General features: G+C 56.8%; 7 protein-coding genes and 2 non-coding genes across 29 annotated transcripts in view; 4 read left to right on the top strand and 5 right to left on the bottom strand.

Annotated features, from left to right (window-relative positions):
* PLEKHA6 (pleckstrin homology domain containing A6) overlaps nt 1–52,284 on the bottom strand; it is a 53,072-nt gene extending 788 nt beyond the window's left edge. Inside the window, exons 1-29 of one of the 4 annotated variants that reach the window (XM_066203876.1) lie at nt 52,208–52,284; nt 51,826–51,902; nt 51,369–51,426; nt 21,720–21,800; nt 21,489–21,603; nt 21,285–21,389; nt 21,134–21,206; nt 20,681–20,781; nt 16,713–16,888; nt 16,019–16,519; nt 14,984–15,473; nt 14,145–14,231; nt 13,440–13,493; nt 11,061–11,141; nt 9,054–9,122; nt 8,682–8,762; nt 8,022–8,171; nt 7,662–7,757; nt 7,126–7,237; nt 6,873–7,012; nt 6,221–6,373; nt 4,664–4,781; nt 4,488–4,576; nt 3,650–3,847; nt 3,380–3,544; nt 3,105–3,238; nt 2,571–2,713; nt 1,401–1,525; nt 1–1,121 (exon numbers count right to left, since the gene is read on the bottom strand). The exon at nt 1–1,121 is cut by the window's left edge and continues 787 nt beyond it. In XM_066203876.1, the coding sequence (XP_066059973.1) occupies nt 1,410–1,525; nt 2,571–2,713; nt 3,105–3,238; nt 3,380–3,544; nt 3,650–3,847; nt 4,488–4,576; nt 4,664–4,781; nt 6,221–6,373; nt 6,873–7,012; nt 7,126–7,237; nt 7,662–7,757; nt 8,022–8,171; nt 8,682–8,762; nt 9,054–9,122; nt 11,061–11,141; nt 13,440–13,493; nt 14,145–14,231; nt 14,984–15,473; nt 16,019–16,519; nt 16,713–16,888; nt 20,681–20,781; nt 21,134–21,206; nt 21,285–21,389; nt 21,489–21,603; nt 21,720–21,800; nt 51,369–51,394 (3,654 nt within the window). In that variant the 5' untranslated portion in view covers nt 51,395–51,426; nt 51,826–51,902; nt 52,208–52,284 and the 3' untranslated portion in view covers nt 1–1,121; nt 1,401–1,409. Of the gene's footprint in view, nt 1,122–1,400; nt 1,526–2,570; nt 2,714–3,104; nt 3,239–3,379; nt 3,545–3,649; nt 3,848–4,487; nt 4,577–4,663; nt 4,782–6,220; nt 6,374–6,872; nt 7,013–7,125; nt 7,238–7,661; nt 7,758–8,021; nt 8,172–8,681; nt 8,763–9,053; nt 9,123–11,060; nt 11,142–13,439; nt 13,494–14,144; nt 14,232–14,983; nt 15,474–16,018; nt 16,520–16,712; nt 16,889–20,680; nt 20,782–21,133; nt 21,207–21,284; nt 21,604–21,719; nt 21,801–32,129; nt 32,290–48,907; nt 48,984–51,368; nt 51,427–51,825; nt 51,903–52,207 lie in introns of those variants that run through there. The other 3 variants (XM_066203877.1, XM_066203878.1, XM_066203879.1) reach the window with 3 other exon arrangements.
* Nucleotides 52,285–55,976: 3,692 nt separating this feature from the next.
* On the bottom strand, nt 55,977–63,793 carry PPP1R15B (protein phosphatase 1 regulatory subunit 15B). Its single transcript, XM_066203880.1, is given in 3 exon segments — nt 55,977–59,205; nt 62,303–62,551; nt 62,554–63,793. Coding segments are annotated over 3 exon segments (1,578 nt in total). The 5' UTR covers nt 63,670–63,793; the 3' UTR covers nt 55,977–58,992.
* A 600-nt stretch (nt 63,794–64,393) lies between these two features.
* PIK3C2B (phosphatidylinositol-4-phosphate 3-kinase catalytic subunit type 2 beta) lies at nt 64,394–88,788 on the bottom strand. The gene is given in 33 exon segments (XM_066203875.1): nt 64,394–65,115; nt 65,209–65,337; nt 65,422–65,528; nt 65,622–65,703; nt 65,893–66,010; nt 66,093–66,211; nt 66,296–66,497; nt 66,582–66,691; nt 66,775–66,931; nt 67,547–67,716; nt 67,814–67,950; nt 68,129–68,258; nt 68,894–68,986; nt 69,064–69,171; nt 69,650–69,830; nt 70,165–70,259; nt 70,330–70,423; nt 70,506–70,694; nt 71,556–71,698; nt 71,798–71,909; nt 72,712–72,879; nt 76,736–76,858; nt 79,728–79,923; nt 80,853–80,886; nt 81,185–81,331; nt 82,411–82,474; nt 83,605–83,684; nt 84,365–84,476; nt 85,098–85,218; nt 85,661–85,815; nt 86,520–86,620; nt 87,074–87,154; nt 87,156–88,788. Coding segments are annotated over 33 exon segments (4,836 nt in total). The 5' UTR covers nt 87,945–88,788; the 3' UTR covers nt 64,394–64,926.
* Nucleotides 88,789–98,779: 9,991 nt separating this feature from the next.
* On the top strand, nt 98,780–98,852 carry TRNAK-UUU (transfer RNA lysine (anticodon UUU)). Its single transcript has one exon. It is a non-coding gene; the product is annotated as a tRNA-Lys (tRNA).
* A 180-nt stretch (nt 98,853–99,032) lies between these two features.
* Nucleotides 99,033–99,105, bottom strand: TRNAK-UUU (transfer RNA lysine (anticodon UUU)). Its single transcript has one exon. It is a non-coding gene; the product is annotated as a tRNA-Lys (tRNA).
* Nucleotides 99,106–101,976: 2,871 nt separating this feature from the next.
* Nucleotides 101,977–119,539, top strand: MDM4 (MDM4 regulator of p53). The gene is made up of 11 exons (XM_066203710.1): nt 101,977–102,105; nt 105,927–106,032; nt 106,502–106,576; nt 107,637–107,770; nt 108,992–109,041; nt 112,770–112,831; nt 113,605–113,701; nt 114,723–114,883; nt 115,777–115,911; nt 116,434–116,514; nt 117,854–119,539. Exons 2-11 carry the CDS (start codon nt 105,958–105,960, stop codon nt 118,397–118,399), a joined length of 1,416 nt encoding a protein of 471 aa, XP_066059807.1. The 5' UTR covers nt 101,977–102,105; nt 105,927–105,957; the 3' UTR covers nt 118,400–119,539.
* Nucleotides 119,540–121,332: 1,793 nt separating this feature from the next.
* On the bottom strand, nt 121,333–137,731 carry LRRN2 (leucine rich repeat neuronal 2). 3 transcript variants are annotated; one of them, XM_066204037.1, is made up of 3 exons: nt 137,376–137,567; nt 124,712–124,793; nt 121,333–123,622 (listed from the first exon to the last, which is right to left on the bottom strand). In XM_066204037.1, the coding sequence occupies exon 3, from the start codon at nt 123,381–123,383 to the stop codon at nt 121,350–121,352; it is 2,034 nt and encodes a 677-aa protein (XP_066060134.1). In that variant the 5' UTR covers nt 123,384–123,622; nt 124,712–124,793; nt 137,376–137,567; the 3' UTR covers nt 121,333–121,349. The 3 variants fall into 3 exon arrangements, with proteins under 3 accessions (XP_066060134.1, XP_066060136.1, XP_066060135.1); XM_066204039.1 differs by lacking the exons at nt 124,712–124,793; nt 137,376–137,567 and adding an exon at nt 137,703–137,731; XM_066204038.1 differs by lacking the exon at nt 124,712–124,793.
* A 22,303-nt stretch (nt 137,732–160,034) lies between these two features.
* Nucleotides 160,035–242,167, top strand: NFASC (neurofascin). 15 transcript variants are annotated; one of them, XM_066203902.1, is made up of 32 exons: nt 160,035–160,102; nt 179,600–179,780; nt 180,418–180,435; nt 181,260–181,365; nt 181,524–181,720; nt 182,367–182,489; nt 183,920–184,090; nt 187,702–187,752; nt 191,736–191,847; nt 192,437–192,621; nt 193,203–193,334; nt 193,813–193,956; nt 195,275–195,386; nt 195,488–195,654; nt 195,938–196,085; nt 196,691–196,815; nt 197,595–197,630; nt 198,625–198,726; nt 200,465–200,662; nt 201,838–201,908; nt 203,208–203,430; nt 204,631–204,746; nt 205,855–206,059; nt 208,310–208,432; nt 208,870–209,043; nt 211,758–211,787; nt 218,739–218,984; nt 221,512–221,628; nt 223,493–223,648; nt 229,388–229,519; nt 230,110–230,179; nt 235,727–242,167. In XM_066203902.1, exons 2-32 carry the CDS (start codon nt 179,687–179,689, stop codon nt 235,956–235,958), a joined length of 4,116 nt encoding a protein of 1,371 aa, XP_066059999.1. In that variant the 5' UTR covers nt 160,035–160,102; nt 179,600–179,686; the 3' UTR covers nt 235,959–242,167. The 15 variants fall into 15 exon arrangements, with proteins under 15 accessions (XP_066059999.1, XP_066059996.1, XP_066059991.1 ...); XM_066203899.1 differs by lacking the exon at nt 160,035–160,102 and adding an exon at nt 160,436–160,591; XM_066203894.1 differs by lacking the exon at nt 160,035–160,102 and adding an exon at nt 175,200–175,338 and having other exon boundaries at nt 211,758–211,772.
* A 2,544-nt stretch (nt 242,168–244,711) lies between these two features.
* Nucleotides 244,712–273,891, top strand: CNTN2 (contactin 2). Of its 2 annotated transcripts, none has more exons than XM_066204085.1 (23): nt 244,712–244,830; nt 254,896–254,999; nt 259,634–259,778; nt 260,568–260,743; nt 261,034–261,129; nt 261,452–261,661; nt 262,310–262,409; nt 262,675–262,850; nt 264,230–264,366; nt 264,836–264,965; nt 265,863–266,013; nt 266,290–266,417; nt 266,714–266,889; nt 267,668–267,788; nt 268,131–268,289; nt 268,404–268,553; nt 269,072–269,142; nt 269,515–269,749; nt 270,522–270,637; nt 270,973–271,159; nt 271,361–271,473; nt 271,559–271,727; nt 272,623–273,891. In XM_066204085.1, the coding sequence occupies exons 2-23, from the start codon at nt 254,945–254,947 to the stop codon at nt 272,730–272,732; spliced, it is 3,111 nt and encodes a 1,036-aa protein (XP_066060182.1). In that variant the 5' UTR covers nt 244,712–244,830; nt 254,896–254,944; the 3' UTR covers nt 272,733–273,891. The 2 variants fall into 2 exon arrangements, with proteins under 2 accessions (XP_066060182.1, XP_066060181.1); XM_066204084.1 differs by lacking the exon at nt 244,712–244,830 and adding an exon at nt 252,703–253,099.
* Nucleotides 273,892–276,785: the final 2,894 nt, after the last annotated feature.

The raw sequence follows: 276,785 nt of genomic DNA, 5'->3' as shown, positions 1-276,785 counted from the left end.
TTTTTTTTTTTTTTTTTCCCGGGAAAAGAAGAGGAAAACCAAATATAGATATATATTATAAATGTAGAATTTCCATCAAACATATATATTAAGGCATGTAAATAGCAAAATAAAGGGCCAGCTTTATGAGCTAAAAGGGGCTGAAGGGGGGGCTCGGGAGCGGGATTTAGGGCTCCAGGGATCCTACAAGTATTGCTAAGTTGGGGTTGGGATGCAGGGAGGTCCTGGGGGGGGCGTTGGGGTCGGGCCAGGAGGGATTTGGGATTTGGGATTTGGGATCCAGCTCCTGGCTCCAGCTCCCTGCTGCCCTCACATCCTTCCAGGGATTCTGTTTTGTTTTTTTTTTTTTCCTCCCCCACCCTCCAGGACGATAAAGAAAAGGGGAGATTTGCTACAGGAAATGCGAACCGCTGGAAGAGAGGCTCCAGAGGGATGTTGGGAGGGTGGCGGCGGGATGGGGACAGCCCAGGTGACCCCGCTGTCCCCAAACCCCTCCAGAGCGGGATCCCTGCCGACCCCACAGCTCCCACCTGGCACCCCAATCCCCTGCTCTGCTCCCATCCAATGTATCCAACATCCCCATCCCTGCCCAGAGCTCCCACTCCGTGCTCGGCGAGCCCTTGGGAGCACCCCGGCCACCTCCGTGTCCCCACAGTGCCACCTCCGTGTCCCCACAGTGCCACCTCCACCCGTCCTGTCCCCTGAGCCACCGGCGGTGACACAGACGGGTTCCAAAACCAGGATCAGAGCTCGGGGAAGGGAGACGGCGCCCGAGGAGCCGAGGAGGAGCATCCAGGTGCGCTGGAAGGTGGGACCACCGTCCCTGCTGGGGTCCCCACCCCGAGAGCCAGTCCCCGGAGTCCTGTGCTCGCCGCCGGGCCGGTGGCCGCCGTCACCGCCGTGTCCCCGTGGCCCCGGTGGCTCCTCGGGGACATCCCTCACCCGTCCGTGTCCTCGGGGCGGGGCTGCCGTGGGTCGGTGCCGCACCTCCCGGTGGCCGAGGGAGGGAGGGGGGTCCGGGAGAGCCCAGGGCGGCGGCGGCAGGTTCGGTGTCACCTCAGGAGGGGACTAAAAGGTGGCCCCGTGGAACTTGATGGCGCCGGCAGCAGCCAGGGCTTGAGCTGGGGACAAGGGGGGGGACAGGACGGAGGGGCTGAGCTGGGGGGGCTCCACCCTGCCCCACCCTCCCCGTGGGAAACGCGGCGGGAATTTGGCTCCAGAGGAGCCGGGGGGAGGCTGTGACCCCCCAAATTCTCATGCTGGGCTCCCCCTTTTCCATCCCGGCCTCGGTTTTGGTGCGGGGAGGAAAGGGGGGGGGGACACTCGGTCCATGGAGGAGCCGGAGCTGACGTGGCAGCGAAGGGACGGAGGGGATGACGTCAGAGAGAAGAGGTGCTTACGTCAGAGGCTCACACCCGCATGAGGTGGCTGCTGTCGGCGGCCCGGGGCGCCTCGGACGACAGCGGGTTGGCCGGTGGAGTCGGGGAGGCTGGGGAGGTGGGAGGGCTGGGGGTAGCGCACTGAGCTGGAAACGAGAAACCGGAGAGGGCAGTGAAGGAGGGGACAGCGGGGACGGGACAGCGGGCGGGGGACAGCGGGCAGGGGACAGCGGGCGGGGGACAGCGGGCAGGGGACAGCGGGACTGGGCAGGGGCAAGGGGGAAAGAGAAAGGAAAGAGGGGGAAGCAAGCGCGGGTAGGACAGAATGGCAGCTGGCAGGACAGAGCCGCAGCTGGCAGGAGAGAGAGTCACAGCTGGCAGGACAAACAGCCACGGCTGGCAGGACAGAGCCACGGCTGGGCAGGGGACAGAGCCACGGCTGGGCAGGGCAAGGAGGAACAGCTGGCAGGACAGAGCCACAGCTGGGCAGGACAAACAGCCACAGCTGGGCAGGGCAAGGAGGAACAGCTGGCAGGAAAAAGAGCGACAGCTGGCAGGGCAGAGAGTCAGAGCTGGGCACAGCACGCGCACGTGAGCTCCCGGCAGGGCTCCTCATGGACAAGGCATGGTGTGACACTGCTGGCACACGGGCATGGTGTGACACTGCTGGCCTGGTGTGACACCGCGGGCACACGGGCATGGTGTGACACTGTGGGTACCCAGGCACAGTGTGACACCGCGGTCAGCCAGGTACAGGATGTCACCATGCTCACCTGGGCACGGCGTGCCACCTCAATCCCCCCCAGCACGAAGTGCCACCATGCACGGCCACAAGGTGCCAGCCTGTGTCACCACAGTCCCTCTGGGCATGGGGTGACACCGCAGTTCCCTGGGCATGGGGTGACACCACAACCCCCCTGCACGGGGTGCCACCTCATGCCACCTCATGCCACCCAGCCAGGCACTCCCACCCTCCTGACGAGGTGCTGGAAGCTGTGGAACGGCTGCTCCAGGATGTCGGGGTCAGGCAGCCCCAGGAGCTGCTGGCATCACCTGTCCCCTGTCCCTGACCCCTCTCCTGCGCACTGACCCCTTGCCCTGCCGCCAAACCTGCACCTGCCTTCACCCTCCCGGCACCTCCCTGTTCCCAGGATCTGGAGGATCCCACCCTCCGAGCCCCCCGTCCCTCACCCGAGAGCATCCGGCCGCGGCGCGAGGCCTCGGCAGCCAGGGCACAGGAGATCTCGATCCTCTTCTCCTGCTCCTGCAGCTGCATCTCAGGGTCCTGCGGGGTGTCCACCTCCCCCTCGCCCAGCGGGATGACGTTCTGCAGGCTGGGAACGGCACCTGGGGTCAGCACCCCCGCCAGGACCCCCGGGATGGGGTGGGAAAGGGGAAGAGGGGTGGTAGGTTCCCCCTGGGATGGGTGGGGATGGGCTGGAGCTGGGTGGGTGGTCAGTTCTGCCCAGGGAAGGGTGCAGGTGGGTGGTCAGTTCCCCTCAGGGTGCAGGTGGGTGGTCAGTTCCTGCCAGGGTGCCCAGGGAAGGGTGCAGGGTGCAGGTGGGTGGTCAGTTCTGCCCAGGGAAGGGTGCAGGTGGGTGGTCAGTTCTGCCCAGGGAAGGGTGCAGGTGGGTGGTCAGTTCTGCCCAGGGAAGGGTGCAGGTGGGTGGTCAGTCCCCCTCAGGATGACCCCTGGCACGGCCGGTGCGGGCGCTGCAGCCTCACCTGGATTTGGCAATGAGGGTCTTGATCCTCTCCACCTTCTTCTGCTTCTCCTTCATCTCCTCGGGGCTGAGGGGCGACTCTGGCTCCAGCTCCACGTAGCGCTCAGGGATCAGGACCTTGTCCGGCGTGGACAGCTGGGGACAGCGGGACGGACACTTGGCGACCTGTCCCCTCCAACCCCCCACCTGGACACAGCCCCAGGATGCCCCCCGAGGCCAGGGGACAGTGTGACCACCCTGGGGACAACTCGGGGACATCCCGAGTCCATCCCCCACCTCCTTGTTGATGTCCACGTCGTAGTGCTGCGGCTCCAGCTCCATCTTGCGCAGCCGGGCGATCTCCTCCTGCGGCGTCTCGTACACCTTGCCGGGCTCGTCGGAGCGCAGCGCGGCCTCCAGGTCCGAGATGTCCACCTCGTGGATGCTGCGGTGCCGCCGCACCTGCGGAGCCACAGCGTCCCCGCGGGGTGGCGCGTTGTCCCCTGGTGCCACCCCGCGCTGTCCCCGCCGCTCCCTCCCTCCATCCGCCGAGCTCAGGGGACTCACCACCTTGTAGGAGGAGGGGGTTTTGGTGCCGGGGGCGTCGGGCTGGGGGCCGGCGAGCTGCTGGGGGCTGGGGAGCTGCAGGCTGCGCCGCTTCTCCTTCATGGAGCCGCTCTGGTGCCGCTTCATGCGGTCGATCTGCTCCTCCACGCTCATCTTCACCTTGGTCTCGGTGGCGAACACGGCGCTCTTGGGTCGCTCCTGGGGACGGCGGAGCACCACGGTCACCCGCGGGTGGCCGGTGACATCCTCCCGGTGCCACCCGCCTCTGCCGTGAGCCGCTGGGATGTCACTCCCGAGGTGTCACACCCGGGGTGTCACTCCCGGGATGGGGGAAAGGCGCTGAATTCGCCCTGGGGGTCTCCAGGAGGTGGATGGTGGGGCCTGACATTTCTGGGTCTGAGAGATTTTTTAGCCTGCTGGCAGCTGCTAACTTTTCCCCAAGGAAAAAAATTTCTCAAGAAAGCTTCTTCTCAAAACAATCTCGGCCAACAACTCTCCTCCCTCAAAACCACCTTTCTCCAGGTGTTGTTTTGCTGTTTCTCTAGTGGGATCAGAGAAGTGTCGCTCCTATTCACCGACCATGTCAAGTCTGTATGGGAACACCTTACAAAAGGTAATAAGATTTAGACAATAAAGTATTTTTTTTCTATTCTCTTTGCCCTCTGAAATATTTGGAGTCTCTCGTCTTTCTTTCGTGTCCTACAACGACAGTGGATGGTGACACTTGGAGCCACCCGGCCACAGGTTCCTGTCCCCAGGCTGCAGCAGAGTCCCCCTAGGCTCGCCCAGACCCCCCAGCCGAGCCCCCAGACCCCCCAGACCCCCATCCCAGCCTTACCCGGGAGCTGAGCCCGTTGGCCAGCCCGTTCCTCCTGGGCACCACCTCGTCCTCCGCCGGAGATTTGGTCCTGGGGGGGACGATTCCCACTGCGGGGACACCACGACAGCAGGGTGACCCGGGGGAAGGTCCCAGCGCCACCCCCGGGATCCCGCCGGGTGTCCCCGGCGCCGTACCCTTGTTTGTCGCCGCTTGTTTGTCGCTGTCCTGCTCGGGCCGGCTCTGCGGGAGCGCCTCGGGCGAAGGGCCGGGACGGGCCGCGTCCTTCCTGCTCTGCTCCAGGCCGGGCTTGGGCTGGGGAGGGGGAAAAGGGCCCCGGTGAGCCCCGGTGCTGGGCCACGCTCCGCCTGGGGACACCCGCTGCTCTTGGGGTGACAGATCAGGGACAGGGGACACCCGCTGCTCTTGGGATGACAGATCAGGGACACACGGACAGGGGACACCCGCTGCTCTTGGGGTGACAGATCAGGGACACACGGACAGGGGACACCCGCTGCTCTTGGGGTGACAGATCAGGGACACACGGACAGGGGACACCCGCTGCTCTTGGGGTGACAGATCAGGGACACACGGACAGGGGACACCCGCTGCTCTCGGGGTGACAGACCATGGACAGGGGACACCCGCTGCTCTTGGGGTGATAGACAGACCATGGACAGGGGACACCCGCTGCTCTTGGGATGACACACCAGTGACACAGGTGACACCCGCTGCTCTTGGGGTGACAGATCAGGGACAGGGGACACCCGCTGCTCTTGGGATGACACACCAGTGACACAGGTGACACCCGCTGCTCTTGGGGTGACAGATCAGGGACACACGGACAGGGGACACCCGCTGCTCTCGGGGTGACAGATCAGGGACACATGGACAGGGGACACCCGCTGCTCTTGGGATGACAGACAGACCATAGACAGGGGACACCCGCTGCTCTTGGGATGACACACCAGTGACACAGGTGACACCTGCTGCTCTCGGGGTGACAGACCGACCATGGACACCCTCCATGGACACACGGACAGCAGCCAGGTGGGACCAGAGCACCCCAAAAATTTGGGGAAAGGGGCTGAAGGGGTTCTGCTCTTGTCCCTGCTGTGTCCCATCTTGTCAGGGCTGGGCACCCACCGCTGTCCCCACACGAAAGGACAGAGGTGACAATCCCACGGTGACAATCAGCCCCTGCAGCCCAGTGTGCCCCCTTTAGTGCACCCTGACGCCCCTGGACCCACACAGTGCCACCACTGTGCCACCCACGGCAGCTGGAAGTGCCACCTGCGCTGGCGCCGTGTCCCTTCCCCGCTCGGCACAGCCACTGCCTGTCCCTGGCCACACAGCCCGACCCCTGGCTGTGGGGACATTCGTGTCACCTCTGTGTCCCCACACACAGCCCAGAGGTCACCGGGAATTCCCAAATCCCGGTTTGCCCTGGAGCCGAGGGCTCGGGGCCTGCCAGCGCCACGCGGGGAGCAGTGACACCGAAGGACAGTGACAGAGCAAAGCAGAGGGGACAACCAGGGACAACCTCCCCAGGAGGATGAGGAGGAGGAGGGGACAATCCCTGTCCTGAGCGCTCACAGGGCGTGGCGACCTGCTGGGGACACCAGGGGTGGTGGCAGGCAGAGCTGTCCCCGCGACAAGTGCCACCTCCGCGCTCCTGCCTCATCCCAGCCACGAGGAGGAGGAGGAGGAGGAGGAGGAGGAGGAGGGTGGCGGGGCCCCGCAGGGTTCGGTACCTGTCCCCGCTTGGCCTCTCCGCCGCCCTGGTGCCAGGAAGGGGAGGCGGGGTAGGGCCAGAGGCGGCTCTCGCTGGGGAGCGGAGGAACGGCCGGAGGAGATTCCAGGGGCACGTAGGACTTGGGGAGGGGAGGTCGAGGCGGGCCCGGTTCCTGGGGCGGGCGGGAGCGGGAGGCGTGAGAGCAGAGAAGAGACAGAGTTAGAGAAGAGCCCGAGGTCAAAGAAAGCGTCCTGGAGAGAGGGATGGAGGAGGAGGAGGAGGAGGAGGTGGCGCTGGGGTGTCCCTCTCGCTGTCCCCAGTGCCAGGCAGGGTTTGGGGGCTGCCCAAATGAAGGGTTCTTATCGTCTCTGTCCGGCCAGGCGGGGCTGGAGAGTCCCCAAATTCCGCCCTAAATGAATGTCCTGTGCACCAAGGTGACACCAGCCCTGCGTGAGGGCACTCAGAGCGGCCGTGGTGGCACCAGGAGCAGCCAAAAACCTGGAGCTGAGCAACTCTCGTCCCCCCGGACTCCACAGCAAGGACCACAGACCCCAAAGTCACCAGGTGACACCAAAACAGGAGCCACCAGGGGTGGCAGCGCCGTGCCCGGTGTCCAGCAGCCCCCCCCTATGCCCTGCTGGTGACACAGAGGGGACAGCAGGGTGACTGACCTCGCCAGGGCCCGGCTTGGTGGGCGATCCCTGGGAGCCGGAGATGAGGGAGAAGGGGCTCAGGGGGCTGGTGAGGCTGGCAGAGCTCAGGGGGCTGGCGGGGCTGTTGGAGCTGTACGTGCCCGAGGGGCCCAGCGCCACTGTGAGGGAAAAGAGCAGCGGTGAGATAATTAACGACGAGATAATGACGAGATAATCACTCCCCTGAGCAGGAGCCCAGAAGGGACACCCCAGGGACAGCCCCAACTGTCACCTCTGTGCTTGGCCGTGTCGGTGCCACGGGAGGGGTTGTTCTTCCTCAGCCCCTCCATCACGTCCTGGATCCGCCAGATCTCCTTCTGGATCTGCCGGTTGAGCATCTCGTTCTGGGCGGGGGAAAGGCAGAGCTCGGAGGGGTCCTGGGGACACCAGGCAGGACCCCAGCCCCAAACTGAGCTGTGGGATCTGGCTGAGCCTGAACCGTCACATCCAGAGTTTTTGTCCTGTTGGAAGGTCGGGATCTGCTCCCCAGGAGCCCACCTGGGCTGGGGGGCAGCTGGGGGGACTCTGGGCTGTCCCCCTTGGTGTCACCCTCGGTGGCCATGGCTGGACATGAGGGCTGGGCATGGGGAGCCCACTGGAGGGGGGCAGAGGGGGATTTCATCTCCGTGGGGACCCCAGGGGGGCAGGGGACCTGGATGTCCAGGTTCAGGGTGACAGGGGACACTGTGACCTGGATGTCCAGGTTCAGGGTGACAGGGGCACACACACCTGGATGTCCAGGTTCAGGGGTGGAGGTGACATTCTCACCTGGATGTCCAGGTTCAGCTGCTCCCAGAGGTCATCGTGCAGGGTGGACACCTCGCTCTCCAGGCTCTCGTACTCGGCCGTGCTGTTTGCCAGGGCCTGAGGGGACATGGGGGGGGATCAGGGGGGTCTTTGTCACCCAGCACAGCCCCCCGAGCTGGGGAGGGGGTGGCAGCAGTGGGGACAAGCTCTGAGGTGCCCGAGGCACAGCAGAGACAGAACCAGGAGCCGAGGTGGCACCTGGGGGGTCCCTAATCTGCTTTGTCCCCAGTGAGGGCCTTTGTCCCCAGCCATCCAAGGGGAATTCCCTGCTCGTTTTCCATCCGGGAAGGGGAAGAAAAGGACCCAGATCCGGCCCGTTACCGTGCTGGCCTGGGACAGCTCCACCCGGATGTTGATGAGCTGGTTCTGCAGCGATTCCTTCTTGTGCAGCAGCTTCTCCGGGTAGGCGGGCTGGCTGCCGAACATCTCCAGCTCCTGGTGCGTCCCCATCAGGGCACTCTCCAGGCTCTCCTGCGGGGACAGGTGGAGACACGAGGTCCTGGCTGGTCAATAACGCACCAGGAGTGCCACGGCCTCTCCCCCAGCTCAGAAATGTCCCCAGCTGCTGCGTCTCTGGAAGTGTCCAAAGCCAGGTTGGGGAACCTGGGATAGCGGCGCAGAGGTGGAACGAGATGTTTGTGATGTCCCTTCGACCCAGGGGTGGCAGGGGACACACACACCTGGATGTCCAGGTTCAGGGTGACAGGGGGACACACACACCTGGATGTCCAGGTTAAGGGTGACAGGGGGACACACACCTGAATGTCCAGGTTCAGGGGTGGCAGGGGACATTCTCACCTGGATGTCCAGGTTAATGGTGACAGGGGGACACACACACCTGGATGTCCAGTTAAGGGTGGCAGGGGACACACGTTTAGGTGTCCAGGTACAACCCAACCCCTCCCGTGGTGACGTCACTACCTCACCACGCACGTGCCACCCCCATGTCCCCGTGTGGTCACCTGAGGTGCCACCACGTACCTTCTCAGCCCGGAGCTGCTGCACCAGCCTCTCCTGCTCCCGCAGCACCTTGTTCTGCTCGCAGAGCTTCCCCAGCAGCTTCTGTGCCAGAGGGGGGGAAGAGAGAGAGGCGAGAGCATGAGGAGGATGAGAATCCCACCGGGATGCAGCCAGGACTGATGGGATTTTTGGGGGTGGTGGTCACATGGGGGGTTCCAACCTCCTGCTGTCATTGCAGGGAGTCGGGGGTGACACGGGACAAACTGGGAGGTGGGGCAAGACCTAAACTCAGGGCGAGATTTATCTCTGAAAATCAATCAAATCAAATCAAAGCTCTGCCTGTGGGGACAGGGGACACAGAGAGGGGACAGAGGGGACAGGACCGGCTCTTACATCGGTGTCCTGCTCGCTGATCTTGTAGGGGTGCAGGCTGTCCCTGTAGGGCTCCGGGAACGGCGTCACCTGCAAGCAGAGCGAGGGCTGAGCCCGGCCCTCTGCCGGGACGCCCAGGGAAGGGGAGGCAGCTCCCAGCCCCTCTCCCCATTCCTGCGAGCCGGGAACAGGAGGCCGGAGCCGCGCCCCGGAGCCGGTGGATGCTCCCCATCAGTCACCGGGATGGAGTCACAGCCTCTCCCTGCCCGTTCCCGACGGGAACCATCCAGCCACATCCTCTCCTCGCGAATCCTCAACCGCCACCATTCCCGTTCCGGCGGCAGGGAAAACAAAAGGCAGCGCCGTGGAGCTGTAATTCCACCTCGGCGGGAGTGGGAGCACCCATAAATCAGCCGCTGTTTTACCCCCGCCCGGCTCCTCCGTGAGTCATTTTCCTTTCCTGGAAATCTCAATTACTAATGGGTCCTTCGGCAATTAACTGCCTCCCCAGAGCTGGAGATGAAAGGCACGAGATAGGAAGGAGTGTGTGGGGGGGGAGGAATCGTTATTTGCTAGAAAGCAGAGAAGGTTCTCCGGAGCCTTTTAAAGCTCCGGGATGATGCAAATGGATCCGGATGTGGGAAATGCCCGCGGGGCCGGAGGCAGAGCCGGGTGGATCGGGATGGAGCGGCCTCCGGGCAGGGAGCGCGGCCAGCCGGAGGATTCACCCTCCAGCACATCCCTGCTGCAGCAGATGGGAACAGGCGCCGGTGTTTGTTTGTTTGGGTTTTTTTTCGTAGCAAAATCCCGTCCAGGAAGCGCCCAGGGCAGCACAACCCGCGATGGGTGACACCAGAGGGGCTCAAGAGATGTGACATGGCAGGGATGTCCCAGTGCTGGGGACAGAAGGAGCCTCGGGAGGGGGGAAAGGCTGTTCCCTGTGCCTGCTTCAGGAATTCCTGCGTTGGGTCAGGAGCTGCATTCCTGTCACCCCACTACTTCCACTTGGAAAACAAGGACGAGCCAAGCTCTGCGCGCCCCAGAGTCCCCGGGGGTGGCACTGTCCCCAAAATTCATTGCAGGCAGCTTGGTCTGAGAGTCCCCGGGGGTGGCTCTGTCCCCAAGAGTCCCCAGGGGTGGCTCTGTCCCTGACAGTCCCCAGGGGTGGCTCTGTCCCTGACAGTCCCCAGGGGTGGCTCTGTCCCCGAGAGTCCCCAGGGGTGGCTCTGTCCGAGTCCCCGGGGGTGGCACTGTCCCCGAGAGTCCCCAGGGGTGGCTCTGTCCGAGTCCCCGGGGGTGGCTCTGTCCCCGAGAGTCCCCAGGGGTGGCTCTGTCCGAGTCCCCGGGGGTGGCTCTGTCCCCAAGAGTCCCCAGGGGTGGCTCTGTCCGAGTCCCCGGGGGTGGCTCTGTCCCCGAGAGTCCCCAGGGGTGGCTCTGTCCAAGTCCCCAGGGGTGGCTCTGTCCCCGAGAGTCCCCAGGGGTGGCTCTGTCCAAGTCCCCAGGGGTGGCTCTGTCCCCAAGAGTCCCCAGGGGTGGCTCTGTCCGAGTCCCCGGGGGTGGCTCTGTCCCCGAGAGTCCCCAGGGGTGGCTCTGTCCAAGTCCCCAGGGGTGGCTCTGTCCCCGAGAGTCCCCAGGGGTGGCTCTGTCCCCGAGAGTCCCCAGGGGTGGCTCTGTCCGAGAGTCCCCAGGGGTGGCTCTGTCCCCGAGAGTCCCCAGGGGTGGCTCTGTCCCTGACAGTCCCCAGGGGTGGCTCTGTCCGAGAGTCCCCTGGGGTGGCTCTGTCCCCAAGTGTCCCCGAGGACAGCTCTGTCCCCACCTCGCGCTGCAGGCACGAGGATTTGCCGGCCGGGAATGGCTCATGGATGGGTTACAGCAAAGCCTGGGATGGAGCAGCGCGTTTCCCCCGAGAGCGGGATGTGCCGGGATGCCGCGGCTGAGAGTGGCGATGGCAGCAGGTGACCCCGGGTGGCAGCAGGTGACACCGGGTGGCCGGCACGGCCGTGCAGGGCCTGGTGGCCGGAGCCTTACTTGCATGTAGAGCTGGGCCCTAGGGGAGGAGGTCTCCACCATCCTGTTCACCATAGTGATGAGGGTCTCGCTCTCGCTCATCTGCGGCACACAGGGAAGGAAAGGGGACACGGGTCAGCGGGGACACGCGCCTGTGACAGCCGTGACCGCTCCACGAGCCCGAGGGATGCAAAACGCCACCCCCTGAGGTGGCCCAGGGGCTCCAGCTGTGGCCTGGCGCTGCTGTCGCTCCTTTTCGTGCGGATTTTTTTCGGAGGGAGAACACGGATCGAACAGAGGCAGCTCGGAGCGGACGGCACAGACAGACAGACGGCGGCGGCAGCGTGGCCCGGCACACAGACGGACACACGGACGGGCCCTGGCGCTGCCCCACGGCTCTGCGCCCGGCCAGGGCTGGCGTGGCCCTGCAAATGAACTGCTGGGGAGGTGGCTGACAGCTGGCGTTGGGGACAGCAGCGTCCCCTTTTCCAGGAGGCACCGGGAATGGCACATCCCTGCTGCCAGGCATGGTCTGTGCCAGTCTGCGGGGACAGGAGTGTCCCCAGCCAGCTGGGCACAGCCGGTGGTGGCCGAGCTCCCTCGGTGCCAGGTGACAAAGCCGCTCAAGTCACCAGTGCCAGGTGACAAAGCCACTCAAGTCACCAGCACTCTCATCAGGTGACAAAGCCACTCAAGCCACCAGCATTACCCAGGTGACGAAGCCACTCGAGTCACCAGCATTGTCACCAGGTGACAAAGCCACTCGAGCCACCAGCACCTGAGCTCCACCCAGCTCACCCCAGAGCCTCCAGCCCTCAACAGGGAGCCCTGGGACCCCTGAAATCCAAAAGGTGACAACACTTTGTCACCAAACCGGGGCCCAGACCCTGCTGGGGCCGCAGCCGGGGGGAGGAAGGAGAGAGAAAACAGAACAGGAGGATGTTTGAAAAGAGGCCCTTGACAGCGTCACTCCGAATTAACCTCTCCAGAGGCCGCTGGGAGAGGAGGAGGAGGAGGAGATGCCAAACTTTTTTAGGGAGCGTTTTTAAAGCGCCGAGGAGAGGCAGCGAGGGGAGCTTTTATTGCAGCGGGAGCTCCTGCCCCAGGGCTGGCCCCGCTCCAGGGCGGACACACATCCCGGCCACCGGAGATCCGCAGCCAAATGGGATCGCGCCGGGAGCGCGGTGGGATGGTGCCAGCCTGGCCGGGGATGCAGCTCCTGTGCCCGGTTGGCGCTTCAGCCGCTGCCTGGGAACGTCCCTGGGGGTTCTCCCGGTTGTATCCCTCCTCCCCATGCTCCTGGGGTGAAGTCGGTGCAAGTTTTCCTTCAAAAATAGCTGGAAAAATCAGGGTTTTCCTCAAAAAAAAAAACCAGGGCAAAATTAGGGTTTTCCTCTAAAAAACCCACACGAAATCATGGTTTTCCTCCAAGGTTTTCCTCAAAAAGAAAACAAACCCTGACAAATACAGGGTTTTCCTCAAAAAAAAACCTCCAAAAACCCTGGCAAATACAGGGTTTTCCTGCAAGGTTTTCCTCCAAAAACCTCATTTGAAATCAAAGTTTTCCTCCAAAACCCCCGGCAAAATCAAGATTTTCCTCTAAAAACTTGTGGCAAAATCAGGGTTCTCTTCTAAAAACCCCAATTCAAAATCAGGGTTTTCCCCCAAAAACCCCATTCAAAATCAGGGTTTTCCTCCAAAAACCCCAATTCAAAATCCGGGTTTTCCTCCAAAAACCCCAATTCAAAATCGGGGTTTTCCTCCAAAAACCACCAATTCAAAATAAAGGTTTTCCTCCAAAAACCTTCCAGCCAAATCAGGGTTTTCCTTCAGGGTTTTCCTTCAAGGTTTTCCTCCAAAAACTTCTGGCAAACCCAAGATTTTCCTCCCCAAATCCCCTCCAAGAACCCCCTGAGCGCTGCTGGGTTCTTGCACCTGCACCTTTCACCCCCGAGGGGTCACCACATCACCACGACCACGGGTCCTCACGGGTCACCTGCCACCCCTGGCCTTGGGGACAGCACGGCCACGTTGGCACCTGGGAAATTCCCGACTCTCTGCACCCTCAGAACTCCACCTCAACCTCCCGGAAACATTGGAATCTTCCCCCCAAAAAAACCCCCCCAAAAAACTCCCCCCAAAACTGCTCCGCCACACCACACCACACAGAGGCACTGCCAGAGGTCGGGAGGGAATTTTCTGCCGAGCGGATGCAGAGGATGGAAGAAGCAAAAACCAAAAAGAAATAAAAAATTACAACAACTGGTGCTGCTGGGATGCTGCTGGGATGCTGCTGGGATGCCAGGAGGGGTGAGAAGATGGATGGCAGGAGGGGACAGGGACACGGAGAGGGGACAAGAAGCAGCTGGCGAGGTGAGGCTGGCAGCCAGCTCCGCCTACCTGCTGGTCCAAATATTCTAGGTTTCTTTGCAACTGAAGGTCTAAAAGTTCATCCTACCAGGAGCCAGCAGGCAAGAAACGAGCAGCGAAACACATAAAAGAAGAAGCAAAAGCGGTTAGGGGAGGGGGAAGCCTATGGAATGACCCCCTGGGGCCGGGAATGCTGCCGGGAATGTGCCCCGAGGGCCCCGGGCAGCTGGTTTGTTATTGATGTTTTTTGGGGGGGTTTTAATCCTGGGGAGACCCTGCCTCCGGCTGCGGGCATGGATGGGCAGCGTGGGTGGGGTGTGGTGAAATTCACTTCTCCCTCCTCTCTGGCGGTCCTGTCCCAAGGTTTTGGGATCTGCGGGGACCTCCCGGTGTCACCCCCCCCAGCTCCGGGAGGGGGACGCGAGGCAGAAGGAGAAGGAAGCAGCTGTGGCCAGATGTGAGGAAGCAGAGCGGGAGGGGTTTGGGGGAGTGCCGGCCTCAGCCAGGGAGCAGCACCTTGGGGGTCCGAGGGCGTCCCATTGCTACAGAGGGAATTCCCACATGGATTTCCTTCGGGAATGGCCGGGAGACACCAATGAAAGGCCCAGCTGTGACCCACCAAGCTGCCCCTGGGGTGCACTGGTTCCTCCCTGGCCGCCTTGAGTGAGGACCCCCCCAAACTGCCCCACGTCCCCAGGGTCACAGGGTCACCCCCAGGGGACAGCGGGTACGTACCATTTTGTCGTGGATGGTGGGGGACGCCGGGAAGTGGTACGGGTACACCCCGGCCGGGACGGGCCGCCTGTCACCCAGGTAATCGTACTGTGGAGAGAGGGGACCCCCAGCCCCACGTCAGGGACACGGGACAGCAGGAGAGAGAACAGGAGAGGGCAGGAGAGGGACAGGGGAATCGGCGCTCCCTGCTCGGGAGCTCATCTTGGGGTGGCCCTGACCGCCACATCCCATCCCATGGATCCCATCCCATGGATTCCATGGATCCCATCCCATCACAAGGATCCCATCACAAGGATCCCATCCCATGGATCCCATCCTATGGATACCATCCTATGGATCCCACGGATCCCATCCCATTCCATCCCATCCCATGGATCCCATGGATCCCATGGATCCCATCCCATTCCATCCCATCCCATGGATCCCATGGATCCCATGGATCCCATCCCATTCCATCCCATCCCATGGATCCCATGGATCCCATCCCATTCCATCCCATCCCATGGATCCCATGGATCCCATGGATCCTATCCCATTCCATCCCATCCCATGGATCCCATCCCAAGGATCCCATTCGATTTCATGGATCCTGTCTCATGGGTCCCATCCCATCCCATGCAACCCATCTCACAGATCCCATCACAAGGATTCAATCACAACGATCCCATCCCATCCCATGGAACAAACACAACCAGGGAATCCTCGCGGGACGACAACGGGAATCCCAAACCCACCCTCCACCACAATCCCCGTGCTCTGTGACCCTTCGCGTCCGGGCCACGCGCACGGTGGGGACACAACCACGACCCCGCCACGCCCCCGCCCCGCCCCGTGCCCACCTTGGGCGAGCTGATGGACCTGCGCATCACGAAGGCGGCGGGGTCGGCGTAGACCTCGTCCCCGCGGGGCGGCAGCCGCTCGAAGCGGGCGCTGGGCGAGCGCACGGGCGAGTAAACCCTGGCGCGGCCGTAGGAGCCCTGGCTGGGCGAGCGCGGCACCGAGCGCGAGCGCGGCTGCAGCGACATCCTCCTCAGGGACCCCGAGGCCGCGTCCACCTCGTCCAGGTAACTGGGAGGCCTGGGGGGCGCCGGCAGCCACAGCGGGACGTCCTGGCGGCCGAAGGCGGGGTGGAAGGGGCCCCCGTTGCGGAAGGAGTGGCGTTTGTCCTCCAGCGCCCAGGGCGGGCTGAGGCGGTCGAAGGCGGGCATGGAGCAGATGCTGTCGGGGCGCACGCCCGGCGGGTAGTACTGGTACTCCTCGGGGTACTGAGGCGAGTAGGGCGAGTAGTAATCGGGAACCCGGCGGGATACGGGGTAAAACCTGGTGGGGCTGGGGAGGGCGACAGGGAGGTGAGAGCCGGGCTGGAGGTGGGTGGGACAGCGGGAGAGCTTCAGGCGCCGTCTGGGCACGTCCCTGGGGGTTCTCCCGGCTGTGTCCCCCCTCCCCACGCTCGTGGGATGAAGTCGGTGAAAGTTTTCCTTCAAAAATAGCTGGCGAAATCAGGGTTTTCCTCCAAAAAAAAAACCCCCACACAAAATCATGGGTTTCCTCCAAGGTTTTCCTCAAAAAAACCACCTTGGGTAAAACAGGGTTTTCCTCTAAAAACCCCCTGGCAAAATCAGGGTTTTCCTCCAAGGTTTTCTTCAAAAAAAAGCCTTGGGAAAAACAGGGTTTTCCTTTAAAAACCCCTGGCAAAATCAGGGTTTTCCTCCAAAAACCTTGTCAAAATTAAGCTTCCCTCCAAAAACCCAGGCAAAATCAGAGTTTTCCTCCAAGGCATCCCTCCAAAACCCCAGCCAAAAATCAAGATTTTTTCCCCCCAGCGTGGGGACCAGCCCCAGGGGACAAAGCCCCATCCCGTCCCCCGCCCTCACCTGCGCAGCTCCTCGGGGGCGCCGGTGGCGCGGCGGGAGTTCACCCACTGCTGCAGCTGCGTCATGGAGCTCTTGCGCTGCGCCACCTTCTCGGGGTGGGACCTGGGGGCGACGCTCCGGCGCTGGGCCCCGCTGTCCCCGTCCCCTCCCGGGGGGAAGGCGGTGCTGCCGGGCCGGCTGGGCGAGGGGTACGGCCACCCGTTCGGCTGCGCCGGCCGCTCGGCGCCGGCCGGACCCCGCGGCCCCTCGGGGTAGGGACTGCCCGGCTCCGAGGGCGGCTCCTGCCCGCTCAGGCCGTTGGCTTTGGCCAGAGGATCCTTCTTGGCGTCCGACGGTTTCCGCTCCGTCTTCTCGGAGCCGCGGCCGTCGCCCTCGCCGCGGGTCTTGGCGTCGGGCTCGGCCTTGGGGTGCTCGCGGTGGGCGGCGTTGCAGTGGTGCTGCTGGTGGTGGTGGTGGTGGTGTTTGCTGGGGGGGATGTTCTCCGAGTCCGGCTTCTCGTGCCTGGGGGTGCCGAGACACCGCAGAGGGGTCACCAGTGTCCCAGCGGTGGCACCACAGAGGGGTCACCAATATCCCGGAGCCTCGCGGGCTCCCTTCTCCAAAATGTCCCCCCACGCCCCCCAAACGTCCCAGGGGGTGGAGCGAGGGCAGCCCCGTGTCCCCAGGAGGGCCGGGCAGTGCTGGTGGCACTGACCTCTGTGTGGGGGGGATCTGCACGCGGGCGGCCTCGCCCATGGCCTGGATCCAGGACTCCTGCTCCTCCGTGTTCTCGGCGCTGAAGAAGTAGGTGCGGATGCCGGCGTGCTCGGCCTGGGGAGACAGGGAGCGCCCGTTACCCGCCGGCAGCTCCTCCACCCAGCACACCGTCACCTGTGGGGGCACAGAACGGGGAGAGAGACACAGACGGGGGGGTGAGAGCTCCGCTGCCAGCCTGGCACCTCCGTCCTGCTGCTCCGGGAGGTGCCAGGAGAGATCCTTCCCCACCCAGCGGCGGGAAAGCTCTGCAGGGCTCTCACAGCGGGGTTTTATCCCCCTTGGAGTCACTCCCAGGGAGGTTTTTTGGGAGTTCTGCAGGGCTCTCACAGCGGGGTTTTATCCCCCTTGGATTTGCTCACAGGGATTTTTTTGGGAGCTCTGCAGGCCCCTCACAGCGGGGTTTTATCCCCCTTGGATTTGCTCACAGGGATTTTTTTGGGAGTTCTGCAGGCCCCTCGCAGCGGGGTTTTATCCCCCTTGGAGTCACTCCCAGGGAGGTTTTTTGGGAGTTCTGCAGGGCTCTCACAGCGGGGTTTTATCCCCCTTGGATTTGCTCACAGGGATTTTTTTGGGAGTTCTGCAGGCCCCTCACAGCGGGGTTTTATCCCCCTTGGATTTGCTCACAGGGATTTTTTTGGGAGTTCTGCAGGCCCCTCACAGCGGGGTTTTATCCCCCTTGGATTTGCTCACAGGGATTTTTTTGGGAGCTCTGCAGGCCCCTCGCAGCGGGGTTTTATCCCCCTTGGAATCACTCCCAGGGAGGTTTTTGGGAGCAGCCCTCCCCATCCCAAGAGGAGCAGCGCCCCAGTACTGGGGTGGCAAAGGGGTCCCAGCAAGAGCAGCAGCACCAGAGGAGCATCGTCCATGCAGGCTGAGGGGGAAGGTGGTTTCTCGGCCCAGGAGACATTTTGGGAGGACAAGGTTCGGTTTTGATCCAAGATGTTGGTGCCCGCTCTCTGCCCAGAACGGGCTGGAAGGAGCTTTTGTTTGAGGGCCTTTTCGAAGCTCCCACCTTCCCCCCTGCGGAAAAGGGGTGGGGGGGAAAGCGAGGAGGAAGAAAAGGGAGGAGTGGGAGTTTTCCTCCTGAAAGAATTTCAAGGCTTCAATCTCTTAAAAAAAAAAAATAAAATTAAATTAACTAAAACAGTAAAAAGAGGTCTGATTAAACCCCTCCCTTGAGTTTCCATCCTCCCCAGAGCATGCAGCCACCGTGCCCAGCTGGGGTCACCTCCTGAGCGCCCTCCCCATGCACTTCTGGAAGCTCTGCAGGCAGAGGAGAAGGTGAAATCAAAGGGATCCATCCCCGGGATTAGCGGGAGAGCGGGAGCGAGCCTCAGCCTCTGCATGCACCAGAAACACGAGAAGGTGTTGGGTGGTACCTAGTGGTGGTGGCTGGGTGCTGGCGTGGTGGGTGGCACCGAGAAACCCCTCCTGTCCCGGCATCCTCGCCCGCCGAGGGAGGAGGAGGAGGAGGAGGAGGAGGAAACACAGACACGGGGTCAGTGGCAGTGCGGTGGGAACCTCTCTGCCCCTCCCTGGACAAATCCGTCCTCCCAAACCCAGGAGCTGCCGAGCTCAGCGACAGCCTTGTGAGGTTTTCCCCCATCAGCGTCAGGGATTTCACGGAATCACGGAATTACTGAGGCGGGAAAATCCCTCTGGGATCATCGAGTCCGGGCTGTGCCCGATGCCCACCCTGAGCACTCAGTGCCACCCCCAGGTGACACCGCCAGGGCTGGGCACTCCAAACCTCCCTGGGCACTTCCAAGGCCTGGCTGCCCTTTCCATGAGGAAATTCCTGCTGGAATTCCACCCTGAGCCTCCCCCGGCCCAGCCTGAGGCCGTTCCCTCTCCTCCTGTCCCTGTTCCGTGGGATGAGATCCCAAATCCCCCCTGGCTGTCCCCTCCTGGCAGGGAGTTGTGCAGAGCCAGGAATTCCCCCTGAGCTCCTTTTCTCCAGGCTGAGCCCCTTCCCAGCTCCCTCGGGATCCTCCAGACCCTTCCCAGCTCCCTCGGGATCTTCCAGCCCCTTCCCAGCTCCCTCAGGATCCTCCAGACCCTTCCCTGGACACCCCCAGGTCACTTCCCCGCTGTCACCTGCAGAAGGTGACACCAGCATGAGCACAGGGCAGGCCCCACGTGTCACCCATTGCCATCCCTTCCCCCTAAACCCCACTCAGCTGAGCCTAAATTCAGGTTTAAGGTGGGGCAGTTAGACAAATCCCTCCATTAGACTGGGATAAACTCGGGGGTGCCCTGTGGGGATCCCAGCACCGGCTCTGGACACGGGGAGGGGACACTGGGATCAACAGGGGAGTGTCAGAGTGACCCCTGACCACGAGCAGCTGGGCTGGGGAAGGTGCCCGGGCGTGCCAGAGGTGCTCAGCGGTGCCAAAACGTGCCAGGGAAGCTCAGACCCTGCCAGGGACGGAGCAGCAGCCGCCGTCGCCTCTCCCTGCTCCCCTCTGCAGCCCCACCCGCAGCAGGGTCTCCCCTTTATGGCGACACTTGCCAGCCAAGCAGCTAAAACAGGGCTGGAATTGGGGACAGCAGCCATGGAGAGGGGAAAGCAGGGCAGGGAGAGGGGTGGCAGCCCCCAGCAGGGCCCTGCAGGGCGGGGTGGTGACACTGGGGACACTGCTCTGTCCCCATTCCCCCAGCAGGGCCCTGCAGGGCGGGGTGGTGACACTGGGGACACTGCTCTGTCCCCGTTCCCCCAGCAGGACCCTGCATTGGGGGGTGGTGACACTGGGGACACTGCTCTGTCCCCGTTTCCCCAGCAGGACCCTGCAGGGCGGGGTGGTGACACTGGGGACACTGCTCTGTCCCCGTTCCCCAGCAGGACCCTGCAGGGTGGGGTGGTGACACTGGGGACACTGCTCTGTCCCTGTTCCCCCAGCAGGGCCCTGCATTGGGGGGTGGTGACACTGGGGACACTGCTCTGTCCCCATTCCCCCAGCAGGACCCTGCAGGGTGGGGTGGTGACACTGGGGACACTGCTCTGTCCCCGTTCCCCCAGCAGGGCTCTGCATTGGGGGGTGGTGACACTGGGGACACTGCTCTGTCCCCGTTCCCCCAGCAGGACCCTGCAGGGTGGGGTGGTGACACTGGGGACACTGCTCTGTCCCCATTCCCCCAGCAGGACCCTGCATTGGGGGGGTGGTGACACTGGGGACACTGCTCTGTCCCCGTTTCCCCAGCAGGGCCCTGCATTGGGGGGTGGTGACACTGGGGACACTGCTCTGTCCCCATTCCCCCAGCAGGACCCTGCAGGGCGGGGTGGTGACACTGGGGACACTGCTCTGTCCCCGTTCCCCCAGCAGGGCCCTGCATTGGGGGGTGGTGACACTGGGGACACTGCTCTGTCCCCATTCCCCCAGCAGGACCCTGCATTGGGGGGTGGTGACACTGGGGACACTGCTCTGTCCCCATTCCCCCAGCAGGACCCTGCAGGGCGGGGTGGTGACACTGGGGACACTGCTCTGTCCCCGTTCCCCCAGCAGGACCCTGCATTGGGGGGTGGTGACACTGGGGACACTGCTCTGTCCCCATTCCCCCAGCAGGGCCCTGCATTGGGGGGTGGTGACACTGGGGACACTGCTCTGTCCCCATTCCCCCAGCAGGACCCTGCATTGGGGGGTGGTGACACTGGGGACACTGCTCTGTCCCCATTCCCCCAGCAGGACCCTGCAGGGTGGGGTGGTGACACTGGGGACACTGCTCTGTCCCCGTTCCCCCAGCAGACGCAGATCCAACCCGCGGGGGTCACCCCAGCCGTGCCCCAAGCGCCGCCACCAAGACAAAGCCGCGAGAGCAGCGGGGACCCTGCCAGCATCGCCAGAGCCACCCCAGTGCCACCGCCCCAGTGCCACGCTGTCCCCTGCCAGCCCGGGCAGAGGCACTGACCTTGAACGTGTGCTTCCTGCTGATGTTGTCCGAGGGCTGCACGGCGGCCACGCGGAAGCTGAGCAGGGGGATGCTGCCCAGGATGTTCTCCTCCTTCTCGTCTGCAGCGGGGGAGCAAATAATCCTGGGGTTACACCCACGCAGGGACCCCCGCCCGGCGCTGCCCCCCTCACGCCCCGGCTCCGTCCCACCACCTGTGGGATCGGCTCCCCGCCTGTTGCTGCTCCCGCGGCTCTGCCCTGGCTCACAAACAACCTCCTCAATTATTGATGCCAGCCCGGGAGCTGCCAGGGAGGCGGGGAAAGCTCGGGATTAACCCCTCGGCGCGGAAAAAACACCGGGAAAAAAAAAAAACAAACAAACCAAACCAAACCAGGGCAGGGCACAGAAAGAGCCGGGGGCTTTGTGCTGGTGACACCGGCGGTGGCCAGGAGCCTCGGGGCGCGGCCGTACCTTTGTAGTAGAAGATGCAGCGATCCACCAGCACGAACCAGCGCTTGTTCCACTGCTTCACCCCCGAGCTGGCCTGCCGGGAGAGGGGCAGTGAGACCCGGGCGTCCCCGCGGCTCTGCGGGGCCGGGAAGGGCAGGCGCGGGGCGGGTACCTGCTTGTAGAGCCACCCGCTCTTGGTGACGGCGGCGTTGGGGTTCCTCTTCATGGAGTTGGAGCGTTTCCCGAAGGCGATGCCCTTGCGGGAGGAGCGCGGAGCCTGCGAGGAGCCAGAGGAGATGCTCAGTGCCCCGGGCTGGGGGTCCTGAGTGCCGGTCCGAGCTGGTGACAGCAGTGTCACCCCGCCCCGGGCACTCACCCGGCCTCCGGGGCGCTCCGGGGGCACCTCGGCCACCATGGCGTGGTTGGGGGGCTCGCTGGGGACGGTGGCCGGGCGCTTGCTGCCCGCCTTGCTGGACATGTCCGAGCTCTGTCTGTGACCCCAGAGAGGGGAATCAGTGGATTTGAGTCGTCCCCCCGCCGTTCCCAGCCCCCCCTGGCTCCCCCACCCCAACCCGCCGGGGACCGAGGGGGTTTTGAGCCGACCTACTTGGGCAAGTCGAGCCTTGAGGTGTCCTCGGGGAGCTGTCCCGTCACTGGGTGCAGGAAGGTGTTCCGCCTTTCATTGTGGCTGCGGGGACAGCGATGGGTGTTAGGAACCCCCAGGTCCCCCACAGAGTCCCCGTGTCCCCCGCAGAGTCCCCGTGTCCCCCACAAAGCCCCCCTGTCACCACCTCTCTGCTGCTGCTCGGTGGGTTCCAGGCCAACACCAGGGCTGGCACTGGGGCCGGCATCCCCAGCCCTGCCCCGAGCACCCCGACAATCCCACCCTCGGGGATCCCTCACGGCATCACAGAGTCCCGGAATCGTTTAGTTTGGAAAGGCCTCCAAGGTCACCGAGCCCAGCCATTCCCCCAGCACCACCAAACCGTGTCCCCGGGTGTCACATCCACTGAGCCCAGGGGTGGCGAGCGGAGCCTGACCCCCCCTGGTTGTCCCCTCTGTCAGGGAGAGGCAGAGGGTCCCCCCTGAGCCTCTGAGGGACCCCCTGAGGGTCTTTTCTCCAGCCTGAGCTCCCCCAGCCACTCCAGCCCCTTCCCTGGACGCTCCAAGATTTCAGTGGCATTTCCCAGGGACTGCCCGGGGCCGTGGTGGCCGAGCCGTCCCTGCTGCTGCTGTCACAGCCCAGCTGGCACCGCTGGCCACGCTCACAGGTCACTGCAGCAGCAGCCACGGCCCAGCCAGGGCTGTGCCTGCAGCCGTGTCCCCAATGTCACCTCCTCCCCTGGCTGCTCTCGGAGCCTTGTCCAAAGCACCTCCAGGCTTTGGGTGGGGTCACCTGGGCACGGGGGCTGGGACCCCCCAGACCCCAAACACCAGCCCAGGGCCACCCAGACCTCAAACACCATCCTGGGACCCCCCAGACCCCAAAAACCATCCTAGGGCCACTCAGACCCCAAACACCATCCTAGGACCCTCCAGACCCCAAAAACCACCCCAGGATTCCCAACACCAGCAGTTGCTGCCTCGCTGGCACTGGGTGCAGCTGAAGGGATCCCCGGCAGTGCCAGCAGCGGTGTCACGGGGCCACCCCAGGCTCAGCTGGCATCTTGTGCCCTGTCCCGCAGAGGTGGCACTGCCAGGCACCCCAGAACCCCCTCCCACGCCGCTTCCCGGGGTGCTCAGGGGGAAAGGATGGGGTTCAGGGCTCCATCCCAGGAATTTTGCACCGGAACCCATCCCCTCCTTCCCAAACCCGCCGGGCACCGGGACATGGAGCCAGCCTCAGGCCAGCAGCCACCACCTCCTCCTGCCTGCCAGCACAGCGGGGGAAATTTGAGCGAGAAAATCCCAGTGCCAGGGCCCTCCCACTCCACCCCACCCCACCCCATCCCATCCCATCCCATGGATCCCATCCCACCCCATCCCAGGCTGGGGAGGCATTAACCCCTGACAGCCCAAAAAGGACCACTGCTGCTGCTGCGCTGCCGCCCCCGGCGGTCCCACCCCGTCCCCTGCCGGGGTTCTGGGTTTTCAGGGCACCCCAAACACGCGGGCGATGTGTGTGCACCCCACAACCGGGCGGTTGTCTCTCCGAACCGCCCCAGTGCCCCCCTGCTCTGGCCGGAGTCACCCTCAGTGCCCGGCCCACGCTCCAGCACAGCCTCGGGGGCTGCAGCTGCTCTCGGAGCGTTCTCCCAGCCCCGGGAATCCTCTCGGAGGGGTTCAAATCCCGGGAATCGGGGCAGGTGCCATCCCCGCGGCCACGCCGACGCGCGGGGAAGGTGCAGTGCTGCCAGAGCAGCGCCCCAAAAGCGCCGGGCGTGGGAAGTGGGCGCTGCCAGCACCCAGCAGCTGCTCTGGACCCCGCACCGGGGGTCTCCCCCCCAAATCCCTGCCCGCCACCCCGACCCCCCACGCTGGGTGTCCCCTCCTCCGTCCCTGCCCTGTCCCCGCAGGCCGGACCGTCCCTGCGGGCGGGACACCCCCGTTCCGCACCCCCCTCGGCTCCTCCCGGCCCCCACCGCGCTGCCTCCCCCCACCCCAAACCTGCCCCCAATTCCCATCCCCGGGAAGAGCCAAAACCCTCCGGGAAGCGGCGCCCGGAGCCGCCGCCGGGGCTGACCCCGCTCCAGGAACTCGCCAGTGCCCATCGCCTCCCGAGCACTGCAATGCAGCAGCCACTGCCCGGCCCGAGGGTCCCGCACCGCCGCCTCCCCGCCGGGCCCCCCTCGGGTCCCCCTCCCCGGACCTTCGGGGGCTTCCTACCTCACCCTCCGGTCCGCCCGAAACTTCAGCATGGTCCCGGGGGCCCCTCCCGGCTCAGCGCCCGCTCCCGGCTGCCGGCATCGCCCCCGCGGCGGGCACGGCCGGTGCCCGGTGCCACCACCGCGCTGCCGGGGGACAGCGGGGACAGCGGGGACCGCCGGGGACGCGGGCGGTGGGCGAGGGCTCTGCCCGTCCTCTGCCAGCCGTGCCAGTGCCCGGCGCCCCGCGCCCGTGGCATCGGCGGTGCGGAGCTCCGGGGGGCTCGGGGGGGGGACTCCGGGGGGCTCGGGGGGCTCCGGTAGCGGCGGGGTTGGGCAGCCCCGGTGTGCGGCAGCCGGCGGGGAAGGCGACAGCGGGGACAAAACAGCTCCCGCTCGCGTCCCCGCAGAGGAGAGGCGAAGGGCAGCGCGGCACAGCCGCCTCCCCCAGCCCAGGTGCGGGGCCGGGGAGATGCCGGTGGCAGGGGAAGGGCGGCACGGGCAGCTCGGGGGGCTCGGGGCGGGGGGTTTAGGGGGGCTCAGGAAGGCTGGGGAGGGGCTCCCGGGCCCCCCCAGCCCGGCAGGGCAGCGGGAAGGGCGGGTGTCACAGCGAGGGGAGCAGCCGCGCCGAGCCGAGCTGAGCTCTGTCGCTGCCCTGGATTCGGTGGCTGCGTCCCTTCCCCCTGCTTGTGTCCCCAAACCATCCTCGGGTGTCCCCAAACAATCCCTGAGTGTCCCTAAACCATCCCCGGGTGTCTCCAAAGCATCCCCGGGTGTCTCCAAACCATCCCTGGGTGTCTAAACCATGACCGCGTGTCCCCAAACCATCTCCAGGTGTCCCCAAAGCATCCCCGACCCATCCTCGGGTGTCCCCAAACCATCCCCGGGTGTGTCCCCCTCCTGCCCGCGGCTGTTCCTCCCCCCAGGCGACACCGGGAGGAAATCCCGGGGACCGGGATGGGCACAAGCACCAGCCGGGGAGGGGACAGACCCCACAGGGCATCAGCAACCCCAAATAAATCCCGGGGAGCCCTTGGGAACGGGCTGAGCAGGATTTGGGGTGGGCCACGCTCCGCCTGGGCTTTGGGAAGAGAATCCAAACCTTGCAGGGCGGGCAGGAAAATCCTCGGGAAGGAGGGAGGGAGGGAATCAGGCTGACGGTTCCAAGAAAGCTCCAAAGAAGGAAGCGGAGCACGGGGAGGCCGCTGGGATCCGTCCCGCCACTGCCCAGCTCTGGAAAAACCCCGGACCGCCGTGGGACCCTCCCAAAAATCTGAGTAGTGCCCCTTTGGGGTGAGATCAGCGCCTGTGACCACTCCAGGGATGGCTCCACTGTCCCTTGGATGGCACCAGTGGTCCCAGCACATCCCGGAATGTGCCAACGCTGCGGCACCAATGGAACTGAGTCCAGACTAAACTGAATCCAATCCAAACTGAACTCAGACCAAACTAAATCCAAACCAAACCGAATCCAAAATAACTGAATCCAAACCAAACTGAAGTCAGACCAAACTGAATCCAGACCAAAATAAATCCAGACCGAATCAAATCCAAACTGAAACAAATCCAAATCCAAACCAAATCCAAACTAAACCAAATCCAAACAGAACCAAACCAAACCAAAACCAAATCCAAACCCAACCAAATCCAGACGTGAATCAAATTGAAACTGAAACCAAATCCAACACCAAACCAAATCCAAATCCAGACTCAAACCAAACTCAACCAAACCAAACCCAAACCCAAACTCAAACCAAACCAAATCCAAACGAATCCAAATCCAGACTCAAACCAAACCAAATCCAAACCGAAACCAAATCCAAACTGAACCAAATCCAAGCCAAACCCAAATCCCCCTTTTTCAGGCACCGGGCACTCGGGGTGTGACACATCCACGGACAAACCGCCAGCACATCACCCCGTGGGCAGCACTGGCCTCACGCCAGTGCCTGCACTGGTGGCAGACACCCGGCTGTCCCCTGATGTCCCCATGTCCCCACCACAGTGACTCACCCGTCGCCACCAGCCAAGGATCCGGGGGCAAGGTGCCCCAACGGCCGCGGGGTGTGCCACCCCTCCTTGGTGACAACGCCAGTGCTGGCTCGGTGACACGGCCGCCACGGCGGGAAGGGACCTGCCACAGGAAGCTGTGGCTGTCTTTGGGGACAGCAGCCTGGGGACAGTGTGGCAGGAGCAGGGACAGAGCCCGAGGAGGCTCCGTGTGGGGGTGTCACCCTGTGTCACCCCAGGCGGGTGTCACAGGGGCTGTGCCCGGCTCAGGGGGGGGGTTAGGCCGGGTTTTTTAGACCAGGAGGGTTCTTTAAGCCGGGTTTTTTGGACCAGGAGCAGGTGCCGTGGTGCTGGCACCAGCTGGGCTCTGTCACTGTCACTGGTGTCCGGGGGTGGGCAGGGACACGGCACAGCCGTGGCTGATCCATGATCCACGTCCGATCCATGGACACGCTCCGGGGGTGCCAGCAGCTCCCCACGACCTCCCGGGAGAGCTGAGGGGGACAAGCGGCCGCTTCTCCTTGAGATTAACCTCCGAGAAACCCCTCGGGACCTCCTCGTGCTTTTCCAAACACACACGGAGCAAGGGAAGGGAAGGAATGCGGTAACTGAGGAATAAACCTTCCAACGCCGCCGTTCCTCCCCCTTCCCAAAGCTGGAGCTTGTGGGGAGCAGAGGGACAACCCCGCTGTCCCCCTGTCCTCTCCCTCAGCCCGTCGGGGTTGGGGCTTTCCAGTTCTTCAAACCACAAACCAGGGCTGGGACAGGTCCCCAGTGACCCCCAGCGCCACCAGCACTGCCACCAGCACTCTGTGAGTGCCACCCCTTGTCCCCGGCACTCTGTGAGTGCCACCCCCTGTCCCCAAGGACACCCAGAGCCACCAGCGCTCTGTGAGTGCCACCCCCTGTCCCCAAGGACCGCCAGAGGCTGGAGCTGAGTGTCCCAGGGAGCTGATGCTGCTCCAGCTGGGGAGGACACGGTGACACGGTGACAGGAGGGAGCAGCGGCCCCCCAGAACCGCAGAATTAACGGGAACCATTCCCAATCCATGGCCATTCCCGGGATGTCGGGGCTCCCTAAACCCAGAACAAAGCAGGATGGGGACAGGGACGGTGACCCCGCTGTCCCCAGCAGCCCTGCCAGCTCCGTGGGAGCCTCACCACGGGCAAAGCCCATCCCGAACAGCTCCGGGATCCACCCGCTGCCTCCTCCCACGCCCCAACCCCGGTCCCGGAGCCCTCGCTGCCCCCACGGCTCGGGGAGGGCAGGGATGGAGAGGTCCCCACGCCGGGATGGGGCTGGGGCTGGGCAGGGGGGTGGACACGGCCAAACTCCCCCCACAGTGGCCATAAATCCCTTCATCCAAAGGTTTCCCATGTTCCCGGCATCCAGGGACGGGGCTGGTGTGGCTGCCAGCCAAACACGCCCCGCTCGCCGGCCTCGCTCCCTCCCTCCCTCCCGTATTTTTCCAACCCTTTCTTCACCTCTCCCCCTCCTCCCGAGCCACATCCCTCGGAAATCCTGTTCTCCCCGGGAACTGCAGCGCTCAGCACCCACGGGAGGGGACTCGGGGTCACCCTGTCAGCCCCGCTCCCCGCCAAGGGGACGATCCACCCTTGGAGCAGCGAGGACAAACTGCTGAGCCCCGCTTCGCAGAGGAGCCCAGGGTGGGGAAAAAAATGGATCATAAAGCACAAAAAAAACCCCCGGGGATACTCTAAAGCACAAAAAAAACCCCCCAAACCCCAGGGATACTCTGTTCTCTGGGTCCATCCTCCAGGGATTAAAGAAATAAAGGGAATTCAATTCCCTGGCAGGGCCGGGTGGCAGCAGCTCGACTGCTCCAGCACCTCCACACGGGCCCATCCCAGCTCCTGGATTTGTGGGAATTCCACGGCAGCCCTGGGAGAGGGCAGGGAAGAGGAGGTGCAGGGAAAAGCGGGATGGAGAAGAGCAGGAAACCCCCCCGTGCCTGGCCAGGGATCACCAAACCATTCCCCCATCAATCCCAGTGCTGGTGGATTGGCAGCACAATAAATAAACGGGAATGAAGCGGTTTGTGGGCGCTCCAAATCCAGGTGCGGATGGCCACAGGGTGAGGCTCCCTCCAGCCTGAGGAGCTCCTGGCAGATCCCGCTGCTCCCAGAATGGATCTGCTCCTCAATCCCGTCCCGGCCCTAATCCCGGCCCCTCCATCCAGCTGAGCCAGCAATTCTGGCCCTGTGTCCATCAGGGCTGGGGGTCAGCGGCAGCACAGCCCTGCTGGAGAATGAATTCCACTCCCAGAGAATGAATCCCACTGCTGGGCAATGAATCCCACTCCTGGACAGTGAATCCCACTGCTGGACAGTGAATCCCACTGCTGGACAGTGAATCCCACTGCTGGACAACGAATCCCACTCCTGGACAGTGAATCCCACTGCTGGACAGTGAATCCCACTCCTGGAGAATGAATCCCACTGCTGGACAACGAATCCCACTGCTGGACAGTGAATCCCACTCCTGGAGTGCAAATCCCACCCAGACCTCAAAAACCATCCCAGGGCCACTCAGACCCCAGACACCAGTCCAGGACTGCCCAGACCCCAAAACCATCCCAGGGAGGGCCACACAGACCCCAAACACCATCCTAGAGCCACTCAGACCTCAAAAACCATCCCAGGGCGACTCAGACCTTAAAAACCATCCCAGGGTCACTGAGACCCCAAACACCATCCCAGGGCCACTGAGACCCCAAAGCCAGCCCAGGGCCGCCCTTTCCTGCGGGCCACGCTGGCCACCAGCTCGCCGTGGTGGCTGTTTTTCCCGTGGGAGCCGCGCGGGGAGGGAGGGCGGGGGCGGAGGCCGGGCTGGATCCCCGGGAAGCGGCCGGGCCGCGCTGCCAGCCTCGCCAAGCCGGGCAAAGTCCTCGGGCAGGGCGGGCCGGCGGCTCCCGCGCACCCGCGGCCCGCCTGCGCTGCCGGGAAGGGCATGCCGGCTTTGGGGGGGGTGGTGGCTGGCTGGGATGGAGGATCCCCGGCCTTTCCCTGTGCTCCCGGGGGCCGTCCATCCCATCCATCCATCCATCCATTCCCCGGGAGCACAGGGAAAGGCCGGGGATTTCCAGAGAACAAAGCGGCTGCTGGCAGGCGGCGCGGGGAGGGCGAGTCCCCCGCTGCCGCGCCAGCTGGGGTCGGGGAGAAGCACAAAAAGCACAGAAAAAGCGCGGGAGTTTGTGTTTTATCTCCCTGGAAACGCCGGCTCCATCCCAGGCACGGCCCGCGGCCAAGGGGAGCCGCCGCTGCCGCTGCTGCTGGCGGGGTTTGGAGCGGCAGCAGCATCCCGATCCCGTGTGGGGACATCAGGGAGGGTGACAGCCTGGGATCGGGGCAGAGCGGGTGACAGGCCATGCCCTGGCAGCTCTGAGGTCACTGCATTGTCCCCTGGTGGGGACAGAGCCCCAGTTCCTTGTCCAGGGGATCACTGGGCTCCCAGAGCCACCATTCCCAGCTGGAGACACAATTCCCATCTGGAGCCACCATTCCAACCCAGTGCCACCATTCCCACCCAGTGCCACCATTCCCATCTGGAGCCACCATTCCAACCCAGTGCCACCATTCCCACCCAGTGCCACCATTTCCATCTGGAGCCACCATTCCAACCCAGTGCCACCATTCCCACTCAGTGCCACCATTTCCATCTGGAGCCACCATTCCTACCCAGTGCCACCATTCCCACCCAGTGCCACCATTATCAATGCAGTGCCACCATTCCCACCCAGTGCCACCATTTCCATCTGGAGCCACCATTCCTACCCAGTGCCACCATTCCCACCCAGTGCCACCATTTCCATCTGGAGCCACCATTCCCACCCAGTGCCACCATTCCCACCCAGTGCCACCATTCCCACCCAGTGCCACCATTCCCACCCAGTGCCACCATTCCCACCCAGTGCCACCATTATCAATGCAGTGCCACCATTCCAACCCAGCGCCACCATTCCCAGTTGGAGCCATGATTCCCAACCCAGTGCCACCATTCCCACCCAGTGCCACCATTCCCAGTTGGAGCCACCATTCCCAACCCAGTGCCACCATTCCCACCCAGAGCCATAATTCCCACTCGGAGCCACCATTCCCAACCCAGTGCCACCACTCCCACCCAGAGCCACCATTATCAACGCAGTGCCACCATTCCCAACTCAATGCCACCATTCCCAACCCAGTGCCATCACTCCCACCCAGAGCCACCATTCCCAACCCAGTGCCACCATTCCCAACCCAGTGCCACCATTCCCACCCAGAGCCATAATTCCCACTCGGAGCCACCATTCCCAACCCAGTGCCACCACTCCCACCCAGAGCCACCATTATCAACGCAGTGCCACCATTCCCAACTCAATGCCACCATTCCCAACCCAGTGCCATCACTCCCACCCAGAGCCACCATTCCCAACCCAGTGCCACCATTCCCAACCCAGTGCCACCATTATCAACGCAGTGCCACCATTCCCAACTCAATGCCACCATTCCCAACCCAGTGCCATCACTCCCACCCAGAGCCACCATTCCCAACCCAGTGCCACCATTCCCAACCCAGTGCCACCATTATCAACGCAGTGCCACCATTCCCAACTCAATGCCACCATTATCCAACCCCGTGCCACCATTCCCAACACAACCTCCGAGCAGCCACCTGGACTCGCCCCTGGAGGGTTTGAACTCTCCCTGAGCTCTCCGAGAAGCCACTTCCATGGCCGGGAATTTGTGTCCCCACAATCCCCGGCATCAAAGGAGCATGGCCCCAGCCCCTCCCCGGCCAGCTCAGGTCAGGGGATTACGGCAGCGGCGCCGAGAAAATCCCACCGGGACAAATCCCCGGCACCTGCCCGAGCCGTGCAGCTCCACAGTCACACCCAGGTCCTGACGGTGGCCTGCCTGCCGCGCTGCTCCTGCCACCTGCGCTTGTCACCACCCTCGGGGCTGCTGGCGGTGGCACTGGCCGCAGACAATGGCCCACGAGTGCCATGGCGGGCTCCGCGTGTGACACGTCTGGGTCCCGTGTGACACGTCCGGGCCCCGTGTGACACGTCCAGGCTCGTGTGACACCGCCGCTCACACACACAGGGACACGCGCGCGCACACTCACCGGTGTCACCGCGCGTCCCCTCCGCCCGCTGCGCCACTCGCCGAGCCGGTGGCTCTCCCGCAGCCGGCCGGGGCGGATGATTTCCCTTCCCAAGCCCGTGGAGACCGTCATCGGTATCAATCATTAACAGCCGCCGCAGCTGCCGCCAGCTTAACCCCCTCGGCTCCGGGCCGAGCGCCGGGAGCCATGCCCGCCGCCTTTAATGGCACCGTGACACGGCAAAGTCACCGCGGGACAAACGGCCGGGCAGGAGGAAGGGTCCCCCAGGGGGCTCCGCAGCCGCACGGGGCCGCAGCCGCTCCTGCAGTGTCCCCCCCCAGCCCCGGGAGCAGCCCCAGCTGCCACATCGCGGTGGCAGCCGCTGAAGTCGCCGCTGTCCCCGCGCTGGGGTCGGTCCCCAGGGGCTGAGCCCGGCCAGGAGCGGCACAGGGGCGCGGGAGCTGCTCCCTCCCCTCCCGGGATGGCGGCTCCCGGAGCTCCCGGAGCTCCCTCTCCCTTTTTCCCCCCCCCGCAGCTTTTCCAAGGAACATCAATGGCTGTAACTTTATCCCGGCGTGTTTACAACCCAGCTGCGCCTCTTGGCTCCCTCAGCCGCGCCGGGGGCCAGCTCGGCTCCCGCTCAGCCGCCGCTCGGAGCTGTCACAGCGTCCCTGTCCCCTCCCCGCGATGCCGGGGTCCCCCGCGCGCTGCGGTCCCCACGGGGACCACCGGGATCGGCACCTGCATCCCCATGGAGAGCGGGCTGGAGGAGGAGGAGGAGGAGCGCTGTCCCTGTGCCTGAGCCCCGCGAAGCTGGCGGACAGATGTCCCTGTCACCTCCCCCGCCGCCCCCGCCGCGCTCTCGGCCGCGTTACCCAACCTGCCGAGGGGTTGAATGATTAACCCCGGCCTGCGCCACCGCCGCCTCCCCGCGCTGTCCCCGCGGCGCGGTGGCACCTGGGGACCCTGCGCTTCTGTCGCCGAGCCCAGCCGTCCCGTGCCAGGTGCCCTCAGCTGGTCCCCACGAGCGCACGGAGAGTCTCCATCGCTGTCCCTCACCGCTGTCCCTTGTCCCCAGGGCTCTGGAGGTACTCACACCGCCCAGCTCCCTCTTCCCGACGCGCGGCCACGGCGGGAATTTCGCCCTCGTCCAGCCCCAGCTGCAGAGCCGGGGGCGTCCGGGCTGGAACGATCACAAATATCCTTTGGACAAACATCTGCACGGCACCACCCCGCGGGCTGCGGCCAGGGCGGCCGCGGGATGGTTTCAATCACGGCTCAAATCCCACCGAACGGCCTCAAAACCGCCGCGGGCAGGCAGCCAGGCACAGCAGCTGATGAGGGCCTGCGGATGTGGGGCTCGGTTTGGCTCCCCGTGCCCGCGGGACGGGCACAGCTTTGGGAATTGCCGGTTCCCCCACACCCAGCCGGGATATAAAGCCGCAAAGTCCTTGCGAGCACCCCGAATTGGGAGCACTCAGGGGGTGCAGGTGGGGGCGAAATGGAGCATCCCCCTGCTCCAAAGAGTGATTCCTGAGGCTCTGCAGATCCTGGAGCTGCCATTCCCTCTCCAGCCCATCGGGATGGGGTGCAGGGAGGTGAAATGGAGCATCCCCCTGCTCCCTGCAGTGATTCCTGAGGCTGCAGATCCTGGAGCTGCCATTCCAGCCCACCGGGATGGGGTGCAGGGTGAGCCCCAGCCTGGGCTCCACCAGGTCATGCCACTCCCTGCGCAGCCTCTTGGTGGTTTTTTGGATAAATCCCCCAATTTTCCACTGCCGGATCTCCCAAAAACCCACAAAGCCACAAACGCGGCACCTCGGGGCGGCAGGAGGGGCACGGACAGCGCCGGCTCCCACCTCCCCGCTGCCACCGCGGGCTCCCGTTTCCCGGCCGGGTTTGGAGGCTCTGGATGCGGGCCTTGGGCAGCGCTGGCTCTGCCCCAGCCCGGGAGCTCCAGCGCTGCCAGAGGCTCCGGTGATTCATCCCAACCCCGCGGCCCGACCTCCCGCAGTCAGGCCCCGACACATTCGGCACATTCCTGGCATAGCCGGAGCCCCACACCTGCCGGAGCGGGAGGCTGGGAAGGTGCCAGCGGCACGATCCTGCCTCTGCCAGGAGATTTATGGATGCCAGGCAGGATCCCAAAGCCGGGGCGGGAGCGGCTGCGCTCCGGTGACACAGCAAACTTGTCACCGTGGGCAGCTTTGTCACCTCCCGGAGCGTCCCAGTTGCCTCGTTGGTGCGGTGCCACACGTCCCTTGAGTCGGGCTGGGTGTGAGTGGGGAAGAAAAAAAAAAAAAATCTCCTTTTTTTAGGTCTGATCCCCCACCCTGGGGACTGGGAACAGCCTGTCACCCGCGGTGACACAGCCGCGCCCGGGTTGTGCAAGGCACCGAGCGGCTCCCAAGGGCGGGAGCAGCTCCGGGCTGGCCGCCGTGGCTCTCCGGCCCCAAATCCATCTGTGACACATCCCAGGGCCCCGGGAGCGGCCCGGGATGGCGGCCTTGGCGACAGGAAATGCGAGGAGGGGACAAAAACATTCCTGAGCACCTGGGAAGAGCCGCGGCGCAGTGGGTGGCGCTCATGGGTGATGCCATGGCAGCCCCCTCCACGTGCCCGCCTCACCAATCTCCAAAAGAACCAAAAATCCCCCAAATCAGGTTCGTCCTAAGCAAAAAAAGATTAAAAAAAAAATTCCCACACTCAGGGTGTGAGTCAGGAATCCCCAAATCCCAGGATTCCTGAGGACCTGCGGCCTTTGCCAGGATTTCCTCTGGCTCTGCAGTGGTGCCACCCCTTGGGACATCCCTGCGGGGATCGCCGCCTTTCCCTCGCTGTCCCCGCATGCCACAAGCCTGATTTATTGTCACCTCCAGCCCACCACACCCCGCTGGTGGCCTGTGGGACGGCCGGGGTGAATCACGGCTCATTCCCAACCGCGTCCTCATTAGCGCCCCAAGCCCGGAGCGGCCCCGGGGAGCAGCTGCGGGGGGGGGGGGAGGAGAAAAGCAAGGAATCTTCTGGGAATAAAACCAGAAGGAGCTGAACCCCGCCCCGCAAACAGCCAAGCAAACCCTGGGAGTGTCCCAGGCGGCGCGGGGACAGGACACACCTGAGTGTCACCAAACAGCCCTGGCCGTGTCGCTTGTCCCCCTCCCAGCGCCACCTCCGCAGCGCCACGGGCGGGTTGGGCTCCGCAGGGCGAGCGAAGTTTAGTCACCCTGGGATGCTTCCAGTCGGAGATCGGGAGGGTTCCAGGCCGCTTCCCAGAAATCCCATTTGAGCAGGAGCCCGATGCCGGTTCCCCCCCTCACCGTTCCTTCTCCCCCGGGAATAAACGCGGGCCCGGCCCGGCGCTCCCTCCGCCCCGCGGGGAGGAGCAGCCCCGGGATCCGGGGAGGGGAGCTGGAAGGACGGGATGGCTGATCCGGGCTGGAGGCGGGCCAGCCCCGGCCTGGGGAGAGCCCTCGGCGCTGCCTTCGGGGGCGGCGGAGCAGCCTGGGATGGTCCTTGGGATGGTCAGAGGATTCCTCCTTGGAATGGCCCAAGGGTCCCTCAAAAATGTCACAGGATCCCTCTAAGGGTGTCACAGGATCTCTCCAAAAACGTCAGAGGGTCCTCACTTTGGAATGCCCACAGGATCCCTCCCAAAAGTGCCACAGGATCCCACCAAAAATGCACAGGATCTCTCCAAGGATGTCACTGGATCCTTCCGAGAAGTGCCACAGGATCCCTCAAAAAATGCCACAGGATCCCTCCAAGGGTCCTCACGGGCAGGTGGGACCAAGGAGCTGCACCAGGGAACTGGAACAGAGCAGGAATTGGAGCAGACCGGGGAACTGGAACTGGTTTGCTGGGCCCTGGGAAGAGCCCGAGGCTCATCCCGCATTTCCCGAGGGCACAGCTGGGATAAAGCGTGTGGGAAGCACAGCCGGGCCCGCGGAGGTGGGGGATCCCTCCCGCAGGTGGGAGATCCCTGCTGCAGGTGGGAGGTCACTCCCGCAGGTGCCTGTGGCTCCCTGATTCCCGTTTTCCCCGGGTTTGGGTCAGGAATGTTGTTCCATGTGGTTGGGAACCGGTGCCCCCCAGCCCAGCCTGAGCCGGGAGCCACCGGGAACGGAGGGAATGTGACCCCAAAGCTCAGCTCATTAGGAAAGCTCCTCAGGGAGAAGCCATCCATGCCCTCCGCCTGCCCCCGTGCCTTTCCCCCCCTCGCCTTCTCCTGCCCCAGCAGGACAGACCGAGCTCAAGGAAGGACGGAGCAGGATGGAGCTGGGACTGAGCTGAGCTCCAAACCCGCCCCTGCCAGCGCTGGAGAGTTCATTCCCAGCCCCTGGGCATCCCAGGGATGGCTGGGAGCCATGGGGCGGAAACCACAGCCATCCCAAATCCCACAGCAGGCCAGGGAAATCCCACCACAGCTATTCCAAATCCCACAGCAGGACAGAGAAAACCCAGCACAACAATCCCAAATCCCACAGCGGGCCAGGGAAATCCCACCACAGTTATGCCACAGCAGGACAGGGAAAACCCACAAGAGGAATCCCAAATCCCACAGCAGGACAGAGAAAACCCAGCACAACAATCCCAAATCCCACAGCACGACAGGGAAAACCCACCACACCCATCCCAAATCCCACAGCAGGAATGGGAATGGTCCACCACAGCAATCCCACATCCCACAACAGGACAGGGAAAACCCACCACACCTATCCCAAATCCCAAAGCTGGCACAGGGAGAGCCCCAAAACCGGGCAGGATCCCCCTGAGCCGGGCAGGATCCCCCAAACCCAGTCAGAATCCCCCCAAACCCGGGCAGGATCCCCCCAACCCGTCCCGGATCCCCGTGAGCCGGGCAGAATTCCCTCCGCACCTCCCGGCGGGGAGCAGAGCCCAGAGCAGGCAGCGGCCGCCTGTGCCCGCTCCCGGCCGTGCCAGCCCGGTCGTGCCGCCACACCTTCCCCGCAGCTCCGGCTGGGAATTAACCCCTGCCCGCCGTGCCCGAACCGGGTGGGTTGAAACTTCCCGGAGATTTGAGCTGGAAATCTCCGGGAGAATCGCGGCCGTGTTGGAAAAATACCCCCGTGTGACGTGGGGGGGTTGTGTCCCCTCCCCACGAGCCGCCCCAAACCCCATTTTCGGCTCCCCCGGCCCAGCTCAAACCCCTCTAACACCTCCATCCCTGGGAATCCATCCCCTCCATCCCTCGGCGTCCCCCTCCATCCCGTTTTTAACCCCACCGAGGCCGGAGCACCCGCAGCCTCCTCGGTTACCTGCTCCAGGTGCTGCGGGGGCAGAGCCGAGCCGAGGAGCTCCGGGACGGCGGGGCAAGGACGGGGGAAAAGCCTCGGTGGCCTCCGGGAGCGGGCAGGAACCAGCCCGGCTGATAAACGAGGGCTGAAACCCGAACCCGCAGCTCGGCTCCTTCCTCTATAAACACCGCGCACGCCTCCGGCCGCGCTGCCTCTCTCCACGCCACTCCCGCTGCGACAGCGACGGCGACAGCGACACTGCCCGAGCCCCTTGTCGCCAGCCCTGCCCTCCGCCGTGCCGGTGGCGGCTCGAGGTGGAGCCTCTGGCTGGTTTTGGGGTGGTGCTTCAGGTGCGCTCCAACCGCACGGAGCGCTCCGGGGGTTTTGTGCTTTGGGGAGGGGTCGGGACCCCCGGTGGGCACGGGGGGATAAACAGTGTGGGAGAAGTGATAACGGGGGGTTTAGCCTCAAAAAAAACCCCCAAAACCCAAAAAAACCACCCCAAAATAATAATTAAAAAACAGGTGGGAGGGGCTCAGCTGACGGCGCACCTGTGGCCATGGGAAATGTCCCCTTTCCCCAGCGGTGACACCACGGGGGTGCCCGGTGCCACCCTGAGGGGACTCTCGGCTGGGTGGGGACACGGTGGCTTGGTGGCCAGGACATGGCCACACCGTGCCACTGCAGGACTCCCTTGTGCCACCGCGGGACTTGTGCCACCACTGTGGGACTTCCTTGTGCCACCATGGCACTTGTGCCGCCAGGGACTTGTGCCACCACTGCACGACTTCCTTGTGCCACCACGGGACTTGTGCCACCACTGTGGGTCTTGTGCCACCACTGCACGACTTCCTTGTGCCACCGCCGTGGGACTTCCTTGTGTGGGAGGACTCCCCGCCCTTCCCGCATCGGGACAAAACCCTGCCCCTGTTTTTTCCCCAATTCTTCAGGCTCAGCCCCCAAAAAACCGGGACGGCCACATACCACGGGGCGAGGCTGTGCTGGGCGCTGCTCCAGCTCAGGGACACGGGGATGGATCATCCCGGGAATCATCCCCGGGAAAAGGGAATCCCGGCAACGCTCTGCCAGCGGCGGGTGAAGCTTCACGGCGGGGGACAACTCCTCGGGACGGAGTTTTGGGAAGGGGCAGCTCCCATTCCAGGCTGGATCCAGGCTGGAATTCCGCAGCCGAGGTGTCGGGAGCCAGCTCCCCGCCCCGGTTGCACAAGCGGCCCCGGGGCGCTGCAGCAATCCCGGCGTGTTTACCAGCAGCAGCCACCTGCTGCTCCCCTGAGCTGCGACCCCGAGCCACCCCCGGCCACCCATCCCCGGCCACCAGCTGTCCCCAGAGCCCGCAGGCCACGGGGACACTCCCCAGTGCAGCGCCCTGACCCTCAGCGTCCTCCCGAGGAGTTGTGGAGGGCATTTGGAGAGGTTGGATTGAGTGGGGCGAGGCGGCCTGGGGCGGGGATTTTGTCCCCAGGGATGCTCCGAGGGGTTTTGGCAGCTGGGGACGGCACCCGCCGTGCCCCGGGTGGGAAAATGCCCCTCTGCAGCTCCCAAAATCACCGTCCTGCGCCCCAAATCACCTTCCTGCAACCCCAAAATCACCTTCCTAGACCCAAAATCACCTTCCTGCATCCAAAATCACCATCCAGCTACCCCAAAACCACCTTCCTTGCACCCAAAATCACCTTCCTGCAACCCCAAAATCACCTTCCTGCATCCAAAATCACCATCCAGCTACCCCAAATCACCTTCCTTGCACCCAAAATCACCTTCCAGCAACCACAAAATCACCTTCCTCCACCCCAAAATCCCCGGGGATGGAGCACAGAACTTCCATCACGGTCTGGGGCTCCTGCCAGCACACAGAGAGATTTGGGGGAGGCGGAGGAGAAATTGCCTCTCCTTTGGTGTTTTGAACGCACAATCATCAAATTCACCCCAAACACGATTTTTTTTTCTCTAGTTCCTTTTGCTTAAAGAGAAGGAGGGACGGAGCCAACACCCCCTACCCCATTCCCAGCCCCAATTCCTGCCCCATCCACGCCAGGAAAGGCTCAGCCTCCCCTCACCCAGGGGCTGCTCTGTCCCCCCAGCCCCACACCGAGGTTTTGGGGGGATCCCCCCACTCCCAACCCCGCCTTTGGGGGGGTTCAGGCCCCCCCGCCGCCCTCCACACGGAGTATCCCCCGCCCCTCTGCAACCCGAGCCCGGACCCAAGGTCCCGCTTATCTGCAGCACAAGCATGTCTGGTGATAAGGCCGGCGATGAGATAAGGCCGCGGCAGCCTCGGCGCTATCAGCAAACCCTTCCTCCAGCCCCGCGCCCCAAGGCTGAGGGGTTCAGCATCTCCCAAAAATCCCCCCCATCAACATCTGGCTTTGACGAGCTTTAAAACTTTCCCCGGTCGTTGTTTCCCACACGAAGCGTCGATTCAGGGGAAGGGGAAAAATTTAATTTAACCCCCCCCCCCCCAAAAAAAAAACCCAACCCCAATAAAATAAACCCTGAATCAAATAAGAAATAAATCACAGAGCAGAGTAAATAATGTGTCAGGGCTCCCCTGACAGCACCGGGGAGGCGGGGGCACACCCAGCCCGGCCGCCGAAGAAAAAAAACAGAACAAAACAAAACCTGGAATTGCAAATCATCATCGCTGCTCGGCCGAGCTGAAAGGTGAGCCCGGGAAAACAAACGCGCGGCTCCGAGAGAGCCGGGGCCACGCGGAGCTGGCCTGGGACACGCCTGAGCCTTCCTCCTCCTCCTCCTCCTCCCGGCTGAGCATCCCCCGGAAAGGAGGAAACACCCCAAGGAGGGGGAGCGGCTCCGGGGTCACCCCAAAAGCTGCGCCGGGCCCCGCTGCTCGGGATGACGGACACCCCGCTCCCGGTGAGGGTTGGAACCCTCGGCGCCGCTCCCGGGGTGTCCCCGCGGGATCTGCCCGCCCGTGGGTGTCCCCGGTGGAACCAGCCCGGCTAAACTGGAGAATTAAAGGGGAAAAAAACACCCAGAACAAACCCCAAAACTCCCCCCGGGGTGGGGCTCGCCTGCCGGGCTGCGAACAGCCGGTGCTCACCCAGTGCGGGGCCTGCGGTGGAGCAGAGGTGGCACCAAGGGACAGCAGCGGGGACACGTGTATTGGCACTGCGGGGACACGGGGCTGGCGTGGGGTGGCTTTTCCTCCGGGGCAGGGAGGGAGTAGGGAAAAGGGGACGGTGCCAGCGGGGTGACACTGCCAGAGGAGTGGCAGCGCCCGTGAGGTGACCCTGCCACAGCGGGGTGACCCTGCCACAGTGGGGTGACGCTACCAGCGAGGTGACACCACCAGTGGGGTGACACTGCCACAGCAGGAGTGGCTGGGAGCCATGGGACACTGCCATAGTGGGGTGACACCACCAGCAGGGTGACACTGCCACGGTGGGGTGACACCGCCAGTGAGGTGACACCACCAGTGGGGTGACACCGCCAGCGAGGTGACCCTGCCACAGCGAGGTGACACCACCAAAGGAGTGGCACTGCCAGCGGGGTGACACCTCCAGCGGGGTGACCCTGCCACAGCGAGGTGACACTGCCAGCAGGGTGACACCGCCAGTGAGGTGACCCTGCCACGGCGGGGTGGTGCCACCAGTGAGGTGACACTGCCAGTGGCGTGACCCTGCCACAGCGGGGTGACACCTCCAGCGAGGTGACATCACCAGCCGGGACAAGCGGGGGCGAGGCCGAGGAAACCCCCGGGGCGGTGGCGGAGCTCGGAGCAGCCGGGGCGCGGTGCCAGGCGGGCACGGGGACACCGCGGGGACACCGCGGGGACACCGAGGGGACACCGAGGGGACACCGAGGGGAGGACACCCACTGTCCCGACACCCCCCAGCACCCCGGGGTGTCACACCGGGGGCACGGCCCGCGGCGGGGGAAGCTCTTTAGAAGCGCGGCCCCGCCGCAGGATTGCCGCCTCATTAGAGAGCAATTAGCGGCTAATTAGGGGCCGGCAACGCCTCAAAAGCCCAGCGGGAAATGGGGCTGCTGGGCGGCGGCGGGTGCGCGCGTGCACACATCCCACCCCCAAAATTAAAAAAAAAACACCCAAAAAACCCCTCGGGCGGTCTCTGGAGCAGGGATGGGACACGGCACGGGAGGTCACCCGCCCCGATCCCCGCTGGGCTGGCTCCGTGCCTCAGTTTCCCTGGTTTGGGGCGCGGATCCTGCGCCCCAAAATCACCCGCGGTGGTTCTGCCCCGGCGGGCGGCGCCCCAATCCCAGGGACCCCGTCCCATCGGGATGATCCCATGGGAATTGGGGTCTGTGCTGCCCCACTGCCCCTCCCGGGCCCGCTGTGGGGTCACACCTGGGGCGGGGTGACACTGCCACTCCAGCCGCGCGTTGGGACATCCCGTAGCCCGGGGGCCGCTGGCCGCAGAGGGCAGGTGAACCTCAACCCCGTAAATCACATTCCTGAGGCCTCCTCCTCCTCATCTGGGGTGGGCACAGCCAGAGGACGCCAAGGACACCGGGCAAGGGGACAGCCCGCCGGGAGGGGACCCTCCAAAGGGTCCTGGGCCTCCAAAACCCTCCTGGCGTCACTCCAAACTCTCCTGGACTCCAAACCTCTCCTGGAGGTTCTTCCAAACCCTCTGGGGATCCTTCCAAATGGTTCTGGACCTCCAGACCCTCCTGGGCATCCCTCCAAATCCACTTGGACCTCCAAAACTCTCCTGAGGGTCTCTCCAAACCCTTCTGGACCTTCAAAACCCTCCTGGGAATCCCTCTAAATGATCCTGGACCTCCAAAACCCCTCCAAAATTCTCCTGGGTTCCCTCCACACCCTCTTAGACCTCCAAGACCCTCCTGGGGGTCTCTCCAACCCCTCCTGGACCTCCAAAATCCTCCTGGGGTCCCTCTAAAACCCTCCTGGGGTCTTTCCAAAACCCTCCTGGGGTCCTTCCAAACCCTCCTGGACCTCCAAAATCCTCCTGGGGTCCCTTCAAAACCTTCCAGGGGGTCCCTCCACACCCTCCCGGGGGTCTCCCCAAGGCCTCTGGGACCCCCAAACCGCAGGGCCAAGGTCCCGGCAGTGACAGCTGGCAGGGAGGGGACGGGGACAGGGATGGGGACAGGGACAGGACGCGCTGGTGGCACCTCCGGGCACACGGGGAGGGAGAGGAGGGAGGCAAGGAGAGCTCAGTGCTCCCCCCCGGGAATTCATCACCGCGGCGGCACCGAGCTCCCGAATTCCCTGATCGCCCTGACAGCCGAGCAGCCGCGGCCCCGGGAAAGGTCACCGCGTTTGCACATCCACAAAACTGGCGGTTAGGAACAACGGCGAGGAGGAGGGGGGAGAAAAAAATCCCACGTGGAAAAGAGAGGGAGAAAAAAAAAAAAAATGGAAGAGGGAGAGAAAAAATCTCCAGTGGAAAAGGAGGAGGAAAAGATCCCCCGTGGAAAAGAGGGAGGAAGGAAAAAAATCGTCTATGAAAAGAAAGAGGGGAAAAAAATCCCCCCCTGGAAAAAAAAGGAAAAAAAAAACAAAACCAAATCATGGAAGAGGGAGAGAGAAAAAGAGGGAGAGAGGAAACCCCTCTCTGGAAAAGAGGGAGAAAAAATCCTCCAAAACCCCCCTGGGAGTCTCTCCAGACAGTCCTGGATATCCAAAACCCTCCTGGAGATCTCTCCAAACAGATTTGGACCTCCCAACCCCTCCCGGTGTCCCTCCAAACCCTCCTGGACCTCCAAAACTCTCCTCCAAACGCTCCTGGAACTCCAAAATCCTCTTGGAGGGTCCCTCCAAGCCCCCCTGGACTCCAGGGGGTCTCTCCAAACCCCTCCCGGTGCCCAGCCCGGGCTGTGGGTCCGCGGCTCCTGAGGGGGCAGCGCCGCTGGGATGGGATTTCCCAGGCTGGGATGCAGTTCCGTGGGCACAGCCCTTCCTCACCCTCCCCTGCAGCTCCTCCTCATCCTCCCCCGTCCCCCGGCAGCCCCCCGGGCGTGGGGCAGCCCCCCGGGGCAGCGGGGCCGGGCACGGAACTCCTCCCTCCTCCCTCCTCCTCCTCCTCCTCCGTCCCCGCGGGACCGGCCGGGCAGGGCGGGGAGGCGGCCGGGGCGGCCCGACCGGTCCCGGCTGTTCCTCCGGAGGCCGAGCACGGCACGGCATCCCCCGGGGCTCCGGGACAGCCCCGCGGAGCCACCCGAGCCACCCGGGACTGCTGGGTCATGGTTGTCCCCGGGCCTGTCCCCGTGGATCGCCGGCGGCTCATCTCAGAGATCAGCAGCAACCATGAAGGGTCCTGGACCTCCCAAACCCTCCTGGGGGTCTGTCCAAACCCTCTTCGACCTCCAAAACCTTCCTGGGGGTCCCTCCAAATGATCCTGGACCTCCCAAACCCTCCTGAGGGTCTCTCCAAACCCTCTTCGACCTCCAAAACCTTCCTGGGGGTCCCTCCAAATGATCCTGGACCTCCCAAACCCTCCTGAGGGTCTCTCCAAACCCTCTTCGGCCTCCAAAACCTTCCTGGGGGTCCCTCCAAATGATCCTGGACCTCCCAAACCCTCCTGAGGGTCTCTCCAAACCCTCTTCGGCCTCCAAAACCTTCCTGGGGGTCCCTCCAAATGATCCTGGACCTCCCAAACCCTCCTGAGGGTCTCTCCAAACCCTCTTCGACCTCCAAAACCTTCCTGGGGGTCCCTCCAGACCCTCTTGCATCTCCAACCCCCTCCTAGGGGTCTCTCCAAGCCCTCCTGGATCTCCAAACCCCTCCTGGGGGTCCCTCCAAATGATCCTGAACCTCCAAAACCCTCCTGGTGGTCTCTCCAGACCCTCCTGGTGGTCTCTCCAGACCCTCCTGGTGGTCTCTCCAAACCCTCCTGGTGGTCTCTCCAAACCCTCCTGGGGGTCTCTCCAAACCCTCCCGGTGTTCTCTCCAAAACCCTCCCGGTGTTCTCTCCAGACCCTCCCGGTGTTCTCTCCAGACCCTCCTGGTGTTCTCTCCAGACCCTCCCGGTGTTCTCTCCAAACACTCCTGGTGTTCTCTCCAGACCCTCCTGGTGTTCTCTCCAAACCCTCCCGGTGTTCTCTCCAAACACTCCCGGTGGTCTCTCCAAACCCTCCTGGGGGTCTCTCCAGACCCTCCTGGTGTTCTCTCCAGACCCTCCTGGTGGTCTCTCCAGACCCTCCTGGTGGTCTCTCCAGACCCTCCTGGTGTTCTCTCCAAACCCTCCTGGGGGTCTCTCCAGACCCTCCTGGTGTTCCCTCCGAACCCCTCACAGCTCTGCCCCCACCCCGCCTGTGCATGGAGAGGCATCTCCCACCCCGTCCTAGATGTCACATCCCTGGGTTTTTTATTTCATTTTTCACCTGGCTGCGACAGCCGGGCCCGGGTGTCCCCGCGCCGCCGGAGCCGCGGCCGGCGTTACGTAAGGAGAGCTGGGAGAGGGAAAACGGCGGCTCCGCGTTCCCGGCGGCTGCAGCGGGAGGAGCAGGAGGAGAGGAACAACAGCAGCAGCGGCGGCGGGAATGCGGCAGGAGGATGAGGGATGTCCTCCCTGCCCGATCACCGCCCCACATCCCCCCAGACTCCGGGAGGGCTCCCAGAACAAAGGGATGCTCCGGGAGGCTCCGGAGGGGTTTGGGGGCAGCTGCGCGGCCGCCGCGGGGCCGGGGATGAGCTGCGGGGTGGGACAAAGGCCCCAGGGCGGAGGGGCCGGGGAGGGGGAACGGGGGGACACGACACGGGAATTATGGATACAGGATTGGGAGGGTCACGGACACGGCAGGAGGGGACCACAGGCACGGCACGGGAATTACGGATACAGGGCATGGGAGGATCATGAACAGGGCCCAGGATCACGGCTATGGCGTGAGGGCATCATGGACACGGCCCAGGATCATGGACACGGCCCAGGATCATGGACACGGCGCGGGGATTGCGGATACAGGGCTGGGAGGATCATGGACACATCACAGGGGTTCTGGGCACAGTGTTGGGGGATCGCAGACATGGCCCAGGATCTCGGCCAGGATCCAGGATCACGGCCAGGATCTAGGATCCAGGATCACGGCCCCGGCCCATCCCCGGGGCCCCGGCCCATCCCCGGCCCGCGGGCTGTTCGCTGTTCGGAGCAGGGCGTCTGTCGCCGGGCTGCCAAACACACACACACAAAAGGCGTCTCATTATCCCCTAATTAGTGCCTCGCCAGCTCCTGCAATTAACACCCGTGCAGGCGGCTGTTGTTGAGGTAAACAGAGCGTCTGAAGAGCCCTGGAGAGCCGGGGGGTCCTGGCGGGGTGCGGACCACCCATGGGCCGGGTCCGGAGGGTCCCACTTCACTCCAGAGCTGGGCAGGGAACAGGGACACCTCCCAAAACCCGGCCTCGGACACTGCCAGGGATGCAGGGGCAGCCACAGCTTCTCTGGGAAATCCATTCCAGCGCCTCACAGGGAAGAATTCCATCCGCAAATCCCATCCTGCCCTGCCCTCTGGCAGCGGGAAGCCATTCCCTGTGTCCTGCCCCTGCATCCCTTGTCCCTCTCCAGCTCTCCCGGAGCCCCTGCAGGCGCTGGGAGGGGCTCTGAGCTCTCCCTGGAGCTTTCCCCTCTCGCAGCTTGGCTCCGAGCAGAGATTCTCCAGCTCTGGGAGAACCTCCGTGACCTCTGGACTCGCTCCAGCAGCTCCACTTTCTCCCAAAAAAAGCCGAGCTCATGAGTCAGGAGCGGCCGGGGTTGGACCCGGAGGAGGCCGAGCCTCCCGGTCCTCCCGCATTTCCAGGTGTTTGTTCCCTGGAAACATCAAAGGAAGGGCCCAGGCCTTTAAATGGCCTTTCTCCGGCTGACCCAGAAACGGGGATCAAGAGCTGCCTCATCCCTTAATTGAGAACTTGGTGACTTCGAGTCTTCATTAAAGAGCTTTGGTGAATTCGCAGATTAAGGGCACGAACCGGCCGCTGCCACCGCGCGGCCTCGTTCCCTGCCACCATCCAACCTGAATTCCTGCATGCCGGAGCCACCTCTCCCTGCTCCGGAGCCTTTTCCCTGCTCCAACCTGGCTCTGGAGCTCCTGACAGGTCCTGGAAGGGTTCCCCGTGCTGCTACAGCTGAGTAAAAACCGGAATTAAACCCAAATCCAGGCCGAAAGTCAGCGCTACCCGCACAGAACCTGATCCCGGGGAGGATTTTCCAGTTTGGGATGGTGGAAGGAGCAGGCAGGGATGGAACGGGGGGGGCTCCACACGTGCCCCCTCATTTCCTCCTTCCCTCAATCCCTCCCTCTGCCCGCAGGTTTCCATCTGCCCGCGCCCCGCGCTCCTCGGCGGCGCCAGGAAAATCGGGGATGTTTAGGATCATCAGCTCCCCGAGGGGCAGAGAGGGAAGGACTTTCCCTGGGCGGGCGCAGAGCCGCCAACGCCGGGAAGGAAGGAGGCAGGAGAGGAGGCAGCGCGCTCCTCGAGGCGCTTTTCCTGCCCGCTGCTGCGGATTATCGTGTTTTCCAAGGAAAAACAGCAGTGGGGGATGCTACTACCGAATCCTGGGAGACGCGGAGAGAGAGAGAGAGAGAGAGAGAGAGGAGCAGCAACGGAGCCAGAGCCGCGCGTCCCCTTCCAGCCGAGATTGCGGAGAAATCCCCGGCCCGGCTGATTGCCCGGGGCGCAGATGGAGCAGGGAACAGCCCCCGGCCGCTCCTGCCCTCCTCGGGGGGATTCAAACCCCTCACGGCCCGTCTGGGGTGGGTTTGTGCCCGAGGCCGGGCCTGGTGTGGGCACCGCGACACGGGCACGCGCGCGTGGACACGCTCACACGCTCACCTGTGTCACGGGGACACACAGGGCCACGTGGACACGCTCACACGCTCACCCGTGTCACGGTGACACACAGGGCCACGTGGATACGCTCACACACTCACCCGTGTCACGGGGACACACAGGGCCACGTGGACACGCTCACACACTCACCCATGTCACGGTGACACACAGGGCCACGTGGACACGCTCACACGCTCACCTGTGTCACGGTGACACTCACAGGGCCACGCTGTTGTCCCTTGTCCCCTCCCCACACACACATGGACACGCTCACACACTCACCCGTGTCACGGTGACACACAGGGCCACGTGGACACGCTCACACACTCACCCGTGTCACGGTGACACACACAGGGCCACGTGGACACGCTCACACGCTCACCCTGATGTGGGGACACACACAGGGCCATGTGGGCACACTCACACACTCACCCGTGTCACGGTGACACACACAGGTCACGCTGTTGTCCCTTGTCCCCTCCCCACACACACACATGTGGACACACACACTCACCCGTGTCACGGTGACACACACAGGCCACGCTGTTGTCCCTTGTCCCTTCCCCACGTGCTCAGCGGTGCCCTGGTGGCCCTGACACCTGGCCCCAGGCAGTGTCCCTCCTGTGTCCCTCCTGTGTCCCTCTGTCCCTCAGCCTCCTGGCCGTCCCTCCTCTGCCTCATCCCCGCCAGCCCGGCGGCTGCTCCCGCCTGTTTCTATGGGAACTCGGCAGGAAAACGCGGGTTGCAGCGCCAGCCTTGTCACCGTGTCACCCGCCTCTGCCAGGGCCACCTCTGGGCACCCCCTGTCCCTGTGGGATGTCCCTGTGGGATGTCCCTGTGGGATGTCCCTGGCTGCCAGCAGGGCACTGAACGGGTGGCCCGGTGCAGCAGGATGGGCTGGGGGTCCCCCCCCACACAGACTGTCCGTAAAGGCTGGAATTTTGTGCTTCCCGTGGGATTTTTAGCTCAGGAATTTTTCATTCCTCAGCCACCCCCTCTCTGGGAGTCCTAATTGTGGCTGTGTGTCCCCAAGGTGGGTGACAGGCCCAGGTGTCCCCTCTGCCAGGCCGAGGAGGGAAGGAGCTGCCTCGGGAAGTGTCTCCTGGTGAGGGGAAGGGGACAAGAGGGACGGGGACAGGTCTGAGCGGGGCAGGAGCTCCAGGGCCGGGCAGGAGCTCTCCTTTCCCGTGAGGAAAGGCCAGCGGGACGCCGGGGAGGGATCTGGAGCAGCCACATGAGCACACCCAGCCCGGCGTGTGCAGGGCTGAGCGTCCCGGGGTGGGATCAGTGCCGGGGACACAGAGCGGGAATCATGGAGGGATCCATGGAGGGATCAATGGAGGGATCATGGAGGGATTCACGGAATTCATGGTGGGATTTCTGGAGGGATTCACAATGGGATTCATGGAGGGATCCACGGAGGGATTCATGGAAGGATCATGGAGGGATCATGAAGGGATCCATGGAGGGATTCAGGGAATTCATGGACGGATTTCTGGAGGGATTCATGGAGGGATCACGGTGGGATCCACGGAGGGATTCACAACAGGATTAACGGAGGGATCACAGTGGGATCACGGTGGGATTCACGGCAGGATTCACGGCGGGATCACGGCGGGCTGCAGGCGCTCCCGCAGCCGCGCAGGAGCGGGAGGAAGCCGCGGGGAAAGCAGCGGGGTGCTGCCGATGCCCGGCTGCAGAGCCGCCCGCAGCGCCGCCGGCAGCCGGGAGGGACGGATCCTGCAGCAAACGCCAGCCCGGGCTCCTCCATGCCCGGCCCTCCCCGCAGAGCCCCCGGCGCCCTCCCCGCGCTCGGGGATTAGCGGAGCGGCTCCCGCGGCCATCTGGAGCGGGGCCCCGGCCCCCCCTGCCCCCGGGGCACCGCCGCCGTGTCCCCGCGGGATGGCGGGGCCGGGTGGCCGCGGGTCCCGGCACGGAGCCCCGGGAGGTGGCGGGGTGGCCGGAGCCGCGGTCAGCACCGGGGTGCCCCGGGGGGGGGCAGAGGCCGGTCCGGCCCCTTCCGCCGGGCTTTAATAGACTCGTGGCGTATTAACATCCCCATCATGTGATGAAGCGGAGGCTGTTTCCCCTCCGGGCGGCTCAACAAAGCTGCGATTGAGGGCTCGGGGCAGCGGCCGAGGCTCGAGCGGCTCCGGCAGCGCCAGACACCCCCCGGTGCAGGGGGAGCTGCCCTTCCTCCCGGCCCGGGAGGAGGAGGAGGAGGAGGAGGAGGAGGAGGGTGGCTCTCCGCTCGCGGCAGGCAGCGAAACGAGCCGCGGAGCCAAGGGAAGGTCTCGGCTTCCCTGGGAAGCGCCAGACGACATCTCCCAGCCCCATCCATCACATCCCGTCCCCAGCAACACGCGGCGCTGGGGGAGGGGGGGTCCGGCCCTTCCGAGCCCCCCCCTCCCCCCTTTCACCAGGATGGGGTTTGGGGGTGCTCAGACAGCGAATAGCGGGGCTCCCCCAAATCCCGGAGCCGGGGCCAAGCCCGGGGGGTCCGAACCCGGGGGGTGGCAGCCCGCAGCGTTTGGGGTTCTGGGGACACAAACCCATAAACGCACGGCGGGGACAGCTCGGGGGGGGCTCCGCTCGTCACCCAAAGCTCGGCGCGAGGGGCCGGGGGGTGCGGGGGCAGCCGGGGGGCGCCGGCCCCCACAGCGCTGCCCATGGGGCCGGAGCGCAGCTCCCCACCAGTCCCCTCTTCCCTAAAATATCCCCCCAGCACCACGGGGGGATGCGCTGCCGCGAGGAGGAGGAGGAGGAGGAGGAAGAGCGGAGGAGGAGGAGGAGGAGGAAGGGAGCCGAGCCGGAGGCACTCACCGTGCGGGGCGGGCAGCGGCCGGTGCCCCCCTGGCTGCCTACGGGCTCAGCATCTTCCCGGCCGTCCCCATCCCCATCCCCAGCCCGAGCGGAGCCGGAGCGGGAGCCGGAGCCGCAGCCGGAGCTGGGCATGCTCGGGGGCCACCGAGCGGCACGTGACGCCGGGCTGGCACCCGGCGGGGCGGGGGGGCCGCGCCGCCCCCACCGCCCCCCAACCTCCGTAGCCCCCCGGGGGGACCGCCCCGACCCCCCCCGGGCCGCCCCGAGGGGACCCCAGAGCCTGCCGGGGGGATGGAGAGCGCTGCCCGACCGCCCTCCCCCCCGCATCCCGCGGGGACCCGCACCCCAAAACCTGCGGGATTCCAGCGGCGGGGACGGAACTTCCCGGAGCGAGGGACAGAAGGGACCCCTCTCCCTGTCCCCCATGCCAACATCCCGAATCCTGCTGCCCAGCCTTGGATAACGATCCCCAGGCACCCCAGCGCTGGGATGGGGGACAGGGACATCCCCCCCTGGGTCTGGGGACAGCCAGGACATCCCTGTGCGTCCCTCGGGATCTGCACCCCCCACACCCCTCGGGATCTGCCCCCCCTTTGGTGCCAGCCGGGTGTGGAACCCCCTGGGGTGGGGCTGGCCCTGCACCCCGCGGCTCTGCACCCCCAGGGCGGCTCCGGTGGGGCTGGCAGGACCCTCGGGGGGTGGCTCAGGGCCCCCAGCCCGGCCCGGTGGCTCCCGGAGCTGGGCAGGGCGACACTGCAGATCTCAGCCCCACAGCGATGGCGCCGTGCCCCGAGCCATGGCGCTGCCCTCAGCCTGCCCGTCACAGCTGCCAGGCCCCTGGTGACACCCTGGTGGCACCCTGGTGACACCTGCCTGCGCCCAGCTCGGGCTCAGACCCCGCGGGGACATTCCCTGCTGGGCCCGGGGACAGCCGGGAAGGGAAAACCAGCCCTTGATCCCATAATCTTCCCATTATCCACGGGGCATTAGGGGCTTTCACTGCCTCCTGTGTCCCCACAGCGCGGGGGGACACCCTCCCTCCCTGCCAGCCCACAGCAGCGCCCCGACATCGCAGTTGTCCCCTCCCCGAGGCCACTGTCCCCAGCTCTGCAGGCAGAGGGGATCCACAGGGGCTGCTCCGCCTCCTCCTGCTTCCCAGGAGCCCCCCAAAAGATCGCAGGGCTGGGGGCATCCCCCGGAGCTTCCCTTCCCCACAGCCGGGCCCGGTGCCACCCCTGGGGGACAACGGCCACCCCTCGGTCCCCTGGGCCCCAGGTGGGGCTGGCAGGGCCCTTCCCCAGCCCCGGCCTGGTGGCCACCACCTTCCAACCCCACTCCTGCTCCGCTGGGACATTCCCGGGCCCTGGGACACACAGGGAAGGTGGTCCCTGAGGTCACAGCTCCAACCCTGCCAGGAAGCTCCCGAAGCAGCCCCAGCCCCATTCCCTGCTCTGCTGTGACATTCCCGGGTCCTGGGACACGTGGAGAAGGTGGTTCCTGCTCCAGAGAAGGCGCAACAGAATTCCACAATTCCCTGAGCTCCAATCCCTGTCCCTGCTCCGCTGTGACATTCCCAGGCCCTGGGGCACACAAGGAATGTCGTCCCTGCTCCAGAGGAGGCACAATAAAATTCCACAACTCCCTGAACTCCAATCCCTGTCCGCTGTGACATTCCCGGGTCCCGGGACACTCGGAGAAGGTGATTCCTGAGGTCACAACTCCGGGAGGCTCCCGGAGCAGCCCCGGCCCCACTCGCGGGCCCGTCGGGGGCAGCCTCAAGGACATCCCGTCTGGGCTGCCCAGATTAGAGCGGCCGCTCCCGGCCCTTTGCTCCAACCCGCCGAGGATCTTTGCTCTCTCTCTCTCTCTGTGCCGGGTTTTTATTGCTGTCTGCGCTCACGGGGAAAGCTCCGGGTGCAGCCAGATAGGAAGGGGCTCAAAGATCCCGTCTGGAGCAGCCTGACCCGGCAGCAGCCGGAGCCCCGCGCCAGGCGAGGCGCAGCCTGCAGCTCTCGGCCCGTCTAGACGCCGACATCGCCTCGCCACGGCCCCAATGCCAGCACCGGAGGCAAAGGAAGGGGCGGCAGGGAACGGGGAACAAGCCGGTGGGATGAACCGGGAGCAGCGCCTGGGGCTGGAGCCCAACCGAGCCGCGCTCCTGCTGCCTCAGCCCGGCTCCGTGCCCCCCAGGGACCCTCCCCCGCGCCACCGAGCTCCTTCCCACAACATCCCAGAGCTCCAGGAGTTCCCCGCTGGGCTCCGGGGGATGTGTTCCCCGCGGGGTGACGCGGGGCAGAGGGTGGCAGGCTCGCCCACCCCGGCCCGGAGCTCCTCCCAGGTGAATTTTTTGCATCTGCAGCAGCTGCAGGTGCAGAGCCCAGAGCTGGGGCCGCTCCTCCCCGCTCCCCGCGGAGCTGCAGCATCCCGGGATGCAAAAACTTCTGCCCCTTTCCCCACTTACTTGATGAAGTAGAGGCCCCCGTGCATCGTGGTGTCCACCTCCCAGCCTCGGGGCAGCCCTGCGGGGACAGGCCAGCGGCGGGGTCACCCTCCCTGTCCCCTCCCGGTGTCACCCCCCCCCCCGCGGAGAAGGGCAGGATGGGGCAGGCAGGGATTGAGGGGCGATGGCGACACTCTTCGCCATCCCCCACCGCGCAAGAATCGCGTTTTTTCGGAGAAGTTTGAGGCCCCTCCTTCCTCAGAGACCACAAGAGGGAAGGGAAATCCCGCCGGGAATCTCTCTCCAGCTGGAAAACCCGCACTGGGGAGGGAGAGGCGGCATCACCTCGTCCGACCCCCCCCAGCCCTCCCCAGCTGCAGACTGGCTCCGTTTTTTGGGGGGGGGGAGGGGGGGGGGCTCTCCTTTGCATTCCCGGAGGATTTCACTCCGAATTTCCCGACGGCGGCCCGGGGCTCACCTGCACAGGAGAAGTGCCCGCTCTGGATGGAGTAGCCCGTGCCCGGGTGCACCCAGCTGGTGGATTTGGTGTCGTCGCTGTCAGGGACAAGGACAGAGGGGCTGTCAGCACCCCCGGGCGGGGGGCGGGAGGCTCAGAAACACCTTTTCCCATCTCTTGGCACCGCGGGGAACTTCTCCAGCCTAACGAGTGGATTTTAGGGAAGAGGGCAACCGCGGCAGCACTGTCCCCAAGAAGGGAGGAACATGAGGACAGGGGAGGTGTCCCTGCCGTGGGACAGCAGCAGGGAGCTGGTTTTGCACCCCAAACCGAGCCCCCCCAGGCTCCCAGCCTTGGCTGACCCCCCCTCCCCACCCCGCAGCGGCTCGGGGCAGCACCGTACTCGATGAAGAAGATCCTGCCGTCCCCGCACACGCCGTAGGTCCAGCGGCCCGGCAGGTCCAGCCAGTCGATGTCATCCCCCATGGGGGGCCCGGAGCAGCCCCCCGCGCTGCCGGCCAGGACAACACCCGCCTGGGGAAGCGCTCTCCTCTGTCCCTCTCTCCGCCTTTCCAGCCCGGCTCTGCTCGCTGCGAGTAACTCGGGAGGGAGGGAAAAAAGGAAAAAAAAAAAAAAAAATTTCCCCGACCAAACCCGTGGAGTTTAACCCCCTCGCAGCCGCGGGTGCGGAGGGCACCCTCCCAGCCCTCCCCGTGACTCTCCAGGGCCAGTCACTGCTTCCTCCTCGCTGTAATTACCGTCAATTAACTCGAGGTGAGTAATTACGGAGTCGTTACTTCCCTCTCCCGGTTCGTTTGGAACAATGTGGGATTCCTGTGGCCCGTCTGATGTCGCGGCCAAGCCGTATGTAGGGCACCTCGATAATGATCTGCGGCGCTCCTGGGGCTGCCCACCGGGGCTTTTCTCTCGCAGCCCTCAATTAAATGTCTTCCAAGGCCAAAGGTGGGGTCTGGGAGGCACCGGGGCCGCCCATTGAAGGAGCCAAATTCACCTTCCTTGTCTCAGCGGCGCCTTCGCCAAGCTGCTCGTGGCACCGGCGGGGAGATGTTGGCTCGGGAGAGGTGGAAAAAGAAAGGAAAAAAGAAAAAAGAAAAACTCCTGGTTCTCACAGCAGGGATTTGAGGATTATTAAGGTTTGGATGAGACTTCCAAGATTCGAGCTGAACGTTGCAGCGAGCGCCACCAGGGCCACTGAGGCGTTTTCAGGGGTTTTTTTTTCCTGCTCGGTCCCCACATCAGAGCAGTTCCCCGGCGGGATTTGGGGAAACCAGTTCCCCCGAAAGCTTTTTCCCGGAGTTCTTTGAAGCGCGGGATGAGAAAAACACGTCTGGTTGGTGCCTTTGGGAGAGCAGCCCGTGGCACCCCGGCGCTGCCACCGTCCCGGGCAGTTTCACCTGGAAAAGCTCCATTCCCTGGGCATTTTTCCCCTGGAAAAACTCAATTTCCTGGGCATTTTTCCCCTGGAAAAACTCAATTTCCTGGGCATTGTTTCACCTGGAAAAGCCCCATTCCCTGGGAATTGTTTCTCCAGGAAAAGCCCCATTCCCTGGGCATTGTTTTCCTTGGAAAAGCCCCATTCCCTGGGAATTGTTTCACCAGGAAAAGCTCCATCCCGTGGAACCCGGGAATACCAGCGGGGCTTTTTGTTTCCATGGAATCCCAGACTGGTTTGGGTTGGGAGACACCATCCAATGCCACGGGCAGGGACGTTTTCCACATCCCAGATTAATCCGAGTCCCATCCAAACTGGCCTGGGACACGTCCAGGGATGTCCATCCGGTGTTATCCACAGGGATCCATCCCCCTGGGTGGCTCTGCCGTGATTCCCAACGCGAATCCCAAACTCCCGCCCTCCCCATCCATCCCTGACTCTGCCCCAAATTCCTCATTTTTCCCCCCAAAGAAGGAGCGGGACGGAGAAGCGGAGGGATGCGGGATCGAGGGAAATAGATCGGGAGCTCAGTTCAGGGTTGTGGTGACGCCCGGGATGCCCGAATTCCATCCCCTCTCCAAGACAGGCGGATTCGCTGCCCTTTTCCCAAAAAAAGTGATCCTTGGGGATACCAGGAAGAGGAAGGGGGCAGTGGGAAGAGAGGGAATGTCCTGCAGGAAGATCCACGGCCATGGACGCCTGTTTGGGGAGGAGGATTTCGCTCCCAACAGGAGGATCCTTTCCTTTCCTTTCCTTTCCTTTCCTTTCCTTTCCTTTCCTTTCCTTTCCTTTCCTTTCCTTTCCTTTCCTTTCCTTTCCTTTCCTTTCCTTTCCTTTCCTTTCCTTTCCTTTCCTTTCCTTTCCTTTCCTTTCCTTTTTCCTTTTTCCTTTTTCCTTTTTCCTTTTTCCTTTCCTTTTTCCTTTCCTTTTCTCCATCCCCACCATCCCAAATCCCGCCGGGGCCCGGGAGGAGAAGGGACTCGCGGTGAGGTGACAGCGCTGTCACGGGGCAGGGAGGACACCCAGCCCGCGGTGACCCTGCCGAGGGACACAAATCCCGGCTGGGGACATTTCCTGCCGGATCCCGGGGCTCAGGCAGCAGGAATGTCACCGGACCGGGCGGTTGTCGCTCCCGCCCTGGATTTTCTCGTCCCAAAGCTCCTCCGGAGGGCGGGGGAGGAGGTGACACCTCGGGGACAACCCCAGCGCGGGGGGGGGAGGTGGCCTCGGCGGCGGCGCGTCCCGAACGGTTCTGGCACCACCTCCTGGACAAAACATTCCCGGGAAAAAAAAAAAAAAATCCCGAAAAACAAACCGGGAATGCGGCTGAGAGCGAGGGAGGGGCTGCTGCCACTGTCCCCAAATGTCCCCTCCCGGACCGGACCCCTGGAACGGGACTGGGAGGATTTGGGGATCGCCCTGGGGGAGGGAAGGGACAATTCCCGCTGGCCCGGGGGATCCGAGCTGGCCTTGGGCACTTCCCGGGACGGGGCAGCCGCCGATTGTCCGGGAATTCTGTGCCAGGGTGTCCTCAGGTGTCCCTGTCACTGCAGGTGTGTCCCCGTCACTCCCGGTGTGTCCCTGTCACTCCAGGTGTGTCCCCGTCACTCCAGGTGTGTCCATCACACCCCAGGTGTGTCCCTGGCACACTCCAGGTGTGTCCCCATCACTCCAGGTGTGTCCCCGTCCCTCCAGCTGTGTCCTCGTCTCACTCCAGGTGTGTCCCCGTCCCTCCAGGTGTGTCCCTGTCTCTCCTCCCTCCTGTCCCTCCCCTGCTCCAGGATCCCAGGTGGATCCCAGGTGGATCCCAGGCCCAATCCCGGGGGCTGGTTCCCTCCTGGCATTCCCAGCTGGAGCAGACACCAGGAATAACTCCAGGTGAACGGGAGCTGCTGAGGAAAATCGGGAATCGCTTCCGGTCGTAAATTCCCGGGGATTGGTGGATTTGGTGCCAGGGAATGCTGCTGGTGCTGACCCCTGGATCATTCCCGGTGGGAATCCCAGGCCTGGACACGCAGGGAGCAGATACTGATCAACCTCTGATCGCCCATCCCAGAATATCCACCCGGGAATTCCATCGATTCCACTGGAAAAGCCCCATTCCCTGCGAATTGTTTCCTTTGGAAAAGCCCTGTTCCCTGGGAATCGTTTCCCCAGGAAAAGCCCCATTCCCTGGGAATCGTTTCCTTTGGAAAAGCCCCGTTCCCTGGGAATCGTTTCCTTTGGAAAAGCCCCGTTCCCTGGGAATCGTTTCCTTTGGAAAAGCCCCATTCCCTGGGAATCGTTTCCCCAGGAAAAGCCCCATTCCCTGGGAATCGTTTCCCCAGGAAAAGCCCCATTCCCTGGGAATCGTTTCCCCAGGAAAAGCCCCATTCCCTGGGAATCGTTTCCCCAGGAAAAGCCCCATTCCCTGGGAATCGTTTCCCCAGGAAAAGCCCCATTCCCTGGGAATCGTTTCCCCAGGAAAAGCCCCATTCCCTGGGAATCGTTTCCCCAGGAAAAGCCCCATTCCCTGGGAATTGTTTCTCAGGAAAAGCCCCATTCCCTGGGAATTGTTTCCCCAGGAAAAGCCCCATTCCCTGGGAATCGTTTCCTTTGGAAAAGCCCCATTCCCTGGGAATTGTTTCCTTTGGAAAAGCCCTGTTCCCTGGGATTCGTTTCCCCAGGAAAAGCCCCGTTCCTTGGATTTTGCAGCCATTTTTCCCAAAAATCCCCCGAATTCTTATCTTGCAAATCTTTTATTACCACAGATTAGTCCCCGAGAGTTCCGTATGTACAGAAATAGAATTTTTTTTGTTTGTTTGTTTTCAGGTAGAAAAAACCCCCCAACCAAGAGGCCACAAATCAAAGAAAGAAAAAACAAACCCCACAGAAAACAACCCCACGGAAAGCCAAATCCGAACTTCCTCCCGCCCGGAAAACGATACAAAAATAAAAATCTGAGGAGCGCAGTCTCGATTTAAATCCCGAGTTTTTGAAAGGAAAATTTAAGAGGGGGAGGGGGGGGGAAAAAGGGAATGTTCAAGGATGGGTTTCCTGTTAATTCCATTTTTTTTTTTTAAGGAAAACCTGGAAAAAAATAAGAAAAAAAAAAGGAGGTTGGAGAAGGAAAAAAGCTCACCCAAGCAATGGGAATGTTGATAAAAATCTCGTTTTTTATTTTTTATTTTTGAGGTTTTAACCCTTTGGAAGCAGCTGTTCTTTATTTAAATCCCTTTTTTTTTTCCCTCCCCAAGGTTTTCTCCCCAGCACCAAGAAATCCGAGTTGTCCGTGAAGAACTGAAGCACCACATTCCCAAAAAAAAAAATTAAAAAAAATCCCAGGGATTGGGAGATCCATGGGGAAAAGCAGCTGGGAGAAAAATCCTCAAAATAGCCTCAAAAACGAAAAAATTCCAAGCGGATTTGAGGGTTTGATGTAAATTTATCCTTTTTTTTTAAAGGAAAAAATTCGATTTTTTTTGGATGGAAAACAGCTGGAATTTGAATTATCACAATTTTAATTAATCCTTGAAATTCTTCTAATTGCATCACAAAAAAAAAGGGGATTTTTAAACTCAAAGCAGCCGCTTCCTGCATAAATATCCTTTATTTTTAAGGATAAATCCCCCCCCAAAAAAAAAATCTGGGATTTTTCAAGGCAGGAAGAAATAATTTTCGTCCAAATTAAAAAAGCTGAAGGGATTCAAGGTAAGTTTAAAGCACTTTTAGGTTTTATCTTCTGCAAAATGGAAATTCTTCCGGCCAGCTGAACAAATCATGGATTTATTGACTCCACTTTGTGCAAATATTTGGAAGGTTTTTTTTCCACTGTTTTTTCATTCCCTGCTTGGAAAATTCCAGCTCCAACCCCCTTTTTGTTTTCCCTCCCCCTCAATGGTTTTGATTAAAATAATTTAATATTTTTAATTAAGAATATAAATAAAAGAGTTTTGTTCTCTCAGTGAAATGGTTTTTTTTTGGTGCAGGCACACACAGAGTTAATACTGATTTTTTGGGGGGAGGGAAAGAAAATGGAATTTTTTTGCCTTTAGATTTCTTTAAATCCAAGGAAATTATCCAGGCAAGTAGATTGGATATAAAAAATTCCCATTTTTATAATAAAAATTCCAATTTTTATAGTAAATTTCCCAATTTTTATAACAAATTTTCCAATTTTTATCACAAAATTCCCAATTTTTATCACAAAAATTCCAATTTTTATCAATAAAAATTCACTTCAATCCCTCTCTCCCCCCAAAGCAGAGATTATTTCAATAATTAAGGAATTTTCCTCCCTGAATTCAAGCATCATCCACAGCCTCATTAAGTTTTAATTATTAATTGGGATGAGGAATTTCCTTGGCCTTAAAAAAAAAAAAAAAAAAGCCCAAGGAATTTGTTTTGGAATAATCCTGGAAAAGGGAATTATTGAAATTAATCAAACCAAAGCTTGGCTGGAATATTTAAATTATTATTCCACAAAAAGAAAAAAAATAAAGTGGGAAAATCCCTTAAAGGAAAGGATTTTTTTTTTTTAAATGAGGGAATATTTCAACTCAAAAATTGGATTATTCCAAGAAAAAAAACCCCCAAAAAAGTGGGAAAAATCCCTTTAAAGGAAATGATTTTTTTTTTTGTTTTTAATGAGGCTTTTGGAGAGGCTGGAAAAGACGGAGAAAGACACACACAAAAAAATAATAAAACTAAACACAACCCAACAAAGCTGCAGATCCCTCAGGGGATTTCAAATCCAAACTGCAATTCCAGGGAATGAACCCCATAAATATTTCCTTCAAAATAGGTTTTGCTTTCTTTTTTCTTTTCCAAAGTGCAAAAAATCCAAAGGAACAGTCCCCGCTTCCCAAGGTGTGGCAGGAAAAAAAGGAATTTTTGGGGGGGAACGGATTGAACCCCAGCCTGGCTGGCGTCAAGTGCTAATTAACAGGAATGCAATTAGAGCACCCTCACAGGGATTTAACTGGGATATCAAAATGGGAATTGGTTCAACACCAAACTGGGGAAAAAACCCCCAAAAAAAAGGAAAAAAGGAGGGGAAAATTCCCATTTTTTTCTCCCCATTTCAGCACATGCAGCTGCCACCTCTGGGTGCGATTTCCATTAATTTAAGTCTGGAAGGTTCTAGAATTCGAGCACCCTCACAGGGATTTAACTGGGATATCAAAATGGGAATTGGTTCAACACCAAACTGGGGAAAAAAACCCAAAAAAAAAGGAAAAAAGGGGTGAAAATTCCCATTTTTTTCTCCCCATTTCAGCACATGCAGCTGCCACCTCTGGGTGCGATTTCCATTAATTTAAGTCTGGAAGGTTCTAGAATTCGAGCACCCTCACAGGGATTTAACTGGGATATCAAAATGGGAATTGGTTCAACACCAAACTGGGAAAAAAACCCCAAAAAAAAAGGAAAAAAGGAGGGGAAAATTCCCATTTTTTTCTCCCCATTTCAGCACATGCAGCTGCCACCTCTGGGTGCGATTTCCATTAATTTAAGGGGGGGGGGGTGTCAGGTAAATCCCAGGAATCTGGAAGGTTCTAGAATTCGAGCACCCTCACAGGGATTTAACTGGGATATCAAAATGGGAATTGGTTCAATACCAGACCAAAAAAAAAAAGGAAAAAAGGGGTGAAAATTCCCATTTTTTTCTCCCCATTTCAGCACATGCAGCTGCCACCTCTGGGTGCGATTTCCATTAATTTAAGGGGGGGGGGTGTCAGGTAAATCCCAGGAAGGTTCTAGAAGGGCTCAGTCCTCTGGGAGTGGGATCCCTGGAGCCTCTGGAACACCCTGAGCCTGTGCTCTGTGCTCAGGCAGAAGCCAATGGCCTCCTCAGTCTCCTGGATGCGTTTTTGGAACCTGCAGCCGTCCCGGGCCAGCTCCTCCCAGGGTCCCCTCCTGTCCTCCTCGCTGCTGATGTAGTACTCGGTCACCTTCTCCAGGAATGTCACCTGGGGGAAAACACAGGTTTTACGGCAAAGAAGTCTCAGCAAATGGGAAGTTTGAGTTGTTTTCTGGGGGTTTTTTTTGAAGCAGAAGGTGGTAAAGAGCTGCTTAGGTAAGAGCGGGTCACTTTTTCAAGGAATGCCACGCGGAAAAAACGACATTTTAAATCAGGAGTTCTCGGGAAACTGAAGTTTAGGTTGTTTTCTTTTTGGTTTCTAAGCAGAAGTTGGTAAATAATGGCTTAGGTAACACTCCGTCACCTTCTCTAGGAACGGCACTTGGAAAAAAGAAGGATTTCAATCAGGAATTCTCAGCAAATGGAAGTTTAGATCGTTTTGGTTTGTAAGTGGAAGTCGGTAACTAATTGCTTAGGTAACACTTGGTCATTTCTGAATCCCACCACATGCTCCCTAATCCTGCCCAAAATGTTTCAGCTTTCAACCCACCCCGTGCTGATTTCCACGACCCAAACTACTCCCGAGTTACTCCCGAGTTACTCCAGGCTGCCCTGGAGGGCTCTGTGAGCTCATTCCCGGGGTTGTGACTGTGCCAGGACACTCCAGGCTGGGAATGTGCTCTGGGATTGCTCGGGGTTACGTAATAAACCCCCCCCAAAAAAAAACCAACCCCAAAAAGCAAAAAGGATTTGTTGAGTCAAGAGCCCCGTGAGTCACCACGGGGACAGATGAGGAAGGAACACTCATCCCTGCGTGACCACAACAAAACCTCCCGCAATTCCAGGGGGTGGAGTTCATTAGAAAAAACCTAAAAATATTCACACCAAAACCGTCACAATCTTCCCTGGAATTCCAGGGGAGTGGAGTTTACATTAGGAAATTAAAGATATTCACACCAAAAGTGTCCCAATCCCTGCTGGAATTCCAGGGGCTGGAGTTCACATCAGGAAATTCAAAATACAAGCCAAACCCGTCACTCTGAACTTCTCTGAAGGGCTATTTTCGGGAAGTGAAGGCATTTCCAGGCCCGGGATCAGCACCTGGCAGTGCTCAGACCAAGATTACAGCCAGGATTTATGTCCGAGTCAAGCCCGGCCTGTTGGAGGCTCCTGCTGGGCGGTTTGTGCCTGCGCTCTCAGCTGGACAAAGGCACAAACTGAACGGTCAGCACCTCCAAAATCAGGACTGACTCCTCCACACAGACACCGGCATTCCAGAGGAAAAAAAAACATGGAAATGTACAAAAAAAAAAAAAAAAAAAACCACTCCAAAAAAATTTCCAAGGGTCGATCAGCACAATGAGGAGGGGGGTCTGCGTTACAGGCAGCTTCCAGCCTCGCCAGAAAACGGGAAAACACGGAATTCCAGAGGGGAATTCCATCAGGGACACCTCCCACCAGGCCAGGTCGCTCCAAAGTTGTTCCCAAGGGTGGGATGAAGAGGTGACTCCGGGAATCACCAGCAGCTGAGCAGCAGCAGGACTTCCCTGATCCCAGGAATCCCCTGATCCCAGGAATCCCCTGATCCCAGGAATCCGTGGGAGCAGAGGCAGCAGGTGCCACGTGCCCTCCCAGCTGAGCCTAAAGTACAACCAACACTCCCAGCTTCTATTTTTATGGCTTTAGAAGCAGAAATATCACAGAATTCCAGTAAGGAATGGCTTGGAGCTGGCTGAATGATCCCAAGAATTCCTGGGAACACCTGAGGATGTGATCCCAAGAATCTGTGGGATTTCCATGCCTTGAGGAGCAGAAATATTGCAAATTCCAACGAGGAATGGCTTTGAGCTGGTTAAATAATCCCAAGAATTCCTGGGAACACCTGAGGATGTGATCCCAAGGATGCGCGGGAGCGCAACCAACACTCCCCGCTTTTATTTTCACGGCTCCAGGAGCAGAATTATCGCAGCATTCCACTGAGGAATGGCTGTGAGGCGGGTTGAATGATCCCAAAACTTCCCGGGAATCCTCAGGCTGTGCAGAAGGCGTTTGAGGAGCTGTTACATCAGCCCCGGCCCACCTTGCAGCCTTTTTACATCAGTCGGGGCCACAGCTCCCGGGGCTGTGACATCATTTGGGGTATTGCAGCCGCCTCAGCCCTTCTTTCAGCATCACCCCAAAAATCCCTGCTGGAATGGCAGCGCCGGGATTCCTCGAAATCAATTATTCATGGAAATTAAAGGAGAAAAGAAATAGATCTGCTGTAAAAAAAAAAAAAAATAAATAATAAAAAATTATGAATATTTTCCATTGGTGGGACTCGTTCCACCACTGGATTGCTCAGGGCTTTGGAACGCGAGTCATCGCTCACCCAGATGTTTGAGGTGTCCACCGTCAGGATCTGCAGCACCACAAAAATTAGGATAAATTCCTGTTGATCTCCATCCTAGCACTACCATTATTATTATTAATGCCCAAATTCCGCAAAAAAATATTCAATTAATCTGCCTGTTTGGGCTTAAAAGTCCAGTTTTTGATGACATCTCTTCTATAAATAAGTATTAGATAAATAAATAAATATTCTATGAATAAGGATTCTATAAATAAGGATTCCGTAAATATATATACACATTCTATAAATAACAATATATATATAAGTATATATATGATGTAAAGACTGTATTTATCAATATAATGTATTTAATATATTAATAATTAATTATTATTATAATAATTTATTAAATGATACCTAATAACGTTTAATAATATTTTAGAAATGGGAATATTGGGATCATTTACATGGGAATCTCAGTTTACTCCGGAACACTCAGCAAGCCAAGTTTTTTTGGGGGGGGGTTATATTAAAAAAAAAAAAAAATTCCTAAAAATTCTTTCGGTTTCGGGCCCTAAGCAACTTCCTTTGACCTGGAAGTAAACGGGAAACTTTCGGAGTTTCTCAAGACAAGAATGCGCACCGCAGGCCCGGAGTCTGGAAAGCACGGAACAGAAAGGAGGACCCAGAACAGAAAGCCAACTTTCGGGGAGCGATAACAGAAGAAATTCCCTGCCCGGCGATGTCAGGATTTCCCATCACGTGGCGAGGATGAGGCGCAGCATTCCAGGGGAATTCTCGAACGCTGACCTCACTCCACCTGGCCTTTTTAAAACTTATTATTATTATGATTTCTGAATAAACCCCCTTTTACCTTTTTCCGCTTGGAACCGGCGGGTTTCTCCCCGCGCTGGCCCAAGTCAGGGCTGTGTTTTTCCAGCCGTGCCCTGGCCGCGGTGAAACGCTCCGAGGTGCCGGGGCTCGGCCTCTCCTCCCCCGGCAAAGGCGGCGTCCCTCTCCTCTGGGCCGGCTGAAAAGGTGCCGTGAAATTCAAAGGGTTGTAGGGATCGTCCGAGCTACAGAACGAGTTCCAAAGTTTCAAGTTTTCCGCTTCGTCCGCGCTGTCGCAGTCCACTCGTCCTCCTCGGAGCTGGGAGAGGCCTCGGAGGATTCTGCCCACGAGTCTTCCTCCTCCTCCTCCTCTTCTTCCAAGTCCGACATTCCCTTTCCCGGCTCGCTGGAAGACGTCTGGATGGTGGCCGTGAAGTTCTGAGGGTTGTAGGGATCCAAGCTGTAGAAGGAATTCCACAGGTGAAGCCTCTCGCCGTCCTGGCTGCCGCCGTCCGAGTCCGAGGGCAGCTCTTCGCTGTCGAACCCGTCATCATCTTCATCATCATCATCGCCACCATCATCATCCCAGTCTTCCTCACCCTCGCTCTCCTCCCCGCTGGATGCTCCGCCGATGATATAATCGATTAATTTATTCGCGCAGGCAGGCCGGGCGGAGACGGACAAGTTTTGCTCCGTTTCAGAGTCCTCACCTTCCTCTCCGGCCGAGCTTTCCCTTCGCCCGTCCGGCTCCTCGGGGACACCTCCGGGCTGTGTCCCCGCGCCCTGGGGCCGCTCCGAATGCCCGCCGTCACCGCGCTGCTCCCCGCTTTCCCGGCGGATCCCCCCGTGCTGCTGCTGCTCCTCCTCCAGGCTGTGGTAGCCGTGGTCGGGCTCGGGCACGGGCAGGTGCCAGCGCTGGAGGAACGCCAGGCGTTTGCTGCGCAGGAACTCAACCTCGGGCAAGCCCTCGGCTCGCAGCGGTTGAGGCAGGTGGTTCTTACCCTGCTCCGCGCCCAGCACGGACCAGTCCATGGCAAGAGCGCCCAGGCTGCTCCGCACCAGCCCGGCTCCCCACAGCCCCGCCGGGGGCTCGGGGCCGCGTTCCGGGGGTTTCTCCTCGGCCCAGCCCAGCGAGGCGTCCGCCGCGGGCAGCAGCACCAGCGGCGGCGGCGCCTTGGCGGGGCACAGCGCGGAGCTCAGCGCGGCGCCGGGCAGCAGCCGCTGCAGGAGGGCGGGCAGCGGGGACAGCAGCTGCGACACCGCGCGCAGCCAAGAGAAGGGCGGGCTGGCCTGGGACGAGCCGCCGGCGGGGGCCGCGCTGGGCGCCGCCAGCTTCGGCCAGGCCCCGGCCAGGCCCAGTCGGGCCCATCCCAAGCCGGGGCCGGCGCGTTCGCGACCGCCGTGCTCCATGAGGCCGTTCAGCGTTGCCAGCGGTGCGGAGGGGCGTGCGGAGCGGCGCTCCGTGGCGGGGCGGTGTGTCTGAAGGCTCGGGGGACGGCGGGCAGCTCCGGCTCGGCTCTCGACTCCATCCTGAGGCAGCTCCAGCACAAAATGGCGGCGCCGCCGCCTCGGCGCTTCCCGTCCTTAGAGGGAGGGGCGGGGCGGTGCCCTCATCGCCACGCCCACTTTACATCACCGCCTCTCATTGGGCGGTGTCGGCGAGGTCGCGCCCACTCCCCCTGTGGCCACGCCCCGCGGGTATTGCATCAGCCGGCGCGCGGCGCGCGGCAGCGCCCCCTGGCGGCGCGGCGGAGTCGGGGGGGGACACCCCGAACCCACCCGGGGTTGGTCACGGGACACCTTGGGGACACCTTGGGGACACCCTGGGGACGCTCTGGGGTCACTTTGTCAGCCCCAGGGACAGCGGTGGGCGAGGGGCGCATTGCGAGACGGGCTGGAGGATCCTGGGAGTTGAGGGAGGCACACCCCAGACCCCCAGAGCGGGCAGATGTGTGCCCAGATGTGTGCCCAGATGTGGCAGATGTGCCACCCCGCGCCTTTCATCCCCTTTCCCGATCCCATTCCCGTGTTCCCGGCAGGAGGGTCCCGACACCGGAGGAGTCCCAAGGCAGGCAATTCCCAACTCCCCCCCAGCCCCGAGAAGCCAGGCCGCCCCCACAACTGCCAGCCGAGCCAATATTTAAAACTTTTAATATAAAGGTTAAAGTTAATTATTCTCGATCCTGAGAAACATTTCGTCCGTTTACGGAGCTGTCGCTGTAAACAAAAGCACCACAGGCACCAAGCCCGCACCCGGGGCCGGGTTGGCAGGCGGGGAGGGGGGTGGGGGAGAGGACACACAGATTGTCCCCAGGGCACGGGGACAGCGAAGGTGGCCGGCAGCCACACGGGACGGGCACCCCGCCACGCCGCTCTCCTTTGGGAGCGGATTCCCCGCGGGGGGAATCGCCCGGTCCCCAAAACCCCCCCTGTGCCACCTCCCCCTCCCCTCCGCCCCCCTGCCCGCTGCTCACGCTACTCGTTAATTAAAAACAATTAAAACACCGAGATCCCAAAGGAAGAAATAACCCCCCCCACGCCCACCGCCGCGCCCCTCCCGCCCCGCGTTGCTCCCTTGACACAAGGTAAACTTAAAGAAGAAGCCCACCTGGGCAGCGCCCGTTTTTGGGGACACACCCGGGGGTCCCTGGGGTGAGGGCGGGGGGATCAGAGGGTGCCGTGGCCGCGGGAGCCCAGCGCGAACCAGCCCATCTTCTCCTGGGCCAGGTCCAGGTCTCGCAGGCGAATCCCCACCTCCCCCAGCAGGATGTTCTCCCAAAATCCTTCCTCGCTCAGCACGCTCAGCCGCAGCTCCCGCTGCTCCAGGTCCCCCCGGGGGATCCCGTCGTACACCAGCTGCGGGACACAACGGGGACAAAACCCTCAGCTGGGCCACCACCCATGGGGACACCCCAAATCCGTCCCCACCTCCCCCCGCGTCGCGCTCACCATCTCGTTGTAGGTGGGGTTGCAGGTTTTTCGGGCCACTTTGGTTTTCCTCTTGGTGGTTTTCTGGGGGTCGGGCAGCAGGTAGGTCTTGACGTAGGGGTCGGGGTCGTTGCCGTCCTGCAGGGGTGGCTGTGGGGCAGGGTGGGGACACGCCGTGAGCGCAGGGAGGGGACAGTCCCCCCGCCCTGCTCCCCGCGGGTGCCGCAGTCCTACCAGCCCTCGGATGTGCATCACCATGATGAAGAGCTTGTTGTTCTTGTAGGAGATGGAGAGTTTCACCTCCCCGCCGACCTTGCCCAGGGATCGAGCCCACGTGGTGTCTGGAGAAGGGGACAGGAGGGATGGGAGACCCTGATGTCAGCCCCTAAAATCACCCACCTAAAACCACCCCCCCAGAATCTCCCCTTCCCCACCTGCCGCCTTCGGGGTCGGGTTGGTTCCGGCCGCTTTCTCATCCCGGGGCAGCGGGTGGAAGAAGGTGTAGATGAGGTCACACTGCAGGGTCAGGAGGTGACATTAGCGGTGACAGCGGTGACAACGTCCCCACCGTTCACAACCAGGCCACACACCCATGGGCACACACCAATGCTCTATGCGCTGGCGTTGTCCCCATGCCTTTCCCCGCCCCGCTGGTGGCCCTGGCGCTGTCCCCACCTCCCCGTGACCTCCGCCCCGTGTCCCCACCTCTGCCACCTCGGGGGCGGCGTGGATCAGGTGCCAGATGTAGCCGTTGAGCTCCTCCTTGCGCCGCTCGGCCACCGCCTCGCCCCGCGAGCGCCCGATGACGAACCTGCTGGGGAAGCTGCGGGGACGGACGCCCTCAGAGGGGTCCCAGAGGGGACTTTGGGGAGTCCCTGGAGGTCCCGAGGGGCTTCAGGCCTTACCTGGGCAGCAGCGAGGAGGGGAAGAGCAGGCGCAGTTTGTTGTGCAGCTCCTGGAACTCCTCGAAGGTGCGCTGCACGAAGGTCACCTCGCTGTCCCGCTGCACCTTCACCACGTAGGTCTGCGGAGAGGTGGGGCCGTGGGACGGGGACCTGGGCGTGTCCCCAGCTGTCCCCTGAGCCTGTCCCCGGCTGTCCCCACTCACGTAGCCCTTGCTGGGGTTGAAGACCCTCTCGTGGCGGCAGAGGAAGACGTCGCGGATCCGGCCGGACGTTTTGAGGGTGTGCGTGCGGGGAGCGAAGGACAGCGCGGGCCGGGCGTCCGAGCCCGTGAACTTCATCTGCGCCAGGTTGTGGATGAAGAAGTTGAGCTTGGTGGCCACGCTGCCCAGGCTGGACTCGATCAACCTGCAACGAGGCCGCCGCGTGCTCAGTGCCACCATCCGAGGGACCTTCCGGCCGCTGCTGCGTCACCCAGCCGGTGTCCCCTACCTGGTGAAGTAGGTGGTGGCATCGGCGTCAGAGTCCTGCGGCCTCAGCGCGTCGTAGACGTACTTGAGGTCCTCCAGGTCGGAGAGCTCGGGGATGCCGCAGGACAGCATCTGGCAGGGACGAGGACAGGGATGAGGACAGGGGACAGAGGGACCCCCTGCGGGGGATTTTGTGGCCCCCTCCCGGCTCTCACCAGCCCCAGCAGGTTGAGGAAGAGGTGGGTGTGCTTGCGGATCAGGTTGTAGGCCTGGCAGCACAGGTCCACGAAGTCGTGGAAGCGGCTGGAGGGCTTGTCCCCGCCGTTGATGACGTACGCCATGTCCGAGGTGAAGACGAAGGGCGCCCGGTCCCTGCGCAGGGGGACAGGAGGGACAGAGTGAGCAGGGATGGGGGGCGGGACCGGGAGAGGTCACCCACTGCCGGGGCATGGAGAGGGAGAGGTCACTGGTCACCAGGACATGGAGAGGGAGAGGTCACTGGTCACCAGGACAGGGAGAGGGAGAGGTCACTGGTCACCAGGACAGGGAGAGGGAGAGGTCACTGGTCACCAGGACATGGAGAGGGAGAGGTCACTGGTCACCAGGGCATGGAGAGGGAGAGGTCACTGATCACCAGGACAGGGAGAAGGGGAGGTCACTGTGGCCTCCACTGGGATAACGGGGAAAGGTCACCCACCACCAGGACATGGAGAAGGAAAGGTCATTCATCACCAGGACAAGGAGAAAAGGAGGTCACCTCCCACCAGGACAAGGACAGGGAAAGGTCACTGATGACCAGGATAAGGAGAGGAAAAGGTCACCCCCTACCAGGACAAGGAGAAGTCACTGTGGCCACCACTGGGATGACAGGGAGAGGTCCCCACCACCAGGACAAGGAGAGGGAAAGGTCACCCACCACCAGGACAAGGACACGGAGCTTCCCCCTCCGCAGGCGTGAGGGCAGGAGGTCCCCGGGGCCTCTCTCACCTCTTGATGTTGCCGAACATCTGGGCGTGGCCCAGGAACCTGCCGAAATCGATGTGGAACATGTGGCCCGTGGTCTTGAGCATGATGTTGTCGTTGTGCCTGTCACAGATGCCCAGCACGTAGGTGGCCACGCAGCAGCCGGCGCACGAGTAGATGAAGTTCTCCACGGCCTGCAGGGAAAGAGGAGAGCATGAGGAGAAAGGATGGGAAGCATCCAGGGGCTGGCCCCCGGATCGGGGGACACGAGGAGCAGGGATTCTCCCTCACCTTCTCGTACTCGTCCTCCTTGGGGTTGTGTTTCTGCAGCCAGTCCGCCAGCGGCCGGTCCTTGAAGGAGCCGGTGACGCCGTGCTCCACCTGGATCTTCCGCAGGGTCTCGGCGTTGGGGATCATCTCCACCATGCCTGGCAGGTGGGACAGCGGGGTGAGACCCTCCCAACCCCAAAAACGTGACCCCGACCCCCTTTGTCATCAACCCAACCCCTCCCCACGCGTCACCACTGGTGGGGTCAGGTGTCTCCAGCCACCGCCAGCCCCACCCGGAGCTCGGTGACCCCTGGGGACCCCCAAAGTCCGTCTCACCCCGCCCGCGGCCGGTGGAGAAGCAGCGGAAGATGACCATGCGCATGTCCAGCCCCTCCTGCACCCAGATCTTGTTCATGATGCGGATCATCTGCAGCGTCAGCATGTCCTGCCGCAGGTCATCGCCACACTGCCGGGGGACAGCCACCAGAGCCGTCAGAGACGGGGGACAGCCACCAGGGCCACCAGGGCCATGGGAGAGCCACCAGAGCCGTCAGAGACGGGGGACAGCCACCAGGGCCACCAGAGCCATGGGAGAGCCACCAGAGCTGTCAGAGACGGGGGACAGCCACCAGGGCCACCAGAGCCATGGGAGAGCCACCAGAGCCGTCAGAGACGGGGGACAGCCACCAGGGCCACCAGGGCCATGGGAGAGCCACCAGAGCCATCAGAGACGGGGGACAGCCACCAGGGCCACCAGAGCCATGGGAGAGCCACCAGAGCTGTCAGAGACGGGGGACAGCCACCAGGGCCACCAGAGCCACCAGAGCCACCAGAGCTGTCAGAGACGGGGGACAGCCACCAGGGCCACCAGGGCCACCAGAGCCACCAGAGCCACCAGAACCATCAGAGCCACCGGAACCATCAGAGCCAGGGGAGAGCCTTCAGGGCCACCACAGCCACCAGGGCCACCAGGGCCACCAGAGCCACCAGAGCCAGGGAGAAGCCACCAGAGCCAGGGAGAGCCCTCAGAGCCCTCAGAGCCCGGGGCAGTCTCAGGGGGCTGTGCCAGGATTTGGGCATTTCCACAGGCGCCGGGCTCACCTTGAAGATGACGCGGATGTTCTCCCCGAGCGGATCCACGTTCAGGAAGGAGAGCTTCAGCGGGACGGCGTTGGAGTTGAAGTAGGAGCAGTCCTGCCGTGGGGAGGGGGGTCAGGGCGGGCCGGGGGCGGGCAGCGGAGCCCCCCGAGCCCCCCGGGGCCGGCACTCACCCGGGGCACGATGCCCTTGACCAGCAGGCTGGGGCTGAGCGGCAGCCGGCACGAGCCGTGCGCCTTGAAGAACTGAGCCACGTCCTCCAGGCCCTCGCGCAGGATGGCCTGCGGGAATGGGATCCGTGGGATCCGTGGGAACGGGATCCATGGGGTGGGATCCATGGCGTGGGATCCATGGGAATGGGATCGATGGGATGGGATCCATGGGGTGGAATCCATGGGAATGGAATCCATGGGAATGGGATCCATGGGATGAGATCCATGGGAATGGGGTGTGATTCATGGGAATGGGATCCATGGGATAGGATGTGATGGGATGGAGTGGGATGGGATAGGATGGAAATGGGATGGGCAAGGAACACGGTGACCATGGGATAGGGATGGGACAGAGAGGGGGAGGGCATGGGAAAGGGCCAGCAGGGCATGGAGCAGGCACGGAACACAGCGAGCAAAAACCAGGATGGACACGGGATGGGGTAGGAATGTGACGGGACAAGGCGGGCACGGGACAGGAGGGGTGAGTTTGGGACAGGGGACTGACACCCCGCACCCCCCTGCACCCCTCCCAGCCCCCAGCACCCACCTGGCGGGCGGAGGGCGCGGCGTCCCGCACCTGCTGTGCCAGCCTGGCCAGCGTGCTGACCAGCAGGCACTGGCGGTCGAACTCCTCGCGCAGCCCCTTGCCGCAGCAGCACAGCAGCGCCGCCAGCAGGTACTGGTACCGGATGCTGAACTGAGAGTCCTTCAGGCCGTCCTTGAGCAGCCTGCCGGGGACACGCGGGGTCAGGCCAGCCTTGGGGACCTGCCCGGCTTGGGGACACGCGGGGTCAGGCCAGCCTTGGGGACCTGCCCGGCTTGGGGACACGCGGGGTCAGGCCAGGCTCAGGGTCATTTCCAGTTTGGGGACACGCAGGGTCAGGCCAGGCTCCGGGTGTCCCTTCCCTTGGTGACCCACAAGGTCAGGCCAGGCTCAGGGTCTCCCCTGGTCTGGGGACACGCAGGGTCAGGCCAGGTTTGGGGTCTCCCCCGGTTTGGGGACACGCAGGGTCAGGCCAGGCTCAGGGAGCCCCCGCAGCCCCCAGAGCCCCCCAAACCCACCAGAAGAAGTAATGTGTGATCTTCAGGTCACAGATGGCTCTCTTCATGAGGAAGCGCACCAGGGGACTGTCCAGGTAGCACTCGTACTTCAGGGCCTGCACAGGGGACAGCGTCACAGCGGCACGGTGACACCTGCGGGTGCCACGCCCCAGTGCCACCACACACCTGGACCAGCTGGGGCAGGTAATCCAGCAGCTCCGTGTCCGAGATGGAGTCGATCCACTGCACGGCTGTCCTCCTCACCTCCTGGTCGGGGAACCTGCAGCCGGCACGCGCTCCGTGAGGTGACAGTGACGGTGACACACGGCACGGGGTGTCCCCAGGGCCCAGGGCTGGCTTACGTGGCGTGCAGCAGCCCCAGGGCATCCTGGTGGCTCATGGAGGTCCACTGGCTGAGCAGGGCGTAGATGTCGGGCAGGCAGCCCCAGTCCCAGCTGGGGGCACTGGCCAGCAGCATGGGCAGGGCGCCGGGGGACGCGTGACAGTGACAGCGCTTCTCCCACAGCCGCTGCCGGTCCGCCTCCGTCAGCCTGCGGGGACACCACGGGGGACACGGGGACAGCGGGGACGGCGTCAGCGAGGGCGTGGCAGGGGTGCGGTGGGGGCGGGACGGCGAGGAGGTGGCATCCCTGTGTCCCCAAAACACGTGGGAGCTCAGGGAGGTGACATCCCTGTGTCCCCAAAACACACGGGAAGTTTGGGAGGTGCCATCCCTGTGTCTCCAAAACACATGGATACAATGGGGCTTGCAGGTCTGGGAGGTGCCATCCCTGTGTCTCCAAAACACATGGATACAATGGGGCTTGCAGGTCTGGGAGGTGACATCCCTGTGTCTCCAAAACACATGGATACAATGGGGCTGGCAGGTCGGGGAGGTGCCACCCCTGTGTCCCCAAAACGCACAGAGCTGGCAGGACTGGATGTGTGTCCCCTCTGCCCCCAGCATTTATTGGACCCCCAATAAATCCCCTGAGCCCTGGCATGGCCCTACCCCTGGCGTGGAGGGGCTGAGGGACAGCAGGACCCTAGACCCCGTGCCCAGGGGACACTGAGCTGTCCCTGGCTGTCCCCCTGCCCAGGGACCCCCGAGCCAGCCCCTCTGGCCGAGCTCCCCGCACTCTCTGCAGCTGCTGACACCCGATCCCCCGGAGTGCTCCGGCCGCGCCAGGCTGGCCCAGGGACGCGCCAGCTGTCCCCAAGGAGAGGGACACCAGCGAGGGCACAGAGAGAACCACGGAGCCCCAGAAAACTCCAGCTCCCAGCCCCAGAGGGAGGATCAGCCCCTCGGACAGCCCCGGTGGCACCGGGGGCGTCACCGGTGTCCCCCCCCCCGGCAAGGGCGACGCCACGGCCGCGGTTTATTTCCCGAGCGAGTGATTTGGGTTATTTACCAATAAAGGGATTTTTTCTGCATGGCCTCCCGCAGCTGGCGCTGCTCCTCCTCCCCCAGGCTGCCGAACTCGTACCTGGGGCTGGGCTCGGCCGCGGGCGGGCTGGTGAACTTCACCTCGAAGGCCGAGGTGGGGAAGTCGATCTGGGGCAGGGGCAGAGGGTCAGGGTGGGGTGAGCTCAGGGGGGCTCCTCGTCCTCACTCTGCGGGGGGGATTTGTGCCCCTGGAATGCCAGGACCCACCTGCAGGATGACGCTGTCGGGCTGGTGGAAGTTTGGGGCGCTGGACCTGGCCCTGGAGTTGTCCTGAGTGGCCGGCCACAAGCCCAGCAGCTTCCGCCCGCACGTCAGCACCCTGCGGGGACAGAGGGGGCCACTGGGGGGGACACCGTGCTGGGCACCAGGGTGGCACCGCTGCTGGTGCTCAGCTGAGGCAATGGGGACCCCGAGGTGCTGGGGACCCCAAAGCTCTGGGGACCCCCTGGCACTGGGGACCCTCCTGTCACCCCCAGGGATGCCAGCCCACCCCGGGGATGCCAGCCCACCCCAGGGATACCAGCCCCACCCCAGGGATGCCAGCCCACCCAGGGATGCCAGCCCACCCAGGGATGCCAGCCCACCCCAGAGATACCAGCCCACCCCAGGGATACCAGCCCACCCCAGGGATGCCAGCCCCACCCCGGGGATACCAGCCCACCCCAGGGATACCAGCCCACCCCAGGGATGCCAGCCCCACCCCAGGGATACCAGCCCACCCCAGAGATGCCAGCCCCACCCCAGGGATGCCAGCCCACCCCAGGGATACCAGCCCACCCCAGGGATGCCAGCCCACCCCAGGGATACCAGCCCACCCCAGGGATGCCAGCCCACCCCAGGGATACCAGCCCACCCCGGGGATACCAGCCCACCCCAGGGATGCCAGCCCACCCCAGGGATACCAGCCCACCCCAGGGATGCCAGCCCACCCCAGGGATACCAGCCCACCCCAGAGATACCAGCCCACCCCAGGGATACCAGCCCCACCCCAGGGATGCCAGCCCACCCCAGGGATACCAGCCCACCCCAGGGATACCAGCCCACCCCAGAGATACCAGCCCACCCCAGGGATACCAGCCCCACCCCAGGGATGCCAGCCCACCCCCGGGGCCCCCACGTACTGCCTGAAGTTGAAGAGGGGGGTGGTGACCCAGCCCAGGGCCTCGGGGGCGCGGCGCAGCTTGCCGGCGTCGCCGGAGCCGCCCGGGGGGGGCACGGGCACGGCGAACAGGGTGACGCTGAGCAGCGTCTCCCGGGGCAGCCGGTTCACCTGCACCGGGAAACAGATCCTGCGGGAGAGAGGGCGGCGGTGGGATCGGGGTGCCGGGGGTGGGTCAGGGTGCTGGGGATGGGGTTGGGGTGCTGGGGGTGGGCTCAGGACACCAGGGATGGGGTCAGGGTGCCAGGGGTGGGATCAGGGGGTTGGGGATGGGGTTAGAGGTGACAGGGATGGGCTCGGGGTGCCAGGGATGAACTCAAGGTGCTGGGGATGGGCTTAGGGTGCCAGGGATGGGGTTGGGGTGCCAGGGATGAGCTCGGGGTGCTGGGGATGAGCTCGGGGTGCCGGGGATGAGCTCGGGGTGCCGGGGATGAGCTCGGGGTGCCGGGGATGAGCTCAGGGTGGCGGGGATGAGCTCGGGGTGCCAGGGATGAGCTCGGGGTGCTGGGGATGAGCTCAGGGTGGCGGGGATGAGCTCGGGGTGCCAGGGATGAGCTCGGGGTGCTGGGGATGAGCTCAGGGTGGCAGGGATGAGCTTGGGGTGCCGGGGATGAGCTCGGGGTGGCGGGGATGAGCTCGGGGTGCTGGGGATGAGCTCGGGGTGCCAGGGATGAGCTCGGGGTGCCAGGGATGAGCTCGGGGTGCCGGGGATGAGCTCGGGGTGCCAGGGATGAGCTCAGGGTGCCGGGGATGAGCTCGGGGTGCTGGGGATGAGCTCAGGGTGGCAGGGATGAGCTTGGGGTGCCGGGGATGAGCTCGGGGTGCCAGGGATGACCTCGGGGTGGCAGGGATGAGCTCGGGGTGGCAGGGATGAGCTTGGGGTGGCAGGGCAGAGCTCGGGGTGGAAGGGATGAGCTCGGGGTGGCAGGGATGAGCTCGGGGTGCCGGGGATGAGCTCAGGGTGCCGGGGATGAGCTCGGGGTGGCGGGGATGAGCTCGGGGTGGCAGGGATGAGGTCGGGGTGGCAGGGATGAGCTCGGGGTGGCAGGGATGAGCTCGGGGTGGCAGGGATGAGGTCGGGGTGGCAGGGATGAGCTCGGGGTGCCGGGGATGAGCTCGGGGTGGCGGGGATGAGCTCAGGGTGGCAGGGCAGAGCTCGGGGTGCCGGGGATGAGCTCGGGGTGGAAGGGATGAGCTCGGGGTGGCGGGGATGAGCTTGGGGTGCCGGGGATGAGCTCGGGGTGGAAGGGATGAGCTCGGGGTGCCGGGGATGAGCTCAGGGTGCCAGGGATGAGCTCGGGGTGCCGGGGATGAGCTCGGGGTGCCGGGGATGAGCTCGGGGTGGCAGGGATGAGCTCGGGGTGCTGGGGATGAGCTCGGGGTGCCGGGGATGAGCTCGGGGTGCCGGGGATGAGCTCGGGGTGGAAGGGATGAGCTCGGGGTGCTGGGGATGAGCTCGGGGTGCCGGGGATGAGCTCAGGGTGGCAGGGATGAGCTCGGGGTGGAAGGGATGAGCTCGGGGTGCTGGGGATGAGCTCGGGGTGCCGGGGATGAGCTCGGGGTGGCAGGGATGAGGTCGGGGTGGAAGGGATGAGCTCGGGGTGCTGGGGATGAGCTCGGGGTGCCGGGGATGAGCTCGGGGTGGCAGGGATGAGGTCGGGGTGGAAGGGATGAGCTCGGGGTGCTGGGGATGAGCTCGGGGTGCTGGGGATGAGCTCGGGGTGGCGGGGATGAGCTCGGGGTGCCGGGGATGAGCTCGGGGTGGCAGGGATGAGCTCGGGGTGGCGGGGATGAGCTCGGGGTGCCGGGGATGAGCTCGGGGTGGCAGGGATGAGCTCGGGGTGCCGGGGATGAGCTCAGGGTGGCAGGGATGAGCTCGGGGTGGAAGGGATGAGCTCGGGGTGCCGGGGATGAGCTCGGGGTGGCAGGGATGAGCTCGGGGTGCTGGGGATGAGCTCAGGGTGGCAGGGATGAGCTCGGGGTGGCAGGGATGAGCTCGGGGTGCCGGGGATGAGCTCAGGGTGGCAGGGATGAGCTCGGGGTGCTGGGGATGAGCTCGGGGTGGCAGGGATGAGCTCGGGGTGCCGGGGATGAGCTCGGGGTGCCGGGGATGAGCTCGGGGTGCCAGGGATGAGCTCAGGGTGCCGGGGATGAGCTCGGGGTGCTGGGGATGAGCTCAGGGTGGCAGGGATGAGCTTGGGGTGCCGGGGATGAGCTCGGGGTGCCAGGGATGACCTCGGGGTGGCAGGGATGAGCTCGGGGTGGCAGGGATGAGCTTGGGGTGGCAGGGCAGAGCTCGGGGTGGAAGGGATGAGCTCGGGGTGGCAGGGATGAGCTCGGGGTGCCGGGGATGAGCTCAGGGTGCCGGGGATGAGCTCGGGGTGGCGGGGATGAGCTCGGGGTGGCAGGGATGAGCTCGGGGTGGCAGGGATGAGCTCGGGGTGGAAGGGATGAGCTCGGGGTGGCAGGGATGAGGTCGGGGTGGCAGGGATGAGCTCGGGGTGCCGGGGATGAGCTCGGGGTGGCGGGGATGAGCTCAGGGTGGCAGGGCAGAGCTCGGGGTGCCGGGGATGAGCTCGGGGTGGAAGGGATGAGCTCGGGGTGCCGGGGATGAGCTCGGGGTGGCGGGGATGAGCTTGGGGTGCCGGGGATGAGCTCGGGGTGGAAGGGATGAGCTCGGGGTGCCGGGGATGAGCTCAGGGTGCCAGGGATGAGCTCGGGGTGCCGGGGATGAGCTCGGGGTGCCGGGGATGAGCTCGGGGTGCCAGGGATGAGCTTGGGGTGCCGGGGATGAGCTTGGGGTGCCGGGGATGAGCTCGGGGTGGAAGGGATGAGCTCGGGGTGCTGGGGATGAGCTCGGGGTGCCGGGGATGAGCTCAGGGTGGCAGGGATGAGCTCGGGGTGGAAGGGATGAGCTCGGGGTGCTGGGGATGAGCTCGGGGTGCCGGGGATGAGCTCGGGGTGGCAGGGATGAGGTCGGGGTGGAAGGGATGAGCTCGGGGTGCTGGGGATGAGCTCGGGGTGCCGGGGATGAGCTCGGGGTGCCGGGGATGAGCTCGGGGTGGAAGGGATGAGCTCGGGGTGCCGGGGATGAGCTCAGGGTGCCAGGGATGAGCTCGGGGTGCCGGGGATGAGCTCGGGGTGCCGGGGATGAGCTCGGGGTGCCGGGGATGAGCTCGGGGTGGCAGGGATGAGCTCGGGGTGCCGGGGATGAGCTCGGGGTGGCAGGGATGAGCTCGGGGTGGCAGGGATGAGCTCGGGGTGGCAGGGATGAGCTCGGGGTGCCGGGGATGAGCTCGGGGTGCCGGGGATGGCCTCTCCCAGTCCCCTCCTCGGGATGCCCCAGGAGACCCCGGCCCTACAGCCCCATTTGCTGCTGGCACCGGGCTGTCCCTGGCAGCCCCAGGAAATCCCTGGAGGTCCCAAACACCCCGCAGGCTTGGGGACAGCCAGCTGCTGCTGTGACAGCCCCGGGCCGTGCTCTCCAGGGCCAGGACCCTCCACGGCCAGGCACTGACCTTGCCCCAGAGCCCGGCGTGGGTGCCCCGGGGTCGGGATTCCTCAGGGACAGACACAGCCCGGGCTGGCAGCTACACCCCGCGGGGAGGAGGAGGAGGAGGAGGAAGGGGACGGATCCCCGGCATCGCCGCCGCGCTCGCCGCCGTCCCCGCCGGGCCCCCTGTCCTTGTGGGGGGCACCTTCCAAAATTATCCCGTCCCCTCCCCAGCTCCCTGCGCCGGCCAGGAGTGGCCAGAGCTCCCTCCCCGCCCGCTCCCGGAGCTATTTTTGGGAGCGGATCCCCTTTCCCAGAGAGGAGGAGGGAGTTGCTATTCCCGGGGAGTGACACAGAAACTTCCAACATCCAAAAAAAAACCCCCAAAAAACCAAAAAACAAAAAACCCCAAAACACCCCCAAATGGTGCGGAGAGGAGCAGGGGAGAGGAGGATGACGGTGAGGATGATGAAGGCATCCCCCGTGGCCTTACTGCTGGTCCCAGATGATGAGGTGGAAGAGGTATTTGTGGACGTGGGCCTTCCTGGTGAGCAGGGGGCTGCACAGCTCCTTCCCGCCGTGGCTCAGGGAGCACGAGAGGTAGAAATCTTCGTAACTGCGGGGGGAAAAAACACCCAGTGAGCCGGGTGGGGCCAGCGGAGCCCCTAAACCCTGTCCCGAGGACGGGAAAGGGAACAGGGGGCTTTACCAGGGCCAGTGGAACCAAAAAAACCCTGTCCCGAGGATGGGAAAAGGGTGGGGCTTTACCCAGAACACCAGAACCCCTAAATCCTGCCCCGAGGATGGGAAAGGGGTGAAGAGGCTTAACCAGGGCCACCAGAACCCCCAAATCCTGCCCCGAGGATGGGAAAGGGCTGGGGGCTTCACCCAGAGCACCAGAACTCCCAAATCCTGCCCTGAGAAAAGGTGGGGGGGCTTTCCCTGGGCCATTGGAGCCCCTAAATCCTGCCCCAAGGATGGGAAAGGGGTGAGGCTTTACCAGGGCCACCAGAACCCCCGAATCTTGCCCTGATGATTGGAAAAGGCTTTACCAGGGCCACTGGAGCCCCTAAATCCATCCCCAAAGATGGAAAAGGGGGCAGGGGGGCTTTACCAGGGCCACTGGAGCCCCTAAATCCGTCCCCAAAGATGGAAAAGGGGGCAGGGGGGCTTTACCAGGGCCACTGGAGCCCCTAAATCCGTCCCCAAAGATGGAAAAGGGGGCAGGGGGGCTTTACCAGGGCCATTGGAGCCGCATAATCCTGCCCCGAGGATGGGGAAAAGGGGGACAGAACGGGGACAGAACGGGGACAGAACGGGGACAGAACGGGGACACGTCCCCGCCCCCGGCGATGTCCCCAGCACCATATGGCACGGCGCATTCCGGCACACGGGGGCGGGTCGGGGGGTGGCCGTGCCATGTGGCAGGTGCCGAGCGACAATCGGGGCAGGGCCGCGACAATCGGGGCAGGGCTGCGGGGCCGCGGGGGTCAGGGGCTGGCGGCATTTCCCAGGCTCGCCGCTTTGTTCGCGGCCGCTCACCGAGGGGAAGGCATTAAGGACAAGGACAAAGGCGAGGGGTCCCCGGCGGGGCGGCTCTGCCGGGCGACGCTGTCGCCACCCCTCCGCTGTCCCCTCCCCTGTCCTCCCCCCCTTCCCCGCCGAGGCGGGCACGGGCACGGAGGAGAGGGACAAAGGGGACACGCCGCAGTGGCGGGGCCGCTGTCGCGTGGGGCCATCTGTCACCTTCCTCCCCCTCCCCTCCCCGGCTCCGGGTGGCGCGGTGGCCGCGGGATGAGCCAGCCCGGCTTGGGGACACCGCGACACCGCGACACCGCGACATCGCGCCCTGCCCGGCACTGACGGCGCTCCCCGGAGCACCGTGGGGTTTGGGGGTGTCCCGGTGCCGGCATTGCCAGGAACACGGCGGGATTTTGGGATGTCCAGTATTCCCAGGAATGTGCTGGGATTCTGGGAAGTCTCAGATACACAGTGGGATTTTGGGGTGTCCCGTTGCCAGCGCTCCCAGGAACACGGTGGGATTTTGGGATGTCCCGGTGCTAGTGTTCCCGGGAACACGGTGGGATTTTGGGATGTCCCGGTGCCAGTGTTCCCGGGAACACGGTGGGATTTTGGGATGTCCCGGTGCTAGTGTTCCCGGGAACACGGTGGGATTTTGGGATGTCCCGGTGCCAGTGTTCCCGGGAACACGGTGGGATTTTGGGATGTCCCGGTGCCAGCGTTCCTGGGAATGTGCTGGGATTTTGGGGCATCCCAAACACACAGTGGGATTTCGGGATGCCCCAGACACACAGTGGGATTTCGGGATGCCCCAGACACACAGTGGGATTTTGGGATGCCCCAGACACACAGTGGGATTTCGGGATGCCCCAGACACGCAGTGGGATTTCGGGATGTCCCAAACACACAGTGGGATTCTGGGATGCCCCAGACACGCAGTGGGATTTCGGGATGCCCCAGACACACAGTGGGATTTTGGGATGCCTCAGACACACAGTGGGATTTCGGGATGTCCCAGACACACAGTGGGATTTCGGGATGCCCCAGACACACAGTGGGATTTTGGGATGTCCCAGACACACAGTGGGATTCTGGGATGCCCCAGACACACAGTGGGATTTTGGGATGCCCCAGACACACAGTGGGATTCTGGGATGCCCCAGACACACAGTGGGATTCTGGGATGCCCCAGACACACAGTGGGATTTCGGGATGCCCCAAACACACAGTGGGATTTTGGGATGCCCCAGACACACAGTGGGATTTCGGGATGCCCCAGACACACAGTGGGATTCTGGGATGCCCCAGACACACAGTGGGATTTCGGGATGCCCCAAACACACAGTGGGATTTTGGGATGCCCCAGACACACAGTGGGATTCTGGGATGCCCCAGACACACAGTGGGATTTCGGGATGCCCCAGACACACAGTGGGATTTTGGGATGCCCCAGACACACAGTGGGATTTCGGGATGCCCCAGACACACAGTGGGATTCTGGGATGTCTCAGACACACAGTGGGATTCTGGGATGCCCCAGACACACAGTGGGATTTCGGGATGCCCCAAACACACAGTGGGATTTTGGGATGCCCCAGACACACAGTGGGATTTCGGGATGTCCCAGACACACAGTGGGATTTTGGGATGCCCCAGACACACAGTGGGATTCTGGGATGCCCCAGACACGCAGTGGGATTTTGGGGCGTCCCAGCACCACGGCGGCATTTCGGGGTGCCCCAGCATTCCCACACCCAGCGCAGCACTTTGGGCCATCCCAGCAGCTGGAATTGATGCTTCCTCCCCTCTCAGGACACCCCACAATTCCCAACCCCTCCCTCAGCTCAGAGCAATTCCCATTTCACCCCCATCCCTCCCTCCAACCCCACCCCCAATTCCCTCACCCCATTTCGGGAGCGTTTGGGCTACAAACCCCCCCGGGGGGTTTCCCAGGTGAGGCTCACCTGGCGGCCCAGGTGATGGGGATGCGGTGGGTGGCGTAGACGGTGAAGGCCAGCGGGCAGGGCAGCAGCCGCGCCTCCCGCGCCCCGCCCGGCCGGCGGCTCCCGGGGGCGGCCGGCTGGAAATCCGCGTTGAACGTGCTGCAGTACAGCTCCACCAGGTTGAGGATGGCGGCCGTGAGGCTCTCCACGATCCGCTCTGCGGGGAGAACACCGCAGGGGATCCCTCCGTCCCTCCGGGAGCCGCCGATCCCGCAGGGAAACGGGGCAGGGATCTGGTAATCCCTCAGGGAAATGGGGCAGGGATCCATTGATCCATCAGGGAAATGGAGCAGGGATCCGTCAATCCATAAGGGAAATGGGGCAGGGATCCGTCGATCCATCAGGGAAATGGGGCAGGGATCCATCGATCCCTCAGGGAAATGGGGCAGGGATCCATCGATCCATCAGCGAGCTGTGGATCCATCAGGGAAATGGGGCAGGGATCCATCAATCCCTCAGGGAAATGGGGCAGGGATCCGTCGATCTCTCAGGGAAATGGGGCAGGGATCCATCGATCCCTCAGGGAAATGGGGCAGGGATCCGTCAATCCATCAGGGAAATGGCGCAGGGATCCATCGATCCCTCAGGGAAATGGGGCAGGGATCTGTCGATCCATCAGGGAAATGGGGCAGGGATCCGTCAATCCATCAGGGAAATGGGGCAGGGATCCGTCAATCCATCAGGGAAATGGGGCAGGGATCCATCGATCCCTCAGGGAAATGGGGCAGGGATCCATCAGTCCCTCAGGGATCCATCGGTCCCTCAGGGATCCATCCCTCAAATCTGGATTTGGGACGCCCCCGCGCTGCTCCCCCCCCACCCCAGGGGTGACTTAATGCCGGGGGGAATTCCAAACTTCCCATTTGGGGTGAGGAGAATTCCAGGATTCCCATTTGGAGCTCACAGGGAGCAGCAACACCCCCCCAAAATCCTTTTTTTAAAAAGTTTTTGTTTTAACCAGATCGGTTTCCAACCCGTTTTTTTTTTTTTCCCTGAAGAATTGGAGGGGGAGGAGAGGTTTAGGAGATGAAAAAGCACCACGAACTCGAGCCCAGGAAAAAAAAAGGAGCAGGAGAAGAGGAATACCTCGATTTTCCCTCTTGGCCAGAACAGTTGGATCCTGCGGAGAAAGGGGGGGGGGGGGGGGAAAAAAAAATCACAAAAAAAGGAGAAAAATCACCAAAAAAAAAAAAAAAGAGAAACCACCAAAAAAAAGGAGAGAAAAGCCACAAGAAAACCCGCGACCTTGGCTCTGCCAAGGCGGATTTTACGTAACCGCCGCAGGCTGCCAGATCCCATTCAAGGTGCTCTCCGCGTGGTGGAAAACGGGGAAAAGCGCCAGACGTGATAAATATTTTTCTTTCTCTCCCCCTCTCCCACTTCCCGAGGCCGATTTCCCCGGGGTGCCCCCGGCTCACCTTCTGGATTTTGGGCTGCATTCGGGACGGGCAGGGCGGCATCTGGTTGAGGGCGGCCGTGATCTCCTGCGATTCCACGGCCGCCAGCGCGTTGCAGATGGCCATGACCGACTGGATCACCCGCTCGGCCTTCAGGGGGAAATCTCCCTGCCACGGGGACACGGGGACGCTCTGGGACACCCAAACTGGTCCTTGTCGCATGCCCGGCACGGGGACGGAGCAGTTTGTGTCTCAGTTTCCCCGTTTTCCCATTTTTTTAGGTGGATTTTAGGGGGGAAAATGATTTTCCCACGGGGTGGGTTTTGGGGCGGCTCTGATCTCATTTTCCCCCTTTTCCCTCTTTTTTTTCCCCCAGTTTTCCTGCCAGGGGGGACAGAGTGGGACACCCTTGTCACACGGTCGTGACGGGGACGGAGCAGTTTGTGCCTCAGTTTTGATTTTTTTTTTTTTTCCCATCTTTTTAGGTGGATTTTAGGGGGATAAAATTATTTTCCTACGGGGTTGTGGGTGTTGGGAAAGGGTCCCCAGGGAATGGGCTCCAGGACAGAAAACTTTGGGGAAACTTTGTGGGGTTCCCCTATGGATTTTGGGGTGGGTTTTGGGGTGCCCCTGACCTCATTTTCCCCCTTTTCCCCCTTTTTCACCTCGTTTTCCTGCCCGGGGGACAGGGGACACTCTGGGACACGCCCTTGTCACACGGTCGTGACGGGGACGGAGCAGTTTGTGCCTCAGTTTTGATTTTTTCAATCTTTTTAAGTGGATTTTTAGGGGAAAGTTCTTTTTTCCCGGGAGGGTGGCGGGCCTTGGGAGAGGAGCCCCAGGGAATGGGCTCCAGGAGAGTCGGGAAAACTTGGTGGGGTTCCCCGATGGATTTTGGGGGGGTTTTCAGGGTTTTGGGGTGCCCCTGAGCCCGTTTTCCCCCATTTTCTCCCGTTTTTCTCTGTTTTTCCCCATTTTCCCCCACTGCAGGGGCCGTCCCGGGCCCGGGGATGGCCAGGGTGGGATTTTGGGATGTCTGTGCAGGGCCAGGAGCTGAGGTTGATAATCCCTTATGGATCCCTTGCGGATATTCCAGGATTCCCGGCCTTTGTCTGACACAGAAGGCCGCGAGGAAAAGGGGAAAGGATCCCCAGCGAAGTGACCCCAAAGCGACCCCAAGGCCACCCCAAAGTGACCCCAAGGCCACCCCAAAGTGACCCCAAGGCCACGCCAGGGCCACGGCTCACCTCGGCCGCCAGGAACGCGTCCACCTCGTTGTGGAAGGTGTCGAAGAGGAGACTCAGGGCCTGCCTGGGGGACAGGGGACAGCTCAGCCCCGCCCGGGGACACGTGGGGACACGTGGGGACACGTGGGGACAGTGCCACCGGGTCACCCCGTGTGGGCACAGTGCCACTGTGTCCCCCCTGGCTGGCACTGGGGACTCTGGCAGTGGGGACAGTGTCCTCATGTCTCTGTGGGTGGCAGTGGGGACAGTGTCCCCGTGTCCCTGTGGTGACAGTGGCATTGAGGACAGTGTCCCTGTGTCCCCGAGGTGGCAGTGGGGACAGTGTCCCCGTGTCCCTGTGGTGACAGTGGCATTGAGGACAGTGTCCCTGTGTCCCCAAGGTGGCAGTGGGGACAGTGTCCCCGTGTCCCTGTGGTGACAGTGGCATTGAGGACACTGTCCCTGTGTCCCCGAGGTGGCATTGAGGACACTGTCCCTGTGTCCCCGAGGTGGCAGTGAGGACAGTGTCCCATGTCCCTGTGGTGACAGTGGCATTGAGGACAGTGTCCCTGTGTCCCCGAGGTGGCAGTGGGGACAGTGTCCCCATGTCCCTGTGGTGACAGTGGCATTGAGGACAGTGTCCCCGTGTCCCCGAGGTGGCAGTGGGGACAGTGTCCCCGTGTCCCTGTGGTGACACTGGCATTGAGGACAGTGTCCCTGTGTCCCCGAGGTGGCAGTGGGGACAGTGTCCCTGTGTCCCTGTGGTGACACTGGCATTGAGGACAGTGTCCCCGTGTCCCCGAGGTGGCAGTGGGGACAGTGTCCCCGTGTCCCTGTGGTGACAGTGGCATTGAGGACAGTGTCCCTGTGTCCCCGTGGTGGCAGTGGGGACAGTGTCCCCTGTCCCCTGGGGTGGCACTGGGGACAGTGGCATTGGGGACAGTGGCGGCAGTGGTGCCCGTGTCCCCGTGTCCCCGTGGTGACAGTGGGGACAGTGTCCCCTGTCCCCTGGGGTGGCACTGGGGACAGTGGCACTGGGGACAGTGGCGGCAGTGGTGCCCGTGTCCCCGTGTCCCCGTGGTGGCAGTGGGGACAGTGTCCCCTGTCCCCTGGGGTGGCACTGGGGACAGTGGCACTGGGGACAGTGGCGGCGGTGGTGCCCGTGTCCCCGTGTCCCCGAGGTGGCAGCGGGGACTGTCCCGTGTCCCCCCGTACCTGCTGATGGTCTGTTTGATGGGTCTCTCCTGCAGGTGGATGCAGTGGTTGAGGGTGGAGGGGCTGCGGTCATCGCTGGCCTGGGGACACACGGAGGTGACACGCACCTGTCATTGTCCCACCGGGTGACACTGACCCCCCGTGTCCCCGGGAGGTGCCGGTGTCCCCGTGGTGTCCCCGGGAGGTGCCGGTGTCCCCCCGGTGTCCCCGGGAGGTGACACTGACTCCCCGGTGTCCCCGGGATGTGCCAGTGTCCCCGTGGTGTCCCCGGGATGTGCCAGTGTCCCCGTGGTGTCCCCGGGAGGTGCCGGTGTCCCCCCGGTGTCCCCAGGGAGGTGCCGGTGTCCCCCCGGTGTCCCCGGGAGGTGCCGGTGTCCCCCCGGTGTCCCCGGGAGGTGACACTGACTCCCCGGTGTCCCCGGGATGTGCCAGTGTCCCCGTGGTGTCCCCGGGAGGTGCCGGTGTCCCCCCGGTGTCCCCAGGGAGGTGCCAGTGTCCCCCCGGTGTCCCCAGGGAGGTGCCGGTGTCCCCGTGGTGTCCCCAGGGAGATGCCAGTGTCCCCCCGGTGTCCCCGGGAGGTGCCAGTGTCCCCCCGGTGTCCCCGGGAGGTGACACTGACTCCCCGGTGTCCCCGGGATGTGCCAGTGTCCCCGTGGTGTCCCCAGGAGGTGCCAGTGTCCCCCTGGTGTCCCCAGGGAGATGCCAGTGTCCCCGTGGTGTCCCCGGGAGGTGCCGGTGTCCCCGTGGCGTCCCCACGCACCGTCCTGGCCAGCTCGCAGCGGGCGCGGCTCCGGCTCAGCAGCTGCAGGCGGATGTCCGTGTCGAATTTCCGGCAGTGCTGGATGTGCTCGTGGCTGCCCAGGGCGTGTTTGCTGGGGGCACGGGGACACCGCTCAGCCCGCGCCCCAAAATCCCGCCCGGGTACCCCAAAATCCCTCCTGGGTACCCCAAATCCCTCCTGGGTACCCCAAATCCCTCCTGGGTACCCCAAATCCTGCCTGGGTGTCCCCAAAATCCTGCCTGAGTACCCCAAATCCCACCCGGGTACCCCAAATCCTTCCTGGGTACCCCAAATCCTTCCTGGGTACCCCAAAATCCCACCCGGGTACCCCAAATCCTTCCTGGGTACCCCAAATCCTTCCTGGGTACCCCAAAATCCCACCTGGGTACCCCAAATCCCCCCTGGGTACCCCAAATCCCTCCTGGGTACCCCAAAATCCCGCCCGGGTACCCCAAATCCTGTTTTTTCTGTGTTTTTTCCCCATTTCTCCCCCTAATTTTTCCCTGTTCTTACCTTTTTTTTTTCCCCCCTGTTTTTTCCCCATTTTTTTCTTGTTTTTTTCCTGTTTTTTTCCCCTCATGTTTTCCCTGTTTTTTCCTTCTTTCCCCCCCTTTTCCCCTGTTTTTCCCCCCATTTTTTCCCTGTATTTTCCCCATTTTTCCCCCAGTTTTCCCCCTCTTTTTTCCCCCATTTTTCCCCCCTGGGCACTCACTTCTGCAGGAACTCCTCGAGGCCGCAGATCTTGAGCAGGAAATCCTCGACGTCCACGGCGTGGAGCTCGTCGTGGGTGTAGCACAGCGCCTGGTAAATCAGCAGGTCCACCGTGGACGAGCCTGCGGGGACACGGAGCGGCTCCAGGAATCCTTGGGAATGGCGGGAATGGCGGGAATTGTGGGATTGGTGGCATTGGGAACCGTGGGGTTGGTGGGAGTTGTGGGAATGGCGGGAATGGTGGGAATGGTGGGAACAGCAGGAATGGTGGAAATGGGAACTGTGGGGTTGGTGGGAGTTGTGGGAATGGCGGGAATGGTGGGAACCGTGGGAATTGTGGGAATGGTGGGAGCTGTGGGGTTGGCAGGAACAGCAGGAATGGTGGGAATAGTGGGATTGGTGGGAATGGCGGCAATGGCCAGAACAGCGGGCTTCCTGGGAAGGGCAGGATTGCTGGGAATGGTGGGACTGGCAGGACCAGCAGGAACAATGGGAGCGCTGGGAATGTCAGGAGCGGTGGGAACGGCGGGAATGCCGGAATCGCAGCCCTCCCGCGGCACTCACAGTCGCAGGTGAAGGTGAGCGGCTCCCGCAGGCTGTCGCACACCACCGTCACCTTCAGGCTGCCGCCGGGGCCCGGCTGCTCCGGGCTCCCGCTCACGGCGTTCCACACCAGCCCCGTGCCGGGATAATCCGCGCTGCCGGCGCCCGAGCGCAGCCTGCGGGAGCGGGGACGGCTCAGGGGTCCCGCTGGATCCGGAGGGTGTGCTCCCGCCGTCCCCAAAAATCACCTGGGGGGCCCTGAGTCCCCTCTGGGTGCCCCTGAATCCTATTTGGTGGCCCTGAATCTCCTTGGGGTGACCTGAACGCCCTCGAGGTGGCCCTGAATCCCTTTGGGGTGGCCCCGAATCCCCTTTGGGATAGCCCTGAACCCCCTCTGCATGGCCCCAAAGCCTCTTTGGTGGCCCTGAATCCCATTTGGTGGCCCTGAATCCCCTTGGGGTGGCCCTGAAGCCCTTTGGGGTGGTCCTGAATCCTTTTGGGGTGGCCCTGCAGCCCCTTTGGTGGCCCTGAATCCCTTTTTGGTGGCCCTGAATCCCTTTGGGATAGCCCTGAACCCCCTCTGCGTGGCCCCAAAGCCTCTTTGGTGGCCCTGAATCCCATTTGGTGGCCCTGAATCCCCTTGGGGTGGCCCTGAAGCCCTTTGGGGTGGTCCTGAATCCTTTTGGGGTGGCCCTGCAGCCCCTTTGGTGGCCCTGAATCCCATTTGGTGGCCCTGAATCCCTTTGGGATAGCCCTGAACCCCCTCTGCGTGGCCCCAAAGCCTCTTTGGTGGCCCTGAATCCCCTTTGGGTGCCCCTGAGTCCCTCTGGGTGCCCCTGAGTCCCCTCGGTGCTGTTTTGGGGGCGTTTCGGGTACTCACACGTCCAGCATGTGACAGAAGGCGGCCACCTCCTCGTCCCGCTCCTCGGACACCTCGAAGAGCTCGTAGCCATTGGCCAGGGAGTGGGGCCGGGGGGCCACCTGTGGGGCAGGGCACGAGCCTTCAGGTTTTGGGGTTCTGGGCAGGTCTGACTCACAGGACCTTCAGTTTTGGGGGTTTTGGACAGGTGTGGCTCAGGGGATGTCTCCATGCTCAGATACCTCTTCCCCACACCCTGCACAACATTCCATGTCCCACAAGGATGGAACAAGGAGACCCCACCCCGAAGGACACCCAGCTCTGAATCCCCAGCTCCGGGACATCCCAGCTCCAAATTCCCAGCTCTGGGACATCCCAGTTCCGAATCCCCAGCTCTGGGACATCCCAGCTCCAAATCCCCAGCTCTGGGACATCCCAGCTCCCAATCCCCAGCTCTGGGACATCCCAGTTCCGAATCCCCAGCTCTGGGACATCCCAGCTCTGGGACATCCCAGCTCCCAATCCCCAGCTCCGAATCCCCAGCTCTGGGACATCCCAGCTCCCAATCCTCTCACGGGCTCCACGGAGATCCTGCGGTTCCTGTTGGGCGCCAGGTTCTTCCTTTGTCCCCTCTGGGCCCCGAAGGCGCGCGGGGGGCACCTGGGGGGGCATGGTCTTGCTCCGGGCCACCGGTTTCCCGCCGGATTCCTTCTCCAGGATGCTCCTGCCTTCCTTCCAGCCCCGGGAAGCCGCTTCCCGCAGCACCTCGGACTCGTAGGTGGATTTGAGGTTGAGGCAGGTGACGGCGTCCACGCCGTAGGGATCATCCCGCGGGATGCGGCGCCCCGAAAGCTTGTCCTGAGCCGCCGAGAACACGTTGACGTCCCTGGGCTGGCCCTGGCTCTTTGGGGACAGCGGGGACGCCTTCCCCGAGCGCTGGCCGGGCTCGGGACAGCCCCACAGCGGGTGCCGGGGGGGCAGCGGCGGCGGCGAGAGCTTTTTGGGGGACCCGCCGCCGTTGTGGGGCCGGGAGCCGTTGAGGGGCTCCCCGAGGAAATCCCGCTGCGAGCCGTCCAGGATGAACAGGTAATCCCCGCTCAGGGGACCCTTCCTCCACGGCTGGGGCTCCGGCCGGGCCGGGCCGGGCCCCGGTGGCACTCGGGGAGCCTCGGGGACGGCGGGGCCGTTGTAGCTGAGCGCGGGGTCGGAGCCCGAGAGCCCTCGCGCCGCTTTGATGCCGGCGCGGCCGTTCCTGGCGGCCGGGTCGTCCCAGGAGATGAGCGGACGCTCCTGGAGCTGCTCCTTCCTGGCGCGGCTCTCCTCCTTGTCCTGGCGCAGGCGGGACAGGGCGTCGTACTCCATCTGCAGCGCCTCGGCCAGCGCCAGCTCCTTGCGGCTCAGCCCCACCGACTCCAGCGCCGGCCACTGCTCGCCGGGGCCCGACATCCTGCCGGGAGACGGGTCAGGAGAACGGCATCCCGAGCGATCCCGAGCGATCCCGAGCGATCCCGAGCGATCCCGAGCAATCCCGAGCGATCCCGAGCTCCGGCTGCCTGCGGAACGGAGAGTGAGGGGTTAACAGGGGCGAACACGGGTTTGGGGAATGGGGGAAGGTGTGGGGCTAAGGGATGGTGGGAATGGGGGAAGGTGTGGGGTTAAGGGATGGTGGGAATGGGGAAGGTGTGGGGTTAAGGGATGGTGGGAATGGGGAAGGTGTGGGGCTAAGGGATGGTGGGAATGGGGGAAGGTGTGGGGTTAAGGGACGGTGGGAATGGGGAAGGTGTGGGGCTAAGGGATGGTGGGAATGGGGAAGGTGTGGGGTTAAGGGACGGTGGGAATGGGGAAGGTGTGGGGCTAAGGGATGGTGGGAATGGGGAAGGTGTGGGGCTAAGGGATGGTGGGAATGGGGAAGGTGTGGGGTTAAGGGATGGTGGGAATGGGGAAGGTGTGGGGCTAAGGGATGGTGGGAATGGGGAAGGTGTGGGGTTAAGGGATGGTGGGAATGGGGAAGGTGTGGGGTTAAGGGATGGTGGGAATGGGGAAGGTGTGGGGCTAAGGGATGGTGGGAATGGGGAAGGTTTAGGATTAGGATTAGGAGCCCCAGGAGCCCGCGGACACAACTCCTGAGCTGCCAAGCTGAAGATTTTCTCCCCAAAATCAACTCCAGGTTCGGGGAGGGCGGCGGGATCAGCACCTGCGGCCGGGGCTGAGACACCCCCAGGCCCCTGAGGCTGCCCCTGCACCGGGGGTTTTATAAAAATTATATTTGATTTTATGGATTATGAATTCATAAGGTGTGTAATATTAAAAATCTATACAAAAATTATAAAAATAAACCTATATATAAATATATAGAAATATATAAAATATATATAAATATATAAAAATATATAAATATATAGAAATATATAATATAATATAATATAATATAATATCATATAATATAATATAATACAATACATATTTTATATTTATATCTATGTTTATATAAGTGTATAAATATATAATATATATTTTATATGCTTTATATTATTTTATATTACGTTATAATATATAGTAATAACGATAATATTATTATATAAGATAAATTATATATATGTATATCATTTATAATATACATTATATATTATATGTACTATATAATATATATATTATATGTACTATATAAAATTACAAATAAATATCTAATCTCTATTTTATTTCTAAATTTGATTTGATAAGTTATATTTTAGTTCATATGTATTATTTGATTTTATCAATTGGTTTTTATGAAATAAAAAAAAAGTGTCTCCGGGAGAGAGGTTGGGAATGTTCCCTCCCCTGGCATTCCCCGCTGGCAGCCGCGGCTTTTTCCTGGAAAAAAAAAAACAACCCAAAAAACCACCAAGAAATCCCCAAAGCTGGCAGGGGAACTGAGGGAAAAACCCGCTTTTAATCCAAGAGCAACAAACTCCCGGCCGGGCTTGGCGGCTGAGGAACCACAGCTCCGAGACCAACATCTGCACACCTCTGGAGCTGGGAGTGCCACGGGAACGGGGCGGGAATGGGGCGGGAATGGGGCGGGAATGGGGAGGGAATGAGGTGGGAATGGGGTGGGAATGGGGAGGGAATGGGGTGGGAATGGGGAGGGAATGGGGAGGGAATGGGGAGGGAATGGGGAGGGAATGGGGTGGGAATGGGGTGGGAATGGGCTGGGAATGGGGCTGGGAATGGGGAGGGAATGGGGAGGGAATGGGGTGGGAATGGGGAGGGAATGGGGTGAGAATGGGGTGGGAATGGGGCAGGGAATGGGGTGGGAATGGGGAGGGAATGGGGAGGGAATGGGCTGGGAATGGGGCTGGGAATGGGGAGGGAATGGGGAGGGAATGGGGTGGGAATGGGGAGGGAATGGGGTGAGAATGGGGTGGGAATGGGGCAGGGAATGGGGTGGGAATGGGGAGGGAATGGGGAGGGAATGGGGAGGGAATGGGGTGGGAATGAGGCTGGGAATAGGGTGGGAAGGAGGTGGGAATGGGGCTGGGAATTGGGTGGGAATGGGGAGGGAATGGGGTGGGAATGAGGCTGGGAATAGGGTGGGAATGGGGTGGGAATGGGGCTGGGAATAGGGTGGGAATGGGGTGGGAATGGGGAGGGAATGGGGAGGGAATGGGGTGGGAATGGGGAGGGAATGGGGAGAGAATGGGGAGGGCATGGGGTGGGAATGGGGAGGGAATGGGGTGGGAATGGGGAGGGAATGGGGAGGGAATGGGGAGGGAATGGGGTGGGAATGGGGAGGGAATGGGGAGGGAATGGGGTGGGAATGAGGCTGGGAATAGGGTGGGAAGGAGGTGGGAATGGGGCTGGGAATTGGGTGGGAATGGGGAGGGAATGGGGTGGGAATGAGGCTGGGAATAGGGTGGGAATGGGGTGGGAATGGGGCTGGGAATAGGGTGGGAATGGGGTGGGAATGGGGAGGGAATGGGGAGGGAATGGGGTGGGAATGGGGAGAGAATGGGGAGAGAATGGGGAGGGAATGGGGCTGGGAATAGGGTGGGAATGGGGTGGGAATGGGGCTGGGAATAGGGTGGGAATGGGGTGGGAATGGGGCTGGGAATAGGGTGGGAATGGGGTGGGAATGGGGAGGGAATGGGGTGGGAATGGGGAGGGAATGGGGAGAGAATGGGGAGGGAATGGGGAGGGAATGGGGCTGGGAATGGGGCTGGGAATGGGGAGGGAATGGGGAGGGAATGGGGTGGGAATGGGGAGGGAATGGGGAGGGAATGGGGAGGGAATGGGGTGGGAATGGGGAGGGAATGGGGAGGGAATGGGGTGGGAATGGGGAGGGAATGGGGAGGGAATGGGGAGGGAATGGGGTGGGAATGGGGAGGGAATGGGGAGGGAATGGGGTGGGAATGGGGAGGGAATGGGGAGGGAATGGGGAGGGAATGGGGAGGGAATGGGGTGAGAATGGGGAGGGAATGGGGTGAGAATGGGGTGGGAATGGGGAGGGAATGGGGAGGGAATGGGGAGGGAATGGGGAGGGAATGGGGTGAGAATGGGGTGGGAATGGGGCAGGGAATGGGGTGGGAATGGGGAGGGAATGGGGTGGGAATGAGGCTGGGAATAGGGTGGGAAGGAGGTGGGAATGGGGCTGGGAATTGGGTGGGAATGGGGAGGGAATGGGGAGGGAATGAGGCTGGGAATAGGGTGGGAATGGGGTGGGAATGGGGCTGGGAATAGGGTGGGAATGGGGTGGAAATGGGGCTGGGAATAGGGTGGGAATGGGGTGGGAATGGGGCTGGGAATAGGGTGGGAATGGGGTGGGAATGGGGCTGGGAATAGGGTGGGAATGGGGAGGGAATGAGGCTGGGAATAGGGTGGGAATGGGCTGGGAATGGGGTGGGAATGGGGCAGGGAATGAGCTGGGAATGGGCTGGGAATGGGGTGGGCAGCAGGTTTGACCCCGCGGGGCTGGAGGGCAGCCCCGCTGCGGGTTTTTGCTGCCCCCAGGGGATGTCACCCGGCTCGGGGACACCGTGAGCAGGTGGCTCAGCCCTGTCTCCCTTCCCAGAAGGAGCGAGGGTCTGGAAAATCCCGTGGAAAAGGCCCAGAATCGCCCTCCAGGGGCTGGTCCAGGGGCTGATCCAGAGCCTCCCCTCCCCAGGGCTTTAATGGGAATTTCCACGGTGCCATGGCCAAAGGGAGCTCCGGAGGCACCCGGTGCCCGCCCTGCTCCCGGGACACCTGGCAGGATCCCTGGATCCCCACAGCCAGGGATGGGATCCCAGGATGGATCCCTGAGCACCCCCAGCTCTCCTTCCCTTCATTCCTCCACACTAGATCCTGCAGGATCCCGGGGCGGATCCCCGGATCTCGGTGCCCAGGGACGGGATCCCAGGGATTCCCTGCCCACCCCGCTGCCTCCATCCCTCCCTTCCCCCTCTCCCGGATCCCGCAGGATCCCTGGGAACGCCGGGAACCCGCCGGGGCACATTCCTGGCACGGAGGTTCTGCTTGTCAAGGACACAATTCCCGATCCTTCCACAACCCGGGAGGGAGCGAGGGAGGGAGGAGCCTCCGGATAAAGGCCCGGCCTTCACCTCCATCCTGCTGCTCCTACCGGGAATTCCCGGCCTCTGGAATGATTCCCAACCACTGAGGGAGGTGACGGAGATCCCTGGATGCACAGAACTCAGGGATGCTCCAGGATTTTGTCCCGGGGCACGGTGGGGGGGCAGTGTGTTCCCAAGGATCCCAGCAGCTCCAGGAAAAGTGGGATCCGCTCCCTCCCCATCCCAAAAAAAAAAAAGCTCCCAGGAGGGAAATGAGGAATTCTGGGTGACATTCCCGCATGGAAAACCCTTTGGGATCGGTCTCCAGGTGCCGTTCGGACACGGGGGGGAAGCTCAGAATTCCCATCGCAGTTTGGGAATTGCGAGTCCCGAAAGGGAACCTGGCCTGAAAAACCACGGAGAAAAAAACCCCAACAGAACTTCCCGGAGCCACAAACGCATCCACGAATCCCAAATCCAACAAATCCAACCCCTGGGAAGCAGAGGAGGCCGGATTTCCCCCAAATCCCATCCCAGCACACTCCTCCAGGCTTCTCCCTGAGGATACAAATCCCAACCCCTGGGTTGCAATCCCAGATTCCCAGAGGGGCTTCGGAGCTGGATCCCCACCCCGGGATTTTTTTGGGGAGAGCAGCAGGAACAGGCCGGATTCCATCCCGACGATCCAGCCGCGCTTCCTGACCCCTTCCGGAGGATTTTCCTGCTCTCCCAGCTGATTTTTCCCTAAGCCCAGCCCGGCCCTGGCGTGTCCCGGTCGGGTCCCGGCTCTCTGGGGCAGGCAGGACGCGCAGCCCGGACGCCGCCAGAGGTTTCTCCCATCATTTTTTGGTTTTGTTTTTTGTCTTTTTGGGGTTTTTTTTTCCCCCCCGGATTTCCACCCTGGGGAGGAAATCCTGCCCTGGAGAGGTTTGGGATGGGAGGATCCCAAATCCCAGAGCGGGGAGACAAAACAAATGGAGGGGGAACCTGGAGGCAGCGCGGCCCTGGTGGGGACACGGGGACAAGGGGAGGCACCTCCTGGAGCTGGGTCCCTTGGGGACAGTTGGGGACACTGGAGGGGACAAGGGCACCAGGGTGGCACGGGGGGGGTGACAGCTCCCCCCTTTCCAAGGGAGTTGTGACATCGCTACTCCTGCCCCCACGGTGTCCCCACGGTGTCCCCACGGTGTCCCCAAGGTGTCCCCAAGGTGTCCCCAAGGTGTCCCCACGGTGTCCCCAGCCAGCCCCGGAGCTGTGACCCGTCCCTGTCCCCGTGTCACACCCACGTCCGGACTTTGGGAATCTCCCACGCCCCGCCCAGGGCCGGGGCCACCCACGGGGGACGCCGGAGGTGACATCGAGCTGTCCCCGATGTCACACCACCTGTGCCCTATGCAAATCTCGGCTTCCTCCCCGCCACCCGGCCGGCGGTGGCACAGGGGACAGGAGGGGCTGGAGCCCTAAAAACGCCTCAGAAACACCCCCAAACCACCTCAAAACCACCCCCAAAACACACCCGAAAAACACCACAAGAACACCCCAAAACGACCCCCAAAGAATCCCAAAACCACCCTAAAAACACCCCCGAAATATCCCCCAAGCACCCCAAAAAAACACCTCAAAAACACCCCATAAAACACCTCAAAAACACCCCAAAACGACCCCCAAAGAATCCCAAAACCACCCTAAAAACACCCCCCAAATATCCCCCAAGCACCCCAAAAAACACCTCAAAAACACCCCATAAAACACCTCAAAAACACCCCAAATAATCCCAAAACCACCCCAAAAACACCCCCAAAATATCCCCCAAGCACCCCAAAAAAACACCTCAAAAACACCCCCTAAAACACCCCAAAAACACCCCAAAACGACCCCCCAAAATATCCCAAAACCACCCTAAAAACACCCCCTAAAACACCCCAAAAACACCTCAAAAACACCCCATAAAACACCTCAAAAACACCCCAAAACGACCCCCAAAGAATCCCAAAACCACCCTAAAATATCCCCCAAATACCCCAAAAAACACCTCAAAAAACATCCCATAAAACACCTCAAAAACACCCCAAATAATCCCAAAACCACCCCAAAAACACCCCCCAAATATCCCCCAAGCACCCCAAAAAAACACCTCAAAAACACCCCATAAAACACCCCAAAAACACCCCAAATAATCCCAAAACCACCCCAAAAACCACCCCCAAAACACCTCAAAAACACCTCAAAAACACCCCAAAACTACCCAAAAAAATCCCCAAAACACCTCAAAAACACCCCCAAAATACCCCAAAAAACATCCCCCAGACACCCCAAAACCCCCAAACTCGCTCCCCAAACACCCTCAAAATGCTGCAAAACACTCAAAACCCGCCCCAACCTCACCCCAAATCCCCCCCAAACCCACACCAACAACTGCCCCCAAAACCACCCTAAGAACGGCCCCAAAAGCGCCCCAAAACCACCACCAAAGCACCCCAAAACGGCCCAAAGGCACCCGAAAACCGCCCCGAGGGCCGATCCACGTGGAGCACGTCCTGGGAAACTGCAGCAGGATTTGGGATGGGTTTGGGATGAGTTTGGGATGGGTTTGGGATGGGTTTGGGATGGGTTTGGGATGGGTTTGGGATGGGTTAGGGGTGGGTTTGGGATGGGTTTGGGATGGGTTTGGGATGGGTTTGGGATGGGTTTGGGATGGATTTGGGATGGGTTTGGGGTGGGTTTGGGATGGGTTTGGGATGGGTTTGGGGTGGGTTTGGGGTGGGTTTGGGATGGGTTTGGGATGGGTTTGGGATGGGTTTGGGGTGGGTTTGGGATGGGTTTGGGATGGATTTGGGATGGGTTTGGGATGGGTTTGGGATGGGTTTGGGATGGGTTTGGGATGGGTTTGGGATGGGTTTGGGATGGGTTTGGGATGGGTTTGGGATGGATTTGGGATGGATTTGGGATGGGTTTGGGATGGGTTTGGGATGGATTTGGGATGGGTTTGGGATGGATTTGGGATAGATTTGGGATGGGTTTGGGATGGGTTTGGGATGCATTTGGGATGCATTTGGGATGGATTTGGGATGGATTTGGGATCGCCCTCCCTGCCCACCCCGCATCCCTCACACCCAGGGCGGCCCCGAGGGATGGATCCCGCCGCCGTATCCATGGAAAACGCTCCCAGCCCTTCCCTGTTGCCATGGGGCTCCTCTCCCGCTGCCAGATGCTCCCGCTGGGAATGCAGGGAGCACATGGATCAGCACATGGATCAGCCCAGTTCCCATCCCAGAACTGAAAATCCCAAAAGGAAACCCGGCCTCAAACATCATGGGAAAAAAAAATTAAAATAAAAAAAAAATAAAGCAGCCCACAGGAGATTTCATTTCTGGAGGCACAAATGCATCCATCAGTCCCAAATCCAGGGAATTCGACCCTCTGGAAGCAAAAAAAGGGATGCAGGGAGGACTGGGATCATCCCAAGGATTCTGGGAGGACTGGGATCATCATCCCAGGGCTGCAGGGAGAGCAGGGATCATGCCAGGGTCAGTCCCCGGCCTTGCGCAGCCCTTCCCATCCTGGGGAATCCCAGGGAATCCCAGTGAATCCCAGTGAATCCCGGTGATTCCTGGTGAATCCCGGTGAATCCCAGCATGGAGCACCTGCTCCCACTGCAAGACTGCCCAGCTGCAGGCCTGGAAGGGAAGGGATCCTCTGGATCCTCTGGATCCCCTCTGGATCCTCACCCCAGCCTCCCTCTGGAATTTAGGAGGGCGCTCCGGAGGCGAGGAGGTGGGGCAGGTTATCCCGGGAATTCCGGGATGGGCAGGTTCCCTCACCCCGCAGCTCCCTGTTATCCGATCCCTGCGGCCCTGGGAAGGCAGGGTTGGTTTTCCTGGGAATCCCAAGCTCCAGGAATGATCCCTCTCCGTTATCCCATTCCCTGCAGCCCTGGGAAGGCGGGGTTGATTTTCCCGGGAATCCCAAGCTCCAGGAATGATCCCTCCCCGTTATCCCATTCCCTGCGGCCCTGGGAAGGCAGGGTTGGTTTTCCCGGGAATCCCAGGCTCCAGGAATGATCCCTCCCCGTTATCCCATTCCCTGCGGCCCTGGGAAGGCAGGGTTGGTTTTCCCGGGAATCCCAGGCTCCAGGAATGATCCCTCCCCGTTATCCCATTCCCTGCGGCCCTGGGAAGGCAGGGTTGATTCTCCTGGTCACGCTGGTGCCGGCCCAGGCGGGCGCGGATCCCGGGAACAATCCCGGCCTCTCACACAGCCCCAGGGAGCCCACGGAGCTCCCCCAGCCAAAGGGAGCAGCTCCAAACCCCCGGGATTTGTCACCCAGCAGCGTTCCCGGCCTTTGGGACGCGCAGGGATCCCGCCGGCATCCTCACAGGAGCCGCCCGCCCCGAAAAGCGCGCGGGTTTTAGGGCTGGGATTGAGCTGACCCTGCTCGGCCTCGCACCACGGCTGGCCTGTCCCTGTCCCTGTCCCTGTCCCTGTCCCTGTCCCTGTCCCTGTCCCTGTCTCTGACCCCTGATCCAAAGGGGGCCATCCCTGCCCAGGGCAGGGGCGTGGGGACCAGAGGCTCCAAAACCCAAACCTCAAAACCCAAAACCATTCCAGGAATCTCTGATCCCTGTCCCCATCCCTATTTCCACCCCCCATCCCTATTTCCACCCCCCATCCCTATTTCCATCCCCCTGTCCTTGTCCCCTGGGGGCCATCCCTGCCCAGGGCAGGGGGGTGGGGACCAGAAGGTCCAAACCCCAAACCCAAAACCATTCCAGGATTCTCTGATCCCCGTCCCCATCCCTATTTCCATCCCCCATCCCTATTTCCATCCCCCTGTCCCCAGCCCTGTCCCTGACCCCCCCATCCCCTCCCCCCCAGCCCTGTCCCCTGTCCCCAACTCCGCCGTTCCCTCGGGCTCCATCTCATTGTTCCGCTCATCCCAACCCCCCCAAATTCCCGAGGGGACATCCCGGGACCCCCCCCGAGCCCTCCCCGTGCCCCGGGAAGGGGCAGCCCCGCGTTCCCCCCGCCCGCAGCTTTTGGGCTCTTCCCGCTGCCCCCCGCACCAGCCGCAGCTTTTGGGAAGCGCGGGCAGGACCGGGGTGGGGAGAGTACGGACACACCGGACCTACGCTTGAACAGAAAATATCATTCTGTAAAAACAAAAAAAAAGGCAAAAGGCGGGGGAACTCCGGGAGGGGGCGAGCGGAGCCCCCCGGCGCGGCCCTACCTGCTCCGAGCGGCGGCGGCGGCGGCGGCGGCGGGGCCGCGGCTGCGGGAGGAGCCGGGGGATGCGGGAGGAGCCGGGGGATGCGGGAGGAGCCGGGGGATGCGGGAGGAGCCGGAGGGATGCGGGAGGAGCCGGGGGATGCGGGAGGAGCCGGAGGGATGCAGGAGGAGGAGCCGGGGGGTGCGGGAGGAGCCGGAGGGATGCAGGAGGAGCCGGAGGGATGCGGGAGGAGGAGCCGGAGGGATGCAGGAGGAGCTGGAGGATGCGGGAGGAGGAGCCGGAGGGTTGCGGGAGGAGCCGGAGGGATGCAGGAGGAGCTGGAGGATGCGGGAGGAGGAGCCGGAGGGATGCAGGAGGAGCTGGAGGGATGCAGGAGGAGCTGGAGGATGCGGGAGGAGGAGCCGGAGGGTTGCGGGAGGAGCCGGAGGGATGCAGGAGGAGCTGGAGGATGCGGGAGGAGGAGCCGGAGGGTTGCGGGAGGAGTCGGGGGATGCAGGAGGAGCTGGAGGATGCGGGAGGAGCTGGAGGATGCGGGAGGAGGAGCCGGAGGGTTGCGGGAGGAGCCGGAGGCGGTGGACAATGGCGGGCTCGGAGCGGGGCGGTGCGGGGACATCTCCCGGTCACCGCTCGCATTGCACAGAGCCCGGCCTGGGGTCCCCCGGTGTCCCCCGGTGTCCCCCGGTGTCCCCCCGAATGTCCCCGGGATGTTCCACATTGCACAGAGCCCGGCCTGCGGTCCCCCGGTGTCCCCCGGTGTCCCCCGGTGTCCCCCCGAATGTCCCCGGGATGTTCCACATTGCACAGGGCCCGGCCTGGGGTCCCCCGATGTCCCCCCGAATGTTCCCTGCCACCCTCCGCACTGCGCAGAGCCCGGGCCGATCCCTGTCCCAGCACTTTTGGGGTGCTGGGACACCCCACAGCCCCCGGTGGGACCCTGCTGGTCCCCAGAGCCCCCCAGCGGGGTGGGGACACGCTGCCAGCACAGCAGCCCGACCCCGGGGGCTGCAGGGGGAAGGGGGCAGACAGTGGGGGGCAGAGGGCGGTGCCGGTATTGGGGGGCAGACTGTGGGGTACGAACACTGGGGTCCAGACAGTGGGATGCAGATGGGGGTACAGATAATGGGGTGCGGCCAGTGGGGTACAGGCAGGGGGGTGCAGATGGGGGTGCAGATAACGGGGTGCAGACAGTGGGGTGCAGATAATGGGGTGCAGATGGGGGTACAGATAACGGGGTGCAGACAGTGGGGTGCAGATAATGGGGTGCAGATGGGGGTACAGATAACGGGGTGCAGACAGTGGGGTGCAGATAATGGGGTGCAGATGGGGGTACAGATAACGGGGTGCAGATGGGGGTACAGATAACGGGGTGCAGACAGTGGGGTGCAGATAATGGGGTGCAGATGGGGGTACAGATAACGGGGTGCAGACAGTGGGGTGCAGACGGGGCACAGGAAAGGCAGTCCCTGCAGCCACCCCGCCCCTGAGGAGAGTGATATACCGGCAGCGCCGGCTGTGGAAGCAGAGCCCGGATAGCTCAGTCGGTAGAGCATCAGACTTTTAATCTGAGGGTCCAGGGTTCAAGTCCCTGTTCGGGCGACTCTCTTTTTCCCATGGATTGTTATTATTTTTTTTTAATTTCCTGCCAGGATTGCCCGCAGACGCAGCCGGGACCCTCGGGCGGGCAGCGCCGGCCGTGCCGCGGGTGTAAGAAAGGCGTTTTTTGGGGGGGGAAAAAAAAATTAATAAGGCAGCGAAAAAATAGAGGAAAAACGCGAACGCCCGAACAGGGACTTGAACCCTGGACCCTCAGATTAAAAGTCTGATGCTCTACCGACTGAGCTATCCGGGCTCTGCGTATCCAGCGCACTCAATGCTTTTATCACCGCACAGCGGGGCGGCCGCTCCTGGCTTTTCCCAGGGATTTCCCTTCCCCCGGAGCCAAACACGTAATTACACAAAATATTCTAATTATTTCTGTCCGAGTCGGCCACAAACCCAGCACGTCGCACCGGGCTTTGCTGCGGACGCCCAGCGGTTCCGCTTTGGTCGCTTCCCTGGGCCGGGATTAATTTGGAATTTTCCAAATTTTCCCAGTTTGGAAGGGGAGTTCTGGAAATAATTCAGTCCAGCCCCGTGACAAGGTGACCTGGAGCAGGTGATTCACGAAAATGTGGGCTCTATAATGAATAGAGCTGGATATTGTAATGCCCAGGTGGATATTCTGACATCCAGGTGGATTTTCCAGTGGATATTCTGACACCCAGGTGGATTTTCCAGTGGATATTCTAATGCCCAGGTGGATTTCCCAGTGGATATTCCAACGCCCAGGTGGATTTTCCAGTGGATATTCTGATACCCAGGTGGATTTTCCAGTGGATATTCCAATGCCCAGGTGGATTTTCCAGTGGATATTCTGACACCCAGGTGGATTTTCTAGTGGGTATTCCAACGCCCAGGTGGATATTCTAATGCCCAGGTGGATATTCCAACGCCCAGGTGGATTTTCCAGTGGATATTCCAATGCCCAGGTGGATTTTCCAGTGGATATTCCAACGCCCAGGTGGGTATTCCAACGCCCAGGTGGATTTCCCAGTGGATATTCCAACGCCCAGGTGGGTATTCCAACGCCCAGGTGGATTTCCCAGTGGATATTCCAACGCCCAGGTGGATATTCCAACGCCCAGGTGGATTTCCCAGAGGATATTCCAACGCCCAGGTGGATTTCCCAGAGGATACTACCACCTCCAGGAGAACACCCCGGTGTCCAGCTGGGTATTTAAAGGGAGCCAGCTCACCTCTGGGACACAAGAACCTCGACCATTCCGCCGGCTCAGCGCCGTTTTCCCGGCCACAACGCGGACTTTGGGATTTCCTCCACCCTCGGGGCCCGGTAATTCATTCCGGGGCGCCCTTGGCTCAGGGAGCTCCTGCTGCCTGCCCCGCCGACCTGGAAAAACACCAAAATCTTGCAGCAAAGAACATCCCCACCGGAGATTATTATTTTTTCCCAGGCGTTTTCTTATGATTTTCGCTGATGTTCATCAGCAATCATTATTGTTGAACTTTACTTATCGGAATTTGTCATCTCGCATAAAATATTACGTGACGCAAAATATTACGTGACACAAAATTCTATTAGTATTTATTGTTTAGTATTTATAGTGTTTAGTATTTATTATATATAGTTTTATGCATTTATTATTATGATTTTAATTCTTTTCTAAATTAAAGTTTAAAAGAATTTTTTTTTAAATTTAAAGGGTTTTTTTACCTTTTTAATATTTATTCCTATTATTTATTCCTATTCTATATTTCTGTTATTTTTTTTTTAATTTTTAAATTTTATTCATTTTATTTCTATTTTATATTGATATTACTTCTTTTATTTTTTATGTTTTATTTATTTTATTTTATGCTATTTATTTCTATTCTATATTTTTTTTATTTTATTTCTATTCTATATTTATATTACTTCTTTTATTTTTTATGTTTCATTTTATTTTATGCTATTTGTTTCTATTCTATATTTATTTTATTTATTTTATTTCTATTCTATATTTATATTACTTCTTTTATTTTTTTAAGTTTTATTTATTTTATTTTATGCTATTTATTTCTATTCTATATTTATTTTATTTATTTTATTCATTTTATTTCTATGTATATTGATATTACTTCTTTTAATTTTTATGTTTTATTTATTTTATTTTATGCTATTTATTTCTATTCTATATTTCTTTTATTTCTTTTATTTATTTTATTTCTATTCTATATTTATATTACTTCTTTTATTTTTTATTTTTTATTTTATGCTATTTGTTGTTATTCTATATTTATTTTATTTCTTTTATTTATACTCTATATTTCTATTACTTCTTTTATTTCTTATCTTTTATTTATTTTATGCTATTTATTTCTATTCTATATTTATTTTATTTTATTCATTTTATTTCTATGTATATTGATAGTACTTCTTTTAATTTTTATGTTTTATTTATTTTATTTTATGCTATTTATTTCTATTCTACATTTATTTTACTTATTTTATTTATTTTATTTTATGCTATTTATTTCTATTCTATATTTCTTTTATTTATTTTATTTCTATTCTATATTTATATTACTTTTATTTTTTATTTTATGCTATTTGTTGCTATTCTATATTTATTTTATTTCTTTTATTTATACTCTATATTTCTATTACTTCTTTTATTTCTTATCTTTTATTTATTTTATGCTATTTATTTCTATTCTATATTCATTTTATTTATTTTATTAATTTTATTTCTATGTATATTGATATTACTTCTTTTAAACTTTATGTTTCATTTATTTTATTTTATGCTATTTATTTCTATTCTACATTTATTTTACTTATTTTATTTATTTGGTTTTATGCTATTTATTTCTATTCTACATTTATTTTACTTATTTTATTTATTTGATTTTATGCTATTTATTTCTATTCTACATTTATTTTACTTATTTTATTTATTTGATTTTATGCTATTTATTTCTATTCTACATTTATTTGACTTATTTTATTTATTTGATTTTATGCTATTTATTTCTATTCTACATTTATTTTACTAATTTCATTTTGTTTGAGTCATTGAGCGGCCGCCAGGAGGCACCGCCGGGGTCCTCCCCGCCGCTGGGTGGCGCCACAGCACCACGCCCTCACCCCGGCCCTTCTAGCAGCGCGCCCCCGCTCCTCTCTATGGCCGCGCCGCCATGTTGGCCGCCGGGGGAAGGAACCCCGTTAAAATGGAGGCGCGGAGGCCTGAGGGGCTGTAGGGGCTCCTTCCCCTCGCCCAGCCCGGCCCGGAGCCCATGGAGCGGCTGTAGGGTGAGCACGGAACGCGGGGGAGCGCGGGGGGAGCGCGGGGGAGCGCGGGGGAGCGCGGGGGAGCGCGGGGGAGCGCGGGGGAGCGCGGGGGAGCGCGGGGGAGCGCGGGGGAACGCGGGGGAACCCGGGGGAACCCGGTGCTGAGGGGGCGGCGCCGGCGGGAGGGGCCTGAGCGGCAATGAACTTTTATTTCTTTTTTCTTTTTTTTTTTTTTTTTTTTTTTAATTAAATCAACTTTTTTTTTTAACGATCGGGATTGTCCCGCCTGGAAAAAGGGAAACTTTGGGGGTTGGTTGAATTGTGAAGCCGGCGAGAAAAGGTGGATGGCGGATGTTTGCTGTGAGGGGGGAGAAGGGGGAATGGCTTCGGGCTGAGCCGGGGCAGGGAAACGGGGATTTGGGGATAAAAATTCCCAGATTTCTCCCACACCTGGCATGGAATTCCCACGGAATATCCCTGGAATGCCCGAGCCCTGTTTGGGATTGTGGAAATTGAGGAGCGGGATGAATTTTAAGGCTTTTTCCGACCCTGTTAATTCCACGATTCCACCCCTCGTAAATTCCTTAACCTGAGGAATGGATCCCACAAAACTCACAAAAACCCCGAGAAAAACTCGATTTCCCCCTCGCGAACCAGAAATAAACCCCAAATCACCTCGCTCCGGGAACTTGGTTGGAATCGATGCCCCAAAAGTCACAAAAAGCCCGAGGAAATCTCGGGTTTCCCCCTCATTCAACAGAAATAAAGATTCTCCCTTTTCCTCACTGCGAATTGATTTTTTTCCCTCCCCGTTTCACAACATTTCGCAACAAAACCAAAAGTTACACATCTTTTATTTTATTTTTTTTTTTTAATTTGTTATCTTTTATTTGCGGTTTGAGGCAGATTTGTTTTGTTTTGGTTTTTTTTTTGGGGGGCAGAACAGCCCCCCCCCAAAAATTCCAGCCGGCCACAAAACTCAGTCCGAAATATAAATATAAATATAAAATATAAACATAATATATAAACATAAATATAAATATAAATATTTAATTAAAAGGGTTAAACAGCGCCTGTTTAAATCCTCCCCTTCAGGGCTGTTTTACCTAAAAATACCGAAAATTACCTAAATTTCCCCGAAAAGACCTGAAATTACCCCCCAAATTACCTAAATTTACCCCTTAAATTACCTGAATTTACCCGAAAAGACCTAAAAATACCTAAATTTACCCCTCAAATTACCTAAATTTACCTGAAAATAGCTAAAATTACCAAAATTTACCCAAAATTACCTAAAATTACCCCTTAAATTACCTAAATTTACCCCAAATTACCTAAATTTACCCCTTAAATTACCTGAATTTACCCGAAAAGACCTAAAAATACCTAAATTTACCCCTCAAATTGCCTAAATTTACCTGAAATTACCTAAAATTACCTAAATTTACCCCAAATTACCTAAAATTACCCCCAAAATTACCAAAATTTACCCCAAAAGACCTAAAATTGCCCCTTAAATTGCCTAAAATTTACCCCAAATTACCTAAAATTACCCCTTAAATTACCTAAATTTACCCAAAATTACCTAAATTTACCCGAAATTACCTAAATTTCCCCCAAATCTCAACTTGCAACTTGATTTTCAATCTTTTCCTTTATTTGAAAGCTGGGGGGGGAAAAAAAATAAATCAGTCACCTGAACCCAACGCCCTGCTTTGAACGGAAATTAAAAACTCCTCGAAAAACGAATTGAAAACGAAATAGAATTTAAAAACGAATTTGAACCGGGTTTAAGGACGAAATAGAATTTAAAACCTGATTTTTTGCCCCTTTAAATTGAACTTGAGTTAGTTTTTATTTGACTTTTCGGCCAGTTGATATTTTTAGGTTGGTTTTTTTTTTTAGGTGGGGGTTTTTTTGAATGTCTCATAGTGGAATTTTTAGTCATCGGAAGAGAGAAATGAGTCTTTTGTGTAATTTTGGAGTGGAAAATTTGCTCCGAATTGTGATTCACCGTTTCCTCTCGAGGTTTTGGGGTTTTTTTTTTCCTTTGTCCCTTCCCCCCCCCCCCAAAAAAAAAAAAAAAAAAAATTCGGCACTTCAAAATTTCCTCTCCCTGGAAATTTATTTCGGGTTGGGAAAGTGAAAATTGGGAGGTTTTTTCCTCAAGTGAAAATTGGGATTTTTTCCCGGAGAAAGTCGCGATATTTCAAGCGAAAATTGGGATTTTTCTCGAGTGAAATTTGGGATCTTTTCTGGTGAAAATTTGGGATTTTTTTTTTTTTTCCCGAGCGAAATTTGGGATATTTCCAAACGGCAGGAATTGGAAATATTCCAAATTTCTGGCCTGGCCGAGCATGAAATTCCCCCGGGTTTATTTTTTTTTAAATGAAATTCCCCCGGGTTTATTTTTTTTTTAATGAAATTCCCCCGGGTTTATTTTTTTTTAAATGAAATTCCCCCGGGTTTATTTTTTTTTAAATGAAATTCCCCCGGTTTTATTTGTCTGTAAAACCGGGAGGTTTGGAGTGATAAAATCAGCGCTGAAAAGGTTGAAACTCAATTCCCTCAACCCCGAGGGAACGAATCCCTTTTCCAGGGAAGGGGAGGGACAGAAAATCCCATTTTTTGCCTTTTTTTCCAGGTGATTTTCAGCCCCTTTGGGTCCCTCCCTTGGGCGGGCTTTGCAAAAAGCCAGGTTGTTTTTAATTTATTTTTTTAGAAAATAAAAACTTGAGTTTAGAACATTCCCTCAGGACGTTCCTGAGCCTTTCCCGGGAATTATCCCAGAGGAAAAAAAAATTTAAAAAATCCCGGGATAATCGTTCCAGGATATTTCCTGAGAGGAAAAGTCAAGGTGGGTAAATCCAGCTCGGTTTAATTGGGGTTTTGGTTTTTTTTTTTTTCTTTTTTTCATCGGAAAAAAGGTTAAAAATTAGGGAAATATTAACTGGGAAGTGATGAAATCTCGTATGATTCCAGCTGGGAATCCTGGAACCTTTAGGGTTGGAAAAAAACCTTTGGGATCAGGAAATCCAACCCAGGAACCTTTAGGGTTGGAAAAGATCTTTGGGATCAGGAAATCCAACCCAGGAACCTTTAGGGTTGGAAAAGATCTTTGGGATCAGGAAATTCAACCCAGGAACCTTTAGGGTTGGAAAAGATCTTTGGGATCAGGAAATCCAATCCAGGAACCTTTAGGGTTGGAAAAGATCTTTGGGATCAACTTCAGGGTTGGAAAAAACTTTTGGGATCAGCAAGTTCAGCCCAGTTGGGAATCCTGGAATGTTCAGGGTTGGAAAAGACATTTGGGATCACCTTTAAGGTTGGAAAAACCTTTGGAATCTGCAAGCCCAGTTTAGGAAATCCTGGAACCTTTAGGGCTGGAAAAGACCTTTAGGATCAAGTTTAGGGTTGGAAAAGACTTTTGGGATCAGGAAATCCAACCCAGCTGGGAATCCTGGAACCTTTAGGGTTGAAAAGACTTTTGGGATCAGGAAATCCAACCCAGCTGGGAATCCTGGAACCTTTAGGGTTGGAAAAGACTTTTGGGGTCAGGAAATCCAACCCAGCCGGGAATCCTGGAACCTTTAGGGTTGGAAAAGACCTTTAGGATGAGCAAACCCAGCCCAGTGTCCCCAAATTCCACCTCCAGAGGGATTTTTGCCCCTTTCCATGGATACCAACCCCACCCTGACCACCCCATTCCGACTTTTTCCGGGATAATTTTTTATCCCATTGTTTTTTGCCAACCCTCTGGAGCAGCACAGGGCGGGAAGAACCCGGGCCAGGGTTAAAAATGTGATTTTAGGATCGGTTTTAACCCGAAATCCCGTTCCCAGGTGGGTGCTCGAGCAGCTCCTCACTGCCAGGATGAGCTTCCCAAATTCCAGCCAACACCCAGGAGCCGGGAATTCCTGCAGGATCACCCTGGGGCAGGCCAATCAGGTAATTAGCAGCTAATTAGCAGCGAAGTTTCCCTCATCCTTATCAGTTGTTGGTGTTATTTCCTCCTCAGAGCGGAGGGGTTTTTTTTTTAATTAAATCCAGAATATATTGAAATCCTCAAAATTTCTCCTAAAAAAATTATCCTAAAAATTTGGGATTTGTTCTCTTTCACGTCCGTGATTTCAGAATATTTTCAAGGGGGAAAAAAAAAATCCATTAAAAAGGACATAAAAATACGGAATTACGGCTATTTTTGTGCTGGATTTTTTACATAAAATATCCCAGCTTTTTTTATTTTATTCCCCTCCAAATATTGGCGCTTTTTTCACCTTAATTGTGTTAAATTTAAAATATTTAAATTCTATTTAATTTCCTTTAGTAATCCATCCTCAGGGGGGGTTTTTTGTGTGTTTTTTGAGGCAGTTGAGGGAATGTTTGGAGTTGGGATCATTGATTTTGTGCCTTGCAGGTGATTCCCAAAGTCCCCCTGCTGAGGATCCTGCAGGCTGCGGGTGCCCAGGGCGACACCTTCACCCTCAAAGAGGTGGGAGCAAATCCCGGGATTTATCCCGGAGCTTTTGTGGGAATTGGGCTGGGATTCACCCCTTCGTTCCCTTCCCTGGGGAATGGGCCCTTCTTCCTGAAGGGACACCTTGGGGTCACTTTTTGGGGCGCTTTGGGGTCACTTTTTGGGGCACTTTGGGGTCAGGTTTTGGGGACATTTCAGGGTCACTTTCTGGGGATGGTTCAGAGTCACTTTGGGGTCACATTTTGGGCACTTCAGGTTAGTTTGGGGTCAGTTTTCGGGGACATTTTGGGGTCACTTTTTGGGGACGTTCAGAGTCACTTTGGGGTCAGTTTTTGGGGCACTTTGGGGTCACTTTTTGGGACAGTTTGGGGTCAGTTTTGGGGACATTTCAGGGTCACTTTCTGGGAATGGTTCAGAGTCACTTTTGGGGCACTTTGGGGTCTCTTTGGGCACTTCAGAGTCACTTTGGGGTCAGTTTTTGGGGCACTTTGGGGTCAGTTTTTGGGGCACTTTGGGGTCAGTTTTTGGGGCACTTTGGGGTCAGTTTTTGGGGATGTTCAGAGTCACTTTGGGGTCAGTTTTTGGGACACTTTGGGGTCAGTTTTTGGGGCACTTTGGGGTCAGTTTTTGGGGCAGTTTGGGGTCAATTTTGGGGCATTTCGGGGTCACTTTCTGGGGATGGTTCAGAGTCACTTTTGGGGCACTTTGGGGTCAGTTTTTGGAGACACTTTGGGGTCACTTTTTGAGCACTTTGGAGTCACTTTGGGGTCAGTTTTTGGGGCCACTTTGGGGTCACTTTTTGGGCACTTCAGGGTCACTTTGGGGTCAGTTTTTGGGGCCACTTTGGGGTCACTTTTTGGGCACTTCAGGGTCACTTTTTGGGGACATTTTGGAGTCACTGGGATAGTCCCACTTTGAACTGGGAAAACGCCATTTAAACCCCAACTTCCCCATCCTCCACCTCAATCCCCCTCCTCACCAACCCCCGCCCCAAATCCCCTGGAACCCCCCAGCCCCCAAACCCCGCGGAATTCCCAGGATTTGGGGGAGCTGAGGGAACACCCTGTGCCCACAGGTGATGCATTTTTTGGGCCAGTACATCATGGGCCGGCAGCTCTACGACAAGAGGCAGCAGCACCTGGTTCACTGCGGCGGAGACGAGCTGGGGGAGCTGCTGGGACTGCAGAGCTTCTCTGTCAAGGATCCCAGGTAAAAGGGGAGAAAGTCACGGTTTTGTCTGGAAAAGCTGCTGGTGGCGCTGGTGGGATGGAAAAATTCCCTGCTTTTTGGGGTCTCGAGGGGAAAATTCCCTGTTTTGGGGGTCTCTAGGGGTAAATTCCCTGGTTTTTGGGGTCTCTAGGGGAAAATTCCCTGGTTTTGGGGTCTCTAGGGACAATTCCCTGCTTTTTGGGGTCTGTAGGGAAAAATTCCCTGGTTTGGGGTCTGTAGGGGAAAATTCCCTGCTTTTTGGGGATCTCTAGGGGAAAATTCCCTGCTTTTTGGGGTCTCTAGGGGAAAATTCCCTGGTTTTGGGGTCTCTAGGGAAAATTCCCTGGTTTTGGGGGTCTCTAGGGGAAAATTCCCTGGTTTTGGCGGTCTCTAGGGGAATAATTCCCTGGTTTTTGGGGTCTGTAGGGGAAAATTCCCTGGTTTTGGGGTCTCTAGGGAAAATTCCCTGGATTTGGGGTCTCTAGGGAAAATTCCCTGGTTTTGGGGGTCTCTAGGGAAATAATTCCCTGGGTTTGGGGTCTGTAGGGGAAAATTCCCTGGATTTGGGGTCTCTAGGGGAAAATTCCCTGGTTTCGGGGTCTCTAGATAAAAATCACTCTCATTTTTGAGATCTCTAGAAAAACCAAAACACTTCAGTGATTTCTGGGGTCTCTCTAGTGGAAAAAAAAAAACCCTTTTTTTTGAGATCTTTCTGGAAGAAAAACCTCCATTTCCTAATAAAAATGATAAATAATTTTATATTATCTAAATAATATGAAATATTATATAGAAAATAGGAATATTATATAGAACTATAGTTGTTTTATATTCATATTTCTATTTATGTTATGCATAAACATTATTCCTAAAATATTATATATAAGAGATACAATATTAAAATACCAATAAGTATTTTATTCATTCATAAATTAATTTAGACACCTTTCATTTCATTTTAAGCAATATTTCAATTGTCTCATTTAAAAATTCGTTTTAAATCATCTTCTGTTCGATTACTTAATTTAAACGTTCGTTTTGTTTTCGCTCGTATTTTAGTGAATTATTTCACTTAAAAATTGATTTTAACCTAAACCAATATTCTCTGGAATTATTTAATTTTACGAACTCCTTTATCAACGAGTTTATAGGCGAATGTATTTAAAAACAGAGGTGTTTGTGGTGTTCTGGGCTGTGTGTGACGAGGATTTTCCTGCCCCCCAGCCCCGTGTACGAGATGCTGAAGAGGAACCTGAGCCCCGCCGCCCTCCCAGGTAGGTTGGGACGTTCCAGAAAGGTTTTTGTGCCGGTGGTAAGTGGCCTGCAGCAGCAATAAACTCATCCCAGGAGCTTTTCCAGACAAACCTCTCCGACTTTGTGTCTTTTCTGTGTGCCAGGAGCTGTTTGAGTGATGCCAGAAACCCCCAGCTTAAATCCTGAATTATCCCTTTCTTCATTCAAATCCGTCCTCAGTCAAATTTTTGATGATTTCTTGGAATTTTTTTCACCTTCAGAGCTGCAAATCTTTGCTGTCACCTCATTTTATAATTTGATCACCTCTAAGGGTGATAAACCACCTCATTTTATAACTTGCTCACCTCTAAGGGTGATAAACCACCTCATTTTATAACTTGCTCACCTCTAAGGGTGATAAAACACCTCAGTTTGTAATTTGATCATCTCTAAGAGTGCTGAAAGTCCTGCAAGGGTTTTGATCTGGAACTTTGCAGCTTCCCCAGCTCGTGGGAGGAATCAACTCAAACTCCATCAAAGTGAGAAATTCTTAATTTGAAATTAATCTGAGCTGAGGTGGCTTCCTTAAAAACCAGTTCTTGGTATGGGACTGGGGAAAATAAACTCCACTGGCGGGGCTGTGCACTTTGTGTGCCACATTTCCCATTTTTTTAAGCAGATAAAATGGATTTAATCCACAGCTGTGGAATTTTGTGCCACATTTCCCATTTTTTTAAGCAGATAAAATGGATTTAATCCACAGCTGTGGAATTTTGGGCCACATTTCCCATTTTTTTAAGCAGATAAAATGGATTTAATCCACAGCTGTGGAATTTTGGGCCACATTTCCCACTTTTTAAGCAGATAAAATGGATTTAAACCTTTAACAGGGCTCAGGCACGTGTGTGGAGAAATCGCAAATTGAAACTAAAATTCCAAACTTGGCCCTAAAGGATCCTGTTTTCTACCTTGGATTTGTTGGTTGTTTTTTTTTTCTTAACCAGAAGATTCTTTTCAAGAAAATTGGGATTTTATTTTCTGGAAGGATCTTTTGAGTCCCAGGTGGAGTTTTTTAGCCGTAGGAACACTGTGTGAGTGCTGTCCCTGCTCCCAGCCCGAGCTGTGTGTGTGCAGAGCTGAGCATTCCCCTTTTCCTGGGCCAGGCCTGGCCTTGCTTTAAGCCTGGCTCAGGAAAAGCTGCTCCTCGGCCTGACTTAGACCTGGCTGAGTGTGAGTGGGACCCAAACCAACCGAGCTTGGCAGACCCGACCTTGGAGTGCACAGGGAGTGGTTTCCTCTCCCTTTTCCAGCCGTTTTCCTTCCCTTTCCCTTTTCCAGCTGTTTTCTTTCCCTTTTCCAGCTGGTTTCTTTCCCTTTTCCAGCTGTTTTCCTTTTTCCGGATGTTTTCTTTCCCTTTTCCAGCTGTTTCCCTTCCCTTCAGCCCAGCACAGGAATTACTGGATTTGGCTAATTTTTTCCCCCCTTCCTTGTCTAATTTTTCCCTTCCTGCCTAGTTTTCCCCCCTTTTCTTCTCTAATTTTCCCCCTTTCTTGTCAAATTTTTCCCCCTTTTCTTTCCTCATTTTCCCCCTTTTCTTTCCTCATTTTCCCCCTTTTCTTTCCTCATTTTCCCCCTTTTCTTTCCTCATTTTTCCCCTTTTCTTTCCTGACTTTCCCCCCCTTTTTTTTTTTCCTTTTTCCCCCCCTTTCCTAATTTTTCCCCCCTTTTCTTTCCTAATTTTTCCCCTTTTCGAATTTCTCTCCCTCTTGTCCCATTTTTCCCCTTTCCCTGTCCATTTTCCTCCAGCCTGACTCCAGCCCCAGCTGCATTTAGGACCCTCTCCCCTCCAAGCTGGTTTTTTTCTGGAATACACCAACTCCAGGAGGAAACCTTCCAGCCCCTGGAATATCTTCTCTTTTCACTCCCTGAAAATCCCATTTGGGAAGGATGAGTCTCCCTGAAATCCCAGCAGCTGGAAGGTGCTGAAAGCAGGAGAGAAAACCGGGGATTGGCGATAGATTTAAATTTCATTCCATTTAAATTTTGCTCCCCTTGAAATTCAGGTGGAATTTTCAGCTCTTTCCCCATCCCTGTGTGATTCCTGCTGGGAATCTGCCTCATCCAGGAGGGAATTTTCCTGTTCAATTAAAAGGGGAGCAGGCAGGAGCCAGCCTGGCATCTCCTGTTCTCTCTGCTCAGAGCCAGGCTCAGGAAGATTCCTGCTAATTGGATTCTTCTTAATTTAGCTCGACCTTTTAATTAACTCCTAGGAGCAGCAGCTTCAGCTGGATCCAGCTGTGTCCAGCTCTGTGCATGGAATTTTCCTTTCTTCCCCCTCTTTTCCCCCCTCTTTTCCCTTCATTCCTCATACCCAAACCCTTCAGGAAGAGCAGGAATCCTCAAGAATTCCCTTAAAATTCCCCCTGTTCACCTTCCATGGGATTCCCTCTGGAATCCTGGTGTTTAAAGAATGGGTTTGCAGTCATTCCAAGCAGGGAGCTGACAAAAATTGGGAATATTTTTGGGAGTGGATCTGTCGTATTTTGACATTTCCCCCACGGGGATTTCTTGCTCCTGCGGATTTCTGATGTTTTGGGAGCGATTCTTTCCCCGTTTTTCCACTTTTTTATTCTCTCAGTTGGAAAAGCAGCTCTTTGCAAAGTGTGGGAATTTCCTGGTTGTGCCTTGGAAACTCGGGGGGAAATGAGGGGAAATCCAACAACGCCCCGGTGGTTTTCAGGAGCAATTCCAGATCCAGGAGTAACAGATCCACAGATGCTCAAACTCACCAGGAATTCCTGTGGCAAAGCCCTGGAGCTTGGGATGGCTGCAGGAAAAAGAATCATTTTTCCCTTTGGGAAGAATAATCTGAATTTGGAATGTCTGTAGGAAATAGAATCATTTTTCCCTTTGGGAAGAATAATCTGAATTTGGGATGGCTGTAGGAAATAGAATCATTTCCCCCTTATTTTGGAATGGCTGGAGGAGATAGAATAATTCTCCCTTTTGGGAAGAATATTCGGAATTTGGTATGGCCGTAGCCAAAAGTCCCTTTGGGAAGAATATTCTGATTTCGGAACGGCTGTAGCTAAAAGAATAACTTCTCCTTTTGGCAAGAATAATCCGACTTTGGAATGTCTGTAGGAGGCAGAATCCCTTTTCCCTTTGGGAAGAATAATCTGAATTTGGAATGTCTGTAGGAAACAGAATCCCTTTTCCCTTTGGGAGGAGTATTCTGAATTTGGGATGGCCGTAGGAAATAGAGTTACTTTTCTTTCTGGCAAGGATAGTCTGAGTTTGGAATGGCCGTAGGAAACAGAATCCCTTTTCCCTTTGGGAAGAATAGTCTGAATTTGGAGTGTCTGTAGGAAATAGAATCACTTTTCCCTTTGGGAAGAATGATCTGAATTTGGAATGGCTGTAGGAAATAAAATAACTTTTCCCTTTGGGAAGAATATTCTGAATTTGGAATGGCCGTAGGAAACCGAATCCCTTTTCCCTTTGGGAAGAATATTCTGGATTTGGGAGAATAGTTTCTCCTTTTGGCGAGAATCATCCGACTTTGGGATGTCTGTAGGAGGCAGAAGCCCTTTTCCCTTTGGGAAGAACCCTCTGAATTTTCCCCCAGCTGCTTCTCCCGCCCACCCCCGAGGACCCCCCCGAGCTCTGCCAAGCGCGGCTGGTCGGTTGCTCCCCCCGAGCCCCGTGTGGTGTGCGAGTGGCCCTTTCCAGGGAAGGATTTTCCTTGTGTTTTACCTGCCATCTGCAGATGCTGCACAGACTCTCCCAAAGGAGCAGAGCGTCGCTAAGCCCAGCCCAGACCAGCTGCAGGTAACCCCCACCGCCCGGTGGGTTCTTTTCTTGTACAGAGCCGCCCCTTCTCTGTACCCTCTGCCTGGTGGACTGCCAAAACTTTTTTGTTCGCTTTTCCTCTTCATTTTTGCTGCTCCTCGCCTTCCTGAGAGAGAAAAATAAATCAAAATCCCCCCCCCCTAAAATTCAACCCCAAAAAAAAAAAAAGTTCTTGGAGTCCACAGAGCAGGGACAGAGCCACCCTTCTCTGTTCTCCTCGTGACAGAGTGCCAGTCTCTGAGCGTGTTTTTCTTCCTGGGGTGCAGCACTTCCAGCCCTCAGCTTCTCCAGCCTTGTTCTCCTGCTTTTTATCCCACTTTTTTCCTCCCGCTAGGAATTGCCAAGTGATTAATTCACTGTGCCTGGTTAGGGTTTGTTGCCAGCAGAGGTGGAAAACTGAGGAAAAATCTTGGCGCTTCCAAAGTTTTATCCGGCTGTGGTTTGGGGGGTGGGAGGTGTCAGAGAGTCACACAATGGCTTTTACTGCAGGGAAAAAAAAAAAACCAACAAACCAGCTTTGGGGTTTTTTTTGCCAAGCTGAAGATTTTTCCTTGGTTCTTAGTGCTGATTCCAGAGAGGCTTGAAAGATAAAGTAGTTGGTAGGTTTTGGTTTTTCTTTTATTATTCTGATTTATTTCCTCTTCCTGCCTGCTCGCTCTCATCCTGCAGCTGGTGCCTGGGGATGGAAGTGCTGCATCCCCTTGTCCCTGCAAGCTCTGCTGGGCTAATTCCTGCTTTTTTCCTTCCTGCAGCTCGGCCAGGAGGGAGGATCTGACTCTGGGATCCTGCAGGGTGACAGCAAAACCTCTGCTCCCGCTACCTCAGCGCGCCAGTGTGACGCTTGTGAAGGTGAGGGACAGATTTTTCCCTGCGTTCCTTCTTTGTGGGACACTCAGCAGCTGGAGGGAGGGAGTTGGGAGACTCAAAAAAGCCCCAAATCCCCTGGTTTGGAGTCGAATCCTTCCAACCCTTGGTGCTAAGGGCGGAGGAATCGCCAAGCTCGCCACGGGTGGTTTCTCATTTTCTGCCTCGTGAACGGACGCCGTGGATGCAGTGGCAGGTTAAGCCCCCCCAAATCCTGTCTCACATCGAGCAGTGCCACGGAAAAGAAAACCTCGCAGGCCTTGCTGGAGGGTGTTTGAAAAGCTGGAATTATCCTTGGATCCATCCCCCTTCCCAAAGGAAGCTCCTGAGAGCACAAAACCCAGCCTGGGCTGGCTGCAGGCGTTCCCTGCAAACCGAGCAGGGAGTTGAACAAAAATTGGGATTTTTTTTTGGGGTGGATCTGTCATATTTTGACATTTCCCCCCAGTGGGTGTTTTTTTTTTTTTTGCTGGGTCACTCGTGGAGATTTCAGATGTTTTGGGAGCAATTTTCCCGTTTTTATTCTGTTCTACGAAGGAACCTCGGTTGGAGAAGCAGCTCCTTGTTTTCAGCTTCAAATGGGAGAGCTGGGAATTCCCTGGATTTCCAAACCAGCCTCGGAAAACTCCAGGCACAGGAGGGAGGGAGATGCCAAGTGATCCTGGAATCCAGAGGGCTCAGTTTGGGATCCCAAACTGGAGCACGGGGAGGATGAATCCCCATTTCTTGGGAATTCAGGAGCAGCAAACTGAATTTCCCAAGCCGTCCTTTCTGCGTTTTTTAAATCCCTCAAGGAACCCACCCAGGGCTGCCTCGGGCAGCGTTTGTGTTTCTGCGGTGAAATCTTAAACACTGGGATATTCCCTGACCCGTGCAGGGAATTTTTTGTGCCAATCCAAACCCCAAAGCTCTCAGTCTAATGCAAGAAATAATTTTTAAAAAAATCAGATTTGGGTTTAATTTTTTCTCTTAGCCAACGACTTGGACTCTGCTTGGCTCTTTGCAGACAAAGACTTGCTAGAAAACCTCGCTGAAAGCAAAAAGCCCAAGGTGGATTTGGTGTTTGAGGAGTGGGACGTGGCCGGGCTGCCCTGGTGGTTTTTAGGGAATCTCAGAAGCAATTACAAATCCAGGAGTAACGGATCCACGGACATCCAGACCAACCAGGTGTGTAACCACTTCCAAGAACGCCTCTTTGTCCTTTCCCTCTCCTCTGTCGGCTTCCAGGATAATCAAATATTCCGGTTTTTTCCTCTTTTTCCATTCCCCACTCCGGGATTCTCAGGTTTTTCCCGGTGTGGGTCTGTCCCAGCCTTCCCCTTCTGGTGGTTTTAAATCCACCAAACTCTTCCCTCACAGGGGCCTGGAATTCAGGAGTTTCTCTTTTTTTTTTATTGGGATGAATGTTTGTAGGCTGGTGGCCAAGCTGGAAGGAGGTGGAAGGTGGAAAAGGGGGAAGAAATTGGGAAAAGAGGGAACTTGGGAGGTGGGAATTAGGGGAAAGGTTAGAAATGGGGATCCTGTGGGGTGGGAATTGGGGAAAGGTTAGAAATGGGGATCCTGTGAGATGGGAATTAGGGAGAGGTTAGAAATGGGGATCCTGTGGGGTGGGAATTGGGGAAGGGTTAGAAATGGGGATCCTGTGGGGTGGGAATTGGGGAGAGGTTAGAAATGGGGATCCTGTGGGGTGGGAATTGGGGAAGGGTTAGAAATGGGGATCCTGTGAGGTGGGAATTGGGGAGAGGTTAGAAATGGGGATTCTGTGGGGTGGAAATTGGGGAAGGGTTAGAAATGGGGATCCTGTGGGGTGGGAATTGGGGAGAGGTTAGAAATGGGGATTCTGTGGGGTGGAAATTGGGGAAGGGTTAGAAATGGGGATCCTGTGAGGTGGGAATTAGGGAAGGGGGAACCTCTGAGGGAGAAATCTTGAGAAGAGATGTCCGAGGGGGCACTGGAGTGCCCGGGGCTTTGGAGCCCGTGGGAGAGAGGAAAGCGAGAGGGTTCTGCACGCGGAGCTGCTCCTCAATGGTTTCTCCTGGATTTCGTTTCTCCCCCCCCAGGACATTGACACTGCCATAGTTTCAGACACCACGGATGACCTGTGGTTCCTCAACGAGTGTCCCCTGGAGCAGGGCAGTGCTGGCCTCAGGGTGGAGGTGCTGGACTGTGAGGAGGTGACGCAAGGGGACACCAAGGTAACCTCGGCTTGAATTCATCCCCCGGCGCTCTGCTGCCCTTGGGAAAGCTGCCTCTGTTCCCATGCAGAGGCTTAAACCCTCTTCGGAAAAGGTTGTCGCCCTTCCCCGTGTGTTTGGTGCTTTGGGCTTTGCTTTAAATTCAGATTTTCAAGGCCAGGAAATCGGTTTTTTCACGAGTTAAACTTCTCGCAGCGGCGGCAGCTTGAGTGGGTTTGTAACCAACAGCTGCCAGAGTTACAAATCAAAAATCCTGGAATTGGGTTTGGAAAAGGCTTTTAAAGATCGAGTCCAGCTAAAGGCTCAAAGAGGAAAATCCGATCACGGTAAACCGGCAAAAAAAGCGCCAAAATCTGCAAAAAAAAAACCCCCCAAAAATGGCTTTGAATTCGCTTTTAGAAGAGATTTAACGAGCAGGGTGATGATCTAATCCTTGAATTGGGGTGTGCAGCAGCAGGTAAGTGCCAACTGAGGAATATTCCAACATTCCCACCCTCGGATGATGTTTCCCCGGAATTCCAGGTGCCTGAGGATGTGTGCTTGGACGAGCTGGAGGATTCCCAGTGCCTGAGTGACGACACGGACACAGAAGCCGCTTCTGAGGTGGGAATTTCTTTGGGATCAGCATCACCTGGGGTTGGGAGGGCTCATCCCACCCCTGCTGCTGCTTTTTGGGCTGGGAAAAACTCCTTTTTTCCTCTGGGTTCCCCCAAAAAAAAAAAGCGGTTGGGTGAAGTTATATTGGTACCCAGGTCTGGTTTAATAAGGTTTTTAATAAGGTTTTAATAAGGTTTTTAATAAGATTTTATTCCCATGGTGTCCTCTGGATGGAAATCTGGAGGATTGTCCTTGGAAGGGACCTGGAAATCCTAAATAGCACTTTATAATCACTCAAAAACTGCAGAATTTTGATGGGTTTTAGCAGAATTTTAATAATTTGATTCAATTTTGAGGGGGTTTTAGCAGAATTTTAATAATTTTATTCAATTTTGAGGGGGTTTTAGCAGAATTTTAATAATTTGATTCGATTTTGAGTGGGGTTTTAGCAGAATTTTAATAATTTTATTCAATTTTGAGTGGGGTTTTAGCAGAATTTTAATAATTTGATTCGATTTTGAGTGGGGTTTTAGCAGAATTTTAATAATTTGATTCGATTTTGAGTGGGGTTTTAGCAGAATTTTAATAATTTGATTCGATTTTGAGGGGGTTTTAGCAGAATTTTAATAATTTGATTCGATTTTGAGGGGGTTTTAGCAGAATTTTAATAATTTGATTCGATTTTGAGTGGGGTTTTAGCAGAATTTTAATAATTTGATTTGATTTTGAGTGGTTTTAAGCAGAATTTTACTGGTTTTAGCAGAATTTTCCAGCCTAGGATAAATGGGGATGTCCCTGGTTTTGGATAGCTGAGTCCTGGCTCTGCACTTGGGCAGCTCCTGCCCTTTTCTGTGGGAGAATTAATTAATAATTAAGGTTATTAATTATTAATTCATTCAACAGCTGGTAAATGATGGGTGAGCCTGGAAAACAAATTCCTGCCAAATTCCAGGCGCTCTCCGCTTGAATGTTGAGGGAAAACGATTGAAAATTCTCATGAAATCCAATAAAAATCAACTGCCCCAGCCTGGATTTTTCCAGAGGGCTGGGAGGGAGGAAGGAGATGAATTCATCAGGGAGAAATCCGGGATGAATCCATCCCAAACCACAAAATGTGGATTTTAGCTGATTTTTCAGTGGTTTTAAGCAGAATTTGACTGGGTTTAGCAGCATTTTCATAATTTGAGCAGAATTTTCTAAATTATAAACGAATTTTTTTTATAACGACGTTTCCTTCCTGCTGTTCCCCCACGGCTAAAAACGAGGAATACCCCCCAAAAACGAATCAAGTTTTTTTTTTTTTCCCCCCCGGAATTTTTATTTTCCTGCCTTTCAATCCCTTCAGGATTGCTGGCAATGCTCCAAATGCAGGAAGTTCAACTCTCCAGGGAAAAGGTACTGCTACCGCTGCTGGGCCCTCCGGAAGGACTGGTACCTGGACTGCCCCAAACTGCCCCATTCCCTGTCCCTTTCCAACATCGATTCCATGGAAAACCGGGAGCGGGAGGAAGGCATGGACGTCCCAGACTGCAGGAGGACGATTTCAGCTCCTCCTGGCCAACCCAAACACCTTTTCCTGGCGGAGAACAAACCCCTCCTCGTGGATCCCAGCAGCTCCCTGGAATCCTTGGATTTGGCCAGGGATGGGAAAAAACGGGATTTTGGCCAGCTGGAAAAAGAGGAGGAGGTGGAATCCATGGAGAGCATCAAAACCTTGCTGAACCCCTGCTTCCTGTGCCAGCACAGGCCACGGGATGGGAATATTGTCCACGGGAGGACTGCTCACCTGGTGGCCTGCTTCAGGTGCGCCAGGATGCTGAAGAAGAAGAGATCGCCGTGCCCCGTGTGCAGGAAGGAGATCAAGATGGTCATCAGGATCTTCATAGGGTAGGGAAACCTTTCTGCCCCTAAAGCGACCCCAAAATCAGGATGTTTGCACTCAAATCCCAACTTCAGCTTGTGCAGGAGGGAGATCAGGATGGTCATCGGGATCTTCCTAAAATAACCCCCCAAAAGAGGATTTTTTTGCACTCAAATCCCAGTTTCAGTGTGCAGGAAGGAGATCAGGATGGTCATCGGGATCTTCCTAAAATAACCCCCCAAAAGAGGATTTTTTTGCACTCAAATCCCAGTTTCAGTGTGTGCAGGAGGGAGATCAGGATGATCATCGGGATCTTCCTAAAATAACCCCCCAAAAGAGGATTTTTTTGCACTCAAATCCCAGTTTCAGTGTGTGCAGGAGGGAGATCAGGATGATCATCGGGATCTTCCTAAAATAACCTCCCAAAAGAGGATTTTTTTGCACTCAAATCCCAGTTTCAGTGTGTGCAGGAGGGAGATCAGGATGGTCATCGGGATCTTCCTAAAATAACCCCCCAAAAGAGGATTTTTTTGCACTCAAATCCCAGTTTCAGTGTGCAGGAAGGAGATCAAGATGATCACCGGGATCTTTATGGGATGGCAGCACCTTCTGCCCCTAAAAACACCCCCAAAATGAGGATTTTTTGCACTCAACCCCGAATCCCAGAGCTCAGCCAGCGAAACCAAAGACGACCAAGATTTCAATCCCGCCAAGAATCCGCTTTTCCGTGGAAATCACCTGGAGATCCAAATCCCAGCATGGAATTTTTCCCAATTTCAGCCCGGTCTGGGCTTCTTTCTCCTGACCAAGAACGGAAGATTTGGGTGAAGTTGTGACTTTTGGAATGTTTTGTTGTTTCTTTTTAATTTTTTTTCCCAGAAATCCTGACTTGTGCAATTCCTTTGGAGCTGAGGGATAAAAATACGAATAAATATTTATGGTGGGGGAGGGCAAGGGGATTTGTTTTGGGAGAGAAGAAAAAGAACTTTATTCCTGATTTTTTGGGGGTTTTTTTTTATTGTTAAAGGTCGGCAGGGTGAAGAATTCCTTTCTCCCAGCTGGGGAAATAAATCCGTGTTTTTAATCCACACCTCTCAGGTCACAAATCAGATGGAAAAATAATAATAATAATAATGTTATATTTTGTTTTCTTTTTTGGGGGCTCTTTAATTTCTGTTTGTTCTCTTTTTTTTTATATGTTGAAATCTCTTCGGTGTCACCAGTCGAGCAGGGTTCAGTTCCAGCAGCTTTGGGATATTTTGGGATGTTCCTCCTGCCCTCACCTATCCTTTAGGATTTGAAAAAATTCCTCATTTTTGAGTGAAAAGTGGCTTTAAAGACAAAACACCAACTTTTGAAGGATAAAATAATTCCTTTGAGGCCCCATTTGCCCCCTTTTCAGGCACAATTTTCCCCTTTTCTGGCAGATTTTTTCCCTTTCCAGGCAGATTTTTTTGCCCTTTCCAAGCAAATTTTTTCCCCATTTCCAGGTAGATTTTCCCCCTTTCCAGGTAGATTTTTCCCCTCTTTTCAGACAGATTTTTTCCCCTTTTCCAGGCAGACTTTTCCCTCTTTTTTAGGAAAAGTTTTCCCGTTTTCCCGGCACACCTTTCCCCATTTTTAGAAAAATTTTTCCTCTTTCCAGGCGGATTTTTTCCCCCTTTTTAGAAAAATTTTTCCTCTTTTCCAGGCAGATTTTTCCCCTTCCAATGTCTTCCGAATCCCTCGGGAATGGCAGCAGCAAACCCTCTGGATCTGGACCTTTGTTGTCCAGCCCAATCCCCTCTCCTCTGACCTTCCCCACCCTGTGGCAATTCCAAGCGGGATTTTTCTCCCTTTTCCCGCAGTTTTTTGGGATCGGCGCTGCTGGGCAAGGCGGAGCTCGCTAGGGGGCGCCCAGGGCCGGCTCCTGCCGCTCTCGCTCCTTCCAGGATCCGCATTCCCGGCTGGAAAACGACACAATCCCGTGGCTGGGGGTTGGTTTTCCTCATTTCCCAATCCCACAAATCCAAGTTTTCCACCCGAATCCCAGCGATGCCCCTCGGACTCCTCAGGATGCATCCCAACATTCCCAGGGTTTTTTTTTTTCCCCTGTTTTTTTTACACCAACCCACCACTTCCTCCCCTCCTTCCTTCCTATCTTCCCTCTTCTTTCTGTTTTACCCTTTATCCGCAAAAATTTGGGGATCCAGGATCCATCCAGCCCCACAGGGGAAGTGTCACCGTCCCCAATTCCCGTTCTTTTATCCCAAATCCCTTCCTGCTTCCCCCCGCGTGACAGCAGTGACAGAGCAGAGGGTGACACTTGGTTCGATGATCCCAACGCTCCAAAAAACCCCCAAAAAAACAACCCCAAACCCCACCCGGATCCCAAAGGAACAAACCTCTTTTTTTTTTTTAGGATTTTTTTTTTTTTTTTAGGTTTTTGTATTTCCAAAGCAAGGATTGTCCAGCGAGGGAGGTGACACTGGGGGCGCTTTGTTTGCTGATCCCAACGCTCCTAAAAACCCCCCCAAAAATAACCCCAGACCCCACACAGATCCTAAAGGAACAAACCTCCTTTTTTTTAGGGTTTTTTAGGATTTTTTTTTTGTATTTCCAGAGCAGGGGCTGTCCAGCGAGGAGGTGACACCTCTGGGGTGTCCCTGGTGCCGGGGGGACGCAGGTTTGGCGTTCCTCTTTATGGCTCTTCACCCACTCGGGGCATCGTCCCCACGGCGTTCTCGGTCCCCTCCCGTCTTCCCAGCGGGGTTTTTTTTTTGGGATCCACGACCAAATCCAGCCCCTCCACACCAATCCAGGACCACCAGAGGCTCCTCAAGGTCCTATCCACAAACTCCCATTTTTTTCCCCGCCGTCCGTCATTTTTTTGGTAAAAAAAAACCCCCAACAACCCTTCCCCCCTCCCCCCTCTCCCCACCCACCCCAAAATCCCCCTTTTGAACCCTCCACTCCCTCCCCCCAAAAAATCCACGGTGGCTCAGCACTCCAGGGGCGCCGCCTGCACCTCCACGGCCAGGAGCTGTCCCCGTGGCCGCACGGGGTAAACCACGCGCACGGCGCCGGCGGCCGCGCCGGCCGATCCCCGCCGGCCGCCCAGCGCCGCTCCCAGCAGCAGCAGGCACAGCAGCAGCGCCGTCACCAGCGTCCCCTGGCCCCAGGGCGCCGTCCCTCGCGCGGCCTCCTTAGTCCTGGCGGTGACGCAGGCCACCCTGGCGGGCGACGCCGCCGGGGCCACGCGCAGACACGCGCGGTACTCGGTGTCGGGCCGCAGCCGGGTGACGTTGAAGCTGTGGGTGCCCGCCGGGATCCTCGCCGAGCCCAACCGGGAGGCCGAGCCCGCGTCGGCCCAGGTGAGGTTGGAGGAGACGGCGTTGAGGCTCGGCCTCCAGGCCAGCAGGACGTGGTACGGTTGCGCCTCCGCCACCAGCAGCTCCAGCTCGGCCCGGCCCAAGGGGAAGGAGCGGTTGACCAGCACTCGCACGCCGCGAGTGTCGGCGCCCAGCAGGTTGTGAGCCACGCACGTGTAGAGCCCGGCCTCGGCCGCCTCGATGCCGCGGATCTCCAACGTGCCCTCGGAGTGCACCTTGAACCTCCCGTCGCCCCCGAAGGGCAGCAGCTTCTCCCCGGTCGGCGTCACCCAATAAATCTCGGGCTCCGGCTCCGCCAGCGCCCGGCAGTGCAGCTCCACGTCCTGCCCGGCCTCGGCTTCCAGGCGCGGCGGGATGCTGCGGGCGGAGATGAGCGGCAGGCACTGCTCCGTCATCTCTCGGAAAGGGACGTCGCGGATGTGGCGGCGCCGGAGGTCGGGCGGCTCGGCGCACAGCGTGGACTGCGGCTCGATGAAGCGCACGCGGGGCCGGGTGCTGTTGACCCAGCGGATGACGCAGTCGCAGCGCAGCGGGTTGCCGTGGATGCTGATCTCCTGCAGGTTGGGCAGCGACTCCACCGTCTGCCGGTGCAAGGCACTTAGGGCGTTGTTGTTGAGCATCAGGGTCTCCAGCTGAGGGAGGTGCCGGAAGGCCTTGGGGTGGATGAAGGACAGCTTGGGGTTGTTGGTGACGTCCAGCTTGGTCAGCTCGGGGAGGTTGATGAGGGCGAACTGGTCGATGGACACCAGCTCGTCCATGTTGTTGAGGCCCAGCTCCTTGAGGTGCAGCATGTTGGTGAAGTCGCTCTGCTTGACCCTCTGCAGCGGGTTCTTGTTGAGATCCAGGAATTTCAAGCCGGGCACCTGCTGCAGGGCCCTCTTGGGGACATCTGCCAGCTTGTTGTCGTAGAAGGAGAGGCTCTCCAGGCTCCTCAAACCTTCCAGGGCGTAATCCGAGATCTCCCGCAGCTGCATCCCGGCCAGCACCAAACTCCGCAGGTTGCTCAAGGGTCGGAAATTCATGTCCGGGATGGCGTCCACCTTGTTCCCTCCCACCATGAGGATCTCCAGGCTGGGCAGCGTCTGGAACCAACGGCTGTCCAGCGTCCTCAGCAGGTTGGAGTTGAGGTGGAGCCGCAGGAGGCCGCCCAGGCCGGCGAAGGCGCGGGGGGCGATGCTGCGGAGCCGGTTGTGGTTCAGGTAAAGCTCCTGAAGGTTCCCCAAGCCCGGGAAGCTGCCGTCGGGCAGCTCGGACAGCTGGTTCTCCTCCAGGTGCAGGCTGAGCAGCTGGGGCATGTTCCCGAGGCCGAAATCCCAGATGTCGGAGAAGCTGTTCTGCGACAGATCCAGCTCCGACAGGTTCCGCAGGTAACCCAGCTCGCCTTGCTCCAACCTGGCGATGTTGTTGCTCTGCAGCAGCAAGGTCTGCGTGCCCTCGGGCAGCTCGGGGGGCACCGAGGTGACGAAGAGGTCGTTGCAGTCCACCGTGGCCGCCTCGCGGTACGCCGAGCGCGGCGTGTACCAGGGCCGGATCTGGCAGACGCAGCGCGGGGGACACGCCACCCTCCAGGGCACCGCGGGCGCGGTGGCGCCGGCGGCCGCCGCGCAGCACAGCAGCAGCCAGCCGGCCTGGAGGCCGCTCATCTTGGCCCGCGGGAGGTCACAGCGAGCGCCCAGAGCTGGCCACGGGGCGACGGCGAGGTGGGCACGGTGGCCGCGTGGGGAGATGCTCCATGCAGGCTGCTGGAAGCGCCGGCCCCTGCCCCAAACTGGGAGCTCAAAGCGTTGGGGGCGCCTCACTCAGAGGTGGGACTCCTCTTCCTCGCCGGAGGAGTCGCGCCCGAGCTGGGCTGCATCCTCCCGCCTCCTCCTGGAGGTCATTCCTGCGGAAACAGCGAGCTTTGGGTTAGGGCAGGGTTTGGGCTGGCGGGGAGTGAGGGGCAGGGGGTGGAGAGGGGGAAAGCTGGGCATGGGAATCCCGGGATCCTGGCCGGGACCCTCAAAAGTGCCCAGAAAATCCATGGATTCTGGTTTATATCCACGGCGTTCACTGTGCCCTCCCATCCCAGGGGATCTGGGTGCAATTAGCCCATGGAATCTGCCCAGGACCCTCCCAGAAATCCATGGATTCCCCTTTTGTATCCATGATTTAACTGTGTCCTCCCATCCCAGGGGATCTGCGTGGAATTATCCCATGGAATCTGCCCAGGACCCTCCCAGATAATCCATGGATTCCCCTTTGTATCCATGATTTAACTGTGTCCTCCCATCCCAGGGGATCTGCGTGGGATTATCCCATGGAATCTGCTCAGGACCCCCAAAACAAATCCACGAATTCCATTTTATATCCATGGCATTTTCTGTGCCCTCTCATCCCAGAGAACCTGGGTGGAATTTTATCCCACGGAATCTGCCCCGGGACCCCCCAGCAGCCCCTGGATCTGTGGCTGAGCAGAGCCAGAGCTGTTGGGTTTTGGGAATAAATATCCATAGGGAGAGTCATCCATGGGGATAATCTTCCTGTGGGCTCTGCTCGCTGCTCCTCATCCTCCCCAGCTCCAAATTCCCCCATCCAGGAACCTCCAGTGGGATATTCCTTAGGGAAAAACAGCCCGGGATGGGTTTGAATCCCATCTCCTGCCGCTCTCCCAGTCCAGGCAGAGGCAGCTTTGATTCCACCATTCCCTCCGGCTCTCCCGCCCCACGCTGACCCCAATCCAACCTTTTCTTCCCTTGGAAGCCTCTCAGCCCAGCGGGAAACAAAAAACCCCCCAACACTCCAAGTTTGTGTTTCATCCCCTGGAAAGGGCTCCCGAGCCGAGTTTATTCCACATCGACTCCTCCTGGATCGATCCCGGCTTTTTATTTTTTCCCCCCTCCTCTCCTGCTGCTTTTAAAGCAGCTCCTGGACAAGCAGCATGAAAGGAAAGGTTGGATCCATCGATTCCCGCTTCCCTCGGGTGGATCCACACCTTTCCTTTTAAGTGCTCCGGCGGTTTTTGGGGGGTCTGTAAAAGTCTCCGGCTGTTTCGAATATCTCGGGAATCTTTTCCCCTTAAAAAAAAAAAAAAAAAAAAAAAAAGGAGAAATAAAAAAGGGACAATGGAGAAATACAGGGAAGAAGGAGAAAGAAAGGGAAAGAGGGGAAATATAACGGGGGAAAAGGAGAAATAAAAGGGGGAAAAGAGAAATAAAAAGGGGGAAAGGGGAAATAAAAAGGGGGAAAAGAGAAAAAGGGGGGGGGAAGAGAAATAAAGGGGGGAAAGAGAAATAAAAAGGGGGAAAAGGAGAAATAAAAAGGGGAAGAGAGAAATAAAAAGGGGGAAAAGGAGAAATAAAAAGGGGGAAAGAGAAATAAAGGAACAAGAGAGAAATAGAAACGGATGGTTTCCATCCATGGAAACCCCGGGATGGGGGAACGGCCCCGGGAAAACTCCGGGATCCATGGAAACCCCGGGATGGGGGAACGGCCCCGGGAAAACTCCGGGATCCATGGAAACCCCGGGATGGGGGAACGGCCCCGGGACAACTCCGGGACCTCCGGGCTCCATGGATGCCGGGGTTTTCCTGGGATGCCGGGGTTTTTCTGGGATCCGAGGCCTTTCTTGGGATTGGAGGCTCTTCCTGGCATGGGAGGGGTTTCCTGAAGGCCGAGGGGTGTCCTGGGATACGACACTGTTCCTGAGGTGGGAGGGTGTTCCTGGAATATGAGAGTTTTCCTGGGATAGGAGAATTTTCCTGGGATACCAGGCTGTTCTTGGGATATGAGCCTTTTCCTTGGGATGGGAGGAGGGTTTTCCTGGCATCCGAGGATTTTCCCGGGATTCCAGGCTATTCCTGGGATTCCTGGGCCGTTCTCCCCCCTCCCCGAGGGTGACACTCCTGGCACAGCGATGTCCCCACACGTGTCCCCCCTGTGCCACACCCCGCGTCCCTCCCAGCAGCCAGTCCGGGATGCCATTCCCTAAAAAAAATAAGGGACACACACACCTCTGGAAAGTACAAATCCAAATCCTGTCCCCCCCTTTTTTTTTTTTTTTTTTCCCGGCTGGAGGTTGAGCCGGGATCGGGGAATCCACGGGAACCTGACCCAAAAAAAAAAAACCACCCAAAAAACCCACAACCAAAACAACGACTCCCGAGGGAAAACAAGAATTCCCGAGGGAAAACAAGAATTCCCGAGGGAAAACAAGAATTCCAGAGGGAAAACAAGAATTCCAGCGGCCGGGAGCGCCCGGAGCCGGGGCGGCCGCAGGCGGGAGCTCTCGGCTGCTCCCGGCCGCGGGTTTCATCTCCTGCCGCCTCCCAGGAAAAACGGGAATGGTGTTATCGCCTTCCCCGGCCGCGGAGGTGCAGGAGGATCGGGAGGGAAAAACTAAAACTGAAATATCGATCCCATCCCTGTGAGCAAAAGAAGGATTAAGGGAAGGGAGAAGCGGCTGGAAAAGGCGGCGATTCGGAGCCGCTGGGTTTGGAGCGGATCCTGGCGCCTCCAAAGCTCGTCCAGCCCGGCCTTGGACAATTCCAGGGCTGGGGAAAGCTCTGCCGGGCCCTGGGCACCTTCACAGGGAAGGGTTTCTTCCCAAACAAATCCCATCTGAATCCTGGACAATTCCAGGGCTGGGGAAAGCTCTGCCGGGCCCTGGGCACCTTCACAGGGAAGAGTTTCTTCCCAAACAAATCCCATCTGAATCCTGGACAATTCCAGGGCTGGGGAAAGCTCTGCCGGGCCCTGGGCACCTTCACAGGGAAGAGTTTCTTCCCAAACAAATCCCATCTGAATCCTGGACAATTCCAGGGCTGGGGAAAGCTCTGCCGGGCCCTGGGCACCTTCACAGGGAAGAGTTTCTTCCCAAACAAATCCCATCTGAATCCTGCCCCATTCCGCTGGGGAAAAGCTCCAAAGCCGCTTCTCCCGAATTAAAATCCCGGCTCAAACCTCGGCAGGGATTTTTTTCCAGGTGTCCTCATGGAAATGTTTGGGGTTTTTTTTTAGGGAATGACGTCCTGGAATGGCAGCTGGGAAGCGGCACAGGGGGGACACGTGTGGGGACAGCGCTGTGCCCGGAGTGTCACCCTCGGGGAGCGGCTGTTGGGTTTAGGGGGGTGGCAACGGCTCAGGAATCCCAGGAAAAGCCTGATATGCCAGGAAAAGCCTGGAATTCCTCCCTGCCTGCCACGGGAGCTGCCTCTGGACGGCACGAGGCCCGGAGGTGACAGCTTTGTCCCCTGCCTGTGGCACACTGCGGGCTGTGGGAAGCCTCCAATCCGGGATTTTCAGCCTGGAAGTCTCAAATCCATTAATTTCAGCCGGGAAACATCAAATCTGTGATCTCCAATGTCTCAAATCCATGATTTTTTTTTTTTTTTTTAAACCAGGAAGCCTCAAATCCGGGATTTTCAGCCTGGAAGTCTCAAACCCACGATTTATTTTCAGGCTGGAAATCTCAAATCCATGATTTTCAACCGGGAAACCTCAAATCCAGGATTTTCAGCCAGGAAACCCTGGGCTCACCCTCGTTTCACCCCTCAGGCCGTGGGGTTAACTGGAACATTTGGAATTGTCCGGAATTCCACGGGGAGGGAGAAATCTGGCTGAGCTGAGCTCCCGGAGAAATCCGGGACTGCTTGGAGAGGTGGGATTGGAGCGGGATTGTCCTTGCCTCTGGAAACTCCCGGAGTTTTATTGCGCTGGGCTGCGGCTCCTCTGGTTTTTGGGAGCGGCTCCAGTGCCTGGCAGCGGGACCCGAGCCTGCGGATCCCAGTCCCCAAATCCCAGGATCTCAGTCCCCAAATCCCAGGATCCCGGTCCCCAAATCCTGGGATCCCAGTCCCCAAATCCCAGGATCCCGGTCCCAGGATCCCGGTCCCCAAATCCCAGGATCCCGGTCCCAGGATCCCGGTCTCCAAATCCCAGGATCCCGGTCCCCAAATCCCAGGATCCCGGTCCCCAAATCCCGGGATCCCGGTCCCCAAATCCCAGGATCTCAGTCCCCAAATCCCAGGATCCCGGTCCCAGGATCCCGGTCCCCAAATCCCAGGATCCCGGTCCCAGGATCCCGGTCCCCAAATCCCAGGATCCCGGTCCCCAAATCCCAGGATCCCGGTCCCAGGATCCCGGTCCCCAAATCCCAGGATCCCGGTCCCCAAATCCCAGGATCCCGGTCCCCAAATCCCGGGATCCCGGTCCCCAAATCCCAGGATCCCGGTCCCCAAATCCCAGGATCCCGGTCCCCAAATCCCAGGATCCCAGTCCCCAAATCCCAGGATCCCGGTCCCCAAATCCCAGGATCCCGGTCTCCAAATCCCAGGATCCCAGTCCCCAAATCCCAGGATCCCGGTCCCCAAATCCCAGGATCTCAGTCCCCAAATCCCAGGATCCCGGTCCCCAAATCCCAGGATCCCGGTCCCAGGATCCCGGTCCCCAAATCCCAGGATCCCGGTCCCCAAATCCCAGGATCCCGGTCCCCAAATCCCGGGATCCCGGTCCCCAAATCCCAGGATCTCAGTCCCCAAATCCCAGGATCCCGGTCCCCAAATCCCAGGATCTCAGTCCCCAAATCCCGGGATCCCGGTCCCCAAATCCCAGGATCTCAGTCCCCAAATCCCAGGATCCCGGTCCCAGGATCCCGGTCCCCAAATCCCAGGATCCCGGTCCCCAAATCCCAGGATCCCGGTCCCCAAATCCCAGGATCCCGGTCCCAGGATCCCGGTCCCCAAATCCCAGGATCCCAGTCCCCAAATCCCAGGATCCCGGTCCCCAAATCCCGGGATCCCGGTCCCCAAATCCCAGGATCCCGGTCCCCAAATCCCAGGATCCCGGTCTCCAAATCCCAGGATCCCAGTCCCCAAATCCCAGGATCCCGGTCCCCAAATCCCAGGATCTCAGTCCCCAAATCCCAGGATCCCGGTCCCCAAATCCCAGGATCCCGGTCCCAGGATCCCGGTCCCCAAATCCCAGGATCCCGGTCCCCAAATCCCAGGATCCCGGTCCCCAAATCCCGGGATCCCGGTCCCCAAATCCCACATTCCCACCGGCACATCGGGCACCTTCCGGGCAGGAAGGGGGCGGGGGAGGAGGGAGAAGCCGATTTTGGGGATATTTATCTCCCTGCCGCTCCTTTTGTGTTAATGGTTGGCGGAACCTTTGGCTCGTTTTTCCTCCCGCAGAGGGAATTCCGTGGAATTTCCCAGCCCGTCCGTGCAGGCGAATCCCCGAGATATTCCAAATATTCCCTTCCCGCCCGTTGCTGCCTGGTTTTTCCAGAGCCATCCCCAGGATCTCCTTCCCCAGGGATAATTTGAACCCTTCGGCCTCTCAGAGCCATCGCTGAGGGCTCCGGGAAAAGCTTCCAGGCGGGATTCGCTTCCAGATTTTGGGAAATTCTGTGATCGGCGCTGCTGCAGTCCCTGCAGTGGGAACTGTGAGCCCCCGGCATTCCCACGGAGACATCCAGGATTCCCTGAGCATCCCAGAGAGTTTTGGGATTCCCTGAGCATCCCAGAAAAAGTTCAGGATTCCCTGAACATCCCAGAGAGGTCCAGGATTCCCTGAGCATCCCGTTATCTCTGATCAAACGAGCGGAGCTGTGGCCTCTCCCGGGAGGAGAAATCCCACCAGGAATTGCCCATCCCACCTCTGCTCCCGCCTGCCGGGAGACACCAGGGTCCCCATCCCATTATCCCATCCCTTCCCATGGATCCCATCCCATGGATCCCATGCATCCCATCCCATCCCATTATCCCGTCTTACCCCATGGATCCCATCCCATCCCATGGATCCCATCCCTTCCCATGGATCCTATGGATCCCATTATCCCATGGATCCCATCCCCTAAGGGAGCTGAGGGATTTTTGGGAATCAGGCCGGGTTTTTCCCCATCCTGTGGGTTCAGTGGGAATTCTCAGGATCTGCATCCCGCTGGAAAAATCCCTCTCTGGGAGCTCTGGGAAAAGCTCAATCCCCCCCCCCCCCCCCCCCCCCCAATCCCATAAATCCGGCTCTGCTCCATGCAGGGCGCAGCTGCTCTGTCATTCCCGGTGACCTTCCCGGCGGGAATGATCGATCATTAATTCCTCATTAATTCCTCATTAACGCCGCCTCCCTCCCTCCCCTTTCCACCCTCCAAGGGCAGCGGGATGAGCACGGGACGCTCCCGGGAATGTCAGAAGGGTTGGATCTCCCAAATCCACGTGGCTTTCCGGAAATTTTGGGATCCGAAGGACGCAGAGTCCGAGGGAGCTCATCCCGACCAGTCCCTTCCCAACGGGAAACTGGGAATGCTGGAGGAGGCGGCTCCAGGAATTCCGGGATCCGGGATTGGGTGGGAAAACATCCCAAACCCCCGATCCAGAGGCCGGGAATGGCCGGGGGGGGGTTTTGGGAAGGAAAATTCCCGCAGCGCCGCGTCGGTGTGGGATTCCCCGCGTCGGGAAAAATCCGGGCTCCTCAAACATCCCCCAGGCAGGGAGGGAGGGGAGGGAAATCCAGGGGAATAAAAGTGGGAAAAAATTCCCAAAGAAACCCGGGAATGATTCCCTGGATGTGACTGAAACCAAACCCAGCGGTGGGAGCGCTCCCGGTGTTTCTCCAGAGGTTCCTGTGGCTGGGAAAAATATTCCTGTGGCTGGGAAAAGAATTCCTGTGAGTGGGAAAAGAATTCCTGTGGTCGGGAAAAGAATTCCTGTGAGTGGGAAAAGAATTCCTGTGGTCGGGAAAAATATTCCTGCTGCTCAGAGCTATTGCTGCAGGTGGGAATGCTGCACAGGGAAGAGGCTGGAGAGGGCTGGAGAACCGGGAATTTTGGTGGAGAACCGGGAATCTCGCTGGAGAACTGGGAATTTTAGTGGAGAACTGGGAATCCCACAGGAGAACCGGGAATTTTGGTGGAGAACCGGAAATCTCACAGGAGAACCGGGAATTTTGGTGGAGAACGGGAATCTCACAGGAGAACCGGGAATTTTGGTGGAGAACCGGAAATCTCACAGGAGAACCGGGAATTTTGGTGGAGAACCGGGAATCCCACAGGAGAACCGGGAATTTTGGTGGAGAACTGGGAATCTGGCTGGAAAGCCGGGAATTTTGCTGGAAAGCCGTCGTCTCTCTCGGGCACAGACGCTCCACCGGGCCCTTCCCGCTTCCAGCTTTTTGTCTCTCCACCCATGGATGAAGCTGCTCCTCCCTGAGGGAAGGGGGGCAGGGCTGGGGCAGAGATTCCAGGGAATTCCAGGGTCCACAAAGAGCTGGGAGACCCCCCGGGCTGCTCCCAGGGAATTCCAGCCTGTGGAAGCGCTCTGGGCTCAGAGCCGTTCCCAATCCCAGGAAAACCTCTCCCAGTTTTTATCCTGCAGCGTTCCCGACTCTGTAAAGGCCGGGAGTGACCAAACCCATCCCGACCCTGTGGAATCCTATCCCGGCAGGATCCAGGATTCTCCTGGGAGAGCCTCTGGATCCTCTGGAATTCCACAAGGACCTGCTGGCAGAGTTGCCCCAGCTCCCAATTCCCAAAAAAAATTCCAAGTCTGGAATCGCTGGCTGCAGGTCAGGGTGAAAAACAAGAAAAAAAAAAAACCGGGAAAAAAAAAAAAATCCAATCCAAGCTTTTCAAACGGATCCAGCCCCGCCAAGGGAAGGGAACAACCTCCAGCATTCCCAAAAAAAAACCGCGGCGGATGCCGAGGAGACGTTGGGAATCCTGAGGAAAATGTACGGTTGCCATGGCAACTGCCCGGCTCGGCTCAGCCCTCCCGGGCACGGGGCGGATCCGTGGGATGGGGAAAAATCCCTCTGGAAGCGCCGGGAAGGGCTCGGCGAGGTGGGGAGGGGAGGGAGCCGAGCTGTTTTCATGGAATTTTGGGGGGGGGTTGAGGGATTTTCCAGCGGGATGCGGATCCTGAGCATCCCCTCCTGTGCCCGCCGGGTGGAGAAACATTCCCTGATTCCCGGTAAATCCCAGTTCCTGCTTAGCCGGGATGAAATCATCCCACGGAGCGCCGGGAGAGGAGGGGAAAGGGAATTAATCCACGGAGGGAAAAGTGCGATGGGCTGGGGCTGGAGCTGGAACGGCCCTGGAGCAGGAAGGAAAAGCTTTGGGGATCCCGGGAACCTCCCAGCTGCTCATCCCCCTCGTTCCCATGGAAAAACCCCTCGGTCTCCAGGGATTCTGCAGCAGGAAAGAGGAAAACTTGGGAAACGCAGCAGGAAAAGCTGCTCCGTGTCCCCAGAGACCTCGAGGGCTCCCGGTGGAACCAAATCCACATCCCGAATCCACTTCCCAAACCCAATTCCCAAACCCAATTCCCAAACCCAATTCCCAAACCCGATTCCCAAATCCACATCCCAAATCCGTTTCCCAACACGAGTGTGGGCCCGGCAGGAGAAATTCCCTCTTTCCCATCTTTTCAGCATCTCGGGAATTCCAGGGAAACTGGGAAAATTCCAGGAAAACTGAGGACGACCCTGCCCATGGAAGCAGCACTTCCCAAGAGGATTTCACTGGGAAAAAGGGAAGCCAAGGAATTCTTAAAGAGCCGTAAAAATATTCCCGAAATCCCCCCCTTTTTTTTTTTTTAAACAAGAATTCCATGGAAAGGGAATCCCAGCGCGGATGGAAATTCAGGGACCCGGAATTCTGAAGGAATTCTGATCCCGATCCTGCCCCTCGGCTCTTCCAAAGGGATAAATCCTGCAAAACTCCGGGACTTTGGGGAACTGCGGGAACTTCCCCGAGCCAAGATCGGCCCAGCGCATCCCGGGAGCTCGTGGGAGTTGGGAAAAGCGACTCAGGGAAACGGGACCTCGCTCAGAATTTTCCATGGCAATCCAAACATTCCAGGGAAAAGCGGCTCCGCAGCAATTTGCAAATCGGGATCGAGGCCGCCGCCCCTTTTTCCTTAATTTTTTTTTTCCTCTTTTTTTTCGGGATTTCCAGGCGAGGGAGAGGCTTTGACGAGGCGCCAAACGCCGCTTGGAGCAGCCGAAATATCCCAAATATTCCCTGGGATTTAAGGATCATCCCGGAGAGGGCGACAACCCCCACGATGGAAAAAGCTTTGGAAAAGCTTCTCCTGGCACCGAACAAATCACAGAATTTTTTCATGGATCACAAGAAGGAAAAATCCTCCTTTTAAATTTTATTTTCCCTTTTCCAGGGAGCCAGAATTTGTATTTTTAATCTTTTGGGTTTTTTTTTTTTTTGTTTTCTTTTCCATCTTTATTCCCAAAGGTCCTGCCGGGAATCGGGGAAGCAAATCTGCTGTTTTGGTTTTATTTTCCCTTCTTAAAAAAGATCCGGAGCCGGCTCCTCTGATCCTTTGGGAAAAGCTGGTTAAGATGCAAACTCCCTTCTCCTGCCGATTCCAAACTCCTCAGTTCAAATTCCTTATTAAATTCCTCTCCCTTCCCCCCCCCAAAAAACCCAATTTTTTTTTCCAGCCTGGATTTTCCTCTTTTTTTTTTTTTTTTTTTGCCATCGGGAAGGACAAAGCCCCGACCCTCCAATTCCGCCTGGGGTTGATTATTTTTAATTTTAGGATCGTTCCGAATTCCTTTCGACGGAATTTCCCCATTAAAACCGGGATTTTTAAACAAAGACTGGGAGACTCCGGAGCCTGGAGAGGCTCAGGAACGATCCAGGATCATTCCTGGAGGGAAAAGCCTGGAGAGGCTCAGGAACGATCCAGGATCATTCCTGGAGGGAAAAGCCCGGCCTTAATTCCAAGCAGAGCCGGTGAATAATTCATCCCCACCCCAAAAACAACAACAAAAATAATTTCTCCCGAATAATTTATGGATCAAGTGTGGGTGAGGAGAGCCCCAGGCTCGAGTCCCAATTACGGCCTTTGTCAATTGTCTGGGAACGGATCCCAATCTTTTCCCACATTTATTTGTTATCCGGGATCCGAACGGAGCCGCCGCCTGTTTCCCGCTTTTCCCGAGTGCTCCCGCTGCCAGGACCTCGAGGGGTTTTCCAGCCCGTATCCCACCTCAAAATCTGGGAATTTTCCATGGGAATGATCCATGGCTGGATGGAGAAGGGACAGCAAAGGCTTCCAGGGTGATTTTCCCCCGCAAAAAAAAAATTCCTTAAATTCAACCGCTGGATCCGCCTTTTCCAAAGCTTTCCACGAATAAATGGATGTCCTGGAATGCTGCTGGGAATTCCAGAGGCTGCCTGGGGCCTGGATAAATAAATGGATGCTGGGAGCGGCCAGGTTCATCCAGGGTTATCCAGCTTCATCCAGGGTTATCCAGGTTCAACCCCTGATGCAGGAGCAGCCATCCCGATCCCAAAATTCCACCCCAAATTCCCAGTGCGGGGCTTTATCCACAGGGAATTTCAGGAGTTTGAAACTCATCCCGTTTTTCCTGCTTAGCCCGATGCCCTGGCTGGGGGGGGGGGGGGGTTGGAATTCTCCTCCCCGAGCTGAGCTGGGGATTATTCCCTTGGGAATATTCCTGATTAATTCCTTGGGAATAATCCCATAAAAGCCAAGTCACGGGGGAGGAATTCCAGCGGCGGGAACTTTTGGGATTGGGAAGGGACAGCGGGAACAGCTCCTTCATGTCCTGGGAAAAGGGATTTGGGAGCACAAGGGGGGACGGAGACAGAATTTTGTGTCCTGGGGTGGCGCTTTGGGACATCGGGAATGTCATCCCATGGAATTTCACTGGGAAGGGAATGACCAGGGCGACCCAGGAGGAAATCTGGGAATAAAGGGGCGGGTGGAATTCCCAACCTTCCCCAGGGCAGCTCTGGACCTTTCCAGCATTCCCCCAACCCCTGTCCTAGCCAAGAAATCCGGGATCAGGTCCCCCGAAGGCAGGGAAGCGTTTTTCCAGGGAAAAGCAGGAGCAGGGATGATCCCTCGGCTGCCTCAGGAGAAGGAGCCGTGGCTGGGCAGGGCTGGAGGGCGGCTCCACCTCTGCAACGGGAATTCCATGGGAATTCCACGGGAATCCGAGCTTCCGTGGGAACGGGAACGGCTCCTCTGAACCCTCCAGGCGGGAAATTCCAGCTCAATCCCAGCGGTTTTGGGGAAAGAAGGGAATTCCTGCAGCTGCAGAGCCCCGCTGGGGCGGGATGGGCTCGGGTCGGGGTCCCGCAGAATTCCCGAGGCTTTTCCCTGTGCCAGGGGCATCCCCAGGGCTCTGCCGGGCTCTGGGCGCGGCTCAGCTCCCGGTGGTGCGCTGGGGACGGGAAGGGAGATCCCGAACAAAGGGAAAGGCTGGGAATGGGAAGAGAAAGAGAGATCCCAGCCGAAGGGAAAGGTTGGGAATGGGGAGAGAAATCCCACAGAAAGGGTTGGGAATGGGGAGAGAAATCCCACAGAAAGCGTTGGGAATGGGAAAAGAGATCCCACAGAAAGGGTTGGGAATGGGGAGAGAAATCCCACAGAAAGCGTTGGGAATGGGAAAAGAGATCCTAGCCAAATAATTGGGAATGGGAAGAGAGATCTCACACAAATAATTGGGAATGGGAAAAGAGATCCTAGCCAAATAATTGGGAATGGGGAGAGAGATCCCACACAAATAACTGGGAATGGGAAAAGAGATCCCACATAAAGGGTTGGGAATGGGAGGAGAGATCTCACACAAATAATTGGGAATGGGAAAAGAGATCCTAGCCAAATAATTGGGAATGGGGAGAGAGATCCCGTCCAAAGGGAAGGGTTGGGAATGGGAACAGAGATCCCACAGAAAGGGAAGGGTTTGGAATAGGAACATAGATCCCAGCAAAAGGGTTGGGAATGGGAAGAGAGATCCCACACAAATAATTGGGAATGGGAAAAGAGATCCCACATAAAGGGTTGGGAATGGGAGGAGAGATCCCAGCCGAAGGGAAGAGTTGGGAATGCCCGAGGAGCAGAGGCCGAGCCCGGCCCTCAGATCCCGATCCCGCTCCACCGCTTCCAGCGGCGCCGGCAGGTGACACAGGGAGCCGGGAATGGCAGGAAAACGCCAGGAAAAGCCTCAGCAGGGCGGGATCGGGATCCTCCGGCACAGCGAGCCGGGGCTGGAGCCGCCCCACGTCCCGGGAGGGACCCGAGGGACATCCCGGGACAATCCCCAGGACAGGGAATCTTGTCCCGAGCCACCTCCTGTCACTGCAGGCTCGGGATGAGCGGGGCGGGGACGAGACATTCCCACCCCAGCTTGTCCAGGGACGAGACATTCCCACCCCAGCTTTTCCAGGGACGAGACATTCCCACCCCAGCTTGTCCAGGGACGAGACATTCCCATCCCAGCTTTTCCAGGGATGAGACATTCCCACCCCAGCTTTTCCAGGGACGAGACAATTCCCACCCCAGCTTTTCCAGGGATGAGACATTCCCACCCCAGCTTTTCCAGGGACGAGACATTCCCATCCCAGCTTTTCCAGGGACATCCAGGCTGCAGGATCGGGGCTCCGGGGGAGCCTGGGCTGGGTCCTGGCTCCGCACCAGCGGCGCGTCCCGAGGAGGGGACACGGAGGGGACACGGAGGGGACACGGAGGGGACACGGAGGGGACACGGAGGGGACACGGAGGTGGCACCCGGCGCTCCCGGCCGCGGCTCCTCCAGGCCGGAGGACGCGCATGGCGATGGCAGCAGCTCCCATCGCTGGAAAGGCCGCTCCAGGGGCTGCTCCCGGCTTTTCCCGGCCCCGCTCCCCTCCGGGCTCTCCCCGGGCCCAGCCCCGCGTGTCCAGCGCCTCCTCCCGCTCCTCCAAACGCTCTCACCCGGGCTCTGGGGAAGGCAGGGCCGCGCTGAGCGCCGGCAGAGGCGAGGGCAGCGCCGGGGTGCAGCCCCGAGCCCGTTCCCGGAGCTCTCCCGGGCTGATCCGGGCCGGCCCCGGGACCCGCCCGGGCACTGCGGGCAGGGAGGGGCCGGGCCGGGCGGCGCGGGGAGGTGAACACGGCGCGGGCACGGAAGGCAGGGGAAAAAAAACGACACTAAACCGAAAAAAAAAAAACAGGAAAAAAAACAGGAAAAAAACGACACCGCGGCTGCTCCAGACATGTCCTTTGGCACCGGCTCTGCTGTCCCCACCCTGGGCCGGCCGTCCCCTCCCTGGGGCGCTCGCAGGTGAGCGAGGGCCGGTGTTTTGTTGATGTATTTCACACCCGACGTCCCTCCCGTCACGTTTGTCCCCGCCGCTCGGGCACGCGGGGGTTAAGGGCCGGGAGGCTCTCGCCCGGATCCTGCCGGCATCGCTGGATTCCGGCCCCGCCGGCGGCTCCGTGAGCGGCGCATCAGCGCCCGCCCCGCCGCGCCGGCCGCAGCCCCCGCCGGATCCCGGAGGAGTTTCCAGGAGCGGGAATGCAGCTCCCGGCGCCGGGAACCATCCCTGCCTGCCTCCCGCGCCCTTTATCCCTTCCCGGAGCATCGCTCTCTGCCCATTCCCGGATTTCCACCCCCCCTCCCCCTTTTTATTCCCGAACGCGCCATTTCTCCTCAAAAAAATATATAATTAAAAATAAAAAATCGTTTCTCCTCCTCAAATCCGCCGCCGAGCGGGGAAAGCAGAGCTGGAACGGGGAAAGAAATAAATAAAAAAATAAAACAAACCAACCCCCATCAACCCGGCGAGGTGCTGCAGAGCTCGGGAGCCTCCCCCGAAACCCCCCAGACCGCGGGGATGGCCCCCGACTCACCCTGGGAGCCTGTCCCCGTCCCCCGGCGCCGCTGTCACCGCCTGCCGCCCCCCGCCACAGCTGCTGGCACATCTGGCTGGGCCCAAAGGCCGGGTGGCTCCGGGGCTGTCACCTCGTCGCTTCGGGCCGCGGTGACAAAGCCAGCAGGAGCCCCGGGGCCGGAGCCCTTCACCCTTGGCTCGCCCGGCGCCTTTGCAGCCGCACAGTCCCCGCTCCCCCTCCTCTTCCTCCTCCTCCCTCCTCCTCCTCCCCTCCCTCCCTCCCTCCCCAATCCTCCTCCTCCTCCTCCTCCTCGCTCCAGCCTTGTCGCCACGACGTGCCACCCACCCGCGGCAGCTTTAACCCCCGCGCCTCCGGCGGCGCCCGGGGGATGTTCCCGAGGGATCGGGATGAATGGATCCCGTTTATTCCCCTCTCCCCGGGAAGGGCCGAGCCGGCCCTCGGGCTGTCCGCAGCGCTGCTCCCGCCGCGCCGCCGCCGTCCCCTCCCCGCCGGCCCCGCGGCGGGGGGCGCTCCGTGGGTTTGGGGTTTGTTGGGATTTGTGGCTCCGACCTCCTTCCCCTCCCCGCCGGGATTGGTTTGTTTTTTTTTGGCTTTTCCCAAGGCGCGGTCCCGTGTCCCTCCCCGAGGGGACAGCGCAGACCCCCCGCGAGGGTTCCCGGCTCGGTGCCCAAGCAGGACACGCTCGTTTTCCCCAAAAAAGGATGTTCAGGCGCTCTTAACCTTGGGAAAAAAACCGGGAAAAACCTGCTTTTTTCGCTCTGGAGAGAGCTGGAGTCCCAGCCGTGTCACCCAGAGAGCCCCACCCGCTGTGACACCCAAAGTGACACGGGGACAGGGACCTGCCGGCCGCAGCGTGGGGGAGCAGGGCAGGATTTGGGGTGGGAGCAGCAGAGCACCCCCGGGCGGGGATTGCATCCCAGAAAAGCCTTTCCCAGCCCCGGGAATGGCAGAGGGTCCGGGAATGGCCGAGGGCCCGGGAATGGCAGAGGGCCCGGGAATGGCCGAGGGTCCGGGAATGGCAGAGGGTCTGGGAATGGCAGAGGGCCCGGGAATGGCCGAGGGTCCGGGAATGGGACGGTGACCACGACCGTCCAGTCCCCATTTCACGCTCGGCTTGGCGTGAGGAGCCGGGGTCTTGGATCCTTTCCAGAGCCACCGCCCGGGGCTGGAGCGGGGCTGGAGCGAGCATGGAGCCAGGATGGAGCGGGGCTGGAGAGGTGATAGAGCGGGGATGGATCCGGGAATAGAGCTGGGCTGGAGCGGGGATGGAGTAGGAATGGAGTCGGGATGGAGTGAGGCAGGAGCGGGGCTGGAGCTCGGGGTTGGAGCGGGGATGGATTGATGCGGGAGCGGGGCTGGAGCCTGGGGTTGGAGCGGGGATGGATTGATGCTGGAGCGGGGCTGGAGCGGGGATGGATTGATGCTGGAGCTCGGGGCTGGAGCGGGGCTGGATTGATGCTGGAGCGGGGCTGGAGCGGGGATGGATTGATGCTGGAGCGGGGCTGGAGCCGGAGCTCGGGGCTGGAGCGGGGCTGGATTGATGCGGGAGCGGGGCTGGAGCCGGAGCTCGGGGCTGGAGCGGGGATGGATTGATGCTGGGGCGGCGCACACGCCGAGCAGAGCGCGCCCAGAGATGTCGCTCGCAGTGACCTGATGTAACCGGCCGCCCTTCAATGGCACCGAGCCCCCGGCAGCGCCTCCCGCGGGCTCCGGGCCGGCCCCGGGCTCAGCTGCGCCCGCCCCCCGAGGGTTTTCCTACAGCAGAAGGGAAAACGGGACGTTCCGGCCAACCCTGGCTCATCCGAGGAAATGCGTTTCTTTTCTTCCCCGAATCCCATTGCATCCTGTGGGAACCACTGAGGAGCTCCCGGTGGGCTGGAAAAGCTTTTCCAGGTTGGATTTTGTGCCCGGGCCCGCTGCCAGCGCTGGGGGTACCTGGAGCAGGGGTTGGTTTGCGGCCCCCCCTGAGCTGCGGGGACAGCAGGGAGAACTCCCGGGACCCCCATTCCCACTGATCCCAGGGAACTCCCGGGACCCCCATTCCCACTGATCCCAGGGAACTCCCGGGACCCCCATTCCCACTGATCCCAGGGAACTCCCGGGACCCCCATTCCCACTGATCCCAGGGAACTCCTGGGACCCCATTCCCGCTGATCCTGGGAACTCCTTGGACCCCCATTCCCACTGATCCTGGGAACTCCTGGGACCCCCATTCCCACTGATCCCAGGGAACTCCTGGGACCCCCATTCCCTCTGATCCTGGGAACTCCTGGGACCCCCATTCCCACTGATCCTGGGAACTCCTGGGGACCCCATTCCCACTGATCCTGGGAACTCCTGGGGACCCCATTCCCTCTGATCCTGGGAACTCTGACCCCCCCAAACCATTCCGCGCCCGTTCCCGGTGCTGCCCATGGAGCAGGAGGCAGCTCCAGCCCCGTGCCCATTCCCGAGGGAATCTCTCATCACCCTGAGGTGCCACCTCTGCCCCGGGGCTCGTCCTCATGGCACCTCCGGGGACAGGGCCAGGGCCAGGAAGGATTTTCCTGCTGGATTCTCCTGCTCCTGGCTGGCTCGCCCTGCACAGCCCGCAGCTGCTGGGGGGGCTGTTCTGGGGCGCCCATCGCCCCCAAAGGCGCCGCTGGAGGGCCCGGGGTGGCGGCAGCTCCATCCTCCAGCACGGTGGGGACACCGCTGTCACCTCCCTGCCGCCGTGCCGCCATCACTGCCGGGCTGCGGACACCGCTGTCACCTGCATCTGGCATTCCCGCTGCCCCGCACATTCCCTGGGGACGGAAGGAGCTGGATCCAGCATTCCCGCTGCCCCACACATTCCCTGGGGGACGGAAGGAGCTGGAATTTGACATTCCCACTGCCCCACACATTCCCTGAGGGACGGAAGGAGCTGGATCCAGCATTCCCACTGCCCCACACATTCCCTGGAGGACAGAAGGAGCTGGAATTTGACATTCCCACTGCCCCGCACATTCCCAGGGGGACAGAAGGAGCTGGATCCAGCATTCCCACTGCCCCACACATTCCCTGGAGGACGGAAGGAGCTGGATCCAGCATTCCCACTGCCCCACACATTCCCTGGAGGACAGAAGGAGCTGGAATTTGACATTCCCACTGCTCCGCACATTCCCTGGGGGACAGAAGGAGCTGGAATTTGACATTCCCACTGCCCCACACATTCCCTGGGGGACAGAAGGAGCGGGATCCAGCATTCCCACTGCCCCACACATTCCCTGGGGGACGGAAGGAGCTGGATCCAGCATTCCCACTGCCCCACACATTCCCTGGGGGATGGAAACGCCGTCCCGGCCCACCTCCCCTCGCCAGGCTCCCGCCGCGCTGCTGCGGGGGCTGAGTAATTCCCGCGGCTCGGGAGCCGCTCCTCCGGCAGCCGAGCACATCCCGATCCAGGTTTTCATTGCGTGGGCTCGCAGCCCAGCCGGCTCTGATTTCTCCTCCCTGCTGCGGCAGCGCTCCTGCCCGCCCGGGAAAGGGTTAAAAGTTTTCCTTGGGAAAAGGGAACGCCCAGACTCGGAGCCCGGAGTGGGTTTTTCCCCCCTGTGGGGTCGTGGGGAGGTTCCCGTTCTTTTATCCCTTGGGCGATCTCCGCCGGGAGCTGCCCTGAGGAGTTTCCCGGGAGAAGCGGGGCTTGCGGGGTTAAGCCGGGCTCAGGCAAGCTCAGCTCTGCCGGGCCGGGATGAACAAAGGGCTCCAGCGCCTTTGATTCCCTTCCGGATCGGGGAAAACCCCGCGGGCATCCCAAACCCCCCTTTTAACTCTGCTCCCCCCATCCCAAGCTGAATTCCCGTGAATTTGGAGGGAGCCAAGGTCACTCCTGTGGCGGGGGTGGGAATTCCCAAGCTGAATTCCCGAATCCAGAGCTCTGAGCTCAGGGCTGTGCCTGGTTGGAATTCGTCACCTTCCTGCCCCTTCCAGGTGGGATCCCAAATCCCATTTTTGATCCCAAATCCCATTTTTGATCCCAAATCCCATTTTTGATCCCAAATCCCAAATCCCGGCAGCGTCTCCCGAATTCCCACTCCCTGCTCGCTCCCGGAATCCTTCCCGTCATCCAGGCCTGGGAATTTTTCCTTATTCCCAATTTGGGGCTGTTTAACGGCCGCCATAAAAGCTGCCCCATAAATCCAGGCTGATCCCATAAAAACCCGGAATAACGGGAATTAGGGCCCGAATGGGATCGGTTCTCTCCACCAGCGCTGGGATTTTCCCCTTCCTCATTCCCAAACATCTTCCCATCCACCTCGGGAAGGAATTTCAGGGGTCAGCACACCTGGGGGAGTCTCCCTGTTTATGGGGTTGGGTTTTTTTATGGATAACGTGGGGTTTTTTATGGATAACGTGGAATTTTTTAATGGATGGGGGTTTTTATGGGCAATGGGGGGGATTTTGATGGATAACACGGGGAATTTTTTATGGATAACATGGGATTTTTTGTGGATAATGTGGGGGGTTTTAATGGATAACGAGGTTTTTTATGGATAATGAGGGAGTTTTTATGGATAATGGGGGGGTGTTCATGGATAATGAGGGTTTTTTTTGTGAACAACGTGGATTTTTTATGGATAACATGGGAATTTATTGATAATGTGGATTTTTTTAATGGATAATGTGGAATTTTTAAAGGATGTCGTGGGAGTTTTTTTTTTGGATAATGAGGAATTTTTAATGGATGACATGGGGGTTTTTTATGGATAATGTGGAATTTTTTAATGGATACCTTGGGGGTTTTTTATGGATAACATGAGGGGGTCGTTTCCGGATAATGAGGGTTTTTTTATGGGAAGCGTGGGGTTTTTTATGGAAAACATGGGGCTTTATTTATGGATAACTTGGGGGTTTTATATGGATAATTTGGGGGGTTTTTATGGATAATGGGATTTTTTATAGCCGACACGGGGGTCGGTGTGTGGATAACTTGGGGAATTTTTAATGGGTAACGTGGAATGTCACTGTCGCAGGAGCCGTGGGATGTCACCGTCACGGGGTTCAGTGGAGTGTCCCTGCAGCTGTGACACTCCTGGCAGTTTTCCACAGCTCCTTCATAGGGAAAAAACCAAACCTGGAGCCCGTTTGGATCACTGGGAATGACTCAGCGGGGAGCAGCCCTTGGCCCTGTCCTTGTCCTCATCCTCGTCCTTGTCCTTGTCCTCGTCCTCATCCCTTGTCCCCCCATTAGTTCCATGCCGGGGGACCACCCCACAGATCCAGTTACTGGGATCTCCATGTTCCCGGTCCCCATTTTAACGGGATCTCCATGTCCCCAGTTCCCATTTTAACGGGATCTCCATGTTCCCGGTCCCCATTTTAACGGGATCTCCATGTCCCCGGTCCCCATTTTAACGGGATCTCCATGTCCCCGGTCCCCATTTTAACGGGATCTCCATGTTCCCGGTGCCCATTTTAACGGGATCTCCATGTCCCCGGTCCCCATTTTAACGGGATCTCCATGTCCCCGGTCCCCATTTTAACGGGATCTCCATGTCCCTGGTCCCCATTTTAACGGGATCTCCATGTCCCCGGTCCCCATTTTAACGGGATCTCCATGTCCCCGGTCCCCATTTTAACGGGATCTCCATGTTCCCGGTCCCCATTTTAACGGGATCTCCATGTCCCCGGTCCCCATTTTAACGGGATCTCCATGTCCCCGGTCCCCATTTTAACGGGATCTCCATGTTCCCGGTCCCCATTTTAACGGGATCTCCATGTTCCCGGTCCCCATTTTAACGGGATCTCCATGTCCCCGGTCCCCATTTTAACGGGATCTCCATGTTCCCGGTCCCCATTTTAACGGGATCTCCATGTCCCTGGTCCCCATTTTAACGGGATCTCCATGTCCCCGGTCCCCATTTTAACGGGATCTCCATGTCCCCGGTCCCCATTTTAACGGGATCTCCATGTTCCCGGTCCCCATTTTAACGGGATCTCCATGTTCCCGGTCCCCATTTTAACGGGATCTCCATGTCCCCGGTCCCCATTTTAACGGGATCTCCATGTCCCTGGTCCCCATTTTAACGGGATCTCCATGTCCCCGGTCCCCATTTTAACGGGATCTCCATGTTCCCGGTCCCCATTTTAACGGGATCTCCATGTCCCCGGTCCCCATTTTAACGGGATCTCCATGTCCCCGGTCCCCATTTTAACGGGATCTCCATGTTCCCGGTCCCCATTTTAACGGGATCTCCATGTCCCTGGTCCCCATTTTAACGGGATCTCCATGTTCCCGGTCCCCATTTTAACGGGATCTCCATGTCCCCGGTCCCCATTTTAACGGGATCTCCATGTCCCCGGTCCCCATTTTAATGGGATCTCCATGTCCCCGGTCCCCATTTTAACGGGATCTCCATGTCCCCGGTCCCCATTTTAACGGGATCTCCATGTCCCCGGTCCCCATTTTAACGGGATCTCCATGTCCCCGGTCCCCATTTTAACGGGATCTCCATGTCCCCGGTCCCCATTTTAACGGGATCTCCGTGTCCCCGGTCCCCATTTTAACGGGATCTCCATGTTCCCGGTCCCCATTTTAACGGGATCTCCATGTTCCCGGTCCCCATTTTAACGGGATCTCCATGTCCCCGGTCCCCATTTTAACGGGATCTCCATGTCCCCGGTCCCCATTTTAACGGGATCTCCATGTTCCCGGTCCCCATTTTAACGGGATCTCCATGTCCCCGGTCCCCATTTTAACGGGATCTCCATGTCCCTGGTGCCCCCCAGATGCCCTCAGTGGGATTTCAATAGGCTGGAGAGGTTTGGGAGAGGCTTTGGAGCAGCTTTTCCCGGAGGAAACGATGGCCCAGCGGGCTTGGACCCTCCCTGAGGAGCAGGGACCCTCCTGATCCCGCTCCAGCTCCTCCAGAGCCCATGGATCCATGGATTCCTTGGAATATTCCCTCGGAGCCGCTCCCCAGGATCAGGGCTCACCCCCTGCAGGGTTTGGAGCTCAATTCCCACAAACCCAGAGGATTTCCCGGGGCTCCAATCCCGTCGGGATCAGCTCAAAGCGCCGAGAGGCAAAACCCATCGGATGGAGCCGGGAGAGAAACCCACAGGAATTGGAAAAATGGGAGAAAAACCCCTGGAATTTGCTTTTTGGAGGAGGCACGGAGACGCTTTTTCTGCAGCTTTGACACATCCTGGAGGGGTTGCTGAGGCTCGGACTGGGCAGGACGAGGTTTTGCTCCCAGTTTGTCCCAGTTCCCGGAGCCCTGGGGAGGCGGAGGGAGATTGGGAATGCTCCCGGCTGGAAGAGGAGGAGGAGGAACAGGAGGAGGAGGAAGAGGAGAAGGAGGTTGCCATGGCGATCGAGCTGCTCCAAATCCTGGGATTATTTATCCCCGGGTTTGTTTCGGCTGAGGGAAAGCCCCGAGGGTGGGAAGAGGGTTGGGATGTGAGGAAGAGGAGCGTGGGAGTCCAGGAATTCTGATCCTGAAATTCCAGCCCTGGGGCTCAGCTCCGCCTCTGGAGCAGCAGAAAAACGGGAATTTGGGATGGTTTGTGGGGCGTTTGTCCTCTCAGGGGTGCTGAGATCCCAAATCTGCCCCGGATTTCCACGGAGCCGGCACTGGGGGATCCGGCGCGTGGAATCCAGGCTTTATTGGGATTGATTTGGGTGTCTGGCTGGGTTTGGATCGGGCTCTGGCGCTGTCTGTGGAGCCAGCTGGATGCCGGGAACGCTTCCCAAAGCCGTGTCCCGAATTCCAGTGATCCTCTGGTTTCTGGGATTACACATCACCTCCCTCAGTCCTTTCCCGGAGCATCCCGGGCGCTTCCAGCTGCAAATTCCCTCGGGAAGATCCACCCCGTGTCCCCTCCTGTGCCGGGGCTGGCGACATTCCAGGGATTCCTCCAGGAATTCTGGACATTCCAGGGATTCCTCCAGGGATTCGGGATGTGGCACACCTGCTGTCACTCCCAAGGGAAAACCGGGACACTCGGGGATGTTTGGAGCTGGAATTCGTGGATAAAACAGGGCAAGAGGCACCGGGAGAGGCGGGAACATCCCGGTGTTTTCCCTCGCGCTCCCTCCTTTCCATGAGATCCATAACTGCTCCTAAACCTCATTCCCGATTCCTTTTGATGCCGCCGGTGTCCCCGTTCTGGGAATCGCAGCGGGGGAATGCCGTGGGTTTTCTGGATGAGGAGCTCGTGCACAGCCGAGGGGACGCCTTGGGCTGGCACATCAAAGGACAAAGGGGGGAAAAAAACCCAACAACTCCGGGAAATCGGGAGAGAAAATGGTTCAGTTTGGTTTTCCCAAGAGAGGTCGGCGGGAAGTGTGGAGGAGGATGGAACTGGGGAAAGAAATCCTGGTTTTTTGGGGATGTTTCTAGAGGAGGAAGGGAGGGAAAAGGGAAAAGGGGGAAAGGGAAAAGGGGAAAGGGAAAAGGGGAAAGGGAAAAGGGGAAAGGGAAAAGGGGAAAGGGAAAAGGGGAAAGGGAAAAGGGGAAAGGGAAAAGGGGAAAGGGAAAAGGGGAAAGGGAAAAGGGGAAAGGGGAAAGGGAAAAGGGGAAAGGGAAAAGGGGAAAGGGAAAAGGGGAAAGGGAAAAGGGAAAAGGGGAAAGGGAAAAGGGGAAAGGGAAAAGGGGAAAGGGGAAAGGGAAAAGGGGAAAGGGGGAAAGGGGAAAGGGAAAAGGGGAAAGGGAAAAGGGGAAAGGGAAAAGGGGAAAGGGAAAAGGGGAAAGGGAAAAGGGGAAAGGGAAAAGGGGAAAGGGAAAAGGGGAAAGGGAAAAGGGGAAAGGGGAAAGGGGAAAGGGAAAAGGGGAAAGGGAAAAGGGGAAAGGGAAAAGGGGAAAGGGAAAAAGGGAAAGGGAGAAGGGGAAAGGGAGAAGGGGAAAGGGGAAAGAAAGGGAAAGAAAGGGAAAAGGGCTGGAAGGGGAAAAGGAGAAAAAGGGGAAAAGGGGGAAAAGGGGGAAGAGGGAAGGGAATAAATGGAGCTGCTGAACCCCATCCCCTTCCCAAGGGATTTCTGGGAAGGCCGAGGAACATCCTCAGGGAATCCCACCGGAGCTGTCTCCCACGGGTGGGAGGAGGATTGAGGATTTTTCCTCTCTGTGGATGCTGAAGGAGCCTCGGACGAAGAAAACCTTCCCAAAATCATGGAATGGTTTGGAAGGGAGGTCGCTGAGTCCCTGAGCAGGGACAACTCCTGCCAAACCTTATCCCAGAGCCAGCAGGATGATATTCCATGGAAAACAGCACGGCCAACATTCCCAGAGGCTCAAAAATCCAGGAAAAAACGAGAATTTGGCTAAAAAAAAAAACCCCAGGGAGAAGCAAAAGAGCTTTTCATGGATGATATCCCATGGAAAAGAGCACGGCCAACATTCCCAGAGCCCCCCAAAAATCCGGGAAAAATCCAGAATTTGGCTAAAAAACAAAACCCCCAAGGAGAAGCAAACAGCCTCTCTTGGGAAGGGGAGGAGAACTCTGGGAATGTTTTCCAAGGTCTCCAGCACGGGGAGGACAATGACAAACGAGGTGAAAAATCCGGGAGGCTGCGGAGAAAATCTTGGCAGCGGGAGGGAGCGGAGCTGCCAGATTCCGGGGAATTTTAACTGGCATTTAATTAGCGGCGCTCAGGTGGTCACAGGAGCGGCGGCAGCGCCGCAGTTCCCGGCGTTTGTTAATTAAAGCCGCTCCTGCCAGGGATTAACGAGGCTTTAATGAGCCCGTTGTCTTAATGTCTTATTAAGTTTGGATTTTTACCCTCCCCCCGCCCCGTGCCGCTGGTTTTCCCGGGGATTTGAGGGATGGGGGGGGGGGTGGGGGTAGAGGGGTGGCACGGCTCCTTCCGGGCTCCCAAAAAACCGGGAATGTGTGGGGTGAGGTGTGGGAACAAGGGGAGGAGGTGGCGCGGCCACGGAGGGGAGTTTTTGGGAGGAGGTGCTGCTGCTGCTGCAGGAAAATGGGAATTTGGGATCAAGGTGGGAGAGTCCAGCCCTGTTCATGGAAAAAAATGGGAATTCGGGATGGGCGTGGGAGATTCCAACCCTGCTCCTGGAGAACAATGGGAATCAGGGATTCTGGCCCTGCTGTTGGGGCTCCATCTGGGAGTCTCCGGGACTCGGAAAACGGCTCTGAAAATGGGGAGCAGGGAACGAGGAGAACAAGGAATTCCACCAGGCTGGGACCCCGGAAATGGAGGAAAATGGATCCAGAGTTTCCTCCTCAGTGGAGCACTGGGCGGGATTGATCCCATCCCGTCCCATGGATCCCATCCCATGGATCCCATCCCATGGATCCCACTCCATCCCATCCCATAAATCCCATCCCATGGATCCCATCCGTTCCCATCCCGAGCTGCTTTTGGACCTGTTGTCCCCCCCAAAATCCGCATTCAGGATGCGGCAGGATCCTCACTCCATGCCCTTCCCGGGCTCTGCCGCATTCCCACATTCCCAGGAGCTCCCGGCAGGATCCCACGGGATCATCACCGTTCCCGCTGTTGACATTCCCGGGAAGAGCGGGAGGAGGCAGAATCCCCCGAAATAGATCCCAGCGCTCCGTCTAAATTTACCGTTCCCCGCTCTCCTCGGGCCGGCCTCGGCTCCGGCAATTAGCTAATGATGAGGATGATTAAGGATCGCTGCGCGTTCCCGGCCTCTCTCCCACTCCTTCCCTGAATAATAATTCCCTGCTTTCGTAACGGCGGGCACAGCATTCCCGGGAAAGCCGGAGGTGAAAGGGGAACGAGGCTTTAAACGGATCAGGGAGAGGGAGAACTGGATTTATCCCAAATCCGGGATGGGGTTGGGCTCCTGGCTGGGATCATCCTCAGGGGAGAGGGAGCAGCTCTGGAACGGGACGGGAGCACGGGAATGTTGCTGCCGGCACTGGGATGGATCCAGGCTCTGTTCCAGGCCGGAATGGTGTTATCCCGGGATGGGTTGGGCAGGAAGGATCCCGAAATCTCATCCCATTCCACCCCCAACCCCTGTCACCGTCCCAGGCTGCTCCAAGCCCCGTCCAGCCCGGCCTTGGACGATTCCAGGGATCCGGGGGCAACCACAGCTCCGCGGGGAATCCCATCCCACCCTCACAGCCGGGAATTCTTTCCCCAAATCCCATCCATCCCCGCCCTCTGGCAGTGGGGAGCCATTCCCTGTGCTCTGGGCGGAGATTCCCCTTTCCAGCTTCCGGGAATTCTCCCGGCAGGGACCAGCCCGGATCCATCCCGCTCCCTTCCCACGGGATTTTCCCGTGCCCCGTCCTCTCTCAGTATTCCCAACCCTGCAGCACATCCAAGGCCTCTGGAGGCTCATTCCCGCTGATCCATGTCCCGTCCGTGCCTAACCAGATGCTAATTTATTAATTAAATGCCCGTGGTTAATGACAAGGTGAGGATTAACGAGGGCGGAGCGTTCCGTGGGGAGAGACAGCTCCGGCATCCGGCGCTTCCCTGGGGGGTTTTGGGAAGCTCGGGACTCATGGAATGTCCTTGGGAGATGCTCCAGGCTGTTCTCCGACCATCCAGGGTGGAATTATCCCATGGAATTGTTCCCATGGAATTATCCCCACGGAATCATCCCATGGAATTGTTCCCATGGAGTTATTCCAATGGAGTTGTTCCCATGGAATTGTCCCCATGGAATTATCTCATGAAATTATTTCAATGGAATTATCCCCATGGAATTATCCCATGGAATTGTTCCAATGGGATTATCCCCATGGAATCATCCCATGGAATTGTTCCCATGGAGTTATTCCAATGGAGTTGTTCCCATGGAATTGTCCCCATGGAATTATCCCCCTGGAATTGTCCCCATGGAATTATTCCAATGGAGTTATTCCCATGGAATTATCCCCATGGAATTATCCCCATGGAATTATCCCCATGGAATTATTCCCATGGAAGCAGCTCCGGGGCGCGAACACCACCTCGGGATTTGTTGGGGCAAAGCTGGAAGGGAGAGAATTCCTCCCACAGAATCATTCCACGGACAAATGTTTTTGCCCGGAGAAGTTCCTCGTGAGCAGGTTTGTGTTTTCCGGGCCGGATAAAAATAAATCGTGGAATGACTCCTGCGGCAACGGCACGGGAGGAGATTTTCGGGATGAGCTCCGAGCTCTGGCTCCGTTTTCCTCCCGGCCCTTCCTCTTCCCAGCAGGATGGCTCTGGGATTTCTGGGAATGGGCAGCTCTGGGTTCACTCTCTGGAAAACTCTCTCCGAAAGTTCCTCTGGATTTGGCTGTTGGCTCCGGAACGGGAGCCAAGAAATCCAGCAGCAAAAACTGAATGGAAAAAACCCGGAGTCGGAGGAGATCACGGAGGAGAGATTTGGCTCCTCAGTCGGGATTGGTGCCTGAACACTGGGAAGTGTCGGGAATTCAGGATCGGAGAACCGGGAAGTGCTGGGAATTCAGACACTGGGAAATGTTGGGAATTCAGGATCGGAGAATTGGGAAATACTGGGAATTCAGACTCTGGGCACTGGGAAGTGCTGGGAATTCAGACATTGGGAATTGCTGGGAGTCAGAAATTCCCCCTGAGCTCCTTTTCTCCAGGCTGAGCCCCTTCCCAGCTCCCTCGGGATCCTCCAGCCCTTTCCCGGCTCCCTCGGGATCCTCCAGCCCCTTCCCAGCTCCCTCGGGATCCTCCAGCCCCTTCCCAGCTCCCTCGGGATCCTCCAGCCCCTTCCCAGCTCCCTCGGGATCCTCCAGCCCCTTCCCAGCTCCCTCGGGATCCTCCAGCCCCTTCCCAGCTCCCTCGGGATCCTCCAGACCCTTTCCCATCTCCATTCCCTTCCCTGGACCCGCTTCAGCCCCAGAATGTCCCCCCTGAACTGAGGGAATAACGGATAATTCCCTTTCCTCAGGATCAACTCCATGGAATGAAATAATTCGGGATGGAGCGAGACCTTTGAGGCCCCGCCCCACCCAAACCCCGTTATAATTCCATGGCTAATGAATTATTCCCTGGATAACGAAGTTCAGGCGGCTGCCGTGGTGCGGGAGTTCCTGGGAATGGTTCCAAGAGGAGAAATCCAAGGATTGCAGCAGCTCCCTCCTCACTCCATCTAAAATTAACTCCGCTCTCGAGCTGCGCTTAAGCAAAACCAGTTGCCATGGCCACGCCAGGGGGGCTCCTGGATGCAGGAAAACCGGGAATTCTGGGATCGTGAAAGGCTCTGGAATATCCTGGGGAAGTTCGTCCCAACCTGTTAAACCCGGGGATCGGGAATTGGGGAATTCCCCCTCTGGTCGTGATCCGGGGATCAGGTTGGGAGAGCTGGGGGAAAAACCGGGAATGAAGAAAAAAAGGTGGGAAATGGGAGGGGCGGGAGGGATCGGAGGGGGTTCTTTGGGAATGTGCAGATCCCGAGGTTTGCCGGAATGGGACGGGGAGACGCTGGTGTTTACAGCACCTGAGTAATCCTCAATTTGCTGCTGCTCACATTCCGGTTGGGAATCAAATCCGCACTCCGGGCCTGCTGGGGGCTCTGGGAAAAGCAGGAAAAAAATCCCTGATCCTACAGGAGAGGCCGGAAAAATCCCTGATCCTACAGGAGAGTCAGGAAAAGAAATCCCTGATCCCACAGGAAAAATCCCTGATCCTACAGGAAAAGCAGGAAAAGATCCCTGGTCCGACAGGAAAAATCCCATTTTCCTGCCGAGCTGGGATTTCTGATGGGAATGGAGCCCATCACGAGGCTTTTTTATCCGGAATAAAGACACAGGAATGGTTTTGTCGGGATCTGTGTCCGCATGGATCATCCCAGACCCCTCCGGACATCGCGACTCGAAGCCCCAAATCCCAGATTCCACATTCCCGCTGCTTTACACCCACGGTTGTGACACCGAGGCGTCAAATCCGGAAAAAACGAGCTCGGCTGGGGCGACCTCTGGGTCCCCGATTATTCCTCGGGCCGTTTATCCGCAATTTTCCGTCGGCCTTTGGAATATTCCCGGCAATTAACGGTGACCGGGATTGGGGGAGAGGGCGGGGCTTGTCATTCCCAGGGTTTGTGGGAGTTGTTCAAGGACGGGGGGAAAAGGGAGAGGGAAAAAAGAGGGAAAGCAGGGGGAAAACAGAGAAAAAAACCCCAGGGAAAACAGGAGGGAAAGAGGGGAAACAGGAAAAAACAACAGGGATGGGATGGGAGATGGGAATGATCCCGATGGGGAAAGGGGAGGGGGATCGGCTCCAGGCACCCTGGCCTCTGTGCCTTCATCCCACCCCATGGATCCCACCCCATGGATCCCATTCCATCCCATCCCATGTATCCCACCCCATGGATCCCACCCCATGGATCCCACCCCATGGATCCCACCCCATCCCACCCCATGGATCCCACCCCATGGATCCCATCCCACCCTATGGATCCCATCCCATCCTATCCCATCCCATCCCTTCCCATGGATCCCACCCCATGGATCCCATCTCACCCCATGGATCCCATCTCACCCCATGGATCCCATCCCATCCCATCCCATCCCATCCCATCCCTTCCCATGGATCCCACCCCATGGATCCCATCTCACCCCATGGATCCCATCTCACCCCATGGATCCCATCCCATCCCATCCCATCCCATCCCATCCCTTCCCATGGATCCCACCCCATGGATCCCATCTCACCCCATGGATCCCATCCCACCCCATGGATCCCATCCCACCCCATGGATCCCATCCCATCCTATCCCATCCCATCCCTTCCCATGGATCCCACCCCATGGATCCCATCCCATCCCATGGATCCCATCCCATCCCATCCCATCCCATCCCATCCCATCCCATCCCTTCCCATGGATCCCACCCCACAGATCCCATCCCATCCCATCCCATCCCATCCCATCCCATCCCATCCCAGCTGGGATTTGGATCCCATAAACTCCAGCTTTTGGTATCTGGAGGAGGAAAGGGAAGAGGAGGAAGGAGGAGGCTGAGGGAAAGAGGGAGAGGAAGGATTTTTCCGTCACTCCTCTCTGGCCGTTGGAATCCCAGGGAATCTCGGGAATACCGGGAATCCTTCCTGGAGCCGTTGGTGCCCAGATCCCGGCTGAGCACAACCAGGGCACGCCCCCAGCTCTATTTTTATCCGGACCTTTTGTATTCCCGTTTTTTCCCCCCCTTCCCACTCCCTCCCCCCTTCTCTGCTCCATCTCCTCTCCTTCATCTTCCTTCCCTTTGGAGCATCCCGCTAATTAGAGCTGCTAATTAGCGCTGCTAATGAGTTCGTGTTTGTGCATCCAGCAAACGGACGTGCCGGGTTGCCGGGGTCCGCGTGGGATGGCGGCGTCGGAATCCTCGGGAATGGGGCTGGGAAAGGGCGGGAAGGGGTGGGAATGGGCAGGAAGGAATGGGAATAGGAGGGGGAATGGGAGTGGGAATTGGGGTGGGAATAAAAGTGGGAATAAAAGTGGGAAAGGGTTGGGAAGGAGTGGGAACAGGAGGGGGAATTGGGGTGGGAATAGGGGTGGGGAGGATTGGGAACGAGTGGGAAGGGGTGGGAATAGGAATGGGAAAAGGTGGGAATTTTTCCGTGGTTTTTTTTGAACCCCCTGCTTCTCCTCCCTCATCCATCCTCCCCCGGCAGGCGAATTCCCGTGATGAATTCCCGCTGTTTTGCTGTTTGAGGGATCGGGACAGGCCGGGCTCTTCGGGGGAGATGAATTTTTGATTTATGGCCGGCGCCCGGGATTTATTCCCGTCTTCCTCCGGAGGGAAAGGCGGAGCTGGGAGTGGTTGAAAGGGGGTTGGGATCGATCGGGTTTTTCATGGAGTTACTCCAAATATCCGCGGGGAAAGGAGGAGAAAGGGAGGAAAAATCCCGATATTCGAAATGTTGGTTTTATGAACTGAGGGACGCTCTGGGATTTCTCCGCCTGCCGAGGGGAATAAACGGAATTTTGGAGCTGGATGCAACTCCCTGCTGAGGGATGGATGGGATTTAATGGGATCTGGGTTAAAACTGGGAGAAATATCCCCAAAAAACCCACAGGAGAGGGATTCCGGAGCCATTTGGTGCCTTTGGACTCAAATCCCACAAATTCCAATTGTCCTTCCAACCCCAAATCCCACTGGGATCATCCTTCCGACCCCAAATCCCACTGGGATCATCCTTCCAACCCCAAATCCCACTGGGATCATCCTTCTGACCCCAAATCCCACCAGGATCATCCTTCCGACCCCAAATCCCACTGGGATCATCCTTCTGATCCCAAATCCCACTGGGATCGTCCTTCCAACCCCAAATCCCACTGGGATCATCCTTCCGACCCCAAATCCCACTGGGATCGTCCTTCCGACCCCAAATCCCACTGGGATCGTCCTTCCGACCCCAAATCCCACTGGGATCGTCCTTCCGACCCCAAATCCCACTGGGATCGTCCTTCCGACCCCAAATCCCACTGGGATCATCCTTCGGACCCCAAATCCCACTGGGATCGTCCTTCTGATCCCAAATCCCACTGGGATCGTCCTTCTGACCCCAAATCCCACTGGGATCGTCCTTCCGACCCCAAATCCCACCGGGATCATCCTTCCGATCCCAAATCCCACGGGGATCGTCCTTCCCCCTCCCGGGCCGGGCTGAACATTCCAGAGGCTCCTCCGAGCTCTGCAGGGATCGATTCCCTCTGCAGGATCAACAAAGCAATTTGCTGTCTGGGAATATTCCTGCCGGGAATAATAAACAGCCCTGGGAGTCTGGAACAGCCCGTGGGTTTGGGATTCGGGAATTCTGCGGGGTTGGGAAAGGCGGGGAAGGGGGAAAAGGGGGTTGGGAAAGGAGGGAGGGAATTCCGGGGGATTCGTCCCTTAAGGGCTCCTGGGGGCTGGAGGAGGGGGGGGAAGGGAAGGGAGTTAGGGATAGGAACGGGCGGGAATTTGGGAAAAGGGCAGGAATTCGGGGATGGAAAAAAGGGCAGGAATTCAGGGATGTGGAAATGTTCCTGAGGTGGGAAAAGGGTGGGAATTCTGGGATGGGAAAAGGGTCAGGAATTCAGGGATAGGAATGGGCAGGAATTCGGGAATGCGGAAATGTCCCTGGAGTGGGAAAAGGGCAGGAATTCGGGGATGGGGACAGGGCAGGAATTGAGCGGGATGAACCTTTTCCTGCAGTGGGATAAGAGCAGGAATTCGGGGATGGGGACAGGGCAGGAATTTGGGAATGTGATGGGACAAGGGCAGGAATTCGGGGATGGGGACAGGGCAGGAATTTGGGAATGTGATGGGACAAGGGCAGGAATTCGGGGATGGGAACCCTGTGGGGTTTGGGGACGGCCACCCCTGGCTTCGGGGGACAATTTCCTTTCCCGTTCCATCGCTTCCCTCTTCTCCTTCCCGGATTTCCTCCAGGATTTTCCCTCCAGGATTCCCGAGGACTGTGGGAAACCCACAGAACCCAGCGATCCCATTCCAACTTTTTTTCCCTCCATGGATTGGGAATCCCTGGCCACGCCGGGCTCCCCCCCGGGGCGCTTTTCCCAGCCCATCCAAGCGCCAGGAAATTCCCGCGGGTTGGATTCATCCTGGGGGCAGGAATGTTCTCGGCCCTGTTCTTTCCGCACCATCTCCCACCTGGATTTTTGCTCCAGTGATTCCAAGACATTCCAGCGGCTTCTTTTTCCCTGGCCGGGAATGCGCTGGCGGCAGAAATTGGGGATTTGCTGCGATCTAGTGGTGGAGGAAAATCCTGGAATTCGCTCCAGGCTGGATTCGGCCTTCCCAAGGCAGGATTTTCCAGGTTGTTTTCCCGGGATCTTTTTTTGTCCTTTCTTGCTGATCCTTGAGGATGGTTTGGGGTTCTTCCCGGTTTTGCCAATGACTTTTTCCCAGTTTTCCCCCATGGATTTTTCCCACTTTTCCCCATGTTTTTTTCCCCACTTTTCCCCATGAATTTTCCAATTATTCCCCCTGGCTTGTTCCTGTTTTCCCCCTGGCTTTTTCCCATTTTTTCCCATGACTTTTTCCCGGTTTTCCCAATGGCTTTTCCCCGGTTTTCCTCGTGATTTTCCCCCGGTTTTCCCCAGCTCCCGGCAGCTGGGGATGAGGCTCTGGAATCCTTCTCCATCCCAGAATATTCCCGATCGATTTCTCTCCCTCCTTTGCCAGCAGCTCCTCCCTGGATCTGTTATTCCATAGGGAAAACTGGGATTTCCAAACCCGGCTTTTCCAGCTGCGTCCCCACATCCCCTCAGGAATTTCATTTCCCCTTCCGGCGATCCCGCAAACCCCGGGGATCCCCATGGAATTTCCACCGCGGGAATTCTTCCCTCTTTTCCGTGGGATGGTGACACCTGGACACGGAATTTTGTTTTTTGGGATGAGCAGGGAATGGAATCGCCAGTTTTCCCACGTGACCATTTGCCCGTCCCTACCCAAACTTGGGAATGTTTGGGAAGGGGCTGGGAATTCCCGGCGCCAGAGCTGCGGGGTTTGGGATCAGTCCCTGGAGCGGGGACAGCCGGTGGCACTCCCCGACCGCGGGCAGCCCCAAACCGCCGCTTTTGGGGGATTAGTTTTTTTGGGAATATCGAGTGGGATTCTCCCATCCTGAGCGGGATTTATCCCGTCCTTCAGTGCTGCCGGAGCTCTGGGATTGGGAATTCCAACAGCTCCGGCGTTCCTGAAAGGAGCGATCCCTTCTCCTTTGAGTTCACTAATTGGCTCCCGAGGGAATCCACTTGGGAATTCCGGCGGCTTTTCCTGCTGGAATGGGAATAACAAACCCGGGATGAGTTTATTTCAATCCCGATCCAGGTGTTAATTCCTGGATTCACGGGGAGTGAGGCCAAACCCCTCTGCCCGTGCTCCCGGCATTTCCTGGGAAAGCTCCGTGTCCCGGGATTTCCTGGATGGGATGATCCCTGTCCTGGGGCGGGAGAAGCGGCTGCTCCATAAAAAGTGAGATTCTGGGATATACATCCATGAAACCTGAGTTTCTCGGGTGTGTATCCATAAAAACCGAATTCTTGGGATGTGCATCCCTAAAAACTGAGATTCTGGGAGGAGTGTCCAAAAAAAAAAAAAAAAAAAAAAAAAAGAGTTCCTGGGATGTGCATCCATAAAATCTGAATTTTTGGGATGCGCATCCGTGAAAATCCGAGTTCCTGGGATGCGCATCCATGCCCAGCTCGTCCCCGAGGTCTCCCCACACAAATCCATCATTCCAGAGGCTTTCGGGCCCAGGGATGTTTTCCCGAAGAAACTGGAGGAACTCATCTCCCCCTTTTTCCATCCCCTGATTTCCCGGGATAATCGGATTGCCGGGAATCTCCAGGGAGAAGCCGAGGGAAGGGATTTTCCACGGGGCCTGGAGCGAGGACGAAGATCCAGGGTGGATCTTGGGAAGGGATTTCTCTGCTGGGAAATTCCCAAATTCCAGCTGATCCCAGCTCTTCCCTGTCCCAATCGGATCCCGGAATTTCAGGATGCGTTTTCCATCATATCCATGTGATTTTTTTGGAGTTTCCAACTAATTTTTTTTGGGAATTTGGATCATTTTTTACACCAGATTTGGTTGTTCCCACAGGACCAGGAGACACATCCCGGTTTTTTTTTTCCCCTCCGTGAGCAAATTCCAAGTTTTTCCTCCTGCTCTCCCTCTCTTCCAGAACCTTTTCCAGAGGTAACTAAGTGGAAAAATCAGGGAATTTTGGCTCCTGGCCCCGTGTGGTGTAAATCAGATTTTGTGAGGGGAGGGATGGGCTGTGGCCTCTTCCCGATGGGATTTTCCATGGAAACTTCCCCAAAAAAAAAAAGGGGATTTTTCAGTTCCTTCCCAGCCATTTGTGGCCATGAATGGGAGAGGAGGGAAAAACCCTGGGCAGGAAAAAGTGGGGGAAAAGGGGGAAAAAAGGGGGGAAAAAAGGGAGAAAAAAGGGGGGAAAAGGGGGAAAAAAGGGGGAAAAGGGGGGGGAAGGGGTGGAAAAAAGGGGGAAAAGGAGGAAAAAAGGAGGGAAAAAAGGGAGAAAAAAGGGGGGAAAAGGGGGAAAAAAGGGGGAAAAGGAGGAAAAAAGGAGGGGAAAAGGGGGGAAAAGGGAAAAAAGGGGGAAAGGTAAAAAAAGGGAAAAAATGGGGGAAAAAGGGAAAAAGGCGGGGGGAAAATGGGGGAAAAAGAGAGAAAAAAGGGGAAAAAAGGGAAAAAAAGCTTTTCAAGGCGCTGAGCGTGTCCTTTTGCGCAGCTTGCCCTTGGATCCCTCTGGAATTCCCCGGGATCAGCACCTTGGAGGAGCAGTCGGCACCTCCGGAGAGGCGGCTCCGGGCTGAAATTCCCTTTTGGCTCCCGAAATCCGGCAGGAGGCGGGCAGGAAAAGGCCGAGAGCGGTGAAATGTGATGTTCCCGGAGCTGCAGAGTCAGGGAGAAGATCCCTGACCTCGGTGACGTCCGTGGAAAAACGTTCCCAGATTTAACTCCGGGAATTTTGGGGGGGTTTTGTCCTTTGGTGCTGATCCTTGGGGATGGTTTGGGGGTTTTTCCTGGTTTTCCCCATGATTTTTTCCCACTTTTCCCCGTGATTTTTTTCCCAGTTTTCCATTTTTTTTTCCCAGTTTCCCCATGGATTTTCCACAGTTTTCCCAATGGCTTTTCCCTATTTTTTCCCACGATTTTCCCGATTTTCTCCCATGTTTTTTCGCTCAGTTTTCCCCATGACTTTCTCCCTGTTTTCCCAATTACTTTTTCTCGCTTTTCCCCATGGATTTTCCCCGGTTTTCCCAATGGCTTTTTCCCGGTTTTCCTCGTGATTTTCCCCCGGTTTTCCCCAGCTCCCGGCAGCTGGGGATGAGGCTCTGGAATCCTTCTCTATCCCAGAATATTCCCGATCGATTTCTCTCCCTCCTTTCCCAGCAGCTCCTCCCTGGATCTGTTATTCCATAGGGAAAACTGGGATTTCCAAACCCGGCTTTTCCAGCTGCGTCCCCACATCCCCTCAGGAATTTCATTTCCCCTTCCGGCGATCCCGCAAACCCCGGGGATCCCCATGGAATTTCCACCGCGGGAATTCTTCCCTCTTTTCCGTGGGATGGTGACACCTGGACATGGAATTTTTTTGGGGATGAACAGGGAATGGGGCAGGAGAGGTGAGATCCCCGCCCCCTGCAGAGCTGCTCCAGGCCTGGAATTCCCATTCCAGAGGAAACTCCAGGATGATCCAAGGGATGGAGCAGCTCTGGAGCGAGGAAAGGCTGGGAAATCGGGATTGTCCAACGTGGATAAGGGAAGATTTGGGATGATCCCTTCCAGGAGCTGAGGGAACGACGGGAAAGATGGGAAAGGGCTTTGGAGAAAGGACGGAGTGACAGGAAAAGGGGGAATGGGCTCGGAGGGAAAAAATGGGAAATTTCAGTTGGATTTTGGGAATAAATCCTTTTATTGATTTTGGGAATCACCCCTGGGGGTGTGGGGAGGGGCTGGGATGGAATTCCCAGGGAATCCGTGGTTCTCCAGCCCTGGGAGTGTCCCAGGCCAGACTGGAAAAATCTGGGACGGTGGAAAGTGTCCCTGCCCATGGAATGGAATCGATTTAAGGCTCCTTCCCACCCGACCAATTCCCTGATTCCATGAAACATTCCACGATTTCCGCCGGCGTGTTCCATATATTTCATTTAGAGATTAATCCATCTATGAAATGAAATATTCCATGTTTTCCCATCAGCTCCGCAGGGAGACGAGCCCCAGGCTCCTCCTCCATCCATCCCAGCTCCGCAGCCTCAGCAGAAAACCGGGAATTTAATAAAAGCCCCGGGAAGGGGAGGCCACAAATCCCGCCGGGAATGAGGGAGCTTTCATTAAAGTGACAGCTCGGGTGGCCGAGGGGACAGCGGGGACAGCGGGATGGGTCACCTCTGCGGGGTCACCCGGGGGACAGTGACACCGGGGCCAGCAGTGCCAGCAGTGACACCGGTGCCAGCAGTGCCAGCAGTGCCATCAATGCCACAAATGCCACCAGTGCCACCGGTGCCAGCAGCATCACCAGTGCCATCAACGCCACCAATGCCACCGGTGCCATCAATGCCGCTGGTGCCAGCAGTGCCAGCAGTGCCATCAATGCCACATATGCCACCAGTGTCACCAGCGCCATCAATGCCCGCAGCTGCTGTCGCAGCCCGAGCCGGGCGGTGTCACTCGCGCTCCCCAGGGGACGCTCCTGGCCCTTGTGGGGACACAGAACCCCCGGGGATCCCTCGGCGTGACCCAAACCCGCCCTGTCCTTGCCCAAAATCCGCGTTTCTGTCCCCGGATTGGGTGCGGGGCTTTGGGGGGCTCAGCTCCTCATCCTGGGGGGGCTCCCCGCCCCTGGGGTGACCCAAACCCGCCCTGTCCTTGCCCAAAATCCGCGTTTCTGTCCCCGGATTGGGTGCGGGGCTTTGGGGGGCTCAGCTCCTCATCCTGGGGGGGCTCCCCGCCCCTCGGCGTGACCCAAACCCGCCCTGTCCTTGCCCAAAATCCGCGTTTCTGTCCCCGGGTCGCGCCCTCAGCCCCGGGCGGCCTCAGCGCCTGCGGCTGCTCATTAAGGGCGCCGCTAATGAGCTCCTCCCCCAGCTCAGCCCCCTCCCCTCCACGCCGTGCCTTCCTCCCTCCCTTCCCTCCCTCCTCCTCCTCCTCCTCCTGCCGCCGCCGCCGCCGCCGCCGGGGCGCGCTCGCTCTCCGCCCGCTCGGGAGCGCGCAGTGCGGCGCGGCCGCGCCCGGGAGCGCGCAGTGCGGCGCACGGAGCCCGCCCGGAGCCCGCACCGAGCCCCGGCGGGTAAGGACACGGCGGCACCGCGGCGCTCCGGGGTGCGGGGAAGCTCCCGGGGGGGATGCTCGGGGCGGGTTTGGGGATCGGCGCATCCTCCGCGCGGGTTTGGGGTGCTGAACCTGCTCCGTGATCCCCCCCCCCCAAAAAAAAACCCCACCAAACCAGGCGGGTTTTGCTGTCAGGACCCCGGGGAGGGCTGGCGGGGACGGGGAGCTGGGGGCATGTGATGGGATTTCGGCTCTTGCGTCACGGCTCCGTGTGACAAAACCCCGCGGTGGCAGTGCGGGGGCACGGGGACCGGGTGGGGTGACAGCGCAACTTTGGGGCGGGTGTGGAGAGGGGCGGGGGGGACGCGTCTCGTTCCTTCCCTCCGGAAGAACATCCCGGGCCGGAAAAAAAAAAAAAAAAAAAAATCCGTCGGGAAAAGGAAAAGGAAAACCGCGCACCTGGTTTGGGATTTGGGATGCGGAGCCGGGAGGCGCCGGGCCCCGAGCGGTGAGTGGCGGCCGCGGGATCCGCATCCTCCCGCAGCCGCTTTCCCGGGGATCGATGGCTCCCCAGCGGAACGGGAGCGGGGGAAAGTGCTGAATCATCGGGATCCCGGCTCCACCGGGCGCTCCCGCTGCTCCCAGGGCCGAGAAAAGCTCGGGAACGAGGATGAGGAGGGCGAGGAGGCCGTGGGAGCGCTGGGGCCTGGCGAGGGAGGGATTGTTGGGATGGAGAGGGGTCCTCCCTTCTCCGTGGCCTCGGATGCTCCTGGGAGGACAGGGAGCCGGGAAAACGCGCCTTCCATCCCGGGGAGGCCTCGGGGACGGGCACCGGGAGGAGTTTTGGGTGGGAAACCCGAGGTTTTATCCAGAAAAATCCCACCCCTGCTAAAACCGGGAAGGGCCGGCGCGTCTTGCCCGGGATGGGGTTTTGCTTTTTTCCCCCTTTGGAAGAAGGAACGCTGCCTGGGGGCTCCTCCCTCAAGGTCAGCTCCTTGGGGCGGCTCCGGAGCTGTCCCCAAAGTCACCCCGGGCTGTTCCCGGCCGGGGCCAGGCGCACAGGGCCGCGGCGGGGTGGGATGCGGGAATTGCGGGAATTGCGGGGAAAAGCTGGAATTGTGACATGCCCAGCTGAGGCCCGGCTGCTTTAAGATGGATCCTGTGACGCCGTGATGTGTGTCCGGGGTGCTCCTGGCAGCTGCCGAGGACAAAAGCAGGAATCCTGTGACTTTTCCAGGGATGCTGACTCCTTTCTTTCCGCCCCGTGCTCCTGGAAAAACCTCCCCCCCGCCTTTGGCAGCCGCCGAGGGGCTGCTTTGTTCCAAGAAAACTTCGCTTTCCCTGCCCAAAGACAACTCGGATTTGGCATTATTTTTCTCCGCTATTTCTCGGTTGCTATTTTTGATTTTGTCATTTCCCCGGTGCTGGGCTGGGCCTTTGGTGCCTTTTCCCATTTTTTTTTTTCCCCCCCCTTCCCGCTGGTGTGGTTGTAACGTGAATCCGACATAAATAATGCATGGGAAAAAGCGCTCAGCTGACGGGGAGAAGTTGTTGGGTTGGAAAAGCGACTTTGTTTACGGGAGTTGGGGCCTGGGCCTGGCTTTGTGTTAATTCTGGGCCTAACCAAGCTCCGTCCTCGTCCTCATCCCGAGGGGTTTGGTTTAAAGGCAGTTTGATCCAATCCCAGCTGATGATTCAATGGGGAACATCCCAAGTTTCCCGAAATAATTGATAAGGGTTAAATGGGGAGAATCCCAAGTTTTCTGAACTAATTGATAAGGATTGAATGGGGAACATCCCAAGTTTCCCGAAATAATTGATAAGGATTGAATGGGGAACATCCCAAGGTTTCCTGAGTTAATTGATAAGGGTTAAATGGGGAACATCCCAAGGTTTCCCGAATTAATTGATAAGGGTTAAATGGGGAACATCCCAAGGTTTCCTGAATTAATTGATAAGGATTAAGTGGGGAACATCCCAAGGTTTCCTGAATTAATTGATAAGGATTTCTTTTCATCTTTTCTTTTCGTGTTTTCTCATTCTCTCCGGGGGGTTTTGGGGAGATAAAATCCCCCAAAATCCGCTGGAAAAACTCCACCACAAACGGTCCCAAAAACGGGCGAAAATATTGAATAATAACAGGAAAAAGGAGGAATTTTTTCCCTGTTTTTGCTCCTGGCAGGTGGTTGGGGTACTCCGAGTAGGATACTCGTGGGATACTCCGGGGTGTAGGGGGGATGAGCAGGGTTGGGCTCAGGTGGGAATCACAGAGTCTGGATCCACCTGGGAATGAGAAACTGGGAAGGAGAATGGGAAGAGAAATGGGAAGCTGGGAATGGGAATGAGAAATGGGCAATGAGAATGGGAAGAGAAATGGGAAGCTGGGAATGGGAAGCTGGGAATGGGAATGGGAATGGGAAGCCATCCCAGGAAGCTCTTGCTGATTCCCAAGATTTTGAGGGAAGGGATGGACACGGGCAGCAGGAAAAGGGATCTTGGTTGCTGCTTCCTTTGTTGGGAAAAGGGGGGAAGAAATGGATTTAAGGAAGTTTCCCTTCCCACCGGAGCCGTCCTTAATCCCAGTGCTCCATCCCAGGTGAGGTCACCTTGGCAAAAGGGATTTTCCAGAGGGATCCTGGCCCTGGATTGGATCCTCCCTCTGTCCCTGCCGCCTGCTCAGCCCTGCTGAGAAAAATGGGGAAGTTCTGGGGTTCTCCAAGGGAATATTCCTTGGATAAAGACGGGGTTTATCCAGGAATAGAGGAATTATCGGGAACGTGGAGGTTATGGGGTGCTCCAAGGAAAAATTCCCTGGATAAAGACCAGGGGAGCTCACCTGGGCAGGCGGAGCTTGGAAAGGGAACTCAGAGCTTTGGAATTTGCTGGTTCCATCTGGAGCTTTGGGAGTCCTCGGCTCCGTCCTGCCCTTGCTCGGGGAAGGAGGAGTCTCCAAGGGAAAAGTTTGGGATTTGTTTGAGGAATCTGGGAAAATGGAGCAGCCGCATTCCCAGGGCAGTTCCTGAGGCTCCGATTTAATCTGGGAGCGCCCGGCAGGAATTTCCGGGTCTGTTTTCCGGGTGGGAGTGGATTTTGCTGTGGGGTTGTAATTTACTCGTCCGGGCAGCGGCGCCAACCTTCCAAATCCCGTCAGAACTTCATTTCCAGGGAGAAAAACCGGGAAGTTCAGGCAGAATTCCTTCCTTCCTTTGCTTTCTGGGAGCTGTGGGATTCCCTGTTCTCCACACTTTTTTGGGTGGAATAAAAAGCAGCTGGGGGGATTCAGAGGATTCAAACCCATTTAAAAAATGAAAAAATCAGGTTTTTTTTTTTTAAATTTAAACTGGAAAATCTGTGAGGAGACTCCTAAAAAAAAAAAAAATTCCTCGGGTTTCGTTTGCCCTTCCCAAAGTATTCCTGAAGCCCGCCAGGATCCATCCAGGGCTTGGATTCCGTTACAGTTTTGTCAGACCTCGTCAGGGAGGTCTGGATTCCTTCCTGCCCCGCAGGGAATTCCTTTCCAACCTCATTTCCCTCATTTTTCGTGCCGTTGGACGACTTCTGCTCCGGCTTTTCCATTCCCCCACCCTCTTCCCGAAGCCCCTTCGTCCCTCTCCAGGCTCTCCGGGATAATTATTGTGTAATTCCAGGGATTCCGGCTCGGAATGAATTTGCTGGAAGTCGAAACGTTCCATAATCCCTGTCCCCCCCCTTTTTTTTCCCCCTTTAATCCCGAGCTGAAAGAAACGGGGCTGGGTTATTAGGGATTAAAAAAAGAGGAGGATTTATCCCCGGGTTTATCGGGATCACCATTCCCACTTAATGAGATCGGAGGAGAGGGATTATCCACGGGGGGAAAAAAAAAAGAAGAAAAAAGAAAGAAAAAAAAAAAAGGGATGAGTTTGGGTGGACAGAAATTCCAGACGACGCCTCCTGATGTTCCTTTGGATCTCATCCCGGTGTTTTGAGATCCAGCCCTTTTTTTCCTCAGGGATGCAGCTGAGAGGGAGCATCCAAAGGGCACAGGGGAGACGGAATAATGGAGATTTTTCCCTCTAAAAGGAAAATTTTGGATTTATTTTTTTTCCCCCCTGGCATTCCTCTGCCTAAAGCAGGGGGTTGGTGCATTCCCAGATTTTCCAGAGGAGCATCCAAAGGGAAGAGGGAGCTTTGCTCAATCCAGGTTCGGGAAGAGCTGATAAATGCCTGCCCTGGATTCTGGGCTGCTCCTTTCCCACCTCTGGAAGCAAAGCTGGATCCTCACGGGGAGTGGGAAAACAGGAGCACAACCCCCGGCGTTGGAGCAAGGTGAAGCCGGAGGTTCATTGGAATTCCTGGCAGCTTTTCCGGCCCTTTCCGCCTCCTTGGCAGCGGAATTTCGCTCCTTTTCCCGGGGAGAGGCCGAGTCCGATCCCGCGGCTCTGTCAGCCTGAATCCCAAATTCCTCCTGAAATCTCCTGGCAGGGACAGGCCGCGCTGGCAGCTCCAGCGGGAGCTGGGAGGGCGGGAATGTTCTCCTTGGATCTGTGGAAAATGGGCCAAAAAAATTCCATTTTTTTTCCCCCTCTGAATTGTTCCCTTTTCCTGGTTGTCCCAAGGATCCCCGAGTTCAAAGGGCTGTGAAATCATGGAATAATTTGGCTTGGAAAATTGAAGCTCATCCCGTTCCCCGGGCAGGGAATTTCACTTCCCCTATCCCAGGTTGCTCCAAGCTGGCCTTGGGCACTTCCAGGGATGGGGCAATTCCAGGAATTCTCTGGAAAACCTGGGAATGCCGAGGCCGGGAATGTCCGTGGGTGGGAAAAGGATCCGGCCGCTCTCCAGGGTGCTGAAGCATCTCCTGGAGATTCGGCAACTCCCGGAGTTCCCATCTCGCTATTCCAAGCCGAACCCAGGATCCAAAGGGAAATCAGGGATTCATGGGAACAACAGAATTCAGGGAATGTGGGAATTCCCTCTTTTCCATCTCCAGCCTGGTTTTTAAGCTGGGGTTTGGGCTCCGGGTGGTCTCCACGATTTAGGAGAGGTTTTAAACTCCGCCTGGGTAAATCCCGGCTCAGCTGGGGGCTTAAACCCCTCCTGGGGTAATCCCAGCCGGAATTGTTTGGGGATCCGGCTGCCCCTGGGATTTTTGGGAGCAGGGATCAAGATCCGCTCCCTCTTCCTGTGGCTTTGGGGGATTTTTTTCCTCCTGGAAAAATCTCGGCTGCCCATCCTTGTAGGAGAATTTTTTATTGGATGTTCCTGGCAGTTTTTATTGGATATTCCCAGCAGTTTTTATTGGATATTTCCGGCAGATTTTTTGGATATTCCCGGCAGTTTTAATTGGATATTCCTGGCAGGTTTTGGTGGATATTCAGGGGACTTTTTTTTGGGGATATTCCCAGTGGTTTTTATTGGATATTCCCAATAGTTTTTTGGTGGAGATTCGGAACAGGTTTTGTTGGATATTCAGAGCGGGTTTTTTGGATACTCCCAGCAGGTTTTTTTCCCAGGTATTCCTGGCAGTTTTATTGGATATTCCCAGCAGTTTTTATTGGATATTCCCCCAACCTGTGAGCAGGGAAAGAATCCCAACCTTCCCTTTTCTCCTGGGTGAAGATCAGCCATTCCCACCGGCCCTTCCCAATCCCACCAGCCCTTCCCAATCCCACCGGCCCTTCCCAATCCCACCGGCTCTTCCCTTGGGTTTTGTTTGCCCTTCCCAAAATCTTCCGTCGGGTTCAAACCCGCCAGGATCCATCCAGGGCTCAGATTCCCTTCCAATCTTTGTCGGATCTCGTCAGGCAGGTCTGGATTTCTTCCTGCCCCGGAGGGAATTCCCTTCCAACCTCATTTCCCTCATTTTCCGTGTCGTTGGACGACTTCTGCTCCGGCTTTTCCGTTTCTCCCCCTCTTCCCGAAGCCCCTCCATCCCTCTCCAGGCTTTCCAGGAGGGTGGTTGTCGATCCACGGGGGATTTGCAGACACAGCCGTGTCTGTGGGGCCGGGATCGCTCCCGATCCCGCTCCGTGCGGGATAAAGGCTCCTCTGTGAGGCCGGTGCCGATGGAGCGCGGGCCCCAGGGAGCCTCCCGTCCCCGCTGTCACCTCGGCGCTGTCCCATTCCCCAAATCTGGCGTGGACATTCCCAGCAGAGCCGGCCACAAAGGCTCCTTGTGGGGATCCCCTTCGGGATGGGGTTGAGGCAATTCCAGCTGGGAGCGGGGGGAGGGGAGGGACGGGACGGGGCTTTGTGCCAGCCGCACGTGCCGGGACACTGGGGACCCCTCTGGGGACACCGGGGACACTGGGGACACTGGAGACCCCTCTGGGGACACTGGGGACCCCTCTGGGGACACCGGCGACACTGGGGACCCCTCTGGGGACACCGGCGACACTGGGGACCCCTCTGGGGACACTGGGGACCCCTCTGGGGACACCGGGGACACTGGGGACACTGGGGACCCCTCTGGGGACACCGGGGACACTGGGGATCTCCTCTGGGGACACCGGCGACACTGGCGACACTGGGGACCCCTCTGGGGACACTGGCGACACTGGGGACACTGGGGACCCCTCTGGGGACACTGGCGACACTGGGGACACTGGGGACCCCTCTGGGGACACTGGCGACACTGGGGACACTGGGGACACTGGGGACCCCTCTGGGGACCCCTCTGGGGACACCGGCGACACTGGGGACCCCTCTGGGGACACCGGGGACACTGGGGACCCCTCTGGGGACACTGGCGACACTGGGGACACTGGGGACCCCTCTGGGGACCCCTCTGGGGACACCGGCGACACTGGGGACCCCTCTGGGGACACCGGGGACACTGGGGACCCCTCTGGGGACACTGGGGACACTGGAGACCCCTCTGGGGACACTGGGGACCCCTCTGGGGACACTGGGGACCCTTCTGGGGACACTGGGGACATTGGGGACCTCCACTGGGGACACTGGAGACCCCTCTGGGGACACTGGGGACGCTGGGGAGCTCCTCTGGGGACACTTGGGATGAGCTGAGGATGTTGGGAATGGGCAGCCTGGAGAAGGGAATGTTGTGTGGGGATATCGGGATTCGGTTTGTGTGGAGACCTCGGGATTTGATTTGTGTGGAAACCTCATTTTGATTTATATGGAAATCTCGGGATTTGATTTATATGGAAACCTCAGGGTTTGATCTATGTGGAAACCTCGGGATGTGAAGGAGTTACAGGGAAGGAAAAGGGAATCCGGAATTGGGCTGACAGGACAAGGGGATGAATTCAGGCTGGAAAGGGGAAAGTTGGGCGGGATATTGGGAAGGAATTTTTCCCTGTGAGGGCGGGGAGGCCCTGGGATGGAATTCCCAGAGAATCCACGGCTGGATTCTGGAAGGATCCCATGAGCCACCTGGGACAGTGGGAGGCGTCCCTGCGGTGGCCCTGGGGGATCTTTAATCTCCCTCCCCACCCAAACATTCCGTGACCCCGCAATTCCACCTCAAATCCCCTCAGCAAATGGATAACCCCATTTCCTCCTTCCCCCGCATCTGGAAAACTTCAATTCCAACATCAAATACCCTCAACCCCCAAACTTCCCGTCCAAACTCAGAATTCCCGGAAAAGCTGGAATCGGGCTGCATTCATCCGCGTGGTTTTTTTTTACACCCAACGCCAGAACCGCACGTTTCCGAGGGCGGATTTTCCCCGAACGTCCTTCAAAAAAAACTCCGATTTTGCTCAATCCCGGGCTGCTGCCGTTTCCTGCTGCCAGCTCCGGGATCCAGCTGCCAGCTCTCCCCGGGGATTTATTCCCGGCCATCCCAGCAGCTGGGACCAGCCTGGGGATTTTTGGTTGACCTCGTCTGAATGGCTCTGGCCGCGGTGACAGCTGCCAGGCTGAGCTGGCCCCGGCCCAGGACAGCAGGCTGCTCCCAAATGTTTGATTCCAGGGATTTTCTGCTCCTTTGTCTCCCTTTTCCAGCCTTTGGGGTTGGGATGGGGGTGGGAATGATTCCTGGCTGAGCCGGGGGGGGGGGAGGGGGGGGAATTTGGGGGGTTTTTTTAAAGCGTTCCTGGCAGGATTTTGACCCGAATCTTGGATTTGGGATGGAGGTGGGAATGGACACTTCCCAGGAATTCCCAGCCGTGGGTGCTTCTCAGAATTCCTCTTCCAAAGCAGAGCAAGGGGAAAACCAGGGATGAAACCCAGCAGGAAGCAAACCCAACCCCTCGTTGTTCCCAAGGGAAGAGCCGTTCCCGCCCCATTGTCCGGTGGGAAGGGCCGGGATTGATCCCGAACAGCTGCTGGGATGTGGGAGGGCAGATGGCGCAATTCTATCCGGGATGGGACGGGCAGCGTGGGATTTGGGATCCCATTCCCTGGAAACCTGAGCTGGGGCAGGCTGCAGAGGGGATTTGGGAAGTTTTGGGATCCCATTGCCTACAAACCTGAGCCAGGAGAAGCCATAGAGGGCTTTGGGAAATTTTGGGATCACTTTCCCAATAAATCTGAGCCGGGAGAAGCTGTGGAAAGGCTTTGGGATCCCTTTCCCACTAAGGGAGGGGCTTTGGGAATTTTAGGATCTTATTCCCACCAACCGGAGCCGGGAGAGGCTTTGGAGGGGCTGGAGATCCCCCAGCTCCGACCCCGTGCAGGTGGATGTGCCGATCCCAAAAACTGTGCCGATCCCAAATTTTGCCCATCCCAAATTTTTCCCATCCCAAACTGTGCTCATCCCAAATTTTTCCACCTCGGAGCCACCCGTGCCCCCCTGCTGCTATTTCTGCTCCCGATCTGTGCCACAGCCGGAGTTGTCCCCGGGATCGGGCTCCAGAGGCCATAAAATCCCCCAGGATTTGGGATTTGGAGCTGCTCGGGCGGAATTTTAGCCCCGCGCTCCGCCGGAGGAGAGCGAAGAGCGGGAACGGTGCCCTGGGATGGAGCTGAGCTCTCTGATCCAGCGGTGTGGGATTCTCCCGGCTCTCCCAGATCCTTGGAATCTCTTCCCAAAGCCTCATCTCGGGGGATTTTTTTGGGAAAAGGATCCGAAGGGCTCCCCTGGGAGGCGGGGGAGGGGTGTGGGGTGCGGTTTTGTCGGGGAAAGATGAAATGGGAATGCTGGAAGGAGAGGAGAGGGAAGTTCAAGGTGCGCCGAGGTGATAATTGTGATTTCCGAAGTGTTAATTGGGATTTCTGAAGCGTTAATTGGGATTTCCGGAGGGTTTTGGGGGATTCAGGAAGATTCTTCCCTTTATCCCCCTTTATTCTTCCCTTTTTCCCCTTCGTTCTTCCCTTTCTTCCCACCCAGGAGGAATTCCTGGGGACATCTCCAGGGTCCGGAGGAATTCCTGGGGACATCTCCAGGGTCAGGAGGAATCCCTGGGGACATCTCCAGGGTCCGGAGGAATTCCTGGGGACATCTCCAGGGTCAGGAGGAATTCCTGGGGACATCTCCGGGGTCCGGAGGAATTCCTGGGGACATCTCCAGGGTCAGGAGGAATTCCTGGGGACATCTCCAGGGTCTGGAGGAATTCCTGGAGACATCTCCGGGGTCCGGAGGAATTCCTGGGGACATCTCCGGGGTCTGGAGGAATTCCTGGGGACATCTCCAGGGTCTGGAGGAATTCCTGGGGACATCTCCAGGGTCAGGAGGAATTCCTGGAGACATCTCCAGGGTCAGGAGGAATTCCTGGGGACATCTCCGGGGCCCGGAGGAATTCCTGGGGACATCTCCAGGGTCAGGAGGAATTCCTGGGGACATCTCCAGGGTCCGGAGGAATTCCTGGGGTCATCTCCAGGGTCCGGAGGAATTCCTGGGGACATCTCCGGGGTCTGGAGGAATTCCTGGGGACATCTCCAGGGTCTGGAGGAATTCCTGGGGACATCTCCAGGGTCAGGAGGAATTCCTGGAGACATCTCCAGGGTCAGGAGGAATTCCTGGGGACATCTCCGGGGCCCGGAGGAATTCCTGGGGACATCTCCAGGGTCAGGAGGAATTCCTGGGGACATCTCCAGGGTCCGGAGGAATTCCTGGGGACATCTCCGGGGTCCGGAGGAATTCCTGGAGACATCTCCGGGGTCCGGAGGAATTCCTGGGGACATCTCCAGGGTCCGGAGGAATTCCTGGGGACATCTCCAGGGTCAGGAGGAATTCCTGGAGACATCTCCAGGGTCCGGAGGAATTCCTGGGGACGTCCCACAGCTCCAGCCCCACAGATCCAGAGCCAAACCCAGGAAATCGGGAAGCTGAGGCTTCTCCAGGCAGGATTTCCTGGCTCTGGGCACTGGGAAATCCCAAAAATCCTTGTGAAGGACCAGCCCAGCACTGGGCAGAGCAACCTGGCCGGGTCTGGGAGGTGCCACCGTGGCCACCCTTGGGAATTCTGTGTTCCCTCCTTTCCCTGGGAACTCATGGAATGGCCAGAACCCCCAGATCCTCTCCAACATCCCACTTTTCCTTTGGTATCCCCACGGAACATCCCAGGAGCTGCTTTTGGGAATAAAATTAAAATCCTGCCTCTCCTTCACGGTCCCTCCCCAAGAGGCCGGAGCGGTTTTTAATTCCAGCGGATCCAAGGAAAACCGGGAGAAGGAGCAATTCCAGGGGATTTGGGATGGCCTTTGATGGTTTCAAATCCCGAGCTTTGCCCCTCTCGCTGTCCCACCCTTCCTCTCCTTCCCGGCCCCGTTCCGATTTTCCAGAAATTGGAAATTCTCCGTCGGAAATCTCTCTGCCGTGCCCGCCTGGGCATCGCCCAATCCCAGAAAATCCGGGATCAACCAGGCTGGAATTATCCCGGCTGGAATTATCCCGGCGCGGGCTCCCGAGGGTTGATTGAGGCTCAAAGTGAGACCGAAAGGGGTTTGCGGTGAGGGGCGGGAGGATTTGGGGGATGGAGGGAGCTGGGATGGGATTCAGCCTCGGGAGCGGCTCCCGGGAGCTCCGAATTCCCGCCGAGAAAGGGAATTTTTGGTGGTGGAGATAAGAACATCCCCCTCGGCACGGCGTTCATTCCACGCTGGCATGAGGGAGCTGGAAAAAGGGGAATTTTCGCTCCGTTGGATCCCAAATATCAGGATTTGGATCCACCCGAGGCGGGAAAAGGTGAATCCTTGGAGGGCACCTCGGGAAGCAGGAAAATGGGAATTCTTGGAGCGGGCACTGGGGCATCTCCTCCTCCCAGCCTTCCCTAATCCCAACCGTTTAGCCGGGAAAATGGGAATTGCATATTAATGAGATGCTAATGGATGGGATCGGGGGATTCCTCATTTGAAGCTACGAAGCGGAGCTTGGTTTTTAAGTCGGGCTTATGGCTGCTGGGCCGGCCTGGTTAGTCCTGATCTCCCGCTGCCCTTGGCCGGGAAATTCCCGCTTTTCTTCTCCGGGAAGTGTCTCCTGAAGTTCCTGCGCTGCCCTCCAGGGAAATCCCGGCCCCCTCAGCGCCTTCCGGCGGTTATCCCAACAAAGATTCCTCTCCCCGCTCCCTCCTTCCCCATCTGTTCCCGAATTTCTGCTGGAGCCGGGATACGCAGCCAGGCCCTGCCTGGATTTTTAATTTTAATTCCAATTTCAATTTTGGTTTTTAATTTCAATCCTAATTTTAATTCTAATTTTAATTCTAATTTTAATTCTAATTTTTATTCTAATTTTTATTCTGATTTCAATTTTAATTTTAATTCTAATTTCAATTTAATTTTAATTTTTTTCAATTAAATTCCTTCCTTTTCCCTGGCTGGGGTTGGCCCTTTCCCAGCTGGGAAAATCCCAGGATGAGCGAGGAGGGTGCGGGAGGTTGGGAAATGCGGATCCCCCACGGATCCCTCTGGAATTGTGAAACGAGAGAAAACAGAGATTTCCTGCAAATCCTTGGATTTGAGACCCCTGGGGTTCGGGATACAGAGAGGGAGGACACTTTGATTTGGGATAAGGAGAGGGAGGACACTTTTTATTTGGGATAATGAGAGGGAAGACACTTTTTATTTGGATTAAAGAGAGAGAAAGGACACTTTTTCTTTGGGATAAAGAGGGGGAAGACACTTTTTCCTTGGGATGAAGACCTGAGCTCCTGAGCTCTGGAGAGGGAAAACTTTGCTGGATGCGGGGGAGGGCAAGGGAAGTGTCTCCCTGCCCTTGGAATAAGCGGTGAGGAGCTGGAGAATTCCTGCAAATTTGAGGAATTTGAGGATTTGAGGCACCGCCGCTTTTCGCAGAGTCAAACCCCCCCCCGCAACAAACTCCAAGCTGGGAATATCGGCGGGATGCTCAGAAATCCCCGGCTGGGAATTCTCAGCGGTGCCGGGGACGTCTCCGCTGGAGAGGGAACAAAAGCGGAGCTGCATCTGGGGACACAAAACGCTGTCACCGCCTCCCTGGTGGCGCTGGGGACACGGGGACAGGCCCGGGCTGGCACTGGGGCACGGGCGGGCAGCGTCCGCTCCCGCCGCTCCATTGTTCCCACCGGGAAAAAAAAAGAAAAAAAAAGAAAAAAAAAGCAGGAAAAGGGAGAGAAGGGAAGGACGGAGAAAATCGGGATTGCGGATCGGAGCTCCGGGATTCTCCGGGGTGGAGGGGTTGGGATAAGCCAGGTGGTTGTGGGGAGGGCAGGGAGAGGGAAATGGGGGGTTTTTTTTTGGGATGTGGAGGGCTCAGGGTGGCCGTTCTGGGATGTGGAAGAGCCGAGAGGGAAACGGGGATTTTTTTTTTTGGGATGTGGAAAATCTTAGAGAGAAACGGGGATTTTTTGGGATGTGGGGAGATCAGGGTGTCCTCTCTGGGATGTGGAAAATCATAGAGGGAAATGGGAATTTTTTTGGGATGTTGGGGAGATCAGGGTGTCCTCTCTGGGATGTGGAAAATCACAGAGGGAAATGGGAATTTTTTTGGGATGTGGGGAGATCAGGGTGTCCTCTCTGGGATGTGGAAAATCACAGAGGGAAATGGGAATTTTTTTGGGATGTGGGGAGATCAGGGTGTCCTCTCTGGGATGTGGAAAATCACAGAGGGAAATGGGAATTTTTTTTTGGGGGGGATGTGGAAAGTCTTAGAGGAAAATGGGGATTTTTTGGGGGGGCGGATATGGAAAATCTTCGAGGGAAACGGGGATTTTTTGGGATGTGGGGAGCTCAGGCCGTCCTTTCCAGAATGTGGAAAATCTTTTATTTGGGATAAAAGAGAGGGAGGACAGTTTTTATTTGGGATAAGGAGAGGGAGGACAGTTTTTATTTGGGATAAGGAGAGGGAGGAGCTCAACCTGCGCTCTGGAGAAGGAAAACTTTTCAGGATGTGGGAGAGGGAAAGGGAGGAGGTGGAATAAATCAAACCCGTGGAGGTTGTGGGATCTGCCCTGGTGTGGGATGGGGTCATCCCAGAGCAGGGGGAAGCACACGGGAGAAGGTTTGGAGCTCCCTGTGGCCTCCAGGGATTTGGAGGTGGAGCTGAGGGATTTTTTTTGGGATCCACTGGGATTTTTTGGGATCAGTGCTGGCGTTGGGATGGGGTAACTCCAGAGCTGCCAGGGGTGCCATTCCAAGGGCAGGGATGGAGCAGAGGGAAGCACAGGCAGGTTTGGAAATCCGGGAATTCGGAGCTGATGGAGCAAAATTCCTTCGGGAGCCGGGAATTAACGCCGCCCTCCTCCTGGGAGTGGGACAATTCCATGACTTTAAAGCCAGGTTTTTCCTGCTCCTCTTTCCCAACCTCTCCTCCTGCTCAGAGGCTCTGGAAAAGCTGGACCAGAGGAGCTGGAAAAGGGGCTGGGAGCAGAGTTGGGATCACCGAGGATTCCTCCGGGAAGATTTTCCTCCTGATTAAGCTCCACAACAACAACAACAGGAACGTTTTCCCTTTTCAATAATAAATCAGGAGCGTTTTCCCGATGGGAATGCCGAGGAAGGGTCTGCTCCGGGCAGGAAAAGCTTCCAGGGGTTTTGCTCCCAGCTCTCCCTCTTTCCTCATGAATAATTTTCCGGATTTCTCCCCTTGGATTGGCGTTGCCATGGCCACCAGCCAGGGATGGGTCCTGAGGGATGCGGGAGAGCGGCAGGAAAAGGGTTGGGAAAAAGGGAGAATCCCAAAAAAAGGGGTCTGGTATCCCGCAGGGATGCTCCAGGTCATCCCGCTCCGAGGTTTTTGTGGGATTCCCTGACATCCTAAAGGGGGGTTTGTGCCTGCATCTTGTGGGATTCATCCCTCCCGCATGGAAATTCCGGTTTTTTCCATGCTCTCGTTCCGTCTTGAGCTTGGAAAAAGGGAGAGAAATCCTTCCCAAAGCCACATGAGGCAGATTCCAAATTTTCCACTCCCAATTTTCCCGGTTTTCCCAATTTTCCACTCCCAATTTTCCCCTTTTTGAGGAGATTCCCGATTTTCCACTCCCAATTTCCCCCAAATTCCCGATTTTCCGCTCCCAATTTTCCACCTCAGCCAAGGCAGGACACGCTCCACATTCCCCCATTATCCTGGGGAAGGCAGGGAAAATCTTGGAATGTTTTTTTTTTTTGGGACAGGTCGTGCCCGGATCCTGTTCCTGAGCTGTGCCAGAGGTGGGATCCTTCCTCCTCTCCTGAATTTTTCATGGAAAAGCTTCTCGGTGTTTTCCTGGAGTTGGATCCCAGCTCCAATTCCGACATGCAGAATTCAAGGAATTCGCTGATCCAGCCCCTCGTTCCCAATCCCTGCTCTTTGTTTCCCTCAGCTCCGAGGTTTTAATGGATTTTCACGCTTTTCCCATTGAATATTCCCAGCAGGAAACTCTGGTGGATGTGAGATGAGGTGGGAGGAGCTAAATATTGAAATTTCCCTTTCCTTTGGTTTTTTTTTTTTTTCCCCCTCAACTTTAAACTCCGGGATTTTCCTGAGGATTTTCCCTGCCGCTTCCAGCGGTGTCAGCAAAGGGAGATCTGTGTCCCCAAGGATTTCCAGGACACAAATTCCACCTTTTCCCAGGGATTTTGGAAAGTTTTGGCGGATAAAACCCCTCAGTCCATCCCCTCCATCCTTTTTCCAAGGAAACCCTAAATTCCAATTTAAGGTTTTAATTCCTCCCCCCCCGTCCCTCAAATCCCTTCTCTTTTCCTGGAATTTTTTAACCACGGCACCCCTGGGCTCCCTCCTGAGCTGGGCTTCTGCCAACTTCATTATCCCGGAGCCAGAAAGCTTCTCCCAATTAATTTATTCCCGTTCCGGAGGCAGATGGAGAGGTGGCGACACCGGGATTTGATGACTGAGTGACAAAGGGTGACAATTCCATGGAGAGCGACGGGGAAAGTTGTGAGAAATGCCAGGGAACGGTGAGAAAAAAAGCAGGGAATGGTGAGAGAGGAAAGCAGGGAATGGTGGGAAACAGCAGGGAAGGGTGTTGCCCTCGGCATTCCCAGCTCCGGGGAACGAAGAAATTTGGGATTTGGTGGTATTCCTGCGGAAAACGCCCTCGAGGGCTGTCGCGATTGCTGGGAAAAGAAGTGGGGATGGGATCAGCAAACCCTGCCAGGAGTGATGGGACACACCTGGAGTGTCAACTTTGGGTCACCAGCTGGGGTTTTTTTGGGAATGGGCTTCCATGGAAGTGCCCAAGGCCAGCTCAGATCCCGCTGGGATAAATCAGATCCTGCTGGGATCAGTTGGTTCCTACTGGGATCAATCAGTTCCCGCTGGGATAAATTGGTTCCTGCTGGGATAAATCGGTTCCCGCTGGGATAAATTGGTTCCCACCGGGATAAATAATTTCCCACTGGGATAAATCAGATCCCACAGGGATCAGGTGGTTCCCGCTGGGATGAATCATTTCCCACTGGGATAAATCATTTCCCACTGGGCTCAGCCGTGCCTGATGCCCTTGGCAGGAGGGAGATCCAGGTCTGGGATCCAAGGACGGGCTCAGGATCTGCTGTTCCTGTGTCCGAGGGATCCTCTCACGCAGCGCAGGAATTCCAAGCATCCCAACTTCCCAGAGTGGATTTTCCCCCGGGACCAGCCACCCCCGGCACGGACCGGCCGTGGGATGTGTCCAGCAGGGAAGGGAATTCCAAAGCCTCTCCCGGCTCCGTCTGATCGGAGAAACGCGGAGCTTTCCTCTCTCTGAGCCTTGCATCCATCATGTTACTCACAAAACCCTGGAATGTCCCCGGTGGGATATTCCGGGGACCCCAACAATCCCACGGCTCGTCCGAACATTCCCATCCCGGGAGAAGCTCAAGCTCCAGAATCTCCTCTGGCAGCAGGAGCGGAGGTGGGAGCCGGGGAAGCTTTTCCAGAGGCTCCGGATCCATCCCGGGGTTGTTTTTCCACCCGATTTACCCTTGGCTGATCCCGGGGCCAGATGTCACCAGGCCGGGGTGGCCTGGGGACGCTGCGGGGACAGGCAGGGCCCGTGTCCCCCTGTGCCACCTGCTCCCAGGGTTTTCTGGGAACAGCGTGGGATGGGTGGCCCTGGAAAGGAGGTGACAACGGCGCGGTGTCACCTTCACCTGCCCCGGGCTGCCGGGGGGGCCGGGATGGGATTTGGTGGGATGGGATTTGGTGGGATGGGATTTGGTGGGATGGGATTTGGTGGGATGGGATTTGGTGGGATGGGATTTGCTGCTCCATCAGGAACGGGACAAGGAGTGTCTCTGAGGCACCACCCCGCAGATTCTTTGGGATTTTCTGTTGGGATTCCTGGAAAAACAGCGCTGGAGCAGCCCCAGTGTCTGGTGAGGGGACACAGGGTGGCACCAAAATTTTCCCTTTCCCACCTGGATTTTCCCTTTGGAATGCGGGATTCCATTTGGAATGCCAAACGATCCTGTCCTGCCTTCGTGATCGTTTCCTTCCTTCTTCCCATGGAGTTTTGCCCTGGAAATCCCAACATTTGCTTGGAATGATTTCTGATGGGTGTGGTAGGGATGTGCCGTTCCATGGAATCCCGGGATGGTTTGGGATGAAGGGAGCTTAAAGCCCATCCCATTCCACTTCCCACTGTCCCAGATTGCTCCAGCCTGGCCTTGGACACTCCCAGGGGTGGGAATCCAGCCTTGGATTCCCTGGGAATTCCTTCCCAGCCCCTCCCCACCATCCCAGGGAGGAATTCCTTCCCAAAATCCCATCTAATTCTTTCCAGTGGATCCCATTCCCTGGGTCCTGCCCCTCCATCCCTTATCCCAAATCCCTCTCCAGCTCTCCTGGAGCCCCTTTCGAGCTCTGAGCTCTCCCTGGATCCTTCCCCTTCTCCGGCTGAACATTCCCGGCTCTCCCAGCCCGGCTCCAAACTGGGAATCACATCCGCTGGTGCTTTTTAAATCCACCATTCCCGTTATCCCAAACCCAGCGGGATTTTCTGCCGGGGGCAAAGCTGCCCCAGCGCTCCTCAATCACCTTTAATGGAGCAACAAACGGAGCTGCCGGAACGTTCCCCGGGAACAGCAATTCCCGAAGTTTTACTGTTCCTCCTGCAGCCGTAAATCGGGATAAATCAGGGAAAAACCGGGATAAAAATCCAGCCGCCGCCGGGAGCATCCTGCTGGCCCTAACGAGCCGGTTAAATCCGACCCCTCACTGTTTGATTGCGTTGAATTCCAAGCCCAGATTCCCTTCGCTCCCCGTTTCCTGCTCTGGCAGCTGGGGTTGGTTTCCAGGAGCGGGGGGTGAAGGGAAGGGATTCTTCCCGTTGTTATCCCAAAAAATCTCACTTAGCGAAATGGGAATAAATGAATTCCAGCCCATCCTCAGAGGGGTCTGTGCACCCAGTGGGACCAGGGAACATTCCAGGTGCTGCAGTTTGTAGGGATTTCGGGAATTCTGACAGGCGGATGAGTTTGGGCCAAATCCTCTAAAGGGGAACCATGTCCTGGTCGGGATCTCCCTGGGAATTTCTGCAGGAAGAAAAGCTCTTCCCACGGATTGCCCATTTCAGATCCTGGAGAGGGAGAAAAGTGGGAATTCCATGGAATTCTGAGGAATTCTCAGCCTGGCCCTGCTGGCAAGGGACTAACCCCAAGCACCCCTTCCCCTCTCCGTCGCTCCCTTTGGGATACAGGGATGAGCCTGAAGGATTTTTCCTCCTTTTTGGGCCGGCCTCAGATCCTTTCTCTGCAGTAAAAAAAAACCTGGGAAAAACGCTGATTTTTCAGGAAAAAGCTTCTCCCCAAGCTCGGAATGCGCCCGATCCCTGTGGCAGCTCCAGCCTCGGTGCCACGGGGAGAATTCCCCGTTCCCGGCGGGAGGGAGCAGCCGGGACAATGCGGGGCTGTGTTCCCCCAGCACCCACCTACACGGGCAGGAATTGTTCCCGTGGATTGTTCCCAGGGATTGTTCCCTCTGCCCACATCTGCTCCGGACAAAGGAGCCCTGGAGGAGCCTGGAGGAGCCTGGAGGAGCCTGGCATTTTCCAGGGGCTGAATTCCCTCTGTGGTTTTCCTTACTCCCGGCCGGCGCTGCTCCCGTGCCATCCTATGGATCGTCCTGGATCGGCCGGCCGGGGTTGAATTCCCGCAGGATTCTGCCCACGGGTTCAGGAAGAGATTCCGTGCTGTTTTTACAGCTCAGAAATTGTCTGGAGTTTCAGTTTTTTCCTGATATTCCCGGGTTTTTGCAGCCCCACTGCAGCGGGAGCTACAGGGGTTTGCCCTTGGAATTTTCCAGTGCCAGGTTGGAGCAACCTGGGATAGGGGAAGGTTTCCCTGCCCTTGGGATGAGCTTCGAATTCCCTTTCCAACCCAAACCATCCCAGGATTCCGTGATCTGCCAGCAGAGCTTGGGCTCAGCCCTTTTATCTTCCTGTATTTCCAAATATTCCCCCAGGAATCTGTGCCAGGAAATTCCTCCTTCCCTCTCAGCCATTCCCCACCCCCAAATCCAAGGAAAACAAAAAAAAAATTCCTCATTTTTCAGGCCCAAACTGTCCGTTTTTAACCCCCACTGCCTCCCTCCCCTAAAACATTCCTGCCTGAAATGCATTTAAGGCTTTTCATTGTCCTTTGGGGAATCTGCGTTTGTCACCGGAGGGACGAAAAGTGCCTGGGTGGAAAATGGGATCCTGGGAGCTCGGATGGGAATGGGACTGTTTGGAGAGCAGTTGGGAAAGATCCCAATCCTGGAATTCTGCTGGATCAATGCCGGGATTTTTGGGACAGCAGGGGTGGGCCCCAGACCCCTGAGCTCATCCCGATGCCCTGAGGGATCCGATATTCCTCGATATTTTTTATGGATAAAATACAATGATTATTGATTTTTTTTTTTTTTAAAGCAGCAAATCCACCTTTTTATTCCATCCCACGGGCTCCGTTTGGGTCCCGCTGGTGCCAGGAATTTTCTCTTGGTCCCTGGGCACTCACTCCAGGGCCGGAGCCCAAACAACCCCATAAATCCTTCCAGCAGGACAATCCCGGGCTCAGGAGAGCTGTTCCCACGTGTGTCCCCAAATCCTGGACACCATTCCTGGCCCCATTCCCACCTTTTTTTTTTTTTTGGGTGGAATCGCCGTGTTCCCGAAGTTTCCAAAGGGAAAGGAAACACCAGGATTGGCTCAGTGATGCGACTTTGGGGTTGGTTTGGGTTTTTTTTTTTGTTTTCCAGCTGAGGATCCCTCTGCACGTGCCACCCCGAGGGACACCCCAAAGTCACCCCGAGGGACATCCCGAGGCCACCCAGGGAAGCTCCAAGATGATCCCGAGGAGATCCCAGGTCACCTGCGCCGGAATTGCCTTTGTCCTCTGCCTCCAGCACCTCGTCAGTGCCATCGAGGTCCCCCTGGACTGTGAGTTTGGGATTTATCCTCCCCACTTCCTTCCCAAAACTTCCACCCTGGGATGGGCAGGAGGGGGGATGAAGGTGGGAACATCCCGGGTGGATTTTCTCCTCCACATTTGGGTTTCCTCCTCCACATTTGGGTTTCCTCCTCCACATTTGGGTTTTCTCCTCCACATCTGGATTTTCTTTTCCTCATTTGGATTTTCTTTTCCACATCTGGATTTTCTCTTCCACATTTGGATTTTCTCCTCCACATTTGGATTTCCTCCTCCACCTTTGGGTTTTCTCCTCCACATTTGGGTTTTCTCCTCCACATCTGGATTTTCTCTTCCACATTTGGGTTTTCTCCTCCACATCTGGATTTTCTCCTCCACATTTGGATTTTCTCCTCCACATCTGGATTTTCTTTTCCACATTTGGATTTTCTCCTCCACATTTGGGTTTCCTCCTCCACCTTTGGGTTTTCTCCTCCACATCTGGTTTTTCTCCTCCACACCTGGAAGCAAAAGGGGTTTTTGTGTAGGGTTTCCCAGGCCTGCAAAAACTCCCTGGAATTGTTTTCTGGCCGTGCCGGGGTCGGGGCTGCTCCTGAATTAACCTCCTGTCTTTTTCCCCCCTCTATGCTTTCCCTTTGGGAATAACAGCAAATATCCAGAGCCAATGTAAGTGTCCCCTCCCCTCGGGGTGGCCGTGTCCTTGTCCCCAAAACTGCTCTGGGGTCCCTGAGCAGGGGCTGGTGGTGGCTGTGGTGGCACAAGGGGGACATTTGAGCCGCTTTTCCCACTCATCCAGGCTGGGAAAGGCATGGAAAAGCTGGAGCAGCTTGGGAAAAACTCCCAGCTCTCGATGCTGTCCCCGGGGCAGGAGCCAGGATGTGTTTTCCATGGAAAAGTTGTTCCTGCAGGGTTTGGGTTTGGAGGAGGGCAGGAATCTCCTCCTGGCCCTGATGAGTTGGGAGCATCCCTGGATCTCGTGGGATGAGGAGACAGCCTTGGATCTTCATCCCAGGAGATGGGATCTGCAGTTTGGAGACTGGGGCCGGGTCCTATTCCGGCCATGGGGTTTCTGTGTCCCTTTTCCCATCCCTGCCCTCCTGAATTCCAGGTCTGAGCTCCTTTGGGGCCGTCCTGGGGGGTTGGAGCCTCTTCTTTGCACCAGGAATGTCTCAGGATCCCTGGGCCTGCCCCTTCGGAGCAGATCCAGGATGGATTCCCATTGGATTCGCCCTGTGGGAACAGGAGGCTGGAACTGGGACATTCCCTAATGGGACCAAGACACGGAGAGGGAATTGGGGGTTTTTCGGTACCTAAAGGGAGCCCCGGCACTGTGATGAATTCAGGGAATTCATCAGGATTTTCCTCAGGATTCAGCCTCCAAATCGCACACGCAGCCGGGGGAAGGAGCTGAGATCCCAGCAGGAATTGCTGTGGGATGATGGCACAGAGGGATCTCCCGCGGTTCCTCACGGGTTCCCCTTTCCCCGCAGTGCCGCAGCCCCCCACGATCACCAAGCAATCCATCAAGGATTACATCGTGGATCCCAGGGACAACATCTTCATCGAGTGCGAAGCCAAAGGCAATCCCACTCCCATGTGAGTGCGTTCCCAGCCCTGATCCCGCTGTCCCCTCGGAGCCGCTCCCGCTGTTCCAGCCTCCCTCCCCATCCCATCCCATCCCACCACTGGCACAGCACAGGTAAAGACCTCACTCGGGGAATGATTCCAAACCCAGCTTTTCCTTGCCGTTCCAGCTTCTCCTGGACCAGGAACGGGAAGTTCTTCAACGTGGCCAAGGATCCCAAAGTGTCCATGAGGAGGAGGTCGGGGACTTTGGTCATCGACTTCCACAGCGGGGGCCGGCCCGACGATTATGAGGGCGAGTACCAGTGCTTCGCCAGGAACGACTACGGAACGGCTCTTTCCAGCAAAATCCACCTCCAGGTTTCCAGTGAGTGATTCCCGGGAAGCAGAGCAGGGCCGCGGGAGGTTTGGGGGGGAATATCCAGGGCTCAAACGGCTCCAGGTGTGTCCAGGTGTGTCCTGGAGACAGGGAAGGAGTGGGGTTGTGGCTGGAGGTGACGGGGAATTGCTCGGGATGGAAGGGATGGATTTGAGGGTGTGGAATTGGGGATGTGAATTTAAGGGGATGGATTTCAGGGATGGATTCGATGGATGAATTTAATGGGATGGATTTCAGGGTACGGATTTGATGGATTTCAGGGATAGATCTAATGGATGAATTTAAGGGGGTGGATTTCAGGGATAGATTTGATGGATGGGATCTAAGGGGATGGATTTGAATATGGACCTGAGGACATGGATTTCGGGGGATGAAATTGAGGGGATGGATTTCAGGATATGAATCTAAGGGGCTGGATTTCAGGGATGGATTGAGGGGTATGGAATTGAGGGTGTGGAAATGAGGATATGAATTTAAGGGTGTGGATTCCAGCGATGGATTTCAGGGGATGAATTCCGGGGAGTTTTGCGCACGCCCAGACGAATTTCACACTGAAACAAGGCCGGATCCAGCGGGAATCACTCCGCAGGAACCTTTCCCACCTTTCCTCACTTTCCTTTGCTTCCCATGGCAGAGTCTCCGCTGTGGCCCAAGGAGAAGGTGGATGTGATCGAGGTGGATGAGGGCGCCCCGCTGAGCCTGCAGTGCAATCCCCCGCCCGGCCTCCCCGAGCCCGTCATCTTCTGGATGAGCAGCTGTGAGTTGGAAGCGCCTTTCCCGCCGGGAATTCTGGGAATGGCGGCTCCATCGCCTTTGGGGTATCAAATAACCGTGGGTGGGGTTGTTGCTGATAGTTTGGGGTTGGTCCTCATAGTTTAGGGTTGTTTCTGCCAGTTTAGGATCATGGCTGCTAGTTTAGGGTCCTTACTGGTAGTTTAGGGGTTTTTTTTCTGATAACTTAGGACACTTTCTGCGGGTTTAGGGTCATAACCCCTAATTCAGGGCAGTTTCTGCTAGTTTAGGGCCCTTCCTCCTACTCTAGGCTCACTGCTGTGAGGTCAGTCTGGGTCTGTGGTTAGAGACTGTTGTCGGAACCTGCGGTCAGAGTTTATCCAGGTAAAAACCTGCGGTCAGAGGTTATCCAGGTAAAAGCCTGCGATCAGAGTTTATCCAGGTAAAAGCCTGCGGTCAGAGTTTATCCAGGTAAAAGCCTGCGATCAGAGTTTATCCAGGTAAAAGCCTGCGGTCAGAGTTCAGCCAGGTAAACGCCTGTGATCAGAGTTTATCCAGGTAAAAGCCTGCGGTCAGGGTTTATCCAGGTAAAAGCCTGCGGTCAGAGTTCAGCCAGGTAAACGCCTGTGATCAGAGTTTATCCAGGTAAAAGCCTGCGGTCAGAGTTCAGCCAGGTAAAAGCCTGCGGTCAGGGTTTATCCAGGTAAAAGCCTGCGGTCAGAGTTCAGCCAGGTAAAAGCCTGTGGTCAGAGTTTATCCAGGTAAAAGCCTGTGGTCAGAGTTTATCCAGGTAAAAGCCTGCGGTCAGGGTTTATCCAGGTAAAAGCCTGCGGTCAGAGTTCAGCCAGGTAAAAGCCTGCGGTCAGGGTTTATCCAGGTAAAAGCCTGCGGTCAGAGTTCAGCCAGGTAAAAGCCTGCGGTCAGAGTTTATCCAGGTAAAAGCCTGCGGTCAGAGTTTATCCAGGTAAAAGCCTGCGGTCAGAGTTCAGCCAGGTAAAAGCCTGCGGTCAGAGTTTATCCAGGTAAAAGCCTGCGGTCAGAGTTCAGCCAGGTAAAAGCCTGCGGTCAGAGTTTATCCAGGTAAAAGTAAAAGCCTGCGCTCAGAGCTCAGCCGGCAGTAACCAGCAGTCCGAGGCTGCGAGGCAAACCCACGGCAGGAGCTGCCGCGCAGTCGGTGAGTGGTTGGAGTCAGGACGGCCGAGCTGTAAAGGGGAATAAGGCAGGACCCTCTTCATGCTGGGATCGACAAGAACTCTGTGTCTGGGCTCGTCTCTGCCCTCTGGCAAGAGGGGCTGCTGCGACCTTTGCCAGCATCTACCATCTGACACTGAATGTGAGGCTCAGAACTGCACCCCTGGGCAGCACAGAGCCATGAAAGTTAAAACATGATGCATCAGCCTCACCCCCGTGCTTTCCCTCCTCCATAAATCCCAAATTCCCGCCTTTCCCCCGCAGCCATGGAGCCCATCCCGCAGGACAAGCGCGTGTCCCAGGGCCAGAACGGGGACCTCTACTTCTCTAACGTGCTGGCGCAGGACGCGCTGACCGACTACAGCTGCAACGCCCGCTTCCACTTCACCCACACCATCCAGCAGAAGAACCCCTACACCCTCAAGGTCAAAACCAGTAAGTGGCTCACTGGGGGACCAGTTTGGGCTCATTCCCATCGGGTTTTCCGGCCGGGAATCCAGTAAGGGAAGAGTGGCTCCCGTGGTTTGGTTAGGGTGGGGTATGGACGGGTTTGGGTGGCGAGTGGTGGTTTTGGGGTGGGTGGGGAGGGAGGGATTGCGGCTTCGTGGTTTTAGGGTTCCACAGGTGGTTTGGAGTAGGAATTTCCCATTCCGTGTGTTTGGGGGTGTTTCACGGATGGGGCATTCCCAGCATCCCCAGGGGAGTGCGGGAATTGCCAATTCCATGCGTTTGGGATAAAAACAGGGGAATGTTTTGACGGAGGGGTGGCATTCTCACTGTCTCCAGGGAACTGTACAATATCCAGAGGTAACCTGAAGTGGGAATCACCAAAGTTGGGATAAAACAGGGAGTGTTCCAGCAGATATGGAGCATTCCCGCCATCTCCAGGGAAATGTAGGAATCGCCAATTCCCTGTGTTTGGGATAAATCACAGAGTTTTGACACATCTGGAGTATTCCTGCTGTCTCCAGGGAAATGTAAAACATCCAGAGGTGATCTGGGGCTGGAATTACCAATCCCGTGTGTTTGGGATAAAACTGGGGGTGTTTCCACATTCTCACCGCATTCAGGGAAGTGTAAAATAGCCAGGGATCATTCCCTGCTTTTGGGAAAGATGAAATATCCAGGGATCATTCCCTGCCTTGGTGGAATTGGCCGTGGTTGGCTCCGGGGGATGGGATGCGGAAAAACGAGTGTGGAATGTGGCTGTGGGTATTCCTGGCCCTCCTTTGCTCCAGTGGGAGCCTCTGGAATCTGGTGGGACATGGGATGGGCGTCCCCAGGTGTCCCCACCGAGCATCGATGAGGGGACACGAGGGGCTCTCTCCAGAGCCTTTCCGTTGGCTCCGAGCTCTTCCAGGGCAGGTCTTCCTCCAGGAATGAGAATTCCTGCAGGAAAATGAATTCCTGGTGTGCTGGGGTGACTCCGGAACAGGAAACGGGGCCAGTTTGAGGGACACAAGGACCCTGAGCTGTCACAGGGGCTCAAAGTGACAAAATCCTCAATGAACATCAACCATCACCAGGCAGGAGCTTCCACCCATTCCCAGCATTCCCAGGAAGATCCAGCTGGGAGGTGCTGGCGGTTTTTTGGGAAGCACCAGGCGCTCCTGAGTGCCGGTGGGAGGAATTTAATTTGATTTCCCGGCAGCTTGAGTGAACAGGGCTGTGCTGAAAGGGACCTGGGAGTGAGGAGTTTTCCACCTCGGTGTGGCAGCTCCTCCTCGGTGCAAAGCTGGAGTAGGGAATCAAGGATTCAAAACATTCCAATGGGATCTTTTCCAGTGCTGGGAATGTGGGCCGCTCGTTCATTCCGGATATCATTTGTAAATTCTGGATATTATTTGTGAATTACGAATATTTGTCTGTTTGCGGAGCTGGGCAAAGGAAATCCTGGCGGGTTTTTTGGGAAAAATCCCAGCAAAGAATGATCAGTGGGGTTTGGAGCCTCCAAGGGCTCCATCCCGATGAATTTATCCAGCTCTGGAAGTGACCTGGATGAAATCCTGGTGGATTTTCATGGATTTGGGCTCCCCTCAGGCGTCCCCACATCCCTTCACTCCCAGACCTTGGAAAATCAAATCCTTCTCTTCCGGTTTTCCTTGGGAAACAACCGCTGTAGGATCAGAGGCAAATTCCATCCCAGGAATGCGCCAGATTCCTTAAAAATTCTGGAACTCAGGCTTTAATTCCCCCCACAAAATATTCTTTATCCACGAAGTGTTGGAAGGGGACGAGGTCGGATTTGTCCCGAGCCCTTGGATCATCTCAGCCTTAATCCCTGAGTTTGGCTCCTTCCAAAAGCCTTCCCCAGCTCCTGAAAAATCATGGAATGGGATTCCGGAGGAAAATGGGAGAGTTAAAGGGATTAATGAAGTTAAAATTAAAAATTAAATTAAATTAAAAGGGATTTTACAGTTCTGCTCTAAAAATTATTATTATTATTATTATTATTATTATTATTATTATTATTATTATTATTATTCAGGTTGTGCTCTTAAAACATAATAATAATAATTATAATAATAGTTTATTGTTAAAATTTCATCTCCTCCTTGCCTTCCTACATCATAGTCCAGCTGTGTCCATCCTAAGGAAAAAAAATCCGCTGGAATGTGGAATTTTTGTAGCCGAAAACCAGAGAGAACCCCCCACGTTTTCCCCTCCAAATTGCTCCAATTTTGGGGTTTTCCCCAAAGATTCCGAAGAGGAAAACATTCCCAGGAAATAGTTACTCTATAATTCCCACCCTTTTCGCTCTTCCCACCCCTTGGAGAAGGAAATCAGCCCCTTTTCCTGCTGCTCCTGCCCGTGTTTGTCCTGGAAGGCGCCGCGCTCCGAGTGCTTTTGGATCCCTGCTCCCGCCTGTCCCGTCCTTGCTGATTTTTGGGAATTCCCCGTGTCCTCATCCTGGCTGTTTTTTGGGATGTCCCTGTGTCCTCCTCCCTGTCCTATCCTTGGTGGTTTTTGGGAATTCCCCGTGTCCCCTGTCCTCGCTGATTTTTGGGATGTCCCCATGTTTTCCACCCTGTCCCATCCTTGGTTTTTTTTGGGAATTCTCATGTCCCCTGCCCTGTCCTGTCTTTACTGTTTTTTGGGAATTCTCGTGTCCCTGTCCTGGCTGTTTTTTGGGATGTCCTTTGTCCCCCACCCTGTTCTGTCATTACTGTTTTTTGGGAATTCTCGTGTCCCTGTCCTGGCTGTTTTTTGGGATGTCCTTTGTCCCCCACCCTGTTCTGTCATTACTGTTTTTTGGGAATTCTCGTGTCCCCGTCCTGGCTGTTTTTTGGGATGTCCTTATGTCCCCCACCCTGTTCTGTCATTATTGTTTTTTGGGAATTTCCCATGTCCCCTGTACTGACTGTTTTTTGGGATGTCCTTATGTCCCCCACCCTGTCCCATCCTTGCTGTTTTTTGGGAATTCTTATGACCCCCACCGTGTTCTGTCCTTACTGTTTCTTGGGAATTTCTGTGTCCCCTGTCCTTGCTGTTTTTTGGGAACTCCCGTGTCTCCTGTCCTTACTGTTTTTTGGGATGTCCTCATGTCCCCCATCCTGGCTGTTTTTTGGGATGTCCCCATGTCCCCATGGCCCCCATCCTGTCCTGTCCTGGCTGTTTTTTGGGATGCACCCATGTCCCCCATCCCGTCCTGTCCTGGCTGTTTTTTGGGATGTCCTCATGTCCCCCACCCTGGCTGTTTTTTGGGATGTCCCTGTGTCCCCCGTCCCGGCTGTTTTTTGGGATGTCCCCATGTCCCCTGTCCTTGCTGTTTTTTGGGAATTCCCATGTCCCCCGTCCTTACTGTTTTTTGGGATGTCCTCATGATCCCCACCCTGGCTGTTTTTTGGGATGTCCCCATGTCCCCATGTCCCCCATCCTGTCCTGTCCTGGCTGTTTTTTGGGATGTCCCCGTGTCCCCCCTCCTGGCTGTTTTTTGGGATGTCCCCATGTCCCCCGTCCTGGCTGTTTTTTGGGAACTCCCGTGTCCCCCTCCCACGCTGTCCCCGCCTCCCCGGCGCTGCTCACGGTGTTCTGTTTAATTGCAGAGAAGTCCCATAACGAAACGTCTTTAGGAAATTCCCCCGCCATGTACCGCGGTGAGTCCACGCTGGCTTTGGGAGTCCCGGCTTAACCCAGTCCCGCCTAACCCCACTGACCCCATTCCCTGCCCGTGTCCCCTTTGCTGTCACCGTGTCCCCGTCCCGGCCTCAGCTTTGCCAAAATTTATCGGGATAAATCCATCCAAGCCACCACAAAACCCCCAAAATGTTCCCACTTTCCGCTGAGCGGGGTTTAAGCGAGTTAGGCTTGGCTTGGGAGGTTTGGGGTTTATGGGATCTGGATTTGGTCCCCGCTGTCCTGCCTGCAGCAAAGCTCAGGGTTTAAACATCAGATCCTCATCCCTCTTTTCTGTGTCTCCAGAAGAAGCATTTCCAGAGGGAGAATTCCTGGTGTTTCCAGCTGAACTCAGGCAGGGAGAAAAAAAAAGGGAAGAAAAAAAAGGAATATTTGGGTTTTCCTGAAATCTGGGTGATCTCTGTGCACAGAGGTTGGATGTGTGCTGGATGCTTCCACAGGCTCCTGCCTTTTGTTGGGACAGGAAATTCCCTTTGGATTCTTCGCCTGCTGGGAGAATCCCATCCCAAAATCCTAAATCCAGGCAGGGAATTCCCTCTGGATTCCTTCTCCCTTCTGGGAGAAGCCCATCCCAAAATCTTAGCTGATGCTTCAGGCACTAAAACCCCCAGGACGTCTGCCCTGGGAACAATCGGAATTGTCAGGGATGTGTTGGGATAACAAAGGCAGCAGGGAGGGATTTTAAGGAGCGGGAGATGGGGCAGGTTTGGGAGCACAGGGAATCCCGGGAATGTCACCAACCTCTCCAAAGCCACCAGGAATTCCAGCTGCTCCCAAATCCGGAGCTGTCCCGGGCAGGATTCGTTTCCTGCCCTTCCTGCTGCTTTTGGGGCCGGGGTCGTGCGGGGTCAGCTCCGGGAACGTCCCTTGCTGTCCCCGCCGTGTCCTGGAGCGAAATCCCCGCCGGAGCCGGCGTCTCCTCGTGCCCAGGGCACAATTCCCATCCCGCGGGGACTTTTGGGGACAAGGAGGGCGCTGCCAGCTGGGAGCAGGGAGAGCCGGAGTGCGGCGGGAGCGGGATGTGCCAGGGCACGGCCAAGGGAATCGGGATCCTGGCAGCGGGAGCAGGAGGGTTTGGAGGATGCCGAGGAGCTGCGAAAGGCTCTGCAGCGGAATTGAACGGGACGGACAGTCTGGAAATACTTGGAAAAAAGGCTGGGAAGAGGGGATTGTCAGCAAAAACAGCTTCGGTGGGAGCGGCATCAACAACTGGAAAGGGGAGAAGAAGAGATGGGACAGGGGCAAAGGGAATTCCAGTCTCCTGGGCTTCCGGATTTCCCGTTGGATGTCTTTGTTCAGGGAAAAGGGATCTTAAGATCCATCAGGAAAATGGGATTTTATCTGCACGATCCCATTGTGTCCCCCTGTTCCCTGTGGGTGCACAGGGGAAACTTCCTGCTCCATGTGCTGTAACATTCCCTGGAAAACTTCCTGGCTCCAGAGGATTCAGATCCCCCTTTCCCACCCCTGTGCAGACCCGGACTCCAACCCAGGCTTTAATTAACTCAATAATTAATGAGCTGGGGATAAAGATTCTTCCCCTCAGGCCTTTTCCTTGTTGCTGCCCCAGCGTTCCTCCCTGGAATGACCTGGCTGGGAATGCTGGTGGCTTTGGGATGTGAAAAATCCCAAGGATTTGAGGTGTCTGGGGGCATTTGGGGCTCTCAGCTGTTCTTCCTTGGGCTGCTGATCCCTGTGATCCAGGCTCAGCTCCAGAGGCAGCTGGAAAAGGGGCCTGGAAGGCTGGGGATCCCATTCCCAGGATGTTCCCGGGCTTTGGGAATGTGGGATCTGCTGGTGGGGATGTGGGGCACAGGATATTGTGGGACACTTGTCCCAAATTCCTCTCCAGGGCCAGGATCACCGCAGGAAGTGTCACCCACCCCTTGTCCCCAGGGCTCGGAGTGATGATTCCCAGAATTCCGTGGGCAAACCGGCTGCAATTATCAGGGAAAAACGATCCAAAAGGATAAATGGAATATTTCATTAGGAGAATTTCCCACTTTCCCCCTCCTTTTAATGGAATTAAAACCGTGTTTTGTCCCTTTTCTTCTCCTTTTTTTTGGCAAATCTGAGGCTGTTTGAGCCTGGCTGTGTCGGGATGGGCACATCCCTGGAAAACAGAGCTGATGGAGGAATTTTAGGTGGGAAAGGGGCAGTTGGCAGCTCTGGGATGCGAATTGCATATTTCTGGGATGATCCCAGTTCACAGCAAAGCTTGAGAGCAGAGTCGACTTTTTTAAGCCCAAAGAAACAGCTCCGGGATTTATTTCTCCTGCTCGGATCCATCCAGAGGGATGAGGGAAACCTTGACGCTTCCAGCTGGAACTTCCACATGCTCAGAGCCTCTGGCTCTGAGGGAATTCCTGGCCGCTCCCTGTTAGAAACAGCAAAATATTTATTATTTATTAATTTCTATTTATTATTTATTAATGGTGCTGTGCTGAGGCAAAAATCAGTTTTGTTTTGTTTTTTCCCGTGCTGTCCTTAGGTTCATGAAAGCCAGGAGGGTGCTAATTAATCTCCCCGATTTTTAATTGCCATCATTAACACAGGCTTGTAAAATCCAGCTTGCTCCGCTTAGCGCTTCCAGTTATCCCACGGGATCCGGAGTGGGAATAAATCCTGATCAAGGCTGATCTTGGGCCGATAAAATAATTAATTCCCACTTTTCTGGTTTGATGGGAGAAGCTCTCGGGTGTGGTGGAGGTTTGGGAGCTCTGCCCTGGATTTTGAGCTGGTTTAACCGGGATTGAGACAGGAATGGAAACAGACTTGGAGAACTCGGGATAAAATCGGGATTTTCCTGCCCTGGTAATCCATTAATCTATAATTGACTAACTGGGAGGGATGTGGGTGTGGAATCGATTCCAAGCATTCCATGGATGAATCCCGGGCTTGGGTTTTCCTTCCCCAAGGTGGGAATTCCGCGAAGAATTCCCGTCCTCGCTCCCCATCTCCTTCCCCTGCCGCAGCTCTGGAAGTTTCCCCAAATTCCCCAAGTCCTGGTTGCCTCCCACTCACTGAGCCCAGGAAATTTTGGGGCAGCAGAAGCCGCATCCCAAATCCTGCTCCAGCACCGGGATGGTGACTCCCCATGGATCCCTCCAGAGTTTTTTGTTTCCTTGTCCCCATCCCATCCCTTTCCTGATCCCATAACTTCCATCCCTGCTGCCGCTGCTTTCCCGCCCATCTCATCCTGTTTCGTCCTCGCTGATCCAGATCTAGGTCAATCATTCCACTTCTTAATGGAATTTTTGCCATGAATAATTAATTTTCTTTTCCCCCCGCAAAGAGGCTTTCGCTGTGTGTGGATCCGTAGGGAATCGTCTTGTGCTTTTCCTTTGTTTTTTTCTTTCCCGTTGAACTTCCCTGTCCAGCCCTAAATGGGTCATTTTGGTGGCTGAGCTGTCCCTTTCCAAGGGGAACCGTCCTTCCAGGCCTCCAGGAAAGCTGGAAAAGCTCCTTGGTGCTGCTGGAACCCTGGGAATGCTCCATATCCCAGGGAATTCTATGGAAAAGCAGCTCCGTGTCTGAATAAACCCTTCCCGCGCCCATTTTTCCCCCTGTCCATCGTTATATGTCACATCCATCAATATTTCCCAATTCCATCCGATTCCAGCCCATTTTCCAGAGGCAGGGAGGGCAGGAAAGGCGGGAACTGATGGAGTGGGGACTGTCCCCAATGCTCAGCTCCCCCTGCCGCTCCTTCCCTTCCCTGCCTGCCAAACTTCCTCTCCCTCCCCCTTTTTTTATTCAATCCCAAATTCATTTGGAGTCCCTCCTTTCCTTTCCAGGCACATTCCTGGGTGAGTTCAGAATCCCGGGAGGCGACACCTTCCATGAATTCCCGGAGACTTTTAAAAGACCCGTGTTTTGTTTTCTTCTTTCTTTTTTTTTTTTTGTTTTGGTTTTGTTTCTCCTTCTCTCCCACTGATTCCAGCCCGAGGGATCACGGAAACCACTCCCAGCTTCATGTATCCCTACGGAATGTCCAGCAGCCAGATGGTTCTCCGAGGGGTGGATCTCCTGCTGGAATGCATCGCCTCCGGAGTGTACGTACCACGGAGAGGGAGATCCCCGGCAATTCCTGGCGGGATCAGGGCCAGGAATCACTCCTGGATGGGGAAAAAGGGATCATTCCCTCCTTTTTAGTTGTTATCAGTTCTCCCATAACCTCCTCGCTGTTGAGGTTTCCAGGGGTTTTCAGATCCTTGTCTGAGGATAATTCCCCACTGGTTTGTCCTAAAGTTTGGGAATTTCCCGGCAGCTTCTCAGCACTGTGTAGGGGAGGACATTTGTGTCCCCCAGAAGTGTCCTGCCCACACCATCAGAACACGCTCAGGGATGGGCTTTGAGGTCCCTTCCACCCCAAACCATTCCAGAATTCCATGATCCTGCATTCCCAGGAGGATCGGGAGGGAAACACCATTCCTGAGCAGCTGGGAATGCTCAGGGCCGAGGTTTAGGGGCAGTGATGGGAAAGAGGATGATGGGAATAAGGGCGTCCCCACCAGATCGATCAGACCTTCTCCCTGGGTTCCCAGGGTGGGAATTTTACTGTTATTCAGGAATACCAACTCTTTACTTGGGAGTCATTCCCTTGCCTGTGGAAAAGGCTCTGACCTGCTCCCCGCTCCTCAGACCAGCACCGGACATCATGTGGTACAAGAAAGGCGGAGAGCTGCCGGTGGGCAAAACCAAGCTGGAGAACTTCAACAAGGCCCTGCGCATCTCCAACGTGTCCGAGGAGGACTCGGGGGAATATTTCTGCCTGGCCTCCAACAAGATGGGCAGCATCCGCCACACGATCTCGGTGAGAGTGAAGGGTACGTCACCTTTACCTTCCCTCTTGGGGTCCCGGCCGCCTGGAGCCGGGAGGGAAATTCATGGAATGCCGGGAGGGAAAGCGGGGCCTTTTCCCTGGGGATGGGTCCGTGCTGAGTCCGTGTTCTTCAGGGATTCATGGAATGGGTTGGGTTGGAAGGACTTTAAAGGTCGCCCAGTTCCACCCCCTGCTGTGGGCAGGGACACGTTCCCTGATCCCAGGTTGCTCCAAGCCCCATCCGACCCAGCCTTGGACACTTCCAGGGATGGAGCAGCCAGAGCTTCTCTGGGAATTCCACCCCAGCACCTCCCCACCCTCCCAAGGAATGATTCCATCCCGTTATCCCATCCAAATCTTCCCTTTTTTTCAAATTAAAATCTTGTCCAAACGGCCCCAAAAGCAGCGGGAGGTGGGATCCCACTGACAGCAGTGGCGGTGTGTTTGTGTGGCCAAGGATTCCTTCACTGAATCCCAGGAAACCCGCTCGGTGTTTCCATCTCCTTCCTCCCCCAGGGATGTTGGAGGGGGATTTTGGGGGTGGTGCTGCTGTCCCCGTGTCACCGGGGTGGGGCTGTTTTCCAGCTGCTCCCTACTGGCTGGATGAGCCGGAGAACCTGATCCTGGCCCCCGGCGAGGACGGCAGGCTGGTGTGCCGGGCCAACGGGAACCCCAAACCCTCCATCCAGTGGCTGGTGAACGGAGAGCCCATCGAAAGTGAGTGAGGGACAGACCGGGCCTCCTCCAAAATCCCTGCCACAATCCCAGCCCAAATCCCAGCCAAGGGTCTCCTGGCTGAGTACGAGCCAGAGTTGCTTCCCTCTCCAAAATCCCAGCCCAAATCCCAGCCCAAATCCCAGCCAATGGTCTCCTGTCTGAGCACGAGTCAGAGCTACTTCCTTCTCCAAAATCCCAGCCCAAATCCCAGCCCCAATCCCAGCCCAAGTCCCAACCGAGGGTCTCCTGGCTGAGGAGCAGCCAGAGCTGCTGGTGGGGTCCCACCCCCCCGTGGGCTCCACGTGAACCCCAGTTTGTCCCAGATTGTCCCAGTTCACCCAGTGGCTCCCAGCTGTGTCCGCGGGGCTCACGCACCATCACCGGCTTCCAACTGGGCTGAGCTGGGAAGACTCCCCATGACATGATGGGATGGATTTTCATTTGGGACCGAACTGAAGGAGCTGTCCTTGCTTTGAAGCGTCTCCCCCCAACCCCAGCCGGGAGGTGGCCGGGGACACCATCGTGTTCCGGGACACGCAGATCGGCAGCAGCGCCGTGTACCAGTGCAACGCCTCCAACGAGCACGGCTACCTGCTGGCCAACGCCTTCGTCAGCGTGCTGGGTGAGCACCCGAACCTCCAAGTCCCATGGAATCCCATCCATGGGCTGGGCTGGGTGAGCCTGAGGGAACCCAAACCTCCAAGTCCCATGGAATCCCATCCATGGGCTGGGCTGGGTGAGCCTGAGGGAACCCAAACCTCCAAGTCCCATGGAATCCCATCCATGGGCTGGGCTGGGTGAGCCTGAGGGAACCCAAACCTCCAAGTCCCATGGAATCCCATCCGTGGGCTGGGCTGGGTGAGCCTGAGGGAACCCAAACCTCCAAGTCCCATGGAATCCCATCCGTGGGCTGGGCTGGGTGAGCCTGAGGGAACCCAAACCTCCAAGTCCCATGGAATCCCATCCATGGGCTGGGCTGGGTGAGCCTGAGGGAACCCAAACCTCCAAGTCCCATGGAATCCCATCCATGGGCTGGGCTGGGTGAGCCTGAGGGAAAAGGGGCACCCAAACCTCCAATTTCCATGGAATCCAAGGATAGGTTGGGCTGGGTGAGCCTGTGGGAACCCAAACCTCCAATTCCCATGGAATCCAAGGATGGGTTTGGTCGGAAAGGACCTTAAAGCTTAAAGGACCCTAAGCTCAGCTCAAAGCTCATCTTAAAACAGTGGATGTGAGACTCAGTGCCAAGGTGGTGTTGGGTCGTAGGTTGGGCTTGATGATTTTTAAAGGTCTTTTCCAACCTTTTTCCAACCAGTTGGTTCTGGGATTCATCCAAAAGTCCACCCTCTCGCCATGGATGGGAGATGGAACCTTCCGCTATCCCAGGGTGTTCCAAGCCCCGTCCAGCCTGGTCTTGGACACTTTCAGGGATCCAGGGGCAGCCACAGCTTCCCTGGGAATTCCATCCCAGCCCCTCCCCACCCTCCCAGCCAGGAATTCCTTCCCAACATCCCACCTAAACTCTCCTGTTTTAGTTTAAAATCATCTCCCTTTACCCCACCACCATATTCCCATGTAGAAGTCACTCTCCCTGGTTTTTCCAAGCCCCCTTTTCCCCGAAGAAGTTTTCCATGAGTTTCCCCCTTTGCTGCTCTGAGGGAATGTGCAAGGCCCCCAGGCTTTGGAGCAGGAATCCATTGCCATGGATTCAAACCAGGCAAAGGCTGGGCTAATCCAGGGATCCCAGTCACAAAACGAGGCTGGAAGGAGAGGGAAGGGGAGGTGAGAGGGAATGGGGAAACTCCACTGGGTTTGGAAAGTGCCGGTAGGAAAAGTGAACAAAAAAAAAAAAAAAAAAGGGGGGGGGGGGAAGGCTGGAAAAAAGCAGCAGAATCCATTTTTTTCTCCTTCTCCACGACTGGAATTTCGGCCGTTGGCAGATGTTCAGCCCCGGATCCTGGGCCCCAAGCACCAGCTGATCAGGGTGATCGAGAACAACAGGACCCGCCTGGATTGTCCCTTTTTCGGGTCCCCCATCCCCACCCTGCGCTGGTAAGAGCCGGATCCCGCCCCGCTCCGTCCCGAGGGGTGGGAAATGGGGGTGGGTTTCCTGCTTTTCCTTCCCTTCCAACAGCTCTTTGTGGTGTTGGGAGGTTTAAGAACGGCCAGGGGAACATGCTGGACGGAGGCAACTACAAAGCCCACGAGAACGGGAGCTTGGAGATGTTCATGGCTCGGAAGGAGGACCAGGGGATCTACACCTGCGTGGCCACCAGCATCCTGGGGAAAGCTGAGGCCCAGGTCCGCCTGGAGGTCAAAGGTAGGGGCACAGAGGCGCCAAAATCTTGGATCTTCTGGAATTTGCAGCAGAAATAGTTGAGGTTAAAATCCAGGGTCTTCTGGAATTTGCAGCAGAAATAGTTGAGGTCAAAATCTTGGGTCTTCTGGAATTTGCAGCAGAAGTATTTGTGGCTAAAATCTTGGGTTGTGAGGGAACTCGAGGAGTTTGGGACATAACCCTTGACCCCGTACAGACCCCGCAAAGATCGTGGCGGGTCCAGAGGGGTTTGGAACGTGACCTTTTCATTTGTGACCCCACACAGACCCCACCAGGATCGTGAGGGGCCCCGAGGACCAGGTGGTCAAGAGGGGCGACATGCCCCGGATCCACTGCCGCGTCAAGCACGACCCCACGCTCCGCCTCATGGTCACCTGGCTCAAGGACAACGTCCCCCTCTACCTGGGCAGCAGGTCTGTGCCCAAAAATTCCGCAGATCTCTCTCCCAGCACTGTTGGATTTTTAGCAGAACGTTCCAGGAGCCCCCAGGGATAAATACTGGGTTCCCACCTAAGAAATATTTGATGTTTTTGACACTTTTAATCCCATTAGCCTGGCCTCCAGCAATTCCGGCTGATTTATCAGTGAATCCAGACTTTGGCGCAGGTTTTATTGCCGGATATTTTAGGACACCTTGATAAAACCTGGGCATTCATAACGAGCCGCTCCAAAATTAATGTTCTTCTGCTGTGGCTGGCAGGGCTTTAATTTCCTTTCCGTACCTGACTGCCCTTTCTTGTGAGGCAAGATCTGATCCCAGGGCACGAGCCCGGGGCTGGCTGTTGTCCTAAAAATGTGATTATTCCCCAGATACACCCCAGGGCGCGTGATTCCTTAGGAAATGAGCTTTCCCAGAATAACCCAGCGCATCCTCAGCTGATAAAACCTCCAGACCGGAGACGTTCTCCTGCTCTGGGTTGGGTTTCCGGCTGGATTTTGTCAGGGACGAAACATCCAGCCTTCAACGCTACTTCCTAAATAAGTCAGGCCAGAATTTTGGGATGTTGTTTCCTTGAAGGATGAAGAAGGAGGAGGATGGCCTGACGATCCACGGCGTGGTTGAGAAGGACCAGGGCGACTACACGTGCGTGGCCAGCACGGAGCTGGACAAGGACTTGGCCAAGGCCTATCTCACCGTGCTGGGTAAAGCCCTCCTGACCCCACAGCTTGCCTTTGAACGGGACGCCCCGACCTCGAGGTCAGGCTGGAAGGGGAGGTCTGGGCTCCAAGGTTGTCCCCTGGATGCTCAGGGAGGTGCTGGCAGAGCAGGGGTTCCGTTGTTGCAGGATTCGCCGCCTCGTCGGGGACGATGGCACTGAAATGGTGTGAAAAATCCTGGTGTTTGAGGGCAAAAATTTAAACAGGAATTGTTGCACACAGCCCAAAGTATCCCTGGGTGGATGTCGAAGATCCATGAGAAAAGCCCTAGAGTTGGGGGTGGATTCAGCGGGATTGGGGCTGAGCCAGCTCCTCCTGTCCCTCTGTGTCCCCTTCGTGTGTCCCCTTTGCAGCACAGGGAGGGACAAATCCACCCCGTTCCCCATTTGTGCCACGCCAAGCTCTGCTCGGCAAACAGGGATTTATCCCCCCCTGGCCACCTCAGGTTCCCAGGAACGCCACAACCTGCCAGTGCCCCTCCACAGCTGGAACAGGAACCCCAAATAATGCCCCTGGGCTTGATTTATCTCCCCTCCTCTCCCCTAATGCCTCATTAACCCCTCATCAGGCTGACATTTCCCTTTTGCTGCCAACTCCGAGGGCGGGTAAAGCAATGGAGGGCTCTGGGGGGGGAGGATTTTCCTGCTCCGCCTCCCAGACTGGATCAATTCCCGCTGAAATCCGGAACTTTATGTTTGCCAGGTGCTCCTTTGGCCACCCAAGCTTAAACTAACCCGGTTAACAAGCACTGTCTTACCTTGCAGCCATCCCCGCTAACCGGTCGAGAGAATTACCCAAAGGTAATCGTCACTAATTTCCTCGCCTCCCTTTCGTTTTCCACCTTGGTTTTGGTTTTCTCCCTCACCAGTAACTCCAAGAGAAAAGGGTGGCAAGCTGGAAAAACTGGGGGATGAAGCTTCCAGGTTGTCCTTGAAGGAGATGAAGCTCCAAGTCCTCTCCAAGTTATCCCTGAAGGAGTTGATTTTTCCAGGTTGTCCTGGAAGGAGCTGAAGCTCCAAGTCCTCTCCAAGTTATCCCTGAAGGAGTTGATTTTTCCAGGTTGTCCTGGAAGGAGCTGAAGCTCCAAGTCCTCTCCAAGTTATCCCTGAAGGAGTTGATTTTTCCAGGTTGTCCTGGAAGGAGCTGAAGCTCCAAGTCCTGCCCAAGCTGTCCTTGAAGGAGCTGATTTTTCCAAGCCCTGTCCAGATTGTCCTTGAAAACCCAGCCAGACGGGCAGGAAGCTCCTGTTCCACCACATTTTGTGTCCCACAGTGGCAGCTCCTGACTGCAGGAATCGCTTTACCTGCACTTGAAAATCCTGATGGGCAAAACCCCCCCCAAATCCCGCATGGACTCCTCTAATTTTTACCTGGAATTTATTCCTGTTATTGCATGAGCTGGGCCTCGTGACCAGATTTTAAAAAAAACAGGGAATTTGTATCAAATTTATGTTTCCACTGAGGTTTTGTGTCCTTTCCCTGCTGTTCATTTGCATTGCTCTGTGTAAGGTCACAAATCCCCCAAAACCAGCACCTGGTGCCTCCTCCATCATTTTTGGGGTGGAAAAGACAGGGTTTTTCATGGGAGAAGCAGGATTTTTCCTGGGAAAAGCAGGATTACCAGGAAACACAGAAACTACCACACTTATATTTTAAAAATCACTCTGGTCCCTTGAATCGCTGCAGGACATGGATTGTGCCCCGGAGCACATCCTGCCCACGGGGCTGGGAGAGGTGATGGGAACTGGGACTTGCTCCTGGGACAATTCCAGCCTCATTTATCCCACTCCAACAGAACGACCTGACCCGCCCCGGGACTTGGAGCTGACGGATCTGGCTGAGAGGAGCGTGCGGCTGACGTGGATCCCTGGCGATGACAACAACAGCCCCATCACAGGTCTGTCCCCAAAATCCCCCTCCCTCTTCCCAGTGACGGGAAAATCCCTTCCCATCTGTCAGAGACAGAGTTCGCTTTCTTGGTAAATTTTAAAGAGTGGGTTTAATAATAAAAAAAAAATAAGACAATTGGGAGAAAGATTAAGCAAAAAGGAAGAGCGGCCAGGCCGGGTGACTCGGCATTCAGCCAAGTCCACACCCTGCTACGTCAGAGGCTTTCTTTAAATACCCTTTCCTTTGCATCAATCTGCTGAATATTCATACTTTTCCATAAACTGGTTTCCATATTCCAGGAGCTGTTTTGCATGGTCTCTCCTTGGGTTTGCCTTTCTAGACCATGCGTGTTTCTTGGCTGTGTCTTCATTATCACCTCCAGCTTGGGCCTTGGTCCGTACTTTCTTCAGATGGTGGATGCTGACAGTTGGTAAATCAATAGCAGGGTCTTCTTTACACGTTCACTGGATGTTATTTTAATTAAACGGACAGTTTGAGGATATTATACCAATAGCAGGGTCTTCTTTACACGTTCACTGGATGTTATTTTAATTAAACGGACAGTTTGAGGATATTATACCAATAGCAGGGTTTTCTTTACACCTTCACTGGAGGTTATTTTAATTAAACGGACAGTTTGAGGATATTATATCAATAGCAGGGTTTTCTTTACACCTTCACTGGATGTTGTTTTAATTAAACGGACAGTTTGAGGATATTATACCAATAGCAGGGTTTTCTTTACACCTTCACTGGATGTTGTTTTAATTAAACGGACAGTTTGAGGATATTATATCAATAGCAGGGTTTTCTTTACACCTTCACTGGATGTTATTTTAATTAAACGGACAGTTTGAGGATTTTATATCAATAGCAGGGTTTTCTTTACACCTTCACTGGATGTTATCCCCACCAAACAGACAGTTCAAGCAACTACTGTATCAACTACTACCGCTACGCCTAATTTTCTTTACTAATAGCAGAAATAACAACTTATATCCTCACCACCTTGGAGTCCAGGGCAGGAGGAAAACCCCTCGAATTGCCCTGGAGGGGAGGGGGTCCGAGGCCCTGGGTGGGACCCCAGGAAAGCATTGCCTTTGACCTTAGTCCATGGGAAAAGCTTCCGACACTTACAGACGAATTGAAAACAGCCAAGATTTAAAATAGATAGTGGTTTAGTTTGAAAATCTGTAGGTTTGGGTTTTTAGAATGGAAGTAGATGAGAACAAGATGGAGAATTTTGGGCGGCGCCTTAAATTCCTCTTCTTCTCCTTCGACTCCATCTTGTGCTGTGACGGTGGCACAGAGACATTGGAGGAACACGTTTGATGTAGAAATTGTGTGTCTAGAATCGATAGTGATTATTGGCACCAAACTGTACACACAGTACGTTTTAAGAGTTGATTGGGTTAGAAACTTTTCAAAAGACCTCGAGCACGAAGCCTGGGGAGTTTTTTTGGCCGAGGTGTTTTAAGCTCGGTGTTAGGCGGCGCGCGGACCTTGAGATAAGGAATTGAATAAACACCTTTAAAGATTGAAGCCGCAAGTTCCGTTCATCTTTTAAACCCTGGTACAGGACTTTGGTAAGGAAAAGACCCCTAATTAGGAGGTTCCCAAAAACCGAATCCAAGATTACCACAAAGTTATGGATCGTGCAGAGCACATCTTGCGAAAAGCCGATTTTATAATATCAAAGTTTTATAACCTATAACCCCATCCCCAACCCTTCCTGCTCTTCCCAGATTATATTGTCCAGTTCGAGGAGAACCGCATGCAGCCTGGGATATGGCACTACCACTCCAGGTATCCCGGCAGCGTCAACTCGGCCGTGCTCAGCCTCTCCCCGTACGTCAATTACCAATTCCGCGTGATCGCCGTCAACGACGTGGGCAGCAGCGCGCCCAGCCTGGCTTCTGAGCGCTACCAGACCAACGGGGCACGTGAGTTTTTTTTCCACCTCCCCCCGGGATTTTTTGGGAATTCCTTGGAATCCGCCGCTCTCCGTGGAGGTTCTCCCCCGCCCCGATCCCAGGAATTGGTTGGCGGTGGGATTTTCCGTATGGAGTTCTTGAGCTTTTAAGTGACGTCCTTCAGGGCAGCAAAACGCAGAGATTTATGCAAAAGTCACTCATTTTTTGACTGAAAAACCATGTTTTCCTTCTTTCCCTTAAAGGGAAGATTCCTAAAGGGATTCTCATGGAATTGTTGAGTCTGTGTGGAGATTCAGCAAAAGGAAGAGGTTTATGCAAAAGTCACTCATTTTATTATAGAAAAACCTGGTTTTCCTTCTTTCCCTTAAAGGGAAGATCCCTGAAGGAATTCTCCCAGTCCTTTCAGGCTACAGGAAGCTTGGAAATCTGTAGGAAAATCAGACGCAAGTGCAAATATTGTTAATTATCGGCTGCTGTTAGAGCTGGTCAGTGGTTTTGGGGTAGTGAGGCACAAATTATCCAGGAAAAATGTGGCTGCCCCACCCCTGGAAGTGTCCAAGGCCGGGTTTGATGGGGCTTGGAGCAGCCTGGGATAAGGGAAGGTGACCCTGCCCATGGCAAGGGGTGGCGCTGTGTGATCTTTAAGATCCCTTCCCACCCAAATTCCGTGACAAAAAGAACAAACCCAGCTCCAATCCGCAACCAAGGCTTGAGTTTGTCTGCCCAGGGCTTTGCCCGGAGAATATTTGGGAAAATTCCACGGGAGGAATTCGCAGGAGTTTCAGCAGTTCTGCTGCGTTTCTCCCTTTGCCCATTCCAGGGAGGTTTTTGGAGGATCTGCTGGCACCTAGTGTTGGCTCCCGACAGTGCCCTCCGTGTTCCAGCCTCGAAGTGACAAACTCCTCGCCCTCCACAATGGTTCCCTTTCAGAGATTTAGGACATTTAGGGGGACAAAAAAGAGCCTCCTAAATAAATGGCCTGGTTTTGCAGAGGACGGAGAGTCTCGTGTCCCATTAACCTGAATGGGAACTTCTGGAAAAAAATCAGGCCATTAACTTCTGCCTTGGAAGGACTTTCGGCTTGCAGGGCTTTAACAACTCAGTGGTTGCTTTTTTTTTTTTCTGACATTGAAAAAACTCATTGTTGTTTTTTTTTTTTTTTTGGTTTTCCATGTGAATTTCAGGTCCTGAAATAAATCCAACGGGAGTTCAAGGGGCAGGGACCCAAAAAAACAACATGGAGATAACGTGGACCGTGAGTTCTCCTTGGATGCCTTTTGGGATGGAGTTGCAGGATGAGGGGGAATGGGTTTGGAGTGCCGGGGGGATAGATGGGATATTGGGAATTAATCCTTCCCTGGGAGGGTGGGGAGGGGCTGGGATGGAATTCCCAGAAAATCCATGAGCTGCCCCATGCCTGGGAGTGCCCAAGGCCAGGTTGGAGCAACCTGGGATCATGGAAGGGGTCCCTACTCGTGGGGGTGGAATGGAATGGGATTTCAGATCCCTTCCAAGCCAAACCATTCCAGGATTCCATGAATTTAAAAAGCGGAAGGCACAAGAAAGGCCGTTTTTAGTGCTGTGATAAAAAAAAAAATCCAAAAAATTCAAAATAAAACAAGTCAAAGACATGACGCCCAGAGATGCCAGACTCCAGACTCAGCTTCCCGAATTCGAGTCCTTGAGCAGCTCGGAGGATTTATGGAGCCGCTCCCGCTTTGCTCCCTGCACCAGCAGGTGTCAGCCACAAATCAGGGATGAGCTGTGAGGAGGAACGGCAGCAGGAACAGAGACTGGAATATGGGGACGGTGGATATGGAATATTTATTGTGTAATTCCATGTTCTGGACATGTTTGATTTATTTTATATAATGTATAGATAAGGAATCTGGGCTAGAGGAAGTGTCCCTGCCCATGGAAGGGGCCTGGAATTTAAACCCCTTTCAACCCAAATCATTCCAAGAATAAAATCCTGGATTTTGTGAATGAAATTTCCCGGTCCTGCCTTGGCCCTGGAGGGCAAGAACTCCTTCTGGAGGGCAAGAACTCCTTCTGCCTCTCCTCGGGAACAAAACCTTGCCCTCCTTTGGGATTTGCTGACGGAAGCTGCAATGAGACCCCACCGCTGAGCAGAACCTTTGGATCTCCTTGGTGGAGAAACTCAATCTTTGACGCTGTAATACCCTACAACGCCACAAAGACTCTGACTTCAGCAGAAGGCTGAAATCTTCTTTATTTTCGGGAAGTGTCTTTTTAAACTATTATTTTACACTGACTAATTCGACCGGTGACAAGAAGACAAACCTCTTCAATCACGTTGGTCAGACCGGAGGGACATCAAGAAGAAGATCCCTCCTAGGAAAAACACGTAAACAAATTTGCCGTCACTAAAACACGTTTCTCGTTTACAGAAAATTCTCTGGGAAAGGAATTTCAGAAACCAAAACCACAGCAGGCACCAAACCAGGGGCTTCCAAAATCTTTCGGTTTATTATTTTTTTTTTCTTTTCCCCCTTTTCTCACTTTTCCCCTTCTCTGTTCCGCCCCACCGAAGCCTCTGAACGCGACCCAGGCGTACGGGCCCAACCTGCAGTACATCGTGCGGTGGCGGCGGCGGGAGCCCCGCGGGAGCTGGCACAACGAGACGGTGCGGGGCGCGCGGCACGTGGTGTGGAACACGCCCATCTACGTCCCCTACGAGATCAAGGTGCAGGCCATGAACGACTTCGGCAGGGCCCCGGAGCCCGACACCTACATCGGATACTCCGGGGAGGATTGTGAGTGTTGCCTCGGCGGCAGGAGGGGTTTTGGGGGTGGTTCAATCTAAGGGTGAGGAGCGGCTGGGATGTGGGAGGGGCACGGTGGGATTTGGGGCAAAAATCCGCTTTTTGTTTGGAGAAGGTTTGGAGGATCTGGCCAGTGGAAGGTGTCCCTGTCTGTGGTCATCTGGGCCATGGAAGATGTCCTTGCTCATGGTGACCTGAGCTATGGGGGATGTCCTTTCTCATGGCCACCTGGGCTGTGGAAGGTGTCCCTGTCTGTGGCCACCTGGGCTATGGGAGATCTCCCCACCTGTGGCCTCCGGGGCTATTGGAGGTGTCCCCACCCATGGCCACCTGGGCTGTGGAAGATGTCCCCACCCATGACCGCCTAGGCTATGGAAGATGTCCCCACCCATGACCGCCTAGGCTATGGAAGATGTCCCCACCCATGACCGCCTAGGCTATGGAAGATGTCCCCACCCATGGCCACCTGGGCTATGGAAGATGTCCCCACCCATGGCCACCTGGGCTATGGAAGATGTCCCCACCCATGGCCACCTGGGCTGTGGAAGATGTCCCCACCCATGGCCACCTGGGCTGTGGAAGATGTCCCCACCCATGGCCACCTGGGCTGTGGAAGATGTCCCTGTCCATGGTCACCTGGGCCATGGAAGATGTCCTTGCTCATGGTGACCTGGGCTATGGGTGATGTCCTTTCTTGTGGCCACCTGGGCTATGGAAGGTGTCCTCACCCATGGCCATGTGGGCTGTGGGAGGTGTCCCCATCTGTGGCCACCTGGGCTATGGAAGATGTCCTCACTCATGGCCTCCTGGGATACTGGAGATGTCCCTGTCTAATTAAAAATATGGAAATGAGGTTTTTTGGAATTTTGGGGTCCAACTTTGGGACAGGTGAGGCAGGAAAGGGTTGGATGTGCTGCGATCCCTCACCTGGAGAATGAGGTGAGCCAGACCCTTCCCTGCAGCAGGAATTTCCGCTTTTAGCTGGATCAGGAATGTTCTTCTGGAGGAGCAAAATCAGATTTATCTTCTTCCCATGGAAGAGGGTGGAGCCACCGTGGGGCTGCTGCTCACGGGATTTGTGATGGGGAAAGCACAGCAGGGGGTGTCCACCTGTCCAGCTGTCCATCTGTCCGAGCTCCAGGGTCATTCCAGGTTCCTAACGGCCACTCCGCTCTATCCCTGCCCGCCCAGATCCCAAGGCTGCGCCCACGGATGTCAGGATCAGAGTCTTAAACAGCACAGCCATAGCTCTGACCTGGACCCGGGTGCACCTGGACACCATCCAGGGACAGCTCAAGGAGTACAGAGTGAGCAAATCCCAAATTCCCAAATCCCCGAATCCCGGCACTGACCGTTAACACAGCTAAACCTCCCAAAAATTCCCAGCTGGCTCCCAGGGATGGAGCTGCTGGATGTGGGGATGACAGAAAACTTCCTTTGGGCACCAGGAGCCTCTGGGTTTAGGGCAGGAACCAAGAATTTGGGGCAGGAACCGAGGATTTGCTCTTTGGGGTGTCAGGATGGGGTTGGGGACGTCTCCTGTTGCTTCCTCTGGGCTTGGCTGCGGGATTTGGGACGCTCCAAGAAATCAGGGAGGGATTGGGATGGTCCTGAGGGAGTGACCCCATCCAGGTCAGGTTTTGTGCCATCCCCAAAGTACTGACATCGTCTTTTACTGATCAACAACCCCTGCAAAGCCTAAACCCGCGGTCAGGACTAACTGGGTGCCAAAGCCAGCGTGGATCCGTGTTTTTCCAGGTCTTTCCAGGTTTATATTTAATATTTATCTGTCTTTCCGGTCTTCTATCTAATATTTAATATTTGCTGCTGATGCACAGAGGAGGGAGCCCTTCAAACCAAGCCAAACCTTGAGCAGGGCCCTTCCCTGGGTGTTAAAAACCCCAAACTGGGTGTTAAATTCCCAAACCCAGCAACGAATCCCGGCATTCCCCAATCCCATCATCTGCTGGCTCTGCTTTTCCCTCATTCCGGGGGATTTTCTGAGTGGATTCTTGTTTCTGCATGAAATAGGATTTACAGCCGGGAGCTCTAATGGGACATTTCCCGAATTCAGGCTTTTATTGGTGCCGGGGTGCGTCCCACCTTTCCTTGTCCACCACTGCTCCGAGTGGGAAGGGAGAATCACTCGGATCTTAATCCTTGGGAATTAGGAACGGCTTTACTCTGAGCTCAGTGGTTTTGCTCTGCGTTTTGGGAAGCTCTTAACCCCCTGCTCAGCCTCTTCCTTGGGTAACACCCCCGATTTTCCTCACGGAGCTTCACTAATTCCTCTAAAAACCTCCACAGCCTCGAGCCGCCCTTAGAGGCAAAATTCTGCTTTTTAACATCTAAACCCCCCCCCAAAAAAGTGATGAAACGGGAAAAAGCCTCACCTGGCCCACCTGTTTCTTGAAGGCCTATTTCTGGAGGGACAGCAGCTTGCTGAAGAACCTGTGGGTCTCCAAGAAACGGCAGTTTGTGAGTTTTCCCGGGGACCGCAACCGGGGCACGGTGTCCCGGCTGTTCCCTTACAGCAACTACAAGCTGGAGATGGTGGTCACCAACGGCCGTGGGGACGGGCCCCGCAGCGAAACCAAGGAATTCCTCACCCCTGAAGGAGGTACGTCCCCGCAGGGGTGAAGGTTCTGGCTTCTTTTTCTCCTCCAAGGTCGGGATTAATTCACGTGAGTCGAAGTTTTCCAGTTCGGACTTGAATGTTTGTTATTTGTCTATTTACAGACTCACGAGCCGTGAGCTCTGACTTGCAAGTTAGAGAAAGGAGGTGAAATGGAGCGCTTCTAACTCTCTCTCCAAGGTCATTTAGGTGTTAATTACCCGATAACGAGGTGACACCTCTCTTATCTATATTTCTGACCCAGTAATGACCACCCAAGGCCCGCAGTGCCAGTATTTTCACCCAATTACAGAAAACCACCCCAAAGCCATGAGGAAGGAGGAAGAAGAAGGTGAAGAAGAAGGACCCAGACAATGGCCCCAAATCCTCCGTCTTGCCCCATGAATTACTACATACCAAAATCCCAAATGCCGAGTTTTTCGCCCTGTGAGATCACACGATCCCATTCAAACTACACACCCACAACCCCAGTGCCACCACTCAATTTAGGAAAACTGTTCCCTGACCTCATGACAAATTTAATTCCGGCTTGAGGGTCAGCGCCCCTCAGCTCACAAAGCCTGAAATCTTCATCCTCCGGGGTTCCAACAGGCAGGGAATTTTTTTTCTCGCTGGGAGAGGTTTGGGTGGAGCAGATCCAGGGAGCTGACTCCTTCAGCGCTCCCAAAAAATCCCTGCCGGGTGCTCTGGACACCTCAACCGAGAAGATTTTGGGCTGAAGCAGAGAAATATTGGCAAAACCCTTCTCTAGGCACAGCCCCGTGCCCCTGGTTTGCTGCCTGAACTGGAGATGTTCCTGAGTTGTGGTTTGGATCCGGTGGTTGGATCCATCCTGGAAAAGGCAGGAAAACCTTCCCAGGACCTTCAGGACTCACTGATTCCTCTGCCGGGCTTTTAAGGCGAGATCACCTCGTTCCTTGTGTCAAGGATGAACTCGGGGGTTTAATTTTGTCGCTGGCACAGGAGCTATTTATAGACACGCCGATAATTCCGAGCTGGAGCTGCAATTCCAAGGGCTGGAAGTGACTTTTCCTGCAGCGCAGGAGGGAGTTCGGGCACAGAAGGTCACAAAAACGCAAGAAAAGACTTGCAAGTCTTGTCTCAAAGTATTTTGGGGTCTCCCGTTTTCTCTTCCTCCCCATCCCATCCCATCCTGGCGTCTCTCTTCCTTCACAATTCCTTGGGAAAAATCCTCATTTTTAAAGGATTTTTTTGTGGATTATTGAGGTTGTTTCAGAAGACAGGGTTCAATTCCCGTAGGTTTTGCAGGCAGGGACATTGTGATCCTACTTCTGGGGGATTTGGGGTGGCTTTGGACTTTTGGGGTGATGATAAGCACATTTGGGCGGCGTTAATTAATAATTACAGCGGATTTTACTCTTATCGTGGGGAAAAACGCAGATTCTGATTTTTCCTGCGCCACCCAAGCCCTTTTATCGACTCCAGCTGACATTGAGGAGGCTGAAGGATATCCTGGACAACTAAAAATAAATCCCCGAGCTCTCCCATCTCTCTTCCCCCAATTAAGACACCGCAATTAGGAGGAAATCAGGGGAATAATTTAACTCCAGGCTGGATAATTCTTTCCTTCCTTCAGCACTTAAAGCGGCGACGATCCCAAAAGTTCCTCAGGGTGAGGAATGGTGGGCAGCAGCTCCTCGGGGCAGATCTCTGAAATTCCATTTCCCAGTGATTTTTTTGGGATAAGAAAAGCCATTTCTGGGGGTTCTAAGGGAGGAATCTTTGGGATGAAAACCTGGGAATGTTGGGAAATTTGTTCCCAACAGGCAGATATGGGGCCGGGGTGAAGAGAAGTTTTTGGGAGACTTATTGCTCTTCTAAGAGAGAAATCTCTGGGATGAGAACTTTGAAGGTCAGGAAGTTTGAGTCCAAGAGGAGTGGAGCTGGAGTTAAGGAGGAATTTTTGGGGTGCTTTTTTTGCTCTCCAAAGAAAAACCTTCGGGATGGGAGGGGGGTGTAAGGAAGGCCGGGAAGTTTGGATCCAACAGGAGAAGAGTGGCTGGAGCTGCATTCCACGGGATTTGGATGGCTCCAATTTTCCTCCCTGCTGAAAACCCCACCCGGCTCAGGGTTTTTGGGATAAATCCTCGTGTGATCCATCTGGGGCGTGTCCGTGGGGGAATTTTGGAGTTCCCAGGGCGTGGTCCAGCCCGTGGCTGGTGCAGCAGCGTGAGATTTGTTACCCTGTGTGTGTTCTCTCCCCTCCCCTCCAAGTGCCCAGCTCCCCCAGGTACCTGCGGATCCGACAGCCCAACCTGGAAATCATCAACCTGGAGTGGGATCACCCCGAGCATCCCAACGGGATCATCACGGGATACACCCTCCGGTACCAGCCCTGTACGTCTTCTTCCCGGGAAATCCTTCCCTTCCTGCTTCTGGCCAGGGCAGGGAAATCCGTGAGGAACTGGGGACTTCCATGGTCCCAAACTGGTCTTGGGAGGGGTCCTGGACATCTGCAGGGAGGGGTGGTGGGTGCTCAGCAGCTCCCCAGACTCAGTTTTTGAGGGAAAACCAGCTGGATCTTGGATTTGAGGTGCAGCCGGAGTCGTTTTTGCGCTCAGCCAAACGCAAGGTTTAGGAAGTGACACTCCAGAGCCTGAAGGTCCCCTCCAGCAGGTCCCCAAGCCAGGATGTCACCAAGTGCCCCAACCCAGCCGTGTTCTGGAGCAGCGACAGCTCTGAGCCCCAGGGGGACCTCAGGGTGACCTCAGAGACCCTCCAGAGGGTGAGGGGTGAGCTGGACACCCCAGGAATTCCCGGTTTTCCCTCTGCAGTTAACGGGACGCGGACGGGCAGGACGGTGGTGGAGAACCTGTCCCCCAACCAGACGAGGTTCACCCTGCAGAGGTCAGACCCCATCTCCCGCTATCGCTTCGTGCTCCGCGCCCGCACTCAGGTGGGAGAGGGAGAGGCCCTGGTGGAGGAGTCGCCGGCGCTGCTGGATGAAGGTAAGGGGCAGCACCCGGCTCTGATGGGGGCACAGGATGCGGCAAAGCCAAAAAAATGGCATCGTGGCAGATGTTTCAAACCCCGAAAATGGCATCGTGGCAGATGTTTCCAACCCCGAAAATGTTATGGTGACAGGCCATGGGACAGCCCAGAAATGGAATCAGGGAATCCAAAAAGCTAGGAGTACAGAACAACGATGGCCACTGAGAGGTGGAGGTGGCCCAATGCTGCGGTGAAAACCCAACACAGGTGATTGCCCTGGGGACTGTCCTGTGCTCCTGGCTGTCCCCAAGGCGGGGACATCCCTCCTGTGCCCAGGAGCTGGAGAATATTGCCTGAATTGATGTTTTATACCAAAAGAGGGCAGGGTGAGACGTGATTCCGGAAGGAATTCCTCACTCAGAGGGTCTGGAATCGCTGGCACAGAGAGGTTGTGGATGCTCCTGCATCTCTGGAAGGGTCCAAGGTCGGCCTGGAGCCCCCTGGGATGGTGGAAGTGTCCCTGGGTGGGACTGGATGAGAATTAAGGTCCTTTCCGACCCGAACCAAACCGCGATTTTGGGGTCTCGCTCTCCTTGTGCTGAGGGTGAAGCTCTGGTTCGCCCCTCGGGGTTTGTGTGTGAACTCAGCAGGGGCAGCTTTGGGGGATTTTTGTGTGCAGGGACCTCAGTGTCACCTCCCCGTCACCCCACAGGTGTCACCTGATCCTCAAAGCCTCCAGAGCCCCAATCTTGGCCCCATAATCAGATAAAACTCCTGGTGCCACTTGCTTGTCACCCCACAGATGTCACCCAACTCTACAAATCTCCAGAGCCCCAATCTCGGCCCCATAATGAGATAAAACTCCTGGTGCCACCTCCCCGTCACCCCACAGGTGTCACCCGACCCTAAAAGCCTCCAGAGCCTCAATCTCGGCCCCATAATCAGATGAAACTCCCGTTGTGGAACATCCATCAAATTTAAGTGGAATTTCCGGAGCCCCGAGGGAACCGAGGGCGTCTCTTTCCCCTCTTTAGGCCCGGCTGGCAGAGCTGGGATTGGGTTAGAGCCGGGATTTAATGGGGTTTTCTCTCCTTCCCTCCATCCCCCGGGCCAGCTAATGGCTCTGAGTGGGGAAAGCGATTCCTGCCCCGATCCAGTGGGAATAAAACCATTCCCGGCACCCCTGGGGTGGGATCCAGCAAAATTTATTGGATGGAGGGGAGAGAAAACAGCCAAGGGAAACACGAGAGGGGCCTGGAATTGCTTTAAAAGGAATTGGGAGAGCTCAGGGGTTGGATTGGAGCGGAAAATTGAATATTTTTAGCTCGTTCAGACCAGAATTTTGGACAGTGATAATAGCGAGGGAACCAGTGGTGGTGTGTACATTTTTTAATGTTAAAATTATAAATATAATATATGGAATATAATTATATAAATTATAATCTATAATATGAATATATTATCATTATCTATAACCGTTGAACCCCCTCTGTGGGGTTTGGGGTGAGGATGTGGCACCCGGTGTTGCCAAAAAAAGACCAAGTTTGGTTGTCAGAAAGCAAAAAAACCTATAAAATTTCAGTCATTTACTCCCGCGTGGCAGAAATTTGCCCTCCAAACACGAGGTCCAAGACGAAATTAGGGAATTTCGCTCTCTTTGGTGGGACTTCCTGCCAAGCCGAGGGAAAGGCGAGGCTGGAATTCCAGGAAAATGAGCAGATTAAGGAAATTAAAGCCACTAACGCGCTCCGAGGAGGTTTTCTGCTCCCCAGGCTCCTCCAGATTCCGAGTTTAAATCAGGTGGGACATAAAACCGAGGAGAAACGCGGTGTCAAAACTGGTTTTTGTTGGGATTGGACCTAAACACCCGCTTAAGTCCTCGCTTTAATGACACCGTTGTCACCTCGATGCCACCTCAGTGCCACCTCTGGCCCCTCTTGGGGGTTTAACCTGGATCCTGGGATGGTTTATCCCGGGTTTCCTGATTCCTGGTTTGTCCCTGATTCCTGGTTTATCCCTGATTCCATGGCTTGGTTTGTCCCTGATTCCTGGTTTATCCCTGACGCCTGGTTTATCCCTAGTTCCTGGTTTATCTCTGGTTCCTGGTTTATCCCAGATTCCTGGTTTGTCCCAGATTCCTGGATTCCAGGGGCTGTCCCAGGTTGGATTTAATCCCATTTTTCCCCCCTCCCTCTCTCTCTCTCTCCCCTCCAAAGACTCCGAGTGTCCTGGCGGTGCTTTGGGGTTGTTTGACAAATTCCTGTGTTTCTCTCTTCCCTCTTTCTCTCCGTTTTCCCATTTTCCCCCCCTTTTCTCTCCATTTTCCCGTTTTTTCCCCTCTCTCCGATGACTCCGAGCGTCCTGGCGGGGCGTTGGGGCTGTTTGACAAATTCCTGTGTTTCTCTCTCCCCTCTTTCTCTCCGTTTTCCCATTTTCCCCCCCTTTTCTCTCCATTTTCCCGTTTTTTCCCCTCTCTCCGATGACTCCGAGCGTCCTGGCGGTGCTTTGGGGTTGTTTGACAAATTCCTGTGTTTCTCTCTCCCCTCTTTCTCTCCGTTTTCCCATTTTCCCCCCCTTTTCTCTCCATTTTCCCGTTTTTCCCCTCTCTCCGATGACTCCGAGCGTCCTGGCGGGGCGTTGGGGTTGTTTGACAAATTCCTGTGTTTCTCTCTCCCCTCTTTCTCTCCGTTTTCCCCATTTTTTCCCTCTCTCCCTGTCGCTGCCTCCGAAGCCACGCCAAGCCCAGGTACCGTACCCGGAGGTAAACCCGGCATGGGGGCACCGGAGCTTGCCAATTAAGCCGCCAATTAAGCCGGAAAGTTCATTAAAACCCTTCCAATGGCCACAACCACTCGGGCATTTCAATCGTTTGGGGCACAAAGGGGACCAGGGCGGCTCCACAGCGGGGCAGGCCAAGATTAAAAGGTTTCTAAGCCAGGCTTAAGAGCCGCTCAAAAATCTCCGAACCAAACCACGGCGGCCGTGGGCTGGGCGAGCCCAAAAGAGAGTCGGATTCACATTAAACTGGGGTTTTTTTCCCTATTGAAGTCGGGGTTTTTCCCTCTTAAAGTGGGGTTTTTTCCCTATTAAGGAGGGGTTTTCCCTATGAAAGAGGGGTTTTTTTCCCTATTAAAGAAAAGGTTTTTTTCTCTATTAAAGAGGGTTTTTTTTCACTATTAATGAATTTTTTTTCCCTATCAAAGAGGGTTTCTTTTTATCCTGTTAAGCAGGTTTTATTCCCAATTAAAGGGTTTTTCCTCAATACTAAAAAAGGGGTTTTCCCTATTTTAATGGGGTTTTTTCCTGTATTTTAGCAGGGTTTTTTCCCCTATCATAGACCGCTTTTTCCCCATTCAAGAGGGTTTCTCCCCTATTTTAGAGGGAATGTTTTCCCATATTAAAGAAGGGTTGGCTATTTTTTCAGTATTAAAGAGTGGTTTTCCCCCTATTATAGAGGGGTTTCCCCCTATTAAACAGGGGAGGGGGGTTTCCCTATTAAACAAATTCCCCCCTATTAAATAGGGTTTGGTTTTTTTTTCCCTGTTTCACCATTCCCGGTGTCCATTGGAACGGTTTGAGCGGGAATCTGAGCTGTGCATGTTCTGCATGGAGCCTTCTGCTGGCTTTGCCCTCCTCGCTATTCCCCCCCCAAAAAAACCAACGTGGGAGCAGGGAGAGACCTTTTCCAGCACCAGGGACAGCTCCTTCTCCTCCTCCTCCTTCTCCTTTTCCTCCTCCTCCTCCTCCTGCTTCCATGGAAAAGCCGATCCCGGTTATCCCAACACAACCCCAGGTCGCCCTGGGAAGGATTTCCCACCTCTCCCAAACTTGGAAAATCGTGATTTTCCCCACACCCAACGCGCATTCCCCACATTCGAGACCCTTTTCCCAGCTCGGGGATGCGGGAACGACCCATCAGGAGGCGCGGCCGGTGCCAAAATCACCCCAAAAAAGCTTTTTTTGGGAGCAGCAGCAGCTCCTGATCCCCCGCACCGAGGGATCTCAACAGGTCCTGCTTTGCCTCTGCACGTTCCAAGCAGGAACAGCTTCCCAGGGAAGGTTTTCCCGAGGGATCCAAGTGCAGGATTCGCTTTTCCTGCCTCCTGGATGTTCCTTTTCCTTGGATTTTGTTGCAGCGATGTCTCTTCCTGATTATATTTTGCTTTTCCCCCCCCCCCCCCCCCCAGTCTCTCTCCTTCCGGTCTATTTCTCTTCCTCCACCTTCCCAAAGGGAAAAAAAAAAAAAAAAAAGAGGAATAACAGATTGGTCAGGTTTAGGTGGCGGGCACCTGAAAATGCACTTTGAAATCCTGGGAACGCACATTAAAGTCCTGAAAATTACCGTAAAAACCTGAAAATTACCATAAAAAGCCTGGAAATGAGCATAAAATCCCTGAAAATGTGCATAAAAAAACCCTTGGGATCGGGACCACCCTCTCCTCCAGCTCCTTCTCCATCCAGGGTTTGGCTCATCCGGCAGAATCCGGATTTTCTTTGTGGATCAGGATCTCCTCGAGTCCTTTTCTGCTTCCAGAGGGTTCTGCTGAACTCTGGAATCACAGCCTGATCTCTTCATCCTCCCAGCACCGAACATTCCCGCCTTCATTTCTTGCCCCACTGGGATTATTTGTGATTTCTGGGATAACCCTCCAAATATCCGGAGCCCATTCCTCCATTTTTCCCTTTCCGAAAGGAAAAAAAAAACACTTTGGAAAGGGCTGAGAGTCGGGAAGTGGAGCTGGAAATTGGGGAATTGCTGCCTCATCTTCCTCCCCATTCCAGACTCCAGGACATGGAAGAATCCTTCTCCTCTCCCAATCCCGATCCAGAGCTGGATCTTGTTTCTCCTCCCACCTCCTCGGGCTCCAAAGGATGTTTCTCTTCCAAAAAATCCTTGGAAATTCTCCCTGACCTTTCCCATCTCCTCCAGCTGACCCAGATCAGGTGGATTTTTAATGGAATTTTTCCTGAAAATTGCAGGAAAACTCTCGTTTCCGCTGCCAGGGGATGAAAAGGTTCCTTTTCCAGGGAAAAGCTGACACCGGCGGGGTCGGGAGGAAGCGGAGCGGGTGATGGAATGGAAGTGAAGTTCAGGGATTTTCCCCTCAGGAAAGGCTTCACCTTTCCTAAGCCAGGCTTTGGACAGCAGCAGAGATCTGGGGAAAAGAGAAGATTAAAAACGGGCTTTTGATTTGTGCTCTGAGTGAAAACGAAACTCCCAAACTGGATTTTTGATTTTTCCATCCTCGTGGAAAAAAAAACTTCGTCAGGGACCATAAAGAAATCGAGCGTAGACTCGGAGGGAAAATCCTGATTTTTCTCTGCCCGTAAATTGGGGATTTGAGGAGGAAAATCCCATTTTTCGTTTCAGAAAGAGAAGGAACCTCTCTTTCTGCCTCATCACCCCCTCTTCTTCTCCAGTTCCTTCTCTTCCCACCTCGGATTTTCCTCACTTCACGGCCAAGGATCCCCACTTCCATTCTGGCGGGGAAAACTGGGAGAATTAAAAATAATTCTCGGCCAACGTCCTCGGCCCAATCAGCATCAGAAAAATCATGAAAAATTCATCCCAACTCCTCCAAGCCTCATTATTTTGTAGACACACCCCAGGGAAAGCTGTTGCCACAGCCCAACAACACATTAAAGGCGCCTTTAAATAATTAACAAGCAGCAGAGATTGGGATTGTTCCCTGGATTTTGCAAAAAAAAAAAAAAAAAAAAAAAAAAAAGGCCACTTTTCACTGAATTATCCTGCTCCGAGCAGGATTTGTGTCTTCTCCTTGGAGCTTCCCTTTTAAAATCCCGCTTTTCCTTTTAGGATTGTCCATTTCTGGGATTTTTTCCCCCCTAATCTGAGCTTCAAACAGGTTTTTGTGGAAGGTTCGGATTCTTTTTGTTTTTGTTGTTGCTCCCGGCTGGGGAGGCAGCAAAGAGCTCAGCATCCCTCATTAGTGAAATTATTAATTGCTGCATCCTCAATCCATCATCTTCCCCCGATCATCCTTCCCCGAGAGGGAATAATGGATCTTGGAGACAGAAAGAAAAAAAAAAATAGCCTTTAAAAGGGAGGCAATTAAAGAGCTGAGTGCTCGTTTGGCTCTTTCCAGGAAGATGGGCTCGCCCGAAATGGGAGAAAGGGCTGGGAATTGCTGCTGGTGGTTTTTAGTCCCAAATTCCCGGGTGATTTCTTCCCTCTTGGAGCAAATTCCCAGGTGGCTGATCCCTTTCGGAAAATGGGGATTTTTTTTCCCTCAATCCCATAAATTCCAGGTGCTCCGTCCTGTCCCCAGACTTTCCGTCCAAGCCCTGGGAATGCAGGAGAACAATCCCAGCTCCTCCACAAAGCTCGGGAATTCTTGCCCCTAAATTTCCTGCCCAAACCCTGGGAATGCAGGAGAACAATCCCAGCTCCTCCACAGAGCTCGGGAATGCCGCGGCTGCAGCATCGCGGCCGGTTTTTAGGAGGAATTCCAGGTTTTGGGTGGGATTTCCAGCTTTTCCAAAGGTTTGGGAGTGCCAGCCTGGCTCTCCTGTGTCCCTTTGGGGTTTTTGTCACTCCCGGTGGCAGCCGGAGGGGTTTTAAGGCTTCCCCCGGGAAGGGACTCTCGGATCTCCAAGATCCCTTTTCTCTTGGGGATATGGGATCCTTGGGATCCCTAAAATCCCCCTTGATCCCTGAGATCCACCCCAGCCCTCATTATGGGATGGATCTCAACGCCTCCCCAAGCCCCGAATCTCTCCTCCCGCATCCAATTTCGTCTTTAAACCCGAACGAGGCCGCAGCTTCTCATCCCGGGGCTGTTTGGGATCAAATCCAAGCCCTCCCTCATCCCCATCGTCCCCTCCTGGAGTTTTCCAGCTCACCCCATCCCACTCTTCACCTGGCCCTGCTCCTGCCAGGATGATTTTCCATCGCCGCCTTTCCCTCCCGAGTTATCCTGATGGGAAGCGACGGCTCCGCTCCCGGGGATGGCCTCCCCCCGAGCCGGGGAATTGGGGCAGGGAGGGGGAAAAAATCCCGCCTGGAATGGCGGGCAGCTCATCCCGCTGCTCCGGAATCCCCCAGGATTGATTTGAGGGACGCTCAGGGATTGAGATTCCCGCAGCAGGAACAGCCAGGCTGGGATTTATCCCGGATTATCTCTTCACATCTAAACTCTGGGGGAGAATTAAAGCTGGATCTCTGCTGTTCCAGGTTTTTCTGCCTTCCCCCAAAGTCCATTTGTGCCTTTTTGGGGTCTGGTTTTCCTCCGGGGGGATCCGCCATCCCGCCGGGAATGCCGAGCGTGCATTAGCTGATCGCTCCCAGCCTCCATCCCGTTAATGGGGACATTAACCCGGCGACACCAATCTCTTAACTCCCCCCCCCCCCAAAAAAAACCCCGCCAGGAGCCAGCGGAGATGGATGGGGACAAATCCCAGAGCGGGAAAAGCTTTTAGCGGCCTCGGGACCCCGCCAAGTCCTTGTGAACAAACCCAGAAGGGCAAAACGCAAAAAAAAAAACAACAACAACAAAAAAAATCCCCTTTTTTATTTTTTAGGGTTTTTTTGGGTTTTTTTTTTGCTCACCACGAACACGCGAGGGCAAAGCCGAGCCTGTGGATGTGTCCCCTCCCTGTCACCTCCCCCCGGCCGGGCTGGACCCCCCGGGCTGTGCACGGGGGGCTTCGCATCGGGGTGCATGAGACGGGGGTGCTGTGGGGTCAGCACGGAGAGGAGCCGGGACGGGTTTTGGGGTGACTGTGGCCGCTCTTGGGGCGGGGTTGGGGGTTTTGGGGTGACTGTGGCCGCTCCTGGGGCGGGGTTGGGGGTTTTGGGGTGACTGTGGCTGCTCTTGGCGCTGGGCTGCTGTTTTGTGGCTGCTCCTGGGGCCAAGGATGGAAATTTGGGGTGGCTGTGGCTGCTCCTGGGGCTGGGCTGATGTTTTTAAGGAGCTGGGGGTGCTCTAGGGGCACCTCTGGGTACGGATGAGGTTTTGGGGTGGCTGTAGCTGCTCTGGGGGCACTTTGAGGAGCTGGGAGTGCTCTGGGGTCACCCCTGGGGCCGGGCTGGAGTTTTTGGGTGCTTTGGGGTGCTCTGGGGTCACCCCTGGGGCCGGGTTGGAGTTTTTGGGTACTTTGGGGTGCTCTGGGGTCACCCCTGGGGCCGGGTTGGAGTTTTTGGGTGCTTTGGGGTGCTCTGGGGTCACCCCTGGGGCCAGGCTGGAGTTTTGGGGTGCTTTGTGGTGCTCTGGGGTCACCCCTGGGGCCGGGTTGGAGTTTTTGGGTGCTTTGGGGTGCTCTGGGGTCACCCAGACCTGGCCTGGGGCTTCCAGCCGTGCTTTAACCCTAATTTTGCATCTCAGACGGGCTGAGCGAGCTCCTGCCCCTCTCTGCCTCGGGATGGAGTTTCAGGCCTTGGCTCTCCTCGGGGATGGGAAAGAAAAGCCCGGCTTGGTGCTAGGACTGGTTTTAAAGTGCTTCCCTCGAGCTGGTTTGGTCTGGGGGGCGATATTGATAAAATCTGGCTCCCCTTGCCCCCCAGAGGGGTTTGGAATCCCGCAGGAATATCGGTGCTAAATGTGATTTAAGCTGACTGTGCCGGGGTGAGTCCCCTCACAGTCACCTTTGGTATTTGGAGCAGAATTCCGGCTGCGATTTCTGCTGGAAAATTCCAGCCCCAGCCCGTGTCGCCTCCCTCCCTCCCTGTGGGACCCTCACCCCACTCAGGGTGGGTTTGAAGGACGCATTTCCCCCTTTTCTCGCAGCGCATTCCCGCTTTTCCCCGGAATCACAGCCCGAGTGAGGCAATTAACAAACAAATCGATCCCAATTAACCCCCGCGGACAGCTCGAGGTGCTCCAAACCCTCATTTAAATGGAAATCCAGAGGGGCAGCTCCATCCCTCCCTCCTCCGGGGTTTAAATCCCCCTCGAGGTGGAAGCTGCTCCTTCTCCAGGCTGGAAAAAGCTGGAGAAAGCTGGAAAAATCTGGGGAAAACTGGGAAAGGCTGGGAAGTTTCAGGCTGAGCCGGCAGCCGAAAAAAAAAAAAAAAAAAGGCTGGAGGTGTAGTCCGGGAGCAGCTGGATTGATGGAATTGCGGCTCGCCCGACAAATGGGATTAGTGCGTTTTCCTGGAGTTAAATCCCATTTCCTGGGATGCGGTGGGACAATGGGATGAGGAGCAAACCCGGGCGGTTTTTTCCAGGCTGCGTTTTTTTCCGTGCTGGTTTGTCCCAGGAGGGTGAGGGGCAGGGAAAAGGCAGAGGACAAGCAGCTCGTTCAGGGTTTGGATTGGGATTTGGGGTTGGGATCGAACTGGGGGAACGGGAGCCGCCGCAGCAGCTGGGGTGGGCTCCGCCTGGTATTCCCAGTGGGATTTGCTCCAGCCCCTGGGATCAGCAATCCCTGCATGGGGCCAGGGGCAGGAGAAGGGATTCAGCCGTGCGTTCCCAGTGGGATTTGCTCCAGCTCCTGGGACAGTTCCAGGCAATCCCTGCATGGGGCCTGGGGTAGGAAAAGGGATTCAGCTGTGTATTCCCAATGGGATTTGCTCCAGCACCTCTCCCAGCCCCTGGGATCAGCCCAGGCCATCCCTGCATGGGGATAGGGGCAGGAAAAGGGCTCCAGCCGTGCGTTCCCAGCGGGATTCGCTCCGTGCCGTGCCGCTCCGGGGAGGGCAGTGCCCGGGGGACGCCGCCTCGGGTACAAAGCCGGTGTTTCCCTCTCCCAGAGGCAACTGGGCCGCCTCCAACCACTGGGGAGGAAACCAGCCCCGAAACCAGCCCCGAAACCAGCCCTACAGTCAGCCCTACAGTCAGCCCTACAGTCAGTCCTACAACCAGTCCTACAACCAGTCCTACAACCACCCCAACCACCACAACCACCACCACCACCACCACCACGGCCGCCAGCACCGCCGCCAGCACCAGCGCCGCTGCCGAGAGGGCTCCGGCAGCCACCACCAGGCACGAGTTGGGTACTGAGCTTTCCTTTTCCTCTAACCCCTCCCTAACCCCACTGGAACCCTTCCCCACCTCCATCCTTTGGGCTGTCAGCGGGGAAATCGGAGCCATCCCACGCTCCGGGATGGGAATCCGGGTGTACAAGCTGGGGTTTGGAGGGTTCTGTGCCAGCGGGGAATGACCCCAGCCCTGCTGGGGGTGTGCCGATGCTGGATGAGGTTTGGGAAAAGGTGGAAAACCCCACAAATTCCCCCCATCCCCCCCTAAAAGTGTTATCTGGTGTTTAGAGCTCAAAAAAACGGGTTCTGGTGCATCTCCTGCAGGAGATGTCAGCGCGGATTTAGCACCTCAGCTGTTAGCGAGGAGACCTGTCAGGATTTATCCGGGTCTTTGGGTTTATCCCGCTGCTCCCTGCGCTGCCGGAGCCCCCGGGAAAGTCGGGGAAGGGTGGGAGTTCCAGATCCCTGTGCCGGGCCTTTCCCGGCTCGGGAGAAACTTCTTGTACCGTCGGGAGAATCAAACTCGGCTCTGGCGGGGAAATCTTCCTTCCCGGATGTGTTTGAGGGATAAATCTGGGAGGATTTATCCGGGTTTGAAACGCCAGGACAAGGGAATTCACGGTTTGTAAGTAATTAGGATTGTTCAAAAATAAGTCGGGCTGAAAGGGAATGAAGTCAGGATTGAAAACTGGGATGGGGCTTGGAGCAGCCTGGGATAGTGGGAAACGTGGATTTGGGGTGGAATGAGATGAGTTTTAGGGTCCCTTCCCACTCAAACCAGCCTGGGATGATTCCATGACTGAGTTCAAAGCCGTTTTTCTATTTATTTTTTTTTTTTGCATAAAATCAGTTTAAAATGCTTTTAACCCACCAAAACTTTCTGCGGGGGGGGGAATCTGCCCCCACCTGACACCCCAAGGATGGTGACGAAGAGAGATCTCCCCCACACCAGTCATTAATCCATGCTGCTAATTGCAAATAGGGAATTAAGCGTGGGGCACAGAGCAGGGAAAGAGGACAGGAGGAAACGAGGAACCCCCGGTGCCCCGGGGTTTTAGGGATTCCAGGTCCTTGCAGCACCCTAAAAACCCCAAAATCGGCTTTTCCCGAGGGATTTTGGCGGTCGATCCCAGGTTTTTTGCGACATCAAAACGTGGAAACACCTCGAGGGAAAACGACAATAAAACCCCCCGAGGTGTCACTTCTCTGCTGTCCCTAAAAAATCCCACTCAGGAGCAGGATTGGCTCCCGCTTCTGTAGGAACGGGGCTCATCCCAAGCCACGTCGAGATCCCTTAACTTCAACCTCACGCTCGAGTGAGCTGATTGTCCCACCGGAACCGCAGCGAGGTGACAATTCCCCGCCACTCCCGGCCCTGGATCCGTGCTCATCCAGGCAGGAATTCCGGGACGAGGTTTCCCCGCTGGCCCAGATCCTCAGGGATGTGGCCCCGGAAAGAATTCCGGCACGAGCCGAGCGCCCGTTGGATTTAAAGGCCACCAAAATTCCCTAAAAAGCGTCGGGAATCTCGGGAAGAATCGATCCGGCCTTAGGCTGAGGTTAATTCGCGGTTGGGCTGAGAGCAAAGCGTTCGCTCCGGGTTTTCGTAAGGATTTTGTGAGGGTTTTGTGAGAAATTTTATAGGATTTTGTGAGTTTTTCATAAGGTTTTTGGGAGAGTTTTTAAAGGCTTTTGTAAGGGTTTGGTGAGAATTTTTAAAGGATTTTGTGAGGTCTTTGTAAAGGACTTTGAAAGGTTTTTATGCTGTAAGGTTTTTGAATTTTTTAAAAGGTTTTTCGTAAGGTTTCTCTAAGGTTTTTGTCAGGGTTTTTTTTCAGGATTTTGTGGGGTTTCTGTGAAGTGTTTTTATGGGGTTTTTTATGATATTTGTGTGTTTTTATGAGGTTTTATAATGTTTTTGTAAGATCTTATTAAGGATTTTTAAAGGATTTTTGAGGGTTTTGCAGGGATTTTGTGACGTTTTTGTAAGGCGTTTGTAAGGTTTTTATAAGGTTTTTATGATCCTTATATCTTTCCACGAGGCTTTATAAGGTTTTTGTAAGTTTGATTTTTTTTGAGGTTTTATAAGGGTTTTGTACCTTTTTTAAATGGTATTTTTCAGGTTTTATAAAGTTTTTGTACAGTTCTTTAATGTTTTTTGGGGTTTTTTTAGGTTTTGTGAGGTTTTGGTGCCTTTTCTATTTTTTTTAGGTTTTATAAGCTTTTTGTATGTTTTTAATGGGTGTTTTTTAGGTTTTATGAGGTTTTTCTACCTTCATAATTTTTTTTTTTAGGTTTTATGAAGGTTTGGTACATTTTTAATGGTTTGGGGGTTTTTTTTTTTTGAGGTTTCATGAGGTTTTTGAACCTTTTAATGGTGTTTTTTTAGGTTATATAAGGTTTCGGTCAGGTGGTAAGATTTTTTTTAGCGCTTCCGCCAGTTTTTTGGGGGTTTTTTTTGAGATTTTCCGCCAGCTTCGAGCTCTGAGCCGGGCCTAACCCCCGCTAAAACCACTAACTCGTGTTCTAACCTGTCCCCCAGCCGCCAATGGATCGTCCATATGGGACATCAGAGCCATGGCGAACAGTAACTGGGCAAACATCACCTGGAGCCACAATTTCTCGGCAGGAACTGACTTTGTGGTTAAGTATATCACCAGTAAGCATCAGATCGCGTGGGGACTCTACGGGGTGGCTCTGCCCTTAGAGATCCTGCCAGCTCCCGCCCTCTTCTTTTTTGCTGTTCCTCGGATTGAATTCCGTGATTCCATGCTGGAAAAAACGGGGGGGGGGAAAAAAAACAAACAAACAACAAAAAACCAAACCATAAAAACATGGTGGTTGTGGGGTTTGTGGCGGTCCTCCAGGGGGTTCCCTCTCCGTGCGCCGACGGCCGTGGGGTTTGATGATTTTTTGGGAATTTGTTGAGCTGCTGTTGATGGAAAGAGGTCGGGAAATGAAATTGGAAGATGGGATTCCTGATCCTGGAGTTGGCAGAATCCTCTAAGATCCCAAACCTCCTCCTCCTCCTCCTCCTCCTCCTCCTCCTCGGTGTCTCTGAGCGTTGTTCGGCTCCGTCCTGGGCTGGAAGCAGAGCCGGGATCTCTGGGTTCGGTGCCGGTTTTAGGGAGAGGTTTTGGCGCTGTTGGTTGGTTTGGGATTTCTGGAGAGGCCGTGCCGGCTGCTGCTCGTCCCTGAGTTTATTTCCCAGCCCTCGCATCCGCTGCTGTGCCGGTCTGGAATCCCTGGAATCCCCTCCTGGCCATTCCAGCTTCCCTTAGGAGATGAGCTTGAATTGTCCTTGAATCGATTCCCTGTGCAAAACCAGTGCCTGGTCTCCGAAATTCCCGTATTTCAGGATCTGCATGAGCTTGCCAGGCCCTAAATCCCAAATATCCCAAATATCCCAAATATCCCAGCTCCCAACCCACCCCTGTTTTTTTCCCGGTCACTGGGAAGCGCAAGGAGCAAGCCCAGGCGCTGAATCCATCAATCCCTTGGGATTCCCTCTCCAGGATCTGGCTGAGGGAGGAAATCTTGGAGATATCAGCCCTCCTTGGACAGCTGTCCACCCCTTTCGGTGACACCACCTTTTGGGTGGCATTCAAGGGAACAAAACCTCAAAGTCACAATTCTCACAGTGGGTAACGACCCCAGCAGCTCCTTGTCCCCAGAGCAGTGACTCCAAACCAGCAGATCCTTGGTTTGGGTGCAAATCCCAAACCAGCAGCTCCTTGTCCCCAGAGCAGTGACTCCAAACCAGCAGATCCTTGGTTTGGGTGCAAATCCCAAACCAGCAGCTCCCTGTCCCCAGGACAGTGACCCCAAACCAGCAGCTCCCTGTCCCCAGAGCAGTGACCCCAAACCAGCAGCTCCTTGTCCCCAGAGCAGTGACCCCAAACCAGCAGCTCCTTGTCCCCAGAGCAGTGACCCCAAACCAGCAGCTCCTTGTCCCCAGGACAGTGACCCCAAACCAGCAGCTCCCTGTCCCCAGGACAGTGACCCCAAACCAGCAGCTCCCTGTCCCCAGAGCAGTGACCCCAAACCAGCAGCTCCCTGTCCCCAGGACAGTGACCCCAAACCAGCAGCTCCCTGTCCCCGGAGCAGTGACCCCAAACCAGCAGCTCCTTGTCCCCAGAGCAGTGACCCCAAACCAGCAGCTCCCTGTCCCCAGAGCAGTGACCCCAAACCAGCAGCTCCCTGTCCCCAGGACAGTGACCCCAAACCAGCAGCTCCCTGTCCCCAGAGCAGTGACCCCAAACCAGCAGCTCCCTGTCCCCAGAGCAGTGACCCCAAACCAGCAGCTCCCTGTCCCCAGGACAGTGACCCCAAACCAGCAGATCCTTGTCCCCAGGACAGTGACCCCAAACCAGCAGATCCTTGGCTCAGTACCGACCCCACACCAGCAGCTCCCTGCCCTGGAGCCGCGTCATTCCCGGCCAGCCCCGCGCCCGGGCCGCGGTGTCCCCGGTGTCCCCGCGGTGTCCCCGGGCGGGGTTTGATGTGCGGTTTCTGTTCCCCAGGTAACAAGACAGAGAAATCAATCCCCGTTAAGGCTCAGGGCCCGTCCTCGGTGCAGCTGGCGGATCTGACGCCGGGGATGATGTACAAGCTGTGGGTGTTCCCCATATGGTCCCACCCCAGCGAGCACTCGTACATTACCTTTACCACCAGCTCAGGTGAGACCGGCGTCGGCCGCGTGTCCCCAGAGTGTCCCCGGCGTGTCCCCGGCGTGTCCCCGGCGTGTCCCCGGCGTGTCCCCGGCATGGCCCCGGCATGGCCCAGCCGTCCCCATGGTGCTTTGGCCATGGCTGCATGGAACTCCCTCATCCCACCGCCCTCAGCTCCCACCATTTCTCAACACAGGCGTTGCACGGAGGAGGAGAATCCCAGGAAGGGATGGGGATCCCTCTGGATGGGGATCCCTCTGGATGGGGATTCCTTGGGATGGAGATCACTTTGGGTGAGAATCCCTCTGGATGGAGATCCCTCAGGATAGGGATTCCTTGGGATGGGGATCCCTTTGGGTGAGAATCCCTCTGGATGAGAATCCCTCTGGATGGAGATCCCTTTGGATGGGGATCCCTCCGGATGGGGATTCCTTGGGATGGGGATCCCTTTGGATGAGAATCCCTCTGGATGGAGATCCCTCCGGATGGGGATTCCTTGGGATGGGGATCCCTTTGGATGAGAATCCCTCTGGATGGAGATCCCTCAGGATGGGGATTCCTTGGGATGGGGATCCCTTTGGATGAGAATCCCTCTGGATGGAGATCCCTCCGGATGGGGATTCCTTGGGATGGGGATCCCTTTGGATGGAGATCCCTCTGGATGGAGATCCCTCAGGATGGGGATTCCTTGGGATGGGGATCCCTTTGGATGAGAATCCCTCTGGATGGAGATCCCTCAGGATGGGGATTCCTTGGGATGGGGATCCCTTTGGATGGAGATCCCTCTGGATGGGGATCCCTCAGGATGGGGATCCCTTTGGGTGAGAATCCCTTTGGATGGGATTCCTTTGAATGGAGATCCATTGGGATGGGGATCCCTTTGGATGGAGATCCCTCAGGATGGGGATTCCTCGGAATGAAGGAAAGGGAGGAGAGCGTGTTGGCGCTGTCACAGCCTCTGCTTGTGGCCCCGTGGTGCGCGCTGGGACTCCGGGGGACGATGAGATGTCACTGATGGGATTGGGAGTGGGAATGTGGTGTTGGCACAAGAGGATCCCCAGGGATTTCCGTACTCCCGGGATGTTCCCTCTGGCACTTTGTGTGGGATTTTCCAGGCTTTGTATCCGTGTGGTTTCCACATCTTCCTGGTTGCGGGTTTCCCCGTTTCCCACCCGGCTCCAGACGCTCCCTCCTTTGTCCCACAGGAGATTTATCCGTTTGTAAAACTCTCGCCGTTCCCTCCCGACGATTCCCAGTAAATCCAAACAGCCCGAAATCCCTTCGTGTCCACCTGGGGCTTTTCCGCAGGGATCAGTGCACAGCTCCTGTCAGTTCCACTCCGCTGGAATTCCACGGAGCAGGAAATGCTGGAGCACCTCCCTGACCCTGTAGAGGTGGGGATTTCCTAGGAATTAAAATGGTTTTGCTCAGCTCCAGCTGTGGGATGGGAAGCTCTGGCAAAATCCGGGCTCTGCAGGGAATGGCAAAAGGAAAATGGGAATTCCAGTGAGAGAGAGCTGTGGGAATTGGGGAGCAGAGCTCCCCCCCATCATGTGCATCCGAAATTGTCAGAAAATCCGGAATATCACCGGGTGATTCCCTGGCAGGGACAGATGGCGGCTGCTGGCGTTCCATGGAATTAACGTTGGAAAAACCTCTGCCACCATCCAGTCCCACCCTTCCCTGGCACCGCCAAGGCCACCGTGTCCCCAAGTGCCACATCCAGGTGTGTCCAACCTTGCCCAAGGCTGACAATCCCCAGCCAGGGCTGCCCCCGGCTCCGTCCCCAAACTGCTCCGGGATTGAGGGAACCCATCCAGCAGCCCCTGGAATATTCTGACCCCATCAGAGCTGATTTTGGGGCCAGACCCTTCCCAGCAGCGTTGTGTTAAATCCCCAGTTTTGTTTCTGTTTCCGGATCTTCCCCTGAGTCCGAAATCTCCGTCAGCTCCCACCTTGCCATGGGAGTTATCCCTGTGGATAATGATAATATCCCTCTGAATAACTATTTTATCCCTCTGGAAAACAATGCTATCCCTCTGAATAACCACTTTATCCCTCTGGAAAACCATTCCCCAAACTGGACCCGCCTCTTTTCCTGCTTTCCCCCCACTCTGGGATCCGTGGGGTGACGGAGGGGACAGCAAGGGGCCGGGAATCATTAAAAAAAAAAAAGGGGGAAAAAAAAGGCACAATATCCTTGGCCGATTCCTGCTGGGAAGACTCTGCATATATTTTCCATAATTGAGAGGTTCCTACTGATATTTTCATGGGGAATGAGGCACGGAGCCACCTTTATCCCCGGGACTGAGGCTGGTGCTGACCCGAGCCCTGTGGGATGCACGGAGCTGTCGCCTTCCCTGCAGGAATAAACGCTCCACATCCATTTCTCTCCTGGCTGGATGCTGCTGACACAAGTGCCAGGCCCCCGCTGGCATGGGGAGTGCTTTGGATAAAAAGGAATTGAGCAGTTTTAGGGATTTGGGGGTTTTTGGTTGTTTTTTTTTTATATCTTGTAAATCGTTGTTCTAAAGGTTTCTTCAGGCTAGGGGCAGATAAATAAGAAATATTCCCCAGCAGGAGGCCGAGTTTTGATTTTGCTCCTGATTAACTGGCAGCTCATTAAGCCGGCAAAATTCCTCCCAGGAGCAAAGGGCGCTTGGAAATGACAAAAATAGAGGAGTAGAAGGAAGGGCTGCTAAATTTTAAAAAAATAAATGGGTTTCTCCACTTGTCCGAACACTGGGAAGTGTTGGAGATGGAGATGGAGATGGAGAAGGGTTTGGAGGATCCTGAGGGAGCTGGGAAGGGGCTGGAGGATCCCGAGGGAGCTGGGAAGGGGCTGGGGGAGCTGGGAAGGGGCTGGAGGATCCCGAGGGAGCCGGGAAGGGGCTGGAGGATCCCGAGGGAGCTGGGAAGGGGCTGGAGGATCCTGAGGGAGCTGGGAAGGGGCTGGAGGATCCCGAGGGAGCTGGGAAGGGGCTCAGCCTGGAGAACAGGAGCTCAGGGGGAATTCCTGGCTCTGCACAACTCCCTGCCAGGAGGGGACAGCCGGGGGGGATTTGGGATCTCATCCCACGGAACAGGGACAGGAGGAGAGGGAACGGCCTCAGGCTGGGCCGGGGGAGGCTCAGGGTGGAATTCCAGCAGGAATTTCCTCCTGGAAAGGGCGGCCAGGCCTTGGAAGTGCCCAGGGAGGTTTGGAGTGCCCAGCCCTGGCGGTGTCACCTGGGGGTGGCACTGAGTGCTCAGGGTGGGCATCGGGCACCGGATTTGGTGATCCCAGAGGGATTTTCCAGCCTCAGCATTCCTGGGATTCTGGGAATGGGATCACACAAGGCTGGAGCCAGAGGGCACTTTTCACACCCAAAGATCTCTTCTGCAATCCAAAACTCAGTGGAACCGAGCTCTGCTCCTGGCCCCTCAGTGACGACGCTCAGCTCACGAATTTTCTGCCACGAAATTATCATTAATTATTTTTTTTTTAAAAAAAAAGGCTCTGCAGCTGCAATTCCAATCAGGACCTGTCGGATGCTGCAGCTGCTTTCCCGCTTTCCCTTGAGGTCGGCCTCACCTTAAAGCAAATCACAAAATCCCCCGGGGGCAGCCACGGGCTTCAAACCTTCCTGACTGACTGACACTTGTTTACTCCAAATCCACCTTTGCAGACTTTGATTTGGCCCTCAAGTGTTGCTTTTTTTGGGAAGGATGGATTTATCCCTCTTTTTTTGGGGAAGGATGGATTTATCCCTCTTTTTTTTGGGGAAGGATGGATTTATCCCCTCCTTTTTTTTTGGGAAGGACGGGAATTTTCCCCTTTACCTACAGGCAGTGCCCCCATCCTCCTGTGAGATTTGGAATCAGGGTTTAAAATCCTCCCTCCTTTCCAAACCCAACTCCAACCCCCCATCCCGCCTCTCAGGCTTCTCTGGAATTTCATATTTTGAAGACCCCCCCTTGTTCCTCCCTGGAAAAATCCCATCCCATCGCTGTTCATGGGAATTTTCCGTCTCCAAGATTTCCAGCCAAGCTTCCCTTCCCTTCCCCAGCACTCGGAGGATTGAATCCATGTCTTTGTCGTCATCTCATTCTTTCCGTCTAAAAAAATAAATCTGGAGGATTCCAGAGCTCAGGCTGGGATCAAGGAAACGTGGGATTTGGCAACGTTGGAGCCAAAGGAAGAACCAGGGAGCTCCTTCCCCTCTCGGTGCTGCCCAAAATCCCCAAAATATTCCGGGTTCGGCATCACTTCTTGACCAAAGATTCTCCTCCGTGTCATTCTCCTCTTTAATTCAAATTTCCTTGGCATGGTTGGCCTGCAATTCCCTGGATTTCATCCCGAGGAGAGCACTTCTTCTCTTTTCCAATTCCAATTGGAATAAGCACAGTTTGATCCCTGAATTTCTGTGGGTTGGGAATTTTTTGCCAATCCAACCCACCTTCCCCTTCGCTGCCTCTCTTCCAGGATCCTTTCTCTCCCGACACATTAAGGCAGAGCTGTTCCCTGTTTTCTGTATCCATCTTTTTTCTCGCCAGATTTTCAGGATGCTCCCGGCTCTCTCCTGCCCATCTCCATTTCCAATCCCATCCCAATCACCCCGGTCCTCCCACATTCCCGCCGGGAACGCCTCGGTTTTCCCTCAGCTCGGATAAACCCATTCCCCTCCGCCGTGCTGAAGGTGATTTTCTCCTCTGCCTCACTGAATTCCAAGGAGAAGCCGGAAAAGGCAGCCTGGGAGTTATTTTTAGGCCGTGGGTTTGTCTGTCTGACCGTGTGGGAGAGTCAGGGAATGGCAGGGAGGACACGGGGGCTGGAGGATGGGAACAGCCTTGGAATTCATCCTACGAACAGGCAGGAGCCTTGGGAAGGAGCTGGGAGCGGGAATTTGCTCCAGGAGAAAACCCTTGGAGCCATCAGATGCTCCAGTTCATCCCAGTGCATCCCAATGCATCCCAGTTCATCCCAGTTCATCCCAGTTCGTCCCAGTTCAAGGCTTCCAATGAACCCTCAGAACTCGGCAATTCCCTGATCCAGCAGTGCTGCCCCAAATCCCAGGGCAGCACGACTTGGGAATGTTTCTCTTGGATCTTCCCACACCCGGATGCAGCAAATTCCATCAAATTCCTTCCCCAGCTTCCTCCATCTTTATTTGTAATTCCTTTTTCCCAGGTTTTCCTTTCCGCTGCGCCCCTTCGCTGTTTGTAGTTCCTGATAGAACTGATTTTATTTTTCATTCTAAAAGGAAAAAAGAAACCCCACAGAAACCCACCAAAAAAACCCCAAAATGCCACCAAAAACCCCACCGAAAAACACCCCAAAATACAAAAGGAAACCACAGGAAAAAAAGCACCAAGAAACATTAAAACCACAAATGAAACACCGAAAACAACCAAAACACTGTAAAACCCACCAAAAAAAAACCCCACAAAAAAACTCCACACAAACGCCCAGTGAAGCTTCAAAAAAACACAAAGAAAACCCAAAAAAACCATTAAAAAATCACCAATGAAACACGACAAAAACCCACCGGAAAACACCAAAAAACCATCAAAAAGACACCAACAAACCCCCAAAAAACCACCAAAACCCCCAAATCCCTGAGCCGCAACCTCGGCCGCACACCCGGACACGCCGAAACGGAAGGAAACTCCCAAAGCAGCGCCCTGAATTCCTCCTCCTCCATCCCCTCCGCGGTTTGCTCCGTTCCTGAGGAATATTTTCCCCGTTTTTTTTTTTTCCCCCCACAGCCTACACCAAGAACCAGGTGGACATCGCCACGCAGGGCTGGTTCATCGGCCTCATGTGCGCCATCGCCCTCCTCGTGCTCATCCTCCTCATCGTCTGCTTCATCAAGAGGAGCCGCGGCGGGAAGTATCCAGGTGAGGGTGGGAACGGGAATTCCCGAAGTTTAAACGGGTCCGGGATCCTCGGGGATCCGGATTCCGAAATCTGAACAGGCGTGGCCTAATCCGGGGGTGGGGGATATCCAGGTGAGGATGGGAATGGGCATTCCCAAAATTTAAGTAGGTGTGTGTAAACTCTTTGCAAACACTTCACAAACCCTTTTCAAACCCTTTCAGATTACAAACCCTTTGTAATCCTTTTGAAACCTCTTCGTAACCCCATAGCAACCCCTTTGTAGCCCCTTTGTAACCCCATAGCAACCCCCTTGCAGCCCCTTTGCAAACCCTTTGCAACCCCTTTGTAGCCCCATTGCAAACCCTTTGTAACTCCTTCGTAAACCCTTTTTCAACCCCTCACAAACCCTTTTCAACTCCTTTTTCACTTTACAAACCTTTTGTAACCCCTTTGTAACCCCTTTGTCACCCCTTTGTCACCCCTCCCTGGTGCAGTTTTTCCCTGTCCGAGCTCTTCCCCACCCCAGGACCCTTCCCCAGTTCTTCCCCATTCCCAAACCCTTTCAATCCTTACTGGTTTAACTGGGAGCGGGGTCTCTGCTCCTTCGCAGTTCGGGACAACAAGGACGAGCACCTCAACCCCGAGGACAAGAACGTGGAGGACGGATCCTTCGACTACAGGTAGGACCCCACGGAATGTCCGACCCCCATCAGCCCCTCCCCCACCATCACAGCCCCTCCCGCCCTCCCCCACCCCGTGGTGCCACAACCCCCCCGGAACGATCCCTGTCCCTCCTCCTCCTCCTCCTCCTCCTGCCGCCTTCCCGCTGTGAGTCCCCAAGGAGACGGTTCCCAAACCGGCTTGTGGGTTTCGCCTCCTTTTCCCGGGATTCTGCGGTCGGAGACCTTGGACAGCTCCCAGCGGGAGTAAAGCGACCTTAATGGAGCTTCTGACACGGAAAATCCCAAAAAACACCCCCAAATCCTGAACCTTGTAGCAGCCTGAGGATGTTTCTGGAGTATCCTAAAGGAGAAATGCCCAAAGTTCTGTTGGGATCAGTCCAGGCAGAGAGGGAATTCTGGGATCAGTTCCCTGGGACAGCTCCCACCAGGAGCAGAGTGACCTTAATGGAACTCCTAACGCATAAAACTCTCAAAAATCACCTCAAAATTTGTAGGACCCTGAGGGTATTTCTGGAGTCTCACCCCACAGCTCAGCCCCTCTCCTTCCCAGAAAGGAAAATCCGTGGGAGAAATGCCCAAAGTTCTGTTGGGATCAGCCCTGGAAGCAGGAAAGGGGAATGATTCGGGGTCTGCCTCTGCTCCAGCCCCATAAAACCCCACTAAAACTCCTGTGAGGGCTCCAGCGGGGATTCAGCTGGAATTTCTCTGACTTCCCTGGCTCCAGCCCGCTCTTTGCACGCAAATGTCACCCTTAAAGAGCAGCAGAGCCTTTTTTTCCCTCCAGGAAAATTCCGGGGATGTGTCAGGAAGGGACAGGAGCTTCCCCAGCGCTCCTAGCTCTCTGTGATTTCCCAGGAGTGGGAGCGGAAAAAACCGCACCAAAACCACTAAAACACCAATAAAACATCAAAACCAATCAAAACGCTGCAAAAAAACCACCAAAACCCCACAAAAACCTCCCAAAAAAATCATAAAAACCCTCCAAAAACCCCCGATGAAACATCAAGAAAACACAAAAAGAGCCCCAAACCCCATCGATAAATCACCAATAAAACATCAAAACCGACCTAAACACTGTAAAAAAAACCACCAAAAAAACCCCACGGGGAAAACAGCAGAGGAGGAACGAGCCCAGCCCGGCCCTGCTGCAGGTTTTGGGGTCAGACCAGGTTTTGGGGTCAGACCAGGTTTTGGGGTCACACCAGGTTTTGGGGTCACACCAGGTTTTGGGGTCACACCCATCCCTTGCCAAGGCAGGATTTTATGGGGCGCTCCTGGCACGGGAATGAGCCAGAACCAGGACACAGCCCGGCCCCAGATGATGATCCCAGTCAGGATAGGGGAGCCTCGTGCTTCCTAAATTTATGGGGTGGTTTGTGGGAAGCCTGAGCCCGCCCCCATTCCCACGGGGATTCCCACAGGAATTCCCACAGGGATTCCCAGAGGGATTCCCCCACGCTGAGCTTCTGGCGGCGCTCATGGATTTCCCGGCTCTGCATCCACCATTCCCGAGGCAAATCCATGGCCAGGCACCCCCTGCCTCACTCCGAAGGGAATCCAAGCTCTTGGAACGGCAGAAATTCCCCCGGCACCATCCAAGGGGTGTTTCCTTCCAGGCAAGGGGAAGGATTGGGGTGAATCCTTCATCCTCCTGCTCGGCTGGAGCTCTGGGTTTTGTGGGCAGCCCCAAAATTTCCAGGGGGAAGGCGGGAGTCGGTGGAAGGAGAATAAAACTCTGGGATGGAATCCATGGAATTTTACGGAACAAATAAAGGCGGGTAGAAATCCCAAACTAATAAGAACAAACCAAAAAAAAAAAAAAAAACAACCAGCAGCCCATAAACCCACAAATTTTTCCAGGGCCTGAGGAGCACCAGGATTCCTGGGAGAATTCCAGAAGGTTTTTTTTCCCTCCGGGAGGCAGAGGGGAAGGTGGATCCGGAGGCTGGAGCTGTTGGCTGATGGAGCTCGGGGCTGATTGCGGGGCCGGGCTCCGGGAGGGGCAGCATTTAGGATTTCAGGGAAGGGCAGGAACCGAGCCCATCCCGGCTCCCGTCCCCTCCTCCCCATGGCATGGCTGCTGTGCCCTGGTCACCCTCACGTCCCCAGCACCCCGTGCATGCCACTCTCCGAGCTCCTCATCCCAAAATCCCGTCACGTCTCTCCGCTCCCATCCCGGGATAATGACGTTCCCAGGCGGGGAATCTCCTTCCCAAGGCGGGATCATTATCCATGGACAGTGTTCCGTGCCGGTGCCGGTGCCTCATTATACCAAAACGTTCCCTGCTGCCCGTGGGGAGGCGGCTGGAAACTCCGGATGCCGGGAAGGAGAAGCCGAGCGGATTTAGGGTCGGGATTTCTGGTCAGGATCTCCAGGATAACCCCACAGGTGACACAGTGCAGGCGGTGACACCGGCCAGGAGGGGACATCTCAGACACAGAACCGTCCCAGGAGCCTCGTGAGGGAGGAAAGCTCTGGAAAAGCTCTGGGAAAGGTGTAGGTTCATCCATAGGGCCATCCCAAGGAATCCCAGCGGGACAATGGGGTGAACCCACCCACCCTTGTCCCGCTGCACTCAGGTCCCCAGAGCCACCACTGTCCCCTGGATGTCACCCCCAGCCCTCCTTGGATGGCCCTTTCCATGCTGGGATGGCTTCCTGGGACATCCCAAGGAGGCTGATCCCACTTGGAACGCTTCTCCCGGCTCCGTTTGGTATAACGAGGCGAAAATTCCCATTTTTTTTTAGATTTTTTTTGGGTCGTAGCACTGCCCCTGTGAATGCAGAAGCTCCTCATTTCTCTCTCTGATCAGGCTCTTTCTGCTTCTCTCTGTTTTATTCCCATTCCTTCTCCTCCTTTTCACCTGGTCTATCCACATGGACCGTGAAGGTCTCTTGAAAGGTAGGACCTCGTGCTGCCAGAAGTCCGGCACATTCCGCTTTTTTTTTTTGGGAATTTTGTTTTCCTTCCTTCCTTCCTTCTTCCCGTTGATTTCTTCACGGCCAAAACTTCCCCGTCCCCACGTCCCTGCCTAACACATTAAACAAATCCCTCTAATTCCCGCTGCCATCGGGGCTTCCGGAGAGTCAGATCCTGCTTGGAATTGCTCTGTGGGCTGGGTGTATCCCAAAAATCCAGCCAGGCCCACCCCAGCTCCAGCTGCTGATCCCTCCTGGTGGAGCAGGATTGAACTTGGGAATGCATGTGGGCTTTTTCTAAGAAAAAAATCTGGATTTTCAAGGGAAAGCTGTGTTTTTCAAGGGAAAAGTGGTTTTTCAAGGAAAAACTGTTGTTTTCCAAGAAAAAGTGCATCCCAGGGGATGGGGACGAGGGACATGAGCCAAAACCACTGGATCCTGACCCATCTTAGTCCCAAAAATCCTCCCTCCCTCCAGCTCCAGCCTCCCCCTCTTCCCGATGATTTATGGGATTCAGGAGCGCATTTCCCATCTGGGCGCTCCGGTTCCCTAATGCCCAGCTCAGCCGTGCTCCCAGAAATCCATTTTACCAGGGTTAGATCCCATCAGGAGCTGATGGAAAACCGCTGCTCCCTCCTAATGCACTAACAGGATAAACAGCCCCGGAGAGCGGTAAAACCGGCGGGAATTCTCCAGGAACGCATTCCCAGAGGGAATTTGGTGCTGTAAACGCCCCGTTAGGGATGATCCAGCTCCAGATTTGGCTTCAGCTGTCCCCCCCCCCCCCAAAGTTTGGGAAGGGGCGTTGGGAATTGAGGATCTGCGTTTTGCCGCTCTCCGCTCGGCAGTTTTGGGGCTTTCTAACCAGTCCTGCTTCCACACCGAATTATTCCTCCTTTTTCCCTCCCCCCCAAAAAAGCTGCTTCCAGAGCTAACAAATTAATTCTTTTGTCGTCATGCCAAGTTAACAGAAAGTCTGAAATATTTGGGGTTGTGTCATCACTGAATTCCCAAAGCTCTGATCCAAGGAAAACCCTCGGAAAGCCGGGGTGGGATCCCAAATTCCTCTCGCATTTCAGGGAACTGATGAATCCCATGGAATGGGGGAGAATGAATCCCACGGAATGAGGGAAAATTAATGCCTTGCCCTGCTCAAGAGCCCAAGCAAAGTGCCAAAAAATAAATCCCAAAATTTTCACCAGTTTTAAGGAAAATAAAGGGAGTGGAGTGAGCCTGGAAAATCCACCCCCCCCAAAAAAAAGAACAACGGGAAAAAGGCAGGAATGGAGGTGGGAGGACAAACATTTCAGGGATATCTTCAGGAATATGACAGAATTTGCATGGACTAAGGAATAGCTGATATAAAAATCAATTTTTATATCGATTTAGAGCAATCCACTCTCATCCTTCCCGAAATATCTCAATTTATGGGATACCAATCCCTGCCCTCCAAGGAAAAACAGCTCTTCCCCGGTTTGATTTTGGTTAAAAGGAATTCTTTTAAGCGATTTTTTTTTTCCCCTTTTGGGTCGAACTCTTTACGTACTTTTGTGACCTGGCTTTTAGTGAAAAGGAGAAAAACCCAAATTTAGCAAGGAAAGATGCCCAGAAGCAAAGTGGGAAAGGTAAATTCCCGGGAGTTTTGGAAGCTGCACAAAACTTGGCATCCTAAAGGCGTCCCCTCGCCGTGCTCCCCATTGCATGTGGTTTTTTTCAAGGAAAACCCTTGGTTTCCAAGAAAAAGCTGCATTTTTTTTCCAAGGAAAACCTGCATTTTTTCAAGGAAAAACTGTCTTCCAAGGAAAAAAATGCGGTTTTCCAAGGAGAACTATGTTTTTTTCAAGGAAAAACCACACTTTTTTTCAAGGAAAAACCATGTTTTCCAAGAAAAATGTGGTTTTTTCGAGGAAAAACTGTGTTTTCTCATGGAAACCTGGGAACAAACCGGTGAACCAGGTTACCGAGGGGGGGCTAAAACACTGAGAGAGAAAGAATCTGAGCGACGCCCAGGGAAGAACATTCCTGACGTTCATCCAGCCCCATTGATCCAAGTTTTGCGTGGAGTATTGAGGTCAAGGAATCGAGGGCAAGAAACTGAGGTTAAAAACTCCAGACTTAGAAATGGAGATTTAGAAACTGAGGCTCAGAAACTGGGAGCAAGAAACTGAGATTGATGAATCGGGGTTAAGAAAACCTGAGATTTAGAAACTGAGAGTCAGAAACTGAAGCTAAGAAATTGAGAAAAAGAAACCGAGAGTAAAAATCTGGGAGTAAGATAGTGAGGTTAATAAACCGAGATTTAGAAATTCCGATGAAGGAATTGAGGCAAAGGAATCGAGACGGGGAAATGGAGGTTTGACAAATTTGAGATGAGGAACGCGGGGTTAAGAAATTTGATTCCCCGGCTGGAAAATCGCAAAAAATTGGGTGTTCAGAGATCCCAACCACCTTCACCTCCCACAGCCCCCTAACCCTCCGCCCAAACCCGGACTAGTCCCCAATATCCAGGGCTCTGCCGAGCCGTATTCCCGCTGCGGATTGATTTAGGATCCCCATCCCTCGGGGGAAGGTTTGGAGCCCCGTTTCTCAACCCTTGCCGTGTGTCTGTCTGTCTTCTGCTGCCAGCGATGAAGACAACAAACCTCTTCCCAACAGCCAGACCTCGCTGGACGGGACGATAAAGCAGCAGGAGAGCGACGACAGCTTGGTGGACTACGGAGAAGGGGGCGAGGGCCAGTTCAACGAGGACGGCTCCTTCATCGGCCAGTACACGGTCAAGAAGGACAAAGAGGAGACCGAGGGCAACGAGAGCTCCGAGGCCACGTCCCCCGTCAACGCCATTTATTCCTTGGCATAGCGAAAAAAAAAAAAACCAGAAAAACAAAACAAAAAACGCCGGGGGAAAAAAAAAAAACAAGCCCACAAGCCCGAGGGGTTCGGAGCGGCCGGGGGGTTCCGCCGGCAGCCGCCGCCGCTGCCTCCGACAGGGAAGGGAATCAAGCCAGGACTGAAACAAACAAACAACAAACAAACAAAAAAAAAATAGAGAAAAAAAAATTAAAAATAGCAAAAAAAAAAAAAAAATCAAAAAAAAAGATAATTATGGGGTAAAAAAAAAAGAAAAAAAAAATTTCCAGGCAGCCCAGGCGGCTGCCGATGCCATTTATCCTTAGCAAACGAGCCAAGGGCAAAGGACGCGCGGGGCGGGAGCTGGAGCGGGAACCGGGGCTGGGACGGGCGGCTGGAGGGGAGGAGATGCTCGAGCTGCTCCCCGGTTTTGGGGTTGCTCCTCGTTTTGGGGTTGCTCCTCGTTTTGGGGTTGCTCCTCATTTTGGGGTTGCTCCTCATTTTGGGGTTGCTCCTCGTTTTGGGGTTGCTCCTCGTTTTGGGGTTGCTCCCCAGTTTTGGGGTTGCTCCTCGTTTTGGGGTTGCTCCTCGTTTTGGGGTTGCTCCCCAGTTTTGGGGTTGCTCCTCGTTTTGGGGTTGCTCCTCGTTTTGGGGTTGCTCCCCAGTTTTAGGGTTGCTCCCCAGTTTTGGGGTTGCTCCTCATTTTGGGGTTGCTCCTCGTTTTGGGGTTGCTCCTCATTTTGGGGTTGCTCCTCGTTTTGGGGTTGCTCCTCGTTTTGGGGTTGCTCCTCGTTTTGGGGTTGTTCCCCACTTTGGGGCTCCCTCAGGGCCAGTCCGGAGGGGCCCCGTGTTGGGCTCGGCTCCCCGAGGCTTTTTTTTTTTTTTGTGTTCTTTTAGGAGGGAGCTCCAACTCTTTTGGGTTTAATTTTTCCAAGAAGGTTCTGGATCAGAGGGGAGGGGGGAAAGAAATCGAAGGATTTTGGGGTGGGAAGAGGGGTGAGAGGGGCCTGGGCAGAGCAAAGGCATGGAAGGAGGAAAGGGGTGGATTTTTTGGGGTGAAAACACCGGATTGTTGAGCCGTCCATCCTCACGGCAGCACCTTGCCCATAACTTCCCCCCAAAAACCGTCCTTCCTGAAAAAAAAAACCTATGCAGGGAAGAGCAGGTCCCCAGCACCTCCCTCAGCACCGGGATTTGTCCTTGCTGAGGCTGGGAAAACCCCCAGGGAGCTCATCCCCCATTCCCACCGAGCTCCGGAGCATCCCGGGAGGAGGAGAAGGTGCGGAGGAACTTTTGGGATTTGTGGAAGGACAGGGAGGAGCCTCTCCCCTGCCCAGCCCGGGCTAAGAGCACTGCAGAAAAACCTTTTCTTGGGGTTTAGATTTGCTTTGTAGGGATTTTTTGGGGGGGGAGCTGCTCCCCCCACCCCACACCTGCTTTCTTTCCAAGGCAACTCCATAAATCCTATGTAGCAAAAAGGGCCTGGAAGCAGGAGCGGGATCAGACGAGGATGAAGAGATCAGAACGATTGACATAAAAAATAATCCAAGCGAGCTGGTGAGGATGGAGAAAAAAAAAAACAAACCAACAAACCCTGGGATCAGGTGGAGGATTCCCTGAAGGATTCAGGGCCACAGCACGAGGAGGGAACACCGGCCTGGAATCCACACCTCCGCAGGCGCCGGGATGAGCCGGATGGACGCTGTTTTTTCCCCACTAAACCCCCTCCTTCCTTTCTGACAGTGGCCTTTCCCCACTCCAGCACTCAGCCGAGCCACCGTGGGACCCACCCCCCACATCCCGCCTGGAGACTCCCAGGATTTCAGCGACACCCCTCCCCAGCCCTGAGCGCTCCCTCACATGCCTTACACAGCTTGGGACTTCCCGGGGAGTCACTCCAAGGATGCTCTTCCCGCTCCGCTTCCGCGCCCCCGACGGCCTCGGATCCGCCCAAGCAGTAGGAATGGGAAACCTGGGAGCGTTCCCAGCACGGATCAGGGTAGAAGGCAGGGATTCCTAAAGGACCACGTCCCGTGAATCCTCCCACTTCCTGCACTTTTGAAACCAAAGGTACCTTCCCGGAGAGAGAGGGAATCGGGTTTCTTTCGGAAAAGATGGATTTTCAGATGGATTTTCCTTTTCTTTCGTTTTTTTTTTTTCCCCTGAGGAGGATGGAGGGGTTTTTTTGGTGGGATTCGCGCAGTTGTTCTTTCTGCTGTGGAGACACGTCGGTGACAGGGATACTCCCACTGCTCTGGAATGTGGAGAGGGACTTTTGCCACATCCTGATGGATCCCGGGAAGAGCCCGGTCCGGGCCGACAGGAGAGATGGATGCAAATTAATCCAATGCAAATGCCTTCCTTAAAATAATAATTATCATATATCTTGGTCGTCTTCTCTGATAGGTCAAACACGGGGTGAAGATGGAGCTCGTGGGGTTGGATTTGGTGACCTGAAAAGGTCCCTTCCCATCCAAATTGTTCCATGAAACCAACGGCAAAGGAATTCCAGGGTTTAGGTTGGGGTCAAGAGGCAGAGCCCCCTCCTAAAGCTGGGGGAGCTGTCCCAGGGATGTCCCTTGTCTGTCGCCCCCTCCAGCCGTGTCCCCTGGCAGGGACAGCCCCGTTGTGACCCTCAGTGTGGACACAGCCATGCCCTGATCCCGCCCCTGCCATGCTCCCGGAATTCCATCCAGCTTTTAGGCAAACAGCCCCCAGGCCAAAGGTGACACCGCCCCTGGGATGGGGACATCCCATTCCCAAAGGTGACAAAGCCCCTGGGGCACAGGGACAACCCCATTCCTGAAGGTGACATCGCCCCTGGGTGTGGGGACAACCTCATTCCCAACCCATTCCCAACTCCCAGTTGAGTTTGGGCAACTCCCTGCCCAGGCACCGCTGGGAATGAGAAGCAAATCCAGCCTCTGGATCTGGGATCTCCCCAGCGCTCCCAGTCCTGGCTGCTGGCAGGGACCACAAAGCACCTCCAAAATTCTGGGAATTAGGCCGGGATTGCTGGAATTGCAGGATTACCCACGTTGGGTATCCACGATGTGCCATTCCCATTAAAACCCGGATTCCTGAGCCACCTCATCCCGGAGCTCGCCTCAGCATCCCTTTGGAAAAGGAGGAATGGGAAGGAGCTGGACTCTGCCCAAACTTATCCCAAATTTCCTCACAGAATTCCCAGGAAAACCCCCAGGTTGCTTTGAGTAATGAGAAGAGGGAGGAGGTGCAGTGGTGGACAAACAACTCGGTGTAAGTCACTCACAGCCCTGTCTCAGCTCAGTGTAAAAATTACTCAACATTTTTAAGGTTTAGCAAAAATTCTGACATTTCTTCAAGATTTCCCCCCCTCCCCGGAGTTCTGGAGCCCAAAGAAAATTGAGGTCAAAGACTCATCCCGAGCTTCTCACCTTTTACTCCTTTGAGTAAAGTTTGATGTTTGCGTGGGGGGAAAAAAAGCCCTGACCCCAAACCTTCCATGGCGCTCACAGGGTGACCCCACAGATCCCAAAAAACCAGACAGGGCTGGGATGAACCCACACCGTGTCCTGGGAGCATCCTTGGAGCAGGAGATAGATGGACGGACAGATGGATGGATGGATGGATGGATGGATGGATGGATGATGAATGAATGGATGGATGGATGGATGATGGATGGATGGATGGATGATGGATGGATGGATGGATGGATGGATGATGGATGGATGGATGGATGGATGGATGGATGGATGATGGATTGATGGATGGATGGATGGATGGATGGATGATGAATGAATGGATGGATGGATGGATGATGGATGGATGGATGGATGGATGGATGGATGGATGGATGATGGATGGATGGATGGATGGATGATGGATGGATGGATGGATGGATGGATGGATGGATGGATGATGGATGGATGGATGGATGGATGATGGATGGATGGAGGGATGGATGGGTGGATGATCCACACAAGGATTTGTGGTGCTGAGGGATCTTCCTGACCCTGACCCTGATCCCATTCCCTGGGAGCTGCTGTGCTGCTCCATCCCCTCTCCAAAGGGGACATCCCGGTCACCTCCTGCCCTGATTCCTGTGGTGGCCCCCATGGTTAGCAGAGATGTTCCCATTCCCATCCCAGGGACAACCATCCCTCCCTGGGGTCTGCACAACCTCTCTGGGGCAGGGAACGCTTCCAGTTCTCCAGGAGAAAAAACCCTTTCCTCAGCAAGGGTTAAAATTAGGAGCCAACTTCCAATTCATAAACAAAAAGGGACGAGCCAGACCCAAAACTCCAACCAGACCCCCAATTCCAGCACCAAACCCCAAATTCCAGCAGTCTCAGGAGCCGAGCTCAACCCCAAATGTGTGGATTTATCCTGTTCCTACATTCCGAGCCAACTCCATATCCATGTCCTGGACTCCATCTCAATTCCAGAGACCTCCCTGGCACCCAGCCTTGGGACAGCTGACAGGAACGTCAGGAATCTGGGATACGAGGACACCCCTGTGCTTCCCTGATCCAGAGGCTGCTCCCATTCTCCCCGAGGTGACACCGCAGCCGGAGGCACAAAACCCAGTGGGAAAAGCTGGAATTTCTGTCCAAACACCGAAATCCTGCTGGGAGAAACCCGACTGCACACCAGGACGTGCTGTCCCTGCTGCCGGCATTGCCTTCCCGGAGGTGACAGATCCCAAATCCGCCGAAGGTCCGGGAGATCCAGCAGGAGCTGGGGGAGAGCAGGAGGGAGAAGGGCAGTGTCACCAAGGGCCACCACAGCGCTCGCTCTGGCCGTGCCGCCAACTTTTCCCGGCACATCCCACCCATCCTGGCGCATCCCAAACCTTCTCCTGGTCGCACAGGTCCCAGCAGAGCTGCGAGTGCCACCTGCGACGTCACCTCCTCGGGCCGGGCTTTTCCTGCAGCAACCAAGATTTCAGTTAAGCAATAAAAAAAATATTAAAAAAAAAAAACCCAACCCTTATTGAGGGGAACAAAAAAAAAAAAAAAAAAAGACAAAACAAAACAGAAAAACAAAACAACAAAAAAAGAGACACCTCCTATTTCTTGCACTAAAAGCTGTTTTATTAACGAGAATAACGATGCTTCTCTGGTCCTCACAACGGCATCAGTAGCGCCCCTCGGCTGTGTCTCCGTGTGCTGGCGTCGGGCGTCGGGGTTTGGTTGTTCAGAGCTGTCCAAGCCCCCGTGTCAGGCGCCCAAAATTCCGTGTCAACCCCGAAATTCCATGTCAAAGCCCCGAAATTCATGTCAAACCTCCAAAATTCTGTGTCAGACCCCGCAAAATTCCATGTCAAACCCTGAAATTCATGTCAAACACTCAAATTCTGTGTCAAACCCCCAAAATTCATGTCAAACCCCCGAATTCTATGTCAAACCCCCAAATTCCATGTCAAACCTCCAAAATCCCATGTCATACTCTCAGATTCCACATCAAACCCCCAAAATTTCTGTGGTAGCCTCCCAAAATTCTGTCAGATCCCCGAACTTCTGTGTCAACCCCTCAGAATTCCATGCTAACTCCCAAAATCCCAGGTCAGACCCCCAAAATCCATTGTCAACCCTCGACATCCCACGTCGACTCCCCAAAATTCTGTCAACATCCCCAAAATCCCACGTCAACCCTCAAAATTCCACGTCAGACCCCCCCCAAGACCAGAGTCCTCCGTCCAAAATATCATTTTCAGTGTCCGTTCCTCCCTCTCGCATCCGACAGAAAGTACCGGGACTGTTTCGTTTTCAAAGTTTTCAATTTAATTTGTAAATATCTCGCGATCCGTCCGTCCTCTCTGTCCGACCTCCCGGCTGGTCTCAAGTATCCTGTGTATTTATTCGCCTTTTTTTTTATTATTTTTAAAGCAAAAAAAAAAAATAAATTAAAACAAAGAGGAAGAGAAAAACCACCACCTTTGCGTTAACCCCACGTGTTCCAGTGAGAAATGTAAAGCTGAGGCTGGAAAACTTCCGTTTCCAGCGAGATTTATGGACTAGAAGGGAAATATTAAAAAAGGGTTTAATTTAAGGACTTCTAAACCAACTGCATGAGAGATGAGAGAAGGCCAAACTACTCAGATATCTTTTTTGGGGTTTTTGCGTTTTTTGGTTTGGTTTTTTTTTTTTTTTTTTGGAATCACTGTAAAAAAAAAAGAAAAAAAAAGAAAAAAAAAAGACTGGATTTTTTTGTATAGAGAAAACACTAAACATATAATAAAACAAGGTGCAAAACTCATGCTGAGCCCGAGAGTCATTCCCAAAATTCCAAGAGGGAAAAGCAGCAGAGCCTGGTCCTTGGCATTCCCAAAATTCCTCATCTGACCAGGAAAGGTGGATACTTAGGGAGTGGTGCTAAAACAGAGCCTGGATTGTGCCTGTCCTCGGCATTCCCAAAATTCCCTCCCTGGCCAGGAAAGGAGGATTCTGGATTAGCTCTGGGTCCTATCCAGAACCAGAGCCTGGATTGTGCCTGTCCTCGGCATTCCTAAACTTCCTTCCCTGGCCAGGAAAGGAGGATGCTCAGGCCCAGCTCTGGATCTTCTCCAGCCCCATTTTCAGCCCCCAAACCCTCGGGAAGCGCAGGGGGGGGCAGCTCCCAAGGCTCAGGAAATGTGGGATGGATCCATCCCCCCATTCCTGGCAGCCGAGCGCGGCTCCCGCCGGGATCCATCCCTGTCTCCCGGCTCTTCCTACCCCGAGGCTCCGGAGTGCTCCCGGCAGCCGCTCCCCGGGGCGGAGAAGGGGCTGAAAGGAGGGGGAGCGGCGGAGTAATTTGGTTAATTGAGATGTAATTGCGGCGGGCCCGGCTAAGAGGATGAAGGGCTGAGTGCTCTCTGCTCGGCAGCGGGGGCTTCTCCCGCCCCCTTCCCAGCGTTTCCAGGAACAGCGGAGAGGGGGGAAAAAGCACTTTTGGCCCAGTGGAGACATTCCCGGAGCGATGGAGGCACCATCCGTGCCCCAGGGAAGGATGGAATTGTGGAATTGCGCTCGGCTCCCGGCGCAGAAATCCCATCTGGAGACCCCTCCAATCCCCCAGGGCCCCGTTCCCGCTGCCCGCAGCCGCTGGAAGCACCAAGCCCAGGGTCTGAGCCTCTCCACGGGCTTCCTCCAGCATTCCCGCCGGGATCTGATCCCTGCCGGTGCTGACCCTCGGGATCGCTCCGGGCCACGCGCGCTCCTCGGCGCGTGTTCCTTCTGGTGGCCCGGCGGTGACACCGCATCTCCCCCGACCTCCGGGGGGACAGGACGGGATCCCTGCCGGGTTCATTCCCTCCTCCTCCTCTTCCTCCGGGAGGCAGCTCCAGCCTGCTGCCCATTCCCATGGCTGAGTTTTCCCTGTTGGAGCAGGGAATATCCAAGGGATTCCTCACAGAGCCGCCTCCCCCGGGCGCTTGTCGCTGCTGTCCCGGTGTCCTCGTCACCTGCAGAGTGACCCTGGCTGCTGGCGGGGGCACAGAGGGGACGGCACAAAGGGCAGGTCCCGTCCCTCCTGCGGGACAGGATTCATCTCCTCCCCTGGATCTCCCTCCATCCATCCCGCCCCTGGGGGCCCTGTTCTTCCTTCCTCACCCCCAAACCGGCAGCGGGGAGCCCAAACTGGGCCAAACTGGGCCAGGGAAGGCGGGCACCTCAGTCCCCGCTCCTGCCCGGGCACAGCCGAGAGCTCTGCCGATCAATAGACGCACTAATGCCTTAATTACTCTTGTGTAATTGCAGCCCATTAACCCGCGGCCGGCCCCGGCGGCCGCTCGAGCTCCCGGCAGCACGAACAGGTCCGGGCTGGAGCTGGGAAGGGACGGAGGGTCCCTGGGACGTTCCAAACCCTCTGTTCCCACAGCCTGGCAGCGACCCCGCAGCACGGGCACCCTCCGCACCCGCGCGGCGCCGCGTCCCGCACACCTCGGGCGGGTCCTGGAGTGTCCCTGTCACCTCCCCAAGTGTCACTCCACCGGCGCGGAGCTGCCCCCGAGCCCCTCGGGGCACGGCCGCGGCCAAAAGCGGCTCTGGGAACACCCAAAAAAAACCCCAAATGCGACCCAAAGGTGACCACGGTGTCACCCCCCGCCCCGCGCCGTCACTGTGAGGAATCCCCGTCCCCGCCTCGCCGAGGGTCGGGGACCACCCAACGCCAGCCGGAGCATCCCAAAATTCGGCCGCGCGGCGATTTCCTCGGCGCGGATCCCACCCTCGGGTGTCTACAGGCACAGAAATCCCGGGATTTCCGCCGATAGATCGCACAATTACGGATCGATTGTGTAATCCGTGGATATATTTAGGCGCGGGGGGTGCGCACACAGGGCTGGGGAGGGGGGGGGGGGGCTCTGGGGCTGCTCCCACCGCACAGCGAGGGGCTCAGACCCCTCCAGCCCCACACCTGCTCCGGCCCCAGGGACAGCAGCAGCCTCGGGGGCTCCGCCGGTGGGCGCAGCAGGCGGGAGAAGCTGCGGGATGAATTATGGATGATGATGATGATGATGATGATGATGCCCGAGCCTCTCCTTGCGCCGTGGCAAGCGAGGTAAAACCAGGGGAAGGGGAGGGAGGGGAGGGGAAGGGGGGGGGGGGGGTGAGAAAAGAAAAAAAAAAAAAAAAAACTAAATAAATAAATAAATAAAATAATAATTCCGCGTCTCCAGGGAGCGGCGTGGCGGTTTGGCAGCGAGCGAGCGAGCGGGCGAGCGAGGGAGCGCGCACGCAAAGGAGGGAGGAGAGGGAGGAGCACATCCTAATGCAGAGATGCTGCAGTGGCTTTGGGCACACACATCCGACACTCGGCCGAGCCACCAGCCCAGCGCTGCCTCCCTCGCAGCCCAGCCCCCGGCAGCCGCCAGGCCCCGCGGGCCCCCGGCTGATGCCCACGCCGCCCTCCCGCTCCAGGTAAGGCGCTCCGCCGCATCCCGGAGCCTCCGGGCTGCCTCGGGGGCATCGCTCCCCACTGGCGCTCCCCGGGGCCGGGGGGGGGGAACACTGCGGGGTCCCGCAGGGATGGGGACAGGAGCTGGCGGCGGTTTGGGAATCCCGGAGCCCACCCCGGAGTTGGGAGTAGGGTGGGCACGGCCGAGGCGGCACTTGTGGCCGAGGTCAGGGCGGCTGTCAGCAGGAATGTCTCTCGCTGGGGGCAGGAAAAAAAAAAAAAAAAAAGAAAAAAAAAATCGGGAAATATTTCGGTTCTCAGCGATTGTCGCGAGGGTTTGGGGTATTTTTGGGGGTTTTTTTTTGTGTTTTTTTTTTTCTCCCCGGCGCGTTCCGGCCCGAGGCGCTTCGGGAGCGCGCTGGTGGGGTCGGGCATCTCCGGCGTGCTGGGGAGGGGAGGGGGGGGAGGCCCACAGGGGGGTTCTGCTGCCCAAAACTACTTCGGCACCCCCAGAACGAGCTGGCGGAGCCCTGAGCAGCCCCGCGGTCTCCTCTCCACGCCGGGAGCGCCGGGGTGGCCCAGATCACCTTCCTGAGGGCACATCCCAGGGGAGGGGAGGGATTTGGGGGTGCTCCGGGGGGGGTTCGTGTGTCCGGGACTGTGTCAGTGACACTCGGGGACGTGCCAGGGACAGTCAGGGCTGTGGGGGATCCAGCCTCGGATCCATCCCCAGCCCGCTCCCCGCGGGCTTGGGGGGCACCCCACAGCCAGGGCGCCCCTCTGTTCCCGTTCCCGCAGGGATGCACGCTGGGATGGGGGAAAGCTGGAGCGGCTTCCTGGGGCTGCTCCTCGTGTCTTCAAACTCCCCCAGCTCCCTCCTCACCCCACCCACGCTGACCCCAAAACTGCCCCGGCCTGCCCCCGAGTGCCACCGGCCCCCCAGAGTTATTCCCGGGGCGTGTTCCCGGCAGATCGCCTCTCTCCCGGGAAACACCGGTTGCTGTGAGGGTGGGAGGCAGCAGCCTCTGCATCCCGGAGCTGGGAGAAATCCCAAGGCTTTCCCCAAATCCCGAGCCCGGCCCTGCTCCTCTCAAGGCAGATCCGTGAGGAATTCTGAGGGCGCGAAAGCAGGAGATTTAGGATCAAAAAATGAACCTCTCCAGGCTGGATATTTGGGATTTAGCACAGCAAGGCGAGCCCAAAAAGCTCTTGTTTGGCTCAGCAGCGATCCCAAACTTTCCAGAAATAACTGAGGGTGGCTCAGAATTCCCAAAAACTCCAGAAAACGGGAGAGTAGGGGGATCCTGTCCAGTCCAGCTGCACCTGGGGCTCAGGTAGAACGAGACAAAGGGTTCCAAACTCTCCCCTCCACCCCCTGACTAATTCCTACAAAACAGAGCGGCCACTTTTATCCCTTTGGAATATTTGCCGAGGATTTGATGGGTCCGGCTTAGGATTTTCTCGGCGGATTTAAGCGCGAATAAATCATAAAAAAGGGCAGAAAAGCCGCACGGTGCCGCTGGCATTTCCCCCACGCTCATCCCACACCTGCTCGCAGCGCAGGGAATATCCAACCCGTGGAAAAACGGGAATCCAGGTGGAGCCGAGCCCACGTTAAAGCCGCTCAGCCACGCCGGGTGCGTTGGAAATGCCCCCCCAAAAAAAAAATCCCAAATTATCCATGAGATGTTTGAGGAGAGGCTGGGGTTTCTCTGCCCGTGGCACTCTGTCCCTGTCGCCGGCAGTGCCACCAGCCGCCGAGTGTGAGGCTGGCAGCGGCGGGAGCCCACGCAGTCACCTGGAACTGATGGCACCTCCGGGGATCTCCCGGCAGCTCCGGGAGCGGCTCCCGGCTCAGCCCGGCGCTCCCGGGATCGGGGCGGGATCCCGGAGCGCGCCGCGGAGCGAGGGAGGGGATTCGGGGAGAATGGGATGGGGCTTTCAGGGAGAGTGGGATGGGGCTTTCAGGGAGTTAGGGATGGGGTTTTCAGGGAGAATGGGATGGGGTTTTCAGGGAGAGTGGGATGGGGCTTTCAGGGAGAGTGGGATGGGGTTTTCATGGAAATTGGGATGGGTTTTCAGGGAGAATGGGATGGGGCTTTCAGGGAAATTGGGATGGGGTTTTCAGGGAAATTGGGATGGGATTTTCAGGGAGTTAGGGATGGGGTTTCATGCAGCTCAGGATGGGGTTTTCATGGAATTTAGGATGGGTTTTCAGGGAGAATGGGATGGGGCTTTCAGGGAGTTTTGGATGGGGGGGTTTGGGTAGCTCAGAATGGGTTTTCATGGAGATTGGGATGAGGTTTTCAGGCAGTTTTGGATGAGGTTTTCAGGGACTTTGGGATGGGGATTTCCCCATCTCCCACGGGTTTACTCAGCACAGCTCTCCATCTGCACAAAATCCCTTTCCCTGAACCCCAAAATCTTTTCTTCTCCACGACGAACACCCCCAGTCCCGTTGTAAAATCCAGAATCCCAGTGGGATGATCCAAGGGACACATCCCAGACATCACAAGAGACACGGGCATGGAGCATCCCAAGGAGCAAAACCCACCCGGGAGCACCCGCGGGGGCGATTTTAACCCCAGGCTCCCCTCGGGTGTGCTGCCCCATCCCAGTATAACCAGTACAAGCCCCCAGCCGTGCACTGGGAGGGCTGAGGAGCTCCGGAAGATCCCTGGAAGCCAGGCAGGGATCCCCCAAAACCCCAAAACCTCGGGAAGGTCCTTGCTGCTGGATCAGGGCTTCCCTTTCCAAGCCTTTTCTCCGGGTGGTTTTCCCCGAGCTCTCCGCTGGTTTTTTCCCGGCTCCCAGGAGCGTTTCCAGCGGCGGGGCTGGAGCAGGTAGGAGCTGTTGATACCTGAGCCACATCCAGCCTCTGACGCCACGGGCAGCGCGGGCGGAGCCCGGGATAGTCCCGGCTTTAGGCTGAGCTTTCCCGGAGCTGAGCCGGGCCTGGGAAGCGGCAGTGGGGAGGTTTGTTTTGGGGAGGGGAGCTCGCCTCAGTCCTCGCTGCCTGAAATCCCGCCCGGCCCAGCGCCTCGTCCGCAGGAACAGCGGGAATTTCCCGGGAAAAGGGAACATTCCCCGGGCTGGGCAGCACCGGGAATGTGCCTGGGGGAGTATCTGGGATTTGAACAGCCACCATCGGCGCTAACCAGGGTTTGTCCCAGGATTTGGGGCGGACATTCCCGCTGGGATCACTCCTGGGTGGATTTTCCAGCTGCTCCACTGGAGCTCGAGTCTGGAAGGAGAGTTTAGAGCCCAGCCTGGGGGGAATTCCCTGCCCCAGACAAAATTCCCTCATCCCTGGGGGCTGGAGATCCGTGGAAAAGTCTCCCGGCACTTCCTGCCAGTCCCCTTCGCTTTGTCTCCTGTCCCAAAGTTCTGGATCAGGGCTGAGCCCCCCGGGGGTCCCCGGGTCCCATCGGGGGTGCCCCAAGGCCGGAACCCCCCGGAGCTGCAGCTCCAAATCCCTGGGAATGTTTTCAAGGGATATTTGCATGGCTCAGGTTGGATTCCCATCACCCCCGGGAGGCAGCGGGGAGAGAGAGGGGAACGGGTTTGTTTGGGGAGGAAAAAGGTAATTCAAATAAAATTTGAAAACCCAAAGAATTACAAAAATATAAAACAAAATAAAAGAGCAAAAAATGACAATAATATAAAATTAAAAATAAAATAAAAGTAAGAAAAATGAAAATAATAATAATAATGATAATAATAATAATTTTTAAAGGGAAATCCACTCGCTGCAAAGCTCAGATGTAAAATTCACTCTGCCCAGAGCAGGAAAGTCCCACTTGGAACAAAATTCCCCTTTTTTTTTTTTTTTTTTTAAAATCGGTTTTACCCCCAAGGCCACCCCGCCCACTCCCCTTTCCATGGCCAAAGGCACCTCCCGGCTTTGTCTCCGGCACAAAGGGAGAGTTCGGGTCTAAAGGAAACTCCCCCCGAGCCCCGGACCCGCGGGGCTGCTGCCAATTATTGGGGAAAAGCGATTCCAGGAGCAGGGAAAATCCAGGGAGCGGCCGGAGCTCCTGCTGGGATCTCATCAGAGCCGGGAGCAGAGGGAGCGGCCGGGCTCCGTTTGTGCCCAGGTGGAGCCGGTCCTGGAATATCAATCCTTATCAAGCCCCTTCCGGTCCAATTAAATAAATTAATAATTGGAAGCTTTAAATTATCCATTTTTAAATTGTCCATTTGAAATCGTAGATTTGTGATTATCAGTGTAAGGCCCGGCAGTGCAGACAAGGGGCCGGAGCAGGGCGAGGGCATCTGGATCATCCCATCCCATAAATCCCATGGATCCCACCCCATCCCATCCCATAAAACCCATGGATCCTGTGGATCCCATCCCATCCCATAAATCCCATGGATCCCATGGATCCCACCCCATCCCATCCCATAAATCCCATGGATCCCATCTCATCCCATTCCATGGATCCCATCCTATTGATCCCATTGATCCCATCCCATCCCATGGATCCAATCCCATCCCATAAATCCCACGGATCCTGTGGATCCCATCCCATCCCATGGATCCCATCCCATCCCATAAACCCCATGGATCCCATCTCATCCCATCCCATGGGTCCCATCCTATTGATCCCATTGATCCCATCCCATCCCATTGATCCCATCCCATCCCATCTCATGGTCACCAATTCCATCCCAAGGGACCAGAGCCAAAATACCCCACTCCCACCCCAACTAAAATCCCAGAAATATCCCCCAAAACCCATCTGATTTTATCCCGGCCGCAGCAGAGCGGGTTTGGGTGGGAATTCTGGGGCAATGGCCGGGGAATTCTGCTCTTCCTTTTCCTCCCGGAAAAGTCTAAGAATTCCAACCGGAGGCTGGCAGGAGAGGGGACGGGGACACGAAGGCCACAGCTCGGCTGGGACACGGGGCACCCCAAAGTGGCAGCGGCCTCCGAGCTTGGAACACCAGGAACACCGGGAAAACTGGGAACACTGGGAACAGGCCGAGTGGAGACCCCCGTGTTCACCCACCCACGGTGTCCCTGTCCGGGGCTGTCCCCTCAGGGGACAGGCGGGACACGGAGCCCGGCCCGCCCTCCGTGCCGCCCCAGCCCGCGGGAAGTGCCGGATCCGTGGGGCTGGAGCAGATCCCGGCTCCCGCCGCAGCGGGGAAGGAGCCGGGGCCGGGAGCGCCATCTGCTCCCGCTGTGCTCCCAGCCCTCCTGCCTGTCCCCTGTTGTCACCTCCCCCTGTCCCCTCCTGCCTGTCCCCTATTGTCACCTCCCCCTGTCCCCTCCTGCCTGTCCCCTGTTGTCACCTCCCCCTGTCCCCTCCTGCCTGTCCCCTGTTGTCACCTCCCCCTGTCCCCTCCTGCCTGTCCCCTGTTGTCACCTCCCCCTGGGAGGGGGTGACACGGTGGGACAGGGACAGGGGGACAGAGACAGGGACAAGGAAAGGGCGATGGGGCCAGGGCCAGGAGGCTGCTGCTGGTGGCTCCTGCTGCTCCCCGTCCTCACCAGAGGAGATCCAGGCACAGGAAGAACCTTCGGGATTTTCCCAGCGGGCAGGACAGAGGGACGTGGGACCCTCCAGAAGTGTTTTGGGGACACACCTTGTGGCTGGGGACCCTGGGTCGTGACCCCCAGCAGAGCAGGGACCCCCAAGTTGCACCCTGGGATCTGTTTGGGGTGACCAAACTCCACCCCAAGACCCCGAGCCCCTCTCCTGGCCCTCATTTGGACACTTCCCTGCTCAGGATGGGTTTGGAACGGCTCAGAATTCCTGCAGGACCTGGAGCCACCGCCAGACCCGAGCCCAAAAACACCTCAGGGAAGGGCTGGACGCCGGGTTTTATCTCTCAGCCCATCCCCGATTGCCAGGAGGACAAACCCGTGACAACGAGCCCGTTTGTACTTTCCCAGACACTCTGTGCTGGGACGGACACGATGTCCCCAACCTTGGGAAGGTTCTGAGAGGCAGAACCCGGGGAACATCACACTCCTGCCCTGTGCAGCTTTAGCCACGATCCCAAATAAAAGAGGCACAGCAGGAATTCTGGCCCGGCCCCGCTCCGGAGCCGTCCTTCCCTGGGGGATGCTGCGGCAGAAGGAGCTGCCCCATTTAATCTCAAACCTCTCCTCTGGCGGCTGAGTGCAGGAGATGGAATTACACTGATTTATCCCGGTAATGGAGAGGGCTGGACGCCGCGTCTCCTGCCAAAACCCATCCCCGAAATCCCGCCGGGATCGTCCTGCAGGGGATGCAGCTCCACGGGCGGAGCTGTGGGTGCTGCTCCGGGCAGTTCCTCCTCTCCCAGCGCCCCCCAAAATCCCCCCGAGCCCCCCGGCTCTGCCCCCGGCTCGCTCCCGGGGCTCCGGAGGGAAGGGATCGTGTGGAGCTTTCCGTCCCGCCTCGCCCCCGGGGGTATCGGTGACAGGCTCCATTAGCGGCGGCGACAGATCCGCTTTCAGGACACCAGCAGGCTCTCGAGTGGCTGCCAAAACACCCCGGGAACAGGGAGGAAACTGCTCCCTGCGGCCCTTCCCGGGTTAGGGGTGAGAGCAGGGCTCAACATCCAGCGGAGAGCGCTCCCGAACTCTGCAGGAGCTGGGGGTCGGATCCAGGGTCAGGGGCTGGGGGTTGGATCCAGGGTCAGGAGCTGGGGGTCGGATCCAGGGTCAGGGGCTGGGGATTGGATCCAGGGTCAGGGGCAGGGGGTCGGATCCAGGGTCAGGAGCTGGGGGTCGGATCCAGGGTCAGGAGCTGCGGATTGGATCCAGGGTCAGGAGCTCAGGGTAAGTGTCCGAGGCCAGGCTGGAACCACCTGGGATAGTGGGAGGTGTGGGATGGGATGGGATTTAAGGTCCCTTCCCACCCAAACCAGTCCGGGATTCCATAAAAAATAACAACCCCCGGATTTCCCTCTCTCTTTCCTGTTTGTTTCCAAAGTGTGAGGGAAAGGGAACAAAGAAAGCAAAGCTGCAGCTGGAGTCTTCCCGGGGCTCAGCTGAGGATTCGGGCTCGGGAAGCGGGGCTGGAAGCGCCGGAGCAAAAACTCCCTGAGTTTAATTCACAAACTCCCTGAGTTTGAATCACAAACTCCCTGAGTTTCATTTGCAGCCGCTGGTGCAGGAAAGGCTCCGCCGCTCCTGCCCCTCCCAAACCCCCGGAGCGAGGGAACCGCAGAGATTTGGAAAAGTCAACTCATTAATTAGCGCCGGGCTGGCATCTCCCGGCTCAAAGCTGCCCCTTGTCCCCAGGGCGGAGGGGACAGGCCGGGGGAACAAAGGGACAGTGTTGGCTGCGGGGCCGTGGGCTGGGGACGCTGTTTGGGGCAGGATTCTCGGTGACATCAAGTGACTCCATGTGACAGAGGCGCTCCGGGGCCGCTGGAGCGAGCGGCGGGTTCTGCGTGGGAGCGGCTCCGGCCCCGAATTCCCCGTGCCCGAATTCCCCGTGCCTGTCCCGGCTCGTGCCTCTCCCAGCGGGAGCTGCCGCCTCCCTCCGGCAGCGGCTCCTCCCTCCCCGGCCGGGCGGGATCATGGAGCTCCAGCTTTATTCTGGGGCCTGTCAGGGAACAAAATCCCAGCAGGGCTGAGGGCGGCTGTCCCCTGTCTGTGCCCTCCTGCCTGTCCCCTCTGTGTCCCCTCCTGCCTGTCCCCTCTGTCCCCCCTCCATCCCCTCTCCATCCCCGCTCTGTCCCCTCCTGCCAGTCTGCTCTGTCCTCTCTCTCTGTCCCCTCTCTGTCCCCTTCTGTCCCCTTCTGTCATTCACCTGTGTGTCCCCTGTCTCCGTCCCCTCTGTCCCCTCTCTGTGTCCCCCCTGTCCTCTCCTGCCTACCCCCTCTCTGTCCCCTCTCTGTCCCCTCCCTGTGTCCCCCCTGTGTCCCCCCCCTGTGTCCCCCCTGTGTCCCCTCTCTCTGTCCCCTCTCTATCCCCTCTCTGTCCCCTCTCTGTGTCCCCTCCATCCCCTCCCTGTGTCCCCCCTGTGTCCCCTCTATCCCCTCCCTGTGTCCCCTCTCTGTCCCCTCTCTGTCCCCTCTCTGTGTCCCCTCCATCCCCTCCCTGTGTCCCCCCTGTGTCCCCTCCATCCCCCCTCTCTCTGTCCCCTCTGTGTCCCCTCTCTGTGTCCCCCCTGTGTCCCCTGCCCGGCTCTCGGGGCCGGGCTCAGCTCCCGGCGCTCTGACCCATCCCTCGGAGCCAGGCAGGACAAACGCCCAGGATTTTTGGGACGCTGGTGGCAGAGCCCCTGTCTGGGCGAGGACACAAAGCAGCGGCCGGGGCCCGAGGCCGGGCTGCGGCTGTTCGCTCAGGTGCGGCTCCGGTAATGAGGGGAGGGCTGGAAGGGGGCCGGGGGTCCCCAGGGCCGGGCTAATCCCCGCTCGGAGGGGCTCGGGGGCGGACAGATGGGCAGGGACGGGAGCAGGAGCGGCACCAGCTGGAGCAGGGGGATGAGCAGCAGGAGCGGCCCGGGAGCTCCTGGCAGCGTCCACAGCTCCTCGCCGGGGTGTTCGAGGAGGGGAACGAGCCGGGGGAGAGCTCCGCGCTGCGTTTCCAAAGGGTTTGTTAACAAAGAGGGATAAAGCGGCCCCAAATCCCGGCGGGAGTTTCCTGGGAAGAAGGGCTGGACGTGGAGCCGCTCCCACCGAGGGAGCAGGGGCTGCACAAAGAGTTTAGGGTTTGGTCGGGGCGATGATTTTTGGGATCACGGGAGGCTGGAAATGCCCTGAGCACTTCAAGAGCTGGGATGAAGATTCCTTTGTCACAGAATCCCCAAATCCTGGAGCGATTTGGGTTGGGAGGGACCTTAAAGCCCACACAGTGTCACCCCTGCCACGGGTGACACTCTCCATCATCCCAGGGTGCTCCAAACCCCTTCCAGCCTGGCCTGGGACATTTCCAGGGATGGAGAATCCTGTTCCAGGGGCATCCCAACCCTCAGCAGCCAAGAATTCCTTTGCGATATCTTCATTATTTTCACAAAAACCCCAAATTATTCCTGCCTGCTCACTCCCCACCAATGCCCCGCGTGCTGCTGGCTCGGTGTTTTCCATCAAAAACGCTTGGAAAGGAGAATTTATGGAGGAGGGGGGAAAGAATGGGAAATACAAAAGGAGGAGGGACAACAACTCCCCTCCCTGATTTGTCCCATCGGGGACAAAAGGGCTCCTTCAGCTGCTCCTGCTCCTCTGGAATTTTGCCCTGGAGTGACTCTCATTTGGGCTGGTGGCCAGCGGGGAGGCACAGCTGGCCTCTGGAGCCTCTGGAATCACAGCACATGGAATATCTGGGGCTGGGAGGGCCCTGCTGATCCCAGGCTCTGGAGCTTCTGGAATCACAGCTCATGGAATATCTGGGGCTGGGAGGGCCCTGCTGATCCCAGGCTCCGGAGCTTCTGGAATCACAGCACATGGAATACTTGGGGCTGGGAGGGCCCTGCTGATCCCAGGCTCCGGAGCTTCTGGAATCACAGCACATGGAATACTTGGGGCTGGGAGGGCCCTGCTGATCCCAGGCTCCAGAGCCTCTGGAATCACAGCACATGGAATATCTGGGGCTGGAATGGCCCCACTGATCCCAGACTCTGGAATCAGAGCACATGGAATATCTGGGGTTGGAAAGGCCTCACTGATCCCAGACTCCAGAGCCTCTGGAATCACAGCACATGGAATATCTGGGGCTGGGAGGGCCCTGCTGATCCCAGGCTCCAGAGCCTCTGGAATCACAGCACATGGAATACTTGGGGCTGGGAGGGCCCTGCTGATCCCAGGCTCTGGAGCTTCGGGAATCACAGCTCATGGAATATCTGGGGCTGGGAGGGCCCTGCTGATCCCAGGCTCCAGAGCCTCTGGAATCACAGCACATGGAATACTTGGGGCTGGAAGAGCCCCACTGATCCCAGACTGCAGAGCCTCTGGAACAGCAGGACCATGGAATATTTGGGGTTGGAAAAGCCCCACTGATCCCAGGCTCTGGAATCAGAGCGCATGGAATATCTGGGGCTGGAAAGGCCTCACTGATCCCAGCTTCTCAAGCCTCTGGAATTCCAGTAGAATGGAATATCCGGGGTTGGAAAGACCCCCCGCCGACCCCTCTGTGTCCCCCGCAGGGTCGCCGTCCCCTCGCGCCCGTAGAGGCTCCGCAGGACCCGGCGCAGGATGGGAGGCACCGCTGGATTCATCCACACCTCGCTGGCCCTCGGCACCTTCCTGGGTAAGAGATTCCCGCGGGAGGGGCGGGGGAAGGCGGGACACCAGCCGGGATTCTCCGGGAATCTCCTGTCCCTGGTGCTGAATCCCAAAATCCCCGCGTGGTTCGGGATGGGCTGTCCCGTGTCCGTGCTGTTCCCGACATCCCTGTGGGCCAGGAATGTTTGACAGCAGGAATTCCCCCTTCCTGAACCCGGATTCGGGGAGGTGCAGGAGGGATTTCCTCCCCCCGGTGGGATTCATTCCTCTCCCCATCCTGCCTTTTCCAGGGATTCCTTGCCGGCCATACCATGGAAAGATCTCCCTGCTCCTTAGGGAGCTTTTCTGGATCTCAGGGAGCATCTCTGGAATTCAGGGATGATTTCCAGGTCTCAGCCATCATTTCTAGACCCCGGGGATCGTTTCTGGACCTCAGGGAGAAATCCCAGATCTCAGGGACCGTTTCTGCATCTCAGGGAGGATTTCTGGGTGTCAGGGAGAAATTCTGGATCTTAGGGACCATTTCCAGATCCCGGGGACATTTCTGGATGCCAGGGAGCATTTCTGGATTTTGGGGACCATTTCTGGATGCCAGGGAGCATTTCTGGATTTTGGGGACCATTTCTGGATGCCAGGGAGCATTTCTGGATTTTGGGGACCATTTCTGGATGCCAGGGAGCATTTCTGGATTTTGGGGACCATTTCCAGACCTCAGGACCCATCTCAGGGAGAAGTCCTGGATCTCAAGGACCATTCCTGGATTTGGGGAACAATTTCCGGATTTTGGGGACCATTTCCAGACCTCGGGGCCCATCCCCGGAGCTCGGGGAGGCTCAGGCTGCTCCCTGCAGTTCCCTTTCCCCGCAGGGAGACATTTCCTCCCCAGCTGAGCCTGGATAATGTCCTCCAGGCAATCCACCAGGGCGGGCAGAGCCTGCTGGCCCGTCCTCATAAATATCTAATCACCTTTTAATGTTCTCTGCCTCCCCGAGGAGGAGGCCCAGGCAGGGGGGGCTGATCCGGAGGCAATTATCCCGCTCGTTAATTGGCCTGACCCCGATGCATCCACGGAGCCGGACTTGGGGTCCCCCGACGAACACCTGAGTTCAGGAAACCCCCCCCCCCCAAAAATCCCACCCTGGGAAGGTGATTTGGAGCTCTGGAGGCAGCTGGGACAGGGAGGAATCCTGGGAATACGAGGAGGGATCGGGACAAAAGGATGGAAGCGATGGATGAGGCTCAGGGAAACGTTGGGGAGCGGGAAAAGAGCCAAAACCTCCAGGTCTGGAGCGAGATTTAAATATTTAAAGCTTTCAAAATCCCAGACTCTCCCCGGCCTTTGTTCGTTTGGGAAAACCTCTGGAAAATCCGGGAATCCAAGCCCTGGCCCTTGGTTCCTCAGCAAGCTGCTCGTTAAAAACAACCTGAAATAAAACCTCGGTTCCTCAGAGAGCTGATCCTCGAAAAAAAAACAACACCCAAATCCAGTTGGGTTCTGGGAATAATTCCCTGCAAAACCAATTTATTGCCCAGCTCCCTCCTGCGACCCGGGGGCTCCAGGGGCTGTGGACGTCCTCAGGAAAAGGAATTCAGCTTGGGAAACTTTGCGCCGAGGAAATCCATCCTTTCCTGGGCTCAGCACAAAGGCAGAGCGCAGCCCCCTTGCACACCTGGGCTTCCCAGGCCTGCCTCTCAGCATATCCCTAAAAATATCCCCAAAAATATCCCAAAAGGAAGGCTTTGGGGTCACCTCCCTGCAGCTGCTTCCCCAAATCTTTGGTTTTGGGCCTTCCGCTTTCACCTGTTTCCCCCGATTTTGGTGCTAAGTATCATTTTCCCTAAGACTGAAGGTTATTCCAGAGGCATGGTGGGGTTTTTTTCCCGTCGTTCCAGCTCACCCAGCCGGATGGAACACGGAAAATTCCGAGCAGGTCGCTCCTCTCCTTTGAAATTTGGCTTTTAAACTTTTATTTTGTGCCCGTCTTCTCCTTATTTTCCAAATTCCAGAGCTCCAGGACAGACCCTGCGCTGGCAACACTAAAAATTGGGAATTCTGGGCCGGCAGAATGGGCCCGGAAATTCTGGGATTTATCAGTTCTTCATTTTAACCTCATCCCCACCTCGTAAGCATTTAATTGCTGCTTTAATCAACCCCTGACTCGTTTAATGAGCGAAGCCCAAGCGTTTCACCCCCAGCACCTTGGAACTGGGGATTAGAACTCACCTGAACTCCTGGCATCGATTCCAAGTGGGAAAATCGATGCCTGGCACCGGCAGTCAGAACCTTGGCAGGGACAAAGGGACAGCAGAGGACAGCAAGGGGACACGGGGTGGGATCAGGAGGGAGGATGAGCCTGGTTTGGCTCGGTTGGAATAAAAAAATCCCACGGGAAAGGGGCAGGGGTGGGAGCGGTACCAATAGACATTTTATTTGTTAAATAAATAGGAATTATTTACTTTACGCTCCTTAATTAATCCCAAAATTGAAGCTGCTCAGCCTCGGTCCTGTCACCGCCATCTACCAGAGCACAATTAACTCATCTCTCAGCACACAATTAATCCTTTCTCATTAATCCCCCATTAACTCGTTACTGTTTTCCTCCCCGGTCAGCAGAGTTTATTCCAGCCGGGACAACCAAATGGGAGAAGTTTTCCAGTTTTTCCTTTAGGAATGGAACCATCCTAAAAGGAAAAGGAGCACTGGTTGAGAGGGGAAAGAACCTCGAAACCACTGCTTTTGCCTTAATTCCAAAGAATCTAAGGGAGAAGATTTCCAGCTTTTCCTTTAGGAATGGAACCAGCCTAGAAGGAAAACTGCGTTGGTTGGGAAGGAAAACAACCCCAAAACAACCCCAAAAGCCGCTGCTTTTCCTTAATTCCAGAGAATCCAAGGAGAGGATTTCCAGCTTTTCCTCTAGGAAAGGAACCATCCAAGAAGGAAAACCAACCCCCCAAAGCCGCTGTTTTTCCCTTAATTCCAAAGAAGCCAAGCTCGGCGCCTCTCCCGGCGTGGCTCCGGGGACCATCCCGCCGGCACATCCGTGCGGAGCCGGGATAATTGCCTGGAGCAGGGACACGGGCAGCAGCTGCTCCCAACCCGGAGCCAATTACCAGAGCCCCTCTCCCATCCCATCCATCCCATCCATCCCATCCCAGCCTCCCGGAGCAGCCGGAGAACGCGAGGCAAACCCCGGGAGCCGCGGGTCAAGGGCCGCTCCCGCTGATCCCAGGCCGTTCCCGGCTGGAAAGCGACTCTTCCATAAAACATCCCGCTCCCGGGAATGGCTTCATGGAAGGAGCGGCCCCGCCGAGCAGGAGGGGGGAAGGAGACAGATTGGCGTTGGCACAGCGGGGTGGGGACGCTCATTAATTCAATTACGGAGCAGGGAAGGATCGAGGAGCCGGGGGAAGCAGCTCGGAGCTTATCAGTGCTGGTGGCTCCTTCCCTGATAAGGGCCAGGCGTCTCCGGGGGGGACAGGGACAGGGAGGACAGACGTGCTGGCAATTATCCCACCGGCTGTTCCTGCAGGGAAGAGATTTCCAGGCGGGTTCTGCCTGGCTCTGGTTCCCAGCGTCCCTTCCAGCCAACACCGCGGGCTGTGGGAGCTGTCCCGGCCCACGGCGATGAGCTCTAAGGATTTTTCCCACCCAAACCAGTCTGGGGTCCTGGGATTCCCCGGTGTGGAAGGGGATCCGCTGGAATTTGCCGTTTATCCGGGGCAGGAAGGCAGCTGGCGCTTCCCAGTGGCGCTTTGTCCCCAGAGGGTGACCCAGGCACGGTGTGGATGGGGCAGGGGTGGCCTTTGTCCCTCTTGTTCCTCCCCAGTCTCAAAACTGGAGTCAAATCCGTGTCTGAACAGCCCAAAGGCAGCTTCAGGCTCGGCCCGGCCACAGAACAGAATGGTTTATACTGGTTTGGTCTGGTTTTGGTCTGGTTTGCTCTAGTTGGCTCTGGGTAGCTCTGGTTTGGTCTGGTTTGCACAGGTTGCTCTGGTTTTCTCTGGTTTGCACTGGTGTGCACTGGTTTGCTCTGGTTTGTACTAGTTGGCTCTGGTTTTCACTAGTTTGCACTGGTTTGGTCTGCTTGTTCTGGTTTGCACTGGTTTGCACTGGTTTTCTCTGGTTTGCACTGGTTTGGTCTGCTTGTTCTGGTTTGCACTGGTTTGCACTGGTTTACTCTGGTTTCCACACCAGCAACCAACTGGTTGGAGGTGTCAGGAGCCGGTGGAGCTGCAGGGACAGAGGGGACCTGCCAGGTGTGTCCAGAGCCGTGAAGATCCCGGCTCTTCCCTCTCCTCCTGGAGAGGATTTCACAAGAACAAACCAGGCAAAGCCCGTGCAGGCAGAGGAGGAACCTCGGGGACAAGGGGACATTCCCAGCTCCATTCGTGGCGTTCCAGGAGGTCCCTGCTCCTTCCTCCACGCGTCCCCAGGGATGCTGGTGCCTCTGGAAGGGCGGGAATGGCGCGGGGTGGGAATGGCAGGTGGTGTTCCCACAGCCGGGGCCGGGCTGTGCTGACAGATGGCGTGCGATTGTCACCTTGCTCCTTCTCTCCTCCTCGCTGCTGGGGACACCCTACAAAACTGGAAAGGAGAGGTTTGTTTATTTTTAAGGAAAAGCCAAGTGGAACAGAGCAGGTTTTCCACTTCTCCCGCAGTTTGGTGCCAAGCCCAGAGCGGCACGAGGAGCTACGGGCCGGTGTTCGAGGAGCAGCCGTCCCACACCCTCTTCCCTGAGGGCTCGGCCGAGGAAAAAGTCACCCTGGGCTGCCGGGCACGGGCCAACCCTCCCGCCAGCTACAGGTGAGCTCCGGGCTCCGTCCGCACCTGGAACGGGGTGAAAACCACCCAGAACTCTGCTTTGTCCCCTCCAGTTTTATGTACGGAAAATTATTGGCTGGGAATGAGGTTCCTTGTCCTGTGTGAGGAGCTGAGGGAGCTGGGAAGGGGCTGGAGGATCCTGAGGGAGCTGGGAAGGGGCTGGAGGATCCCGAGGGAGCTGGGAAGGGTCTGGAGGATCCTGAGGGAGCTGGGAAGGGTCTGGAGGATCCCGAGGGAGCTGGGAAGAGGCTGGAGGATCCTGAGGGAGCTGGGAAGGGGCTGGAGGATCCCGAGGGAGCTGGGAAGGGGCTCAGCCTGGAGAAAAGGAGCTCAGGGGGAATTCCTGGCTCTGCACAACTCCCTGCCAGGAGGGGACAGCCGGGGGGGATTTGGGATCTCATCCCAGGGAACAGGGACAGGAGGAGAGGGAACGGCCTCAGGCTGGGCCGGGGGAGGCTCAGGGTGGAATTCCAGCAGGAATTTCCTCCTGGAAAGGGCGGCCAGGCCTTGGAAGTGCCCAGGGAGGTTTGGAGTCCCCAGCCCTGGCGGTGTCACCTGGGGGTGGCACTGAGTGCTCAGGGTGGGCATCGGGCACAGCCCGGACTCGATGATCCCAGAGGGATTTTCCAACCTCAACCCCACAGTCCTGGAGATGTTCCACCCCTCCCAGGGCTCATCCCAGCTCCAAACCCACCTCCAACCTTGTCCCAGCTGAGAAACCACCATGCCCAGCCCCAGGGGATTTATCCCCGCTCCCGTTTCTCCCGGCAGGTGGAAGATGAACGGCACGGAGCTCAGGCTGGAGCCGGATTCCCGCTACAGGCTGGTGGCCGGGGATTTGGTGATCAGCAATCCCACGAAAGCCAAGGATTCCGGCTCCTACCAGTGCGTGGCGTCCAATTCCAGGGGCACCGTGGTGAGCAGGGAAGCCTCGCTCCGCTTTGGCTGTAAGTTTGGCACCGCCGGGTAAATTAAACGCGACCACAGTTAGGCCGGGCTTAAACTGAGCCTGCCTAGGAAAAGGCTGGAGAGGATCTCCCCAACGCATCATCCCATGGAGAAATCTCCTGGTACTTCTGTAGAAAATTGGAGAATTTGGGGAATTTGGAGTATTATGGAGAAAGCCAATGATATTTTTGGGTCTCCCTCTGCACAAACCCACCCGAGCAGGGGCAGAGAAAGCGCAGAGGTTCCTCCAGCTCTTTTTTCCTGTCCGGGTTTGACTCTGCCTGTTCAGTTTTGCAGGAATTCTCGGCGGAAGAGCGGGACCCCGTGAAGATCACCGAGGGCTGGGGGGTGATGTTCACCTGCAGCCCCCCGCCCCACTACCCAGGTGAGGGGTTCCCAGATTTCCTGGGGATTTCAGGGAAGGAAATCCGGGGTTAATTCAGAGTTTGTAACTCAACAAAGCAGAGGCAGGACTTGGTGTGTCCATGCAAGGGCCAATTCCAGCCGGGAATCCCACCGGGTCCATCCCACCCAGGAGAACACAACAACCAGCACAGTTAATTCCCTTTTCCTCCCATGGAAAGACCAATTCCAGCCTGGAATCCCACCAGATCCATCCCACCCAAGCCTGGAATCTCACTTGGGTCCATCCCACCTGGCAGGACAAACCTGTCCAGTTTATTCCTTTCCTTTTTCCCCCCCTCCAGGCTTATCCTACCGGTGGCTCCTGAACGAATTCCCCAATTTCATCCCGGCCGACGGGAGACGTTTCATCTCCCAGGCCACGGGCAACCTTTACATCGCCAAGACGGAGGCCTCGGACGCGGGCAACTACTCCTGCTTCGCCACCAGCCACATCGACTTCATCACCAAGAGCGTCTTCAGCAAGTTCTCCCACCTCAGCCTGGCTGCAGAGGGTCAGTGCTCTTGGATTGTCCCCAAAAATGCCAACTCTTACGGGAAAAACCCGGATTAACGAACCCCCGCAAAGCGTTTGGGCTCCACAGAGCTCCAATCACCCTCCAGCCTCTCTTGAGAGGATCAAAAGCGTGGATGGATGGGATGGGATGGGATGGGATGGGATGGGATGGGATGGGATGGGATGGGATGGGATGGGATGGGAGGGAAGCAGCTCTCTCTCCAAGATTCCCTGTTTCCACTCCGTCCATGGGGTTCCTGTACTTTTAAAGGATAATTCTGGTACAGGGAAAAGGGAATTAAACAGGAGGAAGGCCTGGATGGGCACGGATTGGAGCAATCTGGGATAGGGGAAAGTGTCCCTGTCCATGGCACGGGTGGGACTGGATGGGCTTTAAGGACCCTCCCAACCCAAACCGTTCCAGGACTCTGTGATTCCCGGGAATTATGGATCCCTGAGGTGTTATAAAGAGATTTTCAGAGACTTCAGCAAGAGCTGTCTGAAAAAGAAAACAAAACCTCTGTCCCCTCACCAGACACACAGCGGGGTTGGGAAGTCACCTCGTGGGTCCCCCTGCCCTTTGAGGGTCCCCGGGTGGCCTTTGGGTGTCACCCCGGTCCCCTGAGCGGAGTTTTCCCTGTGGCAGATCCCCGGCAGTTCCCGCCCAGCATCAAGGCCAGGTTCCCTGCGGACACCTACGCCCTGACCGGGCAGGCCGTGACCCTGGAGTGCTTCGCCTTTGGGAAGTGAGTGCGGCGGGGACCGGGATCGGGATGGGGACTGGGATTGGGATCAGGATGGCAATCAGGCTGGGATTGGGATCAGGATGAGGATCGGGATGGGGAGGGAACAGCACAACTTCCACACCTCCTCTCTCCAATGGAAGACCAGGGATGGAGGGAAACGGGAAAAGGGAGGAACTGGCTAAAGCCAAGGCCCAGCGGGACAGGACCGGGGTGGCCACGTGGGGCCTGAGCCCAGCCCGGGTTCACCGGCTCGGCTTTCCCGCAGCCCCGTGCCCCGGATCAAGTGGAGGAAGCTGGACGGGCCGCAGTCCTCCAAGTGGATCGGCAGCGAGCCCCTGCTGCAGATCCAGCAGGCCGGGTTCGAGGACGAGGGCACGTACGAGTGCGAGGCGGAGAACGCCAAGGGGAGGGACACCCACCAGGGCCGCATCATCATCCACGGTAACGCACCCGAACACGCCCCTTATCCGAGGGGACACATCCCAACACGTCCCTTATCCAAGGGGACACATCCCAACACGTCCCTTATCCAACGGGTACATGTCCAAACACGTCCGTTATCCAAGGGGACACATCCAAAAATATATCCTTCATCCAAGGGGACACAAACACGTCCAACCAAGGAACAAATTCAACACGTGTCCTTCAGCCAGGGAACACATTAAACATGCGTCCATCATCCAAGGGGACACAAACATGCGTCCATCATCCAAGAAACACATTTAAACGCGCGTCCTTCACCCAGGAAAGTGTTCTTCATCCAATGGGACACATCTAAACACATGTCCTTCATCCAAGGAATGCATTCAAACCTGTCCAGGGGACACATTCACACACGTGTCCTTCATCCAAGGGGACACACACATGTCCTTCACCCAGGGAACACGTTTTGCCTTCCCATTGCACACCAGGGTGCCCCAGGCAATGGCCTGAGGCTTTGGGCCTAAACCCACCCCCTCCAATCCTGCCTCTCACCAGCCCTAATTAAAGGTGTTGGAAAGCCCCGACCATGACCTGCAGGGATCAGGGAAACCTTTCCTCAGTGGGCACAGTTGGGCTGTGGCAAGGAGACAGAGAGACAGAGCTCTTAACGGGCTCTAAAACCATCACAGCAAACACCGGGGAGCCAGGGAAGGAAGGAGAGTGATAAAAATCAAATTTGGCTCGCGCTCAAGATCCTCTCCAAGCCTGGGGAGTTTCCAGCAGGGTTAATGCTCCGAGCTGTTAACCAGATCTAGACAAGCTAAAAAACTTAACCTGGTTACCTTAGCCTGGTTAGTTTTCCTGAAATTTGGGAATGGCCCGAAGCTGAGAGGGGGAAGGTTTAGAGGAGATATCAGGAAGAAATTCTTTACTCTAAGAGTGGCGAGGCCCTGGCACAGGGTGGGTGGGGATGGTGGCACAGGCGCTGTGACTTCCCCATCCCTGGAAGTGTTCCAGGCCAGGCTGGATGGGATTTGGAGCAACCTGGGATGGTGGGAGGTGTCCCCGCCCATGGCAGGGGGTGGCACTGGGGGATCGTTGAGATCCTCTCCAACCCAAACCACCCCACGATTGGATGATTCAGGAATGGCTGAATTTGCTCTTAAGAAGAGAACCCAATACCTCTGGATCCTGCCCTGATTTTGCTCAGCCAGAGCCCAGCAGGACCCGGCCACTTCTCTCCCTGCACAAAAGGCCGGGGCTGTTTCCGTGGCAGATCCCGCTGCGCCAACGACTGTGCCGCCAGCGCTGGCACGGGGACGTCCTTCTGCCAGCCTGGCACTGCCACCTCTCAGCTGATCCCCTTGGCTCTGCCCCCTCTCTCTTGTCCCCCGCAGCCCAGCCCGACTGGCTGGACGTGATCTCGGACACGGAGGCCGACATCGGGTCCGACCTGCGCTGGAGCTGCGTGGCCTCGGGCAAACCCCGGCCCACGGTGCGCTGGCTGCGGGACGGGCAGCCCCTGACGTCCCAGGTACCCCCCCAAAGCCAGCTGTGACCCCGCTCCTCCAGCCCCAGCCCCTCCTCCTGCCTCGCTCCTGCATCCCCGCCCCGGTTCTCGCCCCGCATCCCTCCTCCATGTGCCCCCATCGGGCTGCGAAGCGACGGCTCCATCCCCAGATCCCCTCTCCCGGCGCTGCCATCCCAGCCATCGCTTCCTGCAGCTGCAGGGACTCACGGCCGGCCAGCAGGGAGGACAGACAGCACCTCACACCTGTCCTGGTGTCACCTGCACGCCGCTGCTCAGGTGTCTCGGCAAACAGAGCACGGAGTGACGGCACAGGCACAAAAACAATCCCTGCGTTTTCCCCCACGGAAAACCAGGCCGGCCTCGAGGAGTCTGTGACCAAACTCAACCCTGACCCAGCCGAGGACTGAGCTCCATTTTCTTTTCATTTTTTGTTCCTTTCTCATCTAATGGGTTCATCCTCTTGTTTGCACAGAACCGCATCGAAGTGAGGGGTGGAGAGCTGAGATTTTCCAAGCTAGTCCAGGAGGACTCTGGCATGTATCAGTGTGTGGCTGAGAACAAGCATGGCACAGTTTATGCAAGCGCTGAATTAACAGTGCAAGGTAATTCCTCCTCTCCCAGAGCTCTGGGTTCCAATGGGACACAGGAAAAATAAAAAAAAATCTCTTCCTAATATCCTGATGTGATCCTGACGCTGTGATGTCGCAGTGAGATAAGAGCAGGCAAAAAACTGCTCCGCTCACCGCTGAAATGGTTGCTGGGTTAACAAGACACCGTGCAAGCCTTTAAATTTTTTTAAATCCTGTGTAAATTCTGTGTGAAAGTGAACGAAAAAAATCTGTTTAGCCACAGGAAGTGGGCAGGACACCCAGCAGCAGCGCTGCAACCTCTCTTCCACTAAAAATTCCTGAAAATTCCACTAAAAAAATCCTAAAACACTAAAATGAACGAGGTCCAAAAAACAGAGTTCAGCTTCCATTCCTCCTGCTTTGATGGATGGTGACTGGAGCTGAGCTGCTGCCAAACTTGTTCCACGTTGGTCCAAAAGTTCCTCTCCTCGTGGAGATGCCAAAGGCCTCCCTGAGCACCAGCTGCTCAACCTTCACGCACCGAGGCCAACAGGTAAATCCCAATTCCATCTGCAATTCCAGGAGGAGTTTCGGGCAAAAGCTGGATGTCTGCGTTGGTCAGGATATTGAAGAGATTATCCTCGACACGTTCCAAAGCAGCTGTTGTTGTGTCTCTCAAAGACCTTGCACTTGTTAGGGTCATTCCCATCGCTCCGTCCCACTCGCGCGCCACGTAATTCCTGCCTGGCAGGCATCAGGATCCACCCGGCAGCCGAGGAATTCCTCCCTTATCCCGCTCTCCAGACTCTGCCTGGCTTCTCTCACCGAGCCATCCAGCGACAACTCAATTCCCACTCGCCGAAATTCCCCCCCGTCCCCGGGGCAGCGTTTCTAATCGTGCCTTAATCCTCTTTTTTTTTATCCCTGTAGCCTTAGCTCCAGATTTTAGACTAAACCCGGTGAAGCGCCTGATCCCGGCAGCCCGGAGTGGGAAGGTCATCATCCCGTGCCAACCGCGAGCAGCACCAAAAGCCACCGTGCTCTGGACCAAAGGGACAGAACTCCTGGTCAACAGCAGCAGGTAGCAGCGCAGAGTCAGCTCCCACCTACGAAATTTAGCTAAAATCTGTTTGTTTGTTTTTTTTTTTTACCAGAAGACTGGACTCGATGATCCAAATGTGCTGCTGCATCCCTGGGTTTTTTTAGTCCTCTAATTTCTTCCTTAGCAAACTCCTACACGATATTCTTTTCCTGCCTGATTTCGACCCCAGTTTCTCTAAAAGCAGAGGGAATTCCCAAATGTCCAGCACGAGCGGATCTTTTAACGTTCCTTTGTGTGGCTCCTCTTCCTCCGCAGGGTGACGATTACGGCGGACGGGACCTTGATCCTGCAGAACATCAGCAAATCCGACGAGGGAAAATACACCTGCTTTGCCGAGAACCCCATGGGCAAAGCCAACAGCACTGGAATCCTCTCTGTCCGAGGTAGGGATGTTCATCTGGGGTCAGCCGAGCCAGAAACGGCTAAGAATGAACGATGTGATCTTCCTCCTCTCCTCATCTTCCCAAAAACCAGAATAATCGGGGAGTCAAAGTGATTTCAGGTGGAGCAGCAAAACTTGCGCCTGACCCACCAACAAACGGCCCTTGGGAAAAGCGTTTCCATTTCCTAATCCCTCCTCTTCCTCCCGTGAAGCCGCAGCTGTTGGAGCGGGACGAGGAGCTGGAAGGGATGGTTTGGATACCTGCAGCTAACGGCCCTTCCCGCTCGTCCCCCGCAGATGCCACCAAGATCACGCTGGCGCCGTCGAGCGCCGACATCAACGTGGGCGAGAACCTCACCCTGCAGTGCCACGCGTCCCACGACCCCACCATGGACCTCACCTTCACCTGGTCCCTGGATGATTTCCCCATCGACTTCGACAAGTCCGAGGGGCACTACCGGCGAGCCAGCGCGGTGAGTCCAGGGGGAATTCCCGACCATCCCAAAGGATGGAAAATTAACTCCACGCTCGTTATTTGGGTGTTTGCGCCCACCAAAGCTGCTCCATCGCTTTGCCCGGAGCGGTAGTGAATTCCACGTCCCTGGAAGCGTCCAAGGCCAGGTTGGATGGGGCTTGGAGCACCTTGGGATGGTGGAAGGTGCCCCTGCCCGTGGCTGGGGTGGGATGGGATGGACTTTAGGATCCTTCTCAATTCAAACCATTCCATGATTCCATTATCACTCCCCTCCTGAACTGGAGGAGAAAGGGAAAGGCCTGTGGATAAAGGCAGGCAGAGACCACTCATTGATCACTCAATGATCACTTGATCACTCAATGTTCAATCAGTGATCACTCAATGGTCACTCACTGATCACTCATTGAACATTCAGTGATCATTCACCGGTCACTCGATCACCCAACGTTCACTCAACATTCACTAAATGATTGCCCAATGACCGCTCAATGGTCACTCAATGGTCACTCAATGGTCACTCTTTGATCACTCTTTGATCGCCCTTTGATCACCATCCCACGCCAAAACAGCCGCAGCACAGGCTCAGCCTTGGCCAGCACTGGATCCATCTCGGATCCATCCAGCTCCATCACCCATGCGGGAATCTTTTCCCATCTCCCTCTTCTCCACCTCCACCACAACCCAACCACCCAAACCCAAACCACGCTGAATTCCGGAATGTGACCGGGCGCTTTCTGACGCTGTCCCCGCCGTGTCCCCCCTGTGTTGCCCTGCAGAAGGAGGCCATCGGGGACCTCAGCATCTCCAACGCGCAGCTGCGGCACTCGGGCCGTTACACCTGCACGGCCCAGACCGTGGTGGACAGCGCGTCCGAGTCAGCCACGCTCACCGTCAGAGGTAATAATTCCCTGAGGGAACATTCCCTGCTCCTGACAAACCCAGGGAGTGACATGGTCCGTGCCATCAGCTGTTCTTCCCTTGGAACCACCTCACACCCAGCGATTCCGTGATACGGCCTCGTGGGTTTTGTTTTCACCCAAACTTTGGGTTTGATGGTCTTGGAGGGCTTTTCCAACCTTCCCAACCAGGCTTAGGAGCTTTTCCAGAGGCTAAAGCTGGAGGTGAGGCTTCCCAGCTTCCAGAAAAGAAAGGCCCGATGCGAATTCAGGATTTGCACAATGCACGGAGTGACAAACCTCCAGATCTTCCATGTCAGTGACACATTTCCCGTCCCCTCAGGACCTCCGGGCCCGCCCGGCGGGGTGGTGGTGAGGGACATCGGTGACACCAGCGTCCAGCTGAGCTGGAGCCGCGGCTTCGACAACCACAGCCCCATCGCCAGGTACCTCATCGAGGCCAGGACCCTCCTGTCCAGCCAATGGAAGCAGATGCGCACCAGTGAGTGTCCCCACGGCGGCACCGGTGACATGCCGAGGCCACCGGCCAGCCCTGGCTCCGTGCTCGCTGCTCCTCGCTCTATTCCTTCCCCTCTGGCGTTATTGGATTTTACAGATCCCGTAAACATCGAGGGCAACGCGGAGACGGCGCAGGTGGTGAACCTCATCCCGTGGATGGATTACGAGTTCCGGGTCTTGGCCAGCAACATCCTGGGAATTGGGGAGCCCAGCCTGCCCTCCAGCAAAATCCGGACCAAGGAAGCAGGTGGGTGTGGAGACAACCCCAGGTCCCGGCCCGGGATGGTCCCAAGGGATGGATCTTCTCCTGGAGAGCTCCTGGAGATGAGGCCACCGCAGGATTTTCCACCTTTTTGCCCATTTCTGTGTCAAAGATGAGCAGGGTTGGGACTGCACTTCCCAGCACTACATCCAGCTGGGAATGTTCGTTCCATGTCCAGCTGCTTGGGCAGAAGGGATGGGAGAACAGCAGGAGAACTGCAGCCAGTCCACCAAAGGCAAACCTAGTAAAACTCCAATAAAACTCCCTTCCACATCCCTGCTTTGAGCTCCACCCTTGGCCCCTCACACACCAAATCCTTGTCCCATGCCCCTAAATAACCTGGTCAGGCACAGGCTGGAATTCCAGATGGGATTTTCATGGCTGAAAACAGAGCCCAGGAGCTCTGGGAGCTGTCCCACCCAGTGTCACGCTGTGTTTGTGCTCCTCTCCATCCCTCCCAAGTCCTTAACCCAAACTCTGCCTTTCTTTGGGGACCTCAACAGCACCCACGGTGGCACCGTCCGGGCTCGGCGGCGGCGGAGGAGCTCCCAACGAGCTCATCATCACCTGGACGGTGAGTTGGGAACGGGGAAAGCACCAAGGTGGCAACACGTGGGTTTTTTAGGGGGCAAGTCAGTGCTGCCATCCCAGTTTGGACACGGGGGTTGAGCCAAGGGCTGGTTTGGATGGACAAAGCTCACTTTTCCTTTGGGGAATCAGTGCCAGTGTTCCAGTTTGGACACGGGGGTTGAGCCAAGGGCTGGTTTGGACGGACAAAGCTCACATTTCCTTTGGGATATCAGTGCCACCATCCCAGTCTGGATGGGCCAAAGGCCGGTTGGGGCAAACCAAGCTCACATTTCCTTTGGGAAATCAGCGCCACCATCCCAGTCTGGATGAGCCAAAGGCTGGTTTGCACGGACCAAGGCTCCCTCTCTCTTCCCAGCCGACGCTGCGGGACTACCAGAACGGGGACGGCTTCGGGTACATCGTGTCCTTCCGGAGGAAGGGCAGCCAGGCCTGGCTGAGGGCGCGGGTGCCGCACGCCGAGTCGCTGCACTTCGTGTACCGCAACGAGAGCATCGCGCCCTACACGCCCTTCGAGGTGAAGATCAAGGCCTACAACAGGAAAGGGGAGGGCCCCGAGAGCCTCACGGCCATCGTGTACTCGGCAGAGGAAGGTAAAGAGCAGTGGGAGAGCCGGGAATGTCCAGCATGGAGAGGAGAAGCTCCAGGGAGAGCTCAGAGCCTCTCCCAGGGCCTGAGGGGGCTCCAGGAGAGCTGGAGAGGGTCTGGGGACAAGGGATGGAGGGGCAGGGCACAGGGAATGGCTTCCCACTGCCAGAGGGATGGATGGGATTTTGGGAAGGAATTCCTGTAAGGGTGGAGAGGGGCTGGGATGGAGTTTCCAGAGAGGCTGTGGCTGCCCCTGGATCCCTGGAAGTGTCCAAGGCCAGGCTGGACGGGGCTTGGAGCAGCCTGGGACGGTGGAAGGTGTCCCTGCCATGGCAGAGGGTGGCACTGGATGATCCTTAAGGTCCCTCCCACCCAAACTATTCCATGACTGCAGAGACTCAGAATTCCCCGTTTCGTCCAACCCTCCGCCTTTCCTCAGCCAGATCCCTGCAGGGATCCGTGTCCACCTGGGAGCTCGGACATTCCTTTGGCTCCCAGAACAGCAATTCCAGCACAATGTTCCTCTCCTCCTCCAAACACGCCCAGTGACGATTCCCTAAGCCCAGCCCCGACTGCCCCAGAGCCTCGGGGCAGACACGGATCCCAGAGCTCACAGCTGTGGCCCTGCTCGTCCTCCTAAGTCCCTAAATCCCTTCCCCTCGCTCCGTAACACAACGCCAGCTGTCTGCCCGCGGGATGATGCTGAGGGAAAGAACCTTCTGTTCCCGACAAAAGGATCCCAAAGTCAGGAAAAGGATTTTATTCCCGTCTTTTCAGAACCCAAAGCGGCTCCTTACAGGGTCATTGCCAAGTCTGTCCTGTCCTCGGAGATGGATGTGTCCTGGGAGCCCGTGGAGCAGGGAGAAGTGACCGGAGTGCTTCTGGGATATGAGGTAGGAGATTCCAATGGGAACGGGAGACCCTGAGGGCCCAGCAAGGAAAACTGCCCCGGGTTATGTGAGGTGAAAGGAAACAGCGTTTTGATTCCAGAGGTGGGGGATAATTCCCACCACGTGATCCTGTCGGGGCTGGCACTGCTCTCCCAGGAGAGATTAAAGGGAATCATCCAATTTTTCCCGCCTGCCTTTCCCAGGAGGCCGTGGCCTCATTCCCGGGCACACGCAAAGCAAAATACACGGAAACCAGCACCCGAAGGCCCTTCAGGGTGGGCTGACTGGGGACTTGCAGATCTCCCCTTCCTAAACCCACCCCGTCCTTTTCCACACAGATCCGGTACTGGAAGGATGGGGACAAGGAGGAGGCGGCTGACAGGGTGAGGACAGCGGGGCTGGTGACGTCGGCTCACGTCACCGGCCTGAACCCCAACACCGTCTACCACGTGTCGGTGCGAGCCTACAACCGGGCAGGGACCGGCCCCCCCAGCGCCTCCACCAACGTCACCACCACCAGACCCCGTGAGTGAGCCCTGACCCCTCCGCTTCCCACAGGATCCCCAAAAATCGCCCAAATTTTGATCTCGGTGCTCTTGTTTGACGCCCTTTGAGCGTCCCGCGGCGGTGACAGCCCCGCCGAGGCTCAGGGGAGGGCTGGGAGCAGCACGGCCTCCTCCCCGCTGCCTGATTTCCCCAATCCCTGTCTGCTTTTGCATCCCTCAGCACCAAAAAGGCCACCTGGGAACATCTCCTGGAGTTTCTCCGGCTCCACGGTCAGCATCAAGTGGGACCCCGTGGTGGCCAAGGCGGACGAGTCGGCGGTGACGGGGTACAAGGTACGGCCAGCGCGGCCGGGCTGCTCCTGGAGGAGATCCAAGGAAAGCACGGGGAACGGGAACTCAGCATTCCCTCTTCCCACAGATGCTCTACAGGCAGGATTCCCACTCGGCGCCCACCCTGTACCTGGCCAGCAAGAGCCACATCGACATCCCCATCCCGGAGGATTTCACTCACGCCTTCGTCCAGATCCGGGTCACCGGGCCCGGCGGGGACGGGACCCCGGCAGAAGTTCACATCCTCCGGAACAGCGGTACCTGAGCTCCTCCGGCCACACCTGCTCCACGGGCCACACCCACACCACTGACCACACCCACTCCACTGACCACACCCGCTACTCCAGCCACACCCACACCACTGACCACTCCCACTCATCTGACCACACCCACTACTCCAGCCACACCCACACCACTGACCACTCCCACTCCTCTGACCTCACCCATTTCACCGACCCCACCCATTTCACTGACCACACCCACTCCACTGACCTCCCCCCTCACCTCCATTGTCCACACACACTCCTCTGACCACACCCACCAATGTGCTCCTCTGGCCACACCCACCCCGGTGATCCCTGACCACACCCTCTCCATGCCCAAATTCCCTTTCCCAGGTTCTCCGCAGGTCCTGGAGCTCACTCCCAGGACAGCTCCTGTCCTTCCCTTTCCAAGCGGGAAGGACTCAGCCACGCCCCTCCCATCCCGGCCACGGCACAATCCCAATAAATCGTGTTTTAAAATCCCACTGTCCCTTCCCGGGCCACGGGAGATCCTCCTCCCGCCGTGTTCCAGGTTGAGACTCTGGAATTGGCCTTTGCTGGGATTGTTTTCTCCTGGAATCAGCCTTTGGTTCCTCCCAGCAATTCCTGACTCTCCTCCTCCTCTGCACTCCTCTTCCCTGGACCAGGATCTGCAGCCTCGAGACCCCCACAACACCCAACCTGAACTAGAAACCATTTAAGTTTTCCACTACGGGTGAAATCCCACCTCTGTGGGGCCGGCAAATTCCCTAAATTCAGGCCTGAATTCCCCCAAATTCCTGTTCCCAGACATTCCCAGGAGTTCAATCAACGCCAAACACACAAAAAAACCCCCCACAAAACCCTCAAATTCCCCGCTCCACCCCATCCCTGTTCCCTGTTTTTCCAGGGACCAGCATGATGGTGGAGGACTCGGGGACGAGGCCAGCGCCCCACATCGTGGTCGTCACCACCAACTCCCTGCTGATGGTGGCCCTGATCAGCTCCCTGGAGCTCTGAGCGCGCCCCAGACGCGGCTCCGGACGCGATTCCTCCCGATCCCCGCGGGAACAACGCGAAGTTCGGAAAAATCCCACCTCGGAGCGGGGCAGGAGAGGATTGGACGGCGTGGTTGGAAGGGAGGAAGGAATTAGAAACAGCTTTTTTTGTTGTTGTTGTTGTTTGGTTTGGAGGAACGAAAGCTTTCGTACAAGACATGGGTCTTTAAGCGGTTAAATGTTTTTTAAGGAAAACGAGGAAAAGGAGGAATTCTCCGGGAATTCTGCAGCCAACTGCCTGCCCCACCCCCCTCACTGTATCCATAGGTTTTTCTGCCTTATTGAAGCCATGTATGAGATAACCAGACTGATAAATCTGACTTTTTATTTTTAACTCTGTACAGTGAATTCCGTGGGGGGACGGGGACTGAGGAGTTCAGGGACCAGCACGTTCCACACCCATCCCACCACGGCCAGCTCGGAGCGTTTGTGGGGCGGGATTGAGCCTTTCCCCCCCACAAAATAAAAAGAGCCGAATCCTGCAGGAACCAGCCCAAGGAGACAAATCCACGGGAGGATCGAGCTCTGCCCCAGCCTGAAAAGCTTTTTTTACAACTCTGGTGTTCGCTTGCAGCCCCAGCCTGGTGCTCTCGTCTCAGCTGTGAGCGGCAAATTCCGTGTTTTCCCACAGCCCACGTGCTTTTGGGGCGGATTTGTCTCACCCTGTTTGCCTCGTCCCCTTCTGCTTGGGGGATCCTCTCCCAGAATCCCTAATTCAGGCAGCTCTGCCTAAAAATGGAGGTGTTGATAAATCCAATTTCAGAGAGGCTTAAAGAAGGAATTTTAAAAAAAAATATGACAAAATTAAAACGAGAATGGGAGACTCAAGGAAGCCGCCACCGGGACAAGAAGGAAAATCTGGACTCGGATTCACCTCGCTGCACTGAGAATTCATCCAGCCAAAACTCCAGGCTGGGATTGGGACTGCAAAGGCTGAGATCCAGCCAGGATTCCAGCTCTGACCGGACATCCCAAGGAAACCCTGGGATGCTGAGGAGCCCCCTGCACTCCCGAGGCTGGGAAAAGCAGGAATGCCCAGCTGAGCACCCACAGGACTGGTTGGGAATCGATGTTGCCTGTTGAAATCTCTGTCTCCCAGTAAAGCAGTTGACCAAAGTTAACGAGAATCGATTGCTGTTGCTGCTGGTTCCATCCCAAAGGGTTTTTTTAGGGATTTTTCCCAGGCTGTGATTCCTCAATCCCAGAGAAAACGCTGCCAGTCTGGGCAATCCCAGAATTCCCTAGCTGGGTCCTGACGTGCAGTTTTCCCTTTAAATGCCATTCCTCGCCCTTTTCAGCCCAGGTGGTGGCAGGGAAATCCCTCTCCAGACAGGGCAGCTCAGGCTTTGCTAAGCCCCGTTTTGGGCAGCCCCTTCTGGCATTCCCTTGATCCCGGGTTGGGAGAGCCACGGGGGAAGGATCTGCACCTGCAAATCCGGCACTCAGACCTCGGGAAACCACAAAAATCTGCATTTAAAGCCCAGCCAGAGCCGCCAATTGGGAGGATTTTTAAGGAATCCTCCTTAAAACTTTTCGGAGCTTCCTAAAACACAGCCCAGCGGGTAAAGGCGGGCAGAGACAGGGAGAGAAGTGGAATTCTGGGGTTTGGAGGGAGGATGGAGAGAGGGAAGGATGGAGAGAGGGAAGGGAGGAAGGATGGAGAGAGGGAGGGATGGAGAGAGGGAGGATGGAGAGAGGGAAGGATGGAAAGAGGGAGGGATGGAGAGAGGGAGGGATGGAGGGAAGGAGCCCTACTCAGCTCTGGCCTCTGATCCCAAAGATCCCAAAGATCCCAGAGCTCCAGGCTCAGCTCCCTGGGAGCCGCAGGGACATCCCTGGTCACTCTGCAGGGACAGCATTGGTCAATGCAGGGACACTCCTGGTCACCCTGCAGGGACATCAGCAGCGACAGGGAAAGGTGGGAAGAGGAATTCCATCCCAGTGGATCAGGGAACGGGATAACAGCTCCAGGAGCAGAGAATGGAGGAGCCAGAAAGCCCCGAAATCAATTTTTGGGGTTTTTTTTTGCTGCCATCCAATGAGTGACACCGACGTTACTCTCAGGGACTTCCTCACAATCCCTGTGCTCCCAGTTCCTCCTGGATCTGCCCAGAGCAGCCCTGCAAGCTCCTGATCGCTCCCTAAAGCTCGGGACCACGGAAATTCCTCCAGCTGGGAATGGGGAGCACAGAGAATTCCCAGAAAGTCCAGGGTTTCCATGGAGTTCGGAGATCCCGGGGTTTCCATGGAGCCCAGGGTTTCCATGGAGTCCGTGCCATCCTCGCCTCCAGGTGACGGTGAAAAATTGGGGGAAAAGGAATTCAGGCATCAATTCAGAGCAGAGACACTTTTTCCCCCTCTGAATTCCTGCCATTTATAGAGAGAATTCCAGGGCAGCGACAAGAAAAAGATGATTTTGCAGGGAGAGATGGGAAAAAGGAGGGATGGAGATGCCCTTCCAAGGGTTTTTCCTTCCCTACTTGCACTGAGCTCCACCCTCTGCTATTCCCTTTTTCCTGCCTTCTCCTGTTAAAATCAACATCCCCCAATCCTTAATATCCCTTCAAAAATCAAAGAGCATCCCTCCCCCCCAAAAAAAATCCCATTAAAGGCCCTTTGTGACAGCTGGACCCCAGTGGCCATCCCAGCCCTCGGCCTTCAAATAAAAACTCCAATTACGGATTCGTTCTCCCTGCTCCGGGCAGCTGGCTCCCCTCAGAAATGAAAAATAAAAAAAACCCCACCCCACAATCCAAAGATGAAGGAGATTTTTGGCTCCCGCTCTTGACTTTCTCCAGCAGAGCCGGAGCTTTCATCCCGCTGGATTTGGGAATCCCAGCTGGGCCCAAGACACTGAAATTTCCATGACAAAGAGCAGAGAGGGTCGCGCAGATGGGGCAGCTCTGGACCATTAACTCCCAGCCCGCTGTGATGGGTCATTCCCAATTTTTCCAAGTTCGGGAGGTGAAAAAAAAAACAAAACACCAAACCACCCTCTGGGAATCAGCTCTGGAAAGTGCCTGGTTTGGTTTTCATTCAAATAAATAAAATTATTTCTCTCCGTACTCCTATTTTTTTTTTTTTCAATATCAAGCGTTTTTCGTGTCGTTGTGGTAAAAGGAAAAACTCGGGAATTTTTCAATTTTTCGCGTGAGAGCTGTGCTGTTGTTTTTTTTTCCCAGGATTTGGGCTGTCCCTGTAGCTCACAGGGAAAAAGGGAACAAACAGCAAACACGAAAGAAAATACAAAAAAAATTATTTTATAAATGCCTCCATGGATTCCACTCCCTGCAGAATTCCTGCTTTATCCTCATTAATCAGCAGGAAAAATGAAAGATCCCATAAGATCCTATATAAGGATTTTAGGGACGAGCTCAGCTCTGAGAGGATCAAACACCCCCAGCCCTCATCTCCTGCTTCCCGGTGCTCCCTGCCCTGCACCACCCGGGAATATCCCAAAAAATGCTTTTTCCAGGAAGGAAATTTGACAGGAATAAGGACGGGAAGTTAAATTTAAAACCCCCCAACACCTCGAGGTCAAGCAAAGGCCCCTTGGAGGAGCTGGGAGCTGTTTGCTGTGGCTCAGGGTGCTCCAAATCCCGGCTGGATCATTCCAGAATTCCATTGGAAGCACCTGCTGGAAATCCAGCACAGGTTCTCCAGCCCTGTCCTGACTTTCCAGGCTCCAAAGTGGCCAAAAATATTCAATAATAACCTGTCTCTGTTGCAAATAAATTACAAATATTCCATTAAATTCCATGGGATCCATGGAACGTCCTGAGTTGGAAGGGGAGGATCATCAAAACCCAACGGTGGAGGATCCCAAGAATCCCACCCTGAATTCCTAACCCAGGCTCCAAAGTGGCTGAAAATATTCATTTAAACCCCATGTTCGTTGCAAATAAATCACAAATATCTCATTAAATTCAATGGAACCCATGGAATCCCTGAGCGGGATGGGAAGGATCAAAATCCAACAGCGGATGATCCCAAGAATCCCATCCTGAATTCCTAA

Source organism: Chamaea fasciata, unplaced genomic scaffold (genome assembly GCF_029207755.1).
Source record: "Chamaea fasciata isolate MVZ Bird 193981 ecotype frontalis unplaced genomic scaffold, bChaFas1.0.hap1 SCAF_25, whole genome shotgun sequence".
NCBI classification, from domain to species: domain Eukaryota; kingdom Metazoa; phylum Chordata; class Aves; order Passeriformes; family Sylviidae; genus Chamaea; species Chamaea fasciata.
The sequence above is the reverse complement of the archived record's forward strand: the minus strand, read 5'-3'. Positions and strand labels throughout refer to the sequence as shown.

Excerpts from the sequence above, each read along its gene's own strand:
- LRRN2 (XM_066204039.1), bottom strand. The coding sequence starts at position 123,383 with ATGAGCGGCCTCCAGGCCGGCTGGCTGCTGCTGTGCTGCGCGGCGGCC.
- NFASC (XM_066203894.1), top strand. The coding sequence starts at position 175,297 with ATGGAGAGCGACGGGGAAAGTTGTGAGAAATGCCAGGGAACG. Across the intron at positions 181,721-182,366 it reads AATCCACCTCCAGGTTTCCA|AGTCTCCGCTGTGGCCCAAG; the intron begins GTGAGTGATTCC and ends TTCCCATGGCAG. Across the intron at positions 193,335-193,812 it reads GAACGGAGAGCCCATCGAAA|CGTCTCCCCCCAACCCCAGC; the intron begins GTGAGTGAGGGA and ends CTTGCTTTGAAG.
- CNTN2 (XM_066204085.1), top strand. The coding sequence starts at position 254,945 with ATGGGAGGCACCGCTGGATTCATCCACACCTCGCTGGCCCTCGGCACC. Across the intron at positions 255,000-259,633 it reads GGCCCTCGGCACCTTCCTGG|TTTGGTGCCAAGCCCAGAGC; the intron begins GTAAGAGATTCC and ends CTTCTCCCGCAG. Across the intron at positions 264,966-265,862 it reads CGCTGAATTAACAGTGCAAG|CCTTAGCTCCAGATTTTAGA; the intron begins GTAATTCCTCCT and ends TTATCCCTGTAG.
- MDM4 (XM_066203710.1), top strand. The coding sequence starts at position 105,958 with ATGAGCTTCCCAAATTCCAGCCAACACCCAGGAGCCGGGAATTCCTGC. Across the intron at positions 106,033-106,501 it reads CCCTGGGGCAGGCCAATCAG|GTGATTCCCAAAGTCCCCCT; the intron begins GTAATTAGCAGC and ends TGTGCCTTGCAG. Across the intron at positions 107,771-108,991 it reads TTCTCTGTCAAGGATCCCAG|CCCCGTGTACGAGATGCTGA; the intron begins GTAAAAGGGGAG and ends CCTGCCCCCCAG.